Here is a 258,962-nt window from a genome sequence, read left to right on the forward strand (position 1 = left end):
AAAAAATTTTAAGAGAAAAATTCTAAGGGTGGTTTTTAGGGGCGTCTACATTTGTATGCGCAAAGCTTACGTGTGAACACAAAAAATGTCAAGTACGTTAACGTTTCTCGATGGGATCTTATCATTTTTCTCATACGACGAACGAACGTTTTCAAGGTGAATAAGTAATCTGCTAATGAAGAGACCTGGTACAAAGGTAAAAGGGGTTAAAAACTCCGTTAGAAATTTTTTAGAAAACTTTTGGCACCGGAAGTGGAGAGAACGCATTTTAACACGCTGTAAAATTTGAAGTTGAAGTTTAGACAGTGCGCAGAAAATTCAAGTTTTTTTTCCCGGCAACTTTGAATGGCTTTGGCTCCACTGGGGGTGCATTTCTAGATACATGTAGGTATAAAAATATTTCCTTATCTTATCCTGCAACATACGTCCCTTGATTTTTCCCCATCGATTTCGGGTCACCCTTCATATTTATTTCAAATATATATATATATTTGTCTTTATTGCACACACACACACACACACACACACACACATATGTACGTATGCATATATGTGTGTATACGCAACAAAAAGGCAGACGATCGGATGGGGTCAAGAAAGCGAAAATAAAAGAGAAACAGGAGCGGGGGGAGAGAGGAGTCGCCCGAGGCATACATTCGCGCGCGCGCGAAATCATTGCCTCGTAAAGGGAAAAAGCCCCGGACGATGAAACATCAGGGGTACGGCGGGATTTGTGGGTAAAATATGACGTGATATCTCTCATCGGAGGAGGAAACACTGCCCGCGGCGTGACGCGGAGGAGCCCTCCTCTGACTCCCTCATTCTGGCGTCGTGATAACACGTGGGAATCGCGGAAGTCGCTTCTATCCGGCGATCATCCGCGTCGCGCCGCGTTCGTCGCGCTGTTCGATCCGATTCCTCTTTCTCTTCTCTCTCTCTCTCTCTGTCTCTCCCCTTACTATCGCCGGCCCCACCCGCTCGCCCCCCGCCCCCCGCCGTCTCTCTCCATCATCTTTATCGCGTCGATTCTGTTTCCTATCTTCTCGAAACGATCCGGCTCGTTGACGAGAAGCATTCCGCTCCCAGGGCTCTCAATTGTCGTGAAACAACAACAAACGGACGAGAGGGACGGCAAAAATAGCGTTCCTCCTGGAGAAGAATATCTAGAGTGAACAAATATGACCGGGCGCGTAAGGAAATGGCCGGACGATGAGGAGGAGGAGGAGGAGGAAGAGGAGGAGGAGGAGGAGGAGGAAGAAGCAGGACCCGCGGGGGGAATATCTTTTCCGCGGCCACAGAGATCCAGAGCATCGCGTGCGAGCGACGTCGACATCGTCGTCGACGAGCACGCGAAATAATGTGATTGCCGTAAAGAAGCGAGCAGGCAGAGCAGCGGTATACGATATTCGGCCGCGATTCGCGGGACGTCGCGTGTCACGCGGGATGTCAAAGATGTTTTCGTTACGCATGTCTACTGCGGCCGCCGAGCATGCGATAATTGCGACGCGATTAACCCGCGCCGGCTCGCTGATCGATCACGAGGGAGTCCACTCCCGGGAACGGGCTTGTAAATAACGTCGCGTTATGCGGCGTGCGGGTTCGCGAGCAAACCAACGCGACGCGACGTGCGCGTCATTTTTCATTCAAACCCCGACACCGTCGCGGGAGTGTGTTTCGTATTCCTCTCCTGCCTCTCCCCCGCTTGTACGCGGGAAGAGAAAAACGCGTGTTGTTATGCATCGCGCATCGAGCGGATATTCGAGCGGCCGAATGAGCGTTATTAGCGCAGTCACTCGGCCGGGCGTGAAATTCGCCGTAAACTTGCGTTCGCCGCCGCGCGAAACCGCGCGGCCCTCATCGTCGCCCTCCGTGTCTCGTTCGTCTCTCAGTGCGAACGTATTTACGATACAGCGAGACGGCATTCTTATCGGCCGGAAAATTCGCTCTATCGATCACCGCGCGGCAGCGGCTGCTCTCTCCTCGTATTTCCGGCGCCATGCGCGCGACACAACGATTTCATCCTCGTACGCGCGGCAGTTTGCGATTAAATTCGCGCGACAACGATCGCGGCCATTAATTTTCAATCGGTCGGTCGGCGGCCTAGCTGATCGCGCATTAATCGAAGCTTTATTAATTACGGCTTAGCCGAGGATGAACGAGGCGCGGCGGCAGGGGGAATTCATTCTTGAATGAGTTACGAGCCGATCGCTCGCGGTGTTTATGCTAATTCGGAGCCCGACGTTGCCTATCGGCAACGCCGTTCCACTTTGCGCCGCGCGCGTACATTAAGCGGCGAGGCGGCGCGTACTAATAACGACACGCGATAAATAACACTGAGAACGTGCGATGATGAGGGAGGACGGGAGTAGGAGGAGGTAGAGGAGGAGGAGGCTAATAGGGCGGGACTCGTCACGGGAATTAGAAAAACTCGTTAATCCTCATGCCAGACATCGCGCGCCCAGACGGCGATTTCGGGGCGGGGGGGGGGGAGGAGCTCGTTTTCGGAGCTGCGGAAATTCTCCCGGCTGTACCCTCCCTTCCCCTCTCGGCCCAGATAGACTTCCGCCATTCCCTCTCATCTCCTCCTCGGCGGCTCCTGCTTTCGCGAGCGCTATCCCCCGTTCCAATTTGCTCGGAAAATGTTTTTCCTCGCACCGTGACTCGAAGCCGCGAGAATGGGGACGACTTGAAAATTGTAAGAACGTCTCGCGCTCGAGCTCGCGAAAGAAATGTCGGGAGAAGACGAGCGCCGGCTTTTCTCTCTTTCCCTCTGTCGTACTCCGTCGACGCCCTCCTCTCGTACGTTTCTTTGCCGTAAGCGCTCCCGACGAAGCGAAGCGAAGCGAAGGGAAGTTTCGAGGGGCCGGCTCGTTGCGCCACGACGATCACCGATTCGTATCTCGCGAAACTTTACATTTAACCCGCCAGGGTTACTCGCGTATATCCACTGAGAGGTGCTGAGCGACTTCATTTTCGTGAAGCACTCCAAGTGGAGACTGGAGTGATACGCGTTACACTTTTCTTATCTTCCTGTTAATTGATAAAGCGTTTAGCGAAAACTCTCTCTCTCTCTCTCTCTCTCCCTTCATCCCTCCCTCTCTCTCGCGGTTAAAAAAAGAACTCAGTTTTATCTCAACTTTTAACTGATATGCATGATTTTACTCGTACATTTTTTAACATGGCCGGAGAACGACGGCCAGGAAAAAAAATTAATACGTTTGAAATATGGGTTTTATACTCGAAATGAGAGAGAAAGAGAGAGAGAGAGAGAGAGAGAGAGAGAGAGAATGAATGGAGAGCAGCCGCGAGCGAACGTTTGTTCCAGAAGGATCCGCGCGCCAGCGGAAGCTTGCTCCTCGCTTATCCTATCCGTCTAGGCGCGAGCGGACAGGAGTCTATCAATCCTCCGTGTGAAAATATTTCTCAATGCTTTTACATTAGAATATTCACGGGATCCTCCGTCACTGTCACGTCCCAGTCATCCTCCGGCCGAAGAAAAAAATTCAACGAAGGATCGTCGGACTCCTGTCTGGCGCAGACGGATAGCGAGAGTCCAACCTTACGCGTCGAGTCGCGTTCGTTTCCTCCCGCGCGCGCTTCCGCGGACATTACACTTGCTGTCGCAATTTTCAAGGGTGATTTTCGCGCTGTTGCAGAACTCGGCGTCGCCATGCGCGGACTCTGAACTTCCGTCTTCGATGCGAGGGCCCTCGACGTTAGGCGCGACCCAGAAAGGTAAGCGTATCGAGAGAGATCGCTCTCGAAATTATATCGACGACCCACTTGCCTAAGTAGCGAGAGGAAGAGAGAGAGAGAGAGAGAGAGAGAGAGAGGGAGGGAGAGAGAGTGGAAGCAGAAAAAGGATCAAAGAGCCCTCGTAAATTAACGGCGACAAGCGCGCTCGAAAGGAATCACGTTCATCGGGCGATCATTCCGTCGCACCTCCGTTCGCCGGAGCGGCCGGGGAAAAGCAAAATCGAGGCACGTTTCAGGGCGCGCTCGCGAGTGTGTGCGTGTGTGTATGTGTGTCGCCTGAGGAATAATTCAAAGAGCCTCCGAGACGGCGGTTACGAGAGTTACGGGACGATGCAACACGGCAGCGAGCGGTGGCGGCGTATATCGATTCGAATCCCTGAATTCAGCGCGCGAGATTCTCCCCTCGTCGCCGTCACGACGACTCTTTGGAGACGCGACGGCGACGCGACGTGCTCTCGTCCGACGTTCGTCCGTAATTGCCGGGAATCGAAACGGCTGGCGCGAGGGGAAACCGAGGAATTACACGGACAACCGCGCGTCCTCGCGGCTCTTACCGCGAGTGAGAAGCTTTTCGGCCGAGCTTCTCCTCGTTTCCGGTGTCCGGTCGACCGCACACCGAGCAGCCGCCGAACAGAGCGGCCCGAGAGGGTGAGAGGGAGGGGGAGAACGTCGCGTTTTCCCTCGTTACTTATATTCAATTAAGACGCTTCGAGAGCGCCCCTGTTTTCCCGCTGGTTGCGGCTTTCATTCGCTGGCGACGATAACGAGTCGTCGGCGGCGGCGGCGGCGGCGGCGGCGGCGGCGGCGGCGGCGGCGGCGGCGGCGGCGGCGGCGGCGGCGAGCGAAACGCATAACGACGGTGGCTACGACGAGACTCTCAGCCGCGAGTGCGATCTTAATTAGACCGTGTCGCGATCGCTCGTTCGAGAGCGCCGACAATTAGTCCGACGAGGCCGGGCAGCTTGAATTCCCGCGCGAGCTTACGGCCGCGACCGGCGCGCGATGGCTGGCTTACGTCGTCTCTGTCTTCATCGACGATGGGAAGTGTCGCGCGACGCGTCAACTCCCGCCCCGGCGCGAATTAAAGGATGCGAAGGACGCGAGCGGAGGAGCGAACATGAGGAGAGACAGAAGCGCTCCTGGGAACTCCCGGCTGGAAATCCGAGGCGCGCTTCGCCGGCATTCCCCGGGATAAAGGAAGCACCCACGATAGGATATCGAACGGCTGTGTGTCGTCGTGGGTCTATCTTCTTACCGGAAGCGGGAAACGCTTCTGTCGCGCACGCGGTGAGCTACAACAGCGACGAGCCCCATGTATCGTTGATCCAATTTCAGATTATCGCGGCACGGTCCTCGCGCGCGCACCCCGGCCGATCGTTATCCCGGCAGGATGGGACGGGAGCGGCCCTTTAATTCGCGTTAGATAGAGGCCGAAGTGCCACGGCGGCGATTCGATCGCACGAGGGAACCGCCACCGCCGCCGCCGCCGCCGCCGCCGCCGCCGCCGCCGCCGCCGTGTCCAAAAAACGCGACGTGGCGGCTCGCGCCGCGCCGTTAATCAACGACGGAAGCTCGCGTGTTCGCCTCGCTCGTCACGGCAGCGGCCGGCTAATTGAATAATTGCTAAATACGAGACAACGTTGCTGCTTTTTTCTCAGCTGTTTACCGGCGAGAGAGTGGCTCATGAATATTTTAGCAGTTGCCGGCCGGAGTCTCTGAACGTGGAAGTAAGGGACGAAGCGGGGGGGACGGGGGTGGTGGGGAAAAAAGAGGAAGGCGAGCAAGCGAGCGAGCGAGCGAGGGAACGAAGAGCGCGTTTCTGCAATAAAAAGTGAATTAAATACGCCTCTCTTTTTGCCGCGAAACAAATGGTGTGCGCAGAAGCACGCGTTTCCCTTCGCGATGCATTTTTACACACGGCGAAATATTCTCAAAGAAAATTCTCCGTCGTTGTCGTCGTCGTCGTCGTCGTCGTCGTCGTCGCCGTCGCCGCCGTCGTTTGCACGCGCGCGGAAAATGCTCGCGGTCGGTATCCGCGCGTTGCGCATTTCTTACTTCCGCTACGTTTCTTCCCTCCCCTCTCCCCGTCCCCTCCTCCCTCCCGCCCACCTGTCTCCTGAGCGAGCACACAGGACGAAATTTTAGCGTGTGTGACGCGCTCGTCGACACCGAACATTAGTAACGTGTATACAAGGGGGTGACTGGAGGGCGGAAGCGAGACTCGTCGACGTGTAAAGTTGAACGCGTGGGTGGGGAAGTACGTGCCGTTGCGCCGCGTTGAAAAAGACTCGACCACAAGAGCGGGCGGGCGGGGGATAAAGACGGGAAAGGGACGTGTATCGGAAATATCGCGCGCGGTCTCTCTCTCTCTCTCTCTCTCTCTCGCGCTTCAACCCTCGACTGCCTAATTGTTGCTTTATATTAATCTATCATTATCATTATTTATACTACTTCTTTATACAATTTTTTCTTTTTTTCATTATACCACTTTATGTTATTTCATTTCTTGTGTATGCTTACCTAGCATATTTTTTCAACTGATGTATACTCAAAGTTTCTTTGTATTATTTTTGATTTCCTTGCACTTGAGGGGACTTTGACCCGGAGCGCTCAATAAATAACGCTTTCTCTCTCTCTCTCTCTCTCTCTCTCTCGCTCTTTTCCTCTCGTTCTTCCGCGACTCGACCGTCGTGTCGTCCGATAAAGTCGATCGCGTCCCTCCGATCTGTTGCGGGGGTCGCTCGTAGGTGGTGGTTTTCCGTGAAGTGCGTTGACCTATCGGCTTGACCCTGCTCTCGCTAACTTGATCTCGCGCGCGAGCGTGCGCTACGTAGTATTTTTTGCCCTTTTTCTCGCCGCCCGGCTGCCCAAACCGGACGCGCGTATCCTGTTTCCTTCGCCGGGTTTGCGCGCTTTTTTCGTCCCTCGCGGGGCACGATGGCTGGCTGAGACCGGTCGCGCGAATCGGTCGCGTCGGCGATAGAAAGCAGAGAGCGCGCGGCCGCGCGCGATAGGAGAGAGCGCGAGTAATGAAAAAGGACAGAAAAAAGGAACAGGCGGAAGTGTGAGAGGGAGAGAGGGAAAGTGAAGAAAGAAAAAGCGCGGCGGGACGGCCGCTTAGCTTTTAACCCGCTCGTTTAAGCTCGCGTTTAACGATACTCCGATTAATTAATCACGCTCGCAACGAGCTAAGTGAGCGAGCGCGTTAGTTTCATTATGCATCCTGTCTGCGAGTCATCCTCGCGCAGGGAGTAGATTTCCGTAGGACAATATTAACGAGTAAGTTGCAAAATGGCCGGGAGAAGTTGAGCCGGTAGCTGAATGGATTAAAGCGCTACTACGGCTGCGCGCGTGATGATATCCTTCCTTCGGAACCCCCGTCTCCGCCCCCGCCGCCGCCGCCGCCCCCTTCAACCTTGTGCCGAACTTTGCGCGATTGTTAAAGTATTAACTCACTTTTAAAGCGACTTTACCCCTGCGCATTTTTCCCCGACGTTGGGGATCTCTTCCTGTTCCCTTCGTTGGTATCTCACTCTCTCCTTCTCTCCCTCCCTCTCTCTCTCTCTCTCTCTCTCTCGCTCGCTCGCTCGCTCGCGCGCGCGCTTTCTCCGTCTAGTAATTAACTTGATTTACGTTCCTGTACGGTAGATAATATCAAACAGCGGACGGTGATAACGCCGCGCGACAATGATGCTTCCGCCCGCCCTCCGCGTCCACATTTCACGCAGCTTCTCCCGCGGGGGAATGGATTTTCTTCCGGTGCTTTCTGCCGGCAACTGCGCGATCAATTCCGACGATTTCCAATTCTCGTGCCGCCCCTCGCTTTCCCCGCGTCGAGGATACTCGATTCCTCCCTCGCTCCCTTCCTCCCTCTTCCCCGGTTATTTCCAAAAGGGCCGAATTACGCCGATACTGTAACATCGGAATACTACAGATGCGTTTAGAAACGAGAGCAAAAAGATGCACGAAGCGCAGACGGTAAAACTTCAGCCGCGCGCATTTCCGGCCATTTCCGCATCGCTCCGAAATGCGATACTCGTGTACAACGTGCGTGTGTGTGTGTGTGTATGTGTGTCGCGAAAGATGCACGCACTTCTGAAGAATATTCGAATCGATCTGCCGGAATTGACCCCCTCCCTCGTATCGATTTCTTACCTCGCCTTCCCTCCTGCTCGTTTCCTTTTTTTCCATTTCGTCTCCCCCATTCCCTTATCTCTCTCTCTCTCTCTCTTTGACGTGCGAAATTAACGGCAAAACGAATTCTGGTGCTTTCAGGAGATGAGCGCGCGAGTGTGTCGCGCGAAACGACGTTACTCGCGCTGTGCGCGAATGGGCGTGTAACAAAAGACGCGGCGGTGAGCAAGGTACGGCATTTAGTCTCGCTCTCGGTCATACGGGGGCGAATCGCATACTGCGATTTGCTCGGCGCCGATTCGCCAGCCCTCGCGAGCGCAATTTTTTCGCCACGAAGGGCGCCTCTTCCGCGCGCTCAGCGAGCTCGAAAAATTGATTTTCTTCCTCCCGGGACGTCTGTCCTCCTTGGTACTGCGTCTCGCGAGGCGAGAGGATTTTCCTTCTCTCCGCTAAAGGCTGATTTTCACCATCCGTCAGCAGCTAATGGCGGGAGACGGGAATTTGTCGATCCTCCGACAGAATATTTACCTCGTCGCTTTTGTGTGGGAGTATTAACAGTGCCGGTCGCTTCGAGAGGTGCGTCTCGATTATTCCAATTCCGAAACTGAAGTTCAAACGTTTCCAACGAAACTAACTTTGCGTGCTTGGCTTAACACGTATATTATGAACATAACGTTATGATTTGCCTTGACGCGGTTCACGTGGTCGCCAATTCGGACACGTAGCTAAGAAAAATATACAGACTGACGGACTTCCGGCGGACCGCGTAGGCGGGTGGCGGTGAGAATCAGCCTTAACATTTTCGTTGCGTCGAGCGTGTCGCAGATCCAGCTGCGACCGTGGCAATAAATACGCTCACGTGGGCGTCGCGTCCAATGGCTTTTGCAGCCGGGCGAAAATCCCGTGGCAAAGGTCAAAGGAACGGGAGAGGCAAGAGAAGGAAGAGGATTGTAAAAAAGCGCCGCGTGGGAGGACTTAGCAGGGCTTCGCCCTGCGATCGCCGTAAAGCTCGATGATAAAACTACCGACGGCGTAGTGTCCCGCCGAGGAGGAGACGACAGACAGAATCACTCTTGTATACGCGACGTCGCGCGTCTTTCGGCGCCCGAGACGGATCTCCGAATCGATCTCGCGATGCATCCGCGCATGCGGTCCGTTATAGGTATAAACGCGCACATACGCACGCACGCACGCACGCGCACGCATGCAGCGCAAAGGAGCAGCGATCGTGCGAGCAGGACACGCGGCGGAGCTATCCGCTCCTGGGCCGGCGAGCGGGCGAGCGAGGGAAGGTGCAACTTGCATTAACGTTTTATCGCACCGTAATGCACCGTGGTATAATGCACCCCGGCGCTGCAAATTGCAAATTGCGACCTAACTCGCGCCTCGTTGCATGAAATTTTGAAAGCGAGGCGCCTCAATTACTCTTCGGCCGCGCTCACGCGCGCGCGCGCGCCCGCGCGCCAACGTTAAAACGGCTGCTGGGTTATCAGCGTCGATAAGGAGCGACAAGGTGTGAGCAGGGTAAAAAGACCTCGCCCACCGCCGTCTTCGAGTTATTTAGGCCTTTTCCGAAATCGATCTCGGAAACTTTGGTTTTAACTTTTAACTCGTCCTGAAACTTTCGCTCGCAAGGTTCGTAGGTCTTAAACCAACTTACGTACGTTTCGTAATTAATCAATTATCGAGATAACAAGGAATAAAAAATGTATCCATTTCTACGTTTCTAATGGTACAAAATTAGCTGAAAGCAAATTTGTCAATAGCTGAGTGTCCGAGCGTGATCAGCTGATCAATTACGTATCTAAGGTTGATTTTTAAGGCCTATACCAACCTTTTGATTAAAATCAAGAAATCCGGAACCGATTTCGGGGCAGGCTTATTATTCATGCGTGGACGCGCTTCCGTCGGCCGTAACACGCGTATCCCACTTTCCCCCCTCTCTCTCTCTCTCTCTCTCTTTCGCTTGCTCGCTCGCCAGAGTATGCTCACGCGTAGCCGGAAGGACACGTGAACTTTTGACCCGACGACCCGAGACTTTAGCTTTAGCAATATTCATAAATTCATAACGTGGCGCTCGGTTGGCGGCGACGGCGGTAGTGGTGGTAGTGGTAGCGCTCGGCCAACGAATTTACTGGGAACGGAGCTCGACGATGTCCGCGACTTTGTTCGCTTTAGCCGCAATGAATATTTACTTCACGCTCTTTCGCTCTCGTTTTTCGGAAATTAATTAAAGACGGCTGTAATAAACGACGGCGACGACGGGCGCGAGTAACACGCGATGCGCGGCCAATTTTTTCCTCCTTCCTCTCTCTCTCTCTCTCTCCCTCTCTCTCCCTCTCTCTCTCTCTCTCTCTCTCTCTCTCTTGGCGCTCCTGCCGCTGCTCGCGCGAGTACTCGCCGGAGCGTTTTTCGCCGAGGCAGTTTCGGCGGCCCGTTCGGCACTTGCTTTTTCCACTCAGCTCTCGAGCGCTCGGCACCGCGCGTTGCGCTCTCTTGTTGCGACCACGATATTCCGGGCAATTGCCGCTTCGTTTCGACAGCCGGGGGGGGGGAGGGGGGGCATCGAACAATGGCGGAAACTCGGGCGAAGCGTGGCCGTTAAGCAGTTAACACCCGACTGCAGCGGGAGCGAATGGGATTTCAGGCGATCGCCGGCGACTCGTCTCAACAGCGCGAGTCAGCTCGCTCAACGAAATAAAGGACTCCTCGAGAAAAATCAGTTGGCTCGTCGTTGGCCGCAGTTCGCAGCGGTGAACGCGTTAATTCGGACGCACCTCCCGCTCACGCACCTGCAGCCGCGCGCACCTCGCGGCTCGATGACTGGCTTCGGACAAGCGGAGTTCGCGCCGTTCGCGGCTGACCAATGAGCGACTTGGACTACTCTCGCGACGAGCGCGGCATCGGCATCCACGGTCCGCAGCCGGAGAGCGTCGGAGAGGAGAGAGTTCCCGGCAACTGGCCGCCTCTATTCTCTCCGAAAGCGACTGATATCCGCACTCGCAGGGACCCGCGGAAGCAGAAGTCATCGGACCGCGAACGAGCGCGGCGAGTCGGAGCGGAGAGAGCAATCGATACTCCCGTGATACGAGACGGGTGTAACTCGCTCGGCAGAGACGTCACGCGAACGTCGTCGCGGTTAACAAGTGCACGCACGCAGCCAGCCAGGTAGACCCAGGTACACGCAGGCACGCGTCTTGCGTGCCTCCGCTCGATGTTTCGCTCGGTTACTCGTTTTAAGAAGAAAAGCGAGGTCAGGTCGATCAGGTCAGTCAACGAGACCTTGACTCAGTGGCCGCGCTTGAGTGCGCACGCGTTGTCTCTCTCTCTCTCTGCTCTTTCCTTCCCCCCCCCTCTCTCTCTCTCTCTATCTATCTGTATCTCTCCCTCTCCTCGGCAATCCGGTGGCAATAAGCCAGGACCAGAAGGGGTGGTAGAATGCGCGGCGCTACTACTGGCCACCCGCCCCTCTACTATTACTACTACGTTTCCGCTCGCCGCCCCCGCGATCGTCCGTACGCCTACGATACTCCGGCGAGCGCTCTCTCACGCGCTCTCACGTGCACTGCGGCCGATTCTCCTACGCAACCGATTAATGAACGCGTCACGAAGAGCCGCCGGCGCAGCCGCCTCCGCGGAGAGGCCTGCGCCCGACATCGACGTCACCCGCCCGAACCCTGACCCCTGACCCGCCGCGGCGAGGTAAGGTCAACGGATAAGGTGATCCCCGCGCGGAGAATCCGGAGGACTCGCGCGGAGGACCCTCCCTCATGGATCGATTCATCGATCCATCGATCCGCCGACCCTTCGACAAGGGCGCACACGCTCGTCGTCGGTGCTGATCTCGCAATTCGCAGCGACGCGAAGTCGTTGGCGAGTAATTCGGGGTATTTGGAGGCCGCTCTCTGCTGCCGGAATCGCCAGTTTTTAGCGGGCGCGGACGTGCGAGCCGGCGCCCGCCAGCGCCATTAGTATGCATAACCGATATATCTCATCCTTTCGTTTCCTCCCTTATTCGTTTTTTCCTCGTCTCCTTCTCCCTCGCCCTCGCGCGTCCGCCCGCCATACCCCGCGTATCGCGTTTCGCGCGGCCCGAATAACGAGGACACTCCGACTCCTCCTCGGCCATCTCTCGCGCCCGCCACTCGTTAAGCCGGAAAGCCACCCTCGACCGGCGAGGGAGCGAGCAACCCTGTCGTCGAGCATCAGCGAGATCGATCATGGCGCGAATGTCGTGTGTATCTCGAGCGCCCGGTGAATTCCTACAATTAAAGGGCAATTTACAGGGCGCCGCTCTCGCGTTCGCTTTGAGCAAGCTCCTCAATTCGCGCCGGCAAAAACTTCCTCCGCGGACGCTCGATTTTTCCTCGTTAGCGTCTGCAACTTACGATTCGCTGCTAGAAACTTCTAGACGTTCGGTTTTTATTTCACCAGCGTCCAAAATTCAGAAGACGCGCGGCGTCTTCTAGCGGTCGAAGTGCTCGACCGCATGTCCATGTTTTCCCAGCGAATTCTAAATTTCTCAGGCGCTAACAAACGTAAATCTATTGTCCGGAGGAAGTTTTTGCCCGCGGACTCCCCGGCGAATTAAGAAGCTTGCTCAAAGCGAATGAAAGCAGCGCCGTGTGAAGTACCCTTAAGGAAAACCGCCGCCTCTCTCTCTCTCTCTCTCTCTCTCTCTCTCTCTCGCGCGCGCGCGCACGGTCTAACCGTTCTCCGTTGCGATTCGCCGCTCCTCTTCCTCCCTCCCTCCCCCCGCCGCGGACACAAGCCTCGGGTGCTTTAACGGTGCCGCGCTCGTGTTATGAATAATTGTGTAATTTGCGGCAGGAGGGAGCGGGGAGCGGAGAGAAGTCGAACGATTCACCCCCCCCCCTCCCGCCCCGCGCCGAGTGTATATCGATCACACGTCACGCGGCGCGTGACAGCGATGTCCGATGGACGGCCTCGCTGGAATTGAGGCGAATTTTCGGATTTCATTTCCCCGCTTTCGACGCGGCGCGGCGAAACTGTTGCGCGCGTCCGCGCGTACACAATCGCGGACGTTAACGGCGGCGCGCCCGATGGCCGATCGATGCGAGATTTCCGGCGGACGTGTCCGCTCGGATCGTTTTCCGACACGCGGAGGGCGCCGGGAGGGGGGTGGGGGAAGGGGGCGGGGCAGGGAGGAGCGGCGATTGTTCATTATTCACGAGGTGCCGGCTGAGCGCGAGCGGTGCCTTGAGCGTCACGGCGGGTTATTTATACGTTGTTTATGTGGTCTCGGATATACTAAATAACCGAATGACCGCACGCCGTGGCACAATGTGGGAAAGGTCAAAGGATGCACCAGGGCAACGGAGCGCGTCTCTGTCCTTGAAAAGACCGAGAGAACTGTTCCAGTTGCACCGGCGGCGCAACCCCAACCCTCCCCCCTCCCCCCCCCTCGCCACCGTCCGCAGCCTCGGCCCCGGCCCTGGCCCTCTCCGCGGGCCGCCCGGCGCTTTCTAAAGTTTTCAAGCGCGAGCTGTGTGTGTGTGTGTGTGTCTAAGCTCCTCGCGAATTACCATAATCGGCTTTGCAGCATCGATTATGCGAGCCGCGGCCGCGCCGCGGAAGGTAGCGTCGTGTTCACGCTACGCCTTCGAACTCGCGCCTCCGCGAATGTGCGCGAATGTCGGCTGTAACCTTTCCCGCCGAGGCGAGGGCCAAATCGAGGCCGCGCTACCGCGAGGTCAGCGTATGCAAAATGTGTGAAAAAAGAAAGATAGATATGCACATGGCTGCGCGCGGGAACGCCGCGTCATCGTCGTTGAATATCCCCGAGACACGAAAGCGCGGCGGGGAAGAAGTTTATCGAACGAATCGAAGAGACAAAGGGCTGACTTTCAAGGGCTGTTTTCAAAGCTACTCTTATTTCGGGTGGGGGGAGGGGGCAGGCGTTACCTCCGTAACACGAGTTAGAAGTCTCTTGTCTTGGACAAGTTTTCTTCCATCTTCACGTCGCGGAAATATCCAAGGTGATGATGGTTATTGGCTCACCTTGTGTATATATATATATATATATAAAATCGCAATTACTTATCGGTGTCGGGATACTCGAGCGGATTTTTCGCCGGATATACGCGACGAATGAGCCGGCGAAAAGCCGGGGAGGTCTATAGAATTGCTCTTAGAAAAGAACTGAACAAGTTCAAGGTCCGGCCTGGTGTGTCGGAAGCACGACCTATCCGTTTGACCTCCGCGTGTAGCTGCTGGCCAACGGAAATATGTCACGATGAGGAACACTCGATGATGAAATCGGAAACTGTGTCAAGCGCGTCTCGGACGAGGAGGAGGAGGAGGAAGAGGAGGAGGGGTCGGATCCCAGAAGCCGCGATCCGAATTTTTGAAGAGTCCCTCGTTAGCAATCGGACGGAAATCAGTTAAGACACGGGCGAGCGATCGAATTCTTCTCCCGGGACTTTTCCTCTCCCCCCCTCTCTTCTCACGCCCCCTGTTGCCCTCCCTCCCTCTCTCCCTCCTCCTCTTCCATTTCGGCACGTGCGAGAGGACGCGCGCGCCTAACTTCGTGTGCTCGCGTTTACGAAACTTCAGCTGGCGCAGATAACGTTTATCTATAATAGAACGCGCCTTCCTTCGCTGACAAATGGCGCCTTATCGCAGCGATGTCGGCCTTTTCATCGGTCCGCCGCATATAAATCGACCCTTCGATAAGGGAAAGTAAAGTTCGCGCGCGCCGTTATTTAAGCGCGCGCTCGTCCCCGTCAAAATTATTCCGTGCCGTCTTATCTCCAGCCGCGTTCAATTTGCAAGCGGGAATCGCGAGCGATCCGCGATGGCTAACCCTCGGTCGACCGAGCTTCCACCTCGGAGAGGCGCGAACTTTCTCCCTCCCTGTTCCTACCCTCCCCCCTCCCGCGTGCGAATGTTTCGGCGGCGTTTCAACCCCGTTGGCGCCCCAACGGGATCAAGTTGGACGCCTCCGGGCGCAGCTCCATTTTTTCCCCACGGGGGTGTCAATGCACCATCGTCATCTCTCTCTCCCCCCTTTCCTCTCTCTCTCTCTCTCTCTCTCTCTCTCTCTCTCGTGGCACGTGCAACAATTTGTAAAATTCGCGACACACTTGGAAGTTTCTGGGAAAGTATCGATCGCAGCTACCCGCTACTGTCGACGGCGGCGCGGCGCGGAGCGGAGCGGAGCGGAGCGGAGCGGAGCGGAGCGGAGCGGAGCGAACTTTTACCGTTTTCGCGTGCTTCGAACACATCGACCGACAACTTGCAAAGCGCTCGTTAAAGAGTAGCGGGTAGCCCTCGAACGATTCTCGCGGACGCCACCGGGAGACCATGCGATCCGCGGCTGGAATTTGCGCTTCTTTCTTTTCTCTTTTCTTTTTTTTTTTTTTTTTTTTTCGAATCCTGAGTCATCGCGATTACGCGGAAGGACGACGCGCGTGTTCGAATGAAATGAGGGTAGTTCCTCTCATTACCTCCGCTCGTTCTCGAGGCGGCACGTCAGCCCGCCGAGAGACGGCGGGAGAGCTGGAAGGAGGAACTCGTTCCTCCCGCCCGTTAACCCACCTTCGCCTTTTGCGAACAGTCCGCACTCTGATAAACAGATATAAATAGCGGATAAGAGAGGAGCCTCCTCCGCGCAGAGAGGATAAGGAGAATTATCCTTCCATCTCTCGCATTCTCCTTAGAGACGAGACGCGCGTTTACGTTTTGAATTTTTAATAGCCTCTTTACCTCGTGCTACGTGATACGGTGTGTCTCATGCATAAAATTATCCTTACCCGTCTCCCCCCGATGGATGGTGATAGCCGGTTGTCAAAAAAGCAGCAACTTCCGAGACTGCGGGCGAGAGAGAGAGAGAGAGAGAGAGAGAGAGAGAGAGAGAGAGAGAGAGAGAGAGAGAGAGGGAGGGAGGGAGAGGGAGGGAGAAGGAGGTGGAGGAGAGAGAGATAGAACGAGCGGAATAAGAATGGAGCGTGTACGGTTAAAGCCGGATTCCCACTATCCGTCTGGACGAGACGGCGCGGACAGGAACGCCGCGGATTTTCCGCCGAAACGTGTCCTTCAATACCGCTGGTATATTCATACAGCATCCGTCACGTGCCAATCGTTCCGATGAAAAGGAAAAAGAATTTGATCCACAGCCGTGCACACACACACACACACACACACACACACACACACACGTCGGCTACAGGGCCGGCCGGCAATGACCGTTGCGGTTATACAGTATTGTGTAAAAGTGTTATAATTACAAGTCCCCACCCCGCGCAATTTACATAATATAATGCTTAACCAACTTACGCGCACGAGAAATTAAATTACAAGTTCCCGTTGATTAGCATATAAAACTTCGCCAGACTGCCTACAGCTAATGAAATATATAATTATAAATTTTCACCGGGAGAGAGAGAGAGAGAGAGATCGATAGACAGACCGAGAGAGAGAGAGAGAGAGGGGGAGGAGGGGAGATTTGCATTCGAGACTCAAGCAGAGACGCAAGTTGGACACACGCATGTGGCCGAGTCGCGCGTCGTGACGAGTTGCGTGTTCGCGGCGTCTTCGCCGATTGAAAGTCGCGAGTCGAGCGGTCAAATAATCAGCTGCGGAGAGCAACGCGTGACCGACGGTAAACGCGCGTTAAAGCGCGCCGGGGAAGTGCGTGTCGCACGCGCGCGATCTCGCGCGCTGCTGGAACCGTCGTCGCCGCCGGCAGTTCACTAGGTCGGCCTAGCCCACGCTCGGTGTGTTACGCAAGCAGAAGAATGCCTCGGGGTTGCATCGCAATCTTCCCCGCGCGGGACGTTGATCGTCCAGAGCCGCCGCCGCCGCCACCGCCGTTCCCCGCCTCCCCTGCGCGCCGGATATTCGATATATCGATTCGTCCGGCTCGACGCCGGCCGACGTGACGCTTCGCGACGCGACGCGACGCGCCGCGACGCGCGTCCTTGTTATTTCGTGCAACGGTCAGACGGTCGTCAGACTGACGTAGATGGAAATAGGCAGGCGCATTTAAAGCGCGCGTTTCAACGAATCGACAACGAGCGGCGGAGCGAGTCGCGCGAGGGTCGATCGATCCGCGATGACGCCGAATTCAAGGCCGCCGCCGCCGCCGCCGCCGGAAAATTCGACCTCGGCTCCACATCGTTATTTTATTTATTCCACTTCGTCCCATATCGGCATTCTCGCGGCGCGTGGAACGCGCGCGCGCGCGCTCGCTCGCGCGCTCGCTCGCTCGCGCGCGTGCGCAGATGGCCGCGCTGCTTTTGACAGATTGTGATCAAGCGAGCGAGGATAACGCGCGATAACGCGATAGCACGCGCAGACGGTCGTTCTGTTTGTTTACCTTTAAGCGCGACTCGGACTGATACGCATATATCGTCGGGCCCGCAGCGCCGCGCGAGCTGTGACACGGGCAACGTTGTTGTAGATGAATGGATACGCGTGTTTTCAGAGGAGCGTGCGAGGCGAACAAAAAGCCGCGAGCGCGCCCGATAAGGATGACTGTTTCGTGGAAATGCAATTTTTGCTTATTTACGGCAGAGGGAAAGAAAGGACGAGAGAGAGAGAGAGAGAGAGAGAGAGAGAGAGAGAGGTGGAGAGATGCATACACGCGAGACACGGCGAAGATATATGAAACGGGAATCGATAGCACGCGAAGATGGGGAAGGAGAAGGGAGAGGCCGCGGAGGAGGGGGGGCGTTTATTAAAGTTCCAGTTTGCCGTTCGCGCGCGCGGAGGATGCTGGAACGTGTCTACAGCGCTCGCCGGGTATACCGACTGACCGATATCGGTGATTACGTAACAAACATGTAATGTTTGGCTTTAACATGATGTAATTTAACTGCGTCGCGGATAGCACGAGAGAGAGAGAGAGAGAGAGAGAGAGAAGGTAGGAGAGAGTCGATACCATGTGCAACTCGCGCGGCCGCGATTCGCGATTCGAGGAAGGCGCATCTGGAGCGCGCGCACACCAGCACATCAGCACAGTGCTTTTAACGCAGCACGTGGACCGACAGTTTAGAATGAGAAAAGTTGCGGTTCCACCGGCTGATTCTATTTACGCCCTATGCAAGTTCCGAGTCGCGCAACTGGGTCGTCGAGTGGAATCTCTTGAAAGACGTTTGATTTCCCATAGTGCATCCCGCCGCATTCTCGCATTCTCTTTTTCCCCCTCCGCTCCCCCTCCCCCTCACCCGGCCCCCTCCCGCGCCATGCGCTCTTTCTCTTTCTCTCGCCCTTCCTCACTTTCTTCCGGGAAAATCCGCTGTTATTATCGCGCTGTTATTATCTGCGCGATACGCCGTCGTGTAAGAACGCGCGCGAAACGGCGAATTATCGCGTTGGCTGTAATAACGCCACTTAGAATACTTAATTGCTGTATACACGACCGGTTACACACAGAGGGAGAGAGAGGGATAGAGAGAGAGAGAGAGAGAGAGAGAGAGAGAGAGAGAGAGAGAGAGAGAGAGAGAGAGAGAGAGAGAGGGAAAGGAAGGAGGAGAAAGCCTGTAGGGTTTAATATTAATTTAGATACACGACGCGATATCTTTATCCTCGCGACGTGTTTAATCGTGCAGGATCGAGCAGTAATTCTCTGCAAACAACGGTCGCAGCGCTTCCGGTTTTGGCCTGTCCGCGCAATTTCTCGGCTCGCTTTCGCGTTGATGATTTCAGCGTTGTGACAGCCACGATCGATCTGAATAAATAAAAATGAGATATCTCGTTTCCGCGGCAGTCTGTTTTTACGGTTGAAATAAAAAAGCGCGCAGTGGCGCGCGCGTAGATGCACTTTATCGGGTTTGGTTTTCGCCAGTAACAGAGATGACGTTACGTTGTTACGTTGGGATGCCGTGGATAAATTTTAAGCTCGCGACTAAGTACTCTCGTGAATTTATAAGGCTCCGTAAAAGAGAAGAAATCGGTCGACCCGCGGTAACCTGCGTTCATTCGCAGTCCGACAAACTTTTGCAAGCACCTAATCGTCTCCCCTTTTGAAGCTGATTTCACCCCGCCTCCTCAACGACACGCTTTTCCGCTGTTTCAGAAACCGCGACCATGTGAACGTACAAGGACGTGCGCGCGCGCGACTACCCAACAAGGCGCGGCCTCATCGAGGGTGGTCTCCTCAACCCCCCATAGATGTCTTGTAAGTATAACACGTTAATTCGTTAAAATTAGTCACTTGGGGCCGTCACGTTGGATCCGCTATTTTGAATCTTGAAATTTCGTCACCAGCAACCCGAGAGAAACCCTCTTTTTATATAAAATCAAGTGAAGATATCAATCTTAATGAGTAATTTTCACAAACTCACAAAATTGAGCATTCAAGCGCCGTCGTATTGGACCCGCCATTATGAATTTCTCAAATTTGATTCCGGATTCGTAATTCAGCGACCTAAGAGACACGGCTGTGTGCGCCAAGTTGACGCGTAATTCATGGAAAATCGGCGTTGTCAGTTTCAGTGCAAATTTCTACCTCTCGAAATTTCATATCGCAATTATGTTATGACGATCTTTCCAAAATGGCGCGCATATTCCATAAGATTCGTTGAAAATTGACGGAGCCATTCATTGCGCTCGTGTATGAGTCGTCACCGGTTGTTGCGCTTCTTTTTTCCTCTCATACACGAGTCATTATTAGCGAACTGGTTAATGCGCACGTATACACGTATACGCGACACAACTCTCTCTCTCTCTCTCTCTCTCTCTCTCTCTCTCTCTCTCTTTCGAATCCGCACACGACGCGTGACGACACATCTCGAGACATATCCGTCGCAGCCTCGACTCGCAGCGCGCGAGAGCTCGCGCGGTTAGACGACGACACGTCCGCGCTGTAATTAGCCGATTAACGTTTCCGCGCTCTCGTCGCCCGCTGACGAGAAAATTGCCGCTTTCCGCGTTCCGCAATTGAGCGGAACGAGCGTCCGATTTGGACGGCGCGGCGGCGGCGGCGGACGACGGCTTTTTGTTATTATCACTTTCGTCCTCGGCGATCCTCGCGGGACGAAGCCGCCAAGTCGACGACGGGATCGCGTCAACTGCGCGGCCGGCGAATTCACGTGCATATAATTATACCGTTGATACGCTAGGCTGATAATGAGTAAACGGCGGCGGGTCGTTTCGATAGTCACGGGCGCAGGACTGGCTCTCGACAGGGGCGCAACGACGCGGAAGGCAACTCTGGAAATTGCAATTTGTTCGGATAACACGGGCTGCGTGTTTCCCACGGAAACACCTCGGCCTGCCGCGCCGCGTCCAGCCACGGCACAACGGCGGCACAAAGCAAATTTCAGCCGGAAAACTTGCGCATTAAATGACTGCCGGTGTGCAGCAGGCTTGTGTGGACCGACCGACCGACCGACCGACCGACCGACCGACCGTCTGAACATTGTTCCGTGCAATCCCTAGATGGGAGAGCCGGTCCCGTTAAGGATACAATATTAAAGCGGCCGGATACGCGAGCACGAAGTCGCGGCATTAAGTATCTATTTGCAGATAAAAAGAAGAGGAAAGAGAGAGAGAGAGAGTGTGTGTGTGTGTGTGCGTGTGTGTGTGTGCGTGTGTGTGTGCGTGTGTGTGTGTGTGTGTAGCACGAGCAAGAGAGGAACTTGTTCGATGTGCGATCCCTGGTGCCGTCGCCCCGGGTTCACTGGTCGATAAAGAATCCGCTGGAAATCAGATTTAAGTCGCGCGGAAATCCCACGATCGATTTGGTATTCCTCGCGATATCTGGGAGATATTACGCGGGCATGTCGGCGATCCAGTCGTTATTCAGCTTATGCTGCATTCGCGTCGAATCGATATCGACCCGACCCGACCCGAACATGACATCGACTGGATTATCGATAACAATGTTAGACGGGACAGATCACCAGAATCGAACTAGTTATACTTCCTACGTAAACTTTTCGATGCTGAATTGCTCCGTCTCCGAATTGCTTCGTTGCTGCGTCACAATGTTGAGAAATCTGGAGTCGGAGTTGCGGAGAGGGCTGCTTTCTCACCCTTCATCTTATCCTGTCGTTATTTCGTATACCGCGAAACGCGACGTGCTGGACGAGTTCCCACCGAGTGAAATCTACCATTTGGGATTTGTTAATTTTGACATATGAACTTCCTGTTCTCTCATATTCGTATTTCTCTCAGCGCCTTAAAGACCGTCGAGTTAAAATTGAAAGCTATCTGGCGTAAATCGTCAATAATCTAATTTATAGCTCTTCCGCGGTAAACCCCACATTTACAACCATAAATATCTTGTTAACCATCACTGACAGAAAGAATTCTTCTTAAGGCCTAAAAAGCGCCCCAACAACGTACTTAATTCTGACGGAGATGAAACTTCTCCGGCACGTCACATTTTGTAGTTATAATTTGACGGAGACAGCCCTTGTTCGCAGCTTTAGCTGCAAATTTCTCAAAATTGTTACGCGACGGAGCAACTCGGAGGCCGGTTTCGCATCAGCGCGTCCGAAAAACTACAGGAAGAAAGAAAGCTGTACCAGTCACACTTTGTCGAACTGCATAATCGACCGGCACCTGCGCGTCATCTTCCAGATATCCAGATCGATATTGATTTATCGAAACGCCATGCGGATCGAGAGCGCAGCGTCGATTCGGCGAAAGGAATCTGGTCGCGGGAAACGGCTCGGAAAATCGTCACGTCGATATCGATACCGACTATCGAGCTGCGAATTCGAGATGTGGGCGCGCGCGCGAATTTTCCGGATCTTCTCGCGGACGGGAAGATCGGGCGAGACGACGCGGCTTCGTTAGCAGTTCGCTAATTGCGACTCCAGTCGCCGATTGAGGGACCGAATGACGACGAGGCATTCCGGCGGAGGGGGCCAGGAGGGGGGCCAGGACGATGCGCGCGCGCGAAGCCGATGATGTAACCTCGGCTGACGGGGGCGAGGGGGGAATGCGTATCGCCATCTCGAGGAACGTTAGGAGAAGTCATTACGTTTGGAATACAAAATGCAGCGGCATCAAATTTAGATTGCGCTCTCTGTCTCAGGGGTACCGACCTTTCTGCATCATTTATAGCGGATCGATCCTACGTTCGCCCTCCTCTTCGCCCGGCCCCTGCTCGCCCCTCGTCGCCTCGTCGTCCTCTCATCTCTGCTCGCGCTTGGTCGTCCTGCTGCGTCTCGTTTTGGGAGTTCGTTAGCTATTCCGAGCTTAAGAGCTCCTCTCAACTGCGAGTTTCGTCACCCGCGAATCCCGATTCGTTCGCGTGAGAGACCGTCTCTCACTCACTAACTTTCTCTCTTCCTCTCCCTCTCTCTCTCCCTCTCCCTCTCTCTCTCTCTCTCTCTCTCTCTCTCTCTCTCTCTCTCTTCATCGCGGAGAGACCTTTATGCGCTTGCGAGGACACACAACTTACATTTGCGCCTGTTGCGCTAACGTTGCAAATCCCGTCGTCTTACATGATGAAAGAGCGAACGAGCGAACTGCCGCCACGCTCGCCGAAAGAGACGCCAACGCGGAGCGAATTGCGGCGACGTCGTCCCATCTGCTTTCGCGATGTATCTTCAATTTTAACGACGCGTCCAACGATCACGACCACGGCCGCGAGAACTCGCGGTATGTAAATGAACTTACAGGCTATATGTAAATATATCTGACGTACTCTCGATGTATCTCACGAGATGGCTGAGGCTTAATCGCCTCGACGAGGAGGAGATAAAGAGGGACGGCTAGAGTGGGGGGGAGGAACGGCTGTTACTTTTTGCCGACGGAACGCGGCAATGCGGGTCGATGATTTATCGCCGTTGACGAGGAGAGAATGTGAAGAAAAAGAGAGAGAGAGAGAGAGAGAGAGAGAGAGAGAGAGAGAGAGAGAGAGAGAGAGAGCAAGCACGAGCCAACCAGCGGAATCGTAACGCGAACTACTCCGTCCGGGAGAAGCGTCGCGCATCGCTTAATCCGCCGGTCGATATTTTTAAGCCCGCATTCAATGGCGAACGAAATTAGCGGACGCGGCGGCATCGACAGCCACCTCGTTCTCGTCTGTCACGCGAGAGTTCCCGCGATAAATTTGTACCGCGGCAATTTGGCGTCTCGTGTAAATGTCAGAGTCGGCTGCGTGATTATCGACCGCGAGCCCGACACGGCGGTGATTTGAAATTGTTGCAACTTGTTCGGCGGGAATGAAGCCCCGACAGCGTAGCGCGAGCGCGAAAGTTCCCGTCAATCTTACGATTCCCGGATTTTTTCCACGCCGGCAGAACGTTTTATCGCGCGTTTGATCGGTTGTACGTGTTGTGTGTGTGTGTGTGTGTGTGCGTATGTGCGCGCGCGTGCGCGCAAGCAAAATTCGTGCGCACAATGCGCTTTTGCATCGCCGACATTGCGGTGAAAACGAGTCTTTGTCGAGGAGAAATAAAAATCGCAATGCCCCACGTTGGCGCGTCTCGTCTCCCAGTCGTCCTGCCGCTCGCCGACCGAAATCCTGCCCAGCTCGTCTCAAGAGCGACCGTGCGCTATTTTTCGCCCTAAGCTTTTCGCGATCGATCAAGTAAGTTATTGTCAATGTTGACACAAATAGGTAGACCCAAAGCGTTTGTTAACACGTTACGGACGGATGACGAGACATTTCGCGTCTCTAAATGTATCAATCAAGAGCGGATCTGACGCAGCGACAAGCTGCAAGTTGGCAACAGTTGTAAGTTTTTTGATGATTTGTAACGTGAATTAATTTCCTAAACCGTTTAAGCGTGAATAGTGACGAAGCAATTAACGACATCGCAGAAGCGTTTTGCGGCCAATTTAGCGGGCGCAGAAGTGGCGATGAGAGAAAATGTAGACACTGCAGCAATTTTTAACTACTGACGAACCATAAATAATAAAAAAAAATATTCGAAGCAAATAAAAAGTTGGGTATGATAGAGCGATAGGGCAACTAGTCCGCAGTGCGTTAACATTCTAAGATTAGCTGTCGAAGAACGTGAATTGCGCGATGTGGAAAAGAAAATAAAAGCCACACGCAAGAAGCGCAATGTGGAAAAGAAAATATAGACAAGGAAATAAGAGAAAACGTACACCGGAAAAACACCGGAAAAAATAACGAAGGAGAAACCAAAGAAAAGAAACAGAAAGTAATCGATGCAACAGACGCGTGTGTCCCACGCGAACGCCATGAATGAGATGCCAAACGCGAGAAGTTCTAAGGACCTCGTTGCACGCCGGGACGCGAGCGTAAGGACACGGTTGCTCTTTCGCTGCAGATCGAAGTAGAGTCCCGACTTCACCGACTTTTCCCTAATTTTCTCGCTAAACTGCTCGGAAATGGCGTCTATACTCAAATAAGAAAGCTTGATTGGTGCAACGTGTGATGTAACGTGAAACGTAATGAACACAATTATCCGTTGCGTAAATGTAAAAAAATGAAGGCAACAAAGGACTTTATACGGCAATTACACCGGCAAATCCTGCGAAACGAGCGTTATTAAACCGGCGAGCATTGTTGAACTTGGCTCAATAAAATAAATTGTCTTTCGTGAATTCCCAGAAATGGAGCTTCCTTATTGAATCACTGACTGCTACGTTCCAAACCGAATCAAAAGTCAAGCGCTCAGACTGTAGTAAAAATAAAATGCACATATGTTCAAAACATGTTTAACCCTTTAACGCTCGACTTTTTTATAAGCGTTTTAAGAATAAAATTTGAGTTTTTCTGAACTGAGACTGTAAGTAGTGATAACCAAAAAAATATCAGAGTTTTATATTTGGTTTTTTTTATCGTTCGTTTTTCGTTTATTGGTAAATACGACTTGGATCCTGAAAACATATACGAAATGAGCAATCTATACAGAGAGAAATGAAGAGTAATCTATACGACATAACTCTGATAGTCAGCTTGACATTTTTGAGCTGAAACTTTACTATATTTGTGAGTGAAGTTTATCATTGACTGACTACTATTTTGTGTTATCATTCAGAGCGTCAAGCTTACTATTTCAGAAGAATATCTTATAGATCACCGTTTAGATAGTCAATCGTCCCTTCATTTTTCGCCGCATAAAAAACTGGTTGGTCACCAGGTTTCACGAAAATAGGTTGATTTCTTGATTTTCGTGTCCAACATATTGGATTCGCCATTTTGAACTTCTGTATTCTTTTAATTTCACATTTTGCATCTGAGAAAGCTTCCAAATGTATAAAATTATAACAGATACCAATCTAATCATTTATGGTGCACTTCTAGATGTCAGTAACAATGCTAACTATGCCTATTTTGGAATTTGACGAAACATGTTATCGTTAAAACTGAGCTAAAAACAGACTAAACCGAATCTACATACAATCTATTATATATACCATTATATATACCATTTTTTATATGTATATATACCATTTTTTAGAAGAAGAATTCACCTTTACCTTCACCTTTAGTGGTGCAAAGAAAACGAAAATATCTCCTTTTTTGAGGATATGGATTCTTAAATGCGTTTCTGGTAACTATAGTTACCAGTAGGCGTTAAAGGGTTAAGACATGTTCCTTGCGCTTATTTAAAACATATTTAATAAGACACAAAAACAGTTAAACAAGAAAGACATGACGTTTTGTTTCTTTCTTTTTTTCTTTTTTATTTTAATTCTAAACATGTTTCTGTCATCTGTCTGTGCATCCTGATGCACGCAACACGAGCAGATTGTCCAGCCGGCTCTAACGCGAGGCTCTTTGGAACGTTTGTCGCAGGTGGATGCCTCGCTCCGCCATGAGGCCGGCCGAGGGTGACGCGTCGGATTGCATCCTGGTGGTCGGCGTATCCCGGCCGAAGGTGGCCGCCGCTTTCCTGTCGGTCGTGCTGCTGTCCCTCTTTCTCACCTTCCACATACTGTACGACAGCGCCGTTTACAGCCTCCACGCGGTCTCCGCTGTCGAGGGGCGCACCGTCGAGCTGGTCTCTCAGGTACGTGTCCGTGTCTCTCAGGTAGAGACGAGCGAAGCCTTGAGGGGTTGTTTGTTATTCGCCGCCGTTATTCTAACGATGTTCGCACGCCCGAGGACAATATCCGCTATATCCCGACTGATGGCAGGTACGCGCGACGCCGCCTCTCCTCTTCAGCAACAAGGTCCACTTTCCGCGCACGAACCGCCACCTGCCACAGGCGATTATAATCGGCGTGCGGAAATGCGGCACGCGGGCGCTGCTGGAGATGCTGTTCCTGCACCCGCAGATACAGAAAGCCGCCGGCGAGGTGCACTTCTTCGACCGTGACGACAACTACGGCAAGGGGCTGGAGTGGTACCGGCGGAAGATGCCGTACTCCTTCAAGGGCCAGATCACCATCGAGAAGAGCCCGAGCTACTTCGTGACTCCGGAGGTGCCCGAGCGGATCCGCGCGATGAACGGCAGCGTCAAGCTGCTGCTGATTGTGCGCGAGCCCGTAACCAGGGCGATCTCGGATTACACGCAGCTGCGTACGCACGCGGCGACCGCGTCCACGTTATTAATCAACGGCACACCGCAGCAGCAGCAGCAGCAGCAGCAACAGCAACAACAACAACAACAACAACAACAACAGCAATTGCAGCAGCTGCAACAGCAGCAAGTGGCGCGTAGCTTCGAGGAGCTCGTGATGCGACCAGACGGCAGCATCAACGAGTCTTACAGACCGGTCGCCATCTCCCTCTACCACACGTACATGCACCGCTGGCTGGAGGTGTTCTCCAGGGAGCAGATCCTCATAGTGAACGGCGATCAACTGATCGAGGACCCGGTGCCGCAGCTGCGCCGCATTGAAAACTTCCTCGGGCTGGAGCCGCGCATCGGCAGGCACAACTTCTACTTCAACCATACCAAGGGCTTCTACTGCCTGCGGAACGAGACGTCGGAGAAGTGCTTGAGGGAGAGCAAGGGCAGGCGTCACCCGCGCGTCAGTCCCATGGTCGTCACGAAGTTGAGGAAGTTCTTCAACGAGCACAATCAACGCTTCTACGAGCTGGTCGGCGAGGACCTCGGCTGGCCGGAGGAATAACCATCGTGGTGAGTCCCGACGTCGTCGTTCGTGTCGGCGCGACCTCCCTCCCCGTCGGCAGCGTCGCGGAGAGGCCGCCGGAGGTCCAAGTGTCCCGTCGCCGACGAGGGAGCCCCGCGGCAGCGCGTCATCGTGCGCACGAGCAGCGCCGGCCGAGCTGATCGCCGACACCGATGAGGATAAGTACTTGTTGATATCACCGATTAGCGATGTATTTATTCTCGACGGCGTCAGAGACGGCGAGGAGACCGAGGAGCCGGCCGATACTTCCAACGTAACGAGGCGCAGTCGTCGGCGTCGAGCTCAACGAGGCTGTCTCCTCCTCCGGCCGGATGCGCGCGCGAGGCGCCAACGTCGTCTCGTATCGAATGATCAAAGGCGCGTGGTAGCGTCAACACAAAAGTATACAAGACACGCACATGCATCTCGTACACACGATACATACACACACGTATACGCGCACACACACACACACACACACAAGTAAGACAGTAACGCCGGCCAAAATAAGGTGGGGGCGCGCGGGTCGGCCCGAGGCGCGACCGCCGTCCGCCTCGCGGACCCGCGCGCGCCCCACGCGGATCACCGCGTTGGTCCGTGACTTTACATATCAATTTTACATATCGATAGTTTACATATCAATAGGTTAACTAGTTGGTACGACAAAGATTGAATATTTTTATAATCCACATTGGAAGTTGTTATATCTCGCTTACGTCGTTAAGGATATTACGTAAACGCGCGCGGGAGAGAGGCGCTCTTTCGCGCTCGCGTGTGCGCACGCGATCGTAGGGAGGAGAGAGAGAGTGTAGGAGGGGGGGGGGGAAGAGAGATCGCAAGGTTATTTCTAATATTGCACGTATTCGCGCGCGCACGACTCACCATGCGGCTGTAAAACGCTGATCGTTTCTTCCCCCTTCGAAAGGGGGGACAGTCATAACGCGACCCTTCATTTTGCTCTCTTTGTCGCCGTCGCCTCTCCCGCCCCCCTCCCTCCCTCAAAGTTCGCTTCTTCCCTGGTCGCTCGTTCCCGCGTTCTCCGCCCTCTTCGTCTCTTCACGACGAAGCGAGGAAGAAGACGCGAACGCTCCTCAGCATCGGTCTCTGACACTCGATATCGGCGCGAGCGTTCCTCTGAGAACACGAAGAGAGAGTGAGAGAGAGAGAGAGAGAGAGAGAGAGAGAGAGAGAAGTAGGGTGGAATCCGACCGAGCGCGAATAAACTCGTCAGCGGCGGCATGGGGAACGCCGCTTAATCGCAAAAACCTTTATAATCGATTATTTATCTAATTTTCTAAATCCCGACGGCACTCGGCCTGGGCTTACGCTTTTATATATAAATCGTACCAAAGAGCGGGAGGGGAAGACAAAGAGAGAAAGAGAGAGACAGCCCGGGCGCGACGCGGCGCGGCGCCATGGCGCACAGAGTGCGCCGCGCGCGCGGTCCCGGTGAGGACGACGAGCGCGTTTAAAAATTCACCGTAGCCGCGCGGTACGTGCGGTTCTCCTAGCTTATTGGAAGACTCGTTAATTATTATCGCGGTCGATTAATAATTGGACTACGACGACGACGACGATGACACGGGTGCGACGACGAGCGTCACGGCGCGGCGGCGACGGAGTTGAAGGTCTCCTTCGGCTCGCGCTGCGGCCGCGCGGTTGGTGGAAATGGTGCGGTGCGGTTATCACCGGCGATTATATCGTTTTCTTCTCTTCCTCGTCCGACGATCGTCGATTCAGTCCGAGAATTCCGCGGACGTGCTCGACCGCCGCCGCGACGAGGTAGGTGTCAGCGGGTCACAGGGATGAGTAAGGAGGGGGAAGGGAGAGAAGGGTTGTAACGTGGTGAACGCGGCCTGGCGCGGCTGCTGGCGGGACGTTACGGGGAAGAGCAGATTAAAGGGACGACGATGACGACGGCGACGAGGAGGAGAGCAGGAGAGGACGGTGAGTTGTTCTCTATCGCGAGCACGCGGTATAGCAAGCCATAAATAATCCGCTTTACGGCGCAAGTGAGTCGTGCATGCGCGGCAAAGTGTAGTCCGCGTCGGTGCACCGCGCGGTTAATACCCGCGCGCGCGATAAATACCGGCTCGGTCGGGCCGCGTTTCAGCGGCTCGAAGGGAGATCCTGTGAGACGGAGGTAACAGCGCGATCCCTCAGGCAGCAGCCGGGGGGAGGGGGGGGGGGGTGCGTCAATCCCTCTTCCGCGGCTGCCGCGGTTAATCTCTAGCGGACGAGTTCGATATCTCTGAGACTGTGCGAGCTGGCTCGACGTGCGTCTCGCGCTGGCTGCTCGGCTTGCCGAGTGGCAAGTCGCCGAGGAGAGCGAGGGGAAGCTCTCGAGGGGGACGGGGGATGTTGGGACGTGTTAACGAGTCAATGAAGGATCCGGTCGAAATGACGGTCTGAAGATCGCGCTGAAGATCGAACGGCGACTTGATGCCTCGAACATTCCCTCGCGATATCTGGAAGATACGTCGACGACGTCGACGACCTGTGGCTAGCCCTTGTTTACGGGGCAGCCCCTTGGTGCACGTAAGTAAGCGTGATCAAGACACGAAATCAGAATGACAATGAGAGCCCCGATACTCACCAGAGAGATTATATGAATTAGATGAGATATAGATAAATGTAAATAGACAGGTAAATAAGTTAATTGAATGCGATCTAGCCGATTATCTTTTGCTCACGTCATGCTCAAGTTGAATCGATGTACGCACATGTCGACTCGACTCGAATATGAGCCCGATTAGATCATCAATAATCGGTCGACGCATCTGTCTGATATCTTCCAGATATCAAAGCTATATTTATCGATCGACGATGACGACGTCGGCGCGACGTGTCAGCCGCGGCGGCTGATATATCAATAAAGAAAATCCCGTCGCTGTGAAAGCGAGTGGCCCGAAAAATCGTCCTGCTGATATCGATTCAACCATCGACCTGCGGACCCTTACTTTACTTTCGGTCTTCGGACCGAGCTGGAGCTCTCGACTCGCTCGGTGGATTCGTTCGTTTCCCTCCGCGCGCGCTTTTTCCTCACGGACGAAGCGCCCGCTCGCGCGCCGTTAATTACCTCCGCCGCGCCGCAACTTGCTTCCCCGCGCGCGCGCACTTTCGATCAGCCCGGTCGGCGAGTTAACGTGTCAGGCTTCCCGACGACGATAATTTCGAGGATAACTGCGAGCACGATCCGAAACGCTCTCAAAGACGACGCGCCGCGCGACTATGTAGTTTGTCGCGTTTTCCTCATCGCGCGCATCCTTTGATCTCACGCCTGCCTCTTGAGGTCTCAGCTGTGCGCTCGCGCAAGTTGCAATTTCCCCGAGCAAGCCTCGGCTCTCCGCAAGATTCGCAGTTCTGCTGCGGCGCATTCGGTACGCAAGTCCCTCGCGGTTAATACCGGAAAAGCAGGGGGAAAGAGAGAGAGAGAGAGAGAGAGAGAGAGAGGGGCATCCTGATGTTCCGCCACGATCATCATGCAGCTTCGGGCGGTTTCCGAACTTTCCAGACTTTCTCCACACGTTGGACGCTATACTCTTCGCGCCAAACAAGTCCGCCGCGTACATGTTAGTGTCCGACAATGTTGTCCTCCGGTTCTGCAATAACGTCGTGTGTCAACGCCGCGGTACCACAAACCACTCTACAAGTGACGATATCGTGAGGAACAGTGAGGTTAATGAAATAATATGCGTGGAAAATTATATTTATTTGAATTTATTTCAATTTATTTGAATTTATTTGAATTTATTATTTACTGGTTTCGGCGGAAACTTAAAAATTCAAGTCATTATTGAAGAACTGGCGTAGGACGGAAAGACGGCGGGTCAGATTTCACATTACTATACTACGGACGCGAGACTTCCGGCCGACGATGAACATCCTTCGATCCTCGACTCGCATTCTCCGACGAGCGTGCCTCTCGTGCGTTTCCCCGCCGGAAATTTTCGCACCGGGTCACCTCCGCGGGCGCAATTAGTCGTGTATTTTCAAGAACGGCCGTCCCCGATCGCCAATTGTCGCGATTTTCCCCGGCGAGGATTCGCGAACGTACGCTTTCCGCGCTCTCGATTATGATAATCAGCGAAGTGGGAGAGAGAGAGAGAGAGAGAGAGATGCAACGGAAGTAAATCCGCCCGGCCGGCGAATATTTAACTGCTGTGACCCTAATAGATCCTCCGTCGAAACGTCTATTCCCGCAGCGCCGTGTCGTTAAAATTACGCCGCGGAAAAATATCATCTCCAGCCGGCGCAAGATAAATATTGTTCCTCTCTATCTCTCTCCGCGTTTCTGCACAGGTAAAAGTTTGATCCTCTACGCGGGCGCACGCGATGACGATACTCTCGTCTCTCTCTCTCTCTCTCTCCCTCTCTCTCCCTCTCTCTCTCTCTCTCTCTCTCTCTCTTCCACCCCCTCGGCTCCGGTCCTCCTCGGCCGTTCACCCCGACTTTAGCGGAGTTAACACCCCCCTCGTTGCCCCTCGGCGAGTGCGATTTTTCTCTCTTCTCTCACTCTCCGCTATCTCTCCGTTCCTCCCACTCGCGCTCTTTTTTCCGACCCGCTCGTTTTTTCTTTCGACATCCGGCCGATCTACGGGGATTCCGAACGCGCGCGCGCGCGCAGTCTTTTCATCCGCGCGATGTGTTTGCGAACGTCGAAACAAATATTTCTAACCGGCCGGAGTTAGCGCGCGGGAGCCCCTTGTAAATACGCCGCTTGATCCGCGCGCGCTTCCCGATTGAAATATAACGGCGAGAGAGAACGGCGGGGGGAGCTGGGAGCGATACGCCGTATCGAAAACGGTGGGCACACTTATTCGTCACGCGTACCGTGCGCGCGGAACGATATCTGTCGTCGTCGTTTTGCGGCTGTAACACACACACACACACACACACACACGCGCGCGCGCACACACATACATTCACAGCCACGTCTACATCCGGCCGCAGCCACAGCCACAGCCGGGGGGCCGCTAAAGCAGGTAGAAATTGAATCGGGGTCTTTCAGGAAACAGTTGGCGGCGGCGGAGCCGCGGAGCGACTCTTCGCTCCCCGACTCTCGCCGCCCCCGCCCCTTCGACTGATCGATATTGCTCGCCATTCACGCGGACGTCCGACGAGAAATGTACGCAGATCCGGCGGATCCCTCCTGTCCCTTTCGTCTCCATTACGAATGCACCCTCTCTGGAACGGCGGCCGAGATGAATATGTATTTTCTCCTGCCGAGAGAGAGAGAGAGAGAGAGAGAGAGAGAGAGAGCGCGACCGCCCGCCCGCCACGCGAAAGGTACTGAAAATTGATAAAGACCGACCGGCGGAACAGAGTGTTCCCAACTTTATCCTTCCGGATAACAAGGAGCCGCCGACGCGCGCGCTTCCTCGGGCTATCTCGCGCGCGCGGAGGACGACGAGGCTGTCGTCGACGGGCGGGGACCCTGTCGATACCGGCAGGAGTCCTTCCTCTTGCGGACGCGTCTCCCTCTCATTTTTCGTTTACGTCTTCTCTGCGAATTTCGTGACGTACGTGAATGAAGAAACGAGCCCCAACGAGCGCGCGCGCGCGCGAGAGAGAGTGAGAGAGAGGAAGGGAGGGAGGGAGAGACGCTTCTTTTCGCGTGTGATGAATATGCATTTTATGCAAAACGCATCCGCATTCACCAACTTAAGTCGAGGAAGGAGAGGAGCGGAAGTGCGCGCGATGCTTCAGCGGAAAGGGGAGCTTCCGTCTAACGATCTTGCCCCCCGTCCCCTCCCTTCTCACTGTCTTTCTTGAAAAAAGAGGGAAGAAAAGGGGAATTATACAAATTATCTGGGCGAGAACGCGGATTTATCCAATTACACTTTCGAGAGCGACTGGCCGAGCTCGGGAGGAGAGAGGGCGGAGGGAGGGGGGAGTAATCGACCTCCTGGCAAGATCGAAGAAAATATGGCTGCGACGGGGGTCGGCGGTGGTCGCACGGAGGCCGCGGCGCGGTGGAGATTTTACGGCGGATCGAGTTATCGAGTATCTAAGCGAGTTACTGCACGCGGCGCGCGATAAAATTCCAGCGATCGATCCTCTCTCTCTCTCTCCCCCCCTCCCTCCTGCCCCTTAATCGCGCGTATTACTATGCGATGCGACGGCGGCGGCGGTGGTCGACGTGGGCGGCGAGTTACTCCGGTCTCGGGGGATAATAATAACGCGGTAATCAACCCTCGGAGAAGTTTCGTGGGATAAAGCGGCTCGATAATGCACTCGCGAGATACTCGCGCGAGGTCTATCGAGTATCGAACGGACGAAATTCAATTCTGCCGGGCGCGATCGCGAGGTCGCGGGGCCGGCCGATGACGATCCTCAATGGGGACTTATTTCGACCATCGGCCGTAATGGCTGGCGATTTGTCCGACCGTGAGGCGAGCGTTAAGGTAGGTCCAGACTCGCATCGCCGTATCGTATCATGACCGCCGATCGTAGTCGGCCAAGGGTGGACGAATGAGATCGCACTGTATGGGATCGTTTTTGCGTATCGCGCACCTGCGCGATCAAGGTGATACGACTCGACCGCTCGGAGTGAGAATTTTGTTTTTAGTTTTACACCTAGCACACGCGTTCGTATCTTTAGTTTCACGTCACCTTCCGTGGAGGTAATGTCTCTTTCTCAGCAGTGTTAGCTGCTGCTAACTACATTTCTCTTCATTATTTATTGAGGAGGAAAGGAAGGAAGCACGATGGAAGATACGACACAAGTAGAGATGTGCGAACTATTCGAATTCGAATAATTCGAAAATTTCGAATCGAAGATTCAATTACGAATCAAATATATTAGCGTGCATTATATTTGCATGCATCAAGTACAAAACGAGACATCTGGGCCTGTATGTTTGAACTCTTAACTTGTAATTAACCTAACTTATAATTAATAACTTAATTATAGATTGCTTTAAATATTTAAATATATAAGATGATATTACAATATCAATATCCCCTTTCATATCAAAACCTTCCATCATTATGTGCATGTTTAATAGTCATGTTAAATTTTTTAATGATTCGATTCGATTCGAATTCGAATGAAATTTCATGGATTCGATACGATTCGAATTCGAATTAAAAAAATGAGATTCGATTCGATTCGATTCGACATAAAAATTCTTGATTCGCACATCTCTGGACACAAGTCTGGACCTGGTTCACCGGCATCATTTCATTCGTTCACATTTGGCCGATCACGATACGCAATTGCGATACGATACGGTGATCCGACACAAGTCTGGAGCCGCCTTTACAAGTGAGACGAAATGTTCGGTGGTGAAGCGCCGGAGCGCGCCTCGGCGGTCTCCAACGCGCCTTCGGATATTTTGTTAAATATCGGAGTATCGAGTCTATAAATCGAGGATATAAAAAGATAAATAATAAATTTACTCGGCGTGCGTCCGCGCGAGGCCGCCGAAAACTGCCGGTTCTTGCGCGAGCCGACTGATGCGATCCTTCTGATTCGTCCGGCCGAAGCGATGTTGCACGCGGTGTTCGTGCAGGACGATCGGCAATTGGAGCGGCTGTGTTGTTCAGCGTTTGTGTCGTGCGTGCCCGCAATAAAGGATCCCGGACGTGGTTCCCTCGACCGCCCCGCCGCGCCGGCGCCGCATAGTGGGGCGAAATTGACATTTTTGTACAAAATGGTCTAGAGACCTCAAAACTTAACGAAATGAAACAAATTTCTTTTTAAATTACTCGTTGAAAGATAACGAAGGAGGCTGTCTGAGCCGATTTTTGAAAACATTCAACCCTAAGGGCCTACAACCCTATAATCCCACTAGAAAAATACACATAAATCGGTAACTTTAATTGTAAAACCCCGTCACCCAATAGCTCAGTCACAGCAAGACTACTAAAACACACAACCCAACAACCCCATAATCTAACAACCCCATAACCCAAAGACTTATAACAGAATAACTACAAAATCAATTACTACAAGTGATAATAAAATCATAACTTAATAACACCATGAAAACTATAATAACTAACTATTGTAACTTTGCTCTAGTACAAACTGAATTAGCTTTTCACTTTTCAGATGAAAAATTCAGGAAAATATATTCAGGATGTGCCACGAGGAGGCTTCAAGTTCGATTTCACTGAATCTTAAGTTATTGCAACAATAAATTCATATATAGTACGAATATATTGTTGTACATTCTAAATACAGTATGTAAAAACTTGGTTATTAAGTTATGGGATTATTGGGTAACTAAATAACTATTCTGTATGGTCATTGCAACTTATTAAGACATGATATTACGAGGTTGTTGGATTATAGGGATATTGAATTACGGGTTATTGCGATATACGGTTGTCAAGTTATGGTTTGGGTTCTGAGGTTATTAAAGTGTGAGGTTGTTGGGTTATGGGGATATTGTTTATAATGTTATTGGGTTATGATTTTATTGTCACTTAGTAATACTTGATTTGTAGTTATTTCGTTATAAGTCTTTGGGTTATGGGATTGTTATGTTGTGTGTTTTAGTAGTTTTGGTGTGACTGAACTATTGGGTGAAGGGGTTTTAGAGTTAAAGTTACCGATTTATGTGTTGTGGTTTCTCGCTATTGGGTTGTGTATTCTTCTAATGGGATTATGGGTTTGTAGGTTTTTAGGGTTGAATTTTTTTCAAAAATCATCTCAGACAGTCTTCTTCGTTATCTTTCAAGGAATAATTTAAAGAGAAATTTGTTTCATTTTGTTAAGTTTTGAGGTCTCTAGACTAGATTTTCAACAAAGAATGTCAGCTTTGCCCCCACCGGGCGGCGATACGCACTTACGCGTCCTGCGGAGAATCCATCGCCGGCCGGAATTTCGGCTTGTGATTTTCTCGTCATGTCCGTCGTGGCAGCCGTAGCCGCGTTGAGTAGCACTTTGAAATGAACATTGTTCTTAGTAATAACATCGCCCCATGCGGAATATCTGGCCCTGCGCCGGTGCGGAGTCGCGGAAGTAGAAAACGGTGGTTTTAACGGCAACCGGGAAGCACAGACGAGGCCACCGGGAGCGGCGGAAAGCGGGAAAAAGCGAAAAAGCGTGAAAACATGGCTGTTACCCCGCGAGAATCTAATTAATTGTTGGCGCGAGCTTTTTTGCGCTTTCAGATCCCGGAAGCTCTGAAATTTTTCAGCCCGACCATCGCGCCGCAAGCGCGGCAAGCGGACACGAAAGTCATTCGTTTGGCTATTTCGCGTGACAGCGATCGCCGGAAGTCGCATTAGCCTAACAAAACGAGCATTCAGACTCTTTATAATTCAGATTTCTCGCTCGGGCGCAACGTTTTCGAGCGCTTCGTCATTTTTATCATATCAGTGTTCCGCGAGTGAATCGATATCAGCGGCGCATAACGCGAACGACGAGAAGCCCCTTGAGGAGCCCTCTTCCGAGATAGAAGCGCGTAAAAATCCGCCGTGTCCCAGAGGGATGTTATCAGAGATATCGAACGACATTGTTAATATCGTTGTCAAAAATATCGATTCGCGGCATCGTTAAGCTCGCAGGGAAAAGGAAGAGAAAGAAGGAGAAACGGGGATCGCGCGCTTTCGCCGAGTTCTCGAAGAAATTGGCGCGCACACACGAGCCTTCGAGCTCACGGCAGGGATGGGACGGGGGGAGGGGGGGGGATAGAGAGGGTTAGAGAGCATGGGGTGTTTAATGAAACAAGAGACGACTTGAACAAAGAGGTTACTGTGTTGCACGCGTCCTCGCGCGTTCGGCGCGCTAGTCGTTGAGGAGAAGAAATGACATATATTGACGAGGACCTCTCGCGTCTCTCACGCAAATGTGCGAAACCGATTCGGTTCTTCTTGAGAAGAAATATGTTGTCAGATACGACGATAAGAATCCGAGATAAGAATCCACGTGCTTGTTGCACACGTGTGTCTATTTGGGAACTCGAGGGATGAAGACTACCAACGTTTCGTTCCAACAAAGGGCATTCTGCGCGAGCAGAAACGCCCGATTTTGAGATGAAACTTGGCGCGTAAAAGCTGTAAAAAGACCAAAGTTGAGAGATATGTTTTTTTTTCTCCTTCTTTTATCGATGCAAGCGCAAGTGGAGAGGCTCGAAGTTTTATCCCTATCGCTCCGCCTCGTTATCCTACTGGAAGCACAGAAACTTTTCCAGTCAAGTATTTCTGCGTAGAGTACAATAGCTTCTACCCTGACAAGAGATGTTGTGAACAATGAAAAAATAACGCGCCAGCTTTAAAGTGTGATTTGTTGGAGTGTCGACAAAGACGGCAAAGACGTTAAGCATAACGGTCCAACGGTGGAGTTATGTTCGCAAGACAAGATAACAAACGTCAAATGGAACAATAATTGCTGCATTTTATTTACATATATATGTATGTATATATATATATAAATATACGTATATATGTATAAATATAAATATATCGAATTACACAGTCATCCGATATTTGACATTCGTGATGATATAACAATAGCAATGAAGCCGTTAAATTATGAGACGCAAATCGTTTATTTATTAACATCGAGTTGACATTGCGCGTAACGAGATTGTTTCTCGATATCGCGTTCTTTCGCGGACAGGATTCTCGCGGTGCGCTTCGCAGTAAACACGTCATGTTGCGTTCTTATTATTTCACGAGTAATACGCTGGCGGTAGCAATTTTCACTTACTTTTCTTTATTTTTCTCCTCCCCTCAAGATAGCAAACAGATTTTCACTTTCCTATTCAGTGTTTGCACATCATACATAACAGACACATGTACATGCACGCGTATATATACGCGCACGCAATAACTTCTCTCAACTTCACTCTTAAAATTATATTTGCTTGCTGCAACGCTGCTTACGTACGTGCATGCACACATCTTTGCTTTATTATCCGTACGCCCGTTTATCCAATCAAAAGCGTAAACGGTCTGTGTGTTTCAAGAAGAAGTGAGATAAGATATGATGCTGGCTCAAATAAATTAGCACAAATGTCATGCGAGAACTGAGATATTTTCTCTCGCGTTTTATTTTTCGCTTCGCTGTTTTACGTGTATCCAATGTAATACAATTCTGAAAACGTCACGTTTTGCATGCTTGTACCTGATGTTACTTGTTGGGAATATCGAATTATCGATCCCCGAGATGGAAGGGTTTTTAAATATAATGATGTTTTGCGTATAAGTGCACCGTATCGTAGAGATATTTTTGCGCAGCTGTTGATATGGTCGAATTTTTTTGAAGTTTTCTTTTTTTCTCCCGAGAAGCTATTAAATATCTACATTTTTACATTTTTCGTATATTCACTCTTGTGAGTTCGAATTACGGATATTAAAGTGGGTTTTGATACGGAGAAAGTGCAAGCGGATTTGCTTCGGAAAAGTTTGGGAATTGTCGAAATGTCGCTGTTGATATTTATTATCGTTTTATCGTCGGACGTCGCTTCGTTTTTGCAAGAACGTTTCTTGCTTGGTTGGTTGGTTGGCGAATGCTAATCGGCGTCAAAGCCAGACATGCTGTCGTTCTCTTTCCCGATAAATCTCGATAATCTCGATAAATTAATGTGACGGTGATTCTCCGTCGCAAGAAATAATTGGTTTGTATCGTACACGAATGATACGGACTGCGCGACGCATTTTGCGTTCTTCGCTGGGTAATCACTCTCTGGAGTAGTTTCTAATTAAAAGCCACTTTGATTCGAATCATAAATATGCACAGGCCAGAGCTTCTCGATAAGAAATTTCGCAGTTTGGCCGCAGGAAGTGGCAGGATCTTCCAATGTCCTCCTAATGATAAACTTGACGTTTCTTTTCCCCTTGGCACGATTTAATGGAGTCTTTCTTCAATCTTGATATCCGAGTAACGGAGGAATTGTCTTCACTCCATGCTTCATCATCTTTAATTACCTCAAAACTATGCAACTGACAAGAATCTTCATAACTCAGAGATGTTCCTTTGGTGTTTCACCAAGCTCATTCTAACGAAACGATATCATCCAGCGTGCATTCATTATCGTTGAATTCTCGAAATTACTCCGTAATATTACTCCGTAATTACTCCGTGATATACTAATAAATCGTAAAACCCAATTGGATATCTCGCTGCTTTTCCTTTTCTCGTTTTTAATATTTTAACGGACGTCATGTGCGCCGCGAGTGAGAAAAATTCGATGCCTGAATGTCCCGTCTCATCCGACGACGAAATAAAAATAAAAAGAGTAAAAATATTTTTATTATTTTTTAATACGATCACATATGTTCGTTGTAACGTCAACATCCTGTTGATAATTTACTTTTACATTCATCGCATCCTCTACCACCAAATAGTATCTCTATATCGCGCTCAAACGCACTCGGTTCGCAAGATGGCTCATTCTATAATAATGTGCGTTCATTAACACATTTCATTAACGGACACGGATTGCATTTATTCAAATTGCTAATTTGTGTAAAACTTAAGCAATAATGAATGACACACAAGCTACAACTACAACAACAAGCTAACTGTCTATATATAAAAGGAAATCATTTTGTATAATTTCAATTTGAGAGAAGTTAGTTGAGAGAATTTATTATAATGATCAATTATCATGTTTGATTGACGCCTTTGGTGGTGCCTAGTCATACATATTAGGGTCCGATTAATATTAAGGAAAATTAATCCTTTTTACCTTTTTACAGTCTTATTAATTTTTTACTCGGGGCGTCGCAATTTGTACAAAAGTTTAGTTGCGGCACTCCAAGCATATTTCCACAATTAAATATATGTAAAGTCTATTTTTGGAACAATATTAAAGATAAAAGATCAAGGTTATTCGTTTATGTACTTTTGTTGTTATAAAGTTGCTTATATAGCTGGTTTTCCGTAAGATGTGACTTTGTTAAGAGATCCTCACATCTTTTCGGGACGCATTGCAATTCTGACCAATTTTTTGTACCAATTAAGTTCTTGTGTTTTTTTCGTATTTTATGGGTTGTTATTTCTCACGAACGTGACGCAACAATATTTTGACGAGTAATATAGAGTACCGAAGTGATTTAACCCAGCCGTCTTATGTAGGATCTTAGGAATGTTGATTGGCCCAACTGGGACGTTGAGTTCCTAGGACGCGGTTCCTCTCGAGCCGGAATGTCTCGACATTGAAAAAATGTTTTATACATGGGTATTGTTAGTATCACACGCAACATATTATAGCAGGTTCTTCACATACGTAACATCGAAACAAACCGTCTTGGCTTTTCTTCGATATATTCGCTTTTGTTCGACGTATATTTAAATAATTTGACTCGCTGGGAAGACAATTGGTTATGTGTAACGAATTGTAATTTCATAATATTATTTCGTAAACGCAAATCAATATCAACAGTGTGCGCAATAATACGCGGTCTGAAAGAAAGTTCTAATGAAAAATTTTTCCAAACAGAGAAACCAGAAGCATCAAGTTTGTTTTACATGTTTGAAGTACATATGCGAGAGAGAGAGAGAGAGAGAGAGATAGATAAGATTATGTCTCTCTGCACGTATACCGTCTCTCGCAAATGCTCGCTTTCCATCTACATAAATATGCAGTTGACTTAATTTTTCTAAAAATACGTTGCACACTTTCGCGAGATTTTCATCCTTCTCTACCGCTTCCCTAAATTTCGGCGGCACTTTTTTTATAGTTAAATTCACGTTGCCACTTTTCTCGATGATGTGTCTATCGTCAAACATCTCGAAATCTTCATATCTTATTTTGTATTACCATCTTTCCCTACGAATTGCGAGCTTCTTGCGGTCGCACGATATCCTCAAATTCCGCGACATGTTCGGTTGTCAATGAAAAATTATTCATACCATCGATAGTCAACTGTTCTAAAACACCGCTTAATTCGATTTCTCTATAATTAACAGCAGTTGGCGCGGGAAATTAGTTATATGAAAAGCTGTTAATAATATACTGTAATATACATTTGCCGGATCGGTCGTCACCATTTTATCGATGACTTCCCCAAACGCATGAGAAGCTTTAACAGCGCCAAATTTTGGAAAATTTATTCAAACTCAAGAGCGTGTTTTGTTCCGGAAAAAACGGATTAAAATAAGATTATACACGAATATAGGAAAGTTCCTATAAATAGATCCAACATAGAGTTTTCGGCACGTGCGGTATGATGCAAGAGAGGCGAAACTTGTGTGATTATTGATTTATAGAGTTATTCAAGTTACAGCACTCGCAGTTGCTACTGACTGATTGACAATGAAATTTTACGCGCGAACATATATAGTATTTACAGAGCAAGCAAATCTCGTACAAATGAAACTTTAAAGATAACCCTGTGAACTGCCTTTATTAGCGACAGCAATATCAGTTCCAAATAAGTTGTCAACATATGCATGGGCTACATTATTTATCGTTTTGGACTTTGTCCTCCTGATATCACTACGTAATCCGTAAATATTCTGTATACATATGACTCGTGCTGCTCGGATCTAATAAACAGCTGATGACTCATTTATACGTGCATTTAGATGCATGCGTGCGTGCTAGATACAGTTGCCGGCATGAGACTGTATAATGAAACAATGTATCGTAACAAACGTAGATATGGTCGAGTGAAGAAGAAATTTTTCTCTCCATTTCTTTCGTTGTTACGAAGATGCAAATGATCGTAAAAATAGCACGAGGGGAAATTTTTGCGATAAAAACTTTGTTTCCGATTTTTTACGTCATACGTCTTGTATGAATTTAATTTTAAGTTTAATTTAATTGTCTTAATTTTTGTTTATGTCATGTTGTTTTTTCTAGAGCTTAACTTTACTGTTTTGTACATTTTTCCCTGGCTTTTATAGTTTGAGTAGTCGCTTATATTGATTGTGACTGCAGACTCTACTTTTATTGCACCTTTCTTGCGTTAATGTGTAATTACAATTGAAATCCGTATTTTGTGATGTAACATTTAACATCTTCGATAAATGCATTGGACCTCGCCTCGGGATTCGCTGTCGATATCATAGATTTTTCTTTCACAGACTTTATTATTTTGTAAGGTGCAATATTATGCGCGATCTTGAAATTTCGTATTCATGTTGCTGAAGCTTTGACTCGATTTATCTCGAAAATCCCGTCGAGCGGTATCAATGTCATGAACAATCGCTTCTCTTTTGAGAGCTCTATTAAATTATGTAATGCATATATTGAAGTACATAGCGATTGTTATCCCTTCTATCGCCACCTTTACGTATTTGCCCTTCCCATCGTCGTAGTTGTTTCATGGAAATCACTTTTCTAAATCTTCTCGCACCCTCCTAATTTCCATGATCCTAGCGCTTTTCCAGGACACTCAACCTGCCTTTAACGAAACTTGACATAGAATGCCCAAAGGTATTGGACACGTATGCAATTCTTTTTTTATCCGCGTCTCTTAAATTCCATTTCCATTTACCAGCATATCTGTGATGTAAATGTTACATCGCAGAATACGGATTTCAATTGTAATTACACATTAACACAAGAAAGGTACAACAAAAGTAGAGTCTGCAGACACAGTCAATATAAGCTCAGTCGATATAACTACTCAAACTACTAAAAGCCAGGGAAGAATGTACAAAACAGTAAAGTTAAGCTCTACAAAACAGCATGACATAAACAAAAATTAAGACGATTAAATTAAACTTAACATTAATTTCATACAACGTGAGGTAAACGAAATCGAAGACAAAGTTTTTTCATCTCGGGAAGAAGCAGATCGACGTCAACCAGTCGTGACAGTCGTTCTCTTGTTGAATTCTGATATTCCGCGGTATGTATCGAACGAAATTAAATCTTCCTCACAAACATAGTCGTGACAGACTCTTGGTTAGATATTTACATTCGACAACATACTTCACAAGAAGGGAACCGAATTGTTTTCGGACATGCCGCTCGCCGGCAAGCTTAGAATAAGAAATGCCCAGCGATCCTCCGGTCTCCTCGAGGCGTTGCCTCGATCGGCGGATTCTTGGCCCATTGAATCCTCGAGCTATCCGAGTCCGTTTCGAGTCGGACTACCAAATCGCGTCCCCCCGCGTCGCGCTCGCCGCACGCGCTTCATCGCCGATTTCTCGTCGTCGCGGCGCCGCGCATACGCACCCGGGCCTTCCCAGCGATCCGCGCGGAAAATTTCCCGGGGAAATTTTCGGGAAGCCAATTTATAACACAATCGCCGAGACGCGCGCGCTCGGGTTATCGGGGGAATTTCACGATTCACGAGGCGCCGATCGGAAGTGAACAGTACAAAAGAGCACGACTAGAGCGACAACTTCTCAGCGTAACGGAGGAAATACGAAAGGCCGAGGGAGAGAGAGAGAGAGAGAGAGAGAGAGAGAGAGAGAGAGAGAGAGAGAGAGAGAGAGAGAGGGAGAGAGAGAGAGAGAGAGAGAGAGAGAGAGAGAGAGAGAGAGAGAGAGAGAGAGCCGAGGAGTCTATGAAAGGTGGGCGGCACATGTGGTGGTGATGGCGATGTGTGATAGCGCTGGTGCTGGATCTAGGGCACAATGTGTGTGAACGCGCGCGCGCGCGTTCACTCTGTTCTTTCTTATCGGCTTTCGCGAGTCAACTGGCGGCGGTAACCCTCCGCCACGGAATATCTCAACGAGAGCCAAGTGTCCTGCCCTATACAGATTCATCCTCTTTCCCTTCACCTTCACCGCTCGTGTCGCACGGCCCGCAGGGGAAAGCGCTGATTTATTTAAAAGACGAAGCCGTCGCGCGCGCGCGCGCGACTCGACGGCGTCTCCGGCTGGAGTCGTTCGGCGCGCTCTCGGATGCGCCTTCGATCTCCATTCTACCTCGCGTTGCTTTTTCACCGTCCGCTGCTATTCTTCTCTCTCTCTCTCTCTCTCTCTCTCTCTTCTCTCTTTTCTCTCTTTTTTCTCTTCTTTCTTTCTTTTCCCTTCCTTTCTTTCTCTTTCCTCAACCGCCCGGATCGGCGAAGGTATCGGATAGCCGGGTGCTATCTGATATCTTCGAGACTTTGATATAATTCTGCCTTCTGAAAGCTCCGAAGATATATCGGGGATTTCTCTTCTTTAATAAAACTAATTTTATGCTTATTCTCTCTTGTTGTACTCTCTCGAGCTTTGCGAGCCTGCGAGGATATATTTGTTTGTTGCTTGTTATTGTTTGTTATTTATTATTTAGGTTACCGCACGCTTTATTAGGTGTACGAGAAATGTGGAAGATCCCTTTTGCGCGAAAAGGCAGAAAGAAATATGGCATTCCGTCAGTCGCTAAGACGGCGTCGCAAAAGCGAACAGGTGCTGGGAAATAATTCCACCCCTCGAAATATCATTATTCGAGCACAATGCCTCGAAGCGTCGAAGAACCGAAGCCCCGAGTATAATTCATAGCGCCGGTAATTACCGGGTCTCTCGATTTAGAAGTGCACTAATTGAATTTCTCCGAACTCTCCGAGTGCGATCGTTCGAGTCACGGAAGGGACGGTACTCTACCTCGCGTACTCCGATCTGTATTCATATTTCGACGAGTAGACTCCGTTTCCGATTAGATCGGAATCGCTGCCGGCGGAAGAACGCCCGCCGGCGTTTTTGATTTCTACCAGGCGGCGGACACACAGGCAGAGAAAGAGAGAGAGAGAGAGAGAGAGAGAAAGACAAACACACGAACGCGTTTATCGAATCGTGTAATTCTCGGTTGCTGGCCAGGCGGCCGAAAAATGATTAAAGTCCCGGCGCTTCCCGGCGCCTGCGCCATTTTTCACGACGCGGTGTCTATGGGATACCTCCGAGATTTCCGCCGTGTATCTCACCGTGTGATGGCCGGGACTCCGGCTTGCGGCGGCGGACGTACATATGTACGTACGCTACGTGATTCTCCGAGGAAATGTCGCCGATCAAAAACAAATGCCGGGAAGAATAATGCATGTGCAGACGCTTCGCTCGCCGTCGCCGTCGTTGTCGTCGTCGTCGTCGTCGTCGTCGTCGTCGTCGTCGTCGTCGTCGTCGTCGTCGTCTGTATACGCTACACTTCTGATATTGCGAAGCAACGTGGCGAGCGCGATCGGCCGTCGACGAGATATCAAATATTCCATATGTCGCCTTAGCTCTTCGCGAACCTCCTCGGAGACGCTGTCGGCCCCGCTGATTTTCCGATTCGCTCGAATCTCAAAATTACCACGCGAATCCCGCTTGAGATATTTGATATCGCTCTGCGTGCGTGCGTGTGCGTGTGCGTGTGCGTGTGCGCGCAAGAAATTTGCGGACATCGGATGCGCGCAAATTGACGCGCTAATTGTTTCACTCGGCGCGGACCAACTGCCTGTTACCTCATCGGAACGTGTTCTATAAGTTTCGAGGCGCACGCGATATTTTGGAGACCACCGCTCCCTAGGGTTGCCAAATCCAAAAGTTAAAATTACTGGACATTTCTTCTTTGGTAACAAACCCAAACCGGACAGAAATAATAATCATAACGTTACATTAAATACAAAATATGGCAAGAATTGATCTACAATATTAATTTCCAAACAATTTTACAAACAAGATTTGATTGAATAAAATAATAAACTATTACTTTTTTAATATACAGGGTGTCCCATTTTAATGTCCCACCCCAAATAACTCTTCGGTATTGAAGTTTCAAGGAAAATCTGGATCTGGATAAAAGTTGTAGGGATTTAAGTGAGCTACCTTATGATGACCTTAACTTTGACTTTGACCCCTATTTTCAAGATCATTTGAAGGTCAACTTGCGTTTTTTAAACGAGAACCCTTATTTTTTATTACACTGTTTCTTTTTACTAGTTAATTTGAACAACTTTTGTCTAAAACATTTTTTTATTTGTCTAATATTTTTTGAGATATTTGAGGAAAACTTGATAACTTTTTCAATATATAACTTACGATATCTCGCTATTTGTCGGAAAAAAGTGGTACTAGACTTTCTTGCTTTATTTGGTCTCAAGAATATATTGTTACAATAGCGCCTTGACTTTTGTTAACTTACTGATTTTTGGAAATTTCAAAATCATCAAATTAACAAAAATCAGGGCGCTATTGTAACAATATATTCTTGAGACTAAATAAAGCAGGAAAGTCTAGTACCACTTTTTTTTCCGACAAATAGTTAGCGAGATATCGTAAGTTAAATATTGAAAAAGTTATCAAGTGTTCCTCAAATATCTTAAAAAATATTAGACAAATAAAAAAATGTTTTAGACGAAAGTTGTTCAAATTAACTAGTGGAAAAAAACAGTGTAATAAAAAATAAGGGTTCCCGTTTTAAAAACGCAAGCTGACCTTCAAATGACCTTGAAAATGGAGGTCAAGATCAAAGTAAAAGTCGTCATAAGGTAGCTCACTTAAATCCCTACAACTTTTATTCAGATCATTTTCCTTGAAACTTCAATACTGAAGAGTTATTTGGGGTGGGACATTAAAATGGGACATCCTGTATATGGAATGATAGATCGGCAGATCATCTATTAGATGGCTTTTCGTGGTGGTCGATCGTTTGTAGGCGCTTGAAACGGAGAAACGTTGCTAAAATCTGAACTCTCATTCCATTGATTGGATATAACTTAAAAGCCGGGCATATATGCATATATATATATATATATATTGTCAATATATGACGTCCGGTTTGACTTATTAACCGGACACTGGACAAGACTTCTGGAAACTTGACAGTCCGGGTCAAAACCGGACAGTTGGCAATTCTACCGCTCTCCCGTCGTCGTCGCTCGAAGAAAGACTGAGAATGATAAAGAAAGAGAGAGAGAGAGAGAGAGAGAGAAAGAGGAGATATATAGAGTGTCACGGAAATTGATGGAGAAAAATGAAGGGGTGTATTCTGCAGGAAATCTTTTCGCGTCAACATGCATTCAGAAATGCACCCCCTCTGAGCGAAGTTGAGGAAAGTTGTCGGAAAAAAGCTGGATCTTCTGTCCACTTTCTAACCTTCAATTCCAAAACTTCTATGACAGTCGGCACTTAACGCGTCACAGTTAGTACGTGCTTCCCAAAATTTTGCTGCCAAAAATGAAGAGAACACGTCTTAATGAGACGCGTCAATGTACCGATTGTCGTGGAATTTTAAGCTGAAGCTTAGACAGTGGGCAGAAAACCTGAGTTTCTTCCGATAACCTTGGGGGGCTCTAGCTCAGAGAGGGTGCACTTCGGGACGCGCGAAAAGACTCGCTTATTTTGGCCCGCAGATTACGCCCCTTGATTTCCTCCCATCCGAGAATTCCGGTACACGCTGTATAAGCGAACGTGCAGCGCCGCGTTGCGAGAAGACGGATCAGCTCGCGTCGGATTATCTTTCCGCGAAGCTAAATTAGCGCAGCGTATACATTTCGTTCTCGTTACTCCACGTTGTCCTCTGTGATTCAATGCGGAACATCATCGGCGCGCTGCAACGCGCGATTTACGCGCTGTTACTTCCGTGCCGATAAGAAGAAAACGTCCGACGTGGCGCTTGTTTCGGGGAGGGGGGGAGGGGGGAGGGGGCGATGCTGTCTTCGGTGATGATAAGCTAATCGAGAGACAAGTGAGAGCGCGCGGTCTCTCTGAGAGAGAGAGAGAGAGAGAGAGAGAGAGAGAGAGAGAGAGAGAGAGAGAGAGAGAGAGAGATCTGTTTGCGTTATTCTGCTTCGCCGGACGCGAGCGACGCGCGAAACGTTCCCGAAATATTTGCCCAGGTATCGAGAACGGGTCTTGCGCTTGCCGCTGACGAGAGGCGCGCACGAGTAGGACGTAAGACACTAGAGTTATCATACAAAACCGTAGCTATACGTTATATATAAGCAATAAGCCACGCTGAGAGAAAAGGAACAAAAAAAGAAAAACGATACATATCAACAATTGCCTGCACGATGCACGCGGGGTGCATTGCCGCCGCGGCGGCATTACACGTGCGCCGCATTAAAGCGATTAACAAAAAAAAGAAAACAAAGGGGGAAGTGTGACACACAAACACACGCGCGCAAAAAAAAGAGGAGCGAGGTGCCCGCGCGGCGCCGGCAGACGATCGAGAAGCGATTACGTAAGATTACAGAGCGACACAGATGTGTGACACGTTGCGCGCGTGCGATTTGTGATACTGCGATTATTCTTGTGCGTATGTGTGTGTGTGTCTGTGTGTGTGTGTGTGTGTGTGCGTGCGTGTGTGTATTTATATTTTCCGTTTTCCCGAGAGCGTAGCGACTGAAATTTTGGAAACGATTCGGCCGCGCGAACGTTACGGCACATCCGAAGCGGATACTTGACAAACATTTACAAAACGTGTTTCTACATCGATCCGCAGCGGATATTTCTGCTCGTACGCTGGTGGTCGCGTCGTGGGGAGGGGAAAAAAAAAAGGGAAGATCGGGAGAGCTCGCCGTGTTGAAAATTATCGACGATGTTTTCGCATTCAAAACGCAGAGCGCGTAAGGAGAAAAACGCGACGGCGCGCCGTCGGCGTGAGAAGGCTCTTTTTTTTCTTTCTCCGGGCAGGCGCTGCAAAATTTATCGGATCGGAGCGGGATTGTACGCGAGTTGAAATTCTAATTGTTCGTTGACCCTGCAAATTTCACGCGGAACTTGGCGAGCCGACGGAGGGTCTCGAGGAGATGTGACACTTTACAGATTTCACACGGTTACTCACTGCCGTTTTACTCGGGCTTTTGCGGGAGAGAGGACACGCGTACAAATTATTTCCTATTCCTTCGTCTCGACAGTCTAATTGCATTTCATTCTCTTTCATTTCGAGCCTCGATGAACGACGGCGGATCGCCGATAGGACCGATGCACCGCGATAGGCAAATATAACAATCTAATGAACAATTCGTAGGTAGGTAAAAATGGCTCTCTCGGTGAAGCAAGTAATTTTCTCCTTTCGGGATTTCTTTGCTATTTTTCTCTTTCTTTATTGGCGTTAGAAATTTCTATAGGAGAGTTGGGAAGCGGAGGAAGGTGAGGGAGGAAAGGAGCCGTAGGTCGCCCACTGCCGCTGCATCCTGCGTCCTTGTAATCCGTCCTGGAGAACTATCGTAGAACCGTTCGAGGCGGATTCCGATCGGAGTAATTTCGTTATTTCCCAGATTTCTATTGTGTTTTTCCGGGAGACGCGGAATTATTCCGATCGGAATCCGTCCCGAACTGTCCCATAATAGCACTCCAGATGTCCGTTCCTGGTCGTCATTCTCTAGCCGGCTGTTGAACGACGCTGCACAAAAATACAAATCGATGTGTACCTCCTTCGTACAACAAAAATTACTCAAACCCAAGTACGCAGGGCGAGCACAGCCCTTTGTGACGTGCAACGAGAAGTATCGATTCACACACACACACACACAATTACAGTCCGCAAGCACGAATCTGTAATTAGCGCGTCGAGTGCCGCGTAACGGCTACCAGTGACTGACGTTATAATATTACCGTGTCTTATTAAATTACGTATAAAGTGCGTCGTGTAATTAATTGGCTTTGAAAAATTGCGATCGTACGGCCAACGTGGCGGAGAGCCGCGATGAGAGCGCCGACCGAATGAAGGATACACGCGCGTTTCGGATAGCGTTTATTTTGTAACATTTATTAATGCTTATTAAAAAGGAACAGCACTCATGTATTTATCGCTACGTAAAACGTGTCCTCTTGGTGATTAGCCGCTGAACTTTTATACGATCCACGAGAGCCCTAGCGACCGGTAATACGTTAATTGCGCCCTCGCTCTCAGGGAGATCGCGAGTTAATTTACGATCGCGCGTATCGGCCCGCGAGAGGAGTGCCGACACTTGTTTCCAAATTCGGATTCTTACCGCGACATTAACACTACTGGTGCCTTTAGCCTTGCGGCTCCTTCCTCTTTGCTCGTCTCGAATTCGTCCAAGTCCTATCGACATTCTCTCAACGCCGATGAAAAGAGAAGGAAAACACGAGAGACAACGAGAGCGCGAGAAGCGGATAGAAGTCTGTCGTCGTGCGTCTTGCACGTTCTCTCGTCAACTATACATTATTTACCTGTATTAATTATAATTAATATTTACTCATCACATATTTTACTTGCAGTTTAAACGAGTTACATGACTAATACATTGCTTATGGAAATTGACGCTAAATATTCAATGGGCGGGCGGAGAGCATTGTGACAATCGAGTATTAAATAATTCTCGCGTAGAAACGCCTGTTCGAGAGAGAGAGCCTCGGCGTGAAGGAACGACGGTAGGAGAAAAAGAGGAGAGCCACACGCTCAGCTCTCTCCGAGGAGAGAGCGCGCCGGGACAATAGCCCGCGCCCGGTGTTACAACCCGAGATCTCTCCATTAATCCTTCGAATCCTGCGATATTTGCGGGATTAGTGCGGAAACAAAAATTTCAACCGCGTTATCGATGTGTATCGACCGGACGGGACGGGGGCCGTAATTCAAAAGCCACGCTAGCGCGAATTAATAGACGGGCGGGAAAAACATTGATCGCGCGTCGCCCCATTGAAATGGCAAAAAGAGCCGCGTGTTGCCGGCGGAGTAAAAAAAAATGGGGGAGAAAAACACACACAAGCGGCCGCGGAGGAGGAGGAGGAGGAGGAGGAGGAGGAGGAGGAGGAGGAGGAGGAGGAATCGTTTGCGAGAGGAGACGAGGCCACTTGGCGCGCGACCATGTCCGTCTCGCGCGGCCGCATTTTCCCCGGGAGAGTGACCTCCGGCGGAATACAAAAGGCTTTTGTGCGGTGACCCGGCGAAAATCGCCGCGGCGCTCGCCTAATCGGCCGAGGGTTGATTCGATAAAACGCGCGGAAACGCGCTGCGGCGCGAGAATTTTGCCGGGGAAGCGCCGCCGCGCGCGCGCGCGCTCTGTCTCTCTCGCGAAAGCGGCCGGGTCGCGCGCGCGCGTCTTATCTGCCTTAAATCGCTTCTCGATCGTCCATGGACGACCGGCGCGCCACCTCGTGGTCGCATCAAACTAACGCTATAGTTCAAAACAAGTACATATCACTAGTTGTTAACGGCGCATCGTATAATAGATTTAATAATGATATTGTAACATAATTAATTTATTATACATTTACCGTATCTTATATGAATATATATTATATTTACGCATATGTATATGTATAATATACATATGGATTGATATATTGTATGTATACATGCGAGATCTATATACATACATGTGTACACACCGTACATATACACAAGCTAGAGAGTAAGTTTTAATATTACGAAGGAGGAAACAATGTAGAGAGAGAGAGAGAGAGAGAGAGAGAGTATGTGAGAGAGTGAGAGAGAGAGAGAGAGAGAGAGAGAGAGAGAGAGAGAGAGAGAGAGAGAAGCGCGACGTAACTGGACGGTCATTCTCGTCGCGAATTCCAGCGTGCGTAAATGGAAAGCACGAACAAGGCTAACTATTCCATCGACATCGACGGCAGTCGATCGAAACCGGACAGTATTTTAAATGAGTGTAGATAGTCATTAGTCACGTATGTATACTGTATAACGTTTAACGTCTCGAGATTCTATCGTTTCAGTTGGGATTGTTTGCTTCGACTGTTGGTTGTATCGCGACAGGACCCTCTCCTTTCGTGTTTCTCTTCCTTCTTTCCCTTGCCTCTTGGTATATTTATATTAATTTATTTCGTTTTCTCCTTTGATCATAACTTCTCCCTTATAATCCCTTTCTCCGTCCGACTGTTAGTTACGAACAGTTGACTAGGCGCAGACCACCCGAAGGGCCAGGACCACAAACCTGCGAACGACCTGATTTTCCGTTTCTCCTTTTCCTCTCTCGCGTAAAGTCGACGCGTGATCGCGCGCCGATCACGCGCGCTTCGCTGTAGCAATCAAAAAGTCCCCAGAAAGTTCCACGTAGTTTTCGATTGTCGCAGACGCGAGCCGAGGCGTCTTGTACGACTTTACAAGCACGACTGCGCTTCCACGATTGAATTTCTACGGCGATTTATTGTTGAACGGCGTTTTTTAGCGGCGAGTGTTGCTCATGTTTGTTGTGTACACGCGTTGATTCCCACGCCGAATGGTTCCTCGTTTGATCACCTGTGTCGGAAAGGCGACTCTTCCTCTCGTCAACTTTGCTCTAGATCGAAATGTGAACACGAAAACCTCGAGATCGTATCTCACACACACACACACACACCCCAACACACACACACACGCACACGCACAGTCTCCAACCAAAAATTATCGTTATCGATGTCTACGATATAGATTGTTATAAATGAAGGAACGAAGTGATGCCGATTTTCTCGATCGTTGTCACTCTCGGACCGACTTGTAATTAACGTCTAACGATATTCGTTATTTTTTCCGTAATAGCGTATACACCGTGTATGTGTTTCCCATCGTGATTACCCTCCCTGCCCTCTCCCCGACCCTCAATCCGTCGCTTCCTCCTTCTCCGAGGGAGAGCACTTCCCCCAGCCCCTTCTCCTACCCCCCACCCCTCCCCTTTTCCCCGTTAGGGACTTTAAGGACGAAATTGTCGTGTCGCTTTTCACTCTCTCGTAGCCCTTTTAACAGGCCGTCGTCGCCGTCGCTCATTAGAGCCGGCCGGGGTCGAATTAATTAATCCCCTAATACGTTGTATACTTGGTCCGATTGTTTAACTGCATATACGAGTCTAAAGTCTGAAGAAATTCTAGCCGTCTTGTTGTCTCTCGTTGTGCGATTGTATAAGACAGCCCGACTTCGCTTCTCCTATCGGGTGGCGTCGCGAAATCTCGCCCCGCCGCGCCAGGCGTCTTCCATTCGCCCGCTCGTCGCGCCGGCGCTTCGGCTTCATTTATTAGAGCTCGCTTCTCGCGCGGAGGATGCAGGATTCAGCGAGGAGATTAATCCTTGACAATGGGGGATAAAGAGAAATCTATAAATAAAAGGACGGCCCGTGCCCGCGCGTCTGTTTCCCTTCTTCAGATAAATCAGGGAGAGAGAGAGAGAGAGAGAGAGAGAGAGAGAGATGGATGGGGTTTGCGTACTCGCCGAACAAACGTAAGCACGTCGACCGGGAATCGGCGGATAAATAATTGACCCTCGCGGCACAAATCGAGCCGATAGTATTATCGACGTAGAGATTCGTCCGGGCGAGTCGTCGTCTAGAGTATCCCCGGGCCGAGATTTCGCGCCGCCGGCCGTCGAATTAACTTCCCTTCTGCTCGCGATTACTTCGACATCGCGCGATCATCGGGCAATTATGCACACGTGTGTGTGATTGAAAGACGTCGGTGCGACACGCACGTGTCCGCCGCGGTATCGGTGCATCTTTTTTGCGCGGGACGCGCCGGCAAGAGGAGACCTCTCTCTCTCTCCCCCTCTCTTTCTCTCGCTGCTCGCGACTCTCCTCGTGTGAGAGACGCGTCCTTCGGCTCGGTAGCTCAAACAAGTGCACGCGTACGTGAGATAATCGCGAGTAATACGGTTAATGAGCGATCGGAGTGATAAAGCCGTGTTGTAAAATAATCGAATCGCACGTGACGGAGAATTCTAACGTAGAGAGAGAAAGAGAGAGAGAGAGAGCGTTGTTTTATTCTAGAATATTTATACACGGGTGTTATGAGGGAAAGAAAAAGTGAGAGAGAGAGAGAGAGAGAGAGAGAGAGAGAGAGAGAGAGAGAATCCTTAAGATTGTAAACATAGTGTTAAATAGGTAAGCGAATTGTTGTAATTTGCATAATTTACATCCTTTACATTCCTTTTGATATCGGAGATCGATGAAGGAGCTCCTCGCTTATACCGAAAGTCGCGATGTATTTAATACACTCATTGTCGTTCGGAAGGGGTTAAAGGGATCAAAGAGCTCGTAGCTTAACCACGTATGTGTGCACACAGTTCGCTCACACAGATACACACACACACACACACACACAGACACGAACTTACACGCTTCTATCCCACGTTTCTATGCACGTAGTGTAAATCGCGGACGGACGCGTTATTAGAACGCTGAAATGAGACATTTTCTCGACCGATACGACGGTTGACGTCCAGCCCGTTACTTTCAACACGTAGTGCATCCAGCGACCGAAGCGTGATCCTTGGTGTCGCTTCTCCCTTAAATCGGAAAGAGAAAGCAGAGAGAAAGAGAGAGAGGGAGAGAGAGGCGAAGGGAGAAAAGATACAAATGAGGATCGCGCGGGGATTTTGTTTCGTCGATCGGATTTCAGGACTCCGACACGCGGACGGACACGCGACGACACCTTTAGCCGCACGAAGGTCGCTGGGAAATTTTGCAACGAGCGAATAACGCCTGCGAGAAGCAAAGCGAAGCGAACTAGGTGTATCCTCGAATATCCGGAAGGAGAATATCCGGATTCTCGTAAGCGCCAAGTCAAATCGTATTTCCCGCACGGATCCGTCCGCCGGATCCTTCCTCCCGCTTTCTTTTTCTTCTTTCGATTGGATCGCCGAACGATTCGCTGAGAAACGAAGACCGAGCGGTAGAGTTTTCCGAAGAAGAAAAGAAAGAAACAAGACATTTTAACGAGGTTAGTAGACACGGCGGCAGTCGCGTCGGGCTCGTCTTCGGACGCGGGACGTCCCGAAAAGCTGGAGTCTAAAAGCAATGGGCGGAAGAGAGAGAAAGAGTGTGTGTGTGAGAGAGAGAGAGAGAGAGAGAGAGGACTGAGGTAATTGACGAATTGCGTTCGTTGCGCGCGACCAAAGCAACCACGTCGAGCAACTAAAAGCAATAATTCTCATGCGTAATAAAAATCGACCTGGAGCAACCTGGATCGCAAACTGGAGCTCTCCGTGCGAGCGAGACACGCTTCGAGCATGCGCGATCGTGCGAGAAGAAGACGAGGCGAATTCTCGTTACGTCGAAGATTACATGGTAACGTAGAGAGGGAGGGAGAGCTCTGTCGAGTCGAATCGAGAACGAGAGAACCAACATCGAGATACATATATGTTATCCGTTAACGTCGTCGGGAAGCGTCGTCAGAAAGAGATGTGATCGATTTCTGATAACATGATGCAGACGTGCATCACTAAAAAAATACACTGTACACCGCGGAGTTACACGCCGCGCGATCGACACCCGCGCATGCGCGCGCGCGCGCGCTCGATCGTCCTCTCCGGCGGTACCGGCGAGAGAAAAAGGAAAAAGAAAAAGGAGAAAGAGAAAAGCACGATCTGTGTCCATCGCACGTCGTAGGTGGGTGTAATAGCGCGGTATAAGGCGGGCAGAGAATCTCTCGCTCGTTCGCTGGCGGATAATTTCAGATAATAAAAAGATGGCGACATTACGGCCGCTCACGGTTCGCGCGCGCAGTTATGTAATAATTGCATGATTACGTGAGGAGCGTGCGAACAGCGCGCCGCGCCGCGCCGCGATCGTCCCATTGACGACTCATTACCGGCGCACTCGTCGTCGCGAAGCTGTCGTAAATCGCGTAAATCCCTCCTTTCCTTCTCGCTTTTCTCATTAGCGGGTAGAAACGAGCGAGCGCGTGCGTCTTTACATGACGACGCTCTTGACGAGCGAGAGCCGGCGGGCCCGGCGATGTCTTTTCGTTCGCTCGTCTCGAGAACGGCCGCGGACGAGTAATCGGAGAGCGCCGACATTATCGATAATCCCGGCGACGACAGCGCCGCGGCGGACGATCCGCGCTGCGCGCGCGTCGCCCCTCCGTAACTTCTTGATCTTTTCTCGCGAGTATAAAAAATGTATGTGACGTGAAGGAGCAGCAAATACCAATCTCCGGGTATAAGTTGATGATTAACTTGCGAGTTTGTTGAGAAATTGTGCAACGTGAAAGCAGCAGATATTAACTTGCACATATAATTTAACAATTAATTGTACAAATTTCGAAAAGATTTCTTTCTAAAAAAAATGGCTTGTAACTTTGGAGTTATAATGGGATATAATGTTATATATATATATATATAACATATATATATATATATAACATTATATCTCATTTAATAAAAATATCGATAGATCGGTTGGACTTGAAAATTACGTGGCGTTATAGAGGTTTAATTTGGCGACGCGCGCGGATGGGAAGGACAAGAGGATATCCGGAAGATTGCGTGCGCCATTCTTTCGAAATTTCGCCGGGCGACGAATCGCTTTTCGTTCGGCTGCGACAGAGCTTCGAGTTTCTCAACGACACACCCGGTATACCGAAAGGCAGGCAGGCGTCGAAGCGGCGACGATTCGCAAGCAGTCGATCGTGGTGCTAAAAAAGGCGATAGGCTAAAGGAAGCGAATTACCAACGACTCGATTATTAATCTTAAATCTTTTGTATGTTTATATGCAGTTAAATGATGTTTGCGATAATTACGTAATTCAGTGTCGTAAAATTACTCCGATTGTAATACCTTACACCTACACGTACCTCGTTAGCGAAAAAGCATGTGCTTCGAATTATTATCCTTGTAATTTCGTAAGATGATTAAACGGACCTTGGAAAATCCTCGTCGCCGTTGTGACTGTCGAGTGTGTACCTGCGTCGTCCCCCTCCTCATCGTCCTTTCTTCGACGTGTCCTCATGCCATTCCTTAGCGTTCCACGACTATGCAACGATCGCTAAATATTCATCTGGACTTTGCATTAAAATACGGTGCGCGCGCACGAGTGTTTTCGCTGCTTAATTTTCGTGCTGCTTTCGCCGGTCGCAAAAAATACGCAAAACTCAGCGCGCTGTAACATCCGCAAAAAGAAGGATAACGAAGCGCTTCGAGGGGCATTTCACAGGTTGATGTCTCTGGTTTCCGGATATTTTGATGAATTTAACATTTATTTGCTTCTCTCGCACTGCGCTGCACGAACGTAATTCGAAATCCGTCAAATGCTGAAATCTCTTTGACGAAGTTTATCGATGTGGGAAGATGTGTCGTGTAAAAGAAGAGTTGTGTGTAAATCGTCATAAAACGACGTTTGTAGGGCCTGTAAGTGAGAACATTCCCTCCTAATTTGCATACTCGTTGATTACGCTGCGATTTTTTCTCACCAGGGTATTTAATGTTGAAGTGAAGATCTCCTTCCGGTTTTTATCTCACGACTCAAAAGCGACGAACAAATCGGTGTAAAACGTCCATTACACAACAAATAAAAGGCTTAAAATTTATATCTCTTAACATTCGCTTGTTCTCGTTATTTCTTATTTTTTTATAAAAATACATCTTCAATGTAAGGATTTTACCGGACAATAAGGTTTGAAAATGTAACGATCACTCCATTTTCCATTTATTATAACATTAACACGCTCGAAGCTAGAAGTCTCAAGCTTTGAAATGCTTTTCGAAGCATCCCAACAGCGTCATTTTTGTCGAAGTTACAGTTTGTTGAATTTTATCTATGTTTCGTGTAAGTTAAAAGTGCTACTAAACAATTGAATCGTAGTACTTGAAAAAATGAAGATGTGTGTCTGATTCGTCGAATTGTATTACGACCTCGATTTCATAATAGAAATGGTGGCGGCTCGTAGCGGAAACGTAGGAACTAATAAAAATTACGGGTCTAATTACGGGTAAAGGGACGAGAGAATTATTAGAGGTGTTCAGCCAAGACTCGAACCTTTTTAGTTAGGACACCTTTTTACCGGAACGAGTTTCTCGACACCGCTAGATGACGACAGAGGACATTTTGCTCCTCAAAAATAACAAGTATAATTTTCTATGAACCCGTTATTTCTTGCAGTTTAAAGTTTGTTTTTTTTTTCGAAGAAGTTTCAAAAATTGGATCACACTGGTACAATAAATTGGTGCTTGTTCTGAAATTGATTTTAAAAACTTTGGCTTAAATTATAAGATTGGTAGACCTTAAACTAATTTAGATATATATAATTTAGATATGTTCTGTAATTGATCAGCTGATTAATTATCAAGATAATAAGTAATAAAAAATCTATCTATTTCTGTATCTAATATTGCAAAATTAATGGCTAAAGCCAAATTTGTAAATAGAAATAGTACATGACCACTGACGAGATATTAATAAAGACCGTCTAATATTTTAAATCTCGTCTCACGTGCCTAACTTTTTCTTTAGACACCCTAGAAATTCTCTATCTGACAGCCAATCGGAACGTCTGATAAGCCTGTCGTACAACTCATGTAAAATGAGCTTTATTTTTTTCTCATTAGTGCCTTCGTAGAGAGAGTTTTAAAATGGCGCTGTGTCTGAATTTGGCGGTTAAATATTCAAAGCCATCTGTCAATTAACCTGCGGTAACTGTGCGGATGTATAATTGTTTACAATGCTGAGCACCGCTGGAATAACATCTGTACACGTTGAAAAATTGGGTGAGTAAGAAAAAGTAATTTATTACTTATTAACGGTATTAATTAATTAATGCTGTTGCAGTAGTCATTTCCTCACATATATATTATTTTTAGGCCATACTATCGATGAGATACGACTGCGTGCTTTGGACAATATTATTTCGAAATATGATCTTGGTTTCGGATGTGATTGCGATGCTGTCAAAAAGGAAATTATTTTGAGGCTGTTCAACTGGTTCTCCTTTGAGATTGCACCACAACCAGAGAAAGTGCTGGATTTATTATTGAAGTTGGTGAAGGTATTTGTGAACTGTCTCATTCTCACTAATACAAATTTCGAGACAATATTTTATTCGATGACAATTTGATGTATGTTTTGTTAATTATTAATGAATATTTTGCCCATTATTTTCCGCATCAAACATCATACCTATATCTTAGAACTGTTAATATTTTTACTGATGTGTTAATTTCTTTTTTCAGGCAGATACTAAAAGTTACTTAAATGCATTTGGTAAACTGAAATTCCAAAACGAGCTTCATGAATTAAGAAGGAAGCTCCCCTCTGAATGGCATTTGAAACTGAACAAGATTGAAGAAGCTGTTCTTCATTCAGGAAAATACAAAAGAGATGAATTAAATACACACATCAAGGTATATAAATATTTGTATATTGCCATTACTTTTTGCATATATTATGAGAAGATAATGAGGAGATAATTAGAATTATATTCTAGGATTTTACCACAGACGCAGCATCTTTGGAATGTGACAGATACAAGTCACAAATACAATATCATGGTAAAAATAAGAATAAAAATTATGGGAGAGAAGATTATGAAGAATTTTCTGGCGCTCATCATCTACCATCTATTTTGGATAAGTAAGTATGTTACAACAAATATAAATATTTTATATATTTTGTTTCTTTGTCCACTTTAATAATATATCATATACAAAATTGATATATGTGCATCATTTGTACATAGTACAATACCATTCGATACAACACTGGAACATGAAAGTGATACACGAATTTCCAAGGCAACTGAAGGTGGCATTAAATGGCTAGTGATGCCATGGCAGCCACTGGTTACATCGGACAAAGGAGTGCTTACTGCTGTCGAAGAAGCTCTTAATAACAATGTTGATACTAATCTCATATTACACACGTGTCAATTTATAACAAATGTAATGATGCAAGATTTTCCAGCGGAAGTTTTTCTACAAAGGCCAGCTATAATCACGGTAAATGTTTCATTCTGATCACTTTGACACTCTACGCAATATGTTGATAAAATATATTTGACAATATATATTTGACAATATATATTTGAAATAATATTACAGACACTTCACGGTCTTCTTAAATCAAACATCAGTGTATCAGAAATCAAAATCATGTGCGTCGTTCCAACTGTATTAAAGACTTTGCGCAAACTAACTCGGTCTTTGAGATTTCGCATTTACTACTATTGTGAACCTTGTATAGCAAATAAGAAGCAAAAGGTAAATGAAAGTGTTAATATTTAGTGGCAAGTAAACTACTAAAGTACTAAAGTAACTAAGCAATAGTCGAGTAATTAAGTAAGTTAAAGTAACAGCAGCTCTCCTTGAAGATTCTTACTCACTTTCCTCGCCTACCTCTATCTCATAATTTTCGTTAACTTTTACACAGTTATTGGCCAGTAAACTCGATAACAATGTCTACGTGTCTTCGGAAGCCGGAGATGGTCCAGACGGTGGTGTACCTGAAGCTAACTACCAAGCGTATCAATCAGCAGTGAGTCAATTCTGAGCCATTTCATCGGGTTTTCTATTCTTCGTGCTTTTTCACGATGTTATTTGTTTCAGGGGACCAGCGACAGGAGTCCGAGTATCAGCGAGAACGTCGACGACTCCGTGTTGCAGTTGCAGCAGATGCTGCTGCCTGCTTATTGCGTGGAGTCCCTGAAACTCGTTCTGTCGCAGTTAAGCGTACCTGTCGACCCCAACCTGCCCCTGCAAAACGTCAAGTACATCATGGACCTGACTCACGAATTAATACAGTTGTTGATCATTTGCGTGATGCCGAATATCTGGCTTTGGAACGACGGCATGGTCTTAAAGATAAACGACGATTTGAGAGCGTTGCTTCATTTAATGGGCGAACTGATGGAATATTTCGCAAGCTGCAGTAACGTGGATCACTTGAGAATCACATACATGCATCTTGCCGCTGTTACCATAAGGTTGCTAAGTAGCATTGTGCCGTTGGAGTTGGCAGACGCTGTTATACCGGCTGCTTTAAAAACGTCTATAATGAATGCCATAATGGACGCACCGATGTATCTGTTGCATCCAGCGTTGCACTCTATGTTTCTAGAATACGCCCGTGTGAGTGATTCAGACTTATTCGTTCTCTCGATTTCGCTTGTCATTTATGCAACGCGAATCACAATCTACGTAAAGAAAATTTCTTTCGATTGCAGCAATTTCAAGGTGCCAATGAGCTGGCGTCGGTCAAACTGTTTGATGAAACTAAAATCGTTACAAAGTCCATGCAGGCGTCCATCTCTTTGTTAAAAGGATCGTCGGAGCAGTCGCCTGTGGAAACATTAAAAACACTATACACGTCTAAATTGAGTTTACCTTACCATAAAAATTTATCCGTCGTCAAGATGACTATAAAGTTTTTACGAGATCTCCCGAGATATTGCTTAAGCGACGAAGACTGCACGTTAGCGACAAAGTTGATACTATACTTGCTGGCGAACGCGGACTTGGACATTCAACACGCAACTTACGTCGAATGCCACGCTCTGGTCGAGAGTATTCTGGGAGTTGAATACAGCAGAGAGAAACTGTCTTGGGAGAATCTGACATTCTTGCTCGAACCGAACGTCTTGACGGAAATTATTTCTCATGGCGCAACGAGCGAAGATAGCAGGGTAACGAAAATGTTTAAATACAAACATTCCTGGTCAGTTTGGGACCTTTTCCTGAAAGCGTGAATCTCACGGGAAGTGAAAATATTCTAATTCGGAAGCGTTTGGAAATATTCACTTTTTACGAGTTCACGTTAGAAGAAAAGATTTATGATCGCCTCTCTGAAGCGAAATATCAACTTCATTTATTGATATATCCAGACAACTTCGACAAGATTCACCCGAACAAAATATACATTAGTATATTATATTACAAAATATATATTAGTACACCTAAAAAAAGTTCGGCTGGAAAATTCGATTTAGAAATTTGATCGACCTGATTTCGTATTCAGATAAACGAGATGTCGAGAGACATGCTGGTACTTGTGCTGAAGGGAAAAATGCAGATGGGCGAAACTGGATGGCTGAAGACTCTAGAAGTTCTCGTTCCTGTGCTGCATCTTTTGCAATGTCACGCTGACACGCTCATACCTTTAGGTCAGTGTGTGACCAAAATGTTCGATCCCGATATTTCCAACGAAATACAGTTGCCATTTATCGAGGTAATTTGACACGCTTAATTATATATTTTTCTTTTATGTTTAGCTCTTGTCATATAAAGTCTCTCAATTTTAGGTGTTAAAGGGCAATCTAAGATTTCTCTATGCGTCAGACAGCGACATCCGCGAGGAAGCGTTATGTCGCTTAATCTGGTTCCTTGGAAAGGAGAAGGACTCTGTCCAAAAACTGCCGCGTTTGTCATCTTTACATGGCTTGCCTCTCAACTCGCTTTGCATATTCGAACGTAAAAATTTCATTAGGCGATCAGAAGGCAATTATCAGGTTACATGTTTACATTCAGAATATTTAAAAATCTCATGTATGACATGTGTACATGTAACTTTTCGTTTAATTTCAAAATATTTTATTTATATCTTCTATATTTTTATCTGTTTTATTTTCATTCTTTTTTTTCTCTAGAGATTTATGTGTATCAGTAAAGATTTTATTACCAAAGCATTTTATTTGCAGAGGAGCAATATGTTATCAGTGCTGGAAATGCTGAACGAGCCAAACGTAGATCCAAAAATACGCAGATCCGCATTGGTACAAATTAGTGTAATGCTTTCCGACATATCGTTGCACAAATTGTTCATAAATCAAAATGGACTGCCCTTAATATTGGACATTTTCAATAGAGCACTGGTAAGGTTTTTATTTGAAAAAGAATAAATAAAAAGACAATAAAAGAGAAAGAGATGGAAAGAGCGATTTTTTTTTTTTTTTTTTTTAAGACATTTCTCATTTAATCTCGAAACATATAATTTTCAGGTGGAGAAGGATTACGTGAATTATCCAGATTCTGTGATACCGATAATCAGCATATTAAAACAACTCGCGTTTTTCGAGTGTTCAATACGATATGAATTGTCTATTCACATTGACACTTTCTTCAATATTATAAGAAGTATGTATACTCCACCGTATTTTTTTCTCTCCCGTGATGTGTTTTTATCTCACCTCATTGTTTCGATCGTTCGTAAACTTTATGCCAACAACTCACTGTATTTCAGGCCTCTTCCTGTTCCCAAATAACGAATGCGTGAAATCTGACGGTGCGCAATTACTGTGCCTACTTTTATACAGCGAATACGTCGTAAAAGTCCATGAGAAGGATGTGGAGAATAGCGTTACTTCACACATTTCGCTACCCCATATTGTTCTCACGAACATGAAACTGCCGTTCACTTGCAGATCTCATTGGAAGACGAGTATACATAGGCGATCTAACGTGTCGTGTAAGTAGTATTTTAATTGCAGGTATCATATGTGTGTGTATATATGTGCAAACTGTGCTGTCGAATTTGTGCAATGTAACAAAACGTAACATTCTCTGTTCGTTTCACTTCATAGTACTTCACAATAGCAATCCTACAGTCTTAACGTTCATCCGACAATATTGGACGTGGGAGTGGAACGACGGCATAAACATGCTGTGGAAATGTTTCGAGGACTTGAACGACCCCGGAATTGCACAAAAACTGATGATCCTTGAAAGTGATCTCCTCTCCCTGCGATACAGTTTCCCTCAATACTGTTGTCAACAGCAACTCTACAACATTCAAAATTCCACTACGCACTACAGCGTTGTGTGTGCGCTGGATTACCTCACAATGTAAGCTATTATTATTATAATTATCGTTAATGACGAACGTTACTGCTGCTATTAGCTTTGATTTAGCCAGCTTTGTCGGATCGAAACTGCCTGAACCAGTTCTTCTGTCATCGACTTTTTCCAGGTACCTGAGATTTTATAAAGCGGTCGCGCGTGATGATGAGAAAGACATCGACTCGTTGCCGTGGGAGCAAACGTTCGAGCGATTCCTAGCGTCGCATCCCACGAGCAAAGAGGATTGCGATTTGTTCGTAGACGTTCTAATTTTCTTACAGTTGTACCTAAATGTCGCAAAAAGTGGTAAGATGGGATCCCGGGATCCAGACGGGACGATTCTCCCGTAAGCATCATGCTAAAACGATGTCGAATCCTCTCCCAATGTTCACAGGGAAAAGCTCGTGGATCAGCAAGATCATGAAAAACATGACGAGATCATTGGCGGACTTGTTTAAGAATTTGGAAATCGACAATCAAGACGTACATCAGTCTATACTCAAGTTAGTACGTACATGCTCGGCGATCGAGAGGATGGAGAAATCCAACGACAAACCCAAGACTACATGGATTCGATTCGTGGAGTTTGTTGTCTCGACATTATGTTTCGGGGATCAGCAGCATTTCTACAATCTCGGTTGGTATTCGCTCTTTGAATTCACTTGAGTCTGTTGTAATCGGACGCTGGTAACACATAAGTCTTCGTCTCATACGTTTGATTGTGCATCAGAATTTTATCCTTTCTCTTTTCTTTTCTTCCTCTCCTCATTATAGCTTATCTTGATTGGTTGCTAACATGTTTGACGTATTTGATCGGACAGTGCGAGTGGAAAGGCCACAGGAACTTATTAGTATCTCTTTGCAATACGCTCATCGAACTAATCATATCCTTTCATGGTGCCGGTACGGTTAGTTTCATGGGCTTATCGATAACGAGGAACTCGATAATATGCCTCAACCACTCGTTACATCAGATGCAAGTGAATTTTAATAAGAACGTGAGTACTTTCAATTTGATGAAGCGTTCTCGGTGGCGGTTCTCGTATAACTTTCTGAGTAATGAAAAATTTCACTCTTTCTATGTCACTCTTGAAAAAATTTACACTTTACAAATCACTACCTTGCGTGTGTTATTATTATAAGTAGAAAAAGATGATTTATTTTTAGCATAAACTTATAATATTTACCTGTTGATATTACTTGATACAACATAATCTTAATAATATTATTCGATTATAAGATTACATATTTATAGTCAGCAATTGTCTTTGAAGCAAATTTCAAATTGCAGTCGTTGATAGTGTTTTGGTACGAGGAAGGCCGATCGCTGAGCTGGTTACCCATGTTATGGCAAAACCGGGATCCTCTGGTCCGCGCTTCAGCCTTGCAGTTACTAGCGGGCCTGATGAGTACATTGCACACCGCGTCGCAGCTGCTCAACGCGATCGCGATGGCACCGAGCGACCTGTGCCACACGTTGCTCCAGTATATTACGAACCGCGAGGAATCCTGCTTAGTGAGGGAACAAGCGTGTATCGCGTTCTGCAACATGCTGAAGAACTCGGTGGCCTTTCAATGCGTAAGCAACAGAACGTCGTCTAGTAACGAACATGTTGGTAAAACGTAAAACACCAAGTGTCGTCCGACGACACAAGCCAGCAACGGAGCGCAAAGCTCTCCCGCTAAGCTTCTCTCCCTGCTGAACGCAGCCGAACGCGTGTGTGACACCGCGGGTGAGAGATCGCTGCGTCACACATGTGCGACTTCGATATCGAGTGTGTCAAAGGGTGTGATCTGTTCACGCGCAGGAGGACTCCCTGCAACCGCAGGCCATCCTGATATACGTGGAGCAATGCAACACTTATCACGAGATCAGCGTTCTCTGCGCCAACATCTATACGTCGACCACGCTGGATGACGAGCAGTCGGAGTACCAAGGGAACGACGGCAAGGCGACCTCCGTGCGGAGTGTGCAATCTGGCTGCATCTCGCTGGTGCCGCGCATCGTGTCACACTTGTACAACTGCCAGGGTGAATTGCAGCCATGTAATTACATCACCTTGTTGCACCTTGTGCGAAAAGAGCAGCGTCAGTCGTCACTCCAAAATTTATGCATCCTCGCAACCGCGACTCACGACGGTTGTTCTTTTTCAGTTTCTGTCCGGGACTCGGAGGCGACCGACGTGATGGACGCTTGCGTGCAGTTAATTGCGACGCCCTCGCTTATTGCCACCACTTGCGCCTTGTTGAACAATCTGATATTTATCGGACAGCACGAGGTAGTGGCGCAGATTTACGAGCAATCCATCGATAAGTATTTGTTCGGGTACGTTTATTTCTCTTCGATTATTACACCGCGTATTATTGATGCGGCTCTCATCACGCAATCTGTGATATTGATTTAACATCTCTGACGACATGGATAACATTATTTCACTTGTAATATATTCCACGCTACTCGGTCTCGTCGCAGGTGTCTGGCTGAGATTCCGAAAGACGCCGGTAGTAGGAGGAGCTTGAGCCACTACTCCGACACGTTGGAGATGTACACCAACATCTGCACAGTTCTAACCAACTGCATCACTCACAGCAACCAATACACGGCCGTGGTCCTTTTCTCCGCGGACTCGCTCTACACTTTGCTTTCTCTCTTGGACGTCGATCTGTATCGTACGTGTCGTAGCGAGCGAGCTCGATACGAACATCCTCTCAATGAGTCAGCCTTGGCTTGTTGCAATCGGTGATTTCGGATCTTTCGGACGAAATGTGCGACAAACGATTGTACTTTTATCTCATGACAACTTGTAATTTCACAAAATACTGTACACTGATATCTGATCCGTTTCATAAAATTACAATGGTAGGAAAATATAATCGTTACCAGCTCGAGAACCAGGAAGATCCGAGGTTGCTTATCAAACAAGCCAGCGGATCGCGCGCATCTCTTCCTTCGACTCTTTTAATTCGCACCTCGATCTACGCAGAATCGACCGAACCGCGTCTGATCCACCTGCGCAACCGGCTGTGGACCGAGATCTACAATTTCATAGCCGTGCTCTCGCTAACGGAGGACCAGCACTTTGAGGCGATCCAAGGCGCCTTGGAGTTGTGCGGCGCGGAGACGGTGATGGCTTCCATTTGCTTCGCGATAAAGGACTCCACGACGGATCTCCGAATGAGTGCCATCAGCTGCTTGGCCTTTCTGCTGTCGCAAGAGATCCAGAAGGACTCCCTGGGACGAAGCAGCGTCTCCCTGCAGACGGTAATCGACACCAGCGCGAGGTGCGTCGCCGCCGACGAGAACGACGGCATCCTACGGGACGTCATATCGAGCGTAAACAAATTGTCGATCAGGGACGCGAACGCGCACTCGAGAAAGCTGAACGAGAATGAGAAAGACTCGCGTGTCCGGCGGACGTCGCGTCCGACGGACGACAAGGCTGCAGCGAGCCCGCAAGAGCAGACCACGATAGGTGGCGAATTGTGCGAGCTCTTGCTGCACCTCTTCATCGCGCACAGCTACACCAAGTCGAAGAAGAGCTGCAAGCAATCGGAGGACAAGGATCTCGTCGTGGGCGCCTTGACGAATCTGCTGTGCGTGTCGAAGGAGGCGAAACGCACGGCTCTGCGAGGCAATCTGCCCGAGACCGCGCTGATGATCCTGAAGGAGCAGTATGTCAAGCTAAATCTTCAACCATTCGAACTCTATAAGAAGCAAGCGGAAAGGAAGGTATGAGAAAGAGAGAGAGAGAGAGAGAGAAGCGAGGGTTTTCCCGCGCCGATTGCCATGTCTCGCATTGTACGCTCGCGGAATTTCCCTCGCGGTTTCCTTGCGCTATTATCATGGCAAAAAATGCATCCTTTCTTGTCCCGGCAGACTCATCCTCTCTTGCACGATATGAAGTGCATCTTCATGCTTCTCATGAACTTCATGTACGGCGACGTGAGTGTGAAGGAGAGTCTGACGAAGGAGGGGTTGGCGGACGTGGTGCACAAGCTGTGGGCCTGGATAGCGCTGAACAAGACGGTGTCGACGTCCGCCTTGAAGCTGCTGGCGACGTTCACGACCAGATGCACTCTTGGTGAGGGCCGATCATCGCCACCAGCGTTGAGACAGACACGACTTCTCATTCCGTTGACGCAAACTCGATCTCTGTATCTCTGTGCGTTCTTGTTTGCAGCCGCGCAGTCTTTAACGTTAACGACGATCTTGCCGGGAAGCGGACTCAGGAGAACGCCAAACACGCTGGCCTTGATACACGTTATCATACAAGTGACTTGCAAAGAAATCGAGAAAGCCGGACAGTTTTTCGATAATCACAAGATGCACTTCGCCTTCCACGTCTTGCGAAACGCCGTTCACGTGCACGAGTGCAGGATTTGCATCTCAAAGGTGATTATTATCCGCTTTTCATGTTATTATCCGGTTTCGTCGTTATATAGAGTGATGCGCTTAATCTTATGAACGTTTTCTACTTATAAACGTTGCATTCTTCGCATGTGAGCGTTCTTAAAAAATTCTCGCGATGTTACAGTGTAGTCGACAGGAAGGCAAAATCCTGCGACTTTTGATGAATCGAGCACCTTTTAATGAATAATATACATTTGTCACAATATGTATTTATAACAATGTATCTGTCACATGCAAGAATGGGCACCACGAGATGCAACAAGTGGTGTTGATCGTGTTTAGAATTTTTTAAGGACACTCGGGTCAGAGAAGACCCGAGCACGGACAGAAGCTTGGGAGCATGAAGCCTCGTGCGGTCGCACGCGATGTTCCCAGTTATTAAGTTAGTCATACGCGTTATATATTGATCAATTAATTACTCATATGCATATACATTAGTCGGTTATTAATTAGCCATGACTACACACAGAGCAATCTCCTTCAATTCTTCACCAAGATACACCCTACTATGACCAAGAGAGCGAAACCGTGGCCGTTGGTGGAGATGTACTGCCTGGAGTTCTTAATAGATTTCACTTACTACGAGGAGGGACAGTTGTGCGTGCCGAAGGTAAAGTATGCGCTCGTTAAATTCTTAATAAATTAATAGTTAATAAACACGTAGCGATATATATTTCAGGCTGTCGACGCCTTGGACGTATTGATCAACTTGGCGAAGTGTTCCTCGTCGTCGAGCAAAGTCCTCGCGATATCGATATTGCGTAACCTGTCGTTCAACATGACGAACAGACCTCGACTTCTTAGTTCAGGTGAGTAAACCGCCGTGCAATTGGCAAGATGCAATAACGTGAGCAATGTCGTAACGGCAAGCCTCACCGGCCTGTGCGCTACTCCGCCGTTGTTTTCCTCAGTGGACTTCATCAATCTGCTACACGACATTTTCAAGAACGGCTCACCTTGCGAGGTGAACCTGGCCGGCTCTATGTTGTGGTCCCTGATCAGCAACAACCAGAAGGGCAAGCTCATCGCGCGCAGTGCCGGCTTCTCGCAGAGCATACGGGAGGCTCTCGGTAGATTTACGCTGGTGAGCGTTGACGCTTCTAAACAGGAGCAGGAACTAGTCAAGGTTCTGCAATACGTGCTGACCATCCTCAGCCCGGTCTCAGAGGCGAGAAACGGTGGCGCAACTTAGACCGACGTTCACAGCTGACACAACGGTCGACCTGTCGGCTTTTCGAAGATGGGTATAATCTGAAACGGACCGCACCAATCGTAGATAATTTTCACTCGACGGTTGCGCAACCGTTGCTCTCGCTCAACGCAATCTCTTCGTCGAGATAGCCGACGAGCCCGCGAATGTTGTACATAATTATTTTCGATCGACGTCGAATTTGTAGTGCGTATATATGTACGTACGTGTGTATGTGTGTATGTATGCCTGTATGTATGTATGTAACACGAGTCAGTGCGATGTAATATTTCGTATCACGCATTAATATATTACAGAGAGAGAGAGAGAGAGAGAGAGAGAGAGAGAGAGAGAGAGAGAGAGAGAGAGAGAGAGAGAGAGAGAGGGAAATGTTGAATATATTTTCGTACGACAATTGTTCGCAAGCACGACTAAATAGAATAATGGACCTCCCTCGCCATACACGCGTGCGCGCGCGCGCTCCTCGGATTTCATTTGCAGGCGCTCGACGATTGAAGATAATGCGACTTAATTTCTGCGATGAGCGAAGCGCGCGCGAGTAACACTCCTGCTGCGAATCGTGTAACATTCCGCAGAGACCTGCCTGCGGATCGTATCGCTGGTTAGTCTCATCAGGAGAGGACAATCTCCCGCGTTCCTCGCAAAATTTATTCTTGCCGAAGGAGCACGCCGGGGAGAGTCACTCTTGGAAAGTAACGCGTCAGCCGTTGCTCATTGAAGAAAAAGAGTGACTCGTTGTCGTTCCCGTCACTCGGGGAATAACGAGTCGGTGTATTTTTTCGCCGAGTGTCGGAGGCTTCTCTCTCTTCTCCTTTTTTCTTTTCTCCTGGATCCGCATCCTGCCGCATCCGCAAATGTATATCCAATGCGTAGGCGAAAACACGCGTGACGTGCGTGCAAGCTGTTATCATTTTTTCGTCCTTGAACGATGGAAATATTGTTGTAGTCCGTGTCCGAATATACGCGTTAGCGTAAACAATATCGTTATCGTAACTCAAAACGAACGAAAGGCATCGTCGCGTGACGCAGAAATTTCGAAAGTAGCCGCATACCTGGAAAACGCGCCTCTACGAACCGACGAATTCTCGGCACGCGGCATTTCCGTTCCGCCGAAACGGCCGCTTCTACAATCTGCCCGTTGCGCGTAGCACCTGATAAACGTAACGATTATGTTCGTTAGCGTTGCGCGAACAAATGCAATTACGTTACGGTCGCCAATGAGGACAAAAGCACAACGTCGTCAACAAATCGGAAAAGAAGGCGAGGATATTTTTGTAATTGTAACGATAACGATACCAAACGACTTTCCAGGTAACTCGTTATTATTTCCCAAGCTTGCGAAAGGGAAACATTCCGGGAAATGTCCGCTCGCGACGAGCGCGAGCGCGAGCGCGCGGTTTCGCTTCGCGTTTGCTTTCAGTCGAGCTTAAATACCACGGCGAAGCGTCGTCGGCGATACTGTTGTGCACGATAGCGTCGGCCGTTGCATAATGCCGCGGCATTGCAACACCATCGTGCCATCATCCGCCGTTACCGCCGACGGCATTGTCGCACCGTGCCGGGCGCGAGCAGCCGCTCAGTTTCTTTATTTTTCCTTTCCTCGCGAACATTCGTCGGTGGCTGGAAAGCGGCTGGCGGCCACGGTAGAGAGGTCCGCTCGCGACGAAACGAATCTCGCGGGCCGAACGGCGCGGATGAAAAGAGCGGCGGCGATCTTTCGGACAGAAGGTATCCCAAGCGAAGCGTCGGTGAGTCGGCATTAAATTAGCTAACAATCGCGTGCGCGCGCGCGCGACGCGAAATCTCACTGCTAACGACGACGACGACGACGACGAGAGAAAGCAAGCGAGAGAGAAAGAGAGGGAGAGACGCGGAAGATCAAACACGGCGCGATGAGCGGGCCGAGTGAGATAAGAGAGCCACATTTAGCGTCGCTCGAGCGGCACGCATCGTCGAGTTACATTGAGAACGCGGATGTGTACTCGTAGGATACGCGCGGTGACAGTGAATGCTCCTGAGAGCCGAGCCACCCTGCTCGTCGATGAGTTCGATCGTCCGTTCGTCCTCCCGTTGATTCGTCCGTCCGTCCGTCCGTCCGTTCGTTCATTCGTTCGTTCGGTCGGTCGGTCGGTCGACTTTTAGGTCAGCAGGTACGCACTGCTCGCGCGTGGCTGGTTAAAGAAAGCAACGAATCGTCGCGCGATCGCGCACGGCGACATTGACCTAATTAAAAGATGATAAGAAGTAAAGGATACTCTACTCCATCGAGTCGTGAGAGCGTGCGCCACGCTCGACTTGTACATCTCGCAGGAGCTGGATACTGGAACTAGGTTAGCGCAAGGTCCTTGCTGACGTACCGTGCGTGCGCTATGTATATGCATGAAGTTCGTTCTCTCCGCGGACCTGTCGGTCCGCTGCCGCGAAAAATACCGGGCGTTTGAAAACCGCGTGGCGGCGCGCCGCGCGGCGGTGGCGGCGTGCCTCGAGAGGCTCTCCCTCGGGAGGCGCGTTGAAAGTTGCGAATCGATTCAAAAGGCTCAACACGCCTGGCTCGTTGCGTCGGAGAAAAAGAGAGGAAGAGGGAACGTGGTGTTCTAATTATAGCCGGGGCCTCTCGCGATTCGCGCCGCCATATGGAGAACACGATCGAGCAGGCAGGCAGGCAGGCAGGCAGAGAGAACGCCAAGGGTTAAACAACAGGCTACGTCGTGGCCAGCGTGGCGCTTCCCGTGTCCGATTGGCATTCAGCGGATCGGCCGGTCCACCGGCCATTAATTGCCCATTATATCGTAACGTGGGTGGGCCGCGGAGTGCATATCCAGCTCTCCTACCTTCCGCGCAACGGGCCTCCCTCTTTCTGCCCGAGCGTCCTCGAATAGCGATGGGAACGACACTCGGCCGCTCGATTTTCCTCGATTGCCTCTCCGCCCGCGAGGCGCGAATCCTGTTTGATCCCGGAACGTGTCTGCAGAAGAATTTCTCTCTCTCTCTCTCTCTCTCTCTCTCTCTCTCTCTCCGTGGCTCTCATTCAGCCTCGTTCCCGTTCGTCTCTCTCTTTCTCTTTCTCTCGCTCGCTCTCTCTCTCTCTCTCTTTCTCCTTTTCGTTGGTGTATCTTCGGGGCGAAACCTGTTTTCCTGTCGGTGTAGCCGCCAGCTCTCAAGGCTCGTCGCGGCCGCGTCGCGAGAGAGCGACGAGAATTGTGCGGCTCGATGCCATCGCTAGCCGTAAACACATACGGAGGCATAGATTTAATGGAATGGTGGAGCGGCGGCCGTGCCGTCCATCGCGTGTATATTGTGTTCCAGCGGGCGCGCTCACGTGACACTCGGATAGATTTGCGTCAATGGTGACCTCCGCGCGCTCGCTCCGCGGCCACGCATACCGCTGCTATATGCCGCCGCCGCCCCGTACACGCGTACGCGCGTGGGACCGACCGCGAGCGAGAGAGCGGCGAGTGCGAGACAAGGCTCCTTTTCGACTCTCTTCCTCTGTTCTTCGTTCTTCCCTCCCTCCCTCTCTCTCTCTCTCTCTCTCTCTCTCCCCCCCCTCTTTCTCCCCCCCTCTCTCTCTCTCTCTACTCTTTTATACTCCGTTATAAATTTTTTTTCCTCCTGCTTTAAAACACTCGTCCGGACATTTTTCTATAGCGATAACGACGGCGAGTTCAGCCGGCCGGCCGGCCGGTCGGTCGGTCGGTCGGTTGGTCGATCGATCGATCGAACGGCCGGCCGCTTCCGAGCATATCGGCGCCGGCTGGACGTTGGAGTCCCGTCCATCGAACCCGCGGACGCGAAATCGCGCTCGAAAATTTCCACGTTTAACAAGCGGCCTGTTTACTCGGCCGTGTGGCGACTCGTTAGCGCTTTCGCGCGACTCTTCCCCGGAGACGCACTCGCACGCGCGCGGCCCAGCGCTGACGCACGAATTTCGAGCCGAAGATACCGCTAGCGAGAGTCCGGGGCTCTCTCTTTCTCTCTCTCTCTCTCTTTTTCCCGCTCTCTCTCTCTCTCTCGCTCTCGCTCGTATTACCATTCATGTATCCGCTTATCGCCGCGTTTTGACCGCTCGCAACTGTAGGACGAGGAGAGAGGGAGGGAGAGAGAGAGAGAGAGAGAGAGAGAGAGAGAGAGAAAACATTGTTGAAAAAAATAAGGAAAAATAATAAACGCCGACGTCAATGGATACAATTGTCGGCGGGCGCGAGCGATCGCCGTCCTTTATTCCGCGAGCGCGCGGATGATGCGTCACGTGTACACATGCTGCGGCATGCCTACGAGTCGTGTAGCGTCGCGGAGACGACGGAATTGGAGTTGATATCGACTATCGATGATAGGCCCGTGGTCGGTTTCTATATATGTAAATAATACCGTAAATAACTTGCACGCGTGTGCGTTATGTCGCCCGCGTGCGTCGCGTCACGTCGCGTCGCTTCGCGCTCCGTCCCGTCCCGTGCCGTCGTGTCGTCTCGCCACTATGCTTTTGCGAATAAGCACTTATTATTATTATTATTATTATCATTATTACTCGCGTGTATATGCGAGACTCGCTCGCCGAGATTCAGCCTGCCGACGTGGAGCGCGACCGCGGATTCGTAGCGCCGGGACTCGGCTGTCCCGCGGGACCCGACCCGCCGCGCTTTATTTTTAAATGTTTTCGATGCGACGCACGCGATCTACCGCCTCGGCCGGTCTCATTAAATTGCTAATCGCAAAGCCGTTGAAAATAGCAATAGATGCACCGACGCGAATCGGAACGAACGAGGCACGCATGCGTGCGTACGCTCGTGATCGCATCGGCGATCAGTCGAGAGACTTTTGCTTCTGACTGCTCCGAGCTGCGTCGAGCTTCCTCTCGAGATCTCTTTCTCAATCGAGGCAACATCCGACGACAGGTCCCCCCGGGGAGAGGGATAAAGGATCTCCATCGCAATCGCATCGCAGATTGCACGAGTTTTCCGTCGCGTATGGGATTAGATAACGCGCGGCGGCGGAGGAAGCGAAGAAGCAGGAAAGAAGATAAATTCGTGTCGCATGCATCACGCGATAAAACGGCTATCGAGACCGATGGTACTGCGTATTTTACGGTTGGCCGCGGCTTCCGGCAAACGGTTCGCAACTTACGAATTACCTCATCGTTTTTTCTCTCCCCCCCCTCCCTTTCTCTCTCTCTCTCTCTCTCTTTCTCTCTGTCTCTCTCTCTCTCTCTCTCTCTCGCTCTCGCGATAGACTGCGCGCGGCAAACAATAAGACGCCGGAGAGACATCGGCGTCATCGAACGAGCGTAGAGTCGAAGGACCCCGCAAGATTCTTACGAGGTAAATTGTTCGCAGACTTGCTGTATGACAGTTCTTGATATGTAAATCAAAAGCCGGGCTTCAAAAGATGGGCTGAAGGTCCGGTAATAAGTTTCCGAGCCGCAACAGCTCCAAGTCGTCGCGGTTGATTATCAAACGATCGTTATCGAGACTCGCGACGAACCCCGGCTGTTCCTTTCCCTTCCAAAGTCACACATCATCATCATCATCATCTGCACGATCGAACTACCCTTGAAGCGAAATCGATCTCTTCTTATTTATTCTAAACGGCTGAAACGACAATGTCGCCGGGCGGACTTCGATATTTTCGCTCGCTTCGACCGATCGCGCCGGCGCGGCGCGAATTCGCGGACTCATCATCGTTCGCGCTCTCGTCAGCAAAGAGGGAGAAATGGGCAGGATTTTATCCGGCGATTTTACATGAAACGTGAAACTACGTGAGACACACGCGCGTTCGCCGGTGCACATCCCCAGACAGAGCAGAAAATCGCCGATGACATCATGAATAATGACATGATATGATGACGAGAAAATGATTGAATTATGACGAAAAAATGACTTTTCCTCGTCATCTCGGTGTCATCTCGATGTCACCGAGATAATTTTCTATCCCAGGCCCGTCGAAGAGCGACGGGCACACTGTTATCGTCGTCATCGCCGTCGGTGGTAAACGCGCGCGTGGGCTGGCACTTCCAAGGGCGACTCGAGAGAAGCGAAATCGCGCTCGATTACGTCGAGAGGAAGCGATCTCGTTGAAGACGCTTTATCGAATTATCCAGGCAAAGGCAGGAGCCGGAGGAAAATCGCGGCAAGAGACGCGCCAAACGCTCGGCGAACGTCGCGACGCGGCGCGCCGCGCCGTCGAGGGACGCCGGGCTTTCGCTCGTTCACTCGCTTATGCGCGCGCGTATTTCGCGATAATTCAACGTATTAACGCATCGAATGCCGCGGGAGGCGAGCATACGTGTTTCTCGTCGCATTGACTCGCATATTGCCTCTCGAGCGAGAAGTGCGAAAGCAATAAGTAAATAAACATATACGCGGGGCGACCCACGCGAACGTCGGCAGCTAGACTAGCTGCGTGCCGAGGGAGACGTCTTTTGCACGAGCGAATTGTATCTGGATCATTTGGTGAAAATGCGTACGCTCTTATCCCGAAGAAGGGGAACAAAAAAGGTTAGACCAACGACGTCAGCTTGACGCTTCGAGCGGCGCGTGTCTTTCTCCTACTTGACGGGTGACTCCGCGAAATCTTGCATTTCTATGTTCTCTGGGTCGTTGATCGCGAATCTCTGAAGTCGGGTTTTAAAGATTCAAAATGGCAGGTCCGATACGGCTGCCATGTAGGAGCAAGTTAGGAGCAAGTCTGAGTAAAATGTGAATCGGACGCGCGATATACAAAAGTGTTCCGAATCGTGATAATTACGAGTTTATCAAAAAATCTGGCGTGCGAGAAATTGTAGAAGAAATATGTATCTTGACGTTTGAAGTATATTCACCGTATAATTCTCAGTCCGAAATACTTTCCGAGAAATTATATTATTTATTACAAGTCGCTTTTTCAATTTTATTTATTCATAGATAATTAAAAGTGAACTGTCTGAAGTATAAAACATATGAAGGAAGCAATTAATAGAAAAAAATGTGAGGTCATACTTGTTTTCATTAGACTGAAGTTTAACGAGACTAATTTTCATTAAACTGTAAATAGCGCGTCGTAAAGACGAAAAGGGAAAAGGTGGTGAGGATACTTACCGCTGCGGCGCACACAAAGGGTTAATAAAGTTTACTCGCTTGAGGTGTCAAAGTCAGCCCCGTTTTTCGCGAAAGTCTTCGAGAGAGGGACGAATGAGAGGGTAATTTCATGAAGAAGTCAAGAGAACGGAATGGTTAAAATTTATCGCGCGCTATATGTGCGGGGATATTGAGCTGTCGAGCCTGACGTGGGCCACTCCGTGTATATAAAATGAATAAAGACGTCACTCTCTTTCGTCTGGACGGTCGGTCATTCTATTTCGAACGGTCCTTCTTCATTTTCAGCGGCCGTCACGCTCGCACAATGATGGCTGTAATGAGTAAATTTCCCGTATCGGCTGACGCCAACGGGCTCCTCGTAAACAGCGCGATACGGATGCACAGCAGCGCGAAGTCTTCAGCCGCAAGCCCGCTGCGAAATCGATCTCGGCAATTTTTTGATCTTAGTCACAATGTTGGTAGGCCTTAACCGCCTTTTGCCGCTCGACTTTTTTTATAAGTGTTTTAAGAAGAAAATTTGAGTTTTTTTGAACTGAGACTATAAATAGTGATAACCAAGAGAAATATCAGAATTTTACATTGGTTTCTTTTATCGTTCGTTTTTTGTTTATCGGTAAAATATGACTTGGATCCTAAAAGCATATACGAAATGAGCAACTTATACAGAGAAAAATGGAGGGTAATCTACACGACATAACTACTCTGATAGTCAGCTTGACATTTTTGGGCTGAAACTTTACTGTATTTGTGAGTGAAGTTTATCATTCAGAGCGTCAAGTTTACTATTTCAGAAGAATATCTTATAGATCACTATTTAGATAGTGAATCGTCCCTTCATTTTCCGCCGCATAAAAAACTGTAGACCACCAGGTTTCACGAAAATAGGTTGATTTCTTGATTTTCGTGTCCACCATATTGGATTCGGCATTTTAAATTTCTATATTCCTTTAATTTCACATTTTGCATCTGAGAAAGCTTCCAAATGCATAAAATTATAACAGATACCGATCTATTCATTTATGGTGCACTTCTAGATGTCAGTAACAATGCCTGCTTGGAATTTGACGAAACATTTTTCATCATTAAGACCGAGCAAAGAAAACGAAAAAAAATATCTCCTTTTCTGACTAAGCTGTGGGTTCTTAAATCCTTCTGGTAATTATAGTTACCAGTAGGCGTTAAACTAATCCAGATACGTTCCGATGACTGATCGGCTGATCGATTATCAGGATAATAAGTAAAAAGAATTCCCATCCATTTCTCTATCGAATATTGCAAAATTGCACGATTAGTAGCTGAAAGCAAGTTTGCAAACAGAAATAGTACACGGCCGCGTGACGTCCAAGCGTGATCAGCTGATCAGTCACGGAAGTCAGTTCAAGACCTGCCAACCTCATAAGCAAAAAACCAACGTTTCCGAAAGCGATTACGCGGAACAGGCCGCGAGATACCTCGGGCGGGCTCGAGCGCACGCGCGCGCGCGCGCGTCCTGCGGCGCTCGCGGATCCCGCCAGGACCTGAGATATTTCGTCGGGTTACGTCATCCCTTTGTGAAAACGCGCGAGGTCGTCGCGCATCAAGTCAGACAACACGATCGACATGGACGCACCTCCGTTCTCGCGCATCGCGCTCCGCACGCACTTCGCGCGGTCGATCACCCCTGCTGATCTCGCGCACGCCGGCGCAGCCGACGATAAAGGCGGTCGTCACGTTTTCGCGACGTCAGGAATAAGAATTAGCCCGTCTTATCTCATCCTCTTCGGAGGAACACTCGCGCGCGCGCGCGCGTTGACGCACCGCGTGCGCCGCCGGATTTTCGTCGGAAACAATGTGCGCGGGCTTCCACAGACGAGCTCGTGTTCGCGTTCCTGGAAGACGATATTGCAGCGTGCCGCTTCGCGGAAGATGGCCTGAATCACGAATTTTGCCGTCGGCGCGAAGGAGACGGGCGAGGGAGCGGGTGCGGGGGGGGCGAAGGGGGACCGCGTTTGACACATGTCACCCACGTGTTCGTTACGGAATTCACGCGGGCGCTCGCTCGCCGGTGACGTGCGCGTTTCTAATTCCCGAAAATTGACGAGGCGAGCGCGGGGCACAAACGGGCCGAGCGGATAGCAGCGGCCGTCGACTTTCTCCCCGATAATGCGATTTACGTCAACGGGCGTATCGAAAGCGCACCGCCGATGACCGGAATTGCGCGCGAGATAGCGACGGTAATCGGCGGGTTGAGGAGCGCCTCGAGCGCGGCGAGACAAACGCCGCGACCAGCTAGGACGAGGTCCACTTTCCGACGATTTATGACAGGCCTGTTCGTGCCCGGCTCAACTGAAAACGGTGGCACTCGGATCGTCTTAAGTTTATCTTCAGATGCTCCGTAACGAATGAAACGTCTGTGAAGCGTCTGAAGGTAAACTTCGGACGAAACTTCAGTTTGCAAGATCCGGCTACGAATATCCATCAGCTTTGAATTGGCTTTAGAGCGAAGTCATGATCGCGGATGGCATAAATCATCCCGAGATCGTCCTAGGTGGTCCTCGGGACCTCCTGGAGCGCCCGTCAGAATGCCGTCAGGGTGATCCCGGGACGTTTCGCGCTGTGGAGCGATCCCATGAGTCTTTTCTCCTCCGATGTGAATTTGTGAGAGTTGGACACTTGAAAGCGCTTTGAAATTGGAATTGGTTCCCGCCGTTTCGCAAGTTCACCCTGGAGAAAAAGGTTCACGATGCGGTTTCCTGGTACTAATTTAACTCTTTCGTCCCTGAATATCCTCCAGCTCCTTCTGTCTGAAAATTCTGTTCTTCATTCGATTGCTGAGATGAAAATATGTTCAAGCCGGTAGAGAAGCCAACTGTAAAAGTGTTTATGGCGTACCACTCGAGACGAAAGGATTAATTGAAAAAAAAAAAAATACAAGTCTAGTCTACGACAACGGAGGACTCTGAGGATCGTGAAATCGCAGATGCTGAAAGCGATTCTTTCTCTCTTCCTCTCTCGGGGCGAAATGTGGGACGCCGCCCGAATCGTTCCGTTTCACGCTTCACGCGCGGAAAACGCGCGAGGCTCTTAATAGGATCTATCCTGATTCACTGCATCGCGATCGTGGATCGCGTCCGGAAATGAATCAGCGATGCGCGCGGCGTCTCCGGCTAGAAATTCCAGAAAGCTCGTTGTTTCTCACCGCGAATGATAAATCGATTTGCGTCAAATTCCGAAGATATTAAGCGAATCCGGTATCGAATCATCCGTCGGACATCCTGCGGCCTGCTGACTCATCGCGCAGAGGACTCAAGCGCGCGTGGCTTCTTCAGGCGAAGATTTAGGGCCCGCGCAGGGTCCTAAATCACAAACACGGAAAATCGAAGCGAATTATTTATTAAACGCAAGCGCGGTCAGAGAATTGAGCGACACAAATATTCCGGAATATTTTCGGGCCGAATAATCAGGGAAGAATGATCAGTGTTGATCCGTTAAACCGTTATAAATCTAATAAATGAATGGTTTATTTCGTTCACCTATAGAATTATTTTAATAATTATTATAAACTTGTTAATATTATTTAAATTAACATTATCAACCTCCTTTGACAATATTACTTTTAATAATAAATTAATCTTATTATTTGTATTTATTAATATTTCAAGATTACCTCTATTCTTATTTATTATTGTATTAAATATGATCAACACCGTTAGGTTTTTCCCTTACAAGCCAAACCACGGGGAGAAAAATCGATGTCTCGCTCGCACCCTATCGATAGGTGCGCGCGCGCGCGGCCCGTTGACGCAACTTTCGTAAACGCGCCGTCGGCCAATTTCTCGTGGATCGCCATTCCGGTTACAATCTAAATTCGCGAAGATAACGGTATCAACGCGCCTTCAAATTGAAAGCGCTTTGACGTAAACGCTCGCGGCCGCGAGAGCGCACGGTCACGCAATTACGTCGATAGGTTAGCCAAACGAGAGATAGGGGAGCCACCGTTATCCAGCCTCGAATGTGGAAAATACGCGCGTACGCGTACTTGGTTTCCCTAGGCGAGGACTCGCCAGCAATCGGACGCGCGTGGAAAAAAAGCCCCGCTTCATTCGGCCCCCCGTACAGAGGCTCTCTTCTCTTCTGACCCGAACGCAAATTGCCAACGACTTGCGCTCCATCGCGTACGTACGTACCCAACGACGGCTCAGCGTCGGTGAGGCTCGTCCGTTAGAGGGAGGGAGAGCGCGCCGATAAAACTACATTCGCGTTCTCTCGTCGCTCAGTGTCGCTCGGTTGTACACACGAACGCATCGCGCGGTGACGCGCGGTCGACGGCGGCGACAACGCGGAGCGTCGTCTCGTTGCACGGCGCGCGTATAGCAGTGAAGTTACACGCTGAAGCGTCCGGGCGATCGAGATAGATAGAGATAGAGCGCGCGCGAGAGAGCTGACGTTGACGTAGAAGAAGGAGAAGAAGGCGTGAAGCGCGCAAGAGAGCGAGAAGAGAGATATGAGGCCGCGCGAGGGGAACAGAGACACGGGAAGTTCGGCGCGGTGAGCGGAAGGAGACAGCTCGGGCGGCGCGCGCGCGCGCGCGCGACGGAGCGAAGGCGACAGCGCTAAGCGGAAGGCTGTGAGGAGGAGCGAGCGAGAGGCGTACGGGGGAGGAAGAATGCGGCGCGAGCGTGAGAGAGAGCGACGAACGTGAGCCCCGATCGGCGCGCGTGCGCGCCGCGCGTCACAGCGGCGGGGCGGCTTGGTCGCCGACTGCGCGGCGCCCCGCGCGACATTCGTCAAGCCTGCGGCTCTTGCGGTGGTCGGTTCGCTCGAAGGAGGTTAGGTTCGACGTACGCCAGTGGACGACGACGATCCTCAGAGTGGTCCGCGCGCGTCACGCGTACACTACGACTGCCGTCTCTCGCTGCGTCTCCATATCTACGCGAGGAGTGCCGGCGAGGCTGACTCCTCTCCGCCGGCGAGTATCGCGCGTGCATGTGGCATCGACATAGTGTGCTCGCTACAAACGGATGAATGATGTCAAGCAGCGTGTGTCACGCGCCCCTGCCAGCACGAATGGAAGCGTTCACCACGAGGTTCTGCCTGCGTGCGGTCGATCAGTATGAGCGGCTTCTGCAGACTCGCTTCAACAAGGTATGCGCGCCCACCACCGGCCGGTCTCGGCTCTCCCTCTCTCTCTCTTTCTTTCTCTTTCTCTCTTTTTCTCTCTCTCTCTCTCTCTCTCTGGCCTCTGCGCCGTTTCTCCAGCCTCGGTCTTCTTGTCACTTCGACGCCCTCGGCAGGGCGTGGAAAGCGCGTGGAAAGAGCCGTCTTTTTCTACGCCGGCGATTGCCTTGCCGGCCTTTCACGGAAGTCGGAAAATCGCCGAGAGAGAGAGAGAGAGAGAGAGAGAAGAGTACTTTCTGCCGGACGGCGAGAGCGGAAAATTGACACGTAATTCGGCTAGAGACACTGCAGGTCGCCGGCGGCGCCGGGGACTCCGGTGGAATGGAATGCGAAATATGCGATCGATGCGAGCGAAACTCACGTATACAGACTTGCGTGTACACACACATACATATACGTACACATATATACGCAGCTGTGTGTATTTACTTTAGATTTGTATTGCGGGCGCAACGACTCGCGAGCGTGCGTCGAGCGTCGAGGATTCGTGTTGGGAAAACGTCGTCTCGCGCGACAAGCCACCCTTTTGCTCGAGTAGTCGGACGAGATGACGAACCAATTGGCTCATCTCCAGATCAGCTAGGTATTGTCCGGCGACGGCTGCGAAAAGAAGACTCGACACTGCGTGCGCCGTGCAGCCTACGGTCGAATAATTCAACTACCCGCTTTCCAACGGAAGATCATTGACCCGCTGCACACGCACCCCACTTAGCACTGGTTGCGCGTCCATGATATTCCATCTCGCCTGGCCGAACGTAGCGCGTGTATCGCACCGTGTGCGACTCTGTTATGTAGAAATTCGTGTCGTCATCGTGCCGTCACGTATCTCTCTTCTGCCGTACGTTGTACCTGCGAGGCGACGACGACGATGTAGCGATAACGGCGCTGCCGCGAAAAATCACGACGCGCCGCGCCACGCCGCGCGAAACGCGTTGCTCGACACGAGGCGGATGTGTCTCGCTCGAGATTTCCGCTCGCGAGGCGGGAGATGAGCGAGCGGAAACAGACGTGTACGAAGGACACTCTTTCCGCAGGATTCTCTCGGAGCGCGTTCACACCTGGGGCAGAAAAAGCAGAAAGCAGCAGGAAGGCAGCAGTCAAGAGAGTGACAGAGAGAGAGAGAGAGAGAGAGAGAGAGAGAGAGAGAGAGAGAGAGAGAGAGAGAGCCTATCAGCGCCATTCGTGATTGGCTTTCTGCTTTTTGATTTTCTGCCCAGGTGTGAATGCACCCTCAGGGAGAATTCACACCTGGGGCGGAGAGGCAGAAAAGCAGCATTCAGCAGCTCAGAAGTCGCGCTGATAGTCTGTCTCTCTTCTCTCTCCGTCACGTTTGTGCGCCGGCTTGCGCCCCCGGCTACGACATGCTCACGCTGCTCGGGACATTTGCGAGAAAGTAGCGGGGGAAATGTTTACGTATGATGTAAACTTTCGTGCTTTCAACAACAAAGTTCGAAGAGATATCCGGGCGAACGCACAACATCGCCGTTGATTGTCGCGACGCGTAAATCGTCGTTTCGAATCGTCGGTGCGAATATATAATCCCTTGCAGTTGCGCGCGATATACCGTGCGGGCATGTCACACGGCAGAAATGGTCCCCGGATTAGACGCTGAAGATGCACCCGCGAGGGAAACAACAACACATCCTACGGATGTGAGCAGTCTCGGAAGCGGAGCGAGGATGTCGAGAGACGCGCGGCGAGCACGATCGCGAATAAATGGCTCGGACTCTTTCTCCGCGTAACACACGTGTCTTTCTTTTTATTTTATTTATTTACTTTTTATTTTATTTCTTTATTTACTGCGCGCTTGTAAAGTAATTATTTCTACGGCACGAAAGAGGGAGAGAGAGAGAGAGAGAGCAAGAGCAAGGGAGATAGAGGCACACACGCTCCTCGCACACGCGCAGACTGGTGCAACAGGAGGTCGTTCGAGCAGTGACGTATCTCATCGTTCTTTCGAGACTTTCCAACTTTTTCTCGCGTTTATTCAAGATCCTTGCGGGGTCGCCGCGTCCTTCCCGGCGCGGCTCGCGAGATATATATCGCGAAAGGCGGATGCAACCACGATCGTGAAGCGGCGGACGTAAATAACATTCTCGCGGAGTAACTAATCGCGACGATGGGGGAGGACCTTGGTACAGGATACGTGTGGAAAATAATGAGAGATTTTCCTGTTACGACGCACACGCTTCGCCGGTTATGCAGTCGTCGTCGTCGTCGTCGTCGTCGTCGTCGTCGTCGTCGTCGTCGTCGTCGTCGTCGTCGTCGTCGACGGTGTGTGTCCCGGACGCGTCAGGAGGCAGACGCGTGCCGCAGATTTGTCTTCGACGTGACGTAAAAAAAAAAAGAAAAAAAAGAAAGGGAAAAAAACAAGAACAGGCGAAAACGCAAATAACAAGTTATTGCCGGCGATAATTCATCGGGACTCGGATTATTCCTTCCAACCTCCGAGCGTGTCATTTCGTTAATTAAATGGGACGATAAAATAAATCGGTCAACACACACACACCTCTCTCTCTCTCTCTCTCTCTCTCTCTCTCTCTCTCTCTCTCTCTCTAAAGATTCGAAAAAAAGAAACAGGGAATAAGAGAGGGAGGAGGAATCTGCGAGATTTCGCGATCGATGGGCACGTCATGCGTTTCGCTGGGGCTGAGAAGGGGTTAAACGCGCAACCTAGTTTCAGCGAAACCTCGCGCGGCGATGCCTTACGATTTCGCGGAGCGATACGCGACTGCGAGATCGCTCGAGGCGCACGGTGACACAGTTTTAAGCGCGGATACACTTGTTACCGAGCCGCGGCGGCGGTGTGCCTCGCGCGCGCGCGAGTTCCATTTCACTCGCAAGCGCACGCTCGCTCGCTCGCTCGCTCGCGAGGGAGAGAGCGCCGAAGAGAGAAAAAAGCAGGAATCCGGAATAAACGAAACTCAGCGGCAGCGCTTGGTGCGACGCGCCCGTCGTTCCTCGCCCGTGTCGCCGTTTTTCTCACCGCCTCGACCTCGGCAAATTTGTTTCTTTTTCTTTCTCTGTTTTCCTTTTTTTTTTTTTAACACTCGGCCGGGGAGAGACGCGCACGGATGAATGAACGAGAGAAGCTTGTGCTTGCGTTTCTCGGCGGCGTAACGACTTGCCGAAAGTCAACGGGTGAGACCACTTATCGCGCATCTGCACGCACATATGACACACACACACACACACGGCGCAACGTTGTTTCGCGCGCGCGCGCGCAATTAACATTCATTAACGCTTGTTTTCCTTTCTGAAACGTAGGCATGTAATTTTAGCTCCCTGTAGGTGTGTTCCTCGTCGCCATGTTCCCAGCCGCAGTTTTTCACGAATCCTCTCGCCGCGTCTCGCTACTTCCTCCTTTTGCGGTGGAAACGGCGAAAGAGAGAGAGAGGGGGGGGAGAGGTGGGAGGACTTGGTAGAAACAATTGCTTTTGTTCTTCTCCTCAAGTATATCGCGATTCGCAATCAACGTAATATCTGCAGTTTCCCGCCGGGAAACGTTGAACCCACGCGGGCTCGTCTCTAATTGGCGCGCGCGTAAATAATAACGCGTCGTTATCTCTCGCTGTCGATAGCAGACAAAACCTCGGCGTCTCAATAAGCCCATGGCGATCGCGCCGAGCGCGACTACGAATCGGCCCCACGGCGGCGCGGCGGCGACACGGGTGCAGCTCGAATAAAAGTATTGACGTCAGTAGGCTGCATGTGAAACGCGATCCGTATTTACGAAACGATCGCGCGCGCTTCGACTTCTTTCCGCGTTCTGTCGCTCGGCACGCGCGCTCTCTTCGAACGCTCTCTTCGGCGCGTTTCTTTCGTCGCTGCTCCTTTTTTTTTTTTTCCACGTCGCCTGGCTGCTTAATGAGAGCCACGGATATGTCCGTGGCGACGGCGGCGGCGGCGTTCGCCGGTTTTACGCCGGGGACGAACGATGTTGCGTTTCTGCCGCAGTCATTTGTCGACTTGTATTTTCAGCCGTTTTACAACCGAATGCCATGCACTCGCGCGCGCGCGACCGACCGACAGGAGACACGAGCCACCGATATGTATATATATATATATATATATATACACACACGCATATATGTATGGCCAATAATGAACGGAGGCCGAAATCACGGCCGAATAACGCCGCCCGCCGCGGACCTTGCCGCGGAGATTAAAATGAATGGCGTATCGCGAAATCGAACGTCCGCGTGGAGGAGCGCGATAACGACGCGCGAATAATAATAAACAGCCTTCGCGCGAGAAAGTAATAGTACACAGTGTATACCCTCCCCGAGCCGCGAGAGCCGAGGATCCTTTAGCGACGAGCGAGGAACACCGCCGTCGCGCGTCTCGCTCGCCGTGAGAGAATACAATTCCGTATCGATTCCCCGGTTCTGGATGACTGAGATTTCGCGCCAGGCGAAGTGCCCCCGAGACGACGAGTGTTACGCACTATCCCGGTTGGATTAAATTCTTAGTAGGCTTCTCTGGTTGCAGCCCTCGAGCAAGGAGCAAACGAGGTTGAGCAATCATGACTCGACGGGCAACAAGGAGCACCGTCGCCAGAAGGATGGGTCCACCAGCGGTAGCAGCGGCAGCAGCAGCAGCACCTACAGTGCCTTCCGTCAATGGCGACGGAGCACCTCGATGGGCTCCCACAACAGCCGGTCCAACAGCACCGGCTCCAGGTCGTCCGGCTCGCTGGCCAAACTGCCGAATGACCCGGCCACCATGCGAAAGATGGAGCAATTTCCCCTGGTCCTGTCAGACGCAACGATGCCGGACGAGGACCTGTCGCTCAAGTTTCTCGCCCTGGTACGTACCAGTCGCGTCTTCATCTTGTATTCGCGTTCGTCCCTCCCGGAAGAGACTGCCGTTGACGATTGAGACGCGCTGCGCCGCTTACAGAATGCCTTGGATCTGACGGCGCCAGCCAGCGACGTTCTCCTGAAGAACCGGCTCAAGTCATGGTTTCAGCTGTCGGGGCACCCTGATGGCTTCGCTCCTGCGGGACCCGGCACGGTTTGGAAGCGAAGAACAGGCGGCGCTGAGAACACTGAGCGCGTCGTCTACGAGACCCTGAGCAAGGACGAAGCATTGCGGGACTGTATTCCGAGGTACCCTGAACTCTCCCGACTTCTTGTCTTACTCCAAATGATGAGCGAACATAGAATGGACGCGTTACATCGTGTTGGTCTTCTTTACAGATACTACCGGGAGGTCGAGTACAAGGGCGACACGTTCATCGAATTGCAGGATCTGCTGTTCGGCTTCAACGATCCCCACGTGATGGACATCAAGATGGGCACGCGGACCTTCCTCGAATCCGAGGTGTCCAAGACCACCGCCAGGCCGGATCTCTATCAGAAGATGATAGCCGTCGAACCGGACGCGCCGACTCAGCCGGAGCACGAGCAGCGCGCCGTAACCAAGCTACGGTACATGCAATTCCGCGAGCAACAAAGCTCGACCTGCAGCCACGGGTTCCGCATTGAGGCGATGAAGCTACCGGGCGCGCCACCGATCACCGATCTCAAGAAGGTCAAGTCGCACTCGGAGGTGCTCGACACCATCAGGCAGTTCCTCGGCAGGCGTGAGGACACGCGCGCGAAGATCCTCGCGCGTCTCAAGAACCTGCGAACCAAGATCGAAGAGTCCAAGTATTTCGAAAACCACGAGGTACGTCGGCTTTTGTGTGTGTGTGTGTGTGTGTGTGTGTGTGTGTAAGTAAACCTAACTTGAATATTTATCAATTTTTTTCGGTGTTTAATAAAGAGTGTTTTTACGACTGTTGATCAAGCACTGTCTGATTTTTTAGGTAATCGGTAGTAGCATCTTCATGATTTACGATTGCGAGAAAGTCGGTGTCTGGCTGATAGATTTCGCGAAAACACGGGAGGTGCCGGACGGACGGAAGCTCACGCACAGGCGTCCTTGGGAGGAGGGCAACCACGAGGAGGGCTTCTTATTCGGATTGGACAACTTAATTTCGACTATGGAGGAGGTCCGTCTCCGTCCGTGAAAGCTCCCGGTCGAGATGGAGCTCGTTCGATTTCCCCGCATTGTAATCAACATTTACTCATGTGCATCTGATGAGTGAAAAAAGTATTCGTGCTCCATCGCACATTTCCCCCTTGGTATCGAATCTGAGACACAGCACGCTCGACGAGACGAGAAGAGAGGTGTGTCCTGCATCCAGCAGTCACGCCGATGAAGCAAAAAGTGGTGCGCCAGTACTTGTTTCGCTCATTTGAAGTATCCTCTGGTCTTGTCGCAGAAAGTATACCGGCATTTTTCATCATTCTTATTTATGTCATCGTTATATATGTATATCTGTATTCTATTTACGTGTATATTGGTATTTAACATGGAAGACTGCTTTCTATTGCATTTCGCGAGCATTTTTATAAGAGACATCTCTAGACAAAGTTTGCAACACACATTACTATGTGTACAAACGTGTAATGTACAAAAGTAGCATTTAAGAGTAGCGTATAAGCGTAATCTAACGTGTAAGCAAAGCGAAAGTTATTTATGAGGAGTGCTTACGTCGGATAACAACGTTCTTACATTTTTTTTTTAAAGAGTACTCGTCCTCGATCGCTTCGTGTTTCACTTTGTAGTGGTAAATAAACAGTCTTCGTATTTGTGGAGATGAATTTCTTCATCTCTTGAACACCAACATGTCCTTCCATTTGCACGGAGTGCAAACCTGAAATCAGAATGTGCCACGTATCGAATTGTGTGAAACGTGATAGAAAGTTAAGAAACACGTGCCAATAAGCCAGTCATTCGCGATACGCGATTGTACGGAGAGAAACGTAAAATATTTGTCAAAAGCAACGATTTAGCGAAAACGACACGTCTCTCGTTTCTACAATTTCAACGTGCCGTCGGCAGATGTGAGCTAATGACACTAGTGAAAATCAAGTTTCGCGCACACACACACACACACACACACGTCGCTTCTCCACCTTATCTCAATAAGGAAAGAAAAAATCACGAGAGAGCACTTTGTCATATTGACAGGGTGATTAATCATTTAAAAAGGAAGTAGAAAGCGCACGCGCGCGGCCAAAGTGGACGCTCATTGGTCGTTCGTTACTGCTGAGTGTAATCGAGATTCACTTCGAGATCGATAATTATCAAAATTGAAAGCTCATGCTTACCAATCACCGCGGGAGGAAACACGACACACCAATTACTCGTGCGGAGCCAGGCGTTATCTTGATCGAGAGAGCTGACGCGTCTTGACAAATTGTTATTCACCGACCCGAAGAATATCTGGAGCTGAGCGGCTAACTGTTAACTTATGCAGCTGAGGTGTACCAATTTGCGGTAAGACAATATATCAATTGCACTTTGAATTATTCAGCTCGATTCGCCGCTATTCATCCCGTATTCGCTTTGCTCTCTCTCTCTCTCTCTCTCTCTCTCTCTCTCTCTCTCTCTCTCTCTCTCTCTCTCTCTCTCTCTCTCTCTCTCTCTCTCTTTTGTTACATCTTGAAGATCCATTGTTGTATACATATATTATTGTATTCTTTTTTTTTTTTATTCTCATTCCGTTCCGCACTCAGGCCGACATAATAGCGTTAACACGCAGCATTACAATTAGGTCGCTAATATTTTGCAGCCGTGCACCGAGCTATTACGCCGGCCTGCGTGTACGTGAGAAATGTCGGTAACCTTGCGGCAAAATTAACGTATCCTTTCGAACACGCCGCTTGAGTCGCGAACTTCGCGGCACACCACGCGAGCTGACGCGAAGCTGGCTGGACGCACGAGCTGTTGAAAAACATAAATCTCCGTACACAACCCCCCCCCGCTTCCTCCTTGATACTCGATAAAACGTGCGTAAGAATGTCGGCTACCGAACGTTCCGTTCCGCTCGAAGGAGTCGCCGATTTGAATACCCGGATTTCTTCTTGCTGATTAAAGCCCTTGCCCTCGCAGATGCTCGAGATCCTCCTGTTGTGTCGGCGCCGCGTTATCCGAGTCGAAAATAAGAGCGAGAGGTTAAAGCATCAGTCGTAAAACGTCACACGTCGACGTTCGATAGCTCGGACGAGCGAGAGTGGCGAACTTCAAGCGGTCGTGCCGCGAGAAATGGCGCCAACGCGCACGCACTTACGTCAACGGTCGCGAGTTTACACACATTGACAGGCACGACCTGCGACGAGCCACTTTTGCAAAAATAAACAACACGGAGAGCCGCTGTAGTAAGTTCCATATAACGGCGCGAAGCGATAGACTGAGAGACAGAGAGAGAAAGAAAGCCGCGGGCGATACATGCGAGCGACAGAGAAGTGCGACGACGACGACGACGACAACGACGACGACAACGACGACGACGACGACGACGACGACGACAACGACGACGACGACGACGACGACGACAGCGGCGGCGGTGGTGGAAGAACCGATCGCGCCGCGTGTGGAACGTGTGTGCGCGGGAGCGAGTGAGAGGTAAAGTCGACTTGGCGTTACTTGGACGCCCATGTGCTCCAGCGAGCAGGACTGCTGTCCTTTCGCGCGTCGCTAGCCGCAAAATTCTCACCGATAATGCCCGCGCGGCGATTACGTCGACGTGCCGGCGGCAGACCGCGGTAGACGGCCGCGCGAGACCGCACGTTACGCCGCAGATCGTGGATCGCGCGCCCGGCATCACGCCGGATTCCCCGCTGGGAGATCGCCGGAAGTCCCGAAAAAAATCCCGCCACCGAGATCAGCGTGCGACAGCCAGGGAGTCGGAGGGGTGCGAGCGGAGCTTCGGCGACGCGCGAACGGCGCTTGCGAAGTTCTGCGCTCGCCGGCGGGACAGAGGAGCGATCGTGAAGTGCGAGGACGAGGATCCTTCGCGCCAGCACGGCCATGGCGACTTCCCGGGACCTGGAGAACGACTGGTCCGTGCTGTGGCAGTACAACACCGACTACTGGACGTACGCCGGTGAGTTCTTGATGTTGCTCATAGTAAACGCTGCTAAATAAGTCTGCGTCTTTCCGGTCTTGTGCACCGAGAGAGAGAGAGAGGGGGAGGGGGGAGGAGAACGGGGGAGATCTCGGCTCGTGCAGCTGACCGGAAGAAAATTCGGTGGCGAGAGATCATCTCCGCGATATTCCGAAAGCATTCGTCCCAACAATCGACGGAGTGGAAGTCTCCCAGAGAAATCCTTCCGAGTATTCGACTGGCCCGGAAAAAAATTCAGTTACGTCGACTGGACGATTTTTTCCGCGTGATCCGGCCGAAAGGACTCGACTTTGAAGTCGAGCGGTTTGCGACATTTAGAATCGACGGGAACGTATCGTTGAGTGTACACGAAAAAAAAATGTAACTAGCTGACGGGAGGCGATATCATTGTCACGTCGACCGAAAACATTCCTTTGGCGTGAGATTCCATCTCGTACTTTCTTCAGGCCGAGACGTGTGCCGAAGTAGGCGACGACGTGCGCGTATGTCTCGTTCTACCCGGTGTCCCGAATTCTCGCTGCTGGGAATCGTAAGAACTAGCCGTCGCTTCGGCCCCTTCGACCGATCGAAAAGGTACGACCCGATGACACGACGGAATGATGTCACCGTCACAGCGCAGAACATTCGCGCGATAAAATCGGACTGTATCAAAACTCGGCAGCGATAACCGAAAGCAGCTTGGCCGAGTGGAAACTCGCCGAGCGAAGGGAATTGTTCTCTTGCTGCGACCGAGCTTTTTGGCCGGTAAAGAGAAATTAATTGCGCGAACGAAGCGGTTTCTGCTCGGGTACTCGTTCGCGGAACGGTCGAGTACCTTTATGTACTCGACGCATCCCACGATGCGAGGGAACCCCCATCCTGCGGTGAAACAAATCGCGCCTCATTAGACGTTGGCTGCAGTCCGAAGTGTGTCGAATAAAACGTGTCCGGGACGCATGCGCAAACGTATGTACATAAATTTGACTCGTCTCCGCGCGAATACGTATACAAACAGATAAGCAGCGACACGCGTACACCCGAGAAAGCGAGAGATAGCGTAAGTCCGTATTAAATAATCGTCGGCTGAAACTTTTGCCTCACACGAGACACTCAGGCTCGAGTTTAACACTCATCGGACCTTCATTACAAAACTCGAATCCAATGTCAGAGTGAATTCGATTGTTGCGAGCATAAATCGATATGCTAGTTTTACCTGTAAAATTTAAGTAAAGTAACGATGACGACGTTTTATAGTCCGATAGAGTCGGGAGCCAAAGGATGGAATTAATCAGGATTGCAGGAAGAAAATTTCGAAATCTTTTTTCCCTCTTATTTCTCTTTCTTTGCTTTCTTTGCTTTCTTTCTTTCTTTCTTCCTTCCTTCTTCTTCTCTTCTTTCCTTTACTTTTTTTCCATATTTATTGTATGAGAATCTTCTTACTCGTTATACCATTGTCTCAACTACTACTGTACACCAAAGAGGTCGGACCCGTATATTATTAATAAATAATAAATAATAATAATAATAAAAACGGATCAAATTGTCCCCAACTTCCGACGAGGGTTAAAGTCGGGCCCGGGTTGAATCACACGACACTCGTGACATTGCGGGATTGGCCTTGGTTTGACTGAATGGAAGACTCATGTCTGAATCTAAATTCAAATTCTCAGTATCTCGGATCGAAAGAAGTTTCAATAAGTTTCAATAAATGGCCATAGCGAGGTGATACGTACGTATCACGTCGGGAAAAAGCCGCAAAAGTCGTGGAGGGCTCCGATTCGTCCAATGCCGATTGGTCCAAGCGCGAATTACGAGCGGGACTCGTGTCGACTAGAGCGCGTAAAAGTGCAAAAATTTGTGTTACAGCGCCGAGTACGCGATATGAGTTGCGATACGGGAAAGGATTTCCCTTTTCCTCCCGCCGCGCCGCGCCGCGCGCGCGCGCGCGAACGAGGCGTCGCGGAGGAGGGTTGGCGATGAAAGTTGCCGTTAGGTGAGGATAGGATAGCGATATCGGTCGAAAATTTTTTTATTACGCTCGCGTAACCTAACGTAACGCCTTACATGCCGGCGTTCGGCGTGGACACGAGAGCGCGGCTCGTCCGGACTTTCTTCCCTCGCGAAAACTATGCCGCGCGCGCGCGCGCGCGGAATTACGTAAAACCGCCTGTTATTAGCGCCGAGATCTTCCCGCATCGACAATTCCCATTTTCGCTGCATTATCGCGCGCGAAAGTGAACATTCCTTCCGGCGATTTCAATTTCCCATCGCGACGCTGTCGCTTAGGTCCGCATCAACAAGTGTGAGTCCTCAGCTTTTTTTACCTAAGCTCCGAACTGCGGCTTCATTTCCGGCGGAAGACATGCCCCGCCGGATGTCGCGGTCTCTGAGCTTTAAGCGTTATTACGCTTTCTGCCGAAAATTCAAGCCTGCAGCGAGACTGAGGGCTCATTATATCAGAGCGGGAGAAAAGATGTTGACACCGAAATTACGTACAACCAGTAATTTCATTAACAGTACATTACTTAAAATTTGATGTCACTTGATTAAAAAGTTACGATTAATTAACAATATAATTGGTAGTAAATTACAAAATTTAATGTCACACTCAAATTACAGTTTTGATCAGAAACTTAATTAATTAGTAAATTAGTAAAAATTGGATGTCACTCAAATTACAATTAATTAATAATTTAATTAACAGTAAATTACATAAAATTTGACGTCGAAAAAAATTACGAAAATTGCAATTAATTGTAATGCAAATAATAAGTTACAAGAATTACAAAAATTGTTAAAATTATCTTCGGGCACCACGCAACTATATCTAACTAACCAAAGTTTATTAGCACGATATCTTATCACGACATTATATCTTATTAGCACGACGGCGCAGCGTCGTCTATTACAAAAATATTTCTCCCGACTATGGTTTCGGTTTTAGTTACAAATGCCGGACACTTTTCTCACAGTGCGCTACTCGTACGTCGGCCCTTGTGTGCCTTTGTCGCTCGATAAATTGCCTTTCCGTTCAATCTCGCCCGTTTCGCCTCGAGCCGCGCCGGCGGCTTCGCGGAAAATCTTCGTCGCCACGATTCTTTGCGCCGCGAGAGCCGCTCGAAGCTTAGAGATAAGACGCGCGCACGCGCGAGTCCTCGCGAAGACCGGAGAACCGACTCAGAAACTCGCGGCAGAATCCGAATGACTGGCCGCGGCTCGCGCTCAATTCTTCGATCTACGCGACGTATCGAGTCGCGTAATTGGCAGGTTGAACGACAGCGACATTCAGGTCTCGTTCGCTAACGAACAGCCGCGGCGACGGCGGTGGCGGCGGTATCGCCTCATTTCAGATTCATTGAAATCCGCGCGCCGTCCCGTTGATACTTTCTAATCGCGACCAGTCTCGTCCCGCTTCCCTGCGAATTGCATTCCCCGCGGATCGTTACCGCGCGAAGTATCGGGAACATCGTGATCGATCGTCGGTCGCAAAGGCGGTCGGAATTTCGTGCTTCTCAGCGCGAAGCCGCGCCGCGCCGCGCCGGAGAGAAACTCCGAGAGCCGACAGACGAAGACGAAGAAGAAGCGCATAAACGCGCGTCGTCGAAGAAGTCGTCGTCGTAAACGAAGTTTACGCGTGGAATCTGCAAATATGTAATCGCACAGCGAAATTATAAATAGAAAGAATTCGTTTCTGCAGTAAACGCGGTGTCTTAATAGAAAGAAACTGCTTCATCGGTGTTCAACTGGATTTTCCGTCGCTTCTTCCAAGAACAGAGACAAGACAAGATACGACCCTCGATTGTAAATTCTTGTCAGGGTCGCACGAGCTGAGAGATCTTTTATCCCATGCGCGATCGTGACCTCCTGTGTTCACTGCCAAAGCGGTAAAAAGATAGCATCGGTTGTACGAAAATACGTGACCATAATTCCTCGGTGAGATGAAACATTCCTGAGAAGGCAAACAAGACCCGGACGTCATAATCTCGCGACAGGATGTGGACCATCATGAAGAGAACTGAGGAAAAAGCGCAGGCAAATAAAAGCTGAGCGTTGGTCTCTCGCTCACGGGCTGATATCTGCCTGCAATTGTTTGTCGCGTTTCCGCATGATTGTCCATCCCGAGAGAGGAGCCTTGTTCTCACTCGCCGCGCCGGCAGACATTCTTTTCTCCGACGCATCCGGTTGCGCGTAGACGGATTAGGCGCTAGCCAGCTTCTCCGCGTCGAGCAGTTTCGAAATGCGCGCTTTTCACCGGCTGGCCAGGGTCGCGTTCAGAAAACAAAGCGCTCACCGAGCGCTCAGTAACTATTGGTCCTTACTGTTGGATCCTTACATTCAGACCAATAACGTTGACGAATTACTCAACCGTTGTGTGTAACCGTTGTGTTTTCTGAACGCAGCCCAGGCAGATTCGAAGTCTCGTCGCGGCGCGGCGCGGCGCTTCGGGAAAAAGGGACTCGGAAAAGCGCGGCGGTCTCAGAGCAGAGGTCGCCGACTGAGATGAGACGAGATGAGTGCGCGCGGTAAAAGCTCACTCGCGGTTTGCGATTCGCGGCTCACGTGGCCGCTGCCGCGGAATAGATCGGATCGGATCGGATCGCGTCTAGTGTTGGCGGCGGCGGCGGCGGCGGCGGCGGCGATCGGCGCTGTGAAATCGCCGTGATCGTTTTCTAACCGCAGAAACGGAAGGCCGACTTTTCCGCGACTCTCGCCGGCAATCGGCGCGCCGATAATAATTCACTTATGCGCCGAGAGGAGAACTCTCGCGCGAGAGAGACCCCGGCACGGCAGTGGTCACGAACGAAATGGAAACGCGCGACTGTACCTTACATATATCTCTCTCTCCTGGCCTTTCTTATCGCGGCCGAGGGAGGAATATGTTTCCTCGCATTTTCCTTCGCCGCGCGCGTTTCGAGAGTAACTCGGGCAACTTTTCATTGTCCGACCGGACGAGCTTCCTTTAACGCCTGGGTTGGCGTGTCTTAAACTCTTTGTTTCGTACAAAAGTGTTGAGCATGTTTTAAAGATTCGGTCAATTTAAACGTAGGTTTCCTTTTAGACAGCGTGTGTGTTTTCGATATAATTTTCTGGACGTAAAATTATTGATGATATATGATACATTTGGTCTTTTCATCAGATATATATTTTTTCATATTCCCGCACGATTGTTGAAAAATAATCATTACATATGCATGTACATATTATATTACCTGTTTACTTAATAATTTACACTTTGTTTATATATTTCGCAGTTTATTCAAACGAAATGATGTGAAAACCCTTCTTGGATGCACTTCGGAACGCAGTTGACGATTCAACAAAATAAATTATCTTACATGAATTTTCGCATCAAAAAGTCAAATGTTTCAACTACACTAAACATCAGATTCATATATATTTAAAACATGCTCAAAACATGTTTTTCACACGTTTTAAATATATTTTTGCGCTTGTTTGAAACATATTCGAAACATAAAAAACAGTTTCAAACAAAAAGGATATATTGCTTTTTTTTATTTTTATATGTTTCTTGCTCTAAACCTGCCTTTAACCGACCAAGTGCCTTTAACGAGTGCGGCAGAAGGACGCGAAGGATTCTCGCAAAGTGGAACCGCGCTTAGCGATCGCCCAACGCGTTATTCCTGCAGCGAGAACGCGTGGATCGGGAAGAAGGGATCTCGGTATTGGAAACTAGAATAGTAATTTCCGCTAATAACGGGAAGCGATGCGTATCTTCGCGAAAACGGAGTCACGTTCGCGTCCGTTGTTCGATTGTAAAAGAGCAGGGGGAGGAGGAGATGATCGGCGAGGAATCTCGGAAGAATCGCGAAAGTGGAGTATCGCCGGTGCGATTCGCCGGCAAGAAGCGTAGCTCGTTGTCCATCGCGACTGATTACATGTCATTAATACGGCCTGTCGAGCGTAAGAAGTACGATAATACGCCGACGAGACGGCTCGCGCGCGATTGCCGCGGTACATTCGAATTTGGAAGTTCCGACGCAGCTCGAGGCTCTCCTCTCGCTACGTCGCGTTAGAGATAAGCCCGGCGCAAGGCGTGCAATCATATCCCTTTAGTAGAAGCACGAGCGTCGGTAAATGTCGGTTGTGCGAGGCGTGTTTCTTTCCGGCTGCGCTGGAAAATGGAACGAATTGAAACAATTCTTTTAAATTAACGTATATTTTTTCATTAAAAAATTTTTTTAAATATATATATATTTTTTTCCTCCTTTTTTTGAATGTATAAAAAATTTTTTCAGGTTTATATCTTTTTATTTATAAACATTTTTAAATATATATATATTTTTTTTTCTTCTTTGAATATATAAAAGAATTTTTCAATATATATATATATATATTTCTCTTCTTTTTTTAAATACATAAAAAAGTTTCCCGAATATATATCTTTTTATTAAAAAATTTTTCGAATATTTATTAACGTATATTTCTTCATTAAAAAATTTTTTTAAATATATATATATTTTTTTCCTCTTTTTTTTGAATGTATAAAAAATTTTTTCAGATTTATATCTTTTTATTTATGAAAATTTTTAAATATATATATATATATTTTTTTTTTTCTTCTTCTTTGAATATATAAAAAAATTTTTCAATATATATATATATATTTCTTTTTCCTTTATTTCCTCTCGCGCACGGTGAAATTAGGCTGGGATAACAATTTGAACTCTCAACGCGCGATCGCGTACAGGGGATGTGCAGTGACGGCTGGGTGACCATGCCAATTACGGATCATCCTACCGAGGCTGACTGTAATTAGGAGAATTCGCCTTTCTCCTTTCATCGATGCGCAGGATCATCTCGGGAAAAATCGCCGCTGCGCTTTTTCGCAGCTGGGAAGTTGCGTCCGTGACGAGAAAGAGAGGGAAGGGGAGAATGGAGAGAAAGACGTTTCCGATCACTTTGAGTTCGTATGTTTGAGCGCGACGCGACCAGTAATAAAAGTCGCGCTCGTCCGTTTCACTCCGATCTTCCTGCGAGTTTCATTTCCTGCCTGTAGGAGAAATATGTTGACCACCACAGTGCCCCACCATCGCGGAGTGGCCGACGTCATGATATCGCCGCGCCGCGTCTGACTGCTTTGAAAAATCTCTAATCAACCACGTGTGACAAATCAGATAGCCGACGGATATACATTAACGCGCGCATTAATTGCATTCATCTGTTGCATTTATGGTAATTGAAACATTATAAATTACCTCAGAGAGAATAATAAGCGACAACGAAGCAAGACGAGTAATTTTACAACACAGCGCTGTCTGTGACTGAAAAGTCAGTTACGTGCGCAAAATTATGAAACTGTATGAAACGGATGTTTCAAACAGAAATTTCGGTCCACATCTGCGTATGCTCCAAGATCATCGCGCGAGAATTTGGACGAACTTGAAGTTCTTGAAGACTTCTTTGAAGTGAGACGATCTCGAACGCAAGTTCCGACCATGAATATCGTCCTGAGGATTCTCTCCGGTCGCGTAACTCTCCGGACGGCTCTCCTCCGAGCGCATTTCCTCCCGCTCGTAATCGCCCGAGTCGGATCGGCTTAGTACGCGATTAACGGCGAGTGATGATGGTGACGTAACGACTTATAAGCGACTTAATCGCTCACGCCGGCCTGGCGAATGAGAAATCTCTCGCTGGCAGCTGCGCGGTTATTATCGTCGCTGATTGAACGCTCCTGGATTTCTTCAAATTGCGAGCCGTGAACTTCGCTCGCTCTTCGGTCCCGCGACGGTCCCGCGGGATTTCGAGCGAGAGGGAAAAGCCTCGTCTCCTCAGCTCTTGACACCTCCGACACGACGGCGCGTGTGACAGCGGCATTTTTCACCGCCGCGCCGCCGCGCCGCTAAAAATACACGTCGGATTACGTCGCGCTCCTCCCACCCGCGGAGGATCAGAACCGGTTCTCATAGAGGAGCAATTAATTACCGTCCGAGACGAGAGCCGGACGGCGCGGCGTTTCGGATAGCGTTAAAGGACCGCGACGAGTGCCTCTCGCGCTCTCGCGAGTGAGCATCGCGAGGAAACGGTCGCTAGATTATTTATAGCCCGCGCAGTTAATCAACCGATAACCCGCGATACTCCGGCTTATCTTTCTCCTTTGCTTTCTTTCGAGCAGGTTCGGCTACGAACGCGCGCGCGCGCATATGTTTACCGTTAGACACGTAACGTAAAATTACACACCTGCCTGCCTGCCTAGCCGTTGCCGCGACAACGTTTCTTATCGCGTTGGAAAGTCGATCTGAAAATCCACACGCGGGAGCCGCGCGCGAGGAAAAATCGTGTCTGCGTCCGGCGTTTCACTCGGCGGCGAAATCTAATCTCGGAATCTGCGGTGAAACTGCGAACTGCCGAAAAGCGACGACCTGCCCGCGCGCGCGCGCGCGCGAGCGAGCGAGCGAGCGACGAATCTCGGCGATTGTCGACAACTCTGAGCGCCGACCGATGTTGGCGAGCGTTGTTTAAAGGGTGCTTTGCGTGCTAGCTGACTGGAAGTTTCCGCCTGTACGGCGAATTCAGAAGCCTTAAAATGAATAAAAACCGTTTAAGGCACCGTTTAAGGCTGTTTCAGCGAATAAAAATCGAGCGTCTTCCAAATTTCAAATTTTAGATTTTTAGGATTTTAGAATTTTTTAATTTTAGACGATAACGAATAAAAGTCGAGCGTTTTAGAAGTTTTTACCAGGGAATTCGCTGGCGGATTAAGAAGTTTGCTCAAAGCGAATAAAAGCAGCGCTCCTTAGCCGAGTCAGAAGATTGCACTTTCTTCCTTCGTAGTGCAAATAAATGTGCAATCGAGCACTGAGGGGGGGACAAACGTTCCGATGCTTCCCGCAATGAGGTGGAAGACCTATTTAATTTATCATAATTATTTGTAATACTGTTATCCCTTATATATATATATATACGAAAAGTATGCATTACATACCTACGAGAAGTAAACATCTGCGTGACGTAAGTAGTACAGAGAAGAAGAGATGGTAGATGTAATATGGCCGATGCCTATACCGGAGGAGAATGTCAGAAAGTGTTATACAAGAAATGTACATGTAATTATACCGCTTGAAATTCAGCCGTAAATGTCATACTACTTATCCGACACGTGCGTATAAGTCCTGTACATACCTTTCGAAACTATGTATCCCGACGGAGTTAGCAGTCTAGTAATATGCAAGATGCTTTCAAACGTAACAGATCAAATATCCCGAAAACTGAATGATGATAACAATAATGATCCAAACTTGTTTCTCCTTTGCTTTATTAAAGCATTATTATTTCTCACTTCCCTCAGCCTTTTTTCTATTATCTGACTATTTTATATTATTCTGATCACCAATAATTATCCTTTATTTTACCTTGACCCCTTCCAAAATAAAAATTTTCTTTTCTTCCTTTTCTTTTTTAATAAAAATGTGTCCTCTTCTCGAAACAATACAACCTAAGAGAATGGTCTCCCGTGTCACTTAGTTTCCGAGATGGTTGATCCGCTTGAAATTTAGCATTCTGTTTATAGAAATTTGTGTGAACGCGCGAAGAATCGACGCAAGTCTCGGCGCAAGGCAGAGATCTCTCGCGCGGAATTAGGCGCGCCGGGATGCGCCGCTACGACCAGAGAGGCGTTTGTCCCGTTTAGCGTAACGGGACAGGTGAATTACTCGGCGTGTCGCCCCGGTCGAAACGGACAGAGCGGCGCGCGCATAGTGTATTCGCGCATGAATGCATACGCAAAGTGCGCCACCGGTGTCGGCGCATAATGAAACACGAACGGCTGCCGATGTCACGATGAGAAGTCGATTCGCCAAGTTATTCTCGACACGCTTCAATACCATTGAAAGTCCGCGAGCGCGCGCGCGAGCAAGATATTTCGCAATCATCCACCCGTCGTCGCAGAAGCGACGAGGAATTTGCATTGTGTCGCGGAAAAGCGATCGCGAAGCTCGCGTCGGAAGCAGCAGCGTCAGTCCGGAGGAGGGGGGGGGGGGCTCGGAACTTTGTGTCGTATCGGAAGTGTTGCTGCTAAAGTAACGATAGGTGCTGGAGCAATGGCCGCGATGTCTCGTTACGCAACGCGACATGTAGCGCGCGCGCGAGAGAGAGAGAGAGAGAGAAAGAGAGAGATAAAGAGGGAGGAGGGGAAGAAACGAAGGCTTACATAAATTATACAACGCGAGTAATTATACACACACGGCGTTCGTTATATATCGCGTGAAATATCGGGTAAACAATGATAAGCCGGGGCTTTCTCCTCGCGACGATTACATCCTCCTGCGCCTCCTCGCGGCTGAGCCGAATCGTAGCACGGGGTGAAACGTCCAGCGGGTCGCTCATGAATCTTCCTCCTCCTCCAGCATGAACTTTCCTCGCGGAAGGTGAACATTTTCTAACTTGAGAAAGCACGTGGAAGTGTATATTCTTCTTTCCGCAAGTTCCGAACCAGAGGCGAGTAGATTCACGATCGTCTCCCAGTAGCCGACGACGTTTCTCGCCTCTCGGCATCCCCGTGCTGACTTGGTCGGATATTAATTATCGGGGGAGAAGGGGGAGGGGGAATTTGTTATCCTTCAATTTATTAGTCGTTTATTTTATATATTTTATATATTTATTTACTTGTGCAGGCACATGTACAGGGACTTATTGTCTTGAAACTTGTTATTCGTGTGTATTTTTCGTGTAGGGTTATTCTTTTTTTATGTGTATCTGTTATTTTTATTATCATTTATGTATGCTTACGTATCATGTGTGCTTTTAATCTCTCCATAACTCGAGCGCATTCGGCAAGAGCGCTGAAAACTGGCAGCGAACTGGCGCGAAAAACGCTGGCTAGCGGATCGGTTCGCCGCGACTCGAAGAAGCGGAAACGATGCCTCGGCCTCGGCGAACGATGCCGAATAGCAGCGCGAATAGATTGCGTATCGCCGTTAATTACGCGGACTGGCTGCGTAACAGCAAAGGGCGACGCGCAAACGCGACGTAACTCTCTCGCCTAACGTTCACCTACATTTTATTTCACCCTCGCTTCTCGCTTCGATATCATCCCCGCGGCTCTTCGTCGCGACTCCCGCGAAGAGGACCTCCGCTGACCCCCCGCCCCGCCCGGCCCCCCGGAGGAGGGAAACGGAAACCCATGGCGAAGGGAGTGCTCGCGAGCAACCGAGCAACTTCCCCAGCGAGTTTTCGCGGCACGTCCTCGCTCAACGCGGCGCTCGATCGTTGATGGCGTTGATTGGTAATCGACGAGAGATCAGCGATCGACCCGGCGGTGTCTTCCAGCTTACACTTGGCCAAGGCGGTGGACTCGACGCAAGGCGCAGACGCCGCGTCGACGGCGGCGGCGGCGGCGGCGGCGACGGCGGCGGCGGCGGCAGTAGCTGTTATTGATCGCTACTCGTTGGCCGTCTCGCGCGTCATGCGCCGTTGTGTTTCGCGCGGACGCTCGCTGCGTTCGCTCGGCCGAGGCAGCGCTAGTGGCAGTCAAGCGGAGTGACCGTGCTGACGAGAGAGAGAGAGAGAGAGAGAGAGAGAGAGAGCGCTGTCAAACGTCGTCATCGTCGTGATCGTTGTCGCATCGCGGTGCTACGGCTGGCAGTGAGAAGAAGCGGGCCCGGTCGTGAAGAAGAGGAGGAGGAGGACGACGCATCTCGACGAGCGATCGACCGTCGAGCCGACGACGGAGTCGTTCGCGGCCGCCTGGTCCGAGCGCGAGTCCGATCGGCGAACGGACGGACGTCGTAGTAGCCGGGGGAACGACGACGGCTTGGCAGGTGGAATCGGACGGAGAGAAAGTGACGTTCTGCAGTCTCGCTCGGCCCATGGCTGACGGCCCCTCGCGAGACCGCCGAGGCTCGTGAGGCTCGCGCTCTCGGTTCCGCTCGCGCCACGCCGCGCCGCGCGCGAGAGCGCGCGCAACGCGATTGGCTCCGCCGGGGCCGTGTAGCGAGCGAGCGCCAATAGCGCCGCGAGCGCACGGGCCAGGCGGCCCCCCCACCTCCACCCCACCCCACTCCTCGCTCTCGGACCCGTCGTCCGCCGCTCGACTTCCGGGGACCAGCGCACGGCGAGCCGCGTCCACGAAATGAGTCTGCTGTCCTCTTCCATCGGCGGCGTCCGCTTCCACGCGGACGAGGACGCCGATCACCACATGCTGCAGGGTAAATGTCGATTACTGCCTTCGTTTCTCTTCCTTTTCTTTCTTTCTATCTGTCTTTCTACTGCCGTTGTCTCTTGGTTCTTCCTGCTTCTCTTTCCTCCTCGTCGACTCGCGCGCGCGCGCGCGCGCAACGTCGAGATCGACGTTTATCGGCGATGCTTTCGCGCACGAATCGACCGGCGACGATCACAACATCGACGATCCGAGGAGCCGTTCTCGGTGTCAAGGCCGCGCGCAGCGGCGAGCCGCGGCGCGCGGCTGTTTGCGCAGGTGCGGCGAGCACCGAAATTGCGAGAATCGTTTTCGAGGTCGACCTCGAGGCCGCGCGCGGCGGCGAATCGATGAGAGCCGGCTCTGCCGCGTCGCGCGCGTGTGCGTGTTTCACGCAATCGGCGGATTGCGCAAGAAATCGGGACGTTAGAAGACGCAGGCGGCCAGAACGACAATTCGTCCCGCGGAGTCCCTCGTGCGTCGAAGGACACGCGATCCCGCGAGTCACGTTCGCCAAACCGGACGGAGCAGTGGCGGACGTGCGCCGTCGTTCGTTTCGCTGTCGCGACGAAGGAGGAACCGCGCGCGATGGAGAATCGAGCGGCGGCGCGATAACCACCGGTGGTGCTTTATCTCGATGCGGTGTTTATTTGAGAGATTACGTCGCACGACACGCGCGGCGACAGCCGAGCGCTGCGCGCGGCTTGTTGCGCGGAGGCGTCAGGAAGCGATCCTGGCGATTTTACATCACAGAGCGCGACGCGGCAGAGCCCGAGCGGGGCGGGATGACTCATCGATTTGTCGCACAATACGAATACCCGCCGCGCGCGCGCGCGCGCGCGCGTCCATGGACGCCGCGAGAGAATCCTCCGCGGTCCACGGCGGGGATTCCGCCGGCGCCCATGATTGCATCTTCAACGGAGCGTCTCGAATGCCCTCGATGGAAGACGAAGCCGAAGGCGAGGCGAGGGTTGAGCGATCGCTCCGTCGATATCGCGTTTGTCGCGCCGTCGCGCTGCGCCCGGGCGGCGACGAAAAATCCTGACGGCGCGGCGCCGAGACGGTGAGACGAGAGATTAATAAAATTCGAGAAACTCGCTTCTCGTCGTCACTCGCTCTCGTCATCCCGATACAATCGCGACTTTTTCTCCTCTACCCGGGTTCTCAAGTCTGACTGATTCCTTAATATCGCATGTGGTTCTTTTTTTTATCGATGCGAGCAACGTCGGCGGTAATTGCGCCCGTGAGAGAGAGAAAGAGAGAGAGAGAGAGAGACGGAGAGAGGGAGCGACGTTCGGACATTCACGACTTCAAGTGGGATATCTCGCTGTAGACCGCTATCGTTTGCACATTGACCCTTGAACCCGCGATTAATTGCGGCGCTTCGACGAGAGGAGCAGAGAGACAGAGGGGGGGAGAGAGAGAGAGCGAGAGAGAGAGAGAGAGAGAGAGAGAACAGTGGGGGATAGACAGAGACGAAATAGAGGCACGCGCGCGCAGTAAACGACGGTTAAACGCGATTAAATTTTATCGCCGTCGCGGGTGCGACCTTACCGTTATTTTCGTCGACAGTTTCTGCTACAGTTGAGAGCGAGCGATTCGCGCGATAGTCCGCGCGTTTCCATCGGAACGATAATTTAACCGCCCGTCCACGTCGGCGGTATTAACGAGACTCGCTTCGCCGCGAAATTCGACTCGCCACGTTTTCCTTCATTCTCTCCGCTCCCCCCCGCCCCTCTCTCTCTCTCTCTCTCTCTCTCTCTCTCTCTCTCTCTATCACTCGATTCTACGCGGCATCAAGGAGCCATTTGTAATTATCCTTCACTCTCGGCCATGGGCAACGTTGCGTTACGCCCATCGCCGCGGTGCCCAGGACCTCGCGCAATATTAGCGCGAGATGTCGGCCCCGTCGGGCGTATTTTCACGCCGAGTATCGGCGAAGGGCAAGAAGAAAGAGGGAGGGAGAGAGAGAGAGAGAGAGAGAGAGAGAGAGACGCACGGGGGTGTCCCGACGCCAGAAACGCGGCGGCTTTTATGGATATTGATCGGACGAGCAGCAGAGGTATTTTAGATCGCGGAGTCTGCGCAGCCGAGGCTCACAGCGGATGCACCGTCGTGAGCATCCTCGTCGTTGTCGTCGTCGTCGTCGTCGAGAATACGCCGTGCGGAAGCACGTCGCAAGAAACGACGACGCCGTCGACGGCGTTATCGAGAGCGCGTGTGCGCTTTCCCGAAAAAACATCCACACGCGCTACCGGTGAGAGCCCGAGGGCTCCCTTCCCCCTCCCCCTCCCCCGGAACTTTCTCAACCCCCACGAGAGGCTTGTTTTCCGCTCGGCCAGACTACCGGCCGCACTACCTTGCGTTCGGAGAGTTCTCTCCGTGTGTTGCTCTCTTTTTTCCAAAAGTCCCGACTGCCCTCGGGTCAGGCTTCCGGAGGTATAGTCGCCGCCTCGGCGACAGAAAACAAAGCTATAAATTGGTTTCGGGAACTTTGGTTTTGTACTTGCAAGGTATTTGGTAGGCCTTGCAACTAACCTAGATACGTTCCGTGCTTAACCCTTTGCGGACGAATTTTTCCTAAACTCCGATTCCCAGCAAGTCGAGCATATTCTCTATACAAAACAAAATTAAACACAAAAACTTAAAATATTGGAATAAAAAGATAAAGAAAAATATATATCGCTTTATGAAAATCTTCGCGAATAACTTCGCGATGCCTTAAAGCATCGCGCGGCTTTCTGAGGAGTACAGATGTAGCGACGACTACAGTCATCTCACGGGCTTAGAAGGTTAATCAGCTGATCAGTTGTGAAGATAACGAGTAACATGAAAAATCTATCCAGTTCTCCATTTAATATTTTACAAAATTGAAGGTAAAAAAGTTTGTAAGCACAGAACACGGCGGCGAACGCCAGGTATGATCAGCTGATTGATCAGAGAACGTGTCTAGGTTGCTTTGAGGCTCACCATTCGTATTATAAGCAACACCCAAATTTCCGAGAGCGACTTCGGAACAGGCGAACTCATGCGAGCGCGCAGCCGCGCTCGCCCCCTTTCCTCCCTTCGCGGGAAACCTCTTGACCGCGAGGGTTCCTGGCCGCGCGAGTTCGTCCATTAAGCGCGCTATTAAGCGATTAACGCGAGTCGTGCGAGCATAATGGAGAGCGCGCGCGAAATAAATAAAGGTGTCCGATGATATATGCAAACTGCTCGCGCCATTGCCGGTCGCGTTCTGGTTGCTCTTTCCTTTCGCGACTGGCACGAAGCTAATATCGCGGGAAAGGAAATGACGGTTGCGCGCATATTTATGATCCACGCTCGCGGGGGCACTCGCGCATGCCACTCGCTCGCTCGCACGCTCGCTCGGGGCTACGCTCGCCGCAAAAATGGAAGTATGTGGGGCGCAAATAATACGCGCGGCCGACCGACTTGAGCACTCGCGGCTGCGGCGGCGGCGACAGACGATTAATCGACAATTACGCGGCTCGTCCCGGAAAAATTGCCAATTGGCAGCTGCAGGACACGCCGCGGCGTTCCCTCCCGACCTGGCCCCCCCCCCTCTGCCCCCGCGCCCTGCCCCCTGCGCCTGCCAGCACGCTGAACTTGAACTTCGTCGACGTCTCTCGACAATCGACGGGGCTCTCGCGCCGCGGGACACGGCCGGACTCTGTCTGCGTCTCTCGGGGAATCAAAGCGGACGTGAAAGTAACCGCGATCGCCGCGCTTGCACGACGTGTCTCCCGGGGTCCTTGCTTTGCTCGCAGTTCGTCGGCAGCAGAACGAAAGGGGTTAATTCGCGCGGCCCTCCTCGCCGCGAAACCCTGCACGCTCGCCGGTGCCGGTTGCCATGAAAACCCAGCCCACCCCTCGGCTTTTTCCCCATGCACATCGTCGTATCGTATCGATCGCCTTAATGCGGTGTGTTCCCAAGCCGAGACTGCCGCGCGCGCGCCGTTGTGAGCGCGACATATTAAAAAAGGCCTGGAAAACACCGCCGGCTCGGTATACTGACCCGGCTCTCCCGCAACTCGTCCGTTCCGCAACTCGAGTTTATATTTAGACTAACGATTACGATCGCCGGGCAATCTCGACCGCGACGTGCGCCTGGAGGGAGATAATAACATCGCGAAATTTAATACGCTATCTTATCCCGCGATCGACTCGCGCCCGCCGTCCGATTGTTCCTTGAACTCTTTAAACAGCCGTACGAACTTGCGCCGATCGTCTTTTCATCTTCCGAGTTTCGTCAAGAGTCGTCCGTTGTTGTTGTTTACGCGCGTTCACGGGGGGGGGGTAATGTCACGGCACATCACGGTGTGTTCCGTGAGCAGCGCTCGCCGGACATTCAGATTCAGTCGGAGAGTATCGATTTTGGCGTCGAACGTTAAGTTTAAGGAGAAAAAACGTCTGGATTATTAAAAATATTCCCTCGACTCGTATCCTTCGAGAATATATTTTTACAAACTATATATTCTTAATTGATTCTTTTATTTATTATTCGTTTTACTTATTTTACTTACATTACAATTACATTACTCTTATTTTGTTTTTTTATTTATTTATTTTACTTATTATATTACTCTTATTTTATTTTTTATTTATCTCTTTGTCGGCATTTGTCAATTTTCAAATCTACGTAACAACTCCTCCCGCCAACGGCGCGTACGATTTTCTTCATTAAAGTGATCGGAGTAGATCGCACCCGCGGGTGAGCGCAAGCGACCGCTTCGTTAGAAATTCGATGAATAACATATATCGCGGCATCCCGAAGTAATGAAATCGATATCTCGAGCCGATATTCTCTCCGTCAATAACTGGCCGGCTGGCTGACTACAAAGACGATTCCATTGTTACTCTGACAGCACCGTGAAGCAATCTCGAGGCACAAGAAAGGAAACGAGACTTTCTCGCGGCGCGTCGGCGGCCGTAATCAAAATGTCATACACGCTTATTGCCGATAAACGGGATCTCCTGTTGCCTCGCGCGCGCGCGCGCACACGAACGAAGCACGTATCTTTCCGCCAGGTCAGGCCTGTTCCTTTTACATTGTTCTAAACTACGAAACGGAGCAAGCAACTCCGGTTGGAGCGACCGAATTTTCCATTGTCTGAGAGGGCAGTAGAGACCGCTCGGAGTGGAAAAGACTCGGTCGTAGAAACAGAAATATTTCGATAAGAAGTTTCTAATCAGCTGCTTTTAGTTGCACTAGCCGAGTTTGAATGCAGCTCAACACTCGAGCGAGTGTTTTCGCTTGTCGTTGAATTTCGGTCTGAAGATTGTCAAGCAGTGCAACAAAAGTTTGCCGATCGGGAACGAGTAGTGGATGTTTTTCATAATATCTCTTGATAATTTTTTATAATATTAATTTTCAATTTATTAATAATATTAAGATTAGTGTTAACAATAAATTTGGTGATGCGATGACTCGACGTGGAAGGAAGAAGATCCGGCTCGTAGATTTTCATTAAAGAGAAGAGTGGATTTAAAAATTTAAATTCTATTAAAAAATTTTAACATTATCACCCTCCTATGATTCAGGATTGCTCGCAACGTCCTGCGATCGGTTCTCCCAGGTCTCACCTTCTCCCCCGTTACTTTTCTCTCTTTCTCTTGCTCGAACTGTGCACCGTAAGTTTATTCGTACACTGCGTTACACGCAATTATATCGTCCCGTTGAAAAATCACTACTCTGATATATTCGCGACGGCTCTTACTCGTCGGAGTTTCCTTTCACGTAAACCACTCACCGAATGCCATGAGAACTTATCTAACACTTCGATCCCGCCTGTAATTCCATGATATATCCTTTCATTATTATTTATCAGTCTGCGACGGTGTTTGCGCGATCGGAAGCGAAAGGATTACACACGAGCGAGCGGTGGTCGCTCGTGTGGGAAACGCGACCACCTTTCCAGTCTCCGTTATCGATTATCTCTTTTACTGGCGCTAATCGCCGACATGTTTTCTGATTAACCGCGACCCCGTATTTAGCGGCGATCCGTTTAAGCCGCGCCGTCGCGTTTGATGTTTTCATTAGACCGGTCCCCGGGTACCGCTATCCCGCCTCCGTTCCCATGGTGAAAGCCGCCCTGATAAGAATGGTTTCACCCCAATCAAAGAGGCCGCTGCACCTCGCGGGCGTCCGCGAATCTTTTTCCAGCGCTTTTCAGGAGCTCCGAGAGCGTTATCGAGCGTCGCGCGCCGTCCTTTCACCGTATAGAAAGTACTAAAATTGTGCGTCGCGCCGTCAACGCCGCGTCGAGCGCGTTTCAATCGCAATTAATTGAATGGCATTGATACAGATGTTAATAATGATTTATGGCTTTCGCGCTATATCCACGGTGAAAGTAGGCGTAGTGATCTAGTTTCGGAAAGAGTCCGACCGACGTGTCGATCAAAATCGCGGACGTGCGATTTGTACTTTCGGAAGGCGACGGCCGCGGAAGTGAGAGAACACAGAGCGGCGCGCCGACACTCATTGTCGGATGCCGTTGCATCCGACGTTATATACAGGGTGGTACAGTCGGCGTGAGACAGTCGGCGCATAGTGGGGCCAGATGAGCCATTTTTTGCTTGAAAATTCTCTAGGGATCTGAATTTCCAACCGATCATCGACGCCAATGGATGAGATTGATCCTGAAGAAATTCCAAAGAGATCTGTCTAGCCGAAATTTTGAAAAAATTATCGGTTCAGGATTCATGGGTTTATCAGGATTTGTCTTAAAAGTTTCGAGACTCGAACTTAATGTTTTTATAGCTGAATATTCAACGTCGAGTATTATTAGGTTCTCGAGCTATGGCTACATTCTTGGGTGCTTGGACTATTTGGGGCTCTTAATATATACGACTTTATGCATCCACGAGCTGAGAAGTTCTCTTCGGATTGATAGATTCCTAGGTCGATGGGCTTAAGACTCAAAATCCCTCGGTTTTCGTCGGGTCTTTATTTGATGTTTTTGTATTTTGGGCACATGAGTTTTGGGTTAATGGATTTCTGCTTCAAGATCGAGAAATCGATCGAGGTGTCTGTTGATTGGTTTCATCGTTTCATTTGAATAGTTTCAATCCGCTGAATACGCTATTAGATAGAAATAAGTGTCGAATAACGAGTATTTCACAAGTTTCTCGCGTTTAACGATAATTTTCCCTCTTTTGGAGCTAGTAATTCGAGAAAAAAATTTTTTTTCTAAATTTTGGCAAGACAGATCTCTCTTCGGAATTTGTTCAGGATCAACCTCACTCCCATTGGTGCCGATGATCGATTGCAAATTCAGGTATCTAGAGAATTTGGAACCAAAGAATGTCATCTGGCCCCACTGTGCGGCGACTTGATCTTAACGAGGAGTTCCTGCGTGTCGCGTTCGTTTCGCTCGCGAGTTTCGTACGTCTTCGAAATTTGCCTCATACTCTTATCTTCCTTAAGATGCCTTATCTTATCAACGTGCTCTTTGTGCTTTCCGCTTTCTTTCTTTCGCTTTATCTCTTTTTCACTCTTGAACTTTATGTTTCAAGAGTGACAAGAGGATAAAGCATATAGGAAACAGGAAGCAGGAGCGTATTGCGGATCAGGCTTTGGATCAGGAACAAGAGCGGGGGAGTAAGTTGAAACGCTCGTCGAATGGTAACAAGCTTTGCTTCAACTTTAAAATCACATTTTTCTCGCGTCGTTTTTCAGGCTAAGAGAGCATTCTTGCTCCAGTCTACTTTATGTCGAGCTCAACGCTCTTACGGGCCACCCTATACACACGCGCGCGCGCGCACTGACATCCAATCGCTGACACTTGAAAAATCGCCAAGCATCCCGCGCTCTCGGGACTTACCGTTTGAGGAAAGAGCGAAAGCGCAGCGCGCGCTTAAAAAATGAGCGAGTAGCGATCGCTGCACGAGCTCCGTCCTGCCTGCCACATCGGCGCTTTCGACGCGCTGTCCGACCGCATAAAGATTTCAAACGGGAGAGCGAACGCTCACGTTTTCGGAGGAGACACCGGTTCTAGTCATGTATGCTCACACGCGAAGCCAGAATTCCGGTCTAACGCGCGTTATCGAAATCGGAGAGAGTTCCAGGTGCCAGCGGCGCGCGCGAGAAAAAAGCCGAACGAGCGCCGAACGAGAGCGCTGTACATCAAACATCGGTCCACGAACTTTCCAACGCAACGTCGCGCAGCTTCCTCCTTCACCTCGCGGCCGGCGCGGAAAACGTGTCTCTCCGTCCGGCCGATTAATTTCATCGGTCAACCTCGAGCGGAACGAAGCGCCCCGCGTCCGTCGGCCGACCAGTCGCGCTCACCCGGTCCCCGATTGAGCTCTCCCGAGCGGCAAAAATGGCCAGACCGCGCAGAGCAACGTTTATCTAATCGGGAAGAAAGTCCTCGCAGCTTCATTCGATTATAATTATTGCCGCGAGGCCTCTTTCTCCCTCGCGCCGCAGGTGACGGGCGAGAATACGGCTTCGAGGAGCGAGGCGCACACGCTTGTTATTTCCTTCCTGTTTCGCCGCGAGAGGGAGGAGGAGGTGCCCTCCCCCTCCCCCCCCCCTCTTTAATCGATCGACTCATTAAGGCGCCGTTTCTCCGCTGTAATCGCGCCGCGTGCGATTACGAGAATATACATCGCGACCCTGAAATCTCTGCAGCCTATTGTGTCTGCGCTTCCTACGCACGTACAAATATAACCGTTGCGATTAACATGTTTGATAAGGCGCGGCTTTTTTAGAATACGCGATATGTCTCGCGCGGCATCGATACGTGGGAAAACCCTGTATGAATTGATCAATCGGAATGTTTGAAGAGAGAGAGAGAGAGAGAGAGAGAGAGAGAGAGAGAGAGAGAGAGAGAGAGAGAGAGAGAGAGAGAGAGAAGAGAACACGTGCGGCTCTATCATGTGCAATCCACTGTATCCACCGCGGTCACGTTTTTCAGCCCGCGAGTCGGGCGAAACAAAAGGAAGGTGCAAAAGTCGGGAGAATCCGCGACGCGGAATCTTCGCGATCGATTAATCCCGATGAGTTATCCGCGTCGTTATGGGGAATTCACACCGTGTCTGGAAATCCGAAGAAAATGAAATCCCCTGTTAGAATTATATGTTTCTTCTTTCCGATGGTTCGTAAAGCCGAGGCATACGGAACAAATAACAAATAATAAAAAAACAAGACACACATAGGTATAACTACATAACACGCATAATATTTTTAAACAAGTACACGGCAATTCCGCCATCTGCTATCTGTATAAGCATCAGGGTCAGGAACTTTTATTTTAGGAGTCTTTTATTTTACCTTTATTCATGTTCTTATGTTATTTTTATTTTTTCATCTCAAATTGTTGTGCGGTCATTTCGACCAGAAATCTTTTCTCCGTACACGTCGGTCGTCGGGCAGAGTGAATGGATGCGTTGACGATACTCAAAACGGTTGAGCAACTGTTGAATAATTCGTCAACGTTATTCGTCTGAATGTGAGGATCTATCAGTAAGAACCAATAGTCACTAATCGCTCACTGAGCGCTTTTCTCCGCTGAACGCAATGAATCCTTCGCGCGAGTCCTCGCTGCGTCCGCCAAAGCGCAGTCTCTCTCTCTCTCTCTCTCTCTCTCTCTCTCTCTCTCTCTCTCTCTCTCTCTCTTTCTTTTTCTATTTTAATTTTAATTCTATTTTTTATTATTCTTATTCTATATTCACTGTCTTAAAATTGACTTTACAGCTTTGCGCATGCTTTTTCTTTGCAATTTCTACTCATGTTTTGTTTATTTGTACTGGCTGTCTACGCGCTTGAGGGGACCTGTCCCAGAGCGCTTAATAAAAGACGCTTCTCTCTCTCTCTCTCTCTCTCTCGACGAGTCCGAGTGATGGCGATGAAAGGGCCGTCGCGGCGGAGACAGCGCGGCGATTACGCTCGAATCGACGCTTCGGATTTTAATCCGCGATAGAGCCGCGCGCGCGGCACGAATTCGATCGAGCAGCCGGCCGCTCGGCGCGGCGCGGCGCGGCGCCGCGCGATCGCGTGGCCGCTAACGGTACACGATGCAGCGCGCGATGCACGCCGCGCTCCGCCGCGATGACCGAGAGAGGCGGCCCTCGCGGGAGATGCAGCCTATTCTCGCGTAGAGATCCGCGGGCGAGCATCCTTTGTGACCCGGAACGGAAAGGCCGGCGCGAGCCGAGCCTCTCTCTCTCTCTCTCTCTCTCTCTCTCTCTCATCCGGATTATCGAACACCCGAGGTGGGTTCTGTACAGTTACGGATCGGCCGATTTGACGATTCGCCGCGTTGCTGCCGTGTCAATCAGCCGGTCGGATTCCCGCGCGAGCTCCGCCGCGGCCGCGGCCGCGGCGCGGCGTAAATATCGCGCTCCCCTCCCCGTTAGTGCGACTGTCATTGTCCCGTCGGCCGACAAAGGCCGACGTCGATTTCTAATCAGTCGATTGTTTTCCGTCTTGTCGTCAGCAGGCTTTTTTACTCGGCCGAGCGCTCGCGATAACAACGAGACGTCGCCGCTTCCCCGCCTCACCGAGTTCTCTCGCGGTCCACCTGCCATTCGTTTACACGAACTAATATTTTTTTTCGTGTATAACCTCTCTCTCTCTCTCTCTTTCTTTCTTTCTGTCCCCCTGCCCCCGTCGTCGCCGTATCTCGCGCGGCGATTTTACTCGCAGCCTCGCAGTAACGTAACCGTTACGAGACGCTAAAACGACGATAAAACGCTTAACGCGTGTCCCGATAACGCTGCGCTCGGCGCGGGAGGTCGAGAGCCCGTCGTATGTGCGCGCGAGAGACTACAAGAGACAGAGAGAAAGAGAGAGAGAGAGAGAGGGAGAGAGGAGGCTCGAGGAGGAGACAGGAGCGTGAAGGTAGAAAGTCAGGTGCAATGCAGGTGCGCGACGGGAACGTGGCGGCCGCGCGTTGATTGGCGCATAAAATTGACGATATCCCGTGTAATCGCGCATCTCTCGCGGGGCCGCGCACCGCGCCGCGTGATAAGCGCGATAGCATCTCGCGGCGCGGAATATCCCGGGGATACTCCGCGCGCGGTCTCGGTTGCGACTATGTGCCCTCGCGTGAGAATTATTCTACGCCGATGATTCCGCGGCGTTAGCGTGCGCGCGCGCCGGGAGATCACGCCCGGCTCGTTACTCCTATATACCCCTCCTCTCCCCCCCCTCTCCCCCGAACACCTCGCATTGATCTCGCCGGTGCAGCGATTTTTCCTCACCCCTGCGCGCGACCCCTGGCGCTGCGGTGTATCGGTCTCGTTGGCGAGCGAAGGCCACCTCCTGGTTCGTAGCGCGTTCTCACCCGAATACGCGGCTACGTCTCTTTTGGAACGCGCGCTTCCGTGAGATCGCGGCGATAGCTGCTATCACGTTAGGCAAAATATCCTGACAACTGGAAACTTTCTTTCTGTTCGGTTCGAATGGAGCTCGGATGCAGAGAATTCTGTTCTGTTCGCGAATCGAGGAACCGTCCGCGTCTCAAGGACTGCTTTCGGTCGAGGGAACTAAAATCTCCCGTCTGGGAAATATATAGTTACCGCAGCAAAGTACTCGGCTATTCTCGTAGAAGGCGTGAAACGAAATCTCAGTTACCGCTTGGTAACCGCGACAAGATTCATTTGAAGAAGTGAAGTGGAATGTTCACGAAACGCCGGGAAGAAATCAATGACGGACGGACACGCCAGCGCTGCTTTTTCGTTGCGGCAGCGAGAAGACATAACTGCGGCCGCAAATGACTATAATTTTGTGCGACGTTAATCGTTTCTTTCCTCTCGGCGAGACCCATAGTGTCTCATTATCGTTACGTTGTCATTGCGACTACAACATACGGTAGCGAAGCGACGGTTACGCGGCGACGACTATATCGCCATTCAAAGTTGAAGCAAACGGAATGGCCCGGACTTAAGGCCCGGACACGCGCAGGCGAACTTAGCAGTAAGACATAAGCAGTAAGGAAATTGACTAATTAGAATTGACATTGGGAAGAATAATAGTCAAATTTGATATTAGTCAATCTCCTTACCGCTTACGTTTTACTTGAAATTTTCTGTGTGTACATACCTTTGGGGCCCGATCATAGTCGAATATTTTTGGGTCCTAAGAAGAAGATAATCAATTTTGATTAATTAATTTCCTTGCTGCTCACGTCTCACTGCTCAAGTTTTTCCTCAAGTGTGTCCGGTCCGGGCCTTTAGGGCCCAATCACAGTCGATACTTTCGGGCCGCAAGAAAAATAAATTTGATCAGTCAATTTGTTTCGTCTTACTCATTAAGTTTTTCCATATATCCGAGGCCTTAGGGGCCCGATCATAGTCGAATATTTTTGGGTCCTAAGAAAAAGATAATTAATTTTGATTAATCAATTTCCTTACTGCTCACGTCCTACCGCTCAAGTTTTTCCGCCAAACTTGATCAGTCGATTTGTTTCGTCTTACTGATTAAGCTTTTCCGTGTGTCCGGGCCCACAGGGCCCAATCACACTTGACACTAGTTCATCAATTTTCTTACCGCTCAAGTTTTTTCCGCCAAACTTGATCAATCAATTTGTTTCATCTTACTCATCAAGCCTTCCCGTGTGTCCGGGCCCTTAGGGCCCAATCACACTTGACACTAGTTCATCAATTTTCTTACCGCTCAAGTTTTTTCCGCCAAACTTGATCGATCAATTTGTTTCATCTTACTCATCAAGCCTTCCCGTGTGTCCGGGCCTTTAGGGCCCAATCACACTTGACACTAGTTCATCAATTTTCTTACCGCTCAAGTTTTTTCCGCCAAACTTGATCGATCAATTTGTTTCATCTTACTCATCAAGCCTTCCCGTGTGTCCGGGCCCTTAGGGCCCAATCACACTTGACACTAGTTCATCAATTTTCTTACCGCTCAAGTTTTTTCCGCCAAACTTGATCAATCAATTTGTTTCATCTTACTCATCAAGCCTTCCCGTGTGTCCGGGCCCTTAGGGCCCAATCACACTTGACACTTTTAGGCCATAAGGAGAATAATCAAATTTGATTAGTTAATTTGCTTGCTGCCTAAGTTAAGCTTTTCTGCATGTCCGGACCTGACGAATCCTACTACTTTACTATCGACTATCGTCGCGCGTGTCATTCACTCGGCGGGACGTGGGCGCGCGTTTTTCAGCCGCGCGTCCCTTATTGAACGGGCGTGCGCGTTCACTGGGTGAACGTACGGTATGCGGCGCATGCACTTATCGCGTTGCCGCGTGCATACCTGCCGTCCAGCAGCTCCCTGGGCGTGTATCCTGTACACGCGCACGCACGCCGCGATCCCGAGGAACGTCAAGATTTACGCCGCCACGGTGCCGCGCAATGATACATAGCCTTGTGCCGGGGAAAGAGAAAGAAAGGCTGCGCGCGAGATCGCCTTCTCCCTCTCTCTCTTTCTCTCGAACGAGTCCGAGGAGCATTTCCCGTTTGCCGTGCGTGCATATATCACACACACACACACACATGCGACGCACACAACGCCGGTTACGTCAGCGCGAAAAGCTGAATGTGGGGCGAAAATCGCGTAACGCGAAGGTCACGCTCGGCGTATTCGCGCGCGCGATTACCGCGCGGACGAAAAGCACGCGACGATGGTCCTCCTTGCGGAACGATAAGAACGCGCGCGTGAAAATCGTCGGATGGAGCCCCTTTCTTTTTCCCTCCTCCTCCTCCTCCTCCTCCTCCTCTTCTTCGGCTGTCGCCTCGCGTCCGTAAACAACGCCGGCGATCTCTTGCGCGCTTTCAATCTCCGATTCGACGTGCGGAGATAGACGGAGATAGCGGTGGGTAGGTGGGTAGGTAAAAATGATTTAGCAGACATTCCGGGACTATCTGTCCGAGAGAGCGCGAGAATGAAGCTCTACTCCACGGAGAAATACCTAAGTGAAACGAACAAATACCTTAGGACAGGGCTGTTCCAACTCCTTGATAAACTGATACTTAAGTCATATATGTCTGTCTTTGTCTAAATTAAAAAAAAGACACACACAAAGATAAACATATGATTTAAATATCAGTTAATTTACCGAGAAATTGGAACAACCGGCCCGAAATATCGAAAGAAACAAATACACACAGCTGAATGAAAAAGATTCGCGCGCGCGTGTGTTTGGAGTTCGCAGGGCGTCTCGTGCGGGATTTTTATACCATCCGCGGGCAATTCGAGAAGCGGAGAAGGGGAGGAGAGGGAAGAAAGAGAATCGCCGCGAAGCAGATTGCGTCGCTCGCGTCTCGCCGGCGCGGAGCGGCGCATCCGCGGCGAAAAAAATCCAGGCTGATGTATGCGCACGAAATGGTAACGCTTTCTCGCCTCCTCGCGCGTGGAAAACCAAACTAATTTTCTTGGCGTGCGCGCGCGCGCGCGCGAGCGAGCGATCGAGCAAGCGAGGACAGACGGGCGGAGCGGGGAGGGGGGGGAGGGAGGAGAGGAGAGCAATTTACATTTCCGGACGATGTTTAACGCCGCGCGCCGGTTTCTCGGCTCTTTCTTTCTCGTCACGCACGATATCGTCGTAATTAGGGCCGGGCGTTACTTAACTCTTTGCCTGACACGCGCCATTCCGCACGGCGAAGCGCCCCGTCCAGCCGCCATCGCGCGACTACCACGTGACTAAACTATTCGGTTGGTACAACTGAATTTCAATCTCGACGACCGAAACCTTCCGTTCCTCGGATCGGTCGATCTAAAATTCGGTCGCAACACTAGAGGAACCCCATTGGGGGATTTCTGTCGTCCCAGAAATATATCCGGTCACGTGAACCGAACGTTAATGTCGTCAAGGCTGCAATTTTGCTCTTCACACGGGTGGAAACAGAGCGTCCCACAAAACACAGAGCGTGCACGCAAGTGCAAGAAGGGCAAAACGCTTGCTTGCGCGGCCGAGTTGAAAATCCTCGTCTCTCACTCAACTTCTTCAAACGAACCTAACCTAAGCGGTCTAAGCGGTAATTGAGATTTCGCCTCACGCCTTCCGCGAGAACAGCCGAATGTTCTGCTGCGGTAACTATATCTCCCCCGACGGGGAGATCGTCGAGTTCCCTCGATCGAAAGCGTTTGTTGAGGCGGACGGCTCTGCGGTTCGCGAAACAGAATTTTCTCTTACCGCTCAGCCGAGCCTCACATGACGGGAAATTTCTAGTTGTTATTACGGAATATTTTTCTGCGTCTAGCGCTCGCATTCAGCGCATTGTCGCACGGCCCGTTTTTCCTTGCTAGCGGCGATGCTGCGGAGGACACGCGCTGCGCGCTCGCCGGACGGCCGGTTGCCAGCGCGTCTCCCATTCGCGCGCAAAGCGGTCACTCGTCACGTGATTTTTGTTTCGTGCGGCACGCACTCTTTCACAGCATGCGTGCGTGCGTGCGTGCGTGCGTTCGTGCACTCGCTCACTCACGAGGTCACGCTGCGAGACGCGCGGCGTCGTGTCGGGTCGGGTCAGGTCGGGTCGGGAACGATGCCGAAGCACGGCGCACCGTAAGGTAAACGTCCCCAGTATTGTCCCGATTACTTTGAGAAGAAATATTTACTATTTATTTTAACAATAATGAATGAAAGTAATAATTATTGTGAGAAAAGTTCAATATTTGACGATTAGTCGGAAAAAATATATATACCCAATTTGATACTTTCGTGTTAAAATAAAAATCAGTTAAATAAGTATGTATACCTATGGCATATATTTGGCGAAACAATGGTCAATCTTTAATAAATTCATCAAGAGATGGCATCTATGTTTGTATCATTCTCCACGTGTTAGCACGTAGTAATTTTCTAATTGCGGTCAGACACTGGGACAAATATTATCCGAAGACTGGGCCGTAACCTATTTCAATTGTCCAGTCACTGGTATATTAATGCGCTTATTACTTATGTAATTACTTATGTAATTACATTATTACAATACATTGCTTATGTAATTACTTATATAATTATTTCATTAATAATAGATATATACATTGGCTTAAATCATTTTTCTCTACTTAAGGGAATCTTTCTTAAGGGAAGATTTCGAATAAATGCAAATGTTTACATCAAAACTATTATATATTAATATTATATACTGTTATATATTAATATTATATATTAATATTATATATTGTATTTTTGGTGACCTACACTTAAACATCCGGTTACTAGGACATTTACCTCACATACACGACCAAGTTGAATACGTTCGCCTTTGAACATCATACTCGCCGCTAATCTAAATTTTAGACTCCCGCGATGAAAAATCGAGTGTCTGGAGGAAATTTTTAGCGAGTTCTAAATTTTAGACGCTAGCGAATAAGAATCTATCGTCTACGAGAAGTTTTCACCAGCGAATTCGCCGGCGAATTAAGAGGCTTGCTCAAAACGATTCGCCAGATTCGGACGGGAAGAGAAAGCGCGAGAGCTTTTTTCCTCTTTTTCCTCCTGAAATTCGACGGCCGCGCTCGGCCGCGATCCCTCAGATAACTCTGCGGTCTCGCGGACAGGACCAGCGGGATCTCGAGATCTCGATTCGCGCGTGTCCGCCGACGCGCGAGGCGAATCACGCGCGAATGCGGCGCGTCTGCCCACGCAGATTCGCGCGCGGATTTTTGTGAAAGTAAAAGACCGGCGCGCGCGATGGCGAGAACGTGCGGGCTGAACGCTCGTGTGAGCGCGAGCGCACGGCAGGAATGCGCGGCTGGAAAATCACGCTTTGGCACACTGACTTGATTTTACGCGCGAACGCACGACCTCCCGGCGATATCGTCGTTGCCCGACGGTGCGCGTACCGCAACCGGCGCGCGCTGGCGGCCGCAGGCGTGCAAGTGGAAAGACGCCGAAAGAAAGAGAGAGAGAGAGAGAGAGAGAGAGAGGAAATATAATAAACTATACGTAGAAAAGAATGAGGAAAGAGAAGAAGAAGAAGAAGCAATCGCGCGCAATCCGGACGTTCGTTAAAGAGCTCCCCTCCCCCGGCGGCTATTATTTCCCCGGCCGCGATCGCGTCGCCTCGTGGGAAGATGGCTGTCGTGCGAAAAAGACGCGCGCCACTAACAAGGCTCTTTCTCCCGGTGTCTTCGTTGTTGCGAAGACACCCGGTCGACCCGGCCCGATCAAGATTACGCGGAGGATCGAGTGCGCGCGCGCGCGCTCCACCCACGACGCCCTTTTACAATTTCTCTCCCTCCGAGAGGGAGAGGGAGAGGAGAGAAAGAGAGAAAGGGAGAGAAATGAGCTGAATTCTCTTCAACTTTGTTCACCGCCGAGCGATTCTCGACGGTGACAACGTGAAGCGTCTGCGCGGCCCTCGGAAATTCCTTCAGAAGTACACATTCCTTACTTCAGCGGTAGTTGGTAATGTCTAATTTAGGGATTTTTCGGATCGCTGGATCCAGATTTGTGGAGAAATTTCATTTATTTTGAAAACTCAAAATTGCGGCTGAAGATATAAACGCATGGAATCGTTAAAAAAAAAATACAATAGTCTCTTTGGATTTTTTATAAAGAGATTGTATTTTGAACACTTTTTGACGGAAGGAATGTTAATAATACAGAGAAGGAAACATGGCTGAGAATCCTGCTAAGGTACTGAAGGGTATATTACACGCTATACGGTGTACTGAATATGAAAAAAGAATTTGCGTAATGAAATTTCATGAAAAGTTCACGGAGACTGCGGTAAAAAATAATTGCCAGATTTGGCTTTGGTTTGTTTATTTATAATAATTTTGCAATTAACCCTTTAACTGCTACGGTCGAGATGACTCGAGTGTGGAAAAGAATGGCGGCCTTGCTACGATCGAGTTTACTCGATTTGGACTTCCAGTGTGTAATACCCATTTAATTTAGTTTGTAAGAAGCATTTGAATTGAGCGGGCATATAGTGCCCGCATCTCTTATCATTATAAAATATTTTATAATTGTAAAAATAACCCTAGCAAAGAGGGTCATTTAATATCTCAGCAGTTACAGAGTTAATGGTTGCGTACACTTTTATCATATTTGCTAATAGGGACTCTACAGAATAAGAAAATCCCACCCCGTAAAAGTTAACGACAAAAGCGCTTGGATCTCATTGGGAAATGAAGATTCATCTGAATTTATTGAATTATGACATTATGAGTTATGAGAGATACACTATTATGATATAATATTCACAGTATTATTATTTCGAACAATGTGTGCACATGCGCGTATAAATTACCGTAAATATCAATTATCCTTGAGAATGACTTGAGAAGATGCACTGGATTTAGCAATTACTGGAATAATTACAGCCTATATGGCCACCTTTTCCGTACAGCCATCTCAGCCGAGTTCTTATCCTAAACACTCACGCTATCGTGGAATCTTCGCGCGCGTAGGAGAACTTGGCAAACTGGATATCCGTCTATACGATGCAAAGTAGCTGGTTAATTAGCGCGTGCGCGCGCGCGCTCGGCTGTCGGTGCGCCGATGGTTAAGTTAGTTACGGCCGACGGGCGCGGGGGGATCGGGGCAGCGTAGATCGCCTGAAATACCTATCTCCAGCTATGATCCAACGATTATATTGTACGGCGACCGAACATCTAATCGCAGCCACAACGCGTCCCGTAATGTTGCCCTCGCGGCCAACGGGTAACCTTCTTTCTCATCTCCCGCGCGCTTAAGAATGCGCATACATTAGCACACCGGTGTTGCCGATAGCCGTAGAGTGAGAAGGGAACAGAGAGAGAGAGAGAGAGAGAGAGAGAGAGAGGCGCGATGCCGAGACATATACGCGGATGCAGGTGTTATCTGCAGGCTGTCTCTCCGTTCCGACGTGTTTCATCCTCCCTCCTACTTTCCTCATCGGCCGAAGTAGGCGACGACGCGCGCGGCTCCCCTAACCGGGAATGGGGGTCGACGAAGAAAGGTCGACGACGAGAAACGATATCTTGATTAGCGCGAGAGCGGAAGAGCATTTATTCGGGCAAATTCGGGCTGCATTGCAAACACGCTCTCGAGATAAGCGAGAACAATCGGCTGAATCGCGAAACAAGCGTCTTTCTGCTTTCGAGCCGACTGTAGCCGACCGAGTTTTCTCCGGACGATTCGCAGATGAGAGAAAATCACTTACACGGGACGAGTCCTTCTTCTTTTTCTCGCGTGGATCATTCACACGGAGAAGAAACCTGCGGGCTGAATGGCCGGGTCGAACGAAAAGTCGATGATGAGAATGTCGATGTTTATCTCGCCGCGGGCGAAAATTTCATCCGAACACGCTCGGCCGCGTCGCGAGACGCGAGAAAGGAGAAAGGAGGCACAGCAGACGAGGAGAGACATAACCGAGGACAATTGTCTAAATTCAGGACTAAACTTCTGCTGCTCTTCTCTGTATAATCTTTCCGCTCCTCTACGATCGACACACCTCTCGTCTGGTCGCGAGAAAACCTGTCGAGCCGAGAGCTTCCTCTTCTTCTCCAGTGCATCTCGTAGGAATTCATTTCGCGAATTAACGCCGCGATTTTCCCCTTCGATACGCTCAATTCTCTCTCCTTCGTTTCCGCCATGAAGCGCGCTTTTTACGAGACCCGGAACATTCCGCAGGATGCGCGCAACATTAGCATGCGGGCTACCTTCCGCTTCCTCTGTCTCTTCGAAAAAACGCGAGGCCTCGGATCTCCCAAGATCCTGTCGCGACGAATCGCGACAAAGCGATCATTTCGGCCGCTTTAATAGCTCATCTCGTGTCATTAAGGCGGAATCGCCGGTTCCCACGACGCGACAGCGTCTCGTTAATTACGTGTATCAGCCGGGTGCGGGTCTCGGCCTCTGCCGGGAACCGCACGCGAGGCGGCTTTGCTTCCGTTTAATTTTCATCGAGTGTTAGTGCCAATTTCACAGTGCCTTGTTGAAATTCATTTGAGATTCATTTGGTGAACTTTGTTGCAATCCGATCAGTTTCATCTTTTGCCTTCGTCAAACTGTAAAATGCCATCGTTGCCTTATCTAAATTATACAGGTTAAACTTCAATTAGCATATCCATTTAAGGTAAAATGTTCATTTAATGGGTAACTGGACGTTTAAGCGTAAGTCGTCACAAAAAATACAATATATAATATTAAGAATAGTTTCGATATAGATATTTGCATTTATTCGAAAACTTAAGATTCCTTTAAGTCGAGAAAAATGATTTAAACCAATGTATATATCTATTACTAATGAACTGTTTATTTACGCACGTAATGAAGCGCATTAATATATCAGTGACCGGACAGTTGAAATAGGTTACGGCTTAATCTTCGGATATGTCCAGTGTCTGGGACACATCTAATTGCGATCGGACAGTAGCAAATAGAAAATTAGTATGTGCTAACGGGATAAATAATATAAATATAGATGCTGTCTCTTAATGATTTTATTAACGATTGACCATTATTTTGCCAAACCATAGGTATGCATACTTATTTAACTAATTTTTATTTTAACACAAAGATATCAAATAGATGGTTAGATATTTTTTCCAACTAACCGTCAAATATGGGACTTTTTTTTACAATAATTATTACTTTCATTTGTTATTGTTATTGTTAAAATGTATAGTAAATATTTTTTTCCAAAGTGGTCGGATACTGGAACGTGTCCGGCCATTGGCCGACGTTTAACCTTACTTGCAGCATCCTTAATTGACCCTAACATCGGATTTGAGTTTTGAAATGAAGGTCCGATGAGGGGAGGGGAGAGGGAGGTTAATGCGCGCCAGCGCTGCCTCCTGCGGCGCTCGTCGACAAAAAGAACGATGTGAAATCGAGACGAGGTGCAGTGCGAAAATTCGGACAAAAAAGCACGGCAGAGTTCCCTTCGCTTTCGTCGCGATCTCGCTCGCTGTCGCGGCGCGGCGACTTTTTCCCTAATTAAGCTGCGAAGGCGAAGCAGGTAGTAATAGAGGCAGTGGTGGTGATGCTGCTGCTGCTGGTGATGGTAATAGTAGTAGTAATAGTAGTAGTAGCAGTAGTAGTAGCAGTAGTAGTAATACGACCGGCAATGGGATGGCCTTGAAGAGATCGCGGCGCGATGGGATCGATTCGATACGATGCATCAAAAGATATGAAGCTTCTCCGTTGCTCGCGATATATAACGAGGTTAGCGTCACGGCACGGTAACTCGGTAACTGTAAACGCGCGTGGGATCATTAATATCAAGCGTATGAACGCCGTCGACGGGGCAGATTAATCGCTCGACGGTTGACAATTGCGCGCGCGCGCAATCCGCCGATCGCGTCCTAATTGACGCGCGATGACGGCGGGATGTACGCGGATAATTGTCCGGCTTAAGTACTTAAGTAAGTAGTCAAGGCCGCTCGTCCTTTCGGCGAACGAAAGCACCCAGCAGCAGAGGAGGCGAGGAGGGAGGTTACACTTTCACTCCGCTTCCTGTCGCTCGCGTCGTCGGCGACGCCGCCTCATCCGGCATATCCTTTTAACGAGTCATGCTTTCCGCCGAGAAACGCAACTCGAGCGGAATTCTCGGCCGTGTCAAGTGTTGCGTACGATTGCGCGGGGAAAAGGAAAGAAACGCGAGAGCGATTGAATTTTCGCCGCCATCGCCGCGGCGGGATGGATGGGAAAGTCGGTTTAGGAGCAGAAAGATTCACATCCTCGATACACTCAGGGTGTCTCTAAAGTCACTTTGGCGCGATAGCGGAGAATCTAAATATTCATCCAATTTTCCAATTGCTGCCGCCATATTTGACCCCAGCGCCGGCCTTCAAATTTAGGGCATTTAGATTTTTCGCCAGGATTTCCCGTAACTCCCGAAATTTACTCTTTGACATGGAGATATATTTTGTTTAAATGTATAGTGATATCATATCATAAAGGTGTCTTCATAATTCCTATTATTTTGCAAAATAGATGGTTACTTTGAGGACACTCCGTATTACGCGTGTAACCAAAGGGTGTCCATTAATTTCAACTTGATTTGGTTTCGCTCCCTCTGAAGATTCCTCCTCCAAGAGTCGATCGATTGCTCTCGGTTATCCTGACAGAATTTCAACGCAGCTCGCTAAATTCTCTCAGACAAGTGTTTTCTAGCCGTGGCGAGACGAGGATAGGTCAGCTTCTCATCGGGCGAATTTTCACCGGCCAGCCGGGATTTCATCCCCGTGCGATTCTGCGCAAATCACCGGTGAACTCGCACGGTCCTCCCGCGTTGTCACAGTATAAGAAAGAACAGGAGGTTCACTCAGCACAAAAAAAAAATGCGCGTTCGGTCGTTTGTCGCGCATGAGCGAACTGCACAAGCAACAATATGGCGGCCAATAGCTGTGAAAATGTACAAGTGTAAGCAACGATTAACCATATGATCGAATTTTTAATATAATGTAGTTTTATTAAAATCAGTAAAATGAATAGAAGAGGTGGCTATAAATGTTGTATAATAAACTGCAAAAGTGCAAATTTAAATTTGCAAAGTGTTAAATTTTGTTTTAATCAAAATGTGTTCGAAACAATATGAAAAAAGGCGGGCCTCAATGTGTCCCCTTCGAAACAATATGAAAAAAAAGGCGGGCCTCAATATCATTTAGTTTTCGAGATTTTTTACTTGTTACATTTGAAATTTAGCATCCTGTATATATATATATACACATCTTTCTATATTATAATTAGTAATATGCTATATATTATTAATTATAATATTATTAACGTATTATATTAATAATAGTTCATATTCTTACATTATTTTATAATGTATATTATAGATTTGACAGCAAATTTCGAAAAACAGTAATAAATCTGTTTTAGCTACTATTCATTGTCATTCAAATTGGTATAACCCGCGCACAATCAACAACATGGCGATCTTGTAGCACCTGAGATCAAAAGCACCGCTACCGAGTGAACCTACTGCTCTTTCTTATACTGTGGCGTTGTATCGAATTTTAGATCGCGATTCCGCAAACTGCCGCCTCCGGCGGCCCGTCGGACTCTCGCGTGACGGAGGAGAAGGCTGAGCCGTCGAGTATCCCGCGGCTGTTTCCTGAGGGCTGAAATTCAAGTCAGAGTGGCGGAAAGTGTGCGGTTAGACGGCAACACGAGGACAAGTGTGTTCTCTCGCCTATATTGAGTTTCCACCGCCGCGTGGATCTCGTAGCTGCCAGTTTGCGCGACAAAGTTGCATCCCGCACGACACACAGTGTCGTGTCTCGCGCGGACTTTGTTCGACGACTGATTGTTCCCCGAGAGACAGAGACAGAGAGAGAGAGAGAGAGAGAACGGCTTCTCTCTCAATAGCTCGTTCCATCCGCCCCTCGTCGGCCGTATATTTCATTTTTTACACGCGCTCGGCTACTCTTCGCATGCAAATTGATGAGACTCGGCGGTAGCCCCACCGTGAAATATCCGCGGGAAGAATACGCTATTTTCACTTAAAAGTATAATGTCTTGTTTCAATTGTTCCGTTAAAAGTTTTTTTTTTTCTTCCTTCGCCTTAAGAAAGGTTAATCTCGTCGTCGCATAATTAGAAAATGGACAGTCGAAAGTTCGAAGCGATTTCGATTTAGCGATCGATGACGCAGCGAACCTCCAGCTTGCCTCTGCCGCCGCGTCGAACCCTTCGCGCGATTGCTCGTCCTTGGCGGCGTCCGGCGCCGCTCGCGAGGCTCACCCGGAAGAAGAGACGTGCCGACATTGATCGAGCAGCAAGGCGTGCATCGGTGACGCGCGAAAGAGCGACAAAAGAGGAGAGTCGCTCCGGTATACTTTCTTCCTACGCGCCGGAAGCTTTCATCGGCACCGTAAAACCCGCCGGCGCGCGCTGCATTCTGCAGGTCGCCCGCATACTTTATCGTTCGGTGCGAAACAATGATGGGAACGCGCCGCCGTGTGTTCCGACCGGCCGAACCGGGATAGAAGAAAAGACGCGGGTGAGCGGGGGGCGGGAGGAGAAACATCCCGAGAGAGCGAACGGCACCGCCGGAACCCAACGAGGACAAGGCACTCTCCTCGAGAGTCTCATGCTCGCCTTCTCTTTCACCGCCCACGCGTGCTACTATCGGGCCGATATGCTGCGATCCAATTATCCCGTTAACGATCGCTCGATCGAGACGCGAGGAGCTAAGAAACGTGACCAGGATAGCCAACTGTCCCGAATTGTCTCGCGGGATATCACCCGATTTTCCGGCCTTTAAAGGCATCCCGTAAGGATGCGCGGGGTGTTGCCGTTTGTGTTGCCGATTTTTCGCATAACTGTAATTAAGTTTCTCTAAAATTGTTTATTATTACATATTTTTGTATGATTCTGTTCGACGAGAATTTGATTTAATTTTATTTTGATAATTTTGTTGGTCTAGTTTCTTAGACGCGCATAACGTTCACCCCTGAAATCTTTAAAGTAAAGTAAAAGCAGCTTCATTCAGCTACTTACACGTGCATCTCTAAATCTTCCTTTTGTCGATCTTTGTTTTAATTAAATTAATTAAAAATTAATAAGTCGAGATATATAATAGAAAGAAGGGACACACATGAATGCAATATGTCGATGGGAATGCCCCGACCTTTTTTTGTGACTCGATTTTTCAAGACTAATAAATCGGAGTTGATGAAGAGCTGCAAAATGTCTGGTTCTTGAGGACTGAAAGTTGCTTTTTGAGGTTTCAGTCGTCAGCAATTGTTTGCTGACAGTGACACGATGAAACACGTATTGATTGGTGGAAATTTATTCGGCCAATCTCCTTTTCCCTCACGCGGTCGATTATTCTCTCTCCTCACGGTTCAAGACGCTGATCGATTTTCTTTCTGTTCTGCTGAGTCGCAATGAAGTCTTATACCGCTTATGTTTTCCTGCGTTCAAAATCGGAGGAGAGAAGGCCCGCCGTTGATCGGCTCGACTGCGCTCCCGCGGTCACTCACGTGTAGAGTTGCCTCCTCCGGAAAGAATTGTCCTTTTTTCTAGTCGAAATTTGCCAAACAAGATTCTTATGTCCCGCCAAGCACGCTATTTGCCCTTCCCCACCGCATCGAAGGAGTTTTTGCTACACTGCCAAGTGTAGTTGGCTCTTGTCGTAGTCATTTTTGTCAATATACTTTTAATACAATAATATACGCGTGTCAAATATACATATATGAAATGCATAACACATATAGTCGTAAAAGGTAACGACGTTCGGCAAAATGACAGACGCATGACCAATGGACGACCATTTCGCCCACCAGGTTCAAAATCGTCCTTCCCTAATTCACCAATCTGCCGACCCTACTCGGCGCGGCGCCGTTTTTCGCGAGCGGCGAATCTTACGGTCCAGTCGAATTCTCGCCGATTAATGGCCTCTCTCTCTCTCTCTCTCTAAAACGACACCTGGTCAGCAGCCGAAAAGTCGAGCCGTAAAACGAGCGTTCGGTTTCCCACACTCGTTGCGGTTTACGGTCGCGATATACGCGTTACATCTCGGCGCCGTGCGCGCGCGAGACAGCCGTCGATATTACCGCAGGGCGTGGCTACATGCGGCTAATAGTCCGCTTTGGTATTGTAGACGCGTAGGTGGCCGCGGGGGGTTTATCGCTCGTAACGACTCGCGAGAAGCGAGAGAGAGAGAGAGAGGGAGAGGGAGAGAGAGAGAGAGAGAGAGAGAGAGAGAGAGAGAGAGAGAGAATGAAAGAGAGGGGGGGGCGAGCGAAAGAGAGAGAGAAGAATCGCGAGCGGAACAAAAGGAGCTCCAGTTTGAATCGAGCGAGCGAGCAAGTGAAAGAGAGAGAGAGAGGAGGAGAGAGAGAGAGTGAGTGGCGCGCGGGGGTGCGCGCGCGGCGAGCCGATCGCCGTGATATTTCGACTGGCTTGACCCGGCGACCCCAACACGTCGGAATAGAATCGCAGCCTCTCGCCGGATACTTTCTCCCGAGAGTGTTCCGGCGAAACGGTTTTATTAATCTCTTCATCGGCTGGAGGCGCGCGCGCGCGCGCGCGGCGGGGGAGCCGAGGGAAAGAGGCAAAAAGGCGGCCCATTGTTATCAGGATTTTAGCGGTGCGCAGGTGCACCGGCTTGACCTTTCTGAGCGCCGCGAGACCAAAGGCCCGAACACATATTCGAGCAAAATATCGATAAGACCGTTTCGCACGGAGTAAGCGCGCGCGGCTCGCCGTGCATAATATCGCCGGCTGAACCCGCACGAATCATGGGGATGTGAGAACCGCCAAGAGGAACCCACCGCGGAGCCGGCGCACGGGTGGCTCTTCATGGTGTCTCTAATCGGGAACACACGTGACAAGTGCGCTGGTCGCCGGTGATCGGCGCTTTGCTAACACACCGCGTCTCGTTAATTTATGCGCGAAACGCGCTTTGTCGCGTCGTGTGACGAAAATCAGGTGACCGATAGAGAGAGAGCTATTGCGACGAGCTAAGCTAGGAACGTACGTATCGAACGCGAGTATTGCGTCGATTCACCGACTCGTATTCTCGATGATTCAAAGCTGAATTCGAGCGTCTTGAAACAGTCTGTGGATATCAGCACGGCAGTCAATGCGCGTTCAGCCCTCGCGATGGAAAAAAACGGATGAGATTATTATTATCGACGCTATAATAATTCCTATCGGAGAAATCGTCCCCTCTTAATAATTCTTTTGCTATACGATTGTATAGTGAATATAAACAATAAATATAAATGTAAACGTAATAATAATGTAAATGTAAATATAAAGATAATAACGTAAGTAGAAATAGAAATGATTAATAAATGTTGAATAATAAATATAAATAAGTAAATATTTACTATACGATTGTGTGGTGTGAAAGTAGGCAAATGGTACCAAACACTTTTCTCTCGGCGCGGCACGTCTCTCTGGCGCGCATCTTTCGCGCTCTCCGACGTCCATTTAAATGGACACGTGAGTATCCCACGCGAGCGTCAATTAAACGTTAAAATAATGCAAGGTTAATGAGAATTCCCGGGAACTGCGCGGTCGTACAACCTCCCTCCCTCTCTCTCTCTCTCTCTCTCTCTCTCTCTCTCGTTCTCCTTCGTTCGGGCCGCTTGTGTTCCGCCCTTCGGCCCGGCTGCGGAATCTCCGTTGCCGCTTCGTCGATAACGGGGGACCAAGGGAGCGTCGCGACTCATCCATGCCGGAAAACACACACAGTGGACGCTCGAGCCGAGCTTCGGCATTAAATACCGTTACGCAATCACACTTCACGTCCGTGCGCCGACGTGAAGTAACTTTCACCGCAAACAACGCGTAGCAAATCGCGGCGACACGTTAGCCCCCATCGGCAACGTGCCCCCGTCCGATCCTCGCGGGTGGACGAGGACCCGCGCAGGTCAGTCTCGCAGGCGGCGCGGCACCGCTGCGCCGTCGCGAATCGCGCGAGGCGAGTCCTCGGAGTCACGCTGGATAATGAAGTCCCGCGAGCGCGCTAATGACGAGGAAGACGAGCGCTCGTTATTCGCTGCTGCCTGACCCCGCGAACCCGACTCGCTCGGACATGGTGCCGGTTTCACGAGCGAGCAAGCGCGAGCAAGTGACAAGGATGCGTCGCCGACGAACGTCGCCCTCGCTCCGCCGGTTTCGTCGCCCGCCGGCATCGTTGACACATTTTTCCGAGGGTTAGCAGGACATGTCGCGAAGCCGACGGTTACACACACACACACACACACACACACACACACACACACACTCGCGCACGAGCGACGAGCACGGCACGGCTGCTCTGCCGCCGGCTCTGTCATTAAGCCGAAGTCGGCGAGCCGGCTCGCGGAAGGGTAGAATTTGAGAGATTCGGCTCGTCGATCGTTACGCTGTCCGCGGGACGGCGGCTATAATGCACACGTTTCTTGCGATTACGCGAGTAACGAGGGTACTAGGTCGACTGCCCCCCGACGTTTTCGGAAGCCGCTGCAGCGAAAGTCGCGCTATCTGATCGCGCGGATTCGACTCGCTCGAGCGATAGACTAGCGCGGGATACGGCGTGAATAATTAACACACCGGCCAGTACCGGAGATGGTCGCTAAATGACCTGTGAGACGTAGAAGATAACTGCGTATAACCCGCGTTAGATGCACATTTCAAGTATAAGTGAAACGCTTAAACTTTGAGCAGTACACAATTTCATTATGCAACAAATATGATTGTACACTCAAAAACTTGCCAATGAAAGAAATTCAACCTGACTCTCGATAATTACCGCAGATAGGAAAAAGCTTTGTGAAGAAAAATTGCACGGCATAAAAAATTGCGCAATTTTTGTCTAAAAAGTTTTTCTCTATCTGCTATCTATCTATGATTATCGAGGTAGCATAAAGGTACTAAAACTTTCTCGCCCCTTAAATCGAAGCCATTGCCGATAAAAAAAAAATATGGGTCTCTTGTTCTCGGCTGCTCTACAAATATGCCGAGTCTCGTCGAGATCGGAGACACGCACTTCGCGAATCTTCCTAGTGAGTCGAATTGTGGAAGACTTAAATTACACGACCGAGACACGAGCTATAACGAATACACGCGTCACGAATTACACCTGTTATTTTTTTTTTTTCACCTCGGTGGATCGAAACTCGAGTTGAGCGTGGAAGCAGTCAGCGAAAAGCAGCTTGGCGATCAACGCGCTCGAGCGTGGCTCTCTCGAGCGCATCTAACAAAAAGCCGAAGCCAAGCATCCTGAGCGTGTAACTGAACGTTGCACCCGCCATTATGCTTCAAGTGGATCAAGGTTCTAGCGACGTAACGCAAATGGCTGCATTGATACGCAACGGCAGCGCGGCGTAATCGCTATCATTCCATCGCGCTGTAATTAATTCATATTGCAGCCTGGAGACAAATGAAAGGAAGATAACCGGTCTCGCAGCGAGACTCTCGCGCGTCATTCCCGGTCCTTCGAGCTATTCCTCACGGGACGAGTCCGCCCGTCAAAAGCGTTTCGGCGGCCTCTCGCAAGGGCACCGCGAACGTACCTCCAGCAGAAACGTATCCTCGTATCCCCTTGTCCGGCTTTTCGAGCGCGCGAAATGGACGTGAAGATTTTTTGCCGGGCCGCTCGCTCGCTCGCTCGCTCGCCTCGTGTCGGATCACCCTTCCCTGTCAACCTACAGCCCCCATTTCTCTCCGTGGGAAGACTCGTGCGTGACGAAAGACTCGGAAGTGGGACACCTTCTCTTATCGCGTTAGAGCGTCCCGACGAAGACGACGGAGACGAGCGACGGGTAGAGAGGCCGAAGAGGGAAAGGAAGTAGAGGCCCTCGAAGTGAGAGTTCACCTGTTCACGCCGCGCGCGGCGCCGAGAGGTGTCTCACCCCCACCGTTAGAAGGGCAGACGGAGGACTTGACTTGTCATCCTGTTCCTCGATATCCTTGCTTTTTCCGCTTACCATGCATCACGGTCGCATGCATACGAGTCACAAGCACGGAGAAAGGAGATGGAATTTGCGCGGATGAAACTGATTAAATTACTCGTGATTACGCGCCTGGCTAATTGGTTAGCTTCTATTACTCATTCGCCGGCCGTTTTAGGTAATTGAGAGTTTTTAATCGACCAGTGCCTGACACTGATTATTGTTGCCGTGTTTCAACATCCCCGACTTATCACTTTTACGTCCCTACAATATACAAGTACTACGTATAATATTACATATTATTTATATCATACTTTATTATTATTTATATTTATTGTTCATATTATATTCTTTTATATATTTTATATATATATATATATTATATTATATTATATTATATTATATATATATTATATTATATTATATGTATTATATATTTTATATTATATTTACATTATTTATATTTATTATTTATATTATACCAACCACTCTTCTCTTCGCCCGGCGATGTTTTCATCAGCAAATACTCTGCGGACCGGTCTCGATCGGTATTCTCCTGATATTCAGTCACTTCTGCCGAAGCCCGAGACAGAACGGAGCACATGATTGACGATCAAGTTAGAAAACCGATCCTCCTTCCGCTTCGATCAGACCGAAATCACTCCACCGCGTCCGACGGACTCGGCCAGGTTATCGCAGACCGGGCACCGTCCGAAATTCGAAACCGCTTCTGGAAAGTGGCCGACGCAGCTAGGTGGGACACACTCGGCGGCCGCGACCAGGACGGAGATCAAGAGGGACCCGTGCTGGTGCAGCGGGCCCAGCAGAGAAGAACGGGGTAGAGGGGAAGGAGCGCCAAGAGAAGGAGGGAGTTGGATTACCGCTCGACGGGCGCGCGCGCGACGTTTGGGTCAGGCTGGCTACCTAGCGATCCGCAGAAGACCGGCCGCCTCCGAGGGAACCGGTTGTGGTCGATAACCTGTCTCCCCGTGCTGACACCGGCTCGTCTCGATCGAGCAGAGCGATCTATAATCGCCGGCGCGACATTTAAAGCCTCGCTGGTGGCCGAGGACGACGACAACGACGACGGCGACGACGGCGACGGCGACGACGACGGCGACGACGACGACGACGACGACGACAACGACGACGACGACGACGACGAGAAGGACGACGGACCCATCTCGTGCGCATCATGAGCGGACGGAGCGTGGACGTCGTTTGGGACCCACAAACTCAGATGAACTCGTTGGACGGCTGGGACTACTCCATCGAGCTCGCGTGTCTTCAAGGTCCCGAAGGTACGCGCGAAGGTAGGCGGAGACGGGTAGCGATTGCGTCGTACGGCAATAATGAACGACCACGACGACGACGAAGCAGGAGAGACGAGGACAGTGGCCACTACAGTGGCGGTGCGCTAACCCGGACGAGTCGCACCCTGGGGAATATAAAGGCAGTGGACGGTTACCCCTGGGTACACGAAGAGACTAACTTCCCATCTCCGTGAAAAATGCAATCGCCGTGTCGGCGAATCGTGCGGTGCTGTGCTGGGCAAGGTGCAACTCATTCGAGCAGAAGTGATAATATCAGGGGCGGCGGGAGGGGGGGGTGGGGCACATGATCGCGCGTGAAGAGCGGTCGTAATCGGTGACTAACACCCGTATTCATAATCAGGCCTTATATTTAAGGCTTCCTTAAGTTTATCTTCAGATGCTCTGTAGCCAATAAAATAATCCGTGCATCATCTGATGATGGATATAATGAGGCCTCAAATATAAGGCCTGACTATGAATACGGGTATTAGAGAGTATTTTTACGCTCGTCTCTTTCCCCCCCCTCCGTCTCTCTCTCTCTCTCTCTCTCTCTCTCTCTCTCTAGCGGCGAGAAAAATGCCATGTTTACGGACCTGTTGTCTTGTGCGCGCTCTTCCCGATCGAACGTACTGTCGATCGCTGTCACACCTGGCGATACCTGGCCGCGTCGCGTCACGTCGCGAGTCGACGCAACGGCTAACACCTCCGCGCGGACGGCCTGCTCCCGGTAGCTCGGTCGCGTCTGCTCACCGGCAAGGTCCTTGGCCCTAGCCCCGCTGTCAGAAGGGAGTGCCGCGAGCGAGCAGAAACATACCGCCGCGGAAAGCAACGACCTGCGTCCGCAGGTCCGCGCGTACTCCGCGTTTCTTCCCTTTCTCTCTGTCTCTCTGTCTCTCTGTCTCTCTGTCTTTCTTTTTCTTCCCTCTTTCGCTCTGTTTCCCGAGCGCGCGCGCGCGCGCGTGCGAATATCTCGAAGCGATTAAGATAGATTAGAGTAAGAGCGCGCGCTCTCTCACGAGCGGCGCCGAGCACTTCCGATCGAGATAAAAAAAAGTGTTTGATGTAGAAATACGGCTCTCTCGCGGTCTGTGCAGATCTTCAATTGGCGGCGGAGCTCGGCAAGACTCTGCTGGAACGGAATAAGGAGCTGGAGAACATCATCAAGCTGCACCAGTCCACCGTGGAGGAGCAGGCGCAGGAGATCGAGGTTATTACAATCTTGTAATATCGGCTTGTGTTTGGCGATCAGGCCTCTCGGGTGAAACGGAGCGTTCTCGCGTCTTAATCGCGCTGTAATTTTATGAAACAGCACGCGCGCGCGGGAAAGGACGTAGACGTACGTCTTTTTTCCCCGCAAGATTGCAACGATGTAATAAAATTATCATCAATCTGCGAAACGCTTCGTTTCACCTGACGAGCGGTATTCGTGTCTCGCGGCAACTCGCACGGCGATTATTCGACTCGCGTCGATCACTTCGCCGCGTCGCTCGCGCCGGTTTTTCCAGCGGCGCGCGATGCTCTCGCGCGACGACTAAACGACGATGACCCGACGTGTCACGGGTCGCGTCGGACAAAGGAAAAGAGAATTCAAATGGCGACGAGTTCGCGCGATCGCGCCGCCCGGCCCGAGGAGTGAAGAATAAATGCGTATGTCCTTCGCTCGCTCCCGCAGTACATGAAGAAGCAGACCGCCGCGCTGAGGGAGGTGAATAATTCGCGGCTGAAGATCTACGAGCAGCTGGAGGTCAGCGTGCAAGATCTGGAACGCGCGAATCATCGTTTGGTGATCGAGAACACGAGCGACAAGAAGCTGATCAAGAGGTAAAACGTCCCTCCGCGCCGAGGAGAGCCTCCCTCTCTTTCGGCGCCTCCGCGTTGAACGATCGAGAGGCTGATCTTGCCCGGCCGAAAATTAACGTCGGACCAAAGTTTACTCGCGATTACCGACTGTAACGGCCGATCGACGATCAATGATTTTGTCGATCGATCGCTCATTCCTCGCCGTCACACGCACGCGCGGTGTGACCGGTCGCTCTTTTCCGCTCACCGATTTCGCCGACTTTGCTTCACCAAGACCAAGATTTTCCAATCGCGACTAATCATCAGCACCTTGCTCGTACATTCTTTCGGGTTAGGCCGGGGGAGGGAGAGACCTTCTCACTCGAGCATTACGAGCATGACATTTCGGCGGGTCGTGCGGCACAAGAAACGTTAGTTCAATAATGACGCTTCGGTCGTACACTAGCTCGTCTCTCATTAGCTCCGTCTTCGCGTTCGGCCGTGTGAACCGTTCTTACCGCGAGAACTCACCTTTCTAAATTCATAATTCATTACTAGCCGGTACAATTAGAGTTCATGGAAAGTTATTCGGTATTATTCGCCCGCGCGGTAACTCTATTCTAATCTCACCGACGTGATCTGCTTCTCCTGATAATAAGTCTCTCTCCTTCTCTCTCTCTCTCTCTCTGTCTCTCGCGTTATTAACTGTGTACGCTGGACTCGATCGCGCGCGACGTGTGTGTGTGTGTGTGTGTGTGTTTCTCCACTAATAATAATCCTGCAACGCGATCCTTGCAACGGCCCCGTTGCAGCCAATGCATGACCATCGAGGGTTTGGAAGTGAAGTGCGAGGAGCTGCAGAAGAAGATCGACGACTTGACTGAGCAACGCGAGGCTCTCCTGCGGCAACAGCAAGCTGCGAGCCCGTCCCGGAACAATGCGCAACAGCAGGACAGCAGTTGGAAAACCTCGGTTACGCAAGGTGGCAGCGTACAGCAGGTGAATGCGCGAACGAAACTTTTATCACGACGTGATACGCGAATCCTTTCGACCCGCGCTGACTGCCTTCGTCGATTCCGGCTCCGTCGAATGGCAGTCAGTGTGTTCTCTCACAGGCTGCACCAGGAGAGAAAGGGAAATTATTAACTCGCGAAGATTACAGTCATTTCCGGCACCAGCTGTGTCTTCTTATTGTGCCTAAAAAAGGTGCCAACAACTACACGCGTGTAAAGTCATATCGTCTGGCTGACACTCCCTATCGACATTTGCCTGAAAAAATGCCTGACCTCGCGAAAATTACAGTCACTTTCAGCTTCGATATCTTCTTATTGCTCCAAGATAAGAATAATGGCGGCCATATGCACGCAGAGTTACGAGACCTGTTGCGAAATCGGTTTCGGAAATTTTGCTCTACAGGGTTTACAAGGTTGGTAGTCCTTAAAAACTGACTTAGATACACGTTCCTGATCAGCCGATCAGTTATCAAGATGATAAGTAATGAAAGATCTAAATTTCTTCATCTGATATTATAAAAGTAAAGCTAAAACCAGGTTTGTAAACCTGAAGTAATACATGGCTACGGAACGTCCAAGCGTGATCAGCGTGATCAATTACGGACCCAAGTTGGTTCAAGACCTACCAACTTTAGGACCAAAATCAAAATTTCCGCAACTGATTTCGGAACAGGCTTATCGTCACCGACGCTTGCTACGAAAACTACGCTACGATTTCTGCCAACGATTTCCTCGCCGGACAATTACAGTCATAAGAAGGGCCGAACACCCTTTTCTCCCGGTGCGTGTAATCACAGAGAGCAAAGGACTTCAACGTGCCGTGCTTTCTCTTTGCCGCCAGAGAGCTGCCCCAAGTTCGCCGAAGTCCTTCCAAGAAACGACAATCGACGCGAGCGTTCGACAGGCAACGACAACGACGAGCGTGGCGAGCGACGAGGAGATGAACGATCTGCTGAGGCAACTGCAGGACGCTCGCAACCAGAGGGTCAGGGAGCAAATGAAGGTGTCCGAGCTCAGTCAGCAGTTGACGACCCTGTTGCAGGAGAACGGCGCATTGGAGGAACAGCTAACGGTGTGGCGCAACAAGGCGCAGGATGTGAAGAATCTGCAGGACGAGATCAGCACTCTGGAGGAGGTCAGGTAAGGATGCTCGCACTCTATCCCGTCTCTGCGTGTCTTTTCGTCTCTCCTCGACCGCGGAGACATTGGTCGTTTGCGCTTCATTCAAAGGAAGCTGCTGCGCAGCTTCGAGGATCCGAATGCAGGCGTCGAATCCAGAAATCGCGAGCTGAATGCTGGAGTTTCACTTCAGGTCTGTTCCTCTCAGCCGGACTAGGTGGCGCTCTGCGTGAAATAAGTCTATATAAATTCTCGATAAAGAGGAAGGGAAGCAAGGAAGTTTCAAAGCGCAATACACTAGTCTGACTGGAAAGAACAGACCCTTCCCGATGTCTCTCTCAAGGAGCAGATCAAAATCCTTCAACACAGACCGAGTCCAACGTGGAACGTCGCGCTGAGTTCCCGCTTTGTAGGCGCGAAATGCCGCGCGTCGTCGGAGATATTCGCGAATCACGCTTACTGGCTCCCATGAAGATGAGATGTCTCCTTGCAGACGAGGTCAATTGTGCGGCCGATGTCTGCGCGGCATGGACACCAGGACACACGACGAGCTCTCGATCATGTTGGACCAAGAAGAGTATGACGACATCAGCGTGGCCGAGTCGTTGATCGGCGAGAACCAGCGGGACTCGGAGCTGATGGTGCAGGTATATATATCCTCTTTGTTCCTTCTTCCGCTAGCGCATATTCGATCCGCACTCTTGCCAGCCGTTAGTCGAGTGTTCTCGTCGAGTTATGGCCGTGTTGCATAGTCAAAAAAGTCACCCTAGTCGTTAGTCAAGTGCATCATCCATGTTCGCACGAATTCGAGTCTTGCTGTCCTGCTGCTCTTCCGAGTCCGTTGCTTTCGCCGTGTGTCGCTTCTCCCTCGGGGCGGGGAGGGGGGGGACTCGATTGTGCCCGCGCGCATGCGCGCGGAAACCGCGAAGGGAAACTCGGAACCGAACTGTCGAAAAACAAACAAAGAACGACCGCTCGCTCGCTCGCACGCACGCACGCACGCACGCACGCAGTAATCGCTCTTTTATCTGCCTTTAGGAGACGACAAAGTTTGCAAAATCCAAGCCAAAGGCAGAACGTAAACGGTGTAGTTCGCTGTTGTGGAGGATGTTCACTTGTATGTGGAAAGTGCCGTTGTTGTTGTCGTTTTATTTTCTCGCCGCGGCCGGCCGGAGAATTCGAGACCGCTGCGTCGTCCCGATTATGCTCGCACCCTTCCGAATACCGTTGCTCAACTTCCGGAAAGTCTTGCTGCCTATACTACGTCAGAAGCTAAAGATGCTTTAAAAAAAAAAAAGAAACGAGACGAGAGGGGGCGGCGGAAAGCTGCATGCTCCGCGCGCGCGCGCGCGCGCGCGCATGCGCATGCGCGTCCCTCGCAGTCTTCGCTTGAATCCAGCATGCTGATGTGCGCAGGATACGCGTAGATTTTATTAACCAGGGACGAGAAAATGTCTGTTGCGGCTCTCTCGCGTTAGGGGGACGGTTAGGGGGGAGGGGGGAGGGTTTTACGTTTGATTTTGATTTCGTCCATTGATTGATTAACGTTGCACCAAGGTTTGGTTTCTCTTTTCTTCTTCTGGTTGCACGATTGATACGAGCGGTGGATGTCCGATTGTTTTATTCGTTTTTATTCGCGCGATTGTATATCGATTATACTTCGGATTCAGAAGGGTCGGTTGCCCTTTTTTATGCTCGCGAGTAATAACGAGCGATCTCTCTCGAACGCGCGCGCGCGCGCGCGTGTTTACCGCGGCTGTAGAACTTAGATTTGCGTTATTGTATCATGTGGTGTTGGATTTATATCAGCTGTCCGATTAATCTCGCGACTGTTCCCACATTGGCACATTGATCGTGGCAAGTTGATCGATGAACCTCCAAAGATTACCGGGGATCGTGTTGCACTCACTTGCTGATAGCTTCTCGCCGATATCAGGAGAGAGAGAGAGAGAAAGAGAGAGAGAAAGAGTGTCTCTGACGTATGTAGATGTAAATATACTTGTGCTTACACGTCGCCGTTGTCCACGTATGTTACATAGTTCGAGTTACACTTGAGCGCGGCTGAGCCCTTGTGATTGGAATTACTCTGTGTCTAGTCGAATTACTCTGTCCGATTACTTTGTACAATGTATAAGTGCCAGATTTATAAGATGCTACAAGTGAATAAAAACACGTTTTCTCACGGAACTCTTGTTGTGTGCTCTCTTCTTGATATCCTATAAATCTGGCAGGTCCTCCGCTCTTCTGCTTCCAGCTGTGTGCACCGTTTCTGCGCAACGTCTCGTGTATACTTAGGTCGTACTAACACGATTTCTAACGATTCACTAATACACACACACATACGCACACACATACACGCGCACACACACACACACACACACACACACACATATATAATGCAAGTATACAGAGAGCTCAGGTAAAACGAAAAGAGTCGCCGATGAGACTCGTGCCGGGAAGAAAGAGACAGAAACAGAGAGAAAGAGAGAGGTAGAAACAAGGAAGAGAGAGAGAGAGAGAGAGAGAGAGAGAGAGAAAGACCCGCGTTGCGGGAAAATTCAAGTGCCGATCACTTTCGTCGCTACACACACACACACACGTGCGAATGAATTTCCCCCGATCTCGAGTCCGGCGCACGTATAAACGCACAAACGCAAGTGAAAACGAGAATGATACCCAGAGAGAAAAAAAAAGAGCAAGAGAGAGAGAGAGAGAGAGAGAGAGAGAGAGAGAGAGAGAGAGAAAGAGAGAAAACACGCGGGTTTCGTTTAGAGTCGAAGCGTAACGCCCGTATCGTCCGCCGCACACAGCGCGTTGCATAGTTTCCAATTGCACACACTGGTTAATTGCCTGCACACAGGACAACACGGCAGGCAGCAAGAACGAGGACGCGGACGAGCTGGACAGCGCCAATCCGTACCGGGTCCTAGTGGAGAAGTATCAGGCCTTGCTGGAGGTGCAGAGACACTGTCAACCCCGCCGCAAGGATCCCGCTAGCAACCCGGCGGCATGCATGTCGCTGCAGGAGGAGCTGGAGATGTCCGGCGAGTTCAACAACTTCTGCCCCGGCGCGACGGAGGCGGCGTCCGAGGTCGCCGCGGAGCCGGGGGCGGCCAAGGGTGCGACGCGCGCCAAGGCGGACGCGCCCGGCAAGAAGAGCTTCTCCGCCACGCCGACGGACTTCTCCGAGGCGGAGACGTCGTCGTCGGGCTTCTCGGACGAGACGAGCAACAAAGCGACGCAGACGGACGGCAGGCCGGGCTCGTTCCTGTGCTCGATCGCCGACGGCGAGGACTGCAAGTTCAGCATCTACGACGACAACAGCCCGTTCGAGAGCAGGTTCCGCAAGACGCCGGAGTACCGGCAGCTCTTCAGCGAGATCTTCAGCGTGCTGAAGCGGGCGGCCGAGGCGAAGGACGAGGGCGAGAAGCTGCCGTTATTGGACGACTCCAGCGCGACGTCGCAACTGCCGGCCGAGTCATCGACCACTCAGGAGGATCTGCACAGCGAGACGACCGACGACAATCAGAGCGTCATGTCCTCCGTCGTGTCGTCCGTGGTCTCAGAGCCGGTGTTCAGGGTGCAGCCCGTCAGCCCAGCCAACAATACGAAGAATGACAACAAGCCTAAAGCCGCGGGGGGCCAACCACGGTCGGCTCACCACGCCACCAGGCTGGACTACCTGTCCATCAACGTGCACGTCCGCAAGAAGTCCTCGGCGAAGAAGAACGCCGCGAAGAAGGCGCACTGCAACGACCGTCCGACCACACCGGACGTCATCCCCACGACGAACCCGAAGTTCGTGCCACCGAAGGCCAACGGCGGTGGCCGCAGGAGATACAAGCCGTTCAACTTCGCCGAGCCGGACGGCAACGGGCTGTGGAACGGCCACCACAACGCCAACTACTCCAACCGCTCGAGGGACAGGAGACAGCAACACGGCTATGGCCGCGGCTCCAGCGAGCAGCAACAGCAGCAGCAGCAGCAGCAGCAGCAACTGCGCAACAACTACAGCGAGTACAGCGAGTACAAGCCTAGCAGCGCGTCCGAGGAAGTGGCCCGACTCAAGCGCTTGGAAATGTCGTACGCGGAGGTGCTGCGCACGCCCAACAAGCCCAAAGCCAATCATCATAATCATCATCACCATCGTAGGAGTTAAATCATAGCCGCAGACGCGACCTCGCAGTCGGAGAGCGCGGCGGCCGTGCGCATAGGCGAGCGACTCGCGCTGGAGTTTTGTACTCTCGCGCCTTGTCCTCCGATTGTAATCTTCGACTTTAGCTGAGCGCACATGTCGCTAAGTATCCTCCGGACGCAACACACACACACACACACACACACACACATACACACACACACACACACGCGCGCGCATACATTGGCTCTGAGAATCGTCTCGACATTCTGCTCCGGATGCAGTCTGGAGCACAGCTGGGACACTGCCAGATTTCACCGCGACGTTCAACGTCCAGCGTCCAAGGTCCAAAATCTTCAGATTGTTAAGCATTCCTCACTTTCGTCCCCTGGTAAACTCTGGCTCGCGGTAACATCTCGTCGATACGGCAGTTTCTCTCGCTCTGGAAGTGAGAGTGGAAAACCACAACGGAAGTGTGTAGTCTGCAATACGTATCAAGTTACACTTGCATCGCGCTCCCTGAGAGGGAAGTCATAATGTTGATAACTTTCATTCCGTTTCGAGTCTCTCCAGATTTTTCAGATTTCTAATCTAACGATCCCAAGTGCAGCAGCTGTCCAATGAGAGAACTTGATTTCCGGGAATCAGGCCACACCGGCTGCGTCCCGCATTGTATCCAGAAAAAAATGTCCCGACCATCTTGAAGGCCAATGTACACGCGTACACACACACACACACACACACACACACACACACACACACACGTATACAGAGGGACAGACACACGTACACACAACAAATAAATAAAGCAGTGAAATTCAGTATTGTTTCGTACTTGATGTAAATAATCGACGACGTGCAGCGGTACGACGCGGGCACTGGTCGCTGCGATATCCGGGCCTTCGGCTTCCGGTTCGGGCGTTCATCTCCCACCCTTCCTCCTCCCTTGCTCCTCACGCGCTCGTCGCTCGAACCTGGGAGCTAACGCGCGACAGCGCGTTAATCAGCGGCCCGGGTCGCGCCGCAGCATGATGGTGCCGTCTCGTAGTCTCGTTTACGGAGAAGAGGAGAACTTATTTATGTGCCATTTATTCTCCGTGTCAAAATACGAACTTCCGTCTCCGAAACTCGTACTACTTCTCGATAATATACGCCTACTATACCCGCAGGGGTGTGAGACTCGTAGTGCATGTCGGCAGCAGCAGCATGCGTGGTGTGTTAGCTTTTGTATTTTGTAGGTATGAATATTGTGATCGTTTTATGTATAAATAAATAAATTCTTTATCGTATCTCAAGTCGCTATTCCCTTTCTCATTATGCGCCCCTCACTCGGATCCACGGCCGGTATGATGTAATCATAATTATGCACATTCGCGTTGGAGACAGTGCTCTTCTACTCGACAGCGATCTTTCTTTCTTCATCTGGACATGTACGATCAGACTTAAGATTATACACGTAGCTACGTAAGGACAAAATTTCTGTGCGGGCTGTCGAGCTAATTATATCGTCTTCCCTGGGTTCTCTGTTCAGTAGACGCACACTGTCCCGAAAGAAGAATGTATCGAAATTTCAAGAATGCGAGCATTTTCTAAACGGGAAAATCGCAAAACACTGAGTTCCGAATACTGAAACAATCTCCTGAAGCACAACTCCGCCGAGATTGTCCTTTATCCCGCGATACTGTTTCGGTATTTGGGGATTTCGGCAGGACTTCTATCGGGAAACTATCTGGGTTTCGATTTTTCGGAATAATGCATGTGTCCGTCCGTCCATGTCACTTCTCTTTCCTTTTTCTCTAAAAACTTAAAACTACAAATGTCACTCGCGCCGGGGGCCGATCGTGTCCGCAAACTCGTCAACGTTCGCTCAAGGATCGACCGCGCGCCTGAAAGAGACATCGACGACAGAGTCGCTGGATGAATGAATACCGTTTTATTCCGTTATATTAAATATACAAGAAGCAACTTGCACCTGTCGTTCATCTAATTTTTTGACCATTTTACTAATATAAGTTTTTTCCTATATTGCAACACTAGAACGCGCCGCGGTTTTCCCATCATTCTATGCGACAGACAGTTCAGTAAGTGCGTATATATATAGTCGATAAAAATGTATACAATGTATTGTGGATAAGAACGTAAACGTTACATGTGTCTGAGATAACGAAAGAACAATCAAGGAGTACACAAAATTGTAAAGAAGATCTTTCCTAGGAAGATCATAAAAATCTAACACGCGAGCGTTCCAGCGTTGGCCGATCGTGTAGATCTGCCTTTCATTATACAGTGATAATAAATGGTACAAGTTTATTAATATAATTGCAATTCAGATTTGGATTCGAAGGCGCATAAGCGCACGCACGAAAAAGCGCAAACAGCCGTGTTCCCTGTCGCTTCGTGTCTCGCCTATATTCTCCGCTTCTAAACTTTGAAGCAATTAAACTTATACCTGTGTATATGTATGCGTGTGAGTGTGTGGATATGTGTGTATGTATGTATTCGCGTGTAAGAGGTCCATTACATATACATAAATTTTATTTTTTAATATTGATTTATATCCGGAGAGATGCACTTGATTAAGAGTCGTCGAATAGCGCGCGATGCACCGCTCCTAAACTCGGCTGTACATAACTCGAGCTGACGCTGCGCCTCGATCTGCAGAGAAGAAGATATCGTGGGGTGACGAAAGAAGTTTGGCTGCACCTCCCTTCGACTAATTTAAAGCCTCAGATACGTGTTAATAGTCACTTCAGGTTGAAGCTTGCCTCACGAGAGACATTTTCAGTTGAGTCATATACGTGTAACGTTATATTTGTAATTCAACGAAAAAATTCACATCTCTCTGACTCTAAATTCAAATCTGAGTCTCGCTTGAGACAAGTTTCAAGTTTGAACGACTATTCATGTAGGTCCTTTTTGCAGATGTATCAGATATATGAGGTCTGTCCGGAAAATATCCGACCTTACGTTATATAAAGAGAAAAGAGCTGCTAGATCACGCAATGGCGACTTATGTCAAAGGACATTCTCCTTTGGAAGCTACAACCTTTTTTCCTAGCGCTGCTCCCACTTTCTGAATTTTTGAACTCGGCTCTATGGAACAGAATAACCTGCAGTTGCGTCGTCGCATTTTCTTCTACTGCGTACAAGCGTCGACCGAAGGACTCTGAAGCAGCGTCGTTTGGCGAGGATACTCACAAGGATACTCAAAGGTTCCTCCAAAAGGAGAAGACTTTATAATAGATCCAGACACACACACACACACACACACATATATATATATGTATATAGTCATAGGTCGGATACTCTTTCCGAACCAGACCTCGTATGAAGGATTACACGCGCGGTTTCGCGCGATGCTCGGCAAAATATAACCGAGTTCACGTTTTGGATCTCATCTGCCACAGGATTCTCAACATTCGATAAACTCCGTCGCATGTAGAAGGATTTTGTTACTTACTCCGTGAGAGAACGAACAGCCGGGCCAGTCGGATTATTTTTCGGTCGTGGATTAACAAGAAGGCATTTCATAGGATGGCCGTCCAACTGTCGATTGTGATAAGTCTCAACTGCCTTAGTCGCATCCTTCAGAGTCTTGTAGATTACTTCCGCCGTGCCAGGACGCACCAATCTCGACACGAGCAGTTCTCCCACGTCTTCGAATAACTCCTACAAGGCAATCGTGAGAACGATCTCTCATTATCACGACGCACTCTAGGAACTACTAATGTGCATGAGGCCTTGTCTATCGTGTGCTACCTTGATATCCTCTTGCGTAACGTTCGCTTGCAAGTTGGACACCACGATTCGATATCCTGTCGATTGCGTCGACGAGCTGGAGCTCGCTTTTGGTCGAGACAAGACTCCCATGGTTCTGGGCTTATTGGGAGACGAGTCCAAACGCGATTTAATCCCTACTTCTCGAAGACTTCTGGAATCATAATACTTGGAATCCGTTGTTTCTTCTGCTAGGATCGTTCTGCAAATAGTCACGCAAAACGTGTTACTCGATTGGCCAATTCTTTACAATGCAATACAGGCTGGCCCCGAACGTTCAAATCAAACTGAGATTTTATAGGAAATTTAATTCTGAACAAATAGTTTCCTATAAGCATGGGTTGAGGAATGCTTCCTTAAAAAGTTAGCTAGTCCTAAATAACATGAATACAGGTAACATTCAGCTGTCGTAATTGCACAGAATGCTGTACAATCTACTCTTGAGAGATTGTAATTCCTATTAGAATTGTTTCCGTCTCCATTCCGGGGCCACCCTGTATATACTTGATTGCAAGACTGTCGCGAATCGTTACCTCGATTTTGTACCAAAACTCCAGTCTTCCTTGTATGGAGGGGAAGCAGTTTTCCTCTGCGGTGAAGAAACAGTGATATTTCAGACCGATAAAAAATCATAAGAGTACAACATAGAACATCTCTATGAGAAGAATTGATCTTTTCCCATAAAATTACCAACCATTGTGGCCATCATTTTGTAATCTCGTTGCCTTTCTCGCTCTCTCTCCATCTCAGATTTCCGAGACGAGATTCTAGTTGCGTTACTGCTTGTAGGCTTCACCCAGGTATAAGGAGAACTCGGCTTAATATTGAACACAGGAGGTGGAGGCGGCGGTGTCGGAGCGTACTCGTTACTGACAGTTCTCCTCAGTGAAGAGGACTCCATTAGATAATCTGGAAATATAGGTCAACATAAGCGAACTAACATTACCAGAGTACTTAATCCCCACATCCAAGCATTCTCAAGTAAAAAAGCACATGTGTGCGGAACAAATTTCCAGATTGACCTCTTTGTGGTTTACCATCGTTATAATCCATGTTCATATCTCCCAAGTAATGTGAATCAGACATAGGAGGTGGTCTATAGCCCACCACTACCTGTGGTATATAATTGTTCGGTACACTCGGTGGTAATACATGTGGCATCATAGGCGGAGCTTTATTAGTTGACAGCGAAAGTCTGCCATTTCTACCAGTCTTGCGTGATATCCCTGAGAGCTGTGCATCTATCTTCTTATATTGAGATGCACGAATCTTGTCTAACTTGAGTCTGGCGTCACTCTGCTTCGCTATCTCTGCCAGTTTGTCCCTGGCATCTGTCAACTTCTCACGGTTCTTCTGTATTATCTTGAACCGTGCATCCGTAACTACATGCGACGAACCACGTCCTCTTATAAAGCCATTCGCCCGTGCGCCTCTACCGACACCCCTGCGTATCCTGCATTCATAAGAAATTAACATAAATGTTAATGAATGGAACTTGACCGACGTCCTTCGGCTTTCATCGGCCCTATCTTCAGTACTCAGCGACGGAATACTATGTAGACGAAGCAACGAACGTGTCTTCGCGACATTTTGTAAATCTGACTTGGTTTTCCTTGAGCAATCTGTACGAAAAGTATCGTGCAAGGGTTAACAAAATTCAAAGGACAAAGTTTCCTTGCACCTGCATCAGATGCAAAAGCCGCAATTTCTCGCATGATTAATTACCGGTGATTTCGCAGCGAGACCATCGAATAAGACAGGCCGAGCGAAAAATCCGATAAGGGGCGATTTTAACATGAAAGTGACAAAATTCCTCCCTCTCTCTCTCTCGTGGAAAACGCGACTGCGAGGGTTAGAAATCCGCAAAGAGAGAGTAACGCTAATACGAGTCCAGTCAACTGTTCAGCCGGACTTTGTCTTACCCTCCTCTGCCTCGCATTCCTGATGACTTCGACTTTTTAATTATGTCATCTAAACTTAGGCCCATATCAGCCATACCGTAACAATCTGTCCGCGCGGATACACAACCAAATAGAAAAATTGTAAATTCAGGTTACCGTGCAACGACTTTGTCGCGGGCGTCGTTGACGGACTTGAATTTCTCCTTAAAACGTTTGCAGAATCATGGGTGTCTCATCTAGGTACACGTGTATATACCGTGACTCAGCCGTAATACTTTCTCGATAGATTTTGGAACGCCGGATGAATAACCTCCCGCCAATGTTGGGAGCATTTAATCCCTCCGCAACGTCCTACGCATGCGTCAACAGGTCACAAGTTTTGATAGGCTCAAGCATAGACATAGACCGATATTCGTAGTCGGATTTTATATTTAAGACCGTCTTAAGTTTATCTTTAGATGCTGTACAAATTCATTTCATGTACAAATTCATACATTTCATGGGCTATGAGGTATCTGAAAGTAAACTTAAGATAGTCTTAAATATAAGATCTGACTATGAATACCGGCCTGAAAGCGCCAAATAACTGTCGCGAAAAGTAAAATTTAATATTCTTTATGAAAAATAGATTTTTTATACATACTCAAAGTTGAAAACGAAAGGAAAAAAAGAAACTGAAAATGTAATCTGCAAAAGTATATTTTTTGAATAATGCGTCGATTGATTGGGGAGCAATAATTTAATAATCTAAATATTTTTATTGTTACCCATACAGTTTTTCGAACATAGACGATGAAATCTGAATTGTTCAGCTGAAATCCAAACGTCTAGACATAACCTTAACTTAAGTAAAAGAACAGGCTCTCTGCCTCCGATTTAAAATGTAATCTCTTTCCAATTGTGAATGTATACAGACATTACTTACGAGTATTCATAAATTCCGAAAATACTTCTCTGCATGGAAAAAAATCGTCTTTTATATCGCATTTTTTGTGTTCACTTCTCATTCCAACGAACTTCATATACCGATTTATTCACCTTCTTCCTTGTGCGCGATTATCAAATTATTTGCTTCAACGTCGAGTGCAGGTATCGAGTGGTTTTTTCGCAACTCTGAAAGAATTTTGTAGTCTGCAAATGCACAAATTAATCTTATAATATTAATATCATGTTATTTATGTCTTCTCATAGCATTCTTCTCCGAACGGCAGAATCATCAAGGAATCGGGGCCGCATGGCCCCGAGTAAATGGAATAAAGTATGTGTGCCAGTTGCCGACGTTTCAGCACATAAAGAAGGTAACGCGTATGAAAGGCGCAGGCAGACACACGTGACCCGCAACGGCACGTGAGCTCGACAGCACGTGCAACGACCGGTGAAAGGAACGAGTTGTTAATAAATAAGCAAGTAAATAGTCGGCACAAGCTGTAACGACGCTATTTAATACGAGAGAAAGACACTGCGGTGCCTAAGAAACTTCGTCGCTTCGTCGTAAAGAGAAGAAAAGAGGAGCGAAAATCTCGCCACTTTCTTGAAGAATATTATATAAAATCATAATTTTTCGCAAACGAGAAATCTCACGCTGTGCTCTCTTACGAGGCCAGTCTGAAAACTTCTCGGCCTGACACCTAGATGGCATTAAAAACTGTCAAACTATAATTGTATTGGAAAGTGGCATTCCTGATATGAACCCATGAAATATTTTATTTCGATCTGTCAAGTAGTCATTCGAGTAGAGTAGCACCAGTTTAATATTGACGTGTCATTGTCTTTTGGAAAATGGAAAAAATTGAATATCTTGCAGTGATTAAATTCTTTGTTTTGGGTGGTTTAACACCAACAGAAATTCATCCGAAATTATTGAGAGTGTATAAGGATGCATCACCTTCACTTTCCACTGTGAAAAAATGGGCTGCTCTTTTTAAATCTGGTCGTACAAGCCTCGAAGATGATCCACGCGGAGGACGTCGTCCAAAAACTGCTACAACACCACAAAACATTCACCAAGTCCACGATATGGTGTTAGATGATCGACGAGTGAAAATGCGTGAAATAGCTGAGGCCATAGACATCTCAAAAGAACGAATTGGAAATATTTTGCATGATGAATTACATATGAAAAAGCTTTATACAACATGGGTGCCGCATTTGCTAACAATTGACCAAAAGCGCATTCGAATGCGTATTTCTCAAGCGTGTTTGGATCGTTTTAAGCAAAATAAAATGGATTTCAAGCGTCGTTTCATAACTGTTAATGAAACTTGGATCCACCACTATACACCAGAGCAAAAAGAACAGTCGAAGCAATGGATTGAAACTGGTGGAAGTGCACCAAAGAAGGCAAAGACAGTTCCATCAGCAGGAAAGGTTATGGCAACAGTTTTTTGGGATTACAAAGGTGTTTTGTTGATCGATTATCTTCAGAAAGGTAAAACAATTAACTCTGAATATTATTGTAACCTTTTGGATCTATTGGATGCAAAAATTTGTGAGAAAAGACCTGCTTTAAAGAAGAAAGGAATCATTTTCCATCAAAACAATGCACGTGTTCACACAAGTGTTTTGACAATGGCAAAATTCAACGAATTAAAGTACGAATTGCTTGAACATCCAGCATATTCACCAGATTTGGCTCCCTCTGACTATTATCTGTTTCCAAACCTGAAGAAATTCCTGGCTGGAAAGTGTTTTACATCAAATGACGAGGCTGTTGCAGCCGTGGATGGATATTTTGCAGATCTTCCGGAATCACACTTTAATAATGGTATTGAATTATTGGAGAAACGTTGGAATAAATGTATTGAAGTTTCAGGAGATTATATATATTGAAAAATAAAACGTATTTCACAGCAAAAGAAATTTTCTTTCATTGTTAGGCTGAGAAATTTTCAGACTGCTTACGTAGCATAGGAGACTACAAGTGTGTAGCTGGTGTTGAAAATTTTACACATGGAGGAACCTGTGATGTGTGTATGTGTATATACCTAAAAAGTGGAGATTATGTTCCTGGAAATTCTTCAGACAGCACAAACTTTTTTAAAAAGTACCTCAAGGATGTGCCCAAAAGACACGTTTCATTTTTTCCCTCCTCTGGAGGTCTTTGAAAAGTGTTTAAAAAATCTTTTAGGAATTTGAGCTGTCTGGGTTATTACAAATTTTTACAAGTTATCATTTTTCTGCATCTTCGAGACGTGTAATTTCCATCCGATGTATTGACATTCTTACATTTCAGTCTTAAAATCTAAGACTGAAAGAGCTTGAAAGGAAGCTCCTCGGCGCAGTCTGGTGGAATTAATCGTAGCACGCAAGATGGACTATCTTTCTCGAAAAGAAGATGCCCCCACACAGCATTAGACACCACAGAGTATCATCCTGAACGCGTCCAAAATGTCTAGAGGTCCTGAGCTCATCCTTGATGAGCTCAGGACAACCGATGTTCTGTGAATTGCTCTCCTCCGCCGAGGAAGGTGTTTGTGTCCTCACGCAGTGTTACCTCTTCGCGATATGCGGCACACGTGAGCAACGCGTGCAACCACGACGCAGCGAGTCCCTCAGACTCGGAGATCTCGAAGTCCTTGACCCTTTTCTTCGCGATTTTACTTTTACTTAACGCACCTATCCTCGCGTGTCTGCCCTAGTCCCCACTTCCGCGAGTTCCTTTCGCTTTTTCCTAGCAGCGTCGCGACGTGACAGACCGACCGTTTCGCGGAAGAACGTGGTCTTCGATGGAGCGAAAGGACGTGACACCAGTTTCTCGAAATCGTCTCGCGAATATTCTCGCTGCAGGGCGCCGAGTTTCGCACGTCCTCGATTTATAGTGCCTCGCGACTCTAGCGCGGGATCGAACACAACGTTGAAGCAGCGGCGGCGGGAACAGTGATATAGATTAAGAGCGAATGTTCGCGGTGATGAACGCGGCAGGATTCGTTCCTCACGACTTCGTCGATCTCGACGGCGAGCGATTCAAGTCCGCGGTGACGATCTCCAAGGCGAGAAGAAGGGAGCAACATCGTGATGGCGACGGCGACGACGACAGGAGGTGCAAGACGTTGCATCTTCTACGGGTCAGAGGCTCGCAGCGGTTGTCGGCTGAAGGTAAACCGATTATGTATCTCGTCGTCATCACAGACGAGGCAAAATACAGTGAAAATAATGAAGTAAATTAAACGCTGAATAAATTTCGCACGGATTGAGACAAACCGAGAATCATTCACCGACATGTTTCAGGGATCTTCGTTCTGACTGACTACTGCCGACGCCTCCGCGAATTGTCCATATCATACTCGTTATTGAGCGACGAGTTGCTCTTAGCGCTATGCTCGGTGAAACAAATCCACCTGGAGACCCTGCGAATAGAAGCGCACCCGGAAACTAGGCCCCTTCCATACATCAGCGACAAAGCGTGGTCTGTGTTTTCGAATCGTCTACCCAATATGAACGTCATACTGTAAGTAAAAGCGTAAGGTGACAATGAGGAGAGTCGTTGAGTCGGAAGACTGTCGATGAAAGTCGACAGTCTCAGGAGAAGTCGGTAGAGATAAAAGTCTCGAGAGAAACTGTAAAGAAAAGTAAACGCTCTGAGAAGTCGGGCAAAAGGATAACCGAGACGCGGTGTGCGAGGCGCACAGAGAGACTCTAGAAAGCTGCACTTCCTCTTTCGCTTTGGCAGATTGTCTTACATGGCTGACGAGGACGATGAAAGATTGTTATTTACGCCGCACTTCCCCGTGACGCATCTCTACTTAGGCGACGCGCCGTCGCAGGCGACGATATCGCGAATCAGCGAGCAGTGCCCACGGCTGATAGAACTAGTGATCGCCGCTTACGAGTCCGGTCCGATCGATCGCTTCTTGATCTCGATAGCTAAGAATTGCGCGCAGCTCAGCGCCGTCGGCTTGGGCGACTGCGAAGTTACGTATGTACGCACACGCATACCGATGCCGATTTGAAATTCGTGTCCTTTTTTGTATTAAAAAGAAAAGAGATACACCGATGAAAAGCAATGATGACAGCTCTCTTCATCCTGTCGCGCAGCTGTTCCGGGTTGGCGAGATTCGTCGCGCTCTGCGCGCGTCGTCTTCAGGCGCTGTACGTGGTGGAGATGTCGCTGATAGAAGACGCTGAATTCGACATCACCGGAGTGTCGGCGAACGTGTCGTCGCTCCTTGGTCGGACATGGGTGCCGGAATACGTGCCGTTATGGTGACCGGAGCCCTGAGGAGTGAGCGAAGAGAGGTTTCAGTCCCATGACAGAAAAGAGAGCTCGCAGTCGCAAACGAGACACACATCGAGAAGACAGAGAGTGTTTCACGACGTACTATTCTATTTCTCACAGATTATTCTGTACAAGTTACAAAAATTACAAGATCTTGGAACACCGGACGAAACAGCCACAATGCACATAATTGTTCACATGTTTGTAATGTTTGTAACGCTCGTAGTAATAATCCGTAGTAAGGCTGTTAAACACAAAATACTTGGATCGTTGTAACACAGAGTCTCGGAGAGACAATATCGAGATATATATATATATATACACATATGTGTGTATATTTACGAATTTATTATGCTATATACATCTCAATATATACCATACGTATTGCGATATTGCTATACAGATACTTCGAATTAACAGTATCGTAGAAATTAATTCATCGTTTTGCCGTTGATACCAAAAAATAGAAACTTTATTAGATTATAATAGTATTTTTAAGTGTTATATATATATATATATATATTTATATATATATATATACATACATACATACGCCATGTATATGTATGTATATGCATGTATTATGTATATAAAATAACAATGTTACCAGCAGTTGCTCGCCGTTGTCGCGCATACGGTAGACTTGTATAATATTCAATATTCATGATATCATATATGTATATATATATATATATATATATATATATTGTGTGTGTGTGTGTGTGTGTGTGTGTGTATGTGATGTTATTGCGATATAACAGTCTGTACATTATTTCTACATTGTAACATAATAAATGATCGGGCATTCAATATTACGATGTCCAGCAACGTTTTAACAGCAACACTGCTTGCCTAAATATACTCGCTTTCTTTTTCCACGCTTCTTTTTCTCCCCACATTTCTTCAACGTTCCAACAATGCTAGAGATGCGAGATGCTCAGTCTTATATCCCAGCTGACACACATATCTGCATAATTCCGTCTCTTTGATTAATAAGGCCTAAGAGCAAAGCAAAGTCTAAACGATGAGCTGATTGCGTATATTCACGTCAAACAAATACTTTCCTTCGTTATATTTAAATATTTATTTAACTTACTAAATTAATTATGCGCGCTTAACATTTAGACGACTACCTGCTTGTTTTACACACGATATCCGGCTTCTGTATAAGCCAATTGTGTTGGGAATAACACTTATAAAATATCCGAGTAAACCCTGCAAAATATCAGACGTACAAAATGCAATACCAATTCAGAGTTCACTCTGTCACACATATCACATTTATCATGGACAGAAAGGAGGAGAAATTCCCAAGACAAATACCTGCTTCAAACCAATCAGTCGGGCATGTCTATAGAGATTATAGGCACAACAGGTTTCATTAGGTCGATTTTCTTAATGAGCTTTTCACCTTTTTCCGAAATCATTGGCTCAGATGGTGGCTGATCTCGTTCGTCCCTCGGTTGATACGAAATATTACCATATTCCTGAAGCAACGGACATAAACCCAGCAGAAAGTGACAAAAGTCCTTTCTGATACCAAACCACCCTAAACAAAGATTTCATACATGTCAATTAAAATTAATAGTGAAAAGGTGTTCCATATAATATAAAAAAAAAACTGATACATCACTACAAAGTATTATTAAAATAGTAATCTATAAGATTATTTCTTACATCTATTGCCACCCTTTGCACCAAAGGACATAAAAATAAGGGTCATATGCGATACAAGCAGTGGCATTGCAACTGTTGTATAATTCAATGAAATATCTCCATCCAATTTGTTTGCTAGCAGAACCTAAAGCAGAACACAAGAATTACTAAATCATTAGCGATATAATTTTTAGAGAATATTTAATTGATCTAGATTCACATAGTAACACTCAGATACAAGATGATGCTAATACCTGGAACACTAAGATGGGAACAACAAGAAACGTGTATGCTAATGCTGAATTCAATGAGGTCCGCCTCTGTCGGGCATTGATCTGAGGTGTTCTTAGTAAAACGGCAGCAAATACTATTGCATATAAAACAGCCACCAATGACAAGCAAAGAAGTGCCCACAGTGGCACAAATACAACCTCCCAACTCCATGTTATAAAATTATCTAATCTTAACGCCAGAAAAATGAACTGTAACACATTCACTGCACAAAATAATTCGAGCTCAAATGACCGGTCGTGTTTTACAGCCCATATGCAAACCTAAATTGCAAAGATAAAGCTTGAGAATATTCGTCGACATAATCTCATCAGTAGTATTTAAAAATCATTAAGAAGTTATGAAAAAGAACAATTACTTACAGCAATTGATACTATTGAGATAAATATCAAAGGGATGAATACAAGTATCCACAAATGTCTTTCAGACTCTAACTTGTCGCATACTAATAATTCAAACATCAGTAGAATTAAATGTAATGCCAAGGTGATCAACATTGCCTTATAATGTACATAGGCATCTCCTTCTAATCTCGCATGCGGATGTCTCCACCAGACATAGCTTCCTACTACAGCGCCCAAAATAACCATACCTTTCCAGAACCATATTGGACTGAATATTGACCAGTAACTCCATTCTATGAAGCCATCCAATCGAAGTGCGAATAGAGATGTAAATATCATTAAGCACGAATGTACTAGAAATTTGCTGAAATTTATATTGACACAATATTCATACTTATATACTTGGGTCATGAGTAATATGCTGTCATAGAATTGGTCGCGAGTCCGGAATGATCGTATCAAGTAAATGTAAGAATTACCTTGGATTGAAGTCTTGGAAAAGCGTTTGCAAATTCATAATTGTCAGTACGATTATGTAGGCCAATTAATGGAAGAGAACCTTTCGATGAGCAGTCGAGTGATGATACATGCTATGGAAAGCACGTAATTTCATTTGCCACACGGAGACTATTATGGAAGAACGCAAGCAGTAGCTCGTGCATTTGTGTTCGGAAAAAAAAATAAACGACAATTCATTACAAAACCAAAACTCCCGAGCATACTGAAGTCAACTAATAGTCATCAGCTCCTTCTAGCTCTCTCTACTTTCTTCCACTCTTGCTCCCTCTCTTTGTCGAAAGAGAGAGAGAGAGAGAGAGAGAGAGCTATCTATCTTCCTCTCGGTACGTTCTGTTTGTGTTCGGAAATTCTCATATTTATTCGCTAATTAAATCAGTTGTATATTCAAATTATATATTCAGACATGAATAATGAAGATTAATTAATTATGACGAAATTATGATCAAGGACATAATATGAAATTCATAATCGTAAACTTCATTCCCAACTACACATATGCGTAATGAATCTGATACGCAACGATATAATCAAACTGCACAATGATATATTCGATAAAATTTCATAAAAGATACAATAAACGAAATGTATTTTATCGGAACAAATCTTAAAAACTTAGAAATACGATAACGTATAACATGAAGCAAATGTTGATGATACTTATAGGTATCGGATCTTATATTTAAGACCGTCTTGAGTTTACGTTCAGATATTCTGTAGCCAATGAAATGATCTATACAGCATCTGAAGATGAATTTAAAACGATCTTAAATATAAGACCGGACTATGAATACGGCCCATAAACGAATGTAATCACATTGATTGACCAACGATGCGTTCAACAGCAAAACAGCTTGGCACGCTATTCGATCCTTTTTGAAGCACTCAGCGATTAAGACGAACCAATGGTAACTCGAATATTCTAGTATTTTTTTAGAAACATTTAATTTACATGAAAAACTCACATTAAGTTTTGCGGTGATGTCGATGGTGAAGAGAATAATCAACTATGAATGGTCAATTTTTTACGACTACTACCTTATCTTGAATACGAAGTTACTTTTTATCTAGGGAATATCGCGATAGCCAATCCACGTCTCGACTTGACTACTCAAACGATTCTTAAGTTTAAAAATGAATTTGTTTTGGAAAATATATAATTAAGTAGTATTTTCCTATTTTATTAATGAAATATGCACCACTTATAAATTCCTTGTAATCAACGCCTGCATTAGAAGCTAATTTTAACAAATGACGATCCGAAAGTAAAAGTCAAATATCCAATTTATGCAAATATTTGTTGTAAATGTTGCTTTTTAATTATCTTAATAAGATATTGTTAAAATTCATTTTTTTTATATCAAGTATCAAATTATAAAAATGTAATTTACTTAATAAAAGCAATTTCAATTTATCTTAATTTTGCAAATAGAAATAAGAAAAGAATATTTAAAACACTTTGAAAATAAGTTTTTCAAATAAGTTTTTTCAATATTTAAACATTTTGTTATGCTAATTTTAATAATTATTTTAAAGATAAATATTTAATATGTTCAATATTATTTAATATATAATACATAATAATATTACTTAATACTTAATTTATGTATCAAAACATTTATTTTTACTGTGTTAAAGCGATAAAATAAAAAAGGACTAGTGTCTACAATAACCACAGGTTTTAGGGGAATAAGAATACATATATGATAATATATGTTAAATAATTGTGGTTTAATATTTCACATATACAATTTATCACATATATTATTATTTACATATATTATTTACATAATAATTCACATATACACATATACAATTATCATTTACATGAAAGTTGATATCTTTTTTGATGGTATTCTTAACATGCAAAGTTAACAACAGTAAGTTGTGCATAAGTTGTGTAAAGTTGTGTTGAGAAGTTTGAAAGAATTGTCTAATTCTTAAATACAAGATTTAAAAAAGTAATCTAAAGTAATTTATAAGTCTAATCTAAATCTAAATCTAAAATAATTTATAAGTAGAATTATAAACATTATCATTCATTAATGTTCACAATATTACTAATTTTATGTATTCATAAATATATTGTAAGAAAATATTCCAACTTTTATGCAAACTACACAAATCATGATAATAATAACTATTTTGCCTCTTCACAATAACAGCACCTGTGAATACTTGTTTTTTTCTCTTTTAGTATAATAAGGAGATTAATAGATTCTCAAATTTGTTTATAAATCTAAAAATAGCATCATTCTCTTAAATATTTTTGTCCTTTAAATGTATAAGTATTTTTAGCTTTGTAATATTTTTTTCCTTTCTGCTGTATATTTTTATTTAAAGTTTTATTTTTATTCCTAGCTATTTTCAATTTCTCTTTTAATATAGTTTCTTTGTGAATTATTAATGAATGAAACATGCTTGCTTGCTGATTCAAACGCTCCTCCTGTGATTTAAAAAATTTTTCTATTTCCTTTCTTAATTGTTCATTTTCACTCAATAATCTATTATAACATGTACATTTGAAACCTGTAATATGTTATAAATAATTAATAAGTAAATAATTCATATATAAATAATTACTTTTTTCTTTTTAAGTACATTTATACATACATTTTAACTTTGCTGAAGTATCATTATTATTACATTTAGTCATAATTTCCTCTTGAGTCTGATTTATATTTTTATCATCTATAATAAATACTTTTACTATTTTGAACATTACTACATATATCATATATTGTATATTAATGACATTAGAATATAGAATATTTAATAATATATATGTTAAGTTATGATAATATATGTTAAATAATTGTGGTTTAATATTTCATATATTATCATTTACATGAAAGTTGATATCTTCTTGAATATTTTTTTGCATTCTTAACATGCAAAGTTAAAAACAGTAAGTTGTGCATATGTTGTGTAAAGCTGTACATAAGTTCATATCTTGAGAAGTTTGAAAGAATTGTCTAATTCTTAAATACAAGATTTAAAAAAGTAACCTAAGGTAATTTATAAGTAGAATTGTAAACATTATCATTCATTAATGTTCACAATACTACTAATTTTATGTATTTATAAATATATTGTAAGAAAATGTTGCAACTTTTATGCAAACTATATAAATCATGATAAATATATTAATATGATAAATAAAAAATTTTAATTACATTTCTCAATTTCACATGTTTCATCTTGCTCTAATTCTTTTGAAATATTTTGATCGAACATTTGCAAAACAAATGCACTTTGCTGGAGCATGTTCAAAATATTTACATGTACATTTTGTGTTGGGATGACATCAGGTTTAAGACGTTTTCTTTTAACGTGCTCCACATTATTCTGATAATCAGTATCTTTAAAATGCAAACTACATATTCGTGCATTTGCATATGGGGACCAATTATTGCGTCCTGTAGCCGCAATCCAATATTTCATTATTATCTCATTTTGGAGTGGGAATCTAAAAAATTAGTTTAAAAATACAATATATAATGGGAAAAGATAATGTTTCATATACCCATTTCTACTACAATCAGTTAAATCATAACAATCTAAATTTTATTTAGACAAAAACTTAAATTCAAGTTAAAATTTAATTGACGTTAGTAGAAATATCATCTAATTTATATGTTTGAATATAAAATTGTCTATACCTTCTAAAAATAAATTATGCAAAATATTATAATTAATAGTGTATATTTTTCTTATAATTTTCCAAGTTAAACAGATTCTTGATATTTATAGTAAATCATGTTGATATCAAATCCCAGTTTCCTCTATCAATAAAACTTATTTATTGATATATTTACCTATAAAATTTTATTTTAGAATTCTTCACCCACGTACTTTTACATTTCATTATACAGCAATTTGCTGGCATTATTAATGTTTTTCTTTTCTTTTTCACACTTGTTAATACTTTTTGACGTTCTTTAATATAGCTTATATTATATATATATTTACAACCTCTTCTATACTATTCACATGACGCATGCCCAGATGTTTATTTTTCATACGTAATCAATGGGTGCGTTCACGAAGCTCAACAGTTGCACAACAATTGAGTATCGGATGCGGCTGGCTCCCCATGCGGCGTAAAAAGCGTATGCGTAACTGCATTAGCCAATCAATTGTCTCCGCTGTTATACGAAAACCATAGCTGAGATGAATGATTGGTTGTCGCAAGTTATGCATACGCATTTTACCTCCATGTGAAAGCAGCCTTAGGCTGGCTCCCCATGGAGCGAATGTAATGCGTAACTTGCGACAACCAATCATTCATCTCATATGATTTGCGTATAACAGCTGAGACAATTGATTGGCTAACGCGGTTTATGCATACGCTTTTTACGCCGCATGGGGAGGCAGCCTGAGTAACGAATGAACAGTAGAAATGTACAGCCGTGGACATAAAAGTTGTCACATTTTTTTAATGACTTTCGGGACGCATCCCGATTCGAGAAAGATCTGCGCGATAACTCACAACGAAAGGCGAGAAATAAAATATTGGTGGTATGACATAATGGGTGCATTCAGTACTACAACCGCTCACTGAGCGCTAAGTGAGCTTTTACATTTGGTCTGGCCCTAAAGCCCGTATCAGATTATGGATTGGGATTGAGATTAGATTGAAATTTGACCAATTGAAAAAGAGAAAATAATCTCAAGTATAGTAAACTTACTCCTGATTGGTTAAATTTCAATCCAATACTCAATCCCAATCCGTAGTCTGATACGGGCTTAAAAGGTCTTTTCGCGTACAAGAAATATGGCTGGCTTAAGCCAGTGGCATTTCGTGCTGGATTGCTTGCTGGATGAAAATATTGCGTTGTGATTGGTACATTTCCGAAGATGGATGGAAATGCACCAATCAGAACGCAGTATTTTCATCCAGCAAGCAATCCAGCACGAAACAAGTACCGTGTGCCGCTGACTTTATCAAGGAGCACGATATCGCTGATTTGTCGTTTACGGACTTTTCACGTCCGTCTAAGGCAGCATCTTCATCAAAAAGGAATCATCGATTCGCCCATTTATCTTTGCGGCCGGGAGAAACAATCGGTGGATCATCTATTATCGTGTAACGAAAATGCAAGGGATGCGGATTAGCTCCGCACGAGATTATTTTTCGCTGAGGCATCTTACCCGCTTGCTACATTAAAAATGGAAGATATTATTTTTGAAGATAGGGAAGTTGATTGGAAACTTTTGGGACAGTTTTGCAAAAGAATCAAGAAGAATCCTTAGTTTATTTGAAAATTTATATTGATAACTATATTATAATACGTACTTTATAACGACAAGGCATGTTTATATGCAGCGGCTGGAAGCCGCTTAAACGGGACGGCGCTGGCCGTAAGCATTAGCCAATGCCATTTATGCCAGTGCCATATTGGAAGAAGAAGAAGAAGACAGTCTGTCTAACGATTTTATTGTTTGAGGCTCGAGGATCCTTTTAACTACGAGCCTTAAATCATGGCGGTAGGGAAGAATAAGGGACTCTCGAAAGGAGGAAAAAAAGGAGTGAAAAAGAAGATGTAAGTAAAATATATTTTATTTAAGATATATCTAAGTACTCTATATTCGTGAAAAGCTTGTCTTTGAGTTACCGTTTTGCGTGATGCCTTTGGTTATGTTGGATCCTCACACGCCGTCGCTCATTGTATGATTGTACTGTGGATCAATATTTTATATATATATATATATTTTCAAATATGTTGTATTTTAAGACAGCAAAACAATGTAACAGTCTATTGTTTTTTAAATATTTCTGACAATTCAATATTCCTGGAGTGAATGCAAACTAACCACTGTTAGGTCAGATAACACATGGCAAAACATGGTAACACGGAGATCTGTGAATTATAAAATCTGCATATTGTAAATACGTGCGATTGATCTCCACAATGATTGTTTCATTATTAATATATTTCATCATGCGCGTTTTATCGTATGTGTTTTATTTCATGTGATGATATTGTTTCAGTGTGGACCCTTTCACACGTAAAGATTGGTATGATGTGAAGGCACCATCAATGTTTGCCAACCGGCAGGTGGGCAAAACCTTGGTTAATAGAACTCAGGGCACCAGTAAGAATGTCTACTTTTAAACTCTTGTATAACTATTAAAAATCTCAATCTTTTTTGGCTATATTAGTTTCCTTTTATTGCATATCTTTGTTTTGTATTTCTAATTGCTTGTTTTGTTTAGCAACATGTACAATGTAAATATTAATTTTATTTTGACAGAAATTGCCTCGGAGGGTCTTAAGTTCCGAGTGTTTGAAGTATCTCTAGCGGATCTTCAGAGCGACCAAGATGCGGAAAGATCCTTCCGCAAATTTAGGTTGATTGCTGAAGATGTTCAGGGGCGCAATGTGTTAACCAATTTCCATGGCATGGATTTAACAACAGATAAGCTTCGGTCAATGGTAAAAAAGTGGCAAACACTGATTGAAGCCAATGTAGATGTAAAAACTACAGATGGTTATCTGTTACGAGTTTTCTGTATTGGTTTCACAAATAAAGATCAACTTAGCACAAGGAAGACCTGCTACGCTCAGCATGCACAGGTTTGTACCCAGTTCAATTGCACGCAAAACGCAGATCCACATTTATTACAGTCTTTACTGTAATGAAAAGAGATGTTGCGTATATCAATGCAGTCACTTACCACACTACTTACGTTCAAGTATGTAGTGATAAAAGAACTTGCTACACATAACATTTATAAATATTCTTGAATAGGTCTTTTGTGCTTTCTGAGATATTCTAAATTTTTGGATTAAAATATAAAATCTTGAGCTTTGTATATTGTTTCATATCTATGGCAATATTAGAATCACTGATTAAATAAAATCTGTATTTAATATTCCCAATTTATCCGGTCATTTTGTAAATGTTACTGGTATATCGTTTATTTTTTGCTTTAATTTTTATGTACTATATAACATGTAACTGCACTTAGGTAAAAAAAATTAGACAAAAGATGGTTGAAACTATCACAGAAGATGTAACTAAGACCGACCTAAAGGGTGTTGTTAGCAAATTGCTTCCTGATGCCACAGCCAAGGATATCGAGAAGGCTTCGCAGGGAATTTATCCTTTGCATGATGTTTATATCCGTAAGGTTAGTATTTTATATTCTCCTTGGTGATTATGAGTACACAAGCGTATAATTCTTTTTTCTTATCTTTTGTTTGTAATTCTTTTTTTAATGTCGGTGTTTTTTAACAGAGATAATTAGTAAATCGTATTTTTTGTAAACTTTATGATTTTCTTCCACAAACGTTGAGCTGTAGCAAATTGAAATTTTATCAGGTGAAAGTATTGAAGAAGCCACGTTTCGAACTGAGCAAATTGCTGGAATTGCACGGAGACGGGGGTAGTAACAAGAGCGAGGAGGTCGGGGAAAGCGGCTCCAAGATCGACAGGCCAGAGGGTTACGAGCCACCAGTACAGGAATCGGTTTAAGAAAATGTAAAAGAATTTTCTTTCACAAAAAATAAAATCGGTCTTTTATCATGTGAATAACATTTTTATTCATGTTTTATTCTTATATTCTTATTAGACATAGGATTATTCAAAGAGACTCACTGGCGTGACTTTTAGATATTAAGTAATAAATCACTGATAATTTAATTTATTTAGATACGATCCTTGCGATCAATAGGAAAGACGAAATCGTGGTTCGACGATGTGTTAGAAATTATATCGCGGGAGAAAGGAAAGATTGTAAAGAGAGGTGAAAGGAGTTACTTTAACGCTTTTGCGATGTATGTCGCACTGTCGACAACTATCGTCCTAGTAAAATCATTAGAATTTACCAGGGTGTAAAACAGAAACAGGAAAAATAATGTTTTCACGATTACGTCCACCCAGTACATGCTGTGGAAGAAAAAGAGAAAATTGTTAGATCGGTGTTTGTGTGAAATGCACTTTCAAACTTACATTCTCAGATGTCGACGAGCGGCCGGCAGAGTCTCCGGAGGCTCGTTTAGAATGTAGACTCTGGCGGCTCGAATGCAAGTTTCGAAATACGCGTCTATATCCATGTCGTTGCCGTGCAATTGATACTTCTTAAATTCCAGACTGTTCAACTTTTCTCTTATATCGATTATGTACGAATTTTCAAAGTCCCATTGATTATTGGCGTAGTACTCGAAGACTTCGAATCCTTTATTTATACGACGCTGCACACGACACATGCTGAACACAAGTTATCAACAAATAAGCCTGAGGTTCTTCCTTCGCGCGTTAACTAATCGGCAAAGTACCAAGTACGAAGAGAAAGGACTCACATGGGCTTATAGCCGGCTAGGAAAATAAGAGCGTCGATTATATAGGCCGGTATCATGTGAAACAGCACCATACAAATATTGTGCATGAGCCGCGATTTCTTCATACTGCCACCCGGATACCACACGATTCCGTTCAGAGGTACTCGCTGGGTGATCCTACGACCTCGATCTATTATTTCTCCCCAGGAGATCTACAAACAGGTGAAACAATTGGCCGATATTTTATCGGAAGGCCGCACGTCGCGAGACAGTACCTGGAATTCGCTGCTGCTCGTCAGATTGTAAACACGTTTCTCGTAATCCTTGAAGTAAAGAAAGTTCCACGACGCGATGAGAATAGCGTTAACAGCGACGTCGACCGGCAGATAATCGGCGTATCTTTTATCGTCGCAATACATCGTTCTGATTACACCTTTTCCAGCGCCAATTAACAGACCAGTCGGTCCGTTGATGTTGTCAGTCCAGCCAGGGAGCGGTTCCTTCCATATGGGAATAATTATGCTGGGCCTAACGCAGACACGACGACGTATCGTTAAATGGGAGTCGCGAGTACTCGAGAGAGTATCTTGCTCTGAAGTACGGCCCTAACATCGCGAAAATTCGAGCACGAAGGCGTCGTCGGTACCTCAAGATTATCGACGGGATATGCGGGAAGGAATCCTCGATGATATTTTCGGCCAATGCTTTCGTGAAAGCGTACGTGTTGGGACACGATCCTAGGATCTTATCCGTCATCGCCTCGATCACTTCCTCGTCCACCCATTCCACGCACTTGATCACGCTATCCGGATTGGCGGGCGGAGGATACGTTCTTTGGCGCAGGATCTACTCAAGACCAACCGTTGTTATCAATTAGTCTCCTTTTGCGAGTTATTTACAGGTAAATGCGCCGCGGCAACTTTGCGCGCGAAAATGCTCCGCCGTTTCACAAAGAGCCCGAGAGGGCTCCTCATCAAACGTCCCTGGCGCAGAGGTCAATGTTTCGAGAGAAGAAACCGACATTTGTATGTGTGAGATAAAATTCTACACGCGGAAAATCCTTCTCGCACAGGAGAAAGCGAACCCTGACCTAAAATGTCGTATTTAAAAGTACTATTGTTTCGCACTCACGAGATTTCGTCGTGAATTCTGCTTCCGACGGAAATCTCGGATTGGATCGCGGGCCAAAGCTTTCCAACGCGACGGGGGAATAGAACGTGAAAATCTTGTATGCCTCTGAATCCGAAATTACAATTAGGAGAAGAAGCGAATACTTTACAATGCGAAAGTTCACATTTGAAAATTATCGATTACGATCGAATGCAAGGCATATTCGAAATGAATCGAATCCTTTTTAACGCGAAGCAGTCACCACTGCCGTCTCGCATATCAGCGCGGTGAAATTTAATGCGAACTAATATTTTTCCATCCCTTTCCTCAGATCAGAAAGCAGAATTCAGCACGTATTCAAAATGTCAATACTTTTTAATATGTTTCAATTCGACATTTTATACAGGGAATTTTCGCAAGCTTGCAAACGCCACACGAGATTGTGTGGCGACTTACTTTTTCCTCGAGATGGCAATAGGCCGTGCTGATATAGACGAACAGAGCTAAATTCTTCATCTCTTTAGCCAGCTCTACCATCATTTTCGTGCCGCGTGTGTTCATGAGCACGGCAGTCTTCAACATCTCGTCGAATCTACGGAAGAATCTGTTATTATCCATTCTGCTGACGCGCCGGATCAACTGTCATGAACGATTTCATCTTTCTTCCCCCTTTCTTCTCCTCCTTGTCTCACTGCAGCTCACCTGACCGTAGCTGCTGCGTGATACACGATGTTGACATTCTCGCAGAGCATTTTTTTGTCCTCCGGGGATATACCGAGTCCTGGCATCAGTACATCTCCGTTGACGACCGTAACCATCTCCCGAAGCGTCGCTATTCCTCTCTCAGCTTTGACTCTCTCGAACAGCTGAATAATTTCAAACTGTTATTCATATCAATAATGCAACACACGACATGTTACTTTATGTAAATAGAGTAACAAAGCGCAATCGTGTTCGAATTAAAATCGAATCAGTCGAGAGAAAGGTGCTGTTGTTCGATCTCTGTTTGATCCTGCTCGAAATGAATACTAAAAACGAGAAGATTGTTGATTCATCATGAATTATATAGCCTTGGGAAGTCTCCTCTTTACTAGTTTTTTTTCCTGAGATAACAAAGTTCACAGCGACACGTGCTTTTCTGGTCTGGAATTTTTTACTACGCTGACGCATCTTATGCTAATTTCTGTATTTCTATATTTCTGTATTTCTACAATTTAGAAACCGGTTTTCAGAATGGCACGTTTCAGCAGAAAAAGATCTCATATATCATTATACAAGGTTATCGTTGATTAATTCCCGGCGCATAATGATTGACTGTGTTTGCTGATCGAAGCGGTTGAAGTGCACCGATGAGATCCCGGGGGCATATGGACCTACATAGAATTGCGTCGAGTAGAAACTTGCTCGTACATTGACAAGAGAAGTATTTGAGAAAAGATATTTCTTTTCGGCGAGTATGCTAATCAAACTTATTTAAATAAATCCAAATTCTTTCACTCAATCGAAATAACCGATCGCTCTCGTGAAGAGCCATAGATTCCAGAAGATGCACGTTTCCTCACGTGAGAACGATTTAGGTTTCTCGCTATAAAGTGTGATGACCCTAACAGGAAATGAAATTACTGGTTGTACTGGTTGAACTGATCAGTGATAGAAATAATTTTATTATTCATGCGAGTGATAAAATTACTTATCATCGCTGGCCAATTTACTACCAGTAGCCAGTAGTGAATTTCTGTAAGGGAAGTAAAATATAATATATACAAATAATGATCAGGGTGTGTTTCTCCCACGGATACCACGTTCTTGCATCGAGTATCACAGCTCCTAGCCCTGATAATGCAAACTGCAATGTTTGCGAAACGTCGACGGTACAAAGCTGAATTACGACACGGTATCCATCCGAAAGAAACACACTTTGATTGTATCATTGGCCGCGAAAGTCGAAAAACTATACAAATAATAGATAACAAACCAAATATATCGGTACAGCCCTTACGGAATAAATATATATGAGTATATATACTCAAATTTTTGAATATACATACCCACATTTGAGAGTAAATTCGAACAATTGAATAGTAGTAGAGACTCAATATTTAAGTGTTTTCTTCCGTAAGGCAGGTAAACGCGTTATCGATAGCCACTGCGAATAAATATCGCTTTAGTTTCGAGATAATTTCCCCTCCATGTAACAGTTTCCATTCTTTCAGCTCGGACGAGCAGCAGGAGAGCGAGGCAAGACCGTATCCTGGCGACGCCTAATTTACGCATATTTCTGGGACATGTGCACGCACACACGTATACACACGTATCGTACATACACGGGACATGTATTATGTCTCATGCATGAGGTAGCGTATTATTTACGATGTTACGTTAGAATTCGCAAGACATGACATAACATAGCACGAAACGCAATCCGGACTTTCACTGATGCCGGAACATAAGACCGACATTAATAATCATCGTGTCTCGCCGTATATTCGACGAGGCCTTGACTCCGTTTTTTTTTTCTTTCCTTTCTCCCCTTTTTTCACCTCCCTGAAATATACGTGTCGCCACGTGGTTGATAATCCGGTCGCGGTATACTTTCACGGTATCGGTTCTCCATCCCCCGAGAGAGAGAGAGAGAGAGAGAGAGAGAGAGAGAGAGAGAGAGAGAGAGAGAGAGAGAGAGAGAGAGAAAGGGAGAGAGAAGCTGCACGGAACGTCCTTATTGTCGTCGTCGAGTCATCGCCGTCAGACCTATGTACCTGTTGCGGCATCGCGCGCGTTACCGTCGTCAGGGCATTAATGTTGCAACTTGCAAAGTCATAACTTCTACGTACACGAGGGACTAGTTACTTTCTCTTTTTCACGCACTCGTCGAAAGACCGCGGGACGATACCCAAGCCCGAGCTCGGCCGAGTTTACGCTTCGTTGCTTATACATATACATACGAGTGAACTTAAAGGGTGAACTTGCGCTTGCCAGCAGGCGCTCGAGTTTCTCCGCGCGATGCTCGAGAAACGCGTATCTTTTCGCTCGGATGTTTAGTCTTCCAACTGTACGCTACAGGCGTACAGATATGCCTTGCATATATTTCGCTCTTATTTGTTACATGAATTTTTATTTTACTTATTTATTATAAATCGCGCTTCGTACGAAGCGCGTTTTAGCGAAGACTGCTCGAGCACCTGGCACCTGGCTTCGGTGACGCGACGAGCGAACATCGTGCCGTATTCAGCAGCGTATTTTTCAGTTGAAGAAATCGCCGCGGCTGAAAGGTTAACGGCGTTGGAAAGAGCATCGACCGAGCGGTAAAACAGCAGACAATTGCGACCAATCGCACCTCTTATCAGGCTTGTTTCTCTTTAGCCGGCGCTGCGCGAGTCCTCCTGAGATTACCTCAGGACGTCGTTCCAAAGCACATCGTTCCTCAGCGCATCTTGGACGCATTTTGAATGAGGATTCTAGAGCATCTCGTGTTTCTGTCTGAGTTTATTTCTCACTTTAAAGAAGAGTGGCGATAAGTTCTTTCTCTACGAATAATAAACACGCGGCACCAGCTAAAACTAACAGACCTGTTGCAAATGTGGAAGAACACGGGGACGAGCAAGAGTGTCTGGAAGACACCTTAGACACGTCCCGAAAGACGTCGTCCAAGATCAATATGTCAGACATTTCGCTCGTCCGGCTATGAATTTTACGCACATGAGGCACGCATGCTCGCACAATCTGTTCTTTCTTTTCAGGTAACGTTAACACCAGCTCTTACCGGCGAATCGAATATCTCCTCCACACGCTGCTTAGTGTCCTTGCCCTTCTTCGGTCTCACGAGCATGTAGATGTGTGCTATGTTGGGCAGAGATCGTAGCAGTTTCTCGATCATGACTTTCCCTAAAAATCCCGTGCCGCCTGTCACCATAATCTTGCGTCCGGCGAAAGTCTCCATTATTCTGTCCGTCACCTCGTCGATTCCGCCCGTCTGCTCCATCGTGCTCGAGATGTATTGTTGTCTAAGTGTTCACCTGCAACGCGCGCGCGCGCGATTACTATAAAGTAACCGATGGCCGACGTGAAGGGACACGAAGGGAAAGAATCGGAGGATCGAATCAACGTGGCGATATATCTAAACCGCACGAAATGATATTTTTTTGGTCGTCTACACTTTGTGAAAATGAACAAAGCAGGCGCGTTTTGGCCGATGGAAGTAGTTCTTCTAGAACGGAATTTGCTTCGCAAGGACCAACGACTCTGCTCCCTTCCACGCGTTTGTTTCCTTCGTTATTGCGTTTATTCGACCAAACCATTTCTTCCATGTGCGTGCGCACTATTTAGAAATTTTATTATCGCGAGTCACCGTTATAGTTGAAGAACGCAATCTGACTCAACTAAAGAATGAATCGCTGTTTCGAAAGAGGAAATGATCCAAAGTGCAATACATGATCATGCATACAATACAATTGACATAATAACATCGAACATAATAGCTCTAGTTTGAAAATAACATTAGCGCTCAACGGTACGCGACTAAATGCATAAGCAGAAGCATTGTATGCTTAGAATTTGCAATTTAGATTCGATTGTTAATTCGCATGTGGATAATAAGTAATTAAAAAGAACGCTGTCTATTTCGAATTTACAATTTATCGAGTCGTTATTTTTCACGGAAAATTTCTGATGAGTATGTAAAAATCCGATCTCCGATCGCGGCTATTAAGTACCGTTTTGAGAAATTGGCGACTCCTCCAGCCAAAACGCGTTCATCGGCGTAACTTTAATTCAACCGACCTCCTTTCTCCGTGCGACATGAGTGATTTTAACTAACAATTACCGCAATTTTTCCCCTAGTCGGAAATTGATACATCTGCTTGCTTCAATTAGCACGATTCTATTGTTCCAGATATTCCCGTGATATTTATATGATTTTGCGCAGAGAAAAAGGATCGGTTGAATTAGCGTGGTAATAGACGAACCAAACGCCTATTTGGTTGAGGGAATGTGGATGCAAATGACCGTTGCAACAATCGCAAACTGTCGTTTTTGTGATATAAGCTGAAGCAATTTTGCAATTATAAAAGCGACAATTATCGATCAGCTATAGCTGATTTCTGCAAATTAGACACACACGCCCATGCATCCATTGTCCACACTGATTGCATTTGTCGAACGTAAACATATGTTCAGAAATTTAGCGATATCCAAGTTAACGCGAGATTAATATATCGAATAGAAAACTGGATTTCATAGCTTGCATTGGTTGACATCAGTCGTGAATATGTCTCAGCAGATTATATTTTCCAGAAATATTTGCGATAATATAAAAATAATAAATAAATAATAAAAATAATAAAATAATAAAAATAATAAAAAAATAATATAAAAATTCTGCCAATTACTTCAACAAATATAAGCAAAAACTATCCTCATAGCGCGTGTTGGTTTTACATACGTTTTTTAAACATTGCATAATTGTAATATAATTAAGCTTGTTAGATATGCCTCATTTTATTTCCTACGTGCAAAACAACAAGCAAGCATCACGAATCACGAGAAAATCGTCCCGTCACGTGTCGCGGTCAAGTGACAGCCTGAAAAATTTCGTGTCGCTCTATCGAATCGGATCGTATCAGAAGATACGATCGGGAGATTCCAAAGGATCGCAGTTAACTTTTCGCGAACCACGTTAAATGGTCAAATTAACCCCAGCGATTTCTGAAAACTGCCGCGTTGCGAGCAATTGCGAATCTTTCCGCCTCGATTCAAGACAAAGCGCGAGGAAAAATCATCTCTGTTTGAACGACAAAAAGATATTATTCTAGTCTCCACATGCCTCGCGGGGACGTGACTTTTATTCAGCTGCTTCGCGAAAGACTGAACTGAAACTACGTCACTGGTTTATTGTTTCACGATATGATGCAGGTCGTCATTGCATCTATAATTGAACGCGATGAAACAGCATTTAAAACCATTACGCGCCCCATGATTACTTGCTTATTTGATCTCGACATCGCATTTTATTGCGTCACCTTCGGCAGGACGTGAAAAATTCGCGCAAACAAATTCGCTGCACGACTCGTTAACATCGCCAATTACTTCCCATCGTTTCGCGCGCGCTTTCGATCCGCAAGTCACTCGACAAAATACTTTGGCAGCTGCACGCACTCACGACTTATCCCGACGAGTTATTCCGACTTTCGCCGTGGTGCTTTTCACGGGTTGACATGTATCACTCTGTTGGCGCACACGTGCGCGCTCACGCGCTCGCTCGCCAGCGCGAATTTTGATATTCGCGTTTACAATTGTAACTCGCGGCCGAACACGCGGACGCATAATGTATGCGGGGATACTCGCAGCTAGATACTGTCGCTCTGCAGCGCAAACACTTACCGCGCGTTGTAAAACGGAGAAACGGTCGGCGGCGGGCCCGAGCGTGACACGAATGCGACGTGAGTGCGCGCGTGAAACCGTTCGGGCTAGATAGACGGTCGTCCTCGCTCGGATGGCGATCCGGTTGTAGTAGACCGAGAAAGTTCGCTAATACAACTTGATGCTTCTGCGTCCATTGGTTCATTCTTATAGCGAATCGCGTTTTACTCGCGAGCCTAATCTTACGTAATCGCTCTGTTGCGCTCGCCTGCGACCCCTATTGCTTTACACTCTTGCGCACGCTAAACGGATCCTCGTTAGTTGTATCGCGGCGGACTTCGACGGAGCGCCGTACATTCGCAGACAGGTATTCGCCGACCGACGAAATTGCCGCCAACTGGCCATTCTCGTAGGCGTTTATTTGCGCAGCTATAGAGCAGCGCATGGTCGCATGGGCCAGTAATTGAGAACGCACGGCGCCGAAGAGAAGATTTCCGAATCACTCTGGTGCGATTTCACGATTTCCTCCAGAACCGGACGTCATAAATGTCCGCTAGAACAGTCTAAGAAATATGTTTTATTTCTTTCGGATGTCCGTTAAATGTCCCGGAAATGCGCGTTACGCGGAGACTGGATCTCGCTGAAAGTTGATAACATTCGTATACACCGCGGGAGTAGCGTACCTCTTGGCTCTTGCTAACAACGGCTAGAATACCATTTCTTCATCTCATTCGTCGGAATCTTTTCCTCGTCGTTGCGGTTGCTCAGCTAATTTTATCGCTGAGCAATCGTAATATTTCTTTTGCAACGCGTTTTATTCCTGAAAAGAGATAAAATGTATGCAAATTCAAACGTGGTAAAAAACAGTTATGATCCTCAATCTAAAAAAACGTTGAAGTTTAACATTTTATTTTATACACACACACACACACAGACACACGCACGCACGCACATGTGCACGCATGCGTGCGCGTGGCACCTTCTATCCGTGCCTCCGCCGAGATCTCTCTTTTGCATTCCAGTTTCGTCGCTCACGTTACCTCCTTCGGCAGAAAATAAATCGTTGCAATCTCATGCCTCTGCTATAATTATCTACTGCTGCCATCTTAACCGCACAGTGGACATCATCTCTGTACTTTCTAATAAATATTAACGAACTCATCAAGATGTATCACGGTGGACGTTTGGTAGCGGAATCCTAAAACACACCTATGTTTTGAGTCACTTATCCTTGCGATTTGCATGCCCCGGAAAAGAAGAATTAACTGAGAAAACCGACCTCGGTGTGTCACGAGAGAACGACGGGAATGCGAAATGAGAAAGTTTTTGTTTAATTTTGCGTTTCTACAGAGCAAAGAGAAACATTCGCAACCGGAAACAAAAACTCCGGACTTTAGCACCAAAGCGAAATTTCACGGGCTTCCCTCCTTCGCGATTTTCACTCCCCGCTCTCCTCTCTTCCACTTCACAAAGAGTAATTTTTTGTATACTTGATGTAAACATCACTGATGAAATTGTTTTAACGCTGTCCGAACGTGTGACGTAGTTCCTTTCATAACTACATCTCTCTATCTCTCCGTTTGCCTCTCCCCCCCCTCTCTCTCTCTCTCTCTCTCTCTCTCTCTCTCTCTCTCTCTGCTCACACTCTTACTGAACAACACTTTAATAACGATATGTGAGAATCGTGACGAAAATCCTTTTACGAGCAACAACTCATCCGCAATCAATCCGCTATTTATTTATAACTCGTGTGCCGTTTTCTTCCGAACATGCATAAAAAGAGAAAAGCCGTTTGCAACCGAGTATGCAAACTTGTTGAAAGATGTTGTAAGCCGTGTGCTCGAAACATTATTGTCACGTTATCAATGATATTGCGCGATGCAATCCCGCGCAAGAAACTCATCATTTAGAAATATAATGAGGCGGAATTTCTTAAACGATTTTGATTGTGATGTTTGATTTTGATTACTCTGAACTTTTCATTCATTAAATATACCGCTAAATCTCACTCAAATATTAATAATTGCTGACAAATATGCCTTAAACGGCACTATGAGTTTGACGATATTCCCAGTGCACCTTTATCGAAATTTTAAGATGAAAGACATTGGAACATCTTCCCTCGAGTGGCATATTATTTTTGAACTTTATTTATAGCATATTTGTTATATTGTCGCTCTGCTGATAGAGCCACTAAATGCGCCTGAGAGCATATTTAGTGCCATATTTATACATAATGGCGGCATGTTGAGCTTCTACCTTAAGTCGTCTATTTTAATCCAGCTAGCACGATTAACGGGAATTAACGGGTGTCCGAAATATCCAAAGAAGTGACCCAAGAAGCATTAAACACATGCAGAACAGGTCTCACATTTGCGTTTACTGATTTACCTGAGGAAATTTCGATAAAACAAGCGCTCGGAATAAAATCCCACTTGTCGTGCCGTTTAAATCGTAACCGCCGTTTATCGATAAGAGAAAGAGAGTTTAGAATACGGATTTTGTCTCTCACTTCATTGCAGACGGTTGTGTTCTTTTAGCGCTTTCACGTCGCTTCGCAGGAAGTCAAAGACAGCTCGGGGAAACACGAAGAAAAGAGACGAGAAAATAGGAAGGAGGTTATCTCAACTAAATCCAATTTAAAATCAATTTAGAACTTTTATTCCGTTTTTCTTTCTTTCTGAAATGTACTTAGCCTACAGAGCGTACGATTTTTTACTTGATTTTCACTTGATTTAACAAAATGTACGCAACGTTCTCCCATACCATTATTACACGAATGACGTAGCAAAATAAAAAACCTTAAACAAAAATCTTACAATTAAAACATATAAAGTGTGCATTATATTGAAGCGTTGTGAAGTTGTTCCTCAATTCGAGCAACTTCACACTTAGATGGTGACTGAAAAAAATCGCTGTTCGCTCTAACGGAGCGTGTTTTCCTCCATAAAATTTGTCTCGACTCGGAGAAAGTACCTCGCTGAACCTTGCTAAACCATGAGACTCATTAAATCTTATTATATTCGCTACATCGTCGAGCGAACGAAGCTTGACGTAACGCATCGATATTGTTCGTTTGAAGCACAAGTTCTAAAGGAAATGAGTAAATATCAAGTGGAACATCATACACTTTACAGATCAGGCACTTTACAGATCTTACATCGTTATCACGATATTAGTGCAGCGTATATATAACTCTAGGATATGTAGAAATAGTATACTATAGTACAATACAGTGTATGTCAAGTACTGGAATATTGGCACATTTCTTTTCGTTGACAAGTTGCGTCAATATGCGCGACCGCTGTTATTCCGCTGTTTAAATACGCGCGGAATTAGCACAAGGTCGCCGAAAGCGAGTTCGGGAAAGTCAGAAAGGTTCAGGCTCGGTAAAAACATGTTTTACAGCGCGCAATTCGTATTCCCCTTTCGCTGCTCTTCTCCTTTACCTTTGGACGTTACAATTAGCAAGGCTTTATGTGTAAGGCTTTATATTCTTCGTACTCATTCACTCGACTAGCATCGCCATGATGGACTTAGCGGAGTTCATCCAGGTATACATTAACCAAATAATGAAACACCCGAGTAATATTTTGAGCAAACAGTCGGCGAAGTATAGGTACATGAGAACCTGTCTCGCACGTGGCAGCGTCGAGGGATCGTCCTTCAGACAGTATTGCCTTGTACCTAAGATGTATGTCAAGATATACTCATCCCAATGGATGATGTTCGTGTCCATGTAGAACGTTTCTTTATCCGCAGGACATAGTCGGCCTTGCAGATCACGCAGATTGTCATTGCTGTAAATAACAGCCTCGATAAAATTCAAAGGGACACACATTTTTTTTCTCGAGCCACTTATATAATTATACTTATGTAAACGAATATTTACCGGAATATCCATTGCTTCGTGGTGTAATATTGAAGCAAGTTCAAGCCGGACTTCACTCTGGCTTGCACCCGTACGAGGAAGGGCTTATTGCCGGTGATGATAAATATAGTGTCCAGCAAGTAAGCGGGTATAAGATGCAACAGCAAGACGGAGAACCAATGGCGGATTCTCGAGGAAGTGAAATTTCCACCAGGATACCAGAGCGGCTCTAAAGAGAGAAGAAGAGGAACGTTACGTAGAGAGTGTCAATATCTCGCGGACTCGCACAGAATAGAAGAAAATTGGTTGAACTAACGCGTGACAGAGTATACGATAGAATAAGCCAAATACGTCTTCGATCGAAGGAAACCGGTATTTCTGATTCTTAGAAGCTCGATTTTAGTTCCTAAAGACAGAGGCTGAAATTCATGTAAGAGAAAAAGACATGCAATCTAAAACGTAATAACATAAATTAATACGAAATTGCGAACCAAGTTTGGTTCGCAACAATTCCAACAGAGAGATTCCATTTTTGGTGTTCTTAGAAGCGCGAATTCAGTCGATAGAGATAGAGATTGAAATTCATGTGAGATAAAAGATATGGAATTTAAAATGTAATAACATAAAAGTTAATTAATTAAATAAATAGATTAATAAATGGATTAATAAATTAATTAAGAATTAATTAATTAAATTAACATAAAATTGTGAGCCCAGTTCTGTTTGCAAGAATCAGAGATTTCGCTTTCAAAACGCATCCGGTTAACATCGTGTTAATTTTGAACATTAACATGACGTTGGCAATCGAATGATTTTGTACCCTTACGCGAGAACGGATTAGCGAGTGTGTGCTTCCTGCCGGTTTCCAGAGCGTCGCTCCAGGAGATCGAATTCTCTTGGTTTATCGTGACATTGAGAAACAACGGCTCGACGGGCTTCTTCAAGCCGACCTGCCATGCTAGTGCGATTGTCGCATTGATGGCTATATCGCAGGGCAAGAGATCGGCCATCAAGTTCGCATTGCAGAGCATAGATCGTATGACTCCCTTACCCGCGCCGATTATCAGTCCGGTTGGTCCGTGTAAATTATCCACCCAGCCGGGCACTGGTTCCTTCAATGACGCCACCACTAGCCAGATCGATCATGTGTTATCATAATATTACTATACCACAAGAATCGGTAATGCCGTAATTCAAAAGCCTCTCTCTTTACCTATCGATGGCCGTATGATTCCTGCTGGTAGTCCACATCCCGACACCACGTCCTCGCAGAGCGCCTTGCTGTAGGCGTACGTGTTCGGTTGACTGCCCAGCAATTTCGGCGTCATTATCTCTAGCACCTCGTTCGTCATTGTATTGACCATTGCAATGATGCTCTCCGGTGCGACAGAAGTTCGATAAGCGCGCTCCTCCAGCACCGATTCGCCGCATTGGCAGAAAGATGTCGAAACGTGTATAAACGACTCGAGAAGAGGCATCTGTGGAAAGATGTACATGCTGCGTTAGGTTACATCTCTTGCGTTCTCTCTCTCTCTCTCTCTCTCTCTCTCCCCTCCCCTCTCTCTCCCTCCCTCCCTCCCCCCCCTCTCTCTCTCCGATTATTAAATCGACACACGACATTTGGCTCTCCACTTGTGATCGTGATCGGAAATTCGACATTACAGAAAATTGCAGAAGATTAACGACAAGATGCGGTCTGAATACTTTTCTCTGGATGCAACTCGGAGAGCAGCAGATGTCCAATGAGAACACTTGCGGGAATTATGCAGAAACAAGTTGTCTCATTGCATCATCGGCTGCGTTCCAAACTTGAAAGTGAAAATATTCAAACCGCTTGGAAAGCCAGTGCACATTCGGTCTCTATACGGTTTAAGTACATCTTTCTTGAATGCGATCGCACGGTTTAATGAGAGACCTTAGAGACTTCTTGTAATTGTACAGAAACAAGCTCTCTCTCTCTCTCTCTCTCTCTCTCTCATTAGACTGTCGGCTGTATTCCAAACTGCATCCACAAGAAAAAGTGTTCGTATTCTATCATCAAGCGTACATCGACATCGTGCGGATGAATTTTGCGCGACGAAATAACGACGTCGACTCAACCGAACCGAGCGATGTTCCAAATTATTCCAGTCCGAGCTCGTTCTTACTCCTTTTTCTAACTTTTGTGTTCTATTTTTCTTGCCTCAGACGGGCTGTTTACCTGTTTTGCAAACGCCACGATGTTCACAACGCCCGCGACGTTCGTCTTGACGGCGGCTTTCAGTGACTGATCGAACCTGATGTCAGCGGCCATGTGAAAAATGACGGAGACCCGACTCAAAAGGAGTTCCTTGTCCGCGTCGGACAGAGAGAGCCCCTGTACAGTCGTCTCGCCGACGATGGCCGTGAGTTTCTTCAGCCGCTCCGGATACTCTTCCCTGAGGTTCCTGAATGGCTCTTGCTGCAAGCAGATTTTCCGTCTCGAGACCTTTCGCGACGCGCGACAGTGCGCGTCAAGCTGACCTGAAGGCGCGGATCGGCGCGATCAGGTTTGACGAGCAAACGATGTAAGTACTCACACAACATTCGCGCGCGTGCGCGCGCGCGCGGATCGCGCTTTCACTTTGGTTTCATTTAAAACCGTTTAGCGTGTTTCCGTCGTATTAGCTCGATTAGCGAAACGGTCTTGTGTCGGGAAAACACTATTATTCTCTCTCTCTCCTTAATTCCGCCGCGCGGTCACGCACGGGATATGCGGCGTAAACGCGCGTCTATTCTCGGCCGGGAATAATCGAAATCGCGGAATAAAACGAAGGAGAACGAATATGCGTACAAACTGTCAACGGCTATTAATCATGTAAGTATGATTTAGTAAGAGACGAGAGAGAGAGAGAGAGAGAGAGAGAGAGAGAGAGAGAGAGAGAGAGAGACGAGAGAGGGGGGGGAGGGGAGAGAGAGACAAGGAGCTCCTTCCGAAATTCTTTCGCGCTCGAATGAAAATCTCCCGAAGAAATAATGCAAGAAATCGAAAATTTCAGACGACGAGATTGGTGCCAAGGTGATTTACGGTACACGACTCGATTTGTCCACCAGCAGCCGTTCGAAGGAAAAGTACAATTACAGGCGTACAGCATACGTACAGCACGTCCCGTTCGAGCGGTTGTAATTTTCAGAAAAATTTCGACTCGCACAACGCGAGAGAGACGCCGAACCGATCCTGAACGTTCCGTGCCGACATATAACGGAGAGATATGTAGATGTGTATGCGAGGTACGCGACGTAGAGATGCATCGGGAGGAGACTCGTGCGGATCCGTCGTTCTCCGCCCGCGACGGTGGAAAAAGGTCGGCATACAAGGTAATGCACGTTAATTGCCACGCACGTGGAAACGTTGTTGCTACAAGTGAGAGATCGTTAGTCCAATCGTCCTTTTTAAGAAATCTCCCAGACAAGAGGTTTCACCGAAGTTGCCGCGAGTGTTGCAACTACCCACATGCCGTTGCCCGCGAATGCAGTTTCTTTAAATCTTAATGAACTGAGCTAATGCAAGGCGCTAATGCTGCTCGCACATATTGCAATCGATAAATATTAATGTGTGAACTAATTTGTTTTTTGTTACCGGGTATTGCGAAGTTATATTACGCGACAAGAAAGAGACAGACGGACAAAGGGAGAAAGAGAAAGTGTGTATGTGTGTGTGTGTGTGTGTGTGTGTGTGTATAAAGGTGAAACGGGGGAGCAAGAGTGGAAAAAGAAGGAATTATTAAAATCAAATTGTAATTCTCAAGGGGAAACAATCGCAAGTAGTTGCGAGGTGTTAGGAAAGGCGTATTGCATATTGTGCATTGCTTCATCGTTGGCTCGAGTTATTTTAACGATGAAACATTCAGAGGGTATCGCAACGTCGCTCGTTCCATTATTTTTATTAACCCGATACGCCAACGAACGCATTGTGTATTGCGCATTTGCGATCATATATAATCCACGGCGGAGGTGAAATATATAAATATCCCAGTAAGCACAAAGTATCATTGACGTTACAATGATGTTACAAAACTAAATCATATGGTATGTTACATAACTGTTACTTTGTTACATAACAAAGCAATTGTTATTACTGCAATTATGAGAATACTGGGTATTCTTTTACATAACTCGGTTTGTTTATCGTGCCTTAATGTTCCTTACCGCGCTTATCAAGCGCGAAATCATGCATGAAAGTACGTCACGCTCGGTGAATGGTTGTTAGAATTACAATAATTGCGACAGCGAATTGATTCATTAATGTTGAGTAAACAACTTGTAACTTTAATTTTCTTCCTTATTGACATAATAATCGAACTTGACACGATACCTGCAGCATGAGGTGTAACCTTGTTTGCGAATCAACGCCCTTCTTCTTCCTTATTATCACAAATATATTGTCCAAGTCGGGACAGCTCAGCAGTAATTTCGAAATTAGAACCTTCCCCATGAATCCGGTGCCTCCGGTGACGAGAACGTTCTTCTTGGCGAACCAATCAGCTATCGACGGCGGTTCTGTGGCCATTTTCGAAAGAACTGAAAAATGTCGAGCGGAATATATACGTTTTTTTACAAGTCGACGCAAACCGGAGGGTGCACGCACGCTGGGAGCTGCACCTCACTTCATCCGTGATGTCACACAGTGTTATCACGCAGTGTAAAATTGCTGTTACACGAATCGTCGGATCACAAGATCGCGCGCGCACTAAATTTTGCATATTTTACGTGATATATATATATATATATTAGAGATGTGCGAATTATTCGAATTCGAATCGAATCTAATGTAAATTCGATTCGATTCGAATCCGAATTCCTATGATTCGAATCCGAATAATTCGAAAATTTCGAATCGAAGATTCAATTACGAATAAAATATATTAACGTGCATTATATTTACATGCATCAGGTACAAAACGAGCCATCTGGGCCTGTATATTTGAACCCTTAACTTGTAATTAACTCAACTTATAATTAATAATTTAATTATAAATTAATTTAAATATTTAAATATATATTTTACTGTAAGATGATATTACAATATCAATATCCCCTTTCATATTAAAATCTTCCATCATTATGTTTAATAGTCATGTTAAATTTTTTAATGATTCGATTCGATTCGAATTCGAATGAAATTTCGTAGATTTGATTCGATTCGAATTCGAATTAAAAAATGAGATTCGATTCGATTCGACATAAAAATTCTTGATTCGCACATCTCTAATATATATATATATATATATCGCTTGAGATGAAAATGTTTTACCTATGAAAATCGTTGGCTCAGTATCCGAAATTCCAGCAAATTGCCGCACGTCAGAAAAAATGCAACGGCAAAGAATCGGTTAGATAATGAATCCGAATGAACAGATAACGACCGCAATTCACACCACTGGTCTCTCAATCCTCGCAAATTTGGACTCTCTATTTGCGTTCGGAAAAAATAGCATACTAAAGCGGCTCGACGTTACGTGCGGAGAGGGATTTTCTTCTATCGGTCCATATCGTCCCAATCGATAGCACGGACTGAACGCAAATCCTCCAATGACTCCGACTTTATCCTTTTACACGGCCGTACGGTCATTTCTGAGCTCGTTGACTTCGTCTTTGTCCCGCACGATGCAACCCGCGAAGGTTTGTGTGCGACAGAGATTACGGATTCTCAGGGTCTCAGGCTCCCTCACTTTCTCCTACTACACTTCTTCGTCGGGTTGTAGTGGCGGGATCGAGTTCCATTGGTGGCAAACCATATACCTGTGGCAACTCAATATTTTTATCACATAGTATAAAATTAATTTCTCTCACGTCCGGCGAGTTTGAAAATGTTAGATAAGGATTTCCTCCGAACGTCGGACAAATACCGCGAGTCAGTCAATCGATCCATTACTTATAGGCTCGTTAGCTTAATATTTCGAATGTCGGCGTAAATATACGTCCAAAAAGCGAGACGACTCGAAATCATCGGTCCGATTGTCCGAAAAATCGTTACGTGCACGGAAGGTTCGCGAGATCGAACTTTATTTTTCTGAGTATTAGCTAAATATATCAGCGATATCTTCTCCTGACGGTGATTAATCTGAGAGACTGCAAGTTAAAAATAGGAAGTTTATAATGCTTTCCACTCCATTATACATATACATGTGCGTATCTTCATCGTCTCTCTCTCTCTCTCTCTCTCTCTCTCTCTCTCTCTCTCTCTCTCTCTCTCTCTCTCTCTCTCTCTCTCTCTCTCTCTCTCCTTCTCTTATATTCCTTTAATACGTACATACACAAGATTGTAGAGCGTATATTATAGACACAAACTACATTTGAATCGAAATTCGACTCGTGACATCACTACTCGCTGTCTGCATAAAAAAGGAAAATAATGTATATTCACCTTGAGGTTTCCCAGCGATTCAACGACCTTACAGTTTCTCCTTTTTTTTAAGACCTTACAGGTTTTTAAACCAGTTCCAGTTTGGACGCGAGTGGCTCACAAAACTAGTTGCTTGACCGAAATTCAAAGTTCCATCTACTATCAAACATTATGATGCTTGGGCGAGAAAACAATTATCGTTTATTGTTACGTCCTGGAGGTGGACGCAACATGTACTCGCGCTTGCGAGTCCCGCACGTACTTACGTACCCAAGTAGAACAAAAAATCACGATGACATCAAAATAACAAGAAAATGACCAAATCATGATGAGAAAAAGAGTTTTCCTCATCATTTTGATGTCATCGTGATTTTCTGTTCTACCTGGAGGATATGCGCGATACAGGTCAGGGACCAGAGGGATGCGTTTACTCCGATTGCGATGTACGGACGGCGGATGGTCTACTTTTAGGTCAGAGAACTAAATCTCTTTACCTGGGATTGGACCGCGAGTTGATAGTTGGAGTCGGGGATGAATTGGAAAGGAGGGAACGTGATTTAAATAATAAAATAAAATTAATATAAATTATAGAAAATTAACGGCATATTTTATTGGAGTTGAATTAAGAGCAAATTTGAAATGACTTTAACCAATATTGCCGGAATGAGCTTCTATACAGTAGATTCGCATAATCGGTATAAAATTAGACATGTTTGTAACAGACGGTCGGTAGCGTGTATGTTGTGTAACGGAGTGTGTACATTGTAGAAAATAGAGAATTCGACGGTGAGAAAGCAGAAAGGATCCAGAGAAGAATCAAGGAGAAGAATAAGATTTCCCTCCCGACAGCAACAAATCGAAATTATAATTAAGTAAGAAAAAAAAAAGAAACAGATAACTTACTGATTTGGAGGGTTAAGGTACTGTCTTGATAGAGATGAAGAAGCGACAAAGAAGCCCTGAATAGAAGAATTGGTCGTCCAAATCGGCTTCTATGTAGGAAGTTGACTTCTTAAGCTGTTGCGTTTTGCTGGGTTGCTCATGGTTTGTCCAAGCGTAAATTGTGCACAAGTTATGTTGCGTGGAATAATTACCTAATGAAAGTAAAATAGGTAAAAAAGCTAAGAAAAAATTGCGGAAATACTATTATAAATCTGCGGGAGATGCGTAGAAAAACAACAGAGAAAAAACTGCAGAAGTGTGTAAAAATAACTGAGAAAAAAACTGCAGAAAGTGTGTCCAGAGCCGAATTGTAATTCTTATACTGATGATCGAAAACAGGAGCCACAAAAATAGACTTAGCAAAGAAAAAGATGAGGCCTTGGAAACGAGGTGGAACCCTGGGAGGAGAGTCCAATGGTGTCGAAGATCTGATTAATATTTTTAATTATTGGTCCTGGTCGACCTTAGTAGGAAGAAATCTTAGCTATTAGAAATTAAGAGTGAAGTTAAGAAGATTTGGTGGGAGGAGACGGTTAATTCTTAAAGACATGAATCTTTAGGGATGGAGAGTGGATGTGTCTCATAATTTTGGGCGGATGTCGTGATTGGCCGAAAAAATTAGGCATGAAAAGTACAGTGGTGGTAGGTTCTGTAGGTGGGAACGCAAGAAGATTTTACGGGGTAGGGAGGTACGTACGAAGTGCGAAGTATGTGTTTCGATCAGCTGGAAAGGTCAGAATGTCATAAAGCTTAGGTTGAAATAAAATTTTATAACGACCGGTGAAGAGATGGTGGCTGTGTTTTAAAATACACTACCAGTACTGAAAATACATAGTTTGTGTCATGTATATTATAGATTTTCAGTACTGGCAGTGAATATTGGAAGACAGCTGGTGTCGGGTTATTTGGTAACCAACTCGAAACCCTCTTGAGTTTCATACTTCGATTGTTTGACTGCTAGGGTACATATGGATTTGAACTAGGAGGATGTAGGTTTCGAGGTTTTAGAGCAGGCTTCGAGTTGTTTTGTTTTACCGAAGATTTGTTAACGCCGAGTTTCAAATGTTATAACTAGAGCGTCGGACACATTTGGCGAACATTCCCAGATATAACACTGAACAGAGACGTGTAGCCTAGATTTATAGATTATAGATATATATATATATATATATTGTTATATGTATTTTTATATTATATTGATTTATACGAAGAAACATAATGGAACCTGTAACGAAAGTTAAAGATAAATATAAAAATAATAATTAGGACCTTTTTTATTTACATATTTTGTTAAAATTATATAATATTAAATTATAAATAATTTCTTCATATATCATCCTCCTTCTACTTCCTTTCAGAACTATTTGTATGTAAACAGTGCAATAATGTAATGGATTTTTTGAAAAATACTTATTCCTTTAATTGTTTTAGAATTATATGCTTATTATATATGTATTGATTCGTAAGATATTCATAAAAATAAGAATGACAAACCGTAATGCACTCTGGTGTTACATAAAGAAACTAAACTGCGCTCCAACAAATACCTTACACGGTGTAACACAGTGTAATTTAGCGTGTCATAGCTGGAAAACGGCCACTATTTAGAGAACAGCGAATTTTTAGTAACAATAAAATCTAACGACACGGCGCGATTTCGAATGCTACACATACAACACGATTAACGCATCGAATGTAAGTTTGAAAAAAGTTCAACATTATTATTAATTACAAAAATACGTAATCGGAAACTATAACTGTTAAGGAGACAGTAAATTGATAAGAATCAACTATGACGTATGGAATTGTCGTTACTATCGAAATCGCGTCAAGTCGTACTAGACTTTTAAGTGCAGAATAATCCAGAATACTGCTGTCAATTTCAATTATTCGAATACTAATTACATGGATAATCGAGTATACAGTTAATTTTAGACAAATTATTTTGTAATTATCTTCTGGTTGTCGAGATAATATCCATGAATATATTTGGGTACCAGAGTAGTATCCATGAATCTGCGCATAACTGAGTCGTGTTTGCGGATATCCCGGTACAGAAATATCCTGTTTATATTGTTAACAATATTTCAGTATTGATCACTCCTTAGTGATCATATGCATATAAATATACGAACGGAATATTCTACAAGCGGAAAGTTTAATTACCAGTGAGAGCGAGAGAGAGAGAGAGAGAGAGAGAGAGAGAGAGAGAGAGAGAGAGAGAGAGAGAGAGAGAGAGAGAGAGAGAGAGAGAGAGAGAGAGAGAGAGAGAGAGAGAGAGAGAGAGAGAGAGAGAGAGACATAGAAGGACAAGTTTTTTATACTTCATGTTCAGCTCTGTCATATCCTTTTCGCATATATCCTATTCGGCTTCATAGCGGCGTGTGTGTTGGAAAGCGATATACAGGGTGTTCCGTAAGTCGAGGTCAATCGCTCGAGAGATGAATGGGGAATCACAAACAAGAAAGAAAGTTGATACAAACATAGGTCCAAAAATGCGTTGTTATCGCCATTTTTATGTTAAAATTTGAAATTGTTTTGCTTTCGAATTTTTTTGGTTTTGGAATTTCGATTGTTTTTATGAGTTTCAAAACATAACTAAATAAATAAAAATAAATAAAGTCAAATAAAAGTTGCGGGCTGCTTTAGCACTACCCAGGATGCACCGCGTGGAGGTACAGCCCGCTTAGTATCCCTTGGCAGAGATCAGGACAGGAGATAGTTCGTCACCCCTATTAGTGACTCCAAACTCTCTGTCGTGTGTATGTGTGTGTGTGTGAGTGAACGTAAAAATTATATGAGGTGTTCGAAACATTAGAGAAAATCCGGAAGTGCTACAAAGAGTTCGGGACTCCTTAGAAAGAAGGCCCGCAACTTTTATTTGACTTTAGTTGTGTTTTGAAACTCATAAAAACAATCGAAATTCCAAAACCAAAAAAATTCGAAAGCAAAGCAATTTCAAATTTTAACATAAAAATGGCGATAATTCGAAAACAACGCATTTTTGGACCTATGTTTGTATCAACTTTCTTTCTTGTTTGTGGTTCCCCACTCATCTCTCGAGCGACTGACCTCGACTTACGGAACACCCTGTATATAATGCAACGAATGATCATTTTTGAAGACATTTACGTCGGCGAGCGTTGAAAGCGACCAAACCCAGTGAGAAATGATTCGTCGATCGATGTCGAAAGGATGTCGAATCGATATCGAATCTTCAAATCGACGTCGATCGACGAATCATTTCTCACTGGGAAACGTCAGCGTATTGTATGCAAACAAACACGTGTGAATCGAGCACGTGGAGTCAAGCTGAATGAACGGAGGTGTTGTAATTTTTCTCTTACTGAAAATTGGCACACTCTTTGCTTTAAATGGCATATATCGGTGCTGAAGGCGAAATCATTTGCACCGTTGTCAGTTAATCGAAATAACTTCTGGAAAAAAAATCGCAAGCTATAGATTTGGATAAATGAAATGTTATTTATTACCTCCGCTAAGCACGTGAAAAAACATGAATATAAGTGTCAGTGGTAGCAATTGATAAAATGTATGTATCGGGATCATAACAGATTCATCAAAGATGTACACACTTACATACGTGGAACACATATACGCGTCTATAGTACTCAAAAAACCTACAGTTCATCATTAGCATGATAAATAGGAAACATGACAGTTTGTAATAATGTCAATTTGTTCCTTTTCCTCTTCAGGGATTTCTCCGAATAAACTGCAACGGGAACGAAACAGGGGAAAGAAACAAATAACGGACACGACACAAATCTGAAAGCAAAATCAAGCTTTTATCTGCACCGCAAAAGTTTAAAATATTACATTATTATATATTCGCTTACCTTAACATGTTATATCCTAAATTGACTACAAAATTTGTAATGGAAATTTGTAACGGAAATTGGAAATAATTAACATTATTAGAGTTACAAGCAATTTTTAATTTTAGTACAGGTGGTAAAAGTCATTTGCTTTCTTCTGTCTATCATATGCATGAAAGTTAGATATTATGTTACCATATTTCTATTTTGATGCACAAATGCTTAGCTTTCATTTATATAAATATTTTATGACATACTATTACTACTGTTATCTATTATTACTCAATAAACAAACGTTAACTACTTATGTTTTGCTAATTACATAGTTTAAACAGTCTTACATATCATATGAAAAAATAAAAAAATTAAGTCGATGATGTGTGTGATACATACCACAGAAAAATACCAATGAAAAAAGGGATGCCTCAACAAAAAAGAAGCAGATAAAATGTCTCAATGGAAAGGTTATTGAATGAAAAGGAAAAAGAGCTAGAGGAATAAAAGAAAAAGGAAAAAATTGGTAATGAAGAAGTATTAAGTAATAAAGAGATAACAAGAATATTGGATTCAATAAAGAATAATCGTAATTCGAGACGGATATCGATTTGTGAAAGCTGAGAAGGACTAAAGTTCACATTGTGCCTGATAGAAAAATTTTAAGAAAAGAAGACGAGTGAGCAGTCAGTATCATCTACTCGATCCACAGAAACAAGACAAATTTAGCTATATAAATTATCACAGTATTAATGTCGTTCAAAACTGCAAAGTAGTTTTCTTTTTTTTTTAAACAAAAATCTTGATCAACAAGTCTATTAGTTAGAAACATTACAGAAAAATAATAAAACTTCAAGTTAATAAGACTTCAAGTTAAATCAATCAAGTAATGACACAATTGTGCTATACCAGGAAATCTTAATTAAATAAAATACTTGTCAAATAATTTTAGCAGAACCAGGAAGTTTGCAATGTTGATCACTCGAGAGATCTAAAATGAGAATATAGAAATGAGAGAAGGACACATGTAAAACGCTTTTTACAAATACCAAAAGAAAAATATGGTAATAAAATATTTTATTTCCATATTGTGTATAATAAATAGACAGATCATTAGTATTATCAAAACCGAAAATCGCTTGCGATTTGCGTGAATCTCCCTACCTATATTTATTAAGAATTCTTTATTTGGTTTAGTGAATATCACCTATCCTGTAAATACTGAACCATTTAAATACTGAACCCTCCTTTTTAACATTGAATATATTTCACCATTTTGAATCGCTTATATATTATATTTAATGTATATTTAAATGTTGCCTTACACACTTATAACTGATCAAAAAGCAGATAAATTATCGGTACAATTAAACCAGTTTTTGTCCATGTTGTAGCAAACAAGACTTTAACCAGCCACCAAATCAAACCCAACAGAGTAACTTGCAAGCCTAGATGCGCAAACATCAATCTGTAAACACAAATACGAAAGTAATTATTAACGCTCAGTATCAGTAATTAATCCCCTCTCCTCCCCGATTAAGAAGTTTGTACAGTAAAATATACTTACATTTTATCTTTTGAACGTGCCTCCGGCAAAGATTTCAAGGATTCCTTACTGAGATATACTCTCACTCCCTGTGCTAAATCGGAGAAATAGTCTTTCCATATCAACGACCTAATGTCTACAGTGAATAATTCTTTGTCATCCGGAGATAACGATTCGTGCAATTGCAACATACATGGATTATTGAATATCCATTCATTGAAAATAAATTGCTCAAGAAGAATTAACGATTTGTTAACATTTGTATGCAGGCGGACTAAACTGGAAACATAGAGAAGACATTAGATTTATTAAAAAATGAAAAATAAGGAATTTTAAATTCCTTACATGCGATATTAAGACTTACATTGGACGGCCTCCAGTCAAGCGTGTGATTGTATCCATGATATATGCTGGTATAAAATGAAAGAAAAAGGCAGAAATTTTAAATAACAAAAGTGATGGTAACAATTTTAAATATGGATACCACACAGCACTTTTTAATGGATATTTGTGCAAGTATATATTAACTTCTTTCTGCACCTGGTCCCATTGGAAAGGATTGCATGTACTTGACGTGCAATGATATATTTTTAAACTTTTATCACTAAAATTGTAAGTTATATTTCAGAAAACCTTGATTAGAATTGAATTGAATTAAAAGTAGACGCATACTTTTCCTATAGCAAAAAAAGTATTCCATTTTTAGAATTACCTATCACGATCAACAGAGTACGCTGCAACAATAAGACTGTTTACAACTATATCTATTGGAATGTAATCATAAGTAAGATTTTTTGCCACTGGCACTCTTCTTATAACACCCTTGCTGGCACCCATCAAAAAACCTTGTGGTCCATTTTTCGATACCGTCCATCCTGGAATAGGCTCTTTCCATGCTCCTATTACTATATACATAAAATTAAATCTAAAATACAGTAATAATGACAAGTCACATATTTATTCGATAACAGATATAAACTCACTCATTGAAGGACGTACAATAACCGCTGGTAACTCTCCATTTGCTACTTCATGTTCAGCCAAATGTTTGGTGAATGTGTAAGCATTTGCATGACCTTTCAGTATCTCCGGTGTTTTTGTTCCCAAGGTAGCAGCATCTAATTCACTGATTAATTTCACAATTATATTTGGGTCAGTTGGTGCCGGATATAATATTTCATCAACATTTTGCAGCTTGGAATTAACATAAGCACTAGAAACATGTACCAATGCCTAAACAATAAATATTAAAATTCTGTCATTAAATGGAATGAGTTTATATATAAATAAATCCTATTCAGGAGTTACCATATCAATTTTTGCAAAAATTTATACATAAAATATTAATTTTTAGATATATATATTTAAAAGAAGAAAACCAACCAGTAAAATCTTGAGATATATACATACATACCCATATATATATACATATGTAAAGAAAAAAACCATATATATCATGAATTTGTTATATCAAAAATAGTTTTTTTATTATATTAAATACTTTCCCTTTTTATATATATTTGCATATGTCAAGATTCTTGTTAGTTTATATAAATTTACTTCTCTTAATTAAAAAACAAAATAACGACTTACTTTAAAATCATTAATTTCTCGGCATAATTGAACAATTCTCCGAGTTCCCAATAAATTTATATTTGCCGCAGTCTTTAAATCAGCTTCAAAATCAAGTGTGGCGGCAGAATGAAAAACAACTTGCACTGTGCTGATTAAAGTTGCCCTATCTTCCACAGATAAGCCTAAGTTTTCTTCACCAACATCTCCAGCAACTGCGATCAGTTTCTTGAATAAGTCAGTTTGCTTCTCTTCTCGCAGCCTATTAAAAACCTACATATAAAATAAAATTACATATAAAACAAAAAAAAATATATCATATTATATTATTATATATATATGAGATACATTAATACATTTATATATACATTATAATATTTATTCATAAAATTCAGTCTCTAGCCTATCTAAATTCAATAATCTAAAGTTTCTTTTCCAAAAAATTCCCTAAACCAAATATATACTAATGCAATAAGTAAAGTAAAATAAAATATACCTGTCTCACTCTAACTTATTACATTATAAACACATCCAGTTTAGTTAGAGGGACGTTTGAAAAAAAAAAATAACCTTCGTCTACTTTAATAATAAACCTTTAATAATAAACCTCTTGTCTATTTTGATATGATCTAATATAGTTGTCTCAATTGACAACTCACCGAATTCTCTGTCAACTCTGTCAATCTTTCTGTGATAAGTTTCCCCTTTTTCGGACGTATTAGCAAGTAAATGTTCTTTATGTCAGGACAACATCTCAGGAGTTTCTCTATTAAGCAGACTCCGACGAAACCGGTACCGCCGGTAATAAATATACTCTTCGCACTGTAGAAATCCGTTACGTGCGATGCCATCGTTGTTTTTTCTGCTTAGAACTAGCGGTACTAAATGCTGCCTGCGTTATTTAGCAAAAGACACATAGTTCAACTACAAGTATCAATAATGCGATTATTTTGTATAAAACAAAAATGTATAAATACAAAAATAAAGTAGTAAATTTTCCTTGGAACTTATATATATATATATATATATAAAATTTTGCGCGAAGAAATTGAATTTATACGAAGAAGACTTAAGCTGTGTTCGAGGAGCGCGCTATCAGCGCAAAATTAGTGCTAACGTGTTATCTATTCTTGTTGCATATTTAATGAACGACAAAGATAGAATGATGTGTTAGCGCCCCCCCCCCGAACGTATCCTTGGGCTGCGTTCCGATATTCACTATCAGTGCTAAAAATCTATAGTATATGTGACACAAATTATATATTTGCGGTATTGGCAGTGAATATCGGAACGCAGTCAAAATCAGCAATTACACGACTAGTTACTAGCTCGAGACGTTCAGAAAGAAGTACGTCAACCAACTGACGACTATCAAAAATGATTAAGAAATCATTTTGAAATTTTCGAACGCAATTGGTCAGACTACTTTGTCACTTCCGTATTTGTCCATTGATCCGAACCATACTTTCGACGTTGGGTGTACAGTTTTTATATAATTTCGGCTGCGTTCCGATATTCACCGCCAGCACTGAAAATCTATAGTATAGGTGATGCAAAATGTATATTTTCAGTACTGGTAGTGAATATCGGAACGTAGCCTTAACCTTCCGATGTCGTTTCCTTACTTACCGACTTCCCCAGACACAATAATACGCATTTACCGTACATCATTGCGTTTAACAGCGACGAAATTTCCTTAACGGATAGATTCTATCTCTGTGTTCCACGTGATACATAAAATACGTGTGAATGCACTTACCTGAAGTAGCTAGAGCCGCCACGCACACGAGCTCGAACGACGCGGAAATCGGTTGTCATGCGACTGCGAGAGCTACGATGCTCGTTATCGCGGCGAGCTGTGTACTATTGCCCCTTCCTTCGTACCCTCCTTCGCACTATTACGCAATCTCAAGAGAGCACAATGTTAATGATATGGAAATGCTGGAATGACATGAAAATATGTAAAAAATTCAGAATATTTCTTGCAATGCTGGTGTTATGTTTGAGAAATGTTAAGCAAGAGGAATAAAAATTAATGTACCTCTAAAAACTGCTTATGAAACGTAGAAGCAGGCACGCAAAATATGTGTATTAACGCGTCTAACCGTCGAGGAAAGCTATATAGGTTCCAACATTTTTTTATCTTGAAATGTACAGGAGAAAAACATTCTTACTGCGGCAGACGAGAGATTATTCGTTATATCATCGATTTTATTTATTCTTTAGCTTTGCGTAAATAAGTCATGGGGCAGGAAATTGTACGTTATAACATTAGCGAGTGACGTGAGATAAATCCTCGTATATCCGCGGTCCAAAGTATGCGCTCGCCGATTTCGCACTTTGCGTCTTTACACTATATTTACTAAGCATATAGTATAATGTCAATGTCGCATATGTTTTTGCAATATATGCAAAAAAGAAAAAGAAAAAAGCGTCACTTTATGCATACTTTTTACAATTTATGCATAAAGCGTGCTTTTTAGTAACACGCTAAGTTGCGACACAATTATTGATGTATGCCGTTTAATTTGCATGAATTCGTTTCAAATTGTCGCGACTGTGCGCTGCTGTAAAAATTTGCAACTTAAGCGTTAGCATGCCTGACGGGCAGAAACATACGGTTGCAAGTCATCATATATATAAATATTTGCTGATTTATAACTTGACTTCGAACTAATTAATTTTAACCTAGTTTCTTTCTTTAATATAAAAAATATAAAAAAAGTTCTTTAATATAAGAAATCTTATAATAATGGAGAAAAGCCGACGAAGAAAAATACAGGTGAAATATCGGTTTACGTTGGATCGCATTTCGAAAACACTAAAGAAGAACTACTAAAAAGAAACTACTAAGAACTACTACGAAGAATCACTAAAAAAGAAAATCACAGTTCTCTTCTTATATTTCTGAGTGAAATGAAAGAAAAAATTTAAACAAGATTTAAACAACAACTTCACAGGAAAGAGGTAAGCTTTTCAGGAAGATTTGAGAAAGAAGTAAAAGGTGTGTGAACATCTAAATATTTATTATTCTTTATTGGCTTTAAATCATTATCGTAATATTTTTTGTGTTTTTTTTTTATAATGAAAAAAGTCGAAATATCGATTAATTCGAGTTAAGTCGACGTATTCGATTAAGTCGAGTTACAAGTCGACAAAGTTCGACGGATCAAATTTGCAGGTGTGTGGCGCTCAAAAAGATAAATCGCCTATTGTTTGAGATTCGCGGGCATTCGTAAATGCCGTAAAGCCCGTGTCACACTACGGATTGAAGATCAAGGATTGCGGATTGAAGATTGAAATTTGACCAATCGGAATAAAGCAAATCAAAACCGAAGTTCGTTGATTTGTCGAAATCTAATCTTCAATCCGCAATCCTTGATCTTCAATCCGTAGTGTGACACGGGCTTAAGTTATCTTGCTGCTTATTTAAATGCGTCTCTATAAAAAACATGCGATTTATATATATTGGGCGGCAACGTTTATTCCCTTCCGAAACTCGTAAAGCATAATATGCCGTAAATGCACCTTATCGATACTCATTTTTAAAGTGATATTTCTCGAAGCAGTTTGTATGAAAACAAATGATTTTTTTTTAATAACAGCTGAAGACGTCACCTTTCCAACGTTATATAATATGTAGATGGAAGTATTAATGACAACACTTTACGACGCTTATAACTCCATCTATTGAAACTCCGCACGAACTTTTGCACTCACCCAATACCATCTGAACTTGCTCATAAATTACACTGAATTATGCAAGATTTTATACCGAGATACATCTCATTTTACAACCTGCATCGAAGATACGCGTAGTTTTACACGAAGGAAAAATGTCGATTGAGTTAACGTGGCGACAAACGGGCTGAACGCGTTTCGCCTGAAAAGATTCCCGGATTGAAGATTGATGAGAACTGGGAATATTTTTCTCAACCAAATGCCCCGTTCCCTCCAATGGAAACGCTCTTGACCCGCTCATCGTCGCGCGCGTTAATTCGATTAATCCTTTCTTCTTCCGTGCAGGTGTAATCAAGATGGATAGCTCTGATCGCATTCGGGGAAAAACTTTCCATTTAATAACGAAGAATTAAACCGCTTTCGCGGTGTATAGCGACTAAGAGCGCGGCGCGTGAAAACGACCGCGGTGGTCGTGCCATGTTGTTTTATATGCGGAAGAGGATAGAGTCTAGCCATTTAAATAACGCGGAAAAGTAACCGGTTATTGCGTGCTGCTAAGGACGCACGGAAAATAAAAATGTAATCACCGGGTTACCGAGGTAACGCGATAAGACGCGATAGAATGCCGTAACTACGTCGATAGGTAACAGTGACGAAAAATTCCTTTACGAACACAATTGTAATCCGACGCCGAGCGGCGCGTCGCAAAATATGTGCCACCGAAGCAAACTCCGAGCGGTTTTACCACGCCTTGCATTTCGTCTCGACGCAATATACCCGCGGAAATTCTCTCGCGAGGAGACCCGCAAGACGATCGCGCGAGCTAACCTCGTGAACGGAGACGAAGAGCCTTCGGGACTCCCGTCGGGCAGAGTGAGAAAGCATGAGAAAGCGACTTAAACAAAACGGCTTCTTACCCGAGCTATGCTCGTCTTGCTTGCACGTTCTCGCGCTGGAACGTCGTTCAATCTTTCTTCAGCGGGTAACGAGCGATAAGGATAGAACGATGCTCTCAACACGAAAGTGTGCAGTTACATAGCCTCTCAGTCTTGAAGCATCAACTTCCGGCTTTGTTCGCTGCCGCAGCTAAAGTACACACGCCATCAATCAACCATCGATCTTTTAAGGTCATTCTACAATACGTGTCGTAAGTTGTAAGCCGTAAGAATTGGCGAATCACAGTCGATTATTACAAAAATAATCAGCTATAATTGGCCAGTTCTTACGGCTTACAACTTACGACACGTATTGTAGAATGACCTTTACGCACGACGCGTTAAGTTCGTGTTCTAGCTGTCGTAGAGTTCGCCGGCAAAATTCGACAGCCACATTCAAGCAGATCTGCAGATCTGCCCGCTAATCTCCACTGATGATACTCTCGATGATGACTGTACAACTTTGGACCGCGGAAGAAAGAGACAACAATACCTCCTGAGTGCTTCTCTCTCGGTGCGATTTCTCTACAGAATCACGCGGAAAAAGCGAAATCTAATATTATCGCATCTGATATCCGATAGTAACAGGTCGATAATATTGCTGCTTTTCGATCATCTCGGTACATTTTTCCGCCGCAAAAATCAGTCGGTAACTTGGTCGGAGGGTTAATGCTTTTCAGTTATTTAAAGCTCCAAAGATATAATTACATGTTGACATTATCGACTTTCCTGCTCGGTCTTTCCATACACATTTGTCCGTATAATCGGCTCACAAACATAGCGTTAATTTCGATTGTTGTTATTCAGACGTCTCGACGACGTACACGCGCGGCTGCGAGACGTTGTAATAATACATTTAAGGTCACTTTAAAGGTGACTCTTGCCAAGCTCCGGCTAAATTAACCGTTTCGATAACCTTGCAAAATTTCAACCAAAATTGCTGCTTTGCTCCTCACTTTTTATTTTCTCTCACAGCAGCTTTAATTGGAATCCTGCAAGGTTAAACGGTTAGTTTAACCGGATCTTCGTAAAAGTGTCTTCTGCACCCCCGGAGATTTAGATATACTCGTATGTGTCTGTTTTTATTTATTTAGGAAGAAAAATAACTCATACAGCATATAAAGTTGAGAAAACGTTGTTGCAATATTACAGTAACATTGTTGCAATATTACAGCAACGTTGCAGAAATATTGCTGCAACTTTTGTGCTGTATGGGTAAAGGTAGATCTATGTTTAAGTCTTGCTTAAAATCAAAATAATGTTGGTGCAACCGGATCTCAGTAATTTATTGATAATTACTCTCTCTCTCTCTCTCTCTCTCTCTCTCTCTCTCTCTCTCTCTCTCTCTCTCTCTTTCTCTCTTTCAATATTGACTCCAGATGCCTGTTAAGGCTTAAATTTCCCAACACACTATGCTAAGTTGAGATAATAAAATATCAGATGTTAAAGGTGAGGTGGAGTAAAAATAGGGACAACGCGTGTGCAGTCTCAACAATAAAAAATTATGCGTGGTTTTATTGTAACAAAAACCGCATTCAACAGTCACGAAGGCCAATAAAAAACTGGCCTCAGTGAACGTATCTCTCTCTTTCTCTCTCTCTCTCTCTCTCTCTCTCTCTCTCTCTCTCTCTCTCTCTCTCTCTCTCTCTCTCTCTCTCTCTCTCTCTCTCTCTCTCTCTCTCTCTCTCTCTCTCAATATTGGCTCCAGATGCCTATTAAGGCGAACTCCCCAACGCCATTGTACGATACATTAAGATGATCAGATAATAGAATGCTAAAGTAAAGCAAAAGTGTAATAAAAACAGGGATCGTGTCCCTGTTTTTCAAGACGTACGTAGTCCCAACATTTCAAAATTGCGCGTAAATTTCGTGGTGATATAAACCATATCCAAAGGCCTCGGAGGTCAATCGCTACGATGCCTCGACACACGCTATCGAGATGTGCCACGAATAGACTCGAGAGTGTTCGCAGCAACTCGGTCGCGTGAGACAATCGACCGCGTCATATCTCGATTAATGTCTGAATGAATCGAGTGAGAAGTTAGCGGGAGGTCGACGACAAGCCGCGATTCGATGGGAAAGATCGAAAACGATGTTTCGCAATGTAACGCTGACGTACTCGTACTATCTTGAAGGTAATAATATTTGAAGATAAATATTGGAATATGTCCGCGAAGTTAACACAGCGTCGATAATGACATACGATAGTTGAAAGAGAGAGAGAGAGAGAGAAAGAGAGAGAGAGAGACGCGACTTACCTGGAAATATAAAATACCACAGAAAGAGGCACGTTTTCTTCCAAGCTTGTTCCCCTGCAATTGCAAACATAACGGTGAGCTCCAGTAATACTTTGCATATTAACACCTTTTTTAACATTTGATTTTTAACATTTGAAGCGCGTTTTAACCTTCACGCGAGCCAAGTGCGGCGCTCCTTACCAGGAATTCCGAATACATCGAAACGGCAATTTAGCGAATCTGACGACATCTCTTCGAGAATGCATCTTCATGTAAAAAGCGCGATCGGCATTGACACAAAACATTATTTCTCATGCCGATGGCTCTCCGAGGTTTCTTGATTCTTCTAATTACCAGTTTGAAACAATGAGACCTCCGATCGAAGATCGAAAGTGCAGAGGACAACAGCGACGATGTTCGCTTCGCGCGAACTTCAGACCGAACACGCCTATACGTGCGTATCGTATACGCGGGTGTACGTGGGTGTACTTCGTATCTGGGTGCGTTGTATAATTGTTAATTCGGAGATACAGCGTAATAATCTCTAATTGTTTATTCCCAGTTATAATATACGAATATCGGGACCGCGGGGAGCGGTAAAGCCGCGTTCGGCCGGAAAATGCGCCGACGGGGAGAGGCGACAGGCAGCGCGCTCGTGTGCACTCCCTCCGGCGTGGTGCAACACCGGGGGTTCAAACAGCAACGGCGACAAACGGAAGAAAGGATTATGGCAATAATGAGAAATGTACATTTGCAGAGAGAGCGAAATGCGCGATGCGCAGGACGAGCGGCCACGATGAGGGAGCGAGAGGGGAAAAGAGGGAGAGAGAGAGAGAGAGAGAAAGAGAGAGAGAAAGCGCAGTGATTTCCCGCGCGCAGCAGTTGGCCGGCCTGTGGGTATTTGGCAGTTCAGCGAAGATGGCGGACTCGGTTGGCATGCGACGGGTATTGGCTGCGAGGCGGCGAGGACGCGAGAATTCGGCGATTCTGTGTTGAAGCGGATACTGCCAGCGTTGTCGGTGAGCAGCGTGGACATCGCGCGAGGAAGGTGGAGGCCCCGCGACCGCGTAGGTGAGTGCGACATTGATTCTTTGCGATATACGAGGCTGCCGATGCGGGAAGGAGTCACCGCCGCAGCAGCCGCCGCCGCCGCCGCCGCCGCCGCCGCCGCCGCCGACAGCCGCGCCTATTACCGTATGCGACTACTTCTCACCCTCTCTGCGCCTTCTTCCGTCGCTTTATTTCCGTTTCGCTTTCCCGCGAGCTCGGCCGAGGGGAGGAGGAGGAGGAGGAGGAGCACGGCGCGCAGCGTCGCGCTCGCCGTTAATTTCCGTCCGACTCGCGCCGACACACGCAACCCTTTCCACCGCGGGAGCGGGTTTTCAGCGGTGGCGGCGGCGGCGGCGGCGGCGGCGGCGGCGGCGGCGGTGGTGGTGGTGGCGGCGGTGGTGGCGGCGGCGGCGGCGGTGGAGGCACCACAGCAGAGGACAGCGCGCACGGCGGGGGTGGTGGTGGCGGCGACGGCGGCAGCGGCAGCGGCTGTGGCGGTGGCGGTGGTGGTGGTGGTGGTGGTGCTTCGCTTCAAAGATCGACCAAGGCTGTGTGCGCGATGTCCGCCCGTTCCGCGTCCCTCGTCGGCCAGCCGGGAGAGAGCCGCGGCTCTCGGGAAACCGATACGTGGTGCTTCCGCCGTGGCTCGCGCGCTACGCGAGCTTCTCGCCCGTGCTCGTCCGATTTTTCTCCGTCCGTCGCGACGCCGGCAGACAACGGTGAGTGCCGATCGCGAGAGCCGCCCTTCGGCTGCTCGCTGGCCGCAGGAAGAGCGCGGCCCTCCGCCGTCGCTGCGCTTCGGCCGGCTGGCGCAGCCTCTTCGCGCCGGCTCCGGAGCGTGGCTCCGTACGCCTTGCCCGTCTTCCTCGTCTCCTCTAAGTGTCTAGTCTGCGTAGTCTCTCGTTCTCGCCTTACGCTCCTCTCTCTCCGCCCTTCCGTTCGATCACGGATCTCGTCGCAAGTAGAGGCGAGACGACGTCGCGCGGTTTGTTTTCAGCCTATGTCTTTCTCGTATTTCTCTCTCTCTCTCTTGCTAATTTTCTTGCAGATATATATATATATATATATATGCATATATATATATATATATATATATATATATATATATAGATATCCGTTATATTTTGTTTCAAGTGTACAGAAAGTATGTATACACAGCGCGATTGAAGAGAACAGACCTTCCCCTGTTAGCTCGAGGCGACCGGGCCGAGCAGATGCAACCGGGCCGTCCTGTGTATATCGCGTAAGATAGTGGTGCTAAGAAACGTCAGGTACGTTCCGCAATGTACATACGCGCATACGTGACTCCCTGCTCCCTCGCGCTCTCCTTCGTCATCGTGCGAAAGCCAAGAGTGCGAAAGCGAAGAGGTCCGAGGAGAAGGAGGAGGAGGACTCCGGTGTGTCAGGAGCGATTTTCCGCGAGCTAACCGTAATGCGGCGCGGAAAACGGAGGAGGCGGCGGCACAGACTGTTCAATGCGATATATACCGAGTGCTCCGTTCTTGCGGGTTGTAACCCTTCTCCTCCTCCTCCTTCTCTTTCTCCTCCCCCTCCCTCTCCTTCTGCTGCTGCTGCTGTCTCTTTTTTTCTCCCTCCCCTGACGCCAGGTCATTTGCGATTTTACGCTTTGATAGGTTTTCTCCTTTTTTCTTCTTTCTCCTATTTTTTCCCTCTTTCTTTCCTTTTCTTTTCAATCTCGTATCGATAAGTCCGCGGAGAAACCTGATCGATATACAGCGCGTCATTTCCGCGTATGACTCCACTAGCCAGTCTCAAAGGAGTCACGAAAACTCGCATGTGTTTCTTCTCCCGTCCCTTTTCTGTTTCCTTTGTATTTCGTTCAGTTTTCTTTTTGTTCCCGTTTCTCCTTTCCCGGTGAATTCCCCCTTATCGTCATGGCCGACGCGCGCGCTCCGATCGTTTCCGATCGATCGGACATTCTTTTCTTTTGATACTTGCGAACCGATTCGCAGGACTTTCGAGCGCACTGCGTTGCTTGCATCGTTGCAGTGGTTGTCGCCGCACCGCATCGCACCGTCTCGCCCTCACCCCCTCCTCGCCTCGCCTCGTCTCGTCTCGTCTCGCCTCGTCTCTTGCTCGCAATTTTTGTTTTTCTGTACATTGTGTAACGTCGATCTCAATGTTGCGATACAACGTATACAAAGTGACTTATGTAAAGAGTCACGGACTTGCTTTCGACCCGTCCGCGTCTATTCGATTGACGATGACTCGCTCTGTTGGCTACACATTGGGGAGAGTTTGTGCGGCCGCTTACATAATGTGTCACAATCGTCTGGAGAGATTTAAATATGTTTACAATATGCCTAGAAATCACATGATTGAGACGCGACAATTTGCGACACTACGTGAACCGTTTGAGGGGTATTCTTAGATGGCAAACGGATGTCTTTCTCAACGTCTCTCGCGTTTACCGCACGTAGAAAACACACGCGTGTAATATATTGCGGTTTTTCGTTTGATTTGTTGCATAAATGTTAATGAATCGAATTGCAACTCAGCAATTCAAACGCTGAGTCGTATGTTCTTGGCGCAAATAATTTTTCTGTCGTAAGTCGACGATAGTTTTATCGCTGAATTTTCCTATTAAAAGATATCGTTATATAAATTATGTCAATTTTTCGTTTGCTCCGCTCGTCGTCCATAATTCTTACAAAACTGTGCGATTTATTCTGCAATAAATCCTTCCGTTTATTTATTCTTCCAAGGTCACATCTCGCGAGCTTGAGCCTTCCGGTTAAACTTTATCATCGCTTTAAAATAATTACCGAGCGACGGCCTGAATAATTTGCGCGACCGATCCGATGAATTCGACAATTGGCCTGCGATTAATGACGCACAATTATTGCCAAGTTCAATATATTCGACACGGCAGCAGAAAAGGGAATTAATATTTCTTTCTGCATCGTCACATTGTTTAATATTCGTCACTGTTTAATTCATAACAAACCCCAGTATGCATCGTCATATTGTTTAATATTCACAGCAAACATCAGTTGAGATTTTTATTCATCAGGTTATTGTATATATAATTTTATATATGATTGACGTGCTACACTGTGAACGACGCAATTGTTATTACACTAGAAACTGTTAGCAAACTTGATAATATTTTTCTCACAACTTTCACATTTCTGCGTAGAATTCGACGACACATTTGCAATCACGTTCACTACGACAATTAATTTTAATAAAATCAATGCCGTCAATGAACGGAATAATTTGCAGCAGGATCTTATATTCTATCTATATCGCGCGCAGCGCGTGCATGGGAAAAATTTCTACTGAATGATAAAATCGCATCGGGGGTGACTGGAAATATATTTCTAAATGCCTAAGAACAAGTCTGAATCGCTTTTGTAACAATTTTGTAACAATACTGAATAATAAAGCCGTATCGCGCAGCTGAAAATATATCCGTAGCTAAGAAGAAGCCGCAATATCGATATATCGCAAGAGTTAATATGAAATTTAGAGAGTAACATTTTTCACATCGCGTGCCAGCTGATTTATTAAGGAAAATGGATGCAATTGTCGCTAATTGCGACACCGTCGCTAATTGGGACATTCACCTTGTGACATTTTCTCAGTGAGTGTTGACGAATGTCAACATCTTCCAGAAAAGTTCTCTGCGTCCAGACACTTTGTCTTTGTTCCTTTTTTCTCCCTTTTTCTTTTTTTCTTTTTTATAAGTTCTATTCCACTTCCACGGAAGATAGATGGACACGTCGATATCGTTACAGTGTACAGTACTTTAGCAATCAGGAGCGGAGATATCTCACAAATTTTTACATGAGCGATGCTTATCGGCGATTTATCGACAATCGGGCGCTCACGACAACGACGTTCACGATGAAACGTGGAAGAGAAGGTTGGATTAAATCGTCTCCTCCACGATTACCGTTGCATGCCGGCACTGACAATAAGACGACGACGATCGTATTGACGTCATTAGCCCCGACATCGTTCTGCCCCGTTAAACTAAACGGCAAACAGCGTAAGCAAGGAGGAACAACAGCAGAAAGTTCGAGACTATTATAATGATCCGTCTTTTGCGAACCGTTACCATAATCTTTTATCATCGATATGTCATACGTCATACGTCATACGTCATATGTCATACGATCGCAGAACGAGATCCCACGAGTGAAAGGATAATTGATGTAAATAATAATTATTCGAAATTCAAGGACGCTTATCTCGCCTTAAGGACACATGTTCCATATCTCCGAGCCTTCTTATCTTATTCCGATTTCATCAAATGTCACATAGAATTTCTTTTTCGTCTTTCATCAGCAACCTGATTTTCTCCCAAAGTCCAAAACGCTCGCGAGTTGACGACGAGTAGTCGTGAAAAGATCTTGGATGTGTGCGCAACGAAAGAACGAAATTATGTGAATAAAATCGGCGGAGTTAATTTAACCTTATGTGTGTGTGTGTGTGTATGCAGTCGGCATTTGGCCCATAAATTTCAAACCAAGGCGTTTGCGCGTATTTGTTTGTAAATTAATAGCGAAGACCGATAAAAAATCAAAAATCGTCTCGTGTCAGCGATATATTCATTTTACGATCGTGATCGTGGCCATTCTTTGTCATCGCTTTTGCACGACAGAGTCAAAAAGACCGACATGTGTGTGATAGGATCGGGTCATGTAACGCACATTGGCGCGAGGTGTACAGTTCGCGATACTCGTAGTGGGAGAGAACGTTCCGTTCTATCAGGCCGGCGGGTATAAGGAACTTGCGTTAGTTGCAGGTGGGCTCAGTTCATGTTTCGTTTCACGAAGGAAGTCGATTCACCGCGCCTTATCATCGCCGACCGAGTGTAACGGAGCATTCCTGCGAGTTAGTAGATGCGTGCGCCTCTCCACGCAAGGCATTTCGATCGACGATACTTGCCAACCGGCCAACTTAAAACTCTCGTTTCTTTTCGGCCGAGCTTAGTGTGAAGACACGAAAACGACGCGCGATGTGGCCGCCGAGGTAAGCGACAATTCCGCCCGAAATACGCACATCATTTCCGATTGATTGACACTTTTGCGCTTCGATCGCGCGCGGTAACGGCGACTACTGGCACACTTCCGACCTCGCGACCGTCGCCGGAGATTTTCGCGAAGCTTCCGAAGCGCGCGGACATGAGTTTCTAATTTGCCCCTTGTCCTTTTTTCTCTTTTGTTTTTTTTTTTATTATTTCTTTTCCTCTTCTTCGTTTCGTACTCGTACTCACGGCACGCACGGATCTGTTGGAAATTACGTGTATTTTCTCACGAGACATTGCACAGTCAACGGTAACAATGATCGATAATCAGTAATCGAGCATTTTTTGTGCCAGCGGTCGCTCAACCGTTGAGTGACGCACGTCCGCTGGTGACACCGAATTTTTTGAACTTTTTCTTTTACTTTTGATGCCGGCTATAACATTATGCATGAATTGTCAGAGCAAACATTTCAGATTAGACGCTTGAGATAAGGCTATAAATGAGTTTTTTGTTTGCCGAGTCTATCGTCATATAGCGCATACGAACGCCTAGAAAAAAATATTCTATTCGTAAAGTGATTTTTGCCATAGTCTCATATTCTAAGCGAAGCCTTTTACAGAAAAAGAATTCCTCTTTCGATAAAGCGATTAAAGTAAACATTTCATTTAAAATTCATTTAAAATTTATTAGATAATATTCTAGTTGTTTTCCTCTTATATCAATTAATTTTCTTCTTATATGAAGAAGAATATGTATAAAAAGAGATTTGAATGTCGGCTTCTTTTGTTCAGTCTCATGCTCTGCCTCCAGACATGAAAGAAAAAAATAATCATATGCTCACGGATTATAGAATATTTGGAACGTTTTTTAAAAATGGTATGCGTGTTGCTGTAACATATAATGAAGATAATTTACCTATATTTGGTCAAATACAGTTTATAATCTATTGCAAGAAGTTGAATAATATATTCTTCCTTTTAACTATGTTTCATATAATTGGTTATGATGAACATCTTTGCTATGAAGCCTATAACAAAACTGATTGAAAGTTTATTTGTTATGATGATCTTATTTCATTCGTGCCTACTCATTGTAGAACTCGCTATACATTATAATAATTCTTTCAAATTAACTAATATAACCAGTAAAAATAAAGTACAGTAAGAGCAAATAATAATCTTCTTAAAAAAAGATTAAATGATGAGTGTATAAGAGGAAATTTATATTAAAATCAATAAGATTTGCATTATACATACAACATATAATTCCTCTAACTTTCAGAATAATGTGTGTATAATATTTTTCTCTTAATCTTAACGGAATCCTCTTGAGGCCATATATAAGAATAAAATCCTTTAAAATTTAAATGATTCCGATTTTTCTGAAATTACTTTTTTTTTGGGTGAATGATTGATTTTTCCCACATGTTGCTTTAAGCGATATGTAAATTTACCTCTTAACGCAGAGAAGAAAAAATGAAATTTGACAGCATTCTTTTATTTATTTATTTATTTGTGCGTGCGTGCGTACGTGCATACATGCGTGTGCGCATGTGTGTTCTGATTAATATTAAAAAACAAAATTACTCGTCTGTTAGATAAATAATATCCTCAGTCGCGAGTGATATATCATACTCTGCACGAAATTATGCATATGTGAAACTTGCTTCTGTTTCGTTATATTAAACGTCGATTAATGGTGAGTCATAATGAAGAGCAGACATAATGACGTGTGCAACTACTTGCGGATGATTTGACATCTTTAGACGCATAAGCGGTGTCTTAACAAGTGCTTTCTCATCTTGTTTCTTCGCTTTCGTTACCGTTTTTGTGCTTCTTTAAATTTTTCACGAAGCTTGCGCACTTTAACAATTCGAACTTACTGTAGATTATTTACCGCGTAGATAACTTATCGCGTCTGTAATGTTAGCGAAAAAACGTAAAACCAAATAACACGATATTTTAACGGGCGCATGTTTGATATGCAGCACACAGTATGAAATTTAGTCGAACATTATATTTTGTTGTTATTTTATAAGCTGTCTTGCCTACGTTTCTACCAAGGAAACATAGGAAACGCGAAAATTAAAAAAATTCTGAAACTTTGTAGTTAGAAGTAAAGTAGTTCATCCGTAATGCAAAACTATTTTTTGTTTGTGTTTTTTGTTTTAAAAGACGAGGCATATGCAAAACTGGTTTGTATAAAGGTTGTAGTGTATTTCATACTCTTTGCAACTGTGTATTCAGATTTTTGCAAAATTGGAGGAGAGCGGATGGGATTTCAAAAATTTTGCAATTTTACAAAATCTGAATACACGGTTGCAAAGAGTATGAGATATATTGCAACTTTCATATGAACCATTTTTGTATATGCCTCGTATTTTAAAAGATATACGCGTAAAATGAAAATGGTTTTTTTCTCGAAGGGTGGTTCCACCCCCTCAGATTGGAATTCCGCACGAACAAAAAATAGTTTTGTATTACGGATGAACTACTTTACTTCTATGCAAAGTTTCAGAATTTTTGAATTTTCGCGTTCTCTATGTTTCCTTATAAGCGAAAACAACACGATTCATGCCTGAAGTGCATATTACATGGTCATTCACAATGTAAGAAGATATTTTTGTCAAATCTCGACGTATTTAGATGAAAGGTGAGTCACCATGTTTACGTGTCTGCAGATATTATTCCATATTGTCATATATTAATAATTGCTTTTTAATGTTCAAAACATATGCATGATAAAAAGCACGTATGATAAATATATTTATTGACGTGTTGACGCGTATTGACGCGTATTGACGTGTATCTATGTTTTCCTTGACGAAAGCATAACAAAAATATATATAAATTGAAGCTGTCTTCTATTTATATATATTTTTGACGCGGACAAAAGGCCATTTCCCGCGAAATGATCGTTTCTTCCTGTTTACATCAAACTTAACGTATTATCAATATATATTGTATATGTATCAAACTTAATATATGTATGTTTTCCTTGACGGAAACAAAAATATACATACATATATATTTAGTTAGAACGTGTTTCTTCTTCATACGATAAAAGTTATTCTTATTATTCGTCGCGAAATGATTAATCTTCTTCGTGTTTGCACTAGACTTGATTCCGTCAGTTTTACTTCACTTATGCGCTCTATAATTTATTTTTTTGTGCCTTATGCATGAAGCGCAAATTGAGCCGCAACTGAGAAGATCAATTACATGCGCATAATATCTCATACATATATAATAATAATCGGATTTATCTTTCGATGCTTTTACATGTATTTACGCACACGCAGTTTGCAAGGCATTAAATGCGTTTTATGGCCCAATTAATAAATTAAAAGAGAGGAGGAGGGAGGAAAGGAGAGAGAGAGAGAGAGAGAGAGAGAGAGAGAGAAAAAGAGAGAACAATCGATTTCTCTCGCAGTGGGAACGCATCGTTAATATTTCGGACGAGTTTCGAGCGTTGATAAAATATACGATGAAACGTAGAGCTGTTCTCTCTCTCTTTCTCTCTCTCTCTCTCTCTCTCTCTCTCTCTCTCTCTCTCTCGGATCGTGTCAGAGCGATACGCGCCGCGCCCGAAGAGCCGATCGCCGGCTAATCGGCGTTTAATCGCGATTACTTTTTCAGCGGTATCGATGTCAATCGAGCAAGAGAGTTTCTTGTCACGCTTCTCGGCCACGCTCGTGCCGCGCGGTGACGCGCACGTTTCGGAAGTCAATGTCCCGCTAACACACTTCGGACGCCAATTGCATGTCAGTGCATGCCGGATGACGTGCTGTTGCCCGCTATGAAAACGCGATCCACGTCGTTGCCTTACTATCACGCCGACCCCAGGCGCATTCCGCGTTAAGCATCCGGAATCTCAGCCAGTCTCTCGCGGCTAATCCTGCGAACGGACTCGCTCGCGACCGCGTCTCGGAGCAAACGATGCGCGGAACGTCGCGTCGCGTCGCGTCGCGTCGCGTCGACCGACGGTGTCTTGCAGGTGTCACTTGATATCAAACGATCCTCGGGATGTCGAAACGATTTTAATCGCGGGAGATCAATGTACAAGAAACAAAGGAGAAACGAAGAGTTGGCTCTAGACTAAGGGATGCGGTGCCTGGTCCGGCGTGCAGGCCAACTCCCGAGCCTGTCGAAGGCGAATCCTTCAAGAGGTCAGGAGACAGGCCCAAGAAGTGTCTCTTGAGGCTGTGCCTTATGTAGCTCGTCTCATCCGCCAATTTTCTTCAATTAATATCTCAATAATAATCATCGTGCTTGCACAGCTTGCCCGCCCCCCTCCCCTCCATCCCACCCCGAAAGCTTTCGTCCAAAAGGCCCGAACAAGATTCGAGTAAAACAATCCATGCGGGTGAATCGGTAGATTCACGACGATCAGAGGAACTGGGAGCTAAATCTTTGTTGAAAAAAGGAAGTGCAACATCTCGACAGGTAGAGCGCATGCGGTCGCTGGGTGGTGACAAGGACTCTCTCGGACTTGGCGATTAATTTAGCGGGGACACCTGGAGGGGGGGGTTTGATATGCATTCTCGGATGTGGCTTCCTGCGGTTCTGAAATAGATCCTTCCGAATAAAACATCGCGGCGCAGCTTCTCCCCGAAGTGTGCCGCCCACGATCCTCCGGCCTTTCTTTCCGCAATCAACGCGCGCTCGCGCGACGGGGCGAAATCTATAATTCTCCCGGCCGACGTTCACGGAAGCCATAGTATCTCGCCGCATTGTAGCAGTCGATGCTAATGATCACTCGGCGCGACGATATGCAATGGAAACCAGAAAGAGAGACCGTCCCCGTATATCGCTCCTTCGCTTCCACACACATCCGGAGTTCCAAAGAACGCTCGGGTCCAAACGCGACGACGAAACCGACTCGTCCTCGCTGAGGGAAGGCTGTGATCCTTCCGGATCATAAGGGTCGTAAGAATTTCATCGCCACGTTGTAATTCAAACAACCCCTCTACCCCTGAGCAAGCTGACTCCACTCCCTCGAAAATCGTGGAAGAGCCCGAAAGAGCCAGAAGAGCGCGAAAAAGGGCTCTCCGGGGAACGGGGAGGATAACTGATGCTTCATCAGGACTCGCGCGCGCGCGCGCGCGGTGGAACCGGCGGAAGGCCCGGAAGCAGGAGAGAGTGACGGCCGAAAAAAGGGAAAGAAGCGCAACCGGGCCGAGTGAGACCTACCCTCCGGGGGAGGAGGGGGGGCGGAGGTCCGCCGAGCAGACTGGCTGATCGGTTTCATTTCACGGTTGCGGTCACGTGCGCCTCAGTCTCGCGGTCACGATCGTGCGATCCCGCGATCGCGTTCTCGCACTCACGTCCGTGTCCATTGTCGTCGCGTATAACGGCTCTTCATGTAACGGGCCCCCCCGGACGCCCACGGTTTCTCTGCCGCTTGCATCGAGGCTAGGACGGTGACCTAGAAGCCTCGTCGTGCGCTCGTATCCGTTTCTGTCTAATGCAAGACAAGCTGCCGATGTAACTCGCGCGCGCGCGGTCTAAGACCGGGTCTTCGCGCGACCAGGGAATCGCGCCCCATCGCGCGGCGCGCTCGAGAGAGCTTCTCTCGCGCTCGGCCGCCTCGTTGTCGAGATATTCGCAACGGCGGCGGCGGTGGCGGCGGCGGTGGCGGCGGCGGCGGCGGCGGCTTTCGAAAGCGACCATTAAATAGCGATTATTAGGATAATTTATTGACGTGTGTGCACTTTCTCGCGCGAGCAGTGCTTGACAGCGCGCCGCTTTTTCGATTAGCCCACGTGCCGTGCCGTGCCGAGCCGGACGTCGGCCGGGCTCTTTTCCACTTTTTCAGCGCATTCCTTTTGCGCAATGTGCTGTTGAAATGTAACGCAAAATCGGGCCAACGGTGCTAGAGCGATCAGCTCTTGGGGAAAAAGCACAAGACCGCGATTTCTTCATCGGTGCATGCGAGCACACTTACGAGCGGACCGCGCGGTAAAAACGTCGCCGACGCGCAGCCGTGGCGTATCGCGTAGGACGCGGGTTGTTATTATCATTCGAACGAAAGGTACTTTACAGTTAGTGACGTGTTGAACTGATTGGAGCCGAGTGTTGAGAAAGAGGTGGAAAGGGCGAAAAGGGCGGGAGAAGGCAAATCGTCGCTGCACCGCTGTACCGCCGTCGACACCGATGTTGCTTCAGTTTTGCGGAACATGCTAAATGAAATACACGCACACGTATAAAGAAGTCGTTGACGTAAGAAAACATAATGTTACCTTCGAACGAGCTCGATATATGAAATTCAAACTCTCGCTAACGGTCTTCGTCAATGGTTGTTTAAACAATGCGTGTGTGTATTGCTGTATTAATTATTCCAAATGTTTATTTATTGTGATTATGTTTATACACTGTCTATTTAATGTCTATTTATGTACTGTCTTCTTATTGTCAAATTCTTTTTTTAATATTGAGCCAAACGGTTGTCACAATGTTTATCCAATTACAGATTTGTCCACTGCGAATGCGGGAAAAGCACGCAATTCTGCAAATATATAAATACCATAACTGTTTTTGCATTCTATATTAAGGATCAAGTTGATTAGTTAGGCAGTAAGAAATAATAAACGTCTGAAGGGACCATTGCAAAAATCATCATCTTTTTCGTAATAAACTAAATATAAGTTATATAGAAGAAAAATATATATATATATATATATCTCTTTTTTTACCTATATATACATCTTCTTTGCCTATATATACAGATTTCCACGAAGGCAACAAGTTTTTGTAAAATCTTACCTAATTCGATTAACGAAATTCTCCTAGTTGCGTCCTGTACTCATTAAAATGCATATTTTAAATTTAGTTTAATTTAATTTTTAAATAAAAAATTACTATAAATCGATATAATTTTTTAAAGGTTTCAAAACATGTGTTCTAACCCAAGGTTAGCTTTGCCAGGGTTTGGCATAGTTAATGTCTGGTGAGAGTCCTGGCAGATGAACTTTGGTCTGCATGGAAATTTGCGAACTTGCGTAAAATAATTATAATAAAATTATAATTTGGGTTTGCAAAGCAACAGCATCTATGTCTACATAGCAGTAGTATTACCAAATATTTAACTAGACATTTTAAATAATTAATAAAATAAGCAACAAAACATTTCATGGAATTTCTTTTATCTCTTTTTCGTATAAACTAAATATAAGTTATAGAAGAAAAAGATATATATATATATATATATCTTTGTTTACCTATATATATATATTATTTTTATCTATATAGATTTTATCTATACAGATTTCTAAGAAGGCAACAAGTTTTTAGCTTTCCATAATTCCAAAATTATACACAGCGAACTACTCGAAGATATAAATATTTGTATGCTACTCTATATAAACAAAGAAAAAAAGGAAAAATAAAGGGACCTTGTCCTGTCTTCTGATACAAGGATTCGGTACTCTCTATATATTAAAAAAAAAAAAAAACCAGATCTCATCATTCTTCATAGTTTCCAAGAAAACAACTTGAAACATTTTTTAGGCGTAGCATCCTTGCCGAGACTCCAGAAGTCAAAAGTCCGTCGATTTCAATGTCGAGTTTGACGTTCGCGATTTGTTTGTTCGCGAAGCCGACAAATGAAAAACCGACTACGGGATTCGCCTCTTTGAAGAGAAAGATACGACCTCTCTCGCGCGTTGAATCATACTTATTCCTACCGCGTGTCGCGAGAGAACGTTCAAAACGACGGTTACGTAAATGTCGCATTGTGAATCTGCTAAGTAACACGCCGGTAAGTCGCTTGTAATTATCTGCACGTAGCGCGATATCGACTGCGAAGAAATTGCGGGTCAGAAATAGATCCGCTCTCCTCGACCGTAGGACTGCCCGCGCTCTTTTATATTGTAGTTTTACCGTTAACGCTTGTTCTCCGACTTTTCAGTCGTGAAGTTCCTCCTTCGATTTCCGATAAATCGCCGTCGAGATGGCCATGCCGGAAGATAACATTGCGCCAAGCTGATACTCGCGTTGAAATTACGTGACGAGATAACGACTGTGCCCCTCCGCCGCTTTCGGTGTGTACGTGCGTGTGCGTGTGTGTTCATGTGTACTCTTCGTCGTTCTCTTCGAAATCTTTGAACAATCTGATTATCCGATTTTGTCCACGAGCTCGTTCTTTTTGAAGCTGAACATCCTCGTAACCCCCTTACGGTACGTTAGACTGCGCTGCTCGCTCACAAATCTGGCTGGCAAAGCGCGTTTATATACGCCCTTTCGTGACGGACGATTATCGATCTCCCATCTGTCTCTCTTATTACAACCGCTCGGGAAGCAGCGACCGTATCCGGCAAGTGCACGTTCGATGTATTTATAATTACGTTGCGTTGCGTAATCTGTCTCTTTGTTTGCGTGAAAAGCAGTCGCGTTCCCGCGAGACATGAATCGCGGGCGTAGGCAGGAGAGTCGAAAAAAACGCGCGTCGCTTTTTTTTAAATAACTGCAACAACTGACTTATGCTTCAAGAAGAGAAGAGAGAGGGGGAGGAAGAGAGAGAGAGAGAGAGAGGGGGGGAGGGGGAGGGAGAGGAGGAGAGAATTGCTATTGTGCTATAAGTGCTACAGAGATGCTCGTCGTACAATGGTGTGTAACAAGGGACTTATAAAATACCATTCTCTGCTTCACAGATTTGTAACTGCAAAGGACACGAAATGAATCCGACGGCCGCTGGATTCAATCGTAGCAAGCCGCACGAAAGATCACAATACGACATATACGTGTGCAAGAGAGGAACGTCGCATCGTTCGTCGCAGACGCTGCATCCTCGTCTCTGAGAGCCGTTTACTCTTTCCTGCGTCATCTCTCAGATATACCGAATAAAACAGAAGTTGATTCGAAGAATAATTTGAAGAAGCAGAGGCAGAGGAAGAAGCACGAATAGAGCAGGTAGTTTGTTGCAATTGGTACAACGAAACTATGATTGATTAAGCTACTTACACCTTAAATTTTACTGCTTACATTTTCCCATTTGCCATCTTTTTGCACTCCAACTCACTCTTTCTTCCCTTACATTTCCCTTCCCCCTTTTCTCTCTCTCTCTCTCTCTCTCTTTCACTCCTGGAACCGCCAGAAATTAACGTGATAATCTGGCAACCTAAAACAACATTCGCACAGCAAACTGTGATATAACAATAAAAAAATGATGCATCTTCGTTTCTGATATATTCTGGTTCATTATTTCAAACTTTTTCCTAAAGGCGAGCTACTTCGTGGCATAAATATTTATAATTTGTGAATATATTCAAACCGTCAGATATTTAGTTATTAATTGCTCAACATCCAATCTATTATCGACAAATGTTGTCTCCTTTGTAATATAATTTTTATAATTTTCATCTTACCAAGCAGAACGAAACGGACTATTTTGAAAACAGAAATTCCACCCAACGGTGATTGTGTAACGCATATAACAGGTGAGATATTATTCAATCTTACCAGTTCCCAAGTAGCGGATAAAACTTGCGTTATTGTTATGTCATTCGACACCACCGTGTTTACTAGAATCTATATGTGTATGTTTGTATTTTTTATATGCTATGTATATATAAAGTTTCTCTTGATCAATATTCATATATTTACAGATCTCTAAAATGGCTACGATGTCCAGTAATGAGTATATGTCCGTAAGAGAATTCTACCGGGACAGGTCGATTTTTATAACCGGTGGTACCGGCTTCATGGGCAAAGTCCTAGTGGAAAAGTTACTGCGGTCGTGTCCGGATATCAAAAATATCTACCTTCTTATGAGACCTAAAAAAAGTCAAGATGTGCAACAGAGGTTGCAAGAACTACTAGACGCACCGGTGACGATTTTTTTTTGCTCCACATATACCGGTCCTTCGATGGACTAAATTTCATATTTTCTTTCTTTCGTTCGACAGCTGTTTGAAAAATTGCGGCGAGACTTTCCGGGCGAGCTCTCGAAGATCATTCCTGTTGCCGGCGACGTCACAGAACCGGAATTGGGCATCTCGGAAACCGATCAGAATACGTTGATACGGTCCGTATCGGTAGTCTTCCACTCGGCAGCTACCGTGAAATTTGACGAGGCTTTGAAACTCTCGGTCACCATAAACATGTTGGGCACCAAAAGATTGGTCCAATTGTGCCACCGGATGCATAACGTCGAGGTAAGGATGAACGTTTCCGACCTCCCCCCCCCCGCGAAACGTGCTTCCGGGGTGGCGGCGCCGTACGAACCGCCGCGTAGAGCCGAGATACTTGCTTTGCAGTCGCAGATTCTAGATCGAAATCGACCGATCGGAGACAGGGAGATGCATTATGTATCGGAATCTCATTTTGACGACTCTCTTCACGATAAGTTACAGCGTATTTCTCCTACGAAAGGTTGTTACGCCTCTCCGCTGCATCGAGAAACGCGAGAGTGCGCTTTCGAAATGCTTCGTTTGCTCGTTTGTTCGTGGCGTACGATCATCGATTTTTAATTAGCTGACAGCTAGTCCCACAGTTTCCGCTTAATAGCGAAATACGATTCGATTGGTCAAATTACTGCAAGCCTCGAAGGTAAATAGAAGCCGGCTTATATGCGAGTGTGTTTGTCCTCTGCACTTTGCTACTATGTCGCGCGATCTGTCTCTTCAAAGTTTAACGGCACTCATCGATCGATCGATCGATGATCCTTCTTTGCGTTTCCGTCTGATCCTGTATGAATGAGCGCGAGTATCGCATTATTAATGTGTACACCTATGCATATCTTTACACGTAGCTGTCACTAGGAGCGCACAACACGCCGCGATCGGCACACCGAGGCGAGACTCGAGTGTTCGCGAGCAATCGCAGTATATATATATATATATATATGTATATATATATGTATATGTATATGTGTGTATATATATATATATATGTATGTATATGTATGTATATATATATATATATCTTTTCTCTTACAATCGTAATAGAAATCCGTGACAAAAACGAGACTTTCGATTGCAGGCGCTCGTTCACGTCTCAACGGCATATTGCAATTGCGACCGGAACGACGTTGCCGAGGAGATTTATCCTTTGGGCAAAGAACCCGAACAAGTGATCGCTCTGACACAGTGGATGGACGATAAAATGGTTGAGGATTTGACGCCAAGTCTAATCGCTGGCCGACCGAATACATACACATTTACCAAAGCATTAACCGAGCGAATGCTCCAGAGGGAGAAGGGCTCCTTACCGATAGCGATTGTCAGGCCGTCGATCGTATTGTCATCGTTCAGAGAACCAGTCGCTGGTTGGGTGGACAATTGCAACGGACCTACGGGAATCATCGCTGCCGCCGGGAAAGGTTTCTTCAGGTACGGCGCGCTGCATGCTGCGGATCGATGCTGCCGGGTACACCGCGCGTGACGAGATGCTTGTTAAGGAGATGCTGGATACCAACGTGACGCAGCTGTTGTAATTTGCATTGTTTTTCTATTGGGTTGTATAAAATTGCTCTTACAGGGTGAACATGTTATATCACAAACGAAAGAAAGGTTTGCTGAGTAAAATTTGTTTTTGACGTGACATGGAGTATACTTCATCTGCAATTTTATATGACTAGGTAGAAAAACAGTGGAAATGAAATGGGGAAAACTGCGGTGTTCCGGCATCCGATACCCTTTTAATCTCCCGATTGGTGTCGCCCGAGCGTAAATCGTTAAATTGTCACTTTGCAGAAATATGCTGTGTTACGAAAACATGGTGGCCGACTTGGTGCCGGTCGACATGGTGATCAATCTAATGATTTGCGCGGCATGGAAAACCGCCACTCACCGCACTGACACGATCTCTATCTACAACTGTTGCACCGGCCAGCAAAATCCCATCACGTGGAAACAGTTCGTCCAGATGTCGTTCAAATACAGCCGGCTACATCCGATGAACGATCTGGTCTGGTACCCGGGCGGCCGTTGCCATTACTCAGCCCTTCTGCATAAACTGTGCGTGACGATACAGCACACGCTACCAGCGCACATTCTAGATATCCTTGCCCGGCTCAAAGGCACGCGACCCGTGATGGTTCGTCTGCAAACGAAACTCTACAAGGCCACCAAGTGCTTGGAATACTTCAGTACGAACCAGTGGAACTTCAGGGACGACAACGTGCGACGATTGGGCGAGCAACTCAGTCCAGAGGATCGGGAGATATTTATGTTCGACGTCAAACAGATCGACTGGACGTCGTACTTGGAGCATTACATCCTGGGGATACGACAATTCATCCTGAAGGAGAGTCCGGACACACTGCCAGCCGCCCGTTCACACATTACGAAGTAAGATGTCTGATTCTGCCTGTTCTTTTTCATTTTTTTTTTCGATTTCTCTCTCATTTTCTTTTGTTTTGTTTTGTTTTCTCTCGCTCTTACCTCTTCTCATGGACGTTCTCCCAAACTCCTGGACTCAACGTCGCGGTTGCCCGTTGTCCGTTGTTGCAGACTGTACTGGCTTCACAGAGCTATGCAATTCGGGATGCTGTTAATAATGCTACGCGTCCTGTTGTTACGCTGTCCGGTGACGCGAGGGGCATTCTTCTCGCTGCTGTCCATCGTACTTCGCATGTGCCGCATGATTGTTTGACGGCTGAGAACCATCCCGGTCGACGATCGCGATCAGTGTAACACGAAGCGGCCGCTACCTACGGAGCGTTATTTAAAGGTGCGATTTGTTCTTCGACCTCATTGCTCAGCCACCCCAGTAAAGCGCTACCTTCACATCCATCGATTGGCCTTCTCGATGTTGCTATCCGTTAACGAGTAAGAAGTAAGTGAGCGCCGGTTAACAGGTGTGTGGTACTCTCTCGAGGAGAGGCGTCGGTTACCGATTCGGTTTAAACAGAATTCCGCAAGCGCATAAAGTAACACGCCCCCGACATATTGCACTCATATATACATATGTACATATATGAGTGTAATGTGATAATTGTAATTATTGTATTACCGAATGTTATATTTCTTGTTGCCCCGTGACGAAACGACCGTCTTGCGGAATCGATCAAGTGTTGGGTCGTCAAGTTCTATATATATTATATAAATATATATATATATATATAGAAGCGATGTGTGAGATCGTCATTGCGTGTTTCATTACGCTAGAGAATAAAGGTAAAGACGCATCGCGCGCGTCGCCACAATTGTTCCGTTAGCGTCATCGTATGTACATCGATACTTTGCACAACGTCAATTTCTAACAGATAGAAGAAGAAAAAAACAGCCAGGTTGTCACAGTGTACGCGCGATCGACGTTGCTGATGCGAGCACCGGTACGTTAGTCTAGCTAGTCGGTTTTTCGGCATGTAACAACGCTCGCTAGTAACCACCATCCTCGCAGCACGACGCATCAAAGAATCCGTCGTGCCTTTATATTGTCGGTATCTGACATCCTTTTCTTTTTACTCTGTGACGTAAGATACCTAGATAGATATTTTGCTACGACCGCACGACGACTCGTAGTTACGCGTACAGAAACGACAATTGCTACGACTTAGACGTAAACAGTCACTATAGAGAGAGAGAGAGAGAGAGAGAGAGAGAGAGAGAGAGAGAGAGAGAGAGAGAGAGAGAGGCAGAGAGAGAGAGAGAGAGAGAGGCAGAGAGAGAGAGAGAGAGAGAGAGAGAGAGAGAGAGAGAGAGAGAGAGAGAGAGAGGCAGAGAGAGAGGGGGGGAAAGGAAGAAAGGAAGAAGAAGAAGGGGAGAAAAAGGGAGAAAGAAAGGAGAGGGAAAGAAGCCGCTGCGATCAAATAGAACGGTAACCGGAAATAGGGCACGTTAGCTTAGAACAAATACGATAACCAAGTATAATAGCGTTTTTTGACAACTGCCACTGCTACGCGAAAATCTTAGCCGTAAACGTGTCTTGTCCAGAACAACGATAGCGAAACGGCGCGAAAATCCCTTACAAACTTGTCTCGAAGAGAGCTGCGCGCGCTACGTTACAGACTACTTTAATGAAATATCTCTATGTATCTTACACGCGTAATCGTTGTCACAGGATCAGTGTTCGACGAATTTTGAGGGCATTGGCAACCCGCCTCGACATCGAGTGGGACGATCGCTCGATCGATCCATCGAGTTGTTCCGCTCCGGAGGTGACGGGGATGATGCGAAAACCAAAGCTGAAATTTCAAGTCGAAATAAGATTCATGTACATATAAGACAGACTCATCGCGATCACCGTGAGACGAATCGCGCGGTATGACTAGAGGAAAGGTCAATTTCACGTTCCATCCTATGACATATCGTTAAAGCGGACACTGTGCGGAGGACGCGTTGCGCTTTCACAGAGATTCGCGAGTGCGCGCGCGCGCGAATCGTTGCCGATGCCTTCAAGATGACGATCATATTTATGCTTCGTGTATTATTTATTCAGCTTTTCTTGTGTATAACGAAATACTTACGCGCGGTATAATTTTATTATTTAACCCAAAACCTGAGCGGAGCGGGCTTCCCCTTATGTTTCACGATCGTTGGAGCTCTGTAGGACTTCGGGAACGAGAGAGAGAGAAAGAGAGAGAGAGAGAGAGAGAAAAAGAGAGAGAGAGAGAAAGAGAGAGAGAGACGTTTCAATCGAGATAGACAAGCGAGTGAACGTTAACAGGAGTATTCGCGTTAACATGTTAACAAATTAGTAACGCGAAAAAACGACAAATAATTCTAATTTTGCGCCATTAATAAGAGAGGGGTAGCGCTACGAAGGTCACCATCTGCTAGTCTCGTCTGTATTGTTACTCGGTCACACACAGTGCATACAAAAACAATATTTAATATATAATTAATTTAATTAACATTATACTATGTGCTACTACCACAAATTACATTAAAAACGATGAATCATTATGAGCGAGTGTTTTCAGTATCTCCCTCTTTGATGTCCTATGAGATCAACGGGATGCAATGGTGTGTTATATAAACAGCACTCGTATGTAGACAGATGTAATGTGTATGTAAAAGTGATGTACATAGGGATATTTATTTAAATATTTGTATCAGTGTCAAAAAGGATACTTTGCATTGTAAAGTATCTTTCCTCATCATATATTGAACAAGTGGTCGGTGATCACTGATGTTGGTTACTGCTCCATTGGCGTTACATCAGTCCCATTATTCATGCTCATTTGTTAGTTCACATTTAGTTGACGTTAAGAAACTGTCAGATGTTTTATTCATTATTCATATTTCGGATAGATTTGATGTCACAATAGTTTAATGGCAATAAATCTTGTCAGTACGTAAAATAAGCATGCAAATAAAGGTTCATAGTTAAGCAACTATTAGCAAGTATTAGCTGGAAGAAAAGGAACTCATCCAATATACATGAAGATTTGTGCATCATAATGAAAGTAATAAAAAAATTACTGACATTATATAGCGCAAAAAGACCAATGAGCGTAATTTATTCCAGGTAGAAATGATAACATCACTCTCATTACTTCACGTCTTTCGAATTCGATTTATTTATATTTCCGCTTGCCACCCAGTGATTCAATCAGCCAGGATTATTTCAGATTTCGCTCTTCAAAGTGGCATAGCTCAAATATTTGTCGATTGAGTAATACGATATTAAATTTTTGTTCCAAAGAGAAGGAAAATTAAAAGAGATATAAATTAAATAAAATCCCAAAAAATACACACGTATTTCTCGCGTAGAATTCTTAGAACAGATTTTCTTAGAGTTTGTTAAAAATCCGGTCGCACTGTATATTTACGAAATCAAGATAGCATCGCTGTAAAACGCGTCGCACGGGACAGAACTAATTACTAAAATAATGAGCTAATTGCTTATGCATTCTACCGTCTACCGTTCACGACTAGCGACAGTTATGACATCATCGCACAGAACACGTTCTCTCTTCCATGCGGATCAGGTGCCGCATTCAACTGCATCGTATTACGCGTCCTACCGCCTAAATGATGTAGTTACATATTTAGTATCCAACAGAAGAGGGGAAGAGAGCGACGACTTGCTCGAACGACACACGAGGCATACATCCGAAAGAAGCTCGGACAAACGAAAATTCGTTCTCGTTGCTCGTCTCTCCCTCTCCCTCTCTTACGGAGCAGTTTGTCATGCGGTCGACGAAGCTCAATCTAACCAAACCTAACCTAACCTAGCCCAGGCTAACGAGAGGCCAGAACCAACCTAACCCACGCAAACAAACCGACGATTGCCGCGCACTGTCGACCCTCTCCGATCGATCGGAATTGCGCGCGCGTCACCATCGCGCGGTTCGAGTCGATAACTTCAGTTCGGTTAGTAGTCCCGCGAGGAGCGGGGAAAGGAGCGAGCGCGTGTGCGAGAGCGAGACGGAGATGCCGACGCAGCGCGCGCACGCGATAGCGACGCGACGGTCGACACACGGCACGGATAATACGCGTTGACGACCGGCGACGCCGTCGCACATGCGCGCCCCGACGCGCCCCTGTTCGTTCACCGATTTCGATTTTAGTCACTCCCGGGTTCGGCTTCGGAGAAAATCGCGCCTGCAACGACCGCGTGCCGCCGCCGCGTAGTAGCTACGGGTGGGCCGCCACCCGAGATCCGTACGCGCGATCTTCACGATCTCACGAGCCTCTCGCGATTTGACGCCGGGAAAGGCGCCGAGGGTGGCGCGCCGACGATGATCCTCGTCTTGTGATTTTCAGCAAGATCTATCGTAACAACGCTGTGAGAAGAGGGACAGAGAGAGGGAGAGAGGGAGAGAGAGAGAGAGAGAGAGAGAGAGACGCGAACAAAGAGGGAAGGGCGAGAGAGAGAGAGGGAGAGAGAAAGAGAAACACGCAGAGAGAGAGAGAGAGAGAGAGAGAGAGAGACAGACATAATACGCGCGATCGTCGATTTCCACGTAGCGACGATACCCGCGGTTGCTATCACTGTCGTCGATTCGCGGGGGATCGTTCCTCCCTCGATTATCTCGGCGATTAAAAGAGATACTCGATAGGTAAGAATCTTGACATGATGCGACGCGACGCGATGCTGCGCTACGCGACATGACGCTAAGCCGCGAGAGCCAAGCCGAGCTGCGCTGCGCTGTCTTGAGACGGAGCGAGGATCGATCGGGGAAGTAGTGCGTCGCGAGGAACGTCCGTTCGCCGATCGCGGCGGCGTGTCGAGTCTACTCGCGCGCTCGAGCGCGGAGCGAGCCTTCCCGCCGTTCGATGCATTCATAACGCACGTCGCGACGGTCCTCCGGCCGTCGTCGGGATCCGCTTCTACGGCTGGCGTGGCTCAATGTGTGTCGCGTGCTTCCGTCGTTGCTACTTTATAGCCGGTCCGCAGCGGCGGAACAACGCGAGCCTCCCGAACGAACGGTCAACACCGCGGCGTACGCACGGACGAAGTGGGTGGCTAGAAACGCGCGCAGAGAAAGAGCGAGTCGGTGTGTGTGTGTGCGCGCGCGCGCGCGAGTGTGTGTGTGTGTGTGAGTGAAAGAGAGAAAGAGCGGGAACGAGCGGACAAACGAGACAGGGCGACGACACACAGCGCAGCGTGCGACGAGACCGTTTTCTCGAAGCTCGCGGAATCCGCGGATTACGCACGTTTCACGTCGACACGCCGAACCGAGCGGCCCTACGTACACGCACAATAAAAGTCAGAGAAAGAAAGGGAAAGGGAGGGAGACAGAGATGGATCTATTCTTTTCAGCTGAACTGGCTTGCACTTTCTTCGCGTAGAGCGAAATAGAGGTGTATGATCGAACGTTTTCTCTCTCACTGCGCTACCTTGCACTAGCTCGCTTTTCCTCTTTCTCCAACAGGTCTCGGCTGTATACCTGTCTTTTCAAGTCCCGAAAGTGTACACCAATTCAGCGAGAAAGAGCGAATCTACCGAGGGGAAGAGTGGGAAGAGCGTTCTGGTGCAGCACAGGTGCACTCGACAGCAGGTTTAGAAAGAAAGGTGAGGAAGAGAGAGCGAGAGAAAAATGGCGCGTATAGACGCGCGTGCAGCGGAGCGAGCCAGTGACGTAGCGAGTCGCACGCGTTAGTGTTCTCTGCTTGATTTACTTGAAATATTGGTTCCAATTTGCCGTACGCGAAGCACGTGCTTTCTTTAGTTTACGTTTGAGCGTAAAGAGCGTGGACAAACTGCGTGGAATCCATCGGTCTTCCGGGTGCGTCCCCGGGATGCTGTTCTAACCTCGCTACGTTTCTGGAATAGCGATTCCAGCTTCTGAATGCAAACAAGGTACATCCGATACATGCGATTATGTGAATTTGCGCCACGAAATTGAAGTAGACGTGGATACTCCAGTGAGAATTAAACTTGTTTATTCGCAACTTCATTATTCGTCGTCGTCGTGGTCGTTACCGCCGCCGCCGTCGCCGCTGCGATATTTCATCAAGTCTCATAATGGCTCTCTCGATGTCGCCTTAGTGCGGGGACTTAGTGCGGGGACGCGCGTTTCTATAAAAAGCGCCGACGATAATCGTCGTTTGGGCGATAAAGTATGCGCGCAGTGCCGTAGCCGTGCGATGCTGGACCCGCGATGATATGTTCGCCCTTTTCCCGCGCGACGTGACACTAAACAAGAAAGAGAGAGAAAGAAAGTAAGTCACATTCTGTTTTCGCGGTTGACGAGTTACCGAGAACCGGCTGAATCGATGAGCATCCACGGCGGACGACGGCACTGTTTTAGATTCTACTCGCGAAATGTAAAAATCTCATTGACATTCCTCTCAGAGTGTGTTTGTGTTCCACAGACAGTACTCGGGCTCGTGTCGGGATCCAATAGGGCACAAACGCAGCATCATCGTGACGGCCTCCACGGACGGTATCAAGGAAGACGTCGTGATGAAGCAGGAACCGGAAGATGAAGAAGATTGTTATCTCGACGACGACTCGATGCCCGCGTCGCCGCCGCCGCCGCCGGCACGCACACCAACGTCGACGCTGTTACCAACACAATCGTCATCCTCGTCATCATCGTCGTCCGGTAGACACGGCAGCATCACGCACCGCGTGCGCTCCCATACAGGCAGCCTGCGCGCCATGGCGAACCCGAGTGCTGTCTGGGCGCACTTCGACCTGTGCACTAACGATCCGTTGCGCGCACAGTGCCGTATCTGCGGGGCGGTTGTGGTTAGAGGTGGCGCGAACCCGCGTCAGTGTGGCACAACGAATCTTCACCGGCATCTGCGAGTACATCACGGCGGCAGATTGATCGGCAGACGATATCACGGTAATAATCGACATTGCGATTTTATAATGCAGCTTTTGAATTTGAAATTTTAATGAAATTTTCTACGCGCTATCGATGCTACTTGAAACGTCGTCAGCAGTCGTTTCTTCGAGTGCCACTCGTGTAGTAGTTTCATGCACAATGAGTTGTATGCTTTCTTTAATATTTTATCTCTAAATGTTTCCTGTAAATGTTACTATTTACTGTTGTACCAAGTTGGTCAAAATATTGAAATTGTTTGAGAAAATTGAGGTTAACGAGACCTTTACTTGTCTGTTGCAGTATTACAGTCAACGTCCCAAGGAAACGCGACTGCTAAAACTATAAGGATAGCACAGTCCTTGGTGAGACCTCATTTTCGTAACATTGCACCAGCGCCACTGTCCCAGCAGCAGCAACCGCAGCAACAGCAACAGCAACAACAACCACGACCAACAAAGACTCTTGTGTTAAAAACTATTCCATTGAAAGTGAAACAAGTCGCGCCTACAACCATAAAGATGCCACCACGACAAACTAATCAAGGATTACCGCACAATATTGTACATCAACAACCCACAGAAGTATGTAGAGTCTGCATCTCTGTGTTACAAGCAGGAGATATAATGTACACACAGTGTAGTGATTTACCAAGCTTATGTTCATCCAATTGTGTTTCAGGTTTGCTTGAGGTGGAATAGTTACCACAGTAACATGCAGAACAGTTTCCCGTCGTTGCTGGATTCAGAACAGTTCGTCGATGTGACTCTAGCGTGCGAAGGGCGGTCCTTAAAGTGTCACAAGATGATCCTGTCCTCTTGTAGCGACTATTTGGCAGATTTGTTACGGGAGAATCCGTGCCAACACCCCATCATCTTGATGAAGGATCTGAAATTCTGGGAAGTGGAGGCACTGGTTAAATTCATGTACCGTGGGGAGGTCAATGTCGCCCATGATAAACTCTCACAATTGTTGAACGCTGCTGAGGCATTGCAAGTGAAAGGATTGGCTGGTCCGAGTCCATCATCCCAAGTAAGTCAACCAGTGCAGCATGTCAATTGAGTCTAAGCATATTAGAGTCCGAACCGCAATTAGTATCATTGCATACTGTAACTTTATTCAGAAACTCAACATCTGCGTGCAAATATATGTCAGAGCTTTTGGTCCATCTTGGGCCTTTTTCTTCTCTGTTTTCAAGTATAGCTGAATCATTTTAATCAGTCTCTTCAGTATTTGAAATACTAGTCTTCTACATTGCACTTGTATCTAGGACTGTTAACATTCACAGTATCTCACTTAATTTGTATTGTTTCATCGACAGAGCGCAAAGCCACCGCTACTCATACCTCAATCAAAGCCATTGTCGTCGCAACCTGTAGTTCCTAGAGGCATTACGGAATCCAAAGAGAATAAGGCGTCGCCCTCGGGAGTCTCTACGCCTTCTAGTCCTAAGCGCGCGCAGAAGCGGCAACAGTCTGAACCTTTAGAACCAAGGCCTTTTACCAAAATACGTTTGCAGCGGCCCGTCACGCCGTCGTCACCCTGTCCAACCGTGAAAATGGAGCCCTTGGACATACCTCTCAGCCCGACCGAGATATTCTCCGAGAATAACGAGGAGGCCGTCACGCCGTCCTCGGACTTGGACAAGCTTATGAATCTGCACGAAGAGGACGATCCAGGTGGCGAAGAAGTTGGCAACGAAGTCAGGAGATTACACTTTTGCGAACTGCCAGCTCCGCCAGATTTAAATGACAGCGAGGACCAAATGGAGTTTGTACCTACCGATTTCCTAGAGCAGCAGCAGGAGGAGGAAATTGCCGAGGAACCAGAATCGAATTGTAATAAGGATAATAGTAAAAAAGATTCTCCCGACTACACGCCAGCCGACGACGCCGGGGAAGACGACGGAGTCACGGAAAGCGAAACTTCGACGCAGCCGTCGAAGGAGAAGAAAGTGACATAGTAAGATATATAGGATACTTTTAGATTTAACGATTGCGGATCATGCATCACGAATTTTAAGTGATATACTTAAAATTATAAGTGTATAAAAGATAACTGTGACTCTTGAAATTTTTACGCGATGATATGTATACTTTATTGTGACGAGCGGCCGTACAAACACCAAGAAACGTTCGTGCGATTCTACATTGAAAACATTTTCATGAAATTAACATAGATACTTTCTTTTTTATCCTTTATCGTTTGCACAGCGGTTTTTATAGCGGTAGTACACGATTGTATAAATATTGACTCTTCATCTAATCTCTAACAGATGAGAACATAATAAAGATTTTCATAATCATATTTCTCCCGAATCCTCTCTGTGGCAGTTGTGATGTCCAAAATGTTTTGTATGTCACTTCAGCTTCTGCCATATAATCGATTGCTACACGAGTTCGCAAGCGCTGACTCGCAATTTGACGCATTCCAATTTTGATTGGAAAAAACATGCGAAAAACGTTGTGCAAACAATTATATACGAATTAGGAAGATATCGCATTAGATATTACGAAGACATGTGGAAATTGTTCTTGTACATCAGGCGTCATATATACCTTAACTTTGCAACTAGGAGAACAGGGTCGACATGATGAATGCTTCGAAGTGTCAGATAAAAAGAATCTAGTTGATCCATTCGTCGCTTTGGGGCATTCGTAGCATTAAATGATCCCCTATTCTAGGATTACTTCATAGACGTATAAAGATAAAATGAACACTCTCATGAGAGGCCATAAAGACTCGATTTAAACGATGATCTGTGCCATAGACGTTTAACTTTCAAAACTTTTATAAGAAAGCGCAAATCTCTCTCTTCCTCCGTACATATGCGTAAGTCTATGGATAAGGTAAAAATGGTAGGAAATTCTAATCGATTGTACTTACATTGATCTGCGTTTGAGATGATCTCATTTGGAACGGTGAATAAATTATACTCCGATGCGTATCGACAGTGAGTTAATATTACAGTTGGTGGTGTTAAGGCATATATAATGTCTGGTGACTCGGACACATGTTTTTGCCTCGCGTAAACGGAAACGTAAAGTCTCAATTTCGTGAAAATAATAAATCTAATCAAGAGAAGAGTGATGATTTAGCGACGGTAGCGATGATCGAGCTAAATTGTTTCTATCACAGTGTGGAAAAAGTAGCCGAATTCTATTCATGCAACTGTAAATAATACGTACGAAACACGAAGAGATTGTTATTTTTGGAATGTATGTATTAAGTATACTCGAGAACGTTTGTCGTTTTATTCAGTCTCGTCGTCGTCGATCAGGTTTACGATGGAGGACCTTTTACTTTAGTGTACAGCATTTGTGACAAACCTTGAAAGGTACAATATGTTAAAAATATTTCCGCTAGTCCAGCGCATCTTTTTTCACTGCGTATGTATTTATTTCAATATCTTCTACGTGTGCTAACTTCCTATATACATATATATATATATATATATAAATATAAATATATATACGATATGACATCTCCGATATAGAGACAGGGCATTTATAAGAATTTAAACATAGTACCGCTCGATGTTATATCGAAGTACGTATTCGTTCAGTCGTAAGTGAATGCGATGAAGATTTTACTTTATACGAGAGAAATTTCGAATTTTAGACTCTAGAGTTGTCTTGTAACTTATTTCGTTTGTAAAAGTGGTCGAGTGTATCGTGCGTCGATTAATTGCGGATTGTAATTATTTGTTGTACCGAGCATGCGGGCGAACGAGCAATATGCTTATGCGGAGCCGTGTGTACGATTGGAATATAGGTGTAAATTGTAATGTGTGAAGATACATCTCGCAAATAAACATATTACAATATTCCGCCGCAAGTCTATATATATATATATCGAGAGTCCAGCGGATGACGCATCTGCATGCGTTAAATCCCCAAATTTAAAAGTGCCCAACTTTTTTTTATACTCTCCGTGACAATCGAATAAAAGGAAAATTAAATAACATCGAGTTAGCGACAAATTCGGCAAAGTTGCCAAAAACAAGAACGATTTTATCGCACAACGCATTCTTTCGCGACACCCTCTGTGAGATTCACGACAGCCGATTATAATATACCGATGGCAGCATCCGAATGTGTGTGTGTGTGTGTGTGTGTACGTGTGCAGCTATGTGTAAACAGTAAATAGCAACGCGAAGTTTACACATGACACGCTAGGCGGCGCCAGGCGCCTCGCGTGCGTCCGTCCCTCCCGTAGCCGAGCTGTCAAATCGACGAGCGTTGTTTGTATACGAGATCGATCTCGGGGGTTCAGCGTCGATCGCAACCCGAGGATCTCGATCGTGGGCAGCCAGATTAGCCAGGTCAGGATACGATAGCGGTGTCGCGTTCCAGCCCGTCTCCGTCGCGTGATGCCTCCCTCGCATTGGAGGGTGAAGTGGTTCTCTCGCTCGGGACGAGGCCCGGCGTTGTCCCGCGCGTCACCGTGATCCCGGGTTGTAACTCGCCGAGTTTTGTCTCTCTCTCTCTCTCTCATTCACTTTCTTCGGGTTATTCAGCTGTACTCGCGCCTGTCCTATCTGCTCATACGCAGCCGAGCGAATAATCGCTCGTCACTGACAATCGCAATCACGACTGATGTCTTCGCGGTCTCCGAAAAGTCATCTTGGGTGATCGCTCTCTCACACTGTCCTCCCTCCTTCTCTCTCTCTCTCTCTCTTTCTTTCTCTTTCTCCCTCCCTCCCTCCCTCCCTCGAAAGAACAGCAACGTCGTACGTCGTAGCCGTCGCGTCGCGAGTTTTTTCGTTCGCGTAAGGGCGCGCAGGGCCGCGAGCGAGAGAGACCTGCTGCCCTCTTGTTTCCCTTAACCTATATTAAAGGATCAATGACTGAACGCCACTGTCGTACGTACGTACGTACGTACGTACGCGCGAACGCACTTGTCTCGTGAAGCCGCGACGGTGAGACGCGCGTCCGCCGAGCGGGTTCCACTCGCGTGAACGATCGCGTCCGCGGGCGCGATTTCGCATTTTTCATGGGAAGCGCGAGCGCGGTGTCGGCGGACCCGAGCGTTGTCGTCGATATTCGCTGAATTTGCTCCAGCGTTCGCGAGAGATATCGGGCTGACGATCACAGATTTCACGGATTCACGATTTCACACGATTGCAGGATGAGTCGTACGATGGATGAGAAGGAGGAATTGGTGAAGAAGGCCTTATTTAGTTTCGTTAGGAAGCAGGTGCCCACTGCTCAACTGAGGTACACGCGTCTCTCTTCCATTTGTCTCTCGGGAAACTGTGCGCTCTCTGAGATCTCAGTCAGCTTTCCCGGAATTGACATCTCAGCGGGTCACTGTGGACGTTCCATGTGTGATTTGTTTATCAACAATTCTGTTCCAGCTTAATAGATGACATCGTACTCAGCTATGTAGTGAGTATGGTAGAAGAGAGCGCACTGGAGGAGAACCTGGACGTAGATGGACTGTGCGAAATGGTGTCAGCCTGCCTTCCAGAGTTCTCCACCATTGAGAAAGAGGCTGTGTCAAAGTGGCTGTTGGACGTAGAAAGTAAATTAAGGCAAGGCAGCAAGGAGAACGAGAACTGCCAACCTCACGATCCCCTAAGTCACATTAGCTTGGCCGCTCTCTTGCCAGCCGGTGCACAAAGAATGCGAGTTCATCATTTGTCGGAAACCAGCGACGCCGGCAGCGACTCCAGTGGAGAATACTTTTCGGAGGTAGCATTAAAATATCGGATAAAGCGTCGCAAGTTGCTCCTTGCTAACGACGATTCTTCGTTGCCGTCTTAGGAATCCTCCTGGCATCAGGTAGCTCTGTTGCAAGAGATGTTTCCAGGCGCTAGTCCCGCCGAGGCTAGGCACTGTTTAGCGGTAGCTGGCGGTGATATAGGGAAAGCCGCGCAACTCGCGCTGCATCGTCAAGAAGCGGGTCAGAGTATCGTGAGCAATCTTACGTTTTTAACGGTGAGTTCTCGTAAACTCTCACCACGCGCATTCCCGGAATTTCTAATGTTTTCACATTATGTGTGCGTGCCGAGCCGACGTCGATTCCACGGTTGGTTGATTGTTTCCAGCCCAACGGTCGCAACAAGGCGAGGGTAAACGACGAAGAGCTCAAATCCCGCATCATAGCGCGGTACAGTTACGTCGACAGGGACGACGACTGTCGCGAACATCGTCCGGTCGCGCCGAAAACGGAGCCCAAGAAGTTAGTACGCTATCTCGACAATAAGATCGTAAGTGTTAAGGGTGAACGTTACACGGAAGTGCGACGGGGCGGCGAGGACGAGGATGGTAACGAAGGAGGTAGAAAGAGAGGTCATTGCCGTCCGTAACCAGTCCCTTTGCCTCCACCCCCCGATCCACCCCCCTGGAGGCACCTGATTTTCGATTAAATCTTTGAAACTAGATCTTTTCCATCTCACTTATATAAGGTACACACATAGGTGAAATATCGAATTCTTCAACAGGCATTATATTCTCTTCTTAATTTGTTGACGTTTAATTTGTATTGTATGCAATGCAGCCTGCGCATCACCCCGGAATCTCTTTCACATAGCGTTAATTTGCCATTCTCTTATCTACAACATGGCACTTTAGTGATAGTTTTGTACGTTATCTGTTGGCGTGTGTGTGCGGTCAAACGTTTAGCGGACATTTGATATTTCATTTCCGGATATAGATTATCCGATCGAGCGTACAATGGCCGTCAAGTAGATGTCTGTCTGTATCCCGTAGATAAAACAGACGGAATTACGCAATCGAAATAGCTAACGTTGCGTTGATACGAAATTGATTGGTGTTGATCAAGGACACACACTTATCAAAAGACTTGAGAGAAGCAACTCTTTTTTTTTTTTTCTTAGCGTTTTTAGTGCGACAAGTTGATCCTTGTTTGCGATATTAAGGCATTTTGCCGGTTGACTATGTTTTTGCGAAATATTTATCAGAATCATTATCATTATTAGTTTCTCTTTTTTTTTGTTTTTTTTTTACGTAAGAGACTGTTCGACAAAAGAATTGTGTACGTATATCCGATTTAGAGAATTTCTTTATTCTCTTTGTTGTTATGTAAAAATTTCTACATAAATGTTTTATTATTTAAACACACAAACTGGCTATTGTAAACTCGGCATTTGACTTAATATCCATTCCTTTTATTTTATCCTGATAATTAGTCATACAAGTTACTGTATCTTTCAGGTTTATTTATTTTATATACAGATATATAAGAGAATATTCTATCTCTCTCTCTCCATATCTTCATTATGTATAGTGCTGAATAGAATTGTTTAGTAGCGTCCATTACTTTGTAAATGAAGAGCGCTTTTAATCACCATCTTGTATACTACTTTTAGAGAGTCGAGTTGCTTTACTTGTGTACAACATGTGAATGTTGCAAAGGATATTTTTCATTTTGTGCCTGCATTAAATAGTGGTGTGAGACTAGCGCGTGAGAAGTGATTTATGAAAATACACCTGAAATATTTAGTCATATAGAGAGCAGCATTGTCATCTAACGAACTTATACCTTTTTCAACCGCACTATATAGTGAACTGTACTATACGTATATATATATATATATATATATATATATACATATTAGAGATGATAAAACGAGAATTTTTATCCGCACATTTATTCAGAAATTCCGAAATAATTGTTCTATGATTTACTAAGTCGATATTACCTTTGTATAATGTAAGGCGTCAGAAAGCATTGCCGCGAGCAGAGCAGACAGATATAAGCAGGAGAGGAAGACCACGTGTGACTATGCCGTTTATCGAATAATCAAAAACCAGAAAAAAAGCAAGCAGACAAATGTAGATTGTAAAGATACGATGTGCGGTAAGTGTGCAGTGCCGTAGCGCCGTACGTTTGTGTGCCGAACGAGAGAGAGAGAGAGAAAGAGAGAGAGAGAGAGAGAGAGAGAGAGAGAGAGAGAGAGAGAGAGAGAGAGAGAGAGAGAGAGCATGCAAGTGCGTACAAACACCGCCAGAGACGATTCACGAAAAAAAATAGTAGATTTCAAATTATATATTGTAGTATACGTACTTAGACGGACGCGAAAATTAGACCCTTAGGCGGGACAAGGTCTGCTTGAAAGCGCGCCACACGATTCACCAGTATTACTACTCTTATTGCTGCCACCTACAGACTTCAAAGTGTAGCAAACTTAATCATTAAAGCGTATTAGAGACCATGTATAGAACGAGATATAAACTCGATACTTGTTTCAGAATCCATATCTCGACGATGCTCACGTCAAACTGCGGGATTGCGTTTGCTCTGAGAGCTGCATATATCGGGTGGCTCGTGTTAACTTATCCACTCAAATATCTCGAAAAATATAAGAGATACGGAAAAAATCTTCCAGACGAAAGTTGTTCAAATTAATTGTTAGAAAAAGATCATGCAATAAGAAACTGAGGTTTTTGTTTAACAAAAGTGGTAACTAGTGAATACCTCGAAAACGGCGTTACCTGTAAACAAAGCGCGATATCGCCATCTTACGTCCCCCTTCAAACCAGACGACTTTTGTCTGAAAGAATGCTTTCCCGCATCCTTTATATTTTTCGAGATATTTGAGTGGATTAAGTAAAATGAGCCACCCTGTGTGTACATATGGCATTCAGTCCAAACACGATTCAAACTAAAATGTCCGCTCGATCCCATATAGATGTGTATCGAAAAACTATTCCGTTCTCTTTGCTTTGATATTACAAGTACAATTTGATAATAATTCTCTTTATCGTTGAAGGAGCGACCCTCCCGGTTGGAAAAGAGGAACGTATGTAAAAAGTAGTAGTTTGTATAAAAATAATTTACTCGATAACCGTGTCGGTCCGAGCACGCTTCTCCGTCTCTTGCGTTTCCCTCGGTTCTCCTCTTTTTCGTTTCGGAATTTTGCATTACAATCGTACGGAACCGCGCGCCGGTCCTTCGGCGACAACTGAACTCACTCAGCCGTATGAGTGTACAAACACGATACAATGTATGTCTTACAGCGGGCGCTGAGCCTTGCTATAGATAATTATAGATCACGGATCATGTGCTGTATTGATAATCCTTACCCATTGTCGACGCACATTTGCTGAAAACTAAACGTACTCCACTGCCGGGGGAAGGAGGGGGAGAGAAGTCGTGAGGGATGGGCGAGCAAAAGGACACGAAGCAACCGGCGGCAAAGTGGCGGTGGATTGCTTTAGTTTTACGCGAATCTTCCGCGCGCGTCCTTCTGTGTAACCCATCGATTTTCAGCTCGTTAACTTGTGTGATGTGAAAGTTGTGCGAAAGTAAGCCGTAACGATTGTAATTATAATTGTATACTTGCCTTTTAATATATATATATATACTCTTAATTATTATGCTTAGATGACAATTAAAAGTACTGATAACACAATTAAAAATACTTAGATGACTCTTTCTTTGTCAACCGGTCCACCAGAGCGATTAACGGCACGCGAGACTCTCGTCGCTTCTTTCGATCGAAGGAAAGACAGCGAATCGCGGAAAAAAGGAAGGAAAATATCAAGTGTACAATTAGGATGTTCACACTTCACGCGGTGGCGATGCGGAGCTTTTCGGGGCCTTAGAAGGGGAAGGGGTTCGAAGGGGGGAAATCGATATCCACGATGTGTCTCGTTTTTCCACTCTCTTGTACAACACGTCGTACAAGCGGTCGTATTTTTCGATCTGTATTTGCATCGTGCGCAAGCAAGCGAACTTTTTATACCCGGCTCGTTAATCCTGACCTTACCTTATTATTTCTCCCGCATAACTTGTTAACGAAGATAATATAAATGTTTCAGCCCAGCGGTGCTTACTTCATATTCTAAGACCCGTCTGTACGCGTCGATGCTCGTCCCTCTCTTATTATTTTCTGCTTTGTTTGTCAACAATGACGAACGTTGAACGTCGATTGTCCTTGATGTTCACGTTTTCTTGCGATACGTGATACAGAATGAGACCAAGTTTTCTTCCATCTCCTTTTTGATATAGCGTTTACTTTTCCGTGTGTGGGATATATATAAATTATATATAATCATATATAATTTTACATAATTATACGTTACATATATTTAACATATATAATTATATAAATTACATTTTTCCCTGGGGCGTTTGTTGCTGAGCCTTTATCGTCACCGACCATCGTAAATTCTCAATAATTCGACTATTTGGTGTATATGTAATTCAAATTTTATAATAGGGACATCGCGTGTCTCGCTCTGAGCAGCGACGTGAATGCAATTGAATTCGGGTAGTTGAGTGTACCTCTCTCACGAGAGAGGTGTTTGGGTGAACGAAATAAAATGCCTCGCATCCGTGATAAGATTTATTTATTATCGAAGATTTCGAACCGTTCTTCTCGGAGAACGCGCGAACTCTTTCTTGTCTGTGCGCGTACGTGTGTGTGTATATATGTGTGTGTGTGTGTGTGTGTGTGTGTGTGTGTGTGTGTAAACTCAAATATCAAAATTATCTAAGTATACATCTTTAGGAGAAGCGTTTGTGAATTTGATATTTTCATACACATTAAGGCGCTAATCGAATGTTCTGAAATGTTCGAGTAGAAATCTTCGGCCATTATCTCGGTATCCGCGTATACGCTGACTTCTCAGTAATTTCTCAGATTAATATTCGTCTTTCGACGAATTACGTTACAATTATACATGTTCGTCCGGCGCGGTCCGACGAGGATCATGTATCAATTATACCGTACCAATAAAAACATTTCGAAATTTCTCCACCGACGAGTCGAATGTTGTAACCACACGATGTAATTATATGGGCCGCATTTTAAAACTAAAATAAAACCCAAGCAGGACTTATACACCTCGTTCCACTTGGGATGCTAAGAGTAAGTAACGCATGAAATATACTCCACAATATCTAATCCTACGGCGGCTTGTCGAATTGAACAGGAAGAGGGAGATTTTATCGATGAAAACGTCTCACGAGGCTCGACAGATCCGAAGAAATAAATATAGCATCCTCTCTATCATGTCTCATATTCTGACATCCGTCAACATTCAACACACAGTGATTAAACAAAAAAAAAAGCACTCGCAATGGTTGTAATTCTATCTCCATGTCCATTGGGAAAAAAGTGTTCAGGTCTAATCGACATTGCTGCGACACTAAGCGAGATCTAGCTTGGAGATCTACTTACGTCCGATTACATTACACATGTACGCATCTCTCTCTCTCTCTCTCTCTCATTCTCTCTCTCTCTCTCGCTCTCTATGGACTAATCACGATAATATATCTATAACAATTCGTCATTACAAACGTGTGAAACAATTCGATGGACCCTGTGACAAACTCGGCGACAGTTGTCTGAAAAATATGTGTACGTGGATGTGTATGTATCTCTTTCGTTACATGAAGTGAAACACGAAGTAGGTGAGCGTCATGAAGTCGTCGGTGTTTGCAAGATCGACGCGCGCGCGCGTGCGAGGGAGAGTAAAACTGTAAATATAGAAAAAGCGTCCTCGCATGGATACCCCGTGATCCACATCTCAGTCGCGGCCGCGGGAGTGACCGAAGAGAGTCCTAAGAGGAGAATAGTAGAGTCCGGTTGAGGAGGAGCTGGTGCTGATGATGGCGGTCGCACCCTCGCGAGCTTTACTTCTTCTTTTTCCGCGGTTTGTCCTGAGGCGCCGGCAGATTCTCTTGCTTCCGCTTCGACGTCGGCTTCGTGCCTATGTTGCCGCCCTTCTTCCTCCTCTCCTGCCTCTCGCGCTCCTCCAGCTCCTGATTCTCGCGCTCGATCAGGGTGATGAGGGTGTTGCAGCGGCGTTGCAGCTCGAGCGCGGTGCGGGACTTGACGAACCAGTCGAAGCGGAACTGCGGCGCCGAGCGCACGGTGGCGCGCAGCTCCTCGTACACGTTCTCCTTGTCGAAGCCGAGCTTGTGCAGCATGCACACGAGGAAGCGGTCCTCCTCCTCGGTGTAGTTCTTACCCTTGTTCGTGCCGTACGCTATCCTCAGCTGGTGAAAGGGCGCGCGGTACCGCGCCATCTTGGCGTCCAATGCCTTCTTGATGCCGGCGCGCCTCTGGATCTTCGCCTCGCCGCGTTCGATCTGAGCCATTACGCGGTCTATGTCCTGAAGCTCATGGCAACGTTCCCAGAAAACGGCCGAGTACTCCATCACTTCCTCCGGCGTTTTGCCTTCTACCTCCTTGGCGATGTTCTCGATGTCGTCGCGACCATACTTCTCGTTCGCCTTGATGAACTGATTGAAGTCCCGCTTGGTCCAGTTGGTGAAGCCTTGCAGGAGCAGCTTCTCCTTCTCGACGACCTCCTCATCGGTGAGCGGCTGGGCATCGTCGATCTTGCGCTGCTCCTCCTTCTGGATGCGGGCGGCGTCCGAGCCCAACTCGGGGTTCTTAGGCACTTTGTAGCCTACCGTTTGCCTGAAATAATAAATCTCCTGGTCCAACAGCTCGAACAAACGCGGCGGGAAGAACTGGAAGTCCTGGACTATCGGCTGTTTCGGTGGTCTCGGAGCTTTCGGCGCCTTCGGCTCCGACACGCGGAGTGCCTCGCGGAAGTAGGCGTCAACCGCGTAGTTGGCCTTACGCTCGCGTTTAGGTGGCTCGATCCAGTTGCCCAGGCCGAGAATCTTCTGCTTCTCGCGGTAATCCTCGCCCTCGAACTGGTATACTGAGTCTGTGGGCGCGTCGACGGTGAAGTTGCGCAGCGACGACTCGCCCAAGCTTTCCAGCTTCTGCTTCATCTCCTCCGTCTTGGCCTCGCCCTTCTGCAATATCGTGTCTATATCTTCGTCCGTGATAGCGCTGTCCTTGGAGGCGAACACCTCGTTCGCGCCGTGCCTGATCATATTCAGCATCTCGTCCTTGTTCAATGCTGTCTGCTTGGCGTCCACCAGCCGTCCTTGTTGAATGACCAATTTGTCAAGGCGCAGCTTCACCTCCGCCCGTTCGACGATCTTCTCTTCCACAGTGTTCTCCGTAATAAACCTGAAGACTCGCACTTGCTTCTGCTGACCTATGCGGTGAGCGCGATCCATCGCTTGCAGGTCCATCTGCGGATTCCAGTCAGAGTCGTAAATGATTACCACGTCGGCGGTCGCCAGGTTGATACCCAGGCCGCCCGCGCGAGTCGACAACATGAAGATGAACTTTTCGCTGCCGGGTGCGTTGTATTCGTTGATTTGCCGCTGTCGGTCCTCGTGGGCAGTGTTGCCGTCCAGTCGACAATATTGGAAGCATCGCCAGTGACAGTAGTCCTCCAGGATATCGAGCATCCTGGTCATCTGGCTGAATACTAGCACTCGGGATTCTTGCTGCTGCAGCTTCGGCAGCAATTTGTCGAGTATCACCATTTTTCCGCAGTTGTAGACGAGGTGCTCATCTGTAGTGTACGGTGGCCCAGGCTCGGCTCCATCGAACAAATACGGATGGTTGCAGCATTTGCGCAGTTGCATCAAGATATTCTGTAGTCTCATCTTCTCTATCTTCCCCGCACCGTTCACGATGTCAATGTCCTTCATCAGTACTTTGGTGTACCACTCTCTCTGCATTTTGCTCAGACCGATGTACACTTTGATCTCCTTCTTGGGCTTCAGTCCTTTCTCCACCTCAGACTTCAAGCGTCTCAAGAGGAACGGTCTTAGGACAGCGTGTAATCTTTCGACCAACGAATTATCACCTAAGAAGCTGTTAGTATTGAACCAAGAATCAAAGTCATCCGAACTGTTAAACACGTCCGGTAGAAGGAAATTCAGGAGGGACCACAACTCGTGAAGATTGTTCTGGAGCGGTGTACCTGTCAGTAGAAGCCGATTGGCAGTTTTGAACTCTCTCAGGATCTCCGACAACTTGGACTTTTCGTTCTTGATCCTATGCGCCTCATCTATCACCATGTAGCGCCAGTTGAACTTTTTGAATACTGATTTCTCCTTGATCACCATCTCGTAGGATGTCACACACACGTCCCATTCGCCCGGCATCATTACGTCTCTGATGAAAGTGTTTCTAGTCTCTGCGTCTCCAATGAGGCAAACTGCCCTCAATGTGGGGCACCACTTCTTGAATTCGTTCATCCAATTGGCGAGCGTCGATTTGGGAACGATAACGATATGAGGACCAGGAATGCTTCGAAAGTGTTTCATGTAACCCAACAAGGAGATGGTTTGTAGCGTCTTACCGAGACCCATCTCGTCCGCCAGAATACCGTTTATACCGTTCTCGTAGAGCGATATCATCCAGTTTAGGCCTCGTATCTGGTAATCGCGCAGCTCGCCCGACTTGATGTAATGCGGCGAGGACTCGAAGCGTGTAGTAGGCGCTACGCTGGCATTGCTCTCGGCTAACAGCTCCTCGTCCTCCTCTTGTTCGGTCTTGCGATGTCTGTGATCGCCGGAATCCGGCTTTGGGTTCTCCGGTTGCTTCCTGGGCCTGCCGGCTTTGATCTTCAGGGGACTACCGGCCTTGTCCTTCTGATTGTTCGTCATAAAGTGCGAGAATATCTCCGTTTGTTTCAACAAGTAATCGAATCGCTTACTACGGTCCGTCTCCAGCTTCGTCTCGAAATCGCCGCCTCTCGACGACGTGGTCTCCGCCGAGGACCCGTTCGAGTTGTCCCCCGTGTCGCCGGTGTCCGCGTTCTCGTCCGGCTTCGACATTTTGATGGAGTTTACACACCTTTGCCTAAGCCGAACCTTCACCGACTGATCACGCGCAGCACCTTACGATAATTTAGCGTTGATAATTGTCCCGTTGTCGGGTACGCCAAGAACGCACCTCACGCGCCGCATCAAACACCGCTCCGTACCGCCATATTGCGTTGATGGCGCTGGACGTTATGAAGCCGCACGGTAGAGCCAACGTTTTCGCGCTAAATCGCAACGATCCGCTAGTGTTACCAATGGTGCTGCTCTGTATAGTAAATTTCTGGTGATTTATTCGCTCTCACCAGAATATCGATCAAGTATTACAGGCCTGTTCGTTTTGTCTGCACTGCTGAACTAGTGCAACAGGTTGAAGTGAGAAAACCTATGTTTGTCTCACTTTAACTTAATGCACTAGTTCAGCAGTGCAGACAAAACGAACAGGCCTATTCCAGCGCGAACTCGTGAAAAGTTCCATTGGAAAAGAAAATCCCAATAAAGTGAAATCATCTTAGGGGAAAGATCGTTCTTATATTACCAACGTTGTAAATGAATTGTGTGTCTACTTTTCGCGGTAGAGAAAAGGAGAGACTTCAAATTCGACATTGCATGATTGGACACAACCAACCGGTGCAAAGCTTTATCTGGTGAATTATCAGATCCAACCAATCATTTACTTTGTTCTCAATCGTGCTGTTGCGTCGAATCGATACACATCCGAGAAAAGGATGTCGACGATACGCGGTGCTTGTTTCGTATTGGATCTAATAAGACCTGGTGACATATTAGAAATTAATTTAGCTCGATCTATATTTAACCAAAATTTTGATTACACTAGACGAGCTCCCTTAAAACATGGGACATAATGGACTTTCTACAATAAGCTATTAATCATAAGTTGTAACCACAGTCGATTATTTTTGAAATAATCAATTGTGATTGGTCAATTTGCTTATAGCTTATGATTAATTGCTTATTGTAGATGGGCTTTTAGAAATATTGAACCTTTATTTTTACGACAGGTAAGAAGTTTACAGCAGTTCGTTAGACCTGTTATTTTAACAAGCCAATAAGGAGTTTAGTTTATGGGATTATTAGGTCAGTTATTAGCTAAGCGGAAACGCTATAAGATGATTATAAATCTGCAAGAAATGGCTATAAATATCGTTCATAAAGTAGCATTTGGAACGTAAAACTTAAAATCGCGGAAGAAGAAGTAAATTTCGAATATTGCTTCCGTCAGAGAGGAACGTGAGAGCGGCCAATACGGTGTTTTCGACGACACCGACTTTCCGCACTGGGAAAGGGCGCCATCTGTATCCATTTTGAGAGAGGAACTACGATGCTACATCCACTTTCAGGTTTCGGCGGTAAAACCTGTATGTGATGGCAGTCCGTGCTACATCCATTTTTAGGCGGTTTATGTCCGTGCTACAACCATAATAGCGTACTTGACAAGCACGGTCTCGCACATTGTTACGCGTTTATAACATGAATTAACATGTTAACATGTGCGATCATGAATCTTTTCCCTAGCGTGAACTAATAAAAAGTGAAAGACTTCTGTGAATCAGTGAAAAATGAAAAATTTTATATGAATTTGTGAAAATCGAAACATTTCACACGACAATTGAGTCGTTCAACATGACAGTTGCGCGTTCTGGATAATTCAATGAATACCAAAGAAATCAAAATGATCAAAATAATAATGACCGTGTAGACCGAAGGATATTACGTGACACGCAAAATCCCTTTGATATAATATCCAAAGAAAATGTTTCAAAATATGTATGTACAGGTAATATAAACCTGACCGACGAGATATACTACAAAGACTGATGGCCTTACGGGATTTAGCGTACCTGTAATTTACACAACAAGTTAACTCGGTTAAACGAACGATTCGTACCAATTCTCCTTCTCTTATAAAGAAATGAGAGAATAAATCAGTACCGAAAATCGAAGGCCGATCAATACCTAATTTATTCATCAAATTAACGCGGATTAATGGACGATTCGTATTAATTTTCTGTTCTCTTATAAAGAAATGAAAGAGTAAATCAGTACCGAAAATCGAATATCGATTAATACCATAAATCAGTGTCAAAAAATTGCACACGTGCAATGACAATTTGTTCTTATTTTTCAGATACATACTCCTCTAAACTTATTCAACAAATTAACTCAGATAAACGAACAATTCGTATCAATTTTTCTCTTCTTATAGAGAAATGAAAAAGTAAATCAGTACCGAAGTCGAAGACCGATCAATATCTAACTTATTCATCAAATTAACTCGGATAAACGAACGACTCGTATCAATTTTTCTCTTCTTATAGAAAAATGAAAAAGTAAATCAGTACCGATAATCGAATATCGATCAATACCGTAAATCAACGTCAGAAAATTGTCCACGTGCAATTACAATTTGTTCTTATTTTTTAGGTTCTTACCCCTCTAATTTACTCAACAAATTAACTTGAATAAACGAATGATTCGTATCAATTTTTCTTGTCTTATAAAAAAATAAGAAAATAAATCAGTACCGAAAATCCAAGACCGTTCAATATCTAACTTTTCATCAAATTAATGCGGATAAATGAACAATTCGTCTGAATTTTTTTTTTTCTTATAGAAAAATGAAAGGAGAAATCAGTACCGAGAATCGAATACCGAACAATATCGAATTTATTCATGAAATTAACGTGGATAAACAAACGATTTGTATCAATCTTTTTTCTTTTATAGAGAAATCAAAGACTAAATCAGTACCGAAAACCAGATATTGATCAATACTATAAATCAGTGTTAGAAAATTGTCTAAGTGCAATGACAAGTTGTTTTCATCTTGCAGGTACTTACCCCATTAATTTAATCAACAAATTAAGTCGGATAAAAGAAAGATTCGTATTAATTTTATTCTCTTATAAAGAAATTAGAGAATTAGTCAGTACCGAAAATTGAGGACCGATCAATATTTAATTTATTCATCAAATTAACGCGGATAAATGAACGATTCGTATTAATTTTCTGTTTTCTTATAGAGAAATGGAAGAGTAAATCAATACCGAAAATCGAATATCGATTAATACCATAAATCAGTGTCAAAAAATTGTCCAAGTGCAATGACAATTTGTTTTCATTTTTTAGGTACTTACTCCTCTAATCTCATTCAACAAATTAACTCGGATAAACGAATGATTTGTATCAATTTTTCTTGTGTTATAAAAAAATGAGAAAGTAAATCAGTACCGAAAACCGGAGACTGATCAATATTTAATTTATTCATCAAACTAACGCGGATAAATGAACGACTCGTATGCATTTTTTTTCTTATGGAGAAATGAATGAGTAAATGAGTACCGAAAATCGAATATTGATTAATATCATAAATCAGTATCAGAATATTATCCAAGGGCAATGACAATTTGTGCTCATTTTTCAGGTACTTACCCCTCTACTCTTATTCAACAAATTAACTCGGATAAACGAACGACTCGTATCAATTTTTTTTGTCTTATAAAAAAATGAGAATAAATCAGTACCGAAAACCGAAGACTGATCAATACTATAAATCAATGTCAAGAAAATTGTCCAAGTGCAATGACAAGTTGTTTTCATCTTGCAGGTACTTACACCACTAATTTACTTAACAAATTAAAAGTCGGATAAAAAAACGATTCGTATTCAATTTTTATTCTGTTATAAAGAAATTAAAGAATCAGTCAATACCGAAAATTGAAGACCGATCAATATTTAATTTATTCATCAAATTAACGCGGTTAAATGAACGATTCGTATGAATTCTTTTTTCTTATTGAGAAATGAAAGAGTAAATCAGTACCAAAAATCTAATATCGATTAATATCATAAATCAGTGTCAAAAAATTGTCCAAGTGCAATGACAATTCGTTCTCATTTTTCAAGTACTTACCCCACTAATCTTATTCAACAAATTAACTCGGATAAACGAACGATTCGTATCAATTTTTTTGTCTTGTAAAACAATGAGACAATAAATCAGTACCGAAAATCGAAGACCATTCAATATCTAATTTTTTCATCAAATTAACGCGGATGAATGAACAATTTATATCAATTTTTTTTTCTTTTATAAAGAAATCAAAGACTAAATCAGTATCGAAAACAGGATATTGATTAATACTATAAATCAGCGTTAGAAAATTGTCTAAGTGCAATGACAAGTTGTTTTCATCTTGCAGATACTTATCCCACTAATTTACTCAACAAATTAAGTCGGATAAAAGAACGATTCGTATCAATTTTTATTCTCTTATAAAGAAATTAGAGAATCAGTCAGTACCGAAAATTGAAGACCGATCAATATTTAATTTATTCATCAAATTAACGCGGGTAAATGAACGATTCGTATTAATTTTCTGTTTTCTTATAGAAAAATGAAAGAGTAAATCAGTATCGGAAATCGAATATCGATTAATACCATAAATCAGTGTCAAAAAGTTATCCAAGTGCAATTTGACAATGACAATTTGTTTTCATTTTCAGGTACTTACCCCTTTAATCTTATTCAACAAATTAACTCGGATAAACGAACGATTCGTATCAATTTTTTTGTTTTATAAAGAAGTCAGAAAATAAATTAGTACCGAAAACCGAAGACTGATCAATACCATAAATCAATGTCAAGAAAATTGTCCAAGTGTAATAACAAGTTGTTTTTATCTTGCAAGTACTTACCCCACTAATTTACTCAACAAATTAAGTCGGATAAAAGAACGATTCGTATCAATTTTTATTCTCTTATAAAGAAATTAGAGAATCAGTCAGTACCGAAAATTGAAGACCGATCAATATTTAATTTACTCATTAAATTAACGCTGTTAAATGAAAGATTCGTATGAATTTTTTTTCTTATAGAGAAATGAAAGAGTAAATCAGTACCGAAAATCGAATATCGATCAATACCGTAAATCAGTGTCAGAAAATTGTCCAAGTACAATGACAATTTGTTCTCATTTTTCAGGTATTTATCCCTTTAATTTACTCATCAAATTAACTCGAATAAACGAGTGATTTGTATCAATTTTTCTTGTCTTATAAAGAAATGAGAGAATAAATCAGTACCGAAAATTGAAGACCGATCAATATTTAATTTATTCATCAAATTAACGCGGATAAATGAACGAGTCTATCGATTTTTTTTTTCTTGTAGAGAAATGAAAGAGTGAATCAGTACCGAAAATCGAATATCGATCAATACCAGAAATCAGTGTCAGGAGATTGTCCAAGTGCAATGACAATTCGTTCTCATTCTCAAGTCTTTCCCGAGTCGAAATATTAATTCTACATTGATCCTGCAAATTGCATCCAATTTGAAAGATCAATGCAGAATATCTAGATGCGCAATAGTGAACAAGCTTTCTCCTACCTGAATGTTACATCTGGCTACTCTCGCAGTCTCGCCCATGATGAGTCTTCAACAGCGACGTATTCCGCAGTTATTAATACTCGTTTATCTCGATAATGTATATGTACTTAATCCTTATATTCTTAATTTAAATGAGCAATTTTTGTTGATATTGATTACATATTCGCTTAACAGCGCAAGAAAGAGAACAAAGATAAAAACGTAAATAGAACTGTCTTTGTTAGAACTGCGTATGAGATAAATATATAAGGATTAAATAATCATATAAGAATTAGAGGAAATGGGAGATGAAAAACACTTTTTATTCTCATCATTCTTAAAGTTCTTTTTTCTTTTTTTCTTCTCTTTTTTTTCTTTTCTTTTTTCTAATGAGAATGATGAGAATTGTAGCTCTCAAAAGAGCTGAAGCTGCAAAGACAAAGACAACGGTTATGTCTAATAATGCTGTTTCGCTAATAAAGATTTTAATTCAGATTCGGTACAATAAGAAAGATAAACAAGAATGAGAAACGGACATTTTAGCAGATTCTAAACGAAAACAGCAATCTGAGCATTATTAGACGAATAAAAATCAACACTTGTAAAATTTATATCAAATTCTAAGATCATTATTCATAGTTTTTTAAATTATGTGCAACTTTTTATTGAGAACATAATTACAAATTTGTATTGATAAACTTTAGCTTGCCTCAGCAACCTTGCTTGAATGGACATTCATATTTTATGAGAAAAGAAAAGTACAACTCATGTTACGTGAAATTAGGTTAACGAATAATCAAATCTCAAGCTATTTTATCATTTTTCAGATGATAAACTATGAATGCTGATCTAATTTCGACTCGGGTATGTCCTTACTTCGAGTAAGGTCCGTTAAAATTAGAAAAATCCTGCGTAATAATAATGACTCGAGGTACCTCGAATACCATACATGATGTATCGCTGTCCTCGGCTACGTCTCTCAGTGCGCTCCGAGTCCTCTCTCCATCCTGACTTCTCGATCCGACGTCCTCCTTCTGGTTACTCCGTCGCAGCACCTGCGGATACTCCATCGTAGCACTGGCGACGACACTGACTCTAGCTCTAACACTCGCGCAAGTAAGATTCGGGGACAAAGAAACGCGTATTAACAGACACTCGTACTCTGCGTCGCGGTATGCGCGTCGTTTGTCGGCCTGAGGCGCAATGTCCTTTCCGCAATCACGGAGTCATATATAAGCGTACGAAACCAAACAATCGGGAAGGCACGGTTACCCCCCACCTTGCCGATCAGTGTTGATGCCTGCGTCGTCCGTTAGCTGAAAATGAAAACAACTCGTGTTTTCAAAGCATGCTTGTGAGAGACTCGCTTCAAATTTCACAATACTTACTTACTTACGTCTGTTTCAAGAATCATATTACGCTGAATTCAAACTGTCTCTATTGACATGACGTACACGAGATCTGCGATCGCATTATTGATCTTTCTTTGGACAAGAAAATCCTGAGAGGAACGCTGTTCGAGAATATCACATTTTATATTTTAGGTCCCTTGCAGATTATCGAATCCGATGTAACAGATCAGGGAAAGTATGAATGCGTCGCTATGAATAACACCGTGGGCACGGAGTACTCCAAGTCAATCACGTTATGTGAAACGTACATATATTTAATATTATATAAAACTTACTTATAAAACTTATTTAATATTATATAAAACTTTGTAAATAGAAAGGTAAAAAAAAGGCGTCAAGTACAAGCGCAACACGTATTGTGTTATTTTTAGAAGTATCAAACTCAAATTATTCTTTTTATTGTATATATGTGTACATAAGTTTTTACAAGTAAAACTTATAACTATAATAAAACTCTGCAACACTTTTCTACTGTACAAAAGAAGTGATATATTAGAACAGTAGCGCCAACTGAGACCTAATATATATATATGATTATTGTATACTTAACTTAATATTTTTAGAAATCTCAAATTCAAATTATTTTCTTTTTTAAGATATATATTATGCACATAACATAAGTTTTTATAATATATGTACATAAACTTTTAAAAGTAAAAATTATATCGTATTATAAAAATTTAACTCGTTTGTTAATAGTGTCCAATATTAAAAAAAAATATCTTTTTAAATATTGTGTACATAACATAAGTTTTTAAAAGTAAAACTTATCAAATTATTTTTTTTGTAAGATATATGTACATAAATTTTTAAAAGTAGAAATTATATCGTGTTATAAAAAGTTAACACGTTTGTTAATAGTGTTCAATATTAAAAAAAAATATCTTTTTAATGGTTATGTTATTCAAAATATTCAAGAAAACCTAGCTACAAAATATGTCCATAAATTTTTACAAGTAACATTTATCATTATTTATTAGAACACTGAGTTATATGGTTATTTTACTTGTTATTGTAACAAATTAATTATTATAACAATGCAATAAAAAATATTTAATACAAAAAATCTTGGCGCGGCTGCACCAAAAACTATATCGAACTAAAACTTGTTTAATACATATATGACAGCATTTTTATTAGAATATATTCTATAATGAAGGTTTATAATTTATTTATTATAATACTATATAAATAAAACATTATACCGTATATGTATAAAGAGAATTTACAAGAACGTTTTATTATAATAAAAATGCTGTCATGTATGTATTAATTAAATTTTAGTTCGATATAGTTTTCTAAAGTCAAATTAGATATCATTGACATTTCGTCAATTATAATAAGAATAACATCTTTGAATAAAAAAATATCAAAATATGTAGAATATATACACATTCGATATGTATATTCTATAGTGAAGGTTTATCATTTATTATAATATTATATAAACTTAAGTAAAACATTATACCGTATATATATAGAGAGAATTTACAAGTACATTTTATTATAATTACATAATATTATAATTATAATTTATTATTATTATATATACGAGAGTAATTGCAGCGCGAAATTCCGACTTCTTATTCCCGGAAAATTCGTCAAACGTCAAACGAAGGGCAAAAAGTGTCGTCGCTCGCGAGCCGATCAACACAATCGACGCGATATAAACATTGCGGGCCTCGGCGGCGGTTGAAGCAAGAGAGACTTGCCCTTGGACATCTTTTCTTTTCTCGAAGGTTCCGGGACAACGAGGGGAATGCGAGGAGGCCTTTCAACTGTACGCGACATTGATTTACTACTTATTGATTACTGAAAATAAAGAAAATTATTCTGTCGAAGCATCGGATATTTGTTAGCTTTATGTTAATTAAAGAGGAATGTACGATTAGAATACGACTAGAAAATATGTTAGCAACTAATTACAGAATGTACAGAATGTCAAAGTTGTTGTAACGCCGTTTCGGAGAATAATTAAAAGTCATGATAGCGTTAAAGAGTGGAATTTCATCTTATGCGAATTTTGTCTCGTTCTTATTAAATGTTAGATTATTCGCTGCGGACAATAACTCTTCTACTTTTCATCTAATATTCAATGATAATAAATAACATTTAATTGCATTCGTTTGGCTTTTTTTATTTCGAAAATAATAAAATATATACCAGGGTGAGATTTCACCCATGACAACATCAACGTGATTTTCTTTGATGCTTTTTTTAAAAGTTCAAATATTTCGTCGACTCGCGGGATATTTATAATCAGAGTCTCATCGCGTTAATTAACATGTGCTCCTCCGAACGGATCGAATACTCACCGACGGCCACTGTCAATGCCGCGAGCGAATGTCCGGAGCGGACGGGATGCTGAATTGAGAAGCAGGACGAAGGGAACGGGACGCGGGCAATGATACATCATGCGTCTCCAGACGTATCAAATCGTTTATTATACAGGAGACTTTGATACGGCAACATATATGTAGAGGATTTAATATTTAATATGTACTTTTATCTTTCCTGCTCCCCCTCCCCGCTCTTTTTAGACCTTCGGGCATAAAGCCTGTTCGTTTTGTCTGCACTGCTTAATTAGTGCATTAAGTTAAAGTGAAACAAACATAGATTTTCTCACTTCAACTTGTTACACCAGTTCAGCAGTGTAGACAAAACGAACAGGCCTATTGTCTGGCATAGAGATAGTAAAGCCCTAAACACAATGCCAGGCAACAGGCAATAAGAATAAAAATAGACCAATCACAATCGACTATTACAAGAATAATCTATTGTGATTGGTCTATTTTTATTCTTATTGCCTGTTGCCTGACATTGTGTTTAGGGCTTAACTATGGTTGCAGCATGGACATAAACCGCCTGAAAGTGGATGTAGCACGGACTTCCACCACATGCAGATTTTACCACCAAGACCTAAAAGTGGATGTAGCATCGTAGTTCTCCTCTCAAAATGGATGCAGATGGCGCCCATTTCCAGTGCGAAAAATCGGTGTCGCCGAAAACGCCGTGTTGGCTGCTCTCAGCTTCCTCTCTGCTTCCGTTTTCTTGAATTTGATGATGCACGAAGGTGCAAGGGGAAGTGCTTTCCGAGTGTAGGGAAGTGTAGACGGCGCCATCTGTAAGCTGCCGGCGCGTTTATCTCTTCGAAGCAGCGTTCAAAAATGGACCCGTCTTTATTCCCACATTTGCTACCGGTTGCGACAATTGCGCATCACAATCATACCCAAATGGCCAATTTCATCACACGAGTGTCACTACCAGGTAACATTATTCACATCTCGTCATTCTTGTGGTCACACAACATAATTCTCATTACATTTTTACACGCTATTTTGCATTTTCCGTTATCACGGCGATGATTGTTGTGCGGTTATAAAGCGCGCGATGCGATGAAGCGCAGATCGACCGGACGATTCCAATTGATCTTTTAGTCCTCTTCGCTCATTTGATTAAAAATTTTTTATTTTGTGTTTTACGACACGTACGATTCCTCACATTCGTGATCGCGATTCAGCTATGAGAAGCTCACATCTAATTCCAATTTCGAGTCTGAATATTTTCCTCGCGAGGCAACTTTCAAGTTTCGATTATCAACAAGAGCCTGAGAGACGTCTTGGAGATGTCTGAAAGACATCCCTGCATATTTTCGAGAAGACTTTCAGGTGTCTCTAAGACACCTGAATTTCAAACACCTGCGCTGTCCGGGTCGTTTATTGAATTGCATGACTCGCTTGGTTTACTTATTTATTCCCACGGCTTCGTTTGCTTTCAGATCGGTCCGGATATGCTCGTTTATTCAGACGCGGTTACCCGCTACACCGTTCCCCACTGTCTATGTTCCACATAGAGTCAACCGAGTAGAGTTTGGTAGCGCAGCCAAGTGGGGAACACCCACCGATCTCGTCTCTCCGACTTTCTTCCTCACTCGCAATGCGCGTCATTTTCAGTAACGGTTCATCCACGAGAATGAAGTGACAGAGGACATTGTCTCCTTCGCCCTATACCGTGCCAGGAATGCATGTTCGTTGTTGCGCGACCGACGGTGCTCACCAAGTCTAAAGGGTCTCGTTGACAAAAAGTGAATCTCGCCCTTCGACGATGCTGTCTTTCGGCGTAAAGCGCGCTCACATCTTGATTGCGAAGCAAGGGTTGATTTCCGAAGTTAACCACAGGTTCACTCGCAGGTAACTGAGACGGACTCGGTTTCCTTGGTCTCTACGCCTATGAGAGCATTTTCCCATCTGGAAAACGTGAGGTAGAATATGCATCGTGTGAGAAAATGCCTCACAGGAGAGTCCTCGTTTAACTTTCCGCGATCTCGTTCGAGTGGTGCTTCAGATTGAAATCTCCTGGGTAGTATATGTTTTCTAAACACATGTAACATTTCATAACCGTTTGCCAAACTTTGTTTCGAAAATGCTTCTGGAAACGGTGCGTGCTCGGATACTGCTCCCAATCAGCAGATAATATTTTTCTAACGTTTTTAAAATATTTATTTTACATTTTTTTACATTTCCCAGTAAACGTACACGTCTAAAAGACGTCTAAAAGATTTCTTTAAGACGTCTTTTAGACATACAAGTCTAAAAGATATCTTAAAGAAATCTTTTAGACATTTTTTAGACATGTATGTTTACTGGGTTCTTCCACCCATTGTACAAAAAATATTTATTTAACGTTTATTTGATGTATATTTTATATATTGATTCTTCATTTAAAATGACATTTTAAAAAAATATTTGTTTAACATTTATTTTACATTAATTCTTTATTTAAAATAACGATTAAGAAAGAATATTTATTTAACATGTATTTAATGTTTATTTAATATTTATTTTACGTTAGTAACTCGTTTAAAATTATTTTTAACGTTTTAAAAAATGCTTTTCTTAATGTTTCTTTGATATTTTAAAAATATTTTTTAAATATTTTTTTTCTGATCGGATTCGATACGATTGATCCGGTAAAGCTATATAATTTTACTTCTTTTTCTTTCTTTTTCTTTCGCGCGTTCCTTTTCGTTCTTTTTTTATTTTTTACGTGTCGATCCGATGAGTATTTGATCTTTTTCGATTGAAATTTTGCCGCCGAACAGTGACAAAGGCGGAAATTAATTTTATTTTCATTTTGTGTTATAAGCGTAATGTTAATCTACATCAAGCATCTTGATCTTTTATATTTTCTATCTGAGAGGATACATAATGCCTCACGCTGCAAAAATGTACCGATGCTGTCCTGGAAGCGTTAATGTATGATAATTGAAGTATCGCGCGGCTATAATCAGTTTCAAACTGTTCCGGACGTCGCTAGCATTGATCGGAACAATTGTCTGAACCTTTACGCTTTCTCTTTGCAGTTCATCTAGTCACGCTCGGTACTTTCGTACGTTCGTGCAGGTGCACTCTCACCGTTCCACTTTGCAATTTTTCAGTCCGTCTAGGGCAGATTTGGGTATTAGCGAGGCAACAAAGTCAGCTAAATCAGAGGCGACTCGTAAATGCGCCGTAAAATAATATTTTAATTCTTCTCTACGTGGAAGTTGAGAGTTTTAAAATTAAATATAGAGACAGCGGAAAATAAAGTTGGAAACAAAAAGGTCATACATTCACTTGCTCAAAGCGAATATAACGCGTAATAATGAAAGAACGTGATGTATATCAGTCGCAATCGATTTTTCCGTTTGTCCGTAGTAAATTATTCATTGTCCTTGTCTCGTGCACTCCGCATTTGTTGCGAGTTAAGAGAATGTAATGTATATTAATAAGAGAATGTAACGTGACGCATATCAGTCGCAATCGATTTTTCCGTTTATCCATAGTAAATTATTCACTCTTGTCTCGTGCACTTCGCATTTGTTGCGAGTTAAAAGAATGTAATGTATATTAATAAGAGAACGTAACGTATTGAGAATTTTCCGTTTAATCGCAGAGGATGCATTCGAATTATTGTGCCACGATCTGGTGAAAGTAGAAACTTGACTATAGATCAAAGTTACAGCAACAATGCCGCAATACTTCATTTTAAGGCGACCGCATCGTTAATATGCTAATTCACGAGACGAATGATATTTGATCTTAAACTTTCAAATTCGCCATTAAGAAAAAAAAAATATATATATATATTTAAATATATTTTAAAAAATATATATATATTTACCTTTTTTTCATTCTGATACATACGATTATATTTTATAGTCGTATATTCAGGCAGCACAAGTTTCTAAAATACGTTCGCAAGGCGTTTAAAAAGCTTTCTTCCTTCTTTTTCAAATGTCTTTCACGCGTTTTTAAGACATTTCGTAGAAATTTGCGCCAACCAAGCTGCACGATATATAAAATTCATTTAAAGTAAAACAAAACGAAACATTAAATAAAACCGACCACATAGAGTAATAAAAAATTCAATATTTCTCGGATCGCGACACGAACAGAGAAATATCTGAAATTTCACCGTAGCAAGTATTTGTATTCTCTGTCGTTATTATCATGCTATTATTGTTTACAGAAAGTCATCTAGCCTGCTCCAATTCGACAAGCCGCACCGTTGGGGAATCGCCGGTCGACTGTTCTGCAACGGCACTATCGTGTCCGAGTGTCCTCATGTGCAGAACATCGCACCTTCGCATATTAAATCATACGACGAGGTGCCGGGTCCGCGGCCGATACCGATCCTCGGCAACGCCTGGCGACTGTTGCCGCTGATCGGCCAGTACCAGATCTCGGATGTTGCGCGCATCTCGCAGATGTTCTACGATGAGTACGGCAAGATCGTGCGGTTCGGCGGACTGATGGGTCGACCGGACCTGCTCTTCGTCTACGACGCCGATGAAATCGAGAAGGTGTACCGGCAAGAGGGACCTACGCCTTTCAGACCCGCCATGCCTTGCCTCGTGCACTATAAGAGTGTCGTGCGCAAAGACTTCTTCGGCGAGCTGCCCGGAGTTGTCGGTGTGTAAGTATTTCCTGTGACGTTCGTTAGATAATCCGCATCCGCACACCGATCGACGTGGACTAATTGGGGTCGTTAATGAAAGGAAAGAGAAAACGAAGAATTAAAGGAATATCCAGATAAATGGCTATATAAATTCGGCGGCGACTTCACTACGTTTTTTTATTGCGACTTCTTTTTACGTTCGGTAAGCGTTGTATTTCCTGTGATTGATTCGCATCTGTGACGCACGAAACGACGAGGTAAAACTGCGAAAGAAGCGCGAAAGGAGTTACTGAAGACTCACCGAAAGCAACATGTCGTATAAAATGAAGAGTGAAGTCTCAATGTAACTTTGGACAAATTATTACATATTCCCTTAAAGTTGCATCCGTGTTACGTAAATTTGTCTTGAGCAAAAAAGTTCACGTTAACATGAACGATGTCAATTTAACGAATAATTTTGCGCTTTATATTTTCTTCATGAATGAAAGTCCGTTTGGAAAATAACGAATGCGGGCAGCAGAGCGTTTGTCGGAAATTGCGACATTAGCGTTTGATTTCTCTCCGTTTGACTTCTCAATAAAGACAGGAAGAGTCGTTAGCTGGAGATTGCAATCATATCTTACAATATACTCAGCTTTTGAAAGCGCGCGGTAATTACTTGACCATCGTCCGTTCATTCTATATTTCTCTGCTTCGGCCTGAATTGCGCGCGCTAATCCTCTCTTTTACGCCAGACACGGCGAGCCTTGGAAGGAGTTTCGTACTCGTGTTCAGAAGCCTGTCCTCCAGCCGCAAACTGTAAGGAAATACATCGGGCCTATCGAAGTGGTCACAAGGGATTTCATAAAGAGGTAAAGCTGGTACGCCACATAGAAGCGTACGCATGTTTTGCAATCATCGTAAGACGCTCAACAGCATATCCCGAAAGTTATAATTGTGGAGAAAGTCTTAATACGGCAAAGAGAGAGTTTAGATTAGAAGATTCCCGAGTATTCCACAAGCTGACCTTTGATATATCATATAAAGTTCGCGCTAACGTACAGTCTAGCGTGAACGCGTACAGGATCATCGATAAGGTGTCTCACAGATGTATCTTTGGAAAATGTAATACATTATTCGGGAAGTAGCGAAAAGAAATGTCATTCCTTCGTCATGACACCGACGACGTCAGAGCGGCGAGGGAACGACTATGAAAAAAACTCGCTTTTCAATCACGACCCGGTCGTTTCCTCGTCATTTTGACGTAATCGTCATTTTCACGCAATCGCACACGTAACATGTGGCACTCGTTGTTCTGCCTGAGAAAGTCTCCCCCCTCACCGAACTGGACAAATCGCTTTCCGCTATCACGAGCAGGAATAAAAATTATTACTTGCTTCTTTGACCGGTTCCGGGGTAAGAGGTGATAGGGTAATTGGTAATTACCCTATCACCTCTTACGCGTTTTTACATTATATCAGCAGCCGGCTCGATCTTGTGAAACCGATTTTGACATTACAATCATTACACTTTCGACTGCAATTAACCTTCGGAATACGCTGTTCAAATATTTGACGATGGTTGTTTGAGAAAGACGCCCGGCCCGGCGCCGCCGCCGGCGGTGGTATGCGACGTGAGATTCCCGCTAATTGCACGGCATTGCTGACGTGTTGCAGAATCGAGGAAATCAAAGCGGACGACGGGGAATTGCCGGCCGACTTCGACAACGAGATACACAAGTGGGCTCTTGAGTGTCAGTAGCTATTCCATATAAAGCACCGCGTAATTATTTATAATTGAATTGCCGGTAGGCACGTACCCGCGCAGAATGTACCAAAGAAGCTCTTCGCTAACGAAGGATACTTGCAATTATTTCCAAGTCATGTTTTGTGCGTTTCACGCCTGCAGGTATAGGCCGGGTCGCACTGGACGTCCGACTGGGATGTTTGGGCGATACCTTGCCGGATTCTGAGCCGCAGAAGATAATCGACGCCGCTAAGTTCGCGCTGAGGAACGTGGCCGTGCTAGAGCTCAAGGCTCCTTACTGGAGATATATTCCGACGCCCCTCTGGAGCCGTTACGTGCGCAACATGAATTACTTCATCGAGTAGGTTCATCGGAAAACACGTTGGGCGTGACTCCCCCGTAGAAAGACAAATCAGCTAAAGAGAGTGTAGCGAGAAAAAAGTTTCACTCCGTCGGATTGTGTATGTGGAGAACACTTTTGTTTTGTATTCGTCACTTGAAAGAAATTGGCAAGAGTTCCAAAGGCATTCAACAGGCGTCTCGACTTGAACGGAGAGACCTTAACGTTTGTGCCTGAAGCATGTGATTAAGTTTATACACGCCGAACTTTCTTTCGTTTTTGTCAAATTCTTTCGATACTCGTAGAGTAAAGTCAAATAGTGAAGCGAGTGAACACCTTATTAGGAGTTCAACTATGTGAAAGCGGATTCTTTTTCATCCCATATTCGGTATTTAGATCACTAAACGCACACCCGAACCGAGATTAGAAAGCGATGGGGAATGTTTCAAAGTCCATTTCCTTATTTAGCAAATTAAGTACGTTTGAGGTTTTTCAAAAGTAATCCTCTTTCTCTTTTCAACTCGTCTCACATTTTATAAATGGATAATATTCTCGAGACGTAACGTTGATGCAAGTGACATTTTAAATTCGATAATCACACAACCAAATGTCTAATCACAGGATATGCATGAAGTACATCGACGCCGCGATATTCAGACTTAAGCAGAAGAAAGCAGTCGATGAGAGCGACTTGTCGCTGGTAGAGAGAATCTTAGCCAAAGAAGCGGATCCCAAGATGGCTTACATTTTCGCCCTCGATCTGATATTAGTCGGCATTGATACGGCAAGTTATCTCAATCGTATCCTCTAAACTCCAATTGTATAGCCAAGTTCACGATAAGCACAGTGCAAATTAACCCTTTAGAATCCTAACATAAACCATCGGTGCCGCGTGAAATTTTCACACATCAACATGCCTACCACCCGCGATCGATTCACACAACTCGGCTAATATTAATTGTCACTGTCTGGTTAACCGCGCGCTTTCTGATTTTTGGTTTGCGAACTCATAATGACCTCAAATTAGTGAAAGCACGAGCATCGCGCTGAACGCTTTCAGTTAGATAACTGTGAGATATGCGCGTGCCGTGTAAATGTTTGAAGAGTATTACAATTATAAAATCGAGCCGGCACAGTGTGTGCATTTGCGTTTATGGCCGTGACGTCGAAATTGAAAGTCAAACAAATCGAAGTACATGCGATGCGCGTCGAGCCGCATGCGCGGTTTTCATTCTTTACACTTTCCGAACTAAAAGTAGGATGTCGCGTTTTCTAAGAGGTAAATACATTATGACGCAATATTACAGATATCGATGGCGGTGTGTTCGATATTGTATCAATTGGCGACTAGACCGGAAGAACAGGAGAAGATATATCAGGAGCTGCTGCAAATACTGCCGGACCCTTCCGTTCCTCTTACAACAAAGCATTTAGAACAAGCTATTTACACGAAGGCTTTCATCCGTGAAGTATTTAGGTGATATTAATAAGCATTTATGTAATAATACTAGTAGACTGCGGACTCGAATTTGATTCGTAGCAAAAATTCCGTTTCCTTCAACGAAAATTTGATTTATTTAGTTCATTCGTAATCACACCAATTCAACCAATCTCTTTTCCCTCGCACGTGCGTGTATATTATAATAATAAATATAAATATATACATATATATAATAATTTTTATATTTTATGTTTACAGAGTTTATTCCACCGTTATTGGTAACGGCAGAACGCTACAGAACGATACCATCATCTGTGGCTACAAAATTCCAAAAGGAGTACGTTGCTTCTCCGGCATGATATTTCACCATTCACGACACATCCGTTCCGCATAATAAGAATCTCATCATGCTCGACACGTAATCTTCGGCAACTGAAACTACCTGCATCAAAATGAGACGCTGCTTTTAACATCTGCTTTTATTTTTTTATATCGCTTGTAGCTATAATTCTTCGGAGTACATGTCTAGTTCTAATATTTCGCTTACAAACTTAACGAACTTGATCGAATCACTAAGTCGAGTCGTAAGTAACTTCCTTTCTCTTTTTCTAAATGTATTTTTGTGTGAATTTGACAATAGAGTTCAATTTAATACAACAATAATAATATATGACTTGACTTAATGTAATTAATTTTTGTATCTGTTGGGTAACTAATAACAGTCACGTGTGTAATGTTAGGTTCAAGTCGTATTTCCTACGCTCGTCACCGGCAACATGGAGGAATACGTAGCAGATGCGAAGATCTTCAAACCTGCGAGGTGGCTCAAGGAAGGCAGTAACGAGAAGTTACATCCGTTCGCGTCGTTACCATACGGTTACGGGGCACGGATGTGCTTGGGTAGGCGATTCGCGGATCTCGAAATGCAAGTGCTACTTGCCAAGGTGCGTTGGCTTATAAAATGTTGCGCATCTCTCTTGCCTCTTGCCATCTCTTTGTCGTATCTTTCAAGCTTAAGAAATGATGAACAACGTTACGAAATGTTAATTAAAAACGGTCATTGTAAGAATAATGATGTTGCAGCTTCTGAGGTTATACAAACTGGAATATCACCACAAGCCGCTAAAATATAAGGTCACGTTTATGTACGCGCCCGATGGAGAGCTCAAGTTTAAGTTAATAAAGAGATAGCCCTTAAATATATAAATAATACAATATATCACATAGAACGAAGCAGATTTTAAGCGGGTCACTAGAATCGAGATACATCTGAAACACGACAGATTAATATTTTGTCAACCAGTGTTTGAAATCACGACTAAATTCTAAACAATGTTCTCGTTTAGAATTTTGCACACATTTTGCACATTGCGTTATAATTGAAACATATTTTTATATTTCACAAAAAATAATAAAAAGCTTCTTGCAAATGTTATTGTGAGAAATGATTGGTTATCAGTCGCAAAATAGATCATATTTATCATCGACATGATTGATCAAGAAATATTAGAATTTTTTATACCGAATCTGTTTTTTTCTGGTCACACGTTAAGTCAGACGAACCTTTTTTTCTTATTTTTCAATAGCGTGACTGAATAGTAGATTAAACAACAGAGATAAAATACGAGGAGCGGCGCGTTATTCTTCCCCTCGCCGCGGTGGCAATAGTCGCTGGATCAATGGACCGCGCGCGCTTTGTTATGAGACATCCTGTATACAGGTTGTTGCAGAACAATTTTTACAGAGCTCGTGGAAATATAGACTGGATTAAAATAAATATAAGTCTCATAGCGTTTTTCGATATTCGTAACAGCAGAGAGTAACCTGAGAGCGGCCAATACGACATTTTCTGCGACACTGACTTTCCGCACTGGGAAAGGACGCCATCTGCATCCATTTTGAGAGGGGAACTACGATAGTACATCCACTTTCAGGTCTCGGTGGTAAAATCTGCATATGGTGGAAGTCCATGCTACATTTCAGGCGGTTTATGTCCGTGCTGCAATGAGTTGCCATCTCTATGCCAGACTATGCCCGTTGGTTTAAAAAGAGCAGGGGCGAGGGGGGGAGGAGCAGAAAAAATAAAAGTACGTATTAAATGTTAAACCTTCGAATATATATTGCCGTATCAAAGTCTCTTCTATAATAAACAATTTGACATGTATGGAGACGCATGATGTATCGTTGTCCGCATCCCGTTCACTTCGTCTTGTTTTTTAATTCAGCATCCCGTCCGCTCCGGACATTCGCTCGTGGCACTGACAGTGGCCGTCGGTGAGCATTCGATCCGCTCGGAGGAGCACGTGTTATTCACGTAATTAACGTGACGAGACTCCGATTATAAATATCCCGCGAGTCGACGAAATATTTGAACTTTTAAAAAAAGCATAGAAGAAAATCACGTTAATGTTGTCATGGGTAAAATCTTACCCCGGTATATATTTTCTTATTTTCGAAATAAAAAAAGCCAAACGAATGCAATTAAATGTTATTTATCATCATTGAATATTAAATGAAAAGTAGAAGAGTAATTGTCCGTAGCGGATAATCTCCCTGTATAAAATGTCAAACTGAAACATATTAAAAAGTATTGACATTTTGAATACGTCTGAATTCTGCTTTCTGATCCGAAGAAAGGAAAAATAAAAAGTATTAGTTCCCATTAAATTTCACCGCGCTAAATGCGAGATGGCAGTAGTGAATGCTTCGCATTAACAAGGATTCAATTCGTTTCAAATATGCCTTGTATTCAATCGCAATCGATAATTTTTAAATGCAAACTTTCGTATTGAAAAATATTCACTTTTTCTCCTAATCGTTTTCGGATTATAGAGGCATACAAGATTTTCACGTTCTATTCCCCGTCGCATTAAAAAGTATTCACCCGCGATCCAATCTGAGAGCAGAATTCACGACTAAATCTCGTGAATGTGAAACAATACTTTTAAATATGACATTTTATACAGGACTAATATTTAATAAGAGCGCGACTAAATTCGCATAGGATGAAATTCCATTCTTTAACGCTACCATGACCTTTAATTATTCTCTGAAAACGGCGTCACAACAACTTACACTCTGTACAATTAGTTGCTAACACATTTTCTAATCGTATACATTCCTCTTTAATTAACATAAAGCCAACAAATGTCCGATGCTTCGACAGAGTAATTTTCTTTATTTTCAGTAATCAATAGAGTGCATCAATGTCGCGTACAGTTGAAAGGCCTCCTCGCATTCCCCTCGTTGTCCCGGAACCTTCGAGAAAACAAGAGACGCTCAAAGGCAAGTCTCTCTTGCTTCAACCGCCGCCGAGGCCCGCAATGTTTACATCGCGCCGATTGTGTTGATCGGCTCGCGAGCGACGACACTTTTTGCCCTTCGTATTATAATACTCGCGCACCTCATGTATTCGATCTCATTCCATCAGCAGCAGCTGTGCGCGACGCTCTCGTCACTTCCGTCTCGTGTAATTAAAAGAAATATATCTCGTCGGTCCTCGAGATACTCAATCGGCATCGCGTCGGCATCTCATTCATTAACTGCACGATCGAATCGCGAGTATCAGCATTAGAAGCGTGAGCGAGTGAAATCCGAAGGACTTCAGCAGTCGAGAAGCAGAACGCCGGCAACGATACGTCACGTTTCGAGGTATGTGGAATCATTTATTACGCGGGAGGTCTCCGATAACGAGAGCGTACGTTTGATGAATTTTCCGGGAATAAGAAGTCGGAATTTCGCGCTCGGCATTCACAATCCGTCATCATCCGACTAGTAATCATCACTTTATGAATTTGCAATTACTCTCGTCAATCTCTGTCTGTCTATCTATTTATTGCGTTGTTGTATACAAAAGATATTGATCCAGACAGAGACGGATAACGGTCCATGGACGTGGATCTCGAATTCATCATGTTCTCAATCAAACATTCTGAATCATTCCCAATTTCTGTGTGAGAATATTGGTCTTGTGTAGAATATTTAACGTCATATCGCTTCTTAGACTGCGACCTTTTTTGTTTTCGGTCAGCGTTTCTTTCAAGTTTGTTTACTCTTGTTACGGGATCTGAATTTAAATGTCCATCCGTAAAAGAATATTTTCGAGAGCACACAACTGTTGTCTCCGCTTCTTATTGTCATTTTCTTTCGTCAGCTCTTTCAAGAGCTCCTATCTAGACATTCAATATCAATAAAGAAAAAAATCGTAGCGAATATTCTCCACTCATCCCGACCAACCATTTTTTCTCTACCGCAGCTTACCAACCAAGAATGGTAAATTTTTGTTCCAGACGTTGCGGGAAGCAAGTCCGGCGGACGCGGATGCCGCACCGGAGGATCCGGTTCGGGCAGAGCAGGGTCGGCCGGAAGGTAAAGTTTACAAGTTTCCTACACATCTGTGTTCAACTCTTTACGATCTTTGCCTTTGTAACTTGTTCCTCATCAGCTCTCTTGAAAGCTTCAAGTCCCATTTAAATTTTCAATGTTGGAACAAAATATAAAGATAATTCCGTATCAAAATATATCCGTATTTTCGATTGGTCCCGATCAAAGATATTCTCTCTCTACCGCAGGTTATCAACCGGGAAAATGATTTTTCTGTTTCAGTTGTTGCGGAAAGCAACAGCAATCCGGTGGACGCGGATGCCGCACCGGAGGATCCGGTTCGGGCGAAGCAGAGTCGGCTTGAAGGTAAGTTTACAAGTTTACTATAGTCCTCTGTTTGACCCTTGGCGATCTAGAGCTGGGATATAATTTCCGGCTCGACTTGAATTACGATCGCAGAGGGTAAACTACTCTTTTACTCGCCCGCACTCGTTGGTCAAATCTGATGAGCAAATGTGAATTTTTTGTTACAGAGTTGAAGCGGAACGTGGCCGGCTCTGACTGCAAGTCGTTTCGGTGAGTCAAAATGAAAAGAGAAACAAAATTCTGCATGACGAATGTGTGGGACTAATAAAATAAAATATCGTTCGAGTCAATGCGAATTGCAAATAGATACTTGCATGTGTGTATTTGTGACGTTGAATAAAATACATTGCTCGAAACAATCAGGGGATTACTTGATCGATAGCCTGCATTACATACAAGATTTAAAATACTGAATGATTCTCTTTTGATGTTCAGTCATCTGAATAAGAGAATATTCATATGTACAAACGCGACACCGACATCAGCTGCTTTATTTTTATTTTTCAAGCGGGCCGCAGAATTACTTAACGATTTAATTATTTGACAATATTCAATTGTCCGTATAAAATATATTCATACCTAAATGCCGATATCGTTAGCTACTTTTCTTTTATTTGCAAAACAGGCTGTAGAATTATTTGGCAATATTGTTCATTCATCACAATCCCTATTGTCTCGAGTAGCGTATAATGCGCGTAGAAATTGCGCCAGCGCACGCCGAGCTTGAGGTATCCTCGCTCGCGTGCCTTTGAATATCGTGACCGCGGTTGTCAATATACGCGTTTTTACTCGCGTTGCTAACAAAGAAAACTTAAATTCTCATTTCGCCAAAGTATCGTGAACATAAGCTTCGTCGTGACAGAGCTATAATGCGTGAAAACTTTGCCCCGCTCCTTTCTCTTTGCGCTCCCCCCCTCAAAGGGGGACCGGTTTCTGATTGTCTAATCTTTCCTCGCGTGCATTCGCGTCGCGAATATTTCACTCGTAGATATCGATAATCCCACATTTTCGCGACTTTTCAGACGCAATCGCGAAAAGCACCGTAAAATCCGTTGGACGAGTCAATAAATTTTCACACGGTTCTTACTCCTCGCCGATCGAGTTTATAGAGTCCGTTTCGCAGCGCGCAAAAAGTTTCCACCGATGGCGAGTAAAACGTTCGTTAATTGATGTAAATATCGTCGTTCTAATACCGCGTATCGACCGCGTCGCGGAAGTGTGATGAAAGTGTAGCGATCACCGTGGGACGAGCTGCAAGATGGATATTGCGCGACATGGAGAGCGGCAGCGGACATGGGCGGACATTGGTGGATCTGGTTGGATGCAACAGGACATCATCAATATCATCATTGGTGAGTGTCTGACTCAAAGCTCGCAGAAAGAACTTTTATTATTACTTTATTATTACTTTTATTATTACATTGTGCATGCCGCAAATTTGCATTGACTCTTGTAACGAAAAATATATTCCATGAATTATTGTCCTATATTATTCTATTGCCATATATTGTTGCCACATATTGTTGCCATATATTGTTGCCATATATTGTTGCCATATTTTGTTGCCGTATATTATTACCATATATTATTCCCATATATTGCCATATATTCTCGCCATATAATATGGCCACTTGAAATCGCGCGACCAATCAAGAAAACTGAATTTATCGGTAATCGCAAAGGCAGACGTCACAAATGGATGTTAGCAGCCGGTCTCAGGGATGACCGATAACAATACTGTTGCTGCAATTTAACTTTAAACAACAGCGGCCTCAGATCGCAAGAAACTTTTTATCGCGGACTAACCTTTCTAACGGAATGTTCCCGAGAAGCTCCCTTGAGATAAATGGAAGTTATAAGCGAACCACATTGATAGCATATTTAACCTTCGATATCTCCCAAAGGTCTCAAAATACAGGAACGCTCTTTTGCAATATAGTTCTATATCAACCGTACTTTGACCATAAAGCTCGACTTCCAATTCACAGTAGAAACGGTAAGATTAGGATTGGTATAGGACTTAACATTGTGGCAGAGAGTCGGCGTTCTGTTCTCTTGAAGTTTAGGAGATAAGTTAAGTTAAAATGTTGAAC

At 45.8% G+C, this 258,962-nt stretch overlaps 18 protein-coding genes and 2 long non-coding RNA genes across 48 annotated transcripts; 11 read left to right on the plus strand and 9 right to left on the minus strand.

Moving 5' to 3' along the window:
* Positions 1-14,518: 14,518 nt before the first annotated feature.
* Positions 14,519-27,650, plus strand: Hs3st-A (Heparan sulfate 3-O sulfotransferase-A). The gene is made up of 4 exons (XM_025303747.1): positions 14,519-14,592; positions 18,932-19,033; positions 25,589-25,802; positions 25,930-27,650. The coding sequence occupies exons 1-4, from the start codon at positions 14,519-14,521 to the stop codon at positions 26,869-26,871; spliced, it is 1,332 nt and encodes a 443-aa protein (XP_025159532.1). The 3' UTR covers positions 26,872-27,650.
* A 30,283-nt stretch (positions 27,651-57,933) lies between these two features.
* Positions 57,934-69,075, plus strand: ana3 (rotatin homolog anastral spindle 3). The gene is made up of 29 exons (XM_025303725.1): positions 57,934-58,068; positions 58,162-58,346; positions 58,531-58,701; positions 58,785-58,930; positions 59,037-59,295; positions 59,398-59,556; positions 59,726-59,830; positions 59,902-60,423; positions 60,519-60,977; positions 61,310-61,519; positions 61,593-61,799; positions 61,989-62,162; positions 62,289-62,424; positions 62,531-62,755; positions 62,871-63,132; positions 63,257-63,432; positions 63,521-63,763; positions 63,901-64,124; positions 64,418-64,705; positions 64,935-65,172; positions 65,281-65,452; positions 65,600-65,796; positions 66,111-66,408; positions 66,481-66,856; positions 67,004-67,208; positions 67,308-67,519; positions 68,007-68,147; positions 68,217-68,346; positions 68,449-69,075. Exons 1-29 carry the CDS (start codon positions 58,023-58,025, stop codon positions 68,727-68,729), a joined length of 6,447 nt encoding a protein of 2,148 aa, XP_025159510.1. The 5' UTR covers positions 57,934-58,022; the 3' UTR covers positions 68,730-69,075.
* Positions 69,076-70,084: 1,009 nt separating this feature from the next.
* On the plus strand, positions 70,085-87,621 carry IP3K1 (inositol-trisphosphate 3-kinase-like protein). Of its 3 annotated transcripts, none has more exons than XM_025303726.1 (5): positions 70,085-70,495; positions 85,466-85,783; positions 85,877-86,085; positions 86,176-86,647; positions 86,787-87,621. In XM_025303726.1, the coding sequence occupies exons 1-5, from the start codon at positions 70,238-70,240 to the stop codon at positions 86,988-86,990; spliced, it is 1,461 nt and encodes a 486-aa protein (XP_025159511.1). In that variant the 5' UTR covers positions 70,085-70,237; the 3' UTR covers positions 86,991-87,621. The 3 variants fall into 3 exon arrangements, with proteins under 3 accessions (XP_025159511.1, XP_025159512.1, XP_011155150.1); XM_025303727.1 differs by lacking the exon at positions 70,085-70,495 and adding an exon at positions 80,059-80,941 and having other exon boundaries at positions 85,450-85,783; XM_011156848.3 differs by lacking the exon at positions 70,085-70,495 and adding an exon at positions 80,059-80,941.
* Positions 87,622-89,489: 1,868 nt separating this feature from the next.
* centrocortin (cerebellar degeneration-related protein 2-like) lies at positions 89,490-141,417 on the plus strand. 3 transcript variants are annotated; one of them, XM_011156843.3, is made up of 7 exons: positions 89,490-89,915; positions 133,717-133,829; positions 134,295-134,443; positions 135,214-135,400; positions 136,256-136,554; positions 137,027-137,180; positions 139,394-141,417. In XM_011156843.3, exons 1-7 carry the CDS (start codon positions 89,840-89,842, stop codon positions 140,690-140,692), a joined length of 2,277 nt encoding a protein of 758 aa, XP_011155145.1. In that variant the 5' UTR covers positions 89,490-89,839; the 3' UTR covers positions 140,693-141,417. The 3 variants fall into 3 exon arrangements, with proteins under 3 accessions (XP_011155145.1, XP_011155146.2, XP_011155144.1); XM_011156844.3 differs by lacking the exon at positions 89,490-89,915 and adding an exon at positions 101,347-102,079; XM_011156842.3 differs by lacking the exon at positions 89,490-89,915 and adding an exon at positions 132,453-132,610.
* RpS3A (ribosomal protein S3A) lies at positions 137,358-161,907 on the plus strand. Of its 2 annotated transcripts, none has more exons than XM_011156833.3 (7): positions 137,358-137,369; positions 143,252-143,253; positions 159,844-159,914; positions 160,364-160,467; positions 160,627-160,949; positions 161,345-161,506; positions 161,698-161,907. In XM_011156833.3, the coding sequence occupies exons 3-7, from the start codon at positions 159,853-159,855 to the stop codon at positions 161,848-161,850; spliced, it is 804 nt and encodes a 267-aa protein (XP_011155135.1). In that variant the 5' UTR covers positions 137,358-137,369; positions 143,252-143,253; positions 159,844-159,852; the 3' UTR covers positions 161,851-161,907. The 2 variants fall into 2 exon arrangements, with proteins under 2 accessions (XP_011155135.1, XP_025159518.1); XM_025303733.1 differs by lacking the exon at positions 143,252-143,253 and adding an exon at positions 149,628-149,631 and having other exon boundaries at positions 137,359-137,369.
* LOC105192600 (uncharacterized) lies at positions 142,587-146,556 on the minus strand. 3 transcript variants are annotated; one of them, XM_011156845.3, is made up of 7 exons: positions 146,368-146,556; positions 145,468-145,898; positions 145,140-145,354; positions 144,979-145,034; positions 144,428-144,647; positions 144,129-144,337; positions 142,587-143,323 (listed from the first exon to the last, which is right to left on the minus strand). In XM_011156845.3, exons 1-7 carry the CDS (start codon positions 146,439-146,441, stop codon positions 143,245-143,247), a joined length of 1,284 nt encoding a protein of 427 aa, XP_011155147.1. In that variant the 5' UTR covers positions 146,442-146,556; the 3' UTR covers positions 142,587-143,244. The 3 variants fall into 3 exon arrangements, with proteins under 3 accessions (XP_011155147.1, XP_011155148.1, XP_011155149.1); XM_011156846.3 differs by having other exon boundaries at positions 145,483-145,898; positions 146,368-146,441; XM_011156847.3 differs by lacking the exon at positions 146,368-146,556 and adding an exon at positions 146,171-146,331.
* LOC105192595 (F-box/LRR-repeat protein 21) lies at positions 150,243-151,600 on the plus strand. The gene is made up of 4 exons (XM_011156834.3): positions 150,243-150,441; positions 150,574-150,793; positions 151,016-151,261; positions 151,381-151,600. The coding sequence occupies exons 1-4, from the start codon at positions 150,243-150,245 to the stop codon at positions 151,550-151,552; spliced, it is 837 nt and encodes a 278-aa protein (XP_011155136.1). The 3' UTR covers positions 151,553-151,600.
* On the minus strand, positions 151,650-154,693 carry LOC105192596 (transmembrane protein 185A). Of its 6 annotated transcripts, XM_011156840.3 has the most exons (8): positions 154,332-154,690; positions 154,101-154,216; positions 153,871-153,953; positions 153,472-153,771; positions 153,239-153,362; positions 152,885-153,110; positions 152,695-152,776; positions 151,650-152,560 (listed from the first exon to the last, which is right to left on the minus strand). In XM_011156840.3, exons 1-6 carry the CDS (start codon positions 154,367-154,369, stop codon positions 152,899-152,901), a joined length of 873 nt encoding a protein of 290 aa, XP_011155142.1. In that variant the 5' UTR covers positions 154,370-154,690; the 3' UTR covers positions 151,650-152,560; positions 152,695-152,776; positions 152,885-152,898. The 6 variants fall into 6 exon arrangements, with proteins under 6 accessions (XP_011155142.1, XP_011155140.1, XP_011155137.1 ...); XM_011156838.3 differs by having other exon boundaries at positions 151,650-152,528; positions 153,871-154,216; positions 154,332-154,693; XM_011156835.3 differs by having other exon boundaries at positions 153,871-154,216; positions 154,332-154,693.
* LOC105192615 (THAP domain-containing protein 2) lies at positions 156,396-158,567 on the minus strand. 2 transcript variants are annotated; one of them, XM_019840137.2, is made up of 4 exons: positions 158,187-158,567; positions 157,545-157,837; positions 156,982-157,059; positions 156,396-156,897 (listed from the first exon to the last, which is right to left on the minus strand). In XM_019840137.2, exons 1-4 carry the CDS (start codon positions 158,255-158,257, stop codon positions 156,620-156,622), a joined length of 720 nt encoding a protein of 239 aa, XP_019695696.2. In that variant the 5' UTR covers positions 158,258-158,567; the 3' UTR covers positions 156,396-156,619. The 2 variants fall into 2 exon arrangements, with proteins under 2 accessions (XP_019695696.2, XP_025159519.1); XM_025303734.1 differs by lacking the exon at positions 158,187-158,567 and adding an exon at positions 158,031-158,060.
* On the minus strand, positions 161,899-170,680 carry LOC105192593 (putative fatty acyl-CoA reductase CG5065). Of its 2 annotated transcripts, none has more exons than XM_011156830.3 (9): positions 170,142-170,680; positions 167,527-167,779; positions 164,469-164,632; positions 164,223-164,358; positions 163,303-163,502; positions 162,932-163,184; positions 162,678-162,868; positions 162,328-162,585; positions 161,899-162,264 (listed from the first exon to the last, which is right to left on the minus strand). In XM_011156830.3, exons 2-9 carry the CDS (start codon positions 167,743-167,745, stop codon positions 162,132-162,134), a joined length of 1,554 nt encoding a protein of 517 aa, XP_011155132.1. In that variant the 5' UTR covers positions 167,746-167,779; positions 170,142-170,680; the 3' UTR covers positions 161,899-162,131. The 2 variants fall into 2 exon arrangements, with proteins under 2 accessions (XP_011155132.1, XP_011155133.1); XM_011156831.3 differs by lacking the exon at positions 170,142-170,680 and adding an exon at positions 169,917-170,098.
* Positions 170,681-172,263: 1,583 nt separating this feature from the next.
* Positions 172,264-180,130, minus strand: LOC109503599 (putative fatty acyl-CoA reductase CG5065). Its single transcript, XM_019840145.2, has 7 exons — positions 179,264-180,130; positions 178,325-178,530; positions 176,192-176,431; positions 175,205-175,469; positions 174,818-175,120; positions 174,013-174,220; positions 172,264-173,920 (listed from the first exon to the last, which is right to left on the minus strand). Exons 2-7 carry the CDS (start codon positions 178,517-178,519, stop codon positions 173,629-173,631), a joined length of 1,503 nt encoding a protein of 500 aa, XP_019695704.1. The 5' UTR covers positions 178,520-178,530; positions 179,264-180,130; the 3' UTR covers positions 172,264-173,628.
* Positions 176,371-178,316, plus strand: LOC112589652 (uncharacterized). Its single transcript, XM_025303735.1, has 3 exons — positions 176,371-176,537; positions 177,009-177,327; positions 177,408-178,316. The coding sequence occupies exons 1-3, from the start codon at positions 176,422-176,424 to the stop codon at positions 177,492-177,494; spliced, it is 522 nt and encodes a 173-aa protein (XP_025159520.1). The 5' UTR covers positions 176,371-176,421; the 3' UTR covers positions 177,495-178,316.
* A 4,954-nt stretch (positions 180,131-185,084) lies between the features above and the next one.
* On the minus strand, positions 185,085-190,186 carry LOC105192614 (putative fatty acyl-CoA reductase CG8306). Its single transcript, XM_019840144.1, has 8 exons — positions 190,005-190,186; positions 188,905-189,137; positions 188,267-188,518; positions 187,657-187,906; positions 187,386-187,578; positions 187,038-187,277; positions 186,695-186,952; positions 185,085-186,595 (listed from the first exon to the last, which is right to left on the minus strand). Exons 2-8 carry the CDS (start codon positions 189,094-189,096, stop codon positions 186,457-186,459), a joined length of 1,524 nt encoding a protein of 507 aa, XP_019695703.1. The 5' UTR covers positions 189,097-189,137; positions 190,005-190,186; the 3' UTR covers positions 185,085-186,456.
* Positions 190,187-195,996: 5,810 nt separating this feature from the next.
* On the plus strand, positions 195,997-214,685 carry LOC105192591 (putative fatty acyl-CoA reductase CG5065). Of its 11 annotated transcripts, none has more exons than XM_025303740.1 (10): positions 196,648-196,867; positions 197,283-197,419; positions 200,917-201,149; positions 209,796-210,054; positions 210,517-210,581; positions 210,750-210,971; positions 211,050-211,298; positions 212,125-212,474; positions 212,838-213,434; positions 213,597-214,685. In XM_025303740.1, the coding sequence occupies exons 6-10, from the start codon at positions 210,759-210,761 to the stop codon at positions 213,736-213,738; spliced, it is 1,551 nt and encodes a 516-aa protein (XP_025159525.1). In that variant the 5' UTR covers positions 196,648-196,867; positions 197,283-197,419; positions 200,917-201,149; positions 209,796-210,054; positions 210,517-210,581; positions 210,750-210,758; the 3' UTR covers positions 213,739-214,685. The 11 variants fall into 11 exon arrangements, with proteins under 11 accessions (XP_011155123.1, XP_011155128.1, XP_011155126.1 ...); XM_025303741.1 differs by having other exon boundaries at positions 200,923-201,149; XM_011156826.3 differs by lacking the exons at positions 196,648-196,867; positions 197,283-197,419 and adding an exon at positions 196,001-196,169.
* A 3,242-nt stretch (positions 214,686-217,927) lies between these two features.
* LOC105192587 (uncharacterized) lies at positions 217,928-224,141 on the plus strand. Of its 5 annotated transcripts, none has more exons than XM_011156817.3 (6): positions 217,928-218,095; positions 218,912-219,051; positions 219,855-220,333; positions 220,616-220,896; positions 220,994-221,344; positions 221,634-224,141. In XM_011156817.3, exons 3-6 carry the CDS (start codon positions 219,946-219,948, stop codon positions 222,273-222,275), a joined length of 1,662 nt encoding a protein of 553 aa, XP_011155119.1. In that variant the 5' UTR covers positions 217,928-218,095; positions 218,912-219,051; positions 219,855-219,945; the 3' UTR covers positions 222,276-224,141. The 5 variants fall into 5 exon arrangements, with proteins under 5 accessions (XP_011155119.1, XP_011155121.1, XP_025159533.1 ...); XM_025303748.1 differs by lacking the exon at positions 217,928-218,095 and adding an exon at positions 218,102-218,840; XM_011156818.3 differs by lacking the exon at positions 217,928-218,095 and adding an exon at positions 218,102-218,494.
* LOC109503598 (uncharacterized) lies at positions 219,401-220,168 on the minus strand. Its single transcript, XR_003113686.1, has 2 exons — positions 220,056-220,168; positions 219,401-219,675 (listed from the first exon to the last, which is right to left on the minus strand). It is a non-coding gene; the product is annotated as an uncharacterized LOC109503598 (long non-coding RNA).
* A 362-nt stretch (positions 224,142-224,503) lies between the features above and the next one.
* Positions 224,504-227,151, plus strand: LOC105192588 (CUE domain-containing protein 2). Its single transcript, XM_011156820.3, has 5 exons — positions 224,504-224,636; positions 225,442-225,531; positions 225,672-226,008; positions 226,081-226,254; positions 226,365-227,151. Exons 2-5 carry the CDS (start codon positions 225,443-225,445, stop codon positions 226,623-226,625), a joined length of 861 nt encoding a protein of 286 aa, XP_011155122.1. The 5' UTR covers positions 224,504-224,636; position 225,442; the 3' UTR covers positions 226,626-227,151.
* A 3,466-nt stretch (positions 227,152-230,617) lies between these two features.
* On the minus strand, positions 230,618-235,127 carry Iswi (nucleosome-remodeling ATPase imitation SWI). Its single transcript, XM_011156814.3, has one exon. The coding sequence runs from the start codon at positions 234,947-234,949 to the stop codon at positions 231,923-231,925; it is 3,027 nt and encodes a 1,008-aa protein (XP_011155116.1). The 5' UTR covers positions 234,950-235,127; the 3' UTR covers positions 230,618-231,922.
* Positions 235,128-245,444: 10,317 nt separating this feature from the next.
* Positions 245,445-253,676, plus strand: Cyp301a1 (Probable cytochrome P450 301a1, mitochondrial). Its single transcript, XM_011156813.3, has 10 exons — positions 245,445-245,925; positions 248,246-248,692; positions 249,409-249,525; positions 250,330-250,406; positions 250,562-250,760; positions 251,361-251,523; positions 252,047-252,216; positions 252,439-252,517; positions 252,921-253,124; positions 253,264-253,676. The coding sequence occupies exons 1-10, from the start codon at positions 245,840-245,842 to the stop codon at positions 253,369-253,371; spliced, it is 1,650 nt and encodes a 549-aa protein (XP_011155115.1). The 5' UTR covers positions 245,445-245,839; the 3' UTR covers positions 253,372-253,676.
* Positions 252,462-253,360, minus strand: LOC112589654 (uncharacterized). Its single transcript, XR_003113685.1, has 3 exons — positions 253,283-253,360; positions 252,994-253,192; positions 252,462-252,622 (listed from the first exon to the last, which is right to left on the minus strand). It is a non-coding gene; the product is annotated as an uncharacterized LOC112589654 (long non-coding RNA).
* Positions 253,677-258,962: the final 5,286 nt, after the last annotated feature.

This window comes from Harpegnathos saltator, unplaced genomic scaffold, assembly GCF_003227715.2.
Source record: "Harpegnathos saltator strain DR-91 unplaced genomic scaffold, Hsal_v8.6 scaffold569, whole genome shotgun sequence".
In the NCBI taxonomy this organism is placed as follows: Eukaryota; Metazoa; Arthropoda; class Insecta; order Hymenoptera; family Formicidae; genus Harpegnathos; species Harpegnathos saltator.

Coding starts and splice junctions, on each gene's coding strand:
- Hs3st-A (XM_025303747.1), top strand. CDS start 14,519: ATGGCGCCTTATCGCAGCGATGTCGGCCTTTTCATCGGTCCGCCGCAT. Junction 14,593..18,931: donor CGACCCTTCGATAAGGGAAA/GTAAAGTTCGCG, acceptor CCGCTGTTTCAG/AAACCGCGACCATGTGAACG. Junction 19,034..25,588: donor CAACCCCCCATAGATGTCTT/GTAAGTATAACA, acceptor CGTTTGTCGCAG/GTGGATGCCTCGCTCCGCCA.
- ana3 (XM_025303725.1), top strand. CDS start 58,023: ATGCTGAGCACCGCTGGAATAACATCTGTACACGTTGAAAAATTGG. Junction 59,831..59,901: donor ACCAAGCGTATCAATCAGCA/GTGAGTCAATTC, acceptor TATTTGTTTCAG/GGGACCAGCGACAGGAGTCC. Junction 64,125..64,417: donor AAGTGAATTTTAATAAGAAC/GTGAGTACTTTC, acceptor TTCAAATTGCAG/TCGTTGATAGTGTTTTGGTA.
- IP3K1 (XM_025303726.1), top strand. CDS start 70,238: ATGCCGCGGCATTGCAACACCATCGTGCCATCATCCGCCGTTACCGCC. Junction 70,496..85,465: donor GTATCCCAAGCGAAGCGTCG/GTGAGTCGGCAT, acceptor CTCTGGTTGCAG/CCCTCGAGCAAGGAGCAAAC. Junction 85,784..85,876: donor CGCTCAAGTTTCTCGCCCTG/GTACGTACCAGT, acceptor CGCCGCTTACAG/AATGCCTTGGATCTGACGGC.
- centrocortin (XM_011156842.3), top strand. CDS start 132,505: ATGAGCGGACGGAGCGTGGACGTCGTTTGGGACCCACAAACTCAGATG. Junction 132,611..133,716: donor GTGTCTTCAAGGTCCCGAAG/GTACGCGCGAAG, acceptor CGGTCTGTGCAG/ATCTTCAATTGGCGGCGGAG. Junction 135,401..136,255: donor AAGGTGGCAGCGTACAGCAG/GTGAATGCGCGA, acceptor CTTTGCCGCCAG/AGAGCTGCCCCAAGTTCGCC.
- LOC105192600 (XM_011156845.3), bottom strand. CDS start 146,441: ATGGCTGATATGGGCCTAAGTTTAGATGACATAATTAAAAAGTCGAAG. Junction 144,338..144,427: donor TTACGCAAGAGGATATCAAG/GTAGCACACGAT, acceptor ATTGCCTTGTAG/GAGTTATTCGAAGACGTGGG. Junction 143,324..144,128: donor GCTGTTCGTTCTCTCACGGA/GTAAGTAACAAA, acceptor TCTTCTCTGCAG/ATCGAGGCGCAGCGTCAGCT.
- LOC105192595 (XM_011156834.3), top strand. CDS start 150,243: ATGTTCGCGGTGATGAACGCGGCAGGATTCGTTCCTCACGACTTCGTC. Junction 150,442..150,573: donor GCAGCGGTTGTCGGCTGAAG/GTAAACCGATTA, acceptor GACATGTTTCAG/GGATCTTCGTTCTGACTGAC. Junction 150,794..151,015: donor CCCAATATGAACGTCATACT/GTAAGTAAAAGC, acceptor TCGCTTTGGCAG/ATTGTCTTACATGGCTGACG.
- LOC105192596 (XM_011156838.3), bottom strand. CDS start 154,369: ATGAATTTGCAAACGCTTTTCCAAGACTTCAATCCAAG. Junction 153,363..153,471: donor TTCCCATCTTAGTGTTCCAG/GTATTAGCATCA, acceptor GTTCTGCTTTAG/GTTCTGCTAGCAAACAAATT. Junction 153,111..153,238: donor TGCAAAGGGTGGCAATAGAT/GTAAGAAATAAT, acceptor ATCTTTGTTTAG/GGTGGTTTGGTATCAGAAAG.
- LOC105192615 (XM_019840137.2), bottom strand. CDS start 158,257: ATGCCAGCAAATTGCTGTATAATGAAATGTAAAAGTACGTGGGTGAAG. Junction 157,060..157,544: donor AACATGTGAAATTGAGAAAT/GTAATTAAAATT, acceptor TATTTATTATAG/ATGATAAAAATATAAATCAG. Junction 156,898..156,981: donor TACTTCAGCAAAGTTAAAAT/GTATGTATAAAT, acceptor AACATATTACAG/GTTTCAAATGTACATGTTAT.
- RpS3A (XM_011156833.3), top strand. CDS start 159,853: ATGGCGGTAGGGAAGAATAAGGGACTCTCGAAAGGAGGAAAAAAAGGA. Junction 159,915..160,363: donor AAAGGAGTGAAAAAGAAGAT/GTAAGTAAAATA, acceptor ATATTGTTTCAG/TGTGGACCCTTTCACACGTA. Junction 160,468..160,626: donor TAATAGAACTCAGGGCACCA/GTAAGAATGTCT, acceptor TTATTTTGACAG/AAATTGCCTCGGAGGGTCTT.
- LOC105192593 (XM_011156830.3), bottom strand. CDS start 167,745: ATGGAGCAGACGGGCGGAATCGACGAGGTGACGGACAGAATAATGGAG. Junction 164,359..164,468: donor CACGCAGCAGCTACGGTCAG/GTGAGCTGCAGT, acceptor ATTCTTCCGTAG/ATTCGACGAGATGTTGAAGA. Junction 162,586..162,677: donor CTAGCCGGCTATAAGCCCAT/GTGAGTCCTTTC, acceptor ACTTGTGTTCAG/CATGTGTCGTGTGCAGCGTC.
- LOC112589652 (XM_025303735.1), top strand. CDS start 176,422: ATGGCTCTTGCTGCAAGCAGATTTTCCGTCTCGAGACCTTTCGCGACG. Junction 176,538..177,008: donor AGGTTTGACGAGCAAACGAT/GTAAGTACTCAC, acceptor CGAAAATTTCAG/ACGACGAGATTGGTGCCAAG. Junction 177,328..177,407: donor GAAAAAGGTCGGCATACAAG/GTAATGCACGTT, acceptor GTCCTTTTTAAG/AAATCTCCCAGACAAGAGGT.
- LOC109503599 (XM_019840145.2), bottom strand. CDS start 178,519: ATGGCCACAGAACCGCCGTCGATAGCTGATTGGTTCGCCAAGAAGAAC. Junction 175,470..176,191: donor TCGTGGCGTTTGCAAAACAG/GTAAACAGCCCG, acceptor ATCTTTCCACAG/ATGCCTCTTCTCGAGTCGTT. Junction 173,921..174,012: donor ACGAAGCAATGGATATTCCG/GTAAATATTCGT, acceptor TGTTATTTACAG/CAATGACAATCTGCGTGATC.
- LOC105192614 (XM_019840144.1), bottom strand. CDS start 189,096: ATGGCATCGCACGTAACGGATTTCTACAGTGCGAAGAGTATATTTATT. Junction 187,278..187,385: donor TACTCTGTTGATCGTGATAG/GTAATTCTAAAA, acceptor TTACAATTTTAG/TGATAAAAGTTTAAAAATAT. Junction 186,953..187,037: donor TTGACTGGAGGCCGTCCAAT/GTAAGTCTTAAT, acceptor CTATGTTTCCAG/TTTAGTCCGCCTGCATACAA.
- LOC105192591 (XM_011156821.3), top strand. CDS start 210,759: ATGGCTACGATGTCCAGTAATGAGTATATGTCCGTAAGAGAATTCTAC. Junction 211,299..212,124: donor ACCGGATGCATAACGTCGAG/GTAAGGATGAAC, acceptor TTTCGATTGCAG/GCGCTCGTTCACGTCTCAAC. Junction 213,435..213,596: donor GCCCGTTCACACATTACGAA/GTAAGATGTCTG, acceptor CCGTTGTTGCAG/ACTGTACTGGCTTCACAGAG.
- LOC105192587 (XM_011156816.3), top strand. Junction 220,334..220,615: donor GATCGGCAGACGATATCACG/GTAATAATCGAC, acceptor TGTCTGTTGCAG/TATTACAGTCAACGTCCCAA. Junction 221,345..221,633: donor GTCCGAGTCCATCATCCCAA/GTAAGTCAACCA, acceptor TTTCATCGACAG/AGCGCAAAGCCACCGCTACT.
- LOC105192588 (XM_011156820.3), top strand. CDS start 225,443: ATGAGTCGTACGATGGATGAGAAGGAGGAATTGGTGAAGAAGGCCTTA. Junction 225,532..225,671: donor GTGCCCACTGCTCAACTGAG/GTACACGCGTCT, acceptor ATTCTGTTCCAG/CTTAATAGATGACATCGTAC. Junction 226,255..226,364: donor GCAATCTTACGTTTTTAACG/GTGAGTTCTCGT, acceptor GATTGTTTCCAG/CCCAACGGTCGCAACAAGGC.
- Iswi (XM_011156814.3), bottom strand. CDS start 234,949: ATGTCGAAGCCGGACGAGAACGCGGACACCGGCGACACGGGGGACAAC.
- Cyp301a1 (XM_011156813.3), top strand. CDS start 245,840: ATGCTGTCTTTCGGCGTAAAGCGCGCTCACATCTTGATTGCGAAGCAA. Junction 248,693..249,408: donor CTGCCCGGAGTTGTCGGTGT/GTAAGTATTTCC, acceptor CTTTTACGCCAG/ACACGGCGAGCCTTGGAAGG. Junction 252,518..252,920: donor GCTACAAAATTCCAAAAGGA/GTACGTTGCTTC, acceptor GTGTAATGTTAG/GTTCAAGTCGTATTTCCTAC.